General features: G+C 33.3%; 1 non-coding gene across 1 annotated transcript; it reads left to right on the plus strand.

The window, feature by feature from the left end:
* Positions 1-18,647: 18,647 nt before the first annotated feature.
* LOC141572036 (U6 spliceosomal RNA) lies at positions 18,648-18,754 on the plus strand. The gene has a single exon (XR_012497047.1). It is a non-coding gene; the product is annotated as a U6 spliceosomal RNA (small nuclear RNA).
* The last annotated feature ends 269,604 nt before the right edge of the window (positions 18,755-288,358 follow it).

Raw genomic sequence — 288,358 nt, forward strand, 5'->3', positions numbered from 1 at the left:
ATTATATATACGTATGTAGTATACATACGTATATATAGATATAGATACAGATATAGATATATAGATATACTAAAGAGGAAATTATCTTTACACAAGTTTATTTACACTGAGGAGAGACTAAATCCCCATATCTGTGCTGTCCAGTACGGCACCTCCTAGCCACTTGTGTTCCTGAGCTCTTGAACTGAATTAAGATATATTTTACCAGGTTGCAGAGACTTAGTACAACAGTATGTAAAATACATCATTAAAAATTTAAAATATTGATAACATGTAGAAATTATAATATTTTGATTCGATAAAATATTAGTAAAATTCACTTTACCTGCATTTTCAAAATTTTTTTGTGAAAGTGCTGTTTTACAAAGTTTTCCAGATTTCATTTTTTTCTCCCATACATAGATTCATTGATATTTCTGTCGTGTTACTATAATGCTTCTTATAATTTGTGGCAATAGATAAAATACTTCTAAGCACAAGCAAATCCCTTTGTATTTAGCAGTTTGAAAATTATCAGAATAATAATTTTCTCTACTCCAAAACAGCTGTATTAGTTCTAAAAGATTTGCATTCATTATAACCTCTTGAGCATTATTTGCATTGCTTATCCATATTCAGAGAGATTGCTAGACAGAGGGTTCATAAGATAAGTGCCTCTCCCAGATCACGTTACAGAGGGACATATGTTAGTTTCACTGACTTTTACTACTGGAGTTTGGAAGAAGACTTTCACAATGGTCTCCAGCAGTCTTAAGTATTTGTGAAATTCCACCTGACATACAGGAGCTTGAAATTTAATTATCTGAATTAGTTTGCTACCTAGCTAATAATGAATTCATTTCAATAGCCTGAATTTAGTATCTGATTATAAATGTGCTTCTAAGAAACGTACCAAGCAAAAATAAGCCTCACAATTTGCAACTAAATGTATTTTAATGCAGCATTTCATTTTATAAATAGCTTAGTTAATGATTTTAACACTTTAAAATTTAAAACAATATTTTACCAGGTATTGTTGCTTCAAAAATAGTAAGACCAAATAAATATTAGCAAAATGTTCATAATAACAGAAAATAAGCTTTTTTCCCCCTTCAAAACTGAGGTTATAAAACCACGATACTGCCATCACAGAAGATCAAGTTAGTTAAATGCCCCAAATCCTGAATTCATGAAAGTATTTCTCAAATAAATCATTCAAACTCTCTAGAGAGAAAATGTATTTATATTAAATGTAGTAGAAATGAAAGATAAGAACATGATTATTCTCTGAAACAGTAAAAATAAAAGAGTAATGGCTTGGAAGAAAACCCCAAGGAGAAGGGTAATCTTTTAATCCCCAGGAGCTAAATTGTGTGGGAGATGGGTGGGAAGCAATCAGATGTGTTCTGTAATATTTTCCAAGCAGATATCAAAGTAGGCAAACTAGATCTATATAGTTTCAGGCTGGCCTTTAATTATTTTAGAGATTCTTTAAGAAATATTTTAGTACAACACTTTTGATGAAACCAAGGACTATATTTTGAAGAAAACATAAATATCAACTACTCTAAGCCAAAAATAGAATCAGGAATTAAACTCTGAAGGTAAAGAAGTTTGAAGAATTTTTTAACCAAATTATTTTATATTTTCCTTATGTTTATTCATAAACTGTGTCTCTTCTTTCCTATATGTTTTTTAGAAATAAATAACAGATATGATAATGATGATAAAGACCAGCCAATAAGTATCAAATAAAACATTGTATTAGTAGAAAACATGTCAAAAGTTTATGTTTATTAAAAAATTATAAACTAGGGACATATTACAATCAATAAAAACTTCAATTTACTTAAATGCAGTGTAATAAAATGAGTTTTATTTTCTGTGAAAAACATGTTCTGTGTTACAAATTGTTTCCTATTAAATAAGTAAAAGGGAATGTGAGGTTGTTACTTTGGTGTGTAAACCACTTTTTCCAGATAATATTTGTGGCTACGATGAAACAATAGTTGAAAGCAAAGAACACCAAAACACTGACATAGAAAACAATGACCTTTATCCCATATTCTTTTCTTTGGGCAGTTAGACCTTAGGCTCTAGCTTTGATTGGTTATTCTTTAGTTTTCCCATATATTTCTTACAACATTTTTTGATTATCACTTCACTTTAAAATATTGTATAAAATATAATAGCTTTATAAGGATTGCCAGTTTTATTCATTTGAGCTCTGGTTAAAGTTTCACAAATGTTGGGTGGTCTTCCTAAGATGTTCTTTTCCTCATTATTTGATAAAACAGAAGCGTTACAAGACCCCTATGTACTGTATATACAATGTGGAACTATAACAATGACTATGCATGATGAAATTTTGCAGAACAATCCTAATAATCAATCGGAAAAGTTATAACTGTTCTATGGCCTTTAAAATGTTTTGTCAAAATATTTAAAATTTTACTGTCAATTAAAAATGTATGAGAAAGTGAAAAAAATAGTAAACTTGATATTTACTTGGTACACTGTAATTGAATACAAGTGAATGAATGCCTTTGTATACTTGCTAATTGAGAATTAAAATGTTTTATTTATTTGTAAAAAAGAAAAGAGTTTACCTACTTTTTTAAACATACTTTTTTTTGAACAGTGCTTACCTTCCTCTTATAATGTAACTTATATGGAGCAATCATTATTTGTATTGCCTGGAAGTGTCATATTCCTTCTCATGTTTGGATTAGCTTCCAACATTTTACCTTTTTATGTTTTCAGTGCCATGAAATAATTCCAAGTGTTACTTTAATGTTGTGTTTTCACCAACACCACTTCCTATGGCTCATTTTCATCCATTTTTCCACAATCGCTTTTTACACTTATGTAAGTTCACCTTCACTAGTTCCTCCAGTTACATATCTAGAGTTTCTCCAAATGGAGAAAATGTCCAGAAAAAAATATGAAATGCCTTTTTGTGTGGGTTTTTTTGTTCAATGTATATATTACTTATTTCATTATTTCTATTTTAAATCAGTCATTTGGAAATTATTTTTCAATAAATTATAAAAAAAAAATTGTAAATGACCCAAATCTATCTATCTATCTATCTATCTATCTATCTATCTATCTATCTATCTATCTATCTTTATACCTATTATTATTAAGAGTAGATATGTATAATATCTTTAGAGTATATATTATGGCTAGGTCTGTGATTATAGTAGTTGAATTATAAAATTAATTTACTATTTGCCAGTTTTGTCTCTATGGAAAATGTAGCTTAAAATACCAAATAAGTAATAATATTAATAACAATAATATAACAACTAATACATATATAATGCTTACCATGTGCCCTGAACCATTACAAGTACTTTATATACATTAAGTCACTGCTCTTCACAAAAACTCTAGAAGACTAGAAGACTGTGTTGAATGGAGTGCTAGACAGAGAAAGACACGTGAAATGTGATTTTGCTTGTATATGGAATCTAAATACAAAACAAATAAACAAACAAACAAAAAAACAGAAACAAACTCATAGATACAGAAAACATTTTGATGGTTGACTGAGGAAAGTGGGGTGTTTGTGAAAAAAGGGGAAGGAATTAGGAAGTACAAATCGGTTGTGAAAAAGTAATTATGGGGATTATGGTATAGCATAAGGAATATAGTCAATAACAATGTTTTAACTAGATCTGTTGGAGTGATAGATGGGGGGGAGTTGGGAGCAAGGTGAAGCGATTAAGAAGTACAAATTGGTAGTTAAAAAATAGTCATGGGATGTAAAGTATAACACAAGGAATATAATCAATGATATAGTAATAACGATGTATAGTGCCAGGTGGTCACTAGACTAGTCAGGAGGATCACTCCTTAAATTATATTAATATAAATGCATAACCACTATACTGTACACCTGAAATTAATACAAAATAATAATGAATGTCAACTGTCATTGAAAAATTTTAAAGAGGGGGGAAAGATGAAGGGGAATTAGAAGTTCAAATTTACAGATATAAAACAAATAAGTAATAGGAATATAATATACAGCATAAGGAATATAGTCAATAATATTGTAATAGCATGGTACAGTGTCAGGTGGTTGCTGGACTTATCATGGTGATCACTTCTTTAGGTACATAATGTTGAATGACTCTGGTGTTCCCCTGAAACTAATATAATATTGTATGTTAGCTACATTTTTAAATAAAAATCATATATATGTATGTATATATGTATAATGTACATGTATATATATATGCATATAGATATACATATATATTATATATCTATGCATATATATACATACACATATCCACATAATTATTGGAAAAATTCTACACCAGCTAAAGATATACTAATTGTCAAATTACTGAAAGTTACAGTATGTTCTATAAAGGATGATTTTCTGACTATGAAACACATTTTTTGACATTAAAATGATTTCTGACTTTTACCCTGTTATTATCAATTCATGAAAATTACTTGTTCTGCCAGACATCCACCAAGTGGCAAATGAGAATCCCACAGGAAGCAATCTTTAAATTAAGACACTGTCAGTCTGTTCCAAGTTTCATCTAAAGGTCTGGAAATTTCTTTTTAAACTGTGATAAAGGGCATTACAAATCTCTTAGAACATTTGGCTTTATTAAAAACTATCAATAAGTGTGTAAGTAAATTTATCCTATCATGTTGAACTATAGTCATCATAGTTTTACTCATTCTTTCACCAATCATCTTTTGAGACATTCTTTGCTCAAAGTTATCCAACTTTGACAAAAAAAGTGATCTTACATTTCCCTTCACTTTTATTAATTACTACGAGACCAAAGGAAACACTTTCCTTTTAAAAAAAGTTGAAATTTAGCATATTTCTCCAAAAATACCTGCAAAGCTTAGAACTATACCTGTCTTCCGTGTAAACTTACTGGTTGGGATATGCTAAACAATTTCCAATGCAGTGAATCCAAATAATTAACTGAGAAATGTCTGCAATATTGCTGCACTATGTATACATTAGGTTAGCCTGCCTGCTCAGCTTTTGATTAGTCATAAATGTAGTTATGGATGGTTCAATTTGACCGCATCTTGTTGTGATGGTCCTAGCCTTGGAAATAAAAATTATAAGATATACACATGTACAAACACAAGCATCATCATCTGTGATGTCTAGGATAGAAGAACTCAGTAAAGAGCATCTATGTTTTAAGAACCAAGTATATAGATAAGTATATAAAACACATCCCATTAAAAAGACACTGTATGGCTATGTATATAAAACATATCCCGTTAAAAAAGCAGTGGATGAAAATCTTCTGTATATCTCTTCCTTAATAGTATGCACACTTTTATTTATTCTTAAATTGTTACTAATTACTGTTGAAGAGAGAAAAAGGAAAATTGCCCTTCTGACCACATGATGAGATGAGAGAACCACAAGGTAGAAACAACATGGGTCACTGAATAATAGCATGAAGGACAAGCAGCCCTAAAGAGCCACCCAATTCTCATCTGACAACAAGAATCCCGTGTGTTACAAAGTCACTAAGTTGTAAGGGTTTTTCAATTCTTTCTGTAGAGTCCATTATTACAGAGGCACCTTTTTTCTACAAATTAAGTATCTTGCAAATGTTGTACAAAGCAACTATGCATATAATTAGTTTATTTTGAAATTATATTTTAAAATTCTTCCATTCATACATTTGTGATATTGTTGTCATACATTTTATTTTTACATATGTTATAAACGCCACATGATATAGTTACTTTTTTTTTTTTTCTTTCGATAGCCAATTAAAATTGAGTAAAAATAAGGAAACACCATCTCTATTTTTTTTCATTTCCAGAGCTTTCCATTTCTTTGTATAGATTCAAATTTGTGTCTGGCATTATTGTCCTTTTCGCTGAAAAAATTTAGTAGTTTATATGGTATAAGAATGCTGACAATGAATTTTTTCAGATTTTTTGTCTGAAAATATCTGTTTTTTTGTGTTTGTTTGTTTTCTTTCATTTTGTTTTAATCTAGATTTGTGGAATATAGACAGCTGACAGTTTTGCCATGCTTTCAGTACTTTAAGGATGCCATACCATTATCTTAAGGCCTGCATAGTTTCTGACAGGAAATCTGTATAATTCTCATGTTTGTACTTTCGTATGTAAATTTTTTTCTCTTCATCTTTCTCTTGCTTTTAAAGTTGTGTGTGTTTATCTCAGATTTTCCGAAATTTGACTGTGATATGTCTATTTATAGTTTTCTTTTCTTTTCTTTTTTTTTTTTTTTTTTTGGTGTTCATTCTGCTTTTGTTATTCTATTTTCTTGAATTTGTGCTTTGATGTCTTTCATTTCATTACTTTTTGAAGAATTCTCACCATTTTTTGTTCCAATATTATTTCTACTTGTTTGCCTGTTTTGCCTGCTTCTATCTTTTTTTGTTTGTTTGTTTGTTGTTGTTTTTTTATTCCAATAACACATTCAGTAGACTGTTTGTAATTTTGGCCATTTTGGATACTCTATTCTGTTTTGTTTTTTTGTTTTTTTTTGTAACTTTTTTTTGTTGTATGTTTCAGTTTTCAACAATATCTGTTAACCTACCTATGTATCTACAAATACTTTCCTGAGCTGTGTTAAATCTACTGGAGAATCCACTGAAAGGATTTTTCTTTACTTATATTTCTTATTTCAGAATTGTCATTGGCTCTTTTTATAGTTTTATTCTTTCTAATGAAATCTCCCATTTGATGATGCACATTGTGTGCCTTTCCTATTAAATTTCTAAACTCGTATCATGCTTATTTAAAATTTCCTATTCAATAGTTCCAAAATCTATCTGGATATCTCTAAGTCTGGTTCAGTTGACTGCTCATCTCTTCTTGCTTTTTGTATGATGTGTTGTTTTCTTTCTTTGTTTGCTTTTTTAAGTCACATTGTTGGACGAATACTAGACACTGAAATCAAGATTATGTATGGAAGTAAGCAGGTTCCTTTTGTTATTCAGTATTGTATCAATTTAATAATAAGTCGAGTTGGGTTTGAGTTTTCTTGCTGATATTTTTACTTTCAGGGCATCACAATCTTCAAGACCTTCCATCAGTGGGATGCTGTTGCCTTGTGTTGCAAAATGGTATTTGAGATGTCAAAGGACTTTTCTTAGTCTTGGCACTTCATCTCTCAGTCGTCCCTGCTTGGTCACATCATGGAAAGGGCTTTTCTCCACAATCATCTCCCTTCCTCAGAAGTAGAATTCTGTTCCTTCTAGGCCTGTGGTGGGAGAAGGGAATTTTTCTCCTGTCCTTATCTAGCATCTGCTGAGGCTTTTCCTGACAACCCTATTTAAAATGTCATCCCTCCTCTAATTTAATCCCTTCCAATGACACTTTAAGCTTAATTTTTCTTCCTTGCATTTATTGCCATGAAATATGATATAGCTTGTTGTTTGAATTTTAGACTCTCTTCCTCACAATTTCATCTCTTTTTTTGTTGTCGTTGCCAGATATGCAGGGCTTGAAATAATACCTGGCACATACTATGTACTCTAAAACCCTTGCTGATGATTTAATGGAGGATGCAGTCATTTGAAGACACTATGGGTTTCTCTCTGCAAAAACTGTTTTTTTTCATTCATATAGACTGAGACTATATAGGCATTTAAAAGTCAGCTTTTACATCTTCCCCCTAATTTTAAGGAGTCCTTGATATTCTGTGAGTACCGAGTACTTACTTACTCTAATAGGAAAAAACCTAGTATTGGTGGTTTAACTCACAAACAGCTACAAGAAAATGTAGTCAACTTAATAGCTAGCATAAGTATTCCTCAGAAAGAATTATGTTTCGTGAAAAATGTTTTGTAAAGTAGTTGTTTCAGAAGGTAAAATTGACCATCTTCTCCTTCCTTTTAAGATGTGGTATTATAATGTGCCAAGCTACAGAGAATCTTGAAGGGTAGCAGCTCTAATAGAGAAAAGACAAAGGAAGCAAACAAAAGGTGGAAGTTAAAGTGCACCGAATGTGAACAATTCCCAGAATTCTCATCCCTCTCAGCACATGGCGCTGAATTCATATATGCTGTCTGTGAGCAACATGCTTGATGGTGGTAGCAGTGTGAGTGGTCAAGGTGGTGGAGTGATGTGGAAGTTGAGGAAGAGTTGATATGCTAAGGAGATAGGGACAACCCTGGAGCAACACTAAACTAGGGTAATGAAAGGCTCAGAGACTATAAGACCCCTGAAAACTGGTAAACATCTTTGAAGGCTGTCAAAAATGTAGGTTTATATGCAGCTTCACCAAGATCTCAGGTGGCCGAGAGCACCTCAGCTGACATTTGGCTTGTAATTATGCTGGGGATAGAGGTCAGAGGTGCTGAGTAGTTACAATTAAACCTCAAATAAAAGAATCAGCAGCAATTATAGTAAAACAGAATGTAGATTTGTGAAGAGCAATCTAATCTTCATAGTTTAATAGTGCTTTTAAAAATAGAAATTCCAAGGGACCCACCTTCTGATTCCCTAATATAATATGTCTGAAGTGGAGTGTAGAGATGTTGGCTTTTGTTGAAAAAAATCATTACATAATCTGTGCTGTAGAAATTATCTATAACCCTTCATGAAATATACTATGTTCCCCGAAAATAAGACTTAGTTGGATAATCAGCTCTAATGCATCTTTTGGAACAAAAATTAATATAAGACTGTGTATAATAATTAATATAATATAATATAATATAATATAATATAATATTAGTATAATATAAAAAACAGGTCTTATATTAATTTTTGCTCCAAAAGATGCAATAGAGCTGATTGTCTGGCTAGGTCTTATTTTGGGGGAAACACGGTAGCAGTGTGCCATTTAATTCATTTTGGGGAAAAAATCAGTAATAGTCTACATTTTGAATTTCCTTCCCAACATATGACGGTTTTGATGATGATGATCCTCTGACAGAATACTCACAACTGAAGTCAAGTCAATTTTGAAAGTGCTGATATAGAGCCAATTCCCTTAGTGATAATCGTGTTGAGGCAATTAATATTGAAAAAGTGTACTTTGTGTTTCTATTTAATTGTCAAACCCAAGGTTTACATACCATAAATATGAATAGTCAATCACCTGAAAGTAGAGCAGAAACTACTCTTAAATGTATGTGCCTCTTTTTCTCTATTTGCATTATGCTGCACATATATACGTATATACTCATATACACACACACACTCACATATATCTCTACGCATATACACACACACATATATATCTTCATAACCGGAGACTCATTTCTTTTCTACTTATAGAAATCATTTATTTTCTATTTATACTGATTTTGTAGGTATAATTTCCCATTACTATGTATTGCAGAAGAGCATTAACTTCTTGCTGGCTGTTATTCAGTAATATGAGGGAGCCAACTCATTCTCAGTTAAATTTCCAGTAGAGGTAATCCTCCTTCATTCATCTGACTAGTAAATTGGAAAGGAAAAAATCCTATAACCTAACAGCATGAAGATTAAGTATAATGAAAATTTGCCAGACATTTGTATAAAATGACAAATGTTGGTTTTCAGATGCTTAGTTCCCATTCACTTTAATATAAATTACTTAGGACAAATTGCAACATTTGGCATGTTTATCACTGCAAATCGAGGAGTTTGGTGTGTCTTTACTCTGGAATATTTCATATACTTAGGGTAGGATAAAAAAGAGGTTCTGTTTTTCCGTTTACTCAATAAATTTTCCATTTCTAAAAGCTGGATGTCAGTTTTCTTTTTAATACTGGACTATACAGGCTATTTATAAAACATTTTATTCTCAAGTCTGAGTTTTGGGAGTTAAAACCTTTTTATTATTTTATGTCCAGTTGAATTTTCATTTAGCAAAAAGAGTAAGTAAATCTTAAAAATAAGTTAATAAAAATTATATTCAATCATTCTGTCAAATAAAATTTGAAATCCATTATACTGTTACATGTACTATAGCAATTACTCTCTCATCTGCTGCAAAGTATCCTTCTGTTCATATATCAATTATCAGGACATGTAAGTAGAAATGGACAGATATTAACTAAAATATCAACTAAGGCATACATTTGAAACAAAACCTAGTATTTATATTAGGAATCAAGCAGATAGCTCTTTTAAGTAAATTTCTTAAGTTATTTATTAAATTATAATAACTGATACTTTTATAATATAAAATACAAAACAAAGTCTTATTTAAAATTAAACCAGTTATAAAATAATTTTGTAGTATTTTTATCTGCTGAGGTCTGGACAATTCCATTTTACTTCTCATGAAAAAAAAAATTAATTAGGGACTTTTTAATGATCACAGAATCCAAGGAATGTATCATATATTGATACATTCAAATATATAATGGAATATAAATATATGTAAATATCCAAATTGATGCAGTTCTTATATTAAATACAATCACTCTTCATTAGTAAACCCAATGATTCAAAGTACTTTTTGAACTAGACTTTTCTAGAATATCTGATTTTGTCATCCTGGTTGTTTACTACTCTTCTTGTTTTCATGCCTCTATGCCTTATGTCCCCAAATTGTCTACGGTGGAGTTATCTTGTTTTTCAGTTAGAATTATTGTTGTTCTCAGAGAAACTTTGATTTCCTAATACACACGTTTCTTAATCTATTTGTTATTTACTTCAGAGATATCCCACTTTAATTCTAACATTCTAAATCTCCACTATCTGAAAATTCTGCACAAATCTATATATATTTAGTCAATTACTGAAAAACTCCTGCTACAAAGTCTTTCTGCCCAAATGGCTTCTTTTAGTGGTTGTATTGCAAGTGTGAAAAGAGATATGTATGCTTTGGAAATTAAGAAAATAAGGATGAGATGCTCACTAAGAAAGAGTGCCCTGTGCATTATTGGTTGTTAATGGTACAACTTTCTCAATTTATCAAGAATATTTTTAAAATGCCTTGAGTAGATTAAACTTGTTAGTTTAAGCCAATCAAGAATATGTGTAAAAAAAAAAAAAAAAGAATATGTGTATTTGGACTACATTTTCATATAGGCACATAAATTGTACATCTTCTCACACTTGATCCTCTTGAGAAATAGCTGATAACTGGAAGCAATGATGACTGACTATATCCCCAGCCATATCTTCAACATTTGTTTTATATATCCTGAAGCATGAAAAACAAAAAATCTTGAATTTAGTAAAGTATAGGTTTAACAAAAGATATAGTAACTCAAATTCAACAAAATTGTGCACTCCAAAGGAAAAAAAGTATGGGAAGCAAATTTAAGCTTTGTGTTTAAAATGAGCAGTGCTGAAGTTGAAAAATAAACAAACAAACAAAAACAAAAAACGAAACAACCCAAAAAAAACCTTAAACTTCACAGGCTATAGAAATTTCTTGAGGAGAGCCAGTTTCATAGTACAGATTTAGAGTTAAGAAAGTTCTAAAACAGAAAGAATACAATATTTAGAAAAAGACAGAATGTATATTTTATACTCCAATTCCCATCTGACATAACATTGCTGGCATGCCACAATGCCAAGAATGTCAGGAGGACAGGTATAGTCTTAACTCCTTTAGGAAAGATGTCATTTCTTTTTATTCTGTACCAATACTTTTCTAATTATGTAATAGAAACTAGTGTGAAAATAAGACGGCCCTTATAGCTAACTTTTCTGGAAAGCCTCTGTTCATTAAAGGAAGAGATTAAAAAGCCAAACTGAGTAAAAAGCATACAGGTGAGAATGCAGGTAGTAGCTGTAGCCCTTTAAAATGGCAGCATCTATAAGAAACCACAGTTTGAAAGGCAAAGCTGGTCACCTATCACACATTTACCTGCTACTTACTTTCATATGTGAAGTAAGTAACTCTATCAGCAGCACTGCCAACAGACCTTCAAACATGACGGATTCTCACTGCAATTGTGAGAACAGGGTCAGGCAGTTTGGTCCCTTTTCATGCTGGAAACCAACATATTTCATCTCTGCCGTGTTTGTTGGGTTTTGAGCATCTATCGGAATCCCTTTAAAGGCACTGAGTTCTCTTCATTTCTTCATCCATTATAGTTCTCTCATCAAACAAACCTACATAGCTCAAACCCAAAAGAATGTGAGGCCTTATAAGAAGATTAACATGTGCTCATCCAGAAAGTGGAACTTTGAGGCAGCTTTGAAACAGTCATACAGCAGTTATTACATGCTGACACTGTGCCCTGGAGGGATGAAATGAAGCTGGTGTTGATTGTTTTACAAGTGACCCTGAGCTCTGATTTGAATGAGGCAGAGGTCATGTATCAACCTGATCCAGGCATGTCAGACTTGGCAGCCATGAACCCTCAGCAATGACCTTCGGCGAAACGGTGAAGTTGGCTTTTTGAGCAGTGCTTTGCTAGCATGCATTGCATTACAGGAGAAGATCATCCAAATGTTGGTAGGAATGATGGCTCACTAGGGAACTCCTAACCCCCACTTTCATTTAACAGGCATTGCAGAACCATTTTACAGTGTGTTCCACAACAAAGGCCCCCCGACTGGTAAAGATGTATTCCAGGGCAGATAGCTCAGACAGATGGGAGATTGACACCATTAAAGTATACTGAAAACATTTTATTTTATTTTATTTTTGTAGTCTACAAGGTTGTCAGATCAAAGAATTTGAGTTAAAGCTCCATTAAGGCAGAGTTTGGGAACAACATTAGCTGAGAGAACCATTTAGATGCTGTGATCTGCAATAGTACAGCCGCGTTCAATTTGGGCAGAAGAAATGGGCTCTCTGCAGGGTGAGCCAGCCACAAGCTGGGCTGAGTTGCAGCAAAGGCAACAGGCTTGGCTGAAGCAAAGGCTTAAAGTACAAAGTGGGTGTGCTAATCAGATGGAACTGTTCAGCCAGCTCATTCTTCAGCAGAATAATAGTCTTGGAAGAAGCATCACTTCAATTTGTAATGGAACTGAAAGGAATGGTGTTTCCTGTGCTCTCATGATAGTGAAGTCTAATTTCTCTTCTTTCCCCCTCAATCCTGATTCTTATGGTCCTCACTGGGAATAAGTGACATGTAACAAAAAGAATTCCATATGTAATTTATTATGATTATGGATTTTAGCACTTACGATATGGTCGGTGCTCTTCTGGAGGCTGTAAATAGCTAAATGAATGAATGCGTGAATGAAAGCCTCCCAAACGCTCTGATGTGGCTGTGCCCTAAATCTCAAAGACTGACCCAAACGATAAGAAGTGTAAAGCCTCCCAGAGCAACTAATGTTTGTTATTCCCCAATGGCATCTAGAGAAGGCTATTCTCACATAACAAGTGTTAAATCAATCAGCACTAACTCGTATGTACAGTTCTTATTGCTCCATTTTATGCATCCCCTCAGCACTTGTACCCTTAAATTAGACAACATTATAGCCCAATTTTCTTCTGCGCTCCCATGAGAGCACCCACCTACCTTCATCATCCCATTAACCCTTTCCTCTGCCTGCTATAACTATGTGTTTCTTTTTTCTTCTTTTCACTAGGATGAAAACATTCAGAGATAAGACATTATTTATCTTTGTATTCCTACCACTAACGTTTTGCTTCTGACATAGAAGGCACCCAATAAATGGTTGTTGAATGAAAGTTGAAAGACAAATCTAAGTACAAACGGATGTTAGTTTTCCTGTCTGGGAACTGTGAATTTCAGACTATTTATTTTGTGTTATTTATTTATTTTTGCTCATTGATGAGAAAAGCAATGGGCAGCACTGATTAATTAATCAGTATAGATTTATTACTGTGCCTACTCTACAGAGACTAGATACAGGCTGAGCCTCAGGTGCAGGGCAATGACTTGGCAGATTTCCTCCTGCTCCCATATTCACCCATCATCCTTCTTTTTCAAAAAAGGAGGTTAATACAATATAATAGCAGTGACAGGTACTTCTGCTCACTGCTGACCATATCATAAGTTGTTACATCTTAGGCACATTGAAAAAGAACTCCATAGTTTTAAAAAATTATAAAATATGAATCAACATACTATCTTTTCTTTCATGTGTTATTTTCTACATTCACAAATGTTTTTACTGTGGAAGGGAAGATGATTTGAATGACTTCAAAACAAAATCTAGTATCAAAATAGCTCCCTCATTAACCCTGTCTAAAACTGCCAGCTGAATATTCAACTTGGATTAGGTAAATGAAGTTTAAGTGCCGGTGACATAGGAAAAAGCTAATTATTTGAGACACTCAGTCCTTGGTATCTAAGCTTGAATTAGAAACAACAACGTGGGGTTGAAAGCAATGTTAGAGATGACAAAACTGCATTATAGAAAAGTTCCACCTTTTTTTTTTTTTTATTCTTACAATATTGAGAGAGAGACAAAACTAAAACCAAAGTACACTAGTACCTAATACATAGTTTTCTCATTGGTATCATGAAGATATAATTGATCACAATATTTGAAATTATTAAATGAGATAATTTATATGAAGGCAGTTTTTAAATAGCAAATCACTACAAAATACATAGGTTATCATCATTTCTAAAGAAAGATCATATAAAACTCAATTGTTCCCTTCTCCAGTGAATGTTTTCAATTTTGTCTTCTTTTTACCAATCTTTACCAATAGAACATTATACTTATTTATTTTAGAAATCTCTTCATAAATATGAATAGTTCTGACTTGGTAAAATTATTTAATATTACTGAACTCCATATACTTTTTCTGTCAAAATTTAATCATAATATTTTCCATCTTTCAGGTTTTTATAAAATTTAATAACGTGCAAAAAAAAACCTACCATGCCACATAGGAAGTGCAAAACCCTTTTTTCTCTTCCTATTCCCTTCCTCTTATTTTTATGTTTATGCTTGTTTATTTTGGTATAGTGATGGCCTCAGGTTCTTTCTGACTTCCCAGAGTGATTACGTGCATCTCAGAGCAGAAAACATTTTTCCCATCTCACAGGTACTTATGGTCTAGGGTGAGCCTCCACACACAATAAGTATATATCAATCAGAAGTGCCTTAGAAGGTAAAGAAATGTCAATAGGACTGGGGGGGGGGGGTTACTGTGGAAAGATAATAGCCCAGGTACCATCTGAACTCTCTAAATGATTAAAGAGGGACATCAAATTGAAGGATATTTAAAAAAACAATAGACTAGGGAACTGATAAAGGTAAATCTCAGACCTTATCTAATTTACAATTTGACCTAAGGAGTGCCCTGCCTATAAATGTGACTTTAGGAACTAGATTGAAATCAACATCCTACAAACTGTTCTAATTGGGTGCCCATAGGGATGTAAAATGGGGACTTACGTCAGTCAGGTAAATTGCACAAGCTCAAGGATGTAAAATTGAAACCATGAAATCTCAGTAATTTCACAAAATATGTTTGTATCTTTCTTATATATAGTCCAATGTTGATATTCTTGGATGAGCAGCTTTACAAAAAGTTTTGACTCAGAGACCTGGGCCCTTGCCATTGTGTGTGACTGCTCTCTCTGCAAGGAGAGAGTACAAAGAGAGTACGAGGATAGGAGTACAATGAATGGAAACTTTAAGTTCAGACGTGGAGGCACTGGACATTATGTAGGTGTTGCTAAGTCACATGACCCACCCAGAGCAAAGGAGTTGGGAAGTGTCTTCCTGTGAGTCACTGGGACATGAAATTGTGTAGGGAATATGTATATTGTGTTTGCCAGAACCTGCCCTTCCTGTAACCAAATATTATTTTATGGTAACTAGGTGAGATACCTAATGTCACCTAAGGGCACAAAAGTTCAGAGACCTGTGATTTTTCCAATGTAGTCAAGAAGAAATAGAAACTATTTAATGAACATACAGCATACTGTATCTAACAGAGTAGTAGAGCTAGGAAGGACTCCCCTTTCTGAGAAAATAGCTACTTATAAAGAGAATTCCAGAAATAAAGCATAAGTAAATACACCTCTGCCAGCTATGAAGGAGGAATTGCATTGGAATAGGCAAGCAGCAGTCTGATAATAAAAAGCAATGCTCAATTACTTGCTGGTATTTGTGCACAAACTGTGTTATTTTAGTCCTGCGACCTTTGATATGCAATGTTATTTGTTTGGAATGCCCTTCCCTACTTGGCTGACAGTCAAATTCCTAGTCATCCTTCAAAATATAGTTTAGCCATCAAAACAAGCTCCCTTGATATTCTTTGTCCCCAAAATACACAGAGAATCAACCAATTTACCACCACTTCACATCATACCACTCTTAGCATCTTTGTTTGATTGTCTGTTTCTTATAATAAGCTCTGAGCAAACAAATTAAATAAAGGTTTTTTCTTCTTTGAAACTTCAGAAGTAGCACCCAGCCTGGCATGTAATAGATATATAATAAATAGCTATGTCTCTTTTGAATTTTAAGTTTAGTAGCCAGATTATTGACCAAATTTCCATTCTAATCCACTGGTTCAAACAAACTTACAAGAACGTTTTTATGAAAACATTCTAAATAACATATTTTCTAAAAAGAAATCTCTACACAGGAAATGATTAGATGATATGTGATTCTTGTGTTTAAACTGAGAAGAAAGTAGTGTTGTAGCAGAAAATAAGTGGTTGAAAGATTAGCACGTGACTGAGCTAAGGTGAATTTAGAAAATGTCATTTTTCAGCTGAATTGTAAATGTATCCATCACATCTACAAAAGCCGAAAGGACAGAAAGATTCATTGTGAAACATTCCATAAGCCCAGTTAATATAACACATTATAACCTGTGACAAATTAAATACAAACTACTAGTCCTCAGATCATTAGTTGTTCAGATTTATTTTTATCGTAAACTCTTTTGATAATACCTAAAAGTCTCAACATCTTCAAATTGTGTTTGTAACTTCCTAAGAAATGATAACCCAATGGAAAACTGGTAGTGGATTAGAAATACAATGTATTTCTAATGATCTAATAGAAATACGATGTATTTCTAATGATCTATCCACAGTTTGATACTGTGAAGTTTATGAGAAATTGGTCTTTTAAAATAATTATGGTTATTTGGCCTGCTTTAGTTGAAAATAATGATATTTTCTGAGAAAAGCAGTATTGTTCATATTTTATTGTACTAAAGTGTCACCCACATAGTACAAATTAATTCTGAATAATGACTTAGGCATTTTGGTATACTTCGAGATTAAGGAAGAAAGACTTTATGACTTTTGGCTGGATATATAAAACAGTAACAAGATGAAATTTGCTAGCTATAGGTAGTTTCTTTCACTTGCTTCCAAAAGCCAACTGCAAAACAACTAAGTCATTTCCCGTTGCTCTATCTTCCCTCAGATACTTATAATGGGTTCACAGAGTCCCCCAAATGCAGAATTGTTGGCATAGTTCCCTGAATAAAATCCTACTGAAAGGAAGTGTACAAACAAGAACACTAAACTAAGAACAGACCTTGATCTGATCATTTAGAGAATTCTGGTTATTTTAACAGAACATGCGGTCATTTATTCTTAGGCTATGATGCTAAATACAAACAATTGCATAGTAGTTTTCTATAAGAAACAAATAATATCAACATATGTCCCTGACACTCACCCATCCTTGAACTTTTACCACAAACCCAAATCTGTTTCAGCCTCTCTTGTACTCCCCTTGGCTTCCTCACTCACTAAAATCAGTCTTCTATAGACTCACTTTCACACTGCTTCCAGAACAAAAGAACCCATTTAACATCTTTCCAGAACAAAAATCAGTTTCCTTACACATGGCTCCTGGTTCTCATATTCTTCCCGAGTCAGTTATTCATATCTATGCCTTGCCTTCTGGGCCCTGTGGCTTCTGACGTGTAAGCTCTTTGCCTGATTATTGTCAGTGTGTTCTTGAACTTGAGTTTCATGACAGTGCTCATCCTCTTCAATCATAGACATTTGCAATGACTAAGAGGCTCACTGACTTTTTCATCTTTCTTAAAATTTACAATTTTTAGGCTAATGCACCTGCTGAGAAGTGTAGTATCTGTTATTTTATTCATGTTCATTATTTTCTTAGTATAAAATTGTAGAAATGAATCGTACGATCAAGTGTACAAAATTTTAGAACTATACATGCATATTGGGCAGTTGCCATCTAGAAAAGTTCTATGCACCTGTCCATCTATATTTTCATCCTACTTTTCTTTTTACGAGTTTATCATTTAAACATATCTCTACAATACTGGATATTACATTTCTAAGGATATAGATATACCACCAAGTATTACACTGAGCACAGTAAGTGCACAATGAAGTTCTGCTGAGTGGACAGTGAATGTATCACTTTCACTATTTTAATTTTGTAATTAAGATCAACTTATTTCATAATTAACTAAGCAAAGTGTAGGCTGGTATCGACTAAGGTTACAACTGGTCCCATCCACCTTTGGATCCTAGGCTTGTTGTTTTTCTGTGCTGACAATTATAGGCTAGTCAGTCATTGAATTAGATTCCCTCTCCATATTACTAACCCAAATCCACCAATATTTTGTATCAATTATAAAAATGTGCTTTTCCGTCATTGCAGTACCTGTTTACTAGTTCATCATACATATTGTTTATATTTCTTTGTAAATCTGAAGATGTTTCTGGTAGAGCTGATATTAAATACCATTTAAAAATATTTCTTAAGCAGATATAATTCCTTGCTTCTTCAATTATTTTTTATTGATAAATCCAAAGTGGAATCATTGAAATTGGAAACTTGTGCGCGTTTCGACAGCACATATACTAAAATTGGAACGATACAAAGAAGGTTAGCATGGCCCCTGTGCAAGGATGACCTGCAAATTCATGAAGCATTCCATATTTTTGGGAATGGAGAAAGTAAGTGTGCTGAAGAAAATGGAATATTCTAAATATCAAATTTTCTTTTACATACACTTAAGGGTAACCACTCAAAAAAAATCCTGAACTGAAATATATACTGTAATAAAAGAAGAAACAGAGGGAAACATCATAGAATACCACCAAACAGAAATAATAGACAAGAACAAAAAGTCAAAGAAACAATGGAGACACAGCCATACCAGAAAGCTAAAGATAGAATGACAGGAAATCGTCATATATCAATAATCACCCTAAATGTAAATGGACTGAATTCACCAATAAAAAGGCACAGAGTAGCAGATTGGATAAAAAAACTAAACCCAACCATATGCTGTCTCCAAGAGACACATCTCAGCTATAAGGACGAGCATAGACTCAAAGTGATAGGGTGGAAATTGACACTCCAAGCAAATGGTATCCAGAGAAAATCAGGTGTACCCATACTGATATCAGATGAAACAGACTTCAGCGTGAAAAAGGTAACAAGAGACAAAGATGGACATTTCAAAATGGTAAAGGGGACTATACAATAAGAAGACATAAGTCATCAACATTTACGCCCCCAATCAGGGAGCACGGAAATATACCAAGCAATTACTAACAGAACCAAAGGGAGAAATTGACTAAAACACAATTATGCTAGGGGACTTAAATACATCATTGACAGCTATGGATAGATCATCCAAACAGAAAATAAATAACGAAATAGCAGCCCTAAATGACACAAAAGATGAAATTGACATATATAAAGCACTTCATCCTAAAAAATCAGACTACACATTTTTTTGTAGTGTACAAGGAACATTCTCAAGGATAGACCATATATTGGGACATAAAATCAGCCTCAGCAAATTTAAGAAGATTGAAACCATACCAAGCATATTCTCTGATCATAAGGCTTTGAAATTGGATATCAACTGAAAAAAGAAAGCAGGAAAAAACACAAATACATGGAGATTAAACAACATACTTTTAAAGAACGACTGGGTCAAAGAAGAAATTAGAGGAGAAATCAAAAGATACATAGAAACAAATGACAATGAAAATACATCCTACCAAAATTTTTGGGATGCAGCGAAAGCAGTTTTAAGAGGGAAATTTATATCATTACAGGCCTATCTCAAGAAACAAGAAAAATCCCAAATAAATAACCTCATGTTACACCTTAAAGAACTAGGAAAAGAAGAACAAATGAAACCCAAGGTCAGCAGAAGAAAGGAAATAACAAAAATCAGAGCAGAACTAAATGAAATAGAGAACAAAAAGACAATAGAAAAAATTAATGTGACAAAGAGCTGGTTCTTTGAAAAGATTAACAAAATTGACAAACCCTTGGCTAGACTCACTAAGATAAAAAGAGAGAAGACACTAATTAACAAAATCAGAAACGAAAAAAGGGAAGTTATCACGGACACCACAGAAATACAAAGGATCATCCAAGAATACTATGAAGGACTATATGCCACCAAATTCAATAACCTAGAAGAAATGGACAAGTTCTTAGAAACATATAGCCTTCCAAGGCTGAACCATGAAGAACTGGAAAATCTAAACAGACCGATCACCAGTAACGAAATTGAATCAGTCATCCAAAACCTTCCCAAAAGCAAAAGTCCGGGACCAGATGGCTTCACTAGTGAATTCTACCAAACCTTCAAAGAGGATCTAATACCAATCCTGCTCAAACTCTTCCAAAAAATTGAAGAAGAGACAGTACTCCCTAACTCATTTTATGAGGCCAACATTACCCTGATGCCAAAACCTGGTAAGGACAACACAAAAAAAGAAAACTACAGACAAATATCTCTGATGAATACAGATGCAAAAATACTAAACAAAATTCTAGCAAATCGAATACAACAATGCATTAAAAAGATTATTCTTCATGACCAAGTGGGGTTCATCCCAGGGGCACAAGGATGGTTCAATATCTGCAAATCCATCAATGTGATACATCACATAAACAAAAGAAAGGACAAAAATCATATGATTATATCAATTGATTCAGAAAAAGGATTTGACAAGATACAACATACATTTATGATTAAAATACTTAATAAAATAGAAGGAAAATAGCTTAACATAATAAGAGCCATATATAACAAACCCTCAGCTAATATCATAATTAATGGTGAAAAACTGAAGCCCTTTGCTCTATGTTCAGGAACACGACAGGGCTGTCCCCATCACCTCTGCTTTTCCACATAGTGTTGGAAGTCCTTGCCAGAGCAATTAGGCAAGGGAAAGAAATAAAAGGCATCCAAATTGGGAATGAAGAAGCTAAATTGTCACTCTTTGCAGATGACATGATGCTATATATAGAAAACCCTAAAGACTCCACCAAAAAGCTATTAGAAACAATCAATGAATACAGTAAAGTTGCTGGCTACAAAATCAACGTGCAAAAGTCCATTGCATTCTTATATACTAACAATGAAATCTCAGAAAAAGAAGTGTAAAACAATTCCTTTTGCAATTGCAGCAAAAAGCATAAAATACCTAGGAATAAACTTAACCAAGGATGTGAAAGACCTATATGCTGAAAATTATAAGACATTTTTAAAAGAAATTGAAGAAGACACAAAGAAATGGAAAGACATTCCGTGTTCATGGATTGGAAGAATCAACATAGTAAAATGGCCATATGACCCAAAGCAATCTACAGACTTAACGCAATCCCCATCAAAATCCCTATAGCATTTTTTTAAAGATATAGATCAAAAAGCATCAGATTTGTATAGAACCACAGAAGATCCAGAATAGCCAAAACAATCCTATGAAAAAAGAAAAATGCTGGAATTATCACACTCCCTGAATTTAGCTTGTACTACATGGCTACAATAATCAAAACAGCATGGTATTGGCAGAAAAACAGACACATAGACCAATGGAATAGAATTGAGAACCCAGAAATAAAACCACATAAATATGGACAGATAACTTTTGACAAAGAAGCAAAAAACATACAATAGAGAAAAGACAGCCTCTTCAATAAATGGTGCTGGGATAATTGGATAGCCACATGCAAAAGAATGAAACTAGACTGCTATCTGTCACTATGTACCAAAATTAATTCAAAATGGATCAAACACTTAAGCATAAGACCTGACACAATAAACTGCATAGAAGAAAACATAAGTACTAAACTTATGGATCTTGGGTTCAAAGAGCATTTTATGAATTTGACTCCAAAGGCAATGGAAGTAAAAGCTAAAATAAACGAATGGGACTATATGAAACTTAAAAGCTTCTGCACAGCAAAAGAAACCACCGACAAAATAAAGAGGCAACCAAGTGAATGGGAGAAGATTTTTGCAAACAGCGCCTCCGATAAGGAGTTAATATACAAAATATACAAGGAACTCATGCAACTCAACAACAGAAAAACAAACAGCCCAATTGAAAAATGGTCAGACGACCTGAAGAGACAGTTCTCCAAAGAGGACATACAAATGGCAAATAGACATATGAAAAAATGCTCTACATCACTAATCAGCAGAGAAATACAAATAAAAACCACAATGAAATATCACCTCACCCCAGTCAGAATAGCTATCATCAACAAGACAAATAGTAACAAGTGTTGGAGAGGCTGTGGAGAAAAAGGAACGCTCATACACTGTTGGTGGGAATGCAGACTGGTGCAGCCGTTATGGAAGGCAGTGTGGAGGTTCCTCAAAAAAATTACGAATAGAATTGCCATATGACCCAGCAATCCCTCTCCTGGGTATCTACCCAAACATCTGAAAACATTTATACATAAAGACACGTGTGCTCCCATGTTCATTGCAGCTTTGTTTATGGTGGTCAAGACATGGAAACAACCAAAATGTCCTTCGATAGATGAATGGATAAAGAAGTTGTGGTATATATACACAATGGAATACTATTCGGCGGTAAGAAAAGATGATATAGGAACATTTGTGACAACATAGACGGATCTTGAGAGTATAAAGCTAAGCGAAATAAGTCAGACAGAAAAAGCAGAGAGCAATATGATTTCACTGATATGTGGTATATAAACCAAAAACAACAAAAGAACAAGACAAACAAATAAGAAACAAAAACTCATAGACACAGACAGTAGTTTAGTGCTTACCAGAGGGTAAGGTGGGGGGATGGGAGGTGAGGGTAAGGGGTATCAAATATATGGTGATGGAAGGAGAACTTACTCTGGGTGGTGAACACACAATGGGATTTATAGATGATATAACACAGAATTGTACACCTGAAATCTATGTCATTTTACTTAACAATTTTCACCCCAATAAATTAAAAAAAAAAAAAGAAACTGTATGCTATATGCCATTATGTCAATTTAAAGTAAGTTCATTTCTAATCAATTATAAAATATATACTAACTATTTAATATAAAATATATATTAGAAATTATCTTAAAATCAGAAAAATCTGTTTTAAAATCTTGACTTAATACAAATGGGTTCAAATGTTTTTTATTGTGAATGGACATTTGAGTTGGACACAGTACTTTGTGATATAGGAAAATCACAAAAGTCAACCAATATATACGTCTCTAATAATGAAGTTCAAAAATGAGGTAGCTGTTTTTTTTTTTTTTTTTAATCTATGGCTTCAAGACTATTTATTTTACTTTATTGTAAAGCATTTGAACTTTCCTCTTTTGATTCTATTTTGTTTGAATCAGCATTAAAAGTTAAACCTAAGTTCTTTTATAGAAAACTGCACTGACAGTCCAACTATATTAACTACAAATGTCAGCAACGTCAAAAATAAATATAATTTGACTTCTATGTCTTCTTTACTTTGCTGGCATTCTTCTTGAAGTTCAATTACTCTACATCCATTTTTTATTAACAGAACATTCTACTATCTTAAATAAACCAGTGATTTATTCCCAAAGGACCTTTATTTTATGCTTTCAATGCCTGGTGAATTCTACGTATCAAAATCAATCTATTTCCATCCTATATAGTAATAGCGTAAGTATCCCTTCTTCCTACCTGTAAGAAGACACTGTGACTACAACTGCCATTGCCTCTCATTATGTTCCACATATACCACAAACACATCAAGTTTTACCTCATTGTGTTAGACACAACCTCAGTGTAAAGACAATCATGCAATACAGGGTAAAAAGAACATATTATATTGTTCTTGCTTTGAGCTTTTTGATCTCCAAAAATAATTTCTCCCAAACAGAAGAAAAGAAGTTTGGACTGAGGATTGATTGTAGACAAGGAGTATGGCTGTAGAGTAACAGTTCTCAAAATGTGGTTCTTGTACCAGGAGCATGAGCATCACTTGGAAACTTGTTAGTGATGCAAATTTTGGTCCTCACCCTAGGCTTACTGTCAGAACCTCTGGATGTTGTGTCCAGCTTTCTCTGCTTTAACAGGTCTTCCACGTTTTGATGTGTACATACTTTGGAGAACCACTGATATATAGAAAGACAGACCTAAGTTAGAATCATATATTTTTTTTTGCTTTTACCTATGAGACTGCTGTGGTCTGAATGTTTATGTTTCCTTCAAATTAATACATTGAAAAGGTAACCTCCAAGATGATGGTGTTAGGAGGTGGAGCCTCTGGGATGTGCTTAGGTCATCAAGGTGGCTCTATCATGAATGGGATTAGTCCATTTTAAAGGACGCCTGAGAATTTCCCTTGCACCTTCTGCCATGTAAGGTTACAGTGAGAAGACAGTTATGTATACGAGGAGGTAATTCTCACCAAATATCAAATCTGCTTTACCTGATCTTGGATTTCCCAGCCTCTAGAACTGTGAGAAATGAATTTCTGTTGTTTATAAGTCACCCAGTCTGTGGTATTTTGTTACAGCAGCTAAAAAAGGACTAAGGCGACTAAATTCTCAGGCTGTGCAGTTATGTGACTTCTATAAACCTAGAGGATCCTTGGCTGTATAATGAAGGTAATTATGTGTAAGACAGATGTGTGTGTGTGTGTGTGTGTGTGTGTGTGTGTGTGTGTGTGAGAGAGAGAGAGAGAGAGAGAGAGAGAGAGAGAGAGAATGAATTGGAAAATTAACTGGAAAACATATTTACCATAGTATCTGTCACATAATAACTTCTTAACAAACACCAGATTTTCCTATGCCATTCACTATGCATCTTTTTCAATGAGATCTGTTATAGTTCACATATATTACAATCTGAAAAGAAACTATCTTGATCAAAAACAGTGATATAAGAAAACTTCCTAAATTATCAGCTAGCTTTCATAGTTCTCTTATTCTATGAGCTATCAAGTGTGTACAAAATGGCAAAGCCATATCAAAACATAGTATGTATCATAAACCCATTTGTACGTGCTGGAAGTATCACCCTTAAACCTGGGCAAGCAAGGCCCTGGTCAGGGCTCCCCGTGGCAGTTCTTCCAGGGCTTTATAGTGTCTTGTTCAATGTTTTCTCAGTCTTCTCTTGTGTCTTGGACCAACTGGAGCTGGTGGTACCAGGAGATATGGGTGTCCTGGGTCCATATCTTAACTCATTTTGGTCCCAGGTGCTGCACTACCTTCCGCAAAATTTCCCAAATCTCTTGTGGGGAAACCAACTGGATTCCCCCAGGCCCTAGAAGTTGTCCTTTGCATCAGAGTGACCTTGTCACTAAAGCACCAAAGATTGAATTGACCTTCATTCTGAATACTATTAGAATACAAGGGCAGGATACTACAACAATGATGAACAGCTTACATGATGCGTTAGCGTTGCTTTTCAATTGTGTTATTGTAAATATGATTATATTTTTCTTTTTTACTTTTATGGCTTTACTAAATCATATATGGGCATGTTGGAAAAAAATCAGTGAACAGATTAGTAATATGTCGCTTTTAAATACAATTACCCCAAAAATAAATAAATAAATAAATAAATAAATAAATAAATACAGTTACCCATAATCTCACCACTTGCTACTTATAATTAGCCTATTTGTGTTGTTAAAACTGGGCCTTCATATATAATATGAAGTTTTATACTATATATATATATATATATATATATATATATATATATATATATATATGTGTGTGTGTGTGTGTGTGTGTGTGTGTACCTATATATATCTGGGCCTTCATATATAAATGAGAAAAAATATATATAATTTACACGGAAAAAGTGAAATCATAGACATATTTATTGAAACTTTATATAAGTCAGTATTTTTTAAACATCTTGACAAATCAGTAAATGGAAACCTGTATAATTTATTTGTATGATTTATTGTATTCCGTTCCAAAATTTATTTAGTTACTTCCTTAAGTGTTTTCACTGCTTCCAAAGTAAGTAATATGGTGATAGCCATAAAGTGCTTTTGCATTTGTTTGGTTCATATTTGCAATGATGTTGTGAATCAGAAGACACTATCATATATATGCTGATGAAAGTGTAAACTGGCATAAATATTCTGAAAGACAATTTAGAAATATGTATCGAAAGCCATGAAAAATAAACCTCTCACCTTGAATTCATCAATTATTTTTCACCAAATTTATTATGCATAAAAAGGGAGAAAGAGTAAACAAGATATTTAAACATATATTTCAAGTGATTATTTACATCACTAAACTATAAGCTAAAGTGCATTTGATTAAGATTAAAAAATATACATAATATAAATAAAATTGCTGAATGAATACTTAATATTTTGTTCCAGTACTTCAGATAGTTTACATAGCAATACTTTGATAGTTATTTTTCATATATGTTTATTTTAAAAATCTTTATTTTACATATGAGCATAAACAAAATAATGAGAGAAGAAAAGTGATACGTGTCCAAATATATCATGTATCCCCAAATAAAATAGAAAACATTAAAATATTATCAAATTTTTGCAATAGTGCTGACTTGCTCCTTATTCTAGGACCCTGAAGCAGACTTTTAAATCTGTAAGTGAAAACAAAACAGACAAAAATAGCTGTATTCCTTAATCTAAGAAAAACCATATATTATATGGCAGAACATAAAGATAAGAACGTCTGCATTCATATAGCATAATATACAAAACAAGTTCCCTTAGAAAACTTCTAGCTAAAGTTTTATCATATCAAAAATAATTCCAATGTAAGAATTTTGTATTTAATTATTAAAGCGTGACTCATTTATTAATATCTGAAAATTTCCACCAAATTTTAAAATATTTATGAATAATTGTTTTTAGTTAGACTGATACTCAGTTCACAAAATCATGGAATAGTAACTGACATAACATAAAATTTTAAATGAGATATTCAGGATTTTACATATGTAGCACTTTCAATTGTTTCTTATGAGGGCTGAGTATTGGTACTTATAAAAAATGTATAAGTGTGTGTAAATTGAGTGTGATAGTATGCAGTAAGAAAAATATTAGTTGGCCTAAATGTATGAATTTAATATTGACATAGTTTTCCTGATTAAATTATACATTGCTACTGTGGTTTTCCAATACAGTTTTAAAGGAACATATGCACAGGGTGATTAATCATAGTTCTTAAAAATATCTAGGAAATGAATTACTATTACCAAAGTTCAAAGTACATTTACAGAAAAGGGGTTTTCAGGGAAAGTTCTTCTGAACTTTCTGTTAATTAACCTGTAGGAATTTCCTGCCAATGGCTCAATACACCTTCAATCAATATGGCAAAACATTGTTATACATCCAAAAATTTAAAATTTGAATCACAGAATTTTGGAACATAGAAATTATCTAATTTAAACATCAAATCTAATAAACAAGACAAAAATAAGGAAAAAGACAGTTTTTCAAAAGAGCACTATGTAGGTCAAATAGATGTGAATATTCCTAATAAACATGATACATAACTTATTAATAAAGACAGACATAAATTTAATATTAAAAAATAGGCCAATCATGAGAAAGGAAATGTGTATGTCTCTAACATATGAAGAGGTATTCAATTTGGGCAGTTTTCAGATAACTGTAAGCTAAAGCAAAAATGACGGGATCGTTTTCATCCATGTAATTGGCAATAGTTAAGCACCATCCCAACTTTACCAAAGTCAGGAAAATAGAAACTCTCTCACACATTACTAGTGGGAATGTCAGATGTTTCATGAAACATTCTTGAAAGTAATCTGACATTATTTTATCATAGAATTAAACATTACCTTTAACACATACTCCATTGGCTATTCACCTTATATTTACATAAAAGCACAATTATAAAATAATGGATTCACAAGAGATTCATTCTCATGTATCTGTAATGGCAAAAATCAGAAATAATCTATATGTTCAGGAATGGGGGAATAGCTAAATCATTTTGGCATATGTATGCTATTTGATATTTTGCAGGTATGAAAAATACTGAGTTTAATATGCTTCTATAGAGCTGAATAGTTGTCTAAGACATATTTGTAGGAAAGAAAAGCAAAGTAGACAATAAGCATTGTTGTATGATCCCACATTTTAAAAAAAATGAACAAGTAAAAAGGACTATAAAGCCTAAATAATTTTATGTATATTTGAATTACAATGGAATATATGGGATGGGTGTGCTTGGATGAGAATTATCACTTTTTCTTTTGAAAAATATAAATAAATAAATAAATAAATAAATAAATAAATAAATAAATACTGTATACAGGAAAATATATCAAAGAACAAAGAATGATTCAAAGACAGTAGAGATTCCATATTAATTATGACATACCGTGTTTCCCCGAAAATAAGACCTAACCGGAAAATAAGCCCTAGCATGATTTTTCAGGATGACATCCCCTGAACATAAGCCCTAATGCGTCTTTTGGAGCAAACCTTAATATAAGATCCAGTCTTATTTTCAGGGAAACACAGTAATTATAATGTGGGCCAAATTATTTTATATGTTATTTATACAAAATCGCTGAACTTTCTAGACTATAGGTAGTTAGCATAGGGCAAAGGTGAGCACCAAGAAAATAAAAGAATGCCAACAATAAAGAGAGAAAAGTAAAGTGGACATGTGACTGTAAGCTGACACTGGCACTCACTGACCCTAGTAGAAGTATTGCATTTTAATTGCCACATGAGACCAGAGGAATAATATTGGAATTTAAACTGTTACATAAAACTACAACCATGAAAAGTACACATCGAGTGAAAAGTAGGAGTAGAAAACAAAATCTGCTCACAAATAGGTATAAGGCTATATCAGAAACTATGTTTGTCTCTGCCAGGTTCTTCTGAGTATTCATATCAATGCACTGTCCTAATGCAGGTTTGAAATTAGAATTTATATGACTTGTATAATCACAAAATCTCCAAGCCAAAAATTAATGCAAAAAGAGGTTCCCTAATAACATCTCTTATCAACTCAGTTGAAGCAAATGTAAATTTGAATTTTCATATCTAACAGTGAAGATCCCATTCTTCTTTTTCTTGTGATGATAATAGCAGAGATTAATTTATCAAAAACTGGGAAATTTTTCAGAAGTATTTGGAGAATGAGCAAATTCCTGTTTGAGTAGTAAGAAATATAAAAATAAAAGGAAATGATTATGAAGCAGAAAATCTATTTCTCATTCAAAATCCCAGGAAATGGACAAATTACATAAAGGGATTCAAGAAGAAAACTTTCAATGGATTAGTTGGTTTTAAAGAAATCAATTTATGTTTAAAATATATACTGATCTATATGAGATATTCATAAAGAACTTCAATTTAAAAAACTATAAGTACATTGGAGCAAAAATAAATTATTTTAAATGAGAAAATGGGACTAAGATTAAGAACAAATCAAACTATACTACCCCCAGCCCCACTTATCCTCAGGGGATATGTTTTAAGATCCTCAGTGGACAACTAAAACCTCGGGTAGTACCAATCCTATATATACTGTGTTTTTTTTTTTCTCCCATGCATACTTACCTATAATAATGTTTAATTTATAAATTAGGCAAAATAAAAAAAGTTAACAATAACTAATAATAAAATAGAACAACTATAACAATATACTGTGTTAAAAGTTATTCGACTGATTTCTCTCCCCCTCTCTCTGTCTGACAACCGGTCTGATGACAGAGATGGCTACTAAGTTGCTAACAGGTGGGAAGCATATACAGCATTGATACACTAGGCAGTGGGATGATTTACATCCCAGATAGAGGAGGGGGTGATGAGGATCGGGTTGTGGATGGGGGAAGACGGAGCAGGACAGTGCTATATTTCAGCATGCTACTCAGAACAGCATGCAATTTAAGACCTATGAATTGTTTATTTCTGTAATTTCCCATTTAATATTTCTGGACTGCAGTTGACTACAGGTAACTGAACCCATAGAAGGTGAAACCTCAGATAAAGGTGGGGTGACTGTATAACATTTTCACTCCAATCAAATTTCCTGCAAAATGCCTACCCTTACATTCTTGGCATCTGATGTTTTCATGAGTTGATGGAAAAGGAGTGAACATTAGGTATGAATTCTCTCTATGTTGTGTCCGCACTTCCTATTATACGTCTTTATCTCTGATTTCAGAGAAAGAGCTATCTATCCTTTATGTTGAAAAAAAGTCTAATCACCTGCAACATTGGCACTTTCCTCTTGATATTTCTCCATAATTATTTCCTTTATTACATTTGTGCCCACAAGTGTTAGCAACATGCGCAAGTCCAGGTAGCTCTCAGTGAGTTGCTATTGAACTGACCTTATTTGGTTTTCAAAAATAGATATACCAGCAAAAATGATGGCAGATTTGAAGCTATAGTTTGAAAATTTAAAAAGCTAAATCAGCAAAATATTAGCTGTGTGTGTGTGTGTGGGGGGGGGAGATTATAGGAATGCTCCCCTAGAAACTGATTAAACTTAGCAGGAAAGAGTCATTTAAAACATCTTTAAGTTGCATGAAATACAACTGCATGAACTATAAATGATATAATTATGTATCACTTATAATTCAACATAGATTCATGTAATATAATGTAAATTCATAGAGGAGAATAAATCAGAAATAAAACTTACAAATATATTGGTATAACATTTATATACAATGTCAAAAAACACATTTTTTTTGGTTTCATGATGGAAATTAAACAATAGCTGTCAACATATGGCGACATTTTCTGATTTAAAATCATGTGCAATGTGCCTGTATTGCAGAGAAAAGATCACATAGGTAATAGGGACCTCAACACTTTCATCATTAACCTTCTCTGCCAGTCGGTTTATAAACGCATCCTTGGATTTAGGCACATGATCCATGGGACTCACTAAAGGTAATAAACTCCGAGTCTTAGCCCTACTGGCTAGCCAGTATTTGGGGAGATAGGTGGGTAGAGGAGCTTCTGTGACAAATGAACAACACACAGAAATAGGGAGTGCAGGCTCCATCCACAATAGGAATGAACCTCAGTGCCCAAGTCCTCGCTTTCTCTGAAATGCTGTTTTTCTATAGCATTGTCCTGAGCATAACATGCATCATTTATTTTCTCAGGTGTGCAATGCCTGTTATGTTATTGAATATAATTTATTTTTGAAGACTAGGGATGGTGCAGTTTCTAATACACTAAATGCAGTTATTGAGAAGCAAATAATAGTGAGGACAGGTTTCATACGAGTTTCATCAGTGACGTTTTGCAGGCTTTGGTGATGACTGTCCCCATGTGACCTCTTTTTTAGGTTTGAAGACAAAAATAATTTATAATTCTTTTAAATTGTCTTACTGCCAGTTAGGTGGCTATGAGAATTCCTAAAATAGCAGTTTTAAATAAACTTTCTTTACTTCTTATTCTATACGTTCAATGAAACATGTTTTTGCTGAATGCAGAAGCAAGGCTTTGGAATACTTGCAAATGTAAAATTTTGCATCAATTTTGGTGAAATATTTACCTGGATCCACACTATCTACCTGTATAAAAATTATGTTAAGTTTATTTTGGTGTACTGCTTGCAGCCTATGTAGGATGCCTATAGTGTAATAGAATTGTTTAGAGTGTAATTCAATTTATTCAAATTTATCTTATAATTTAATAAATTCTAAAGCACTTGTCAAGATATGAATATTTACTTGTATTTTTATAAAAATATTGTTTTGTGTTCTTTCCTCCATATGAGTATTCATTAAAATATAGAGTTTATTTCTGGCTATGTGATATTTCTTTTAGCTTTAGTAGATAATTGCTGCACATGTAGAATTATGTGTTACTGTATTCTAGAAATATGCACAAGTACAAATTCCTCCAAAAGCTTTAAAACACTTTAAAAATATTTTGGCAAGTCATTATTATTTTTCATGAGTCTTTCTTAAAATGTAAAATGTATCTTAAGTGTCTATTACATGTGGTATGCTGACAAATCTTTCATTACGTGAATATTTTCTATACTAACCTTTTTGAATTTCTTTCGTAATACTGTGAAGATCAAATTAGATAACATATATAAAATGTGATTGGAAAAATGTGTATTGCTTATAAGTAAAATATTTTGTTCAAAAAGGAAGAAAAAATATCACAGCGTCTTTCTGAAACTAAGCTCTTTTATCCAGATAGAAATATTATAATTTTTCCCTATGTATGTTCTATAGCCTCCTTTTATAGATTTGAAATATCCACAGAGGAATGCTATGGACATTTTTTTAATATAAGAATTTTTGCATTTTTTCGTATAAAATGTTACTCAAAATTTTGGAAAACATTTTCAAAGTATTGTTATATAAGGAAATAGTCTGTAAACCATTAAGCACTTGTGTATAGCAAATTTTCAGAATATAATATTCAGAATCAGAAAGAGATTCAAATTCTGTTTCCATCAATAACTGACCTGGATAAATATGTTTAATTTCTATATTCATAAAATGGTGTTAGTAAGTCTTACTAATAGAAACATTCAAAAGATACAATGAAAATGTGTTTAAGACCCTTACCACAATACTTTACATTATAGTGAATATTTAATACATGTTAACTTTTGTGGATTTATTTCTCTTCCAATTTTAAAGCAGTAGTTTTCTTTTCTAGAATTATCTCTAATGTCTTAATGATAAAAATTGCCTGTAACAACACAAAAGCCTAGTATTAAAGACAGAAATGACATGCGAAGCAATCTGGCTGTCAAGAGGTTTCAAGGATATTATTATCCATCAGGAATTTGTCACCAAGCATTAAAGATTTGATGGGACTATATACTATATTATATACTATGTTATATACTATACCATAAACTATATATAAGAACATATTTTTCTACCAAGGCAGTGTATGTTGTCCAAACTCATGAGACTGGTGAATAAAACCCCAAACTCAAGTCCAGTCTATTAACAAAAATAAGCATAACTACAGTGAAATTGGAACCCTCATATTGGAATATATACTTTACATTCTCCTTTAGATAAATATAATGGTAAACCAATGTATAAGGGTATGTTCACCAAATGAACATAGAAAAGAAAATTCATTGAATTTGTTTAATTAATTATATGCCAGGAACTGTTCTAGGTGTTAGTTACGTGATTCAAAATATAGTCACTTTAGTTTGGAGTTAACTTCTGTAACCATTTCTAACAATGGAAATTATCTTGCCAATGATTCCAAAATACTTTTAGCCCATTGAACATGATTGTCTCTCTAATGTACATAATTTACGTGGACTCTCAATCATCTCTTTTTTTAAATATCTTCCTATAACTGCCTAACCCCTCTTATGACTGGCACATCCCATGTTTTTCTTTAGGTGTACAATGCATTCAATCTAGTCCTGTTCTGCCATCATATCTCTGTAAAGTTGATATTATAATTTTGTTTTGACCTCTCAAATATTAAGTCCATGAGCCCAACTTTATATGGAAGGTCAGATTTCCCTTTTTGAAGGTGAGATATCACACTGTAAACTCATTGCCAACATTGTAATTTCTGTTGAAATGTAAAACAATATTTTGGGCTTTCAAAAAAAAATGAAACACTATTTTTCCTTAAAGAAGCTTATATTTTAAGATGATAGATGATAGGTACAAGAGCGGGAGGGAGGAAGGGAGGGGAGAAGAGAAAGAAAGACTGGAAGGAAGGAAGGAAGGAAGGAAGGAAGGAAGGAAGGAAGGAAGGAAGGAAGGAAGGAAGGAAGGAAGGAAGGAAGGAAGGAAGGAAGGAAAGAAAGGAGGGAGGAAGGGAGGAAGGTAAAAAAGAAAATTACTTTGGCTAAACTAGGGAGATGCATGCCTAGGTGATTATTTAAGAATGCATACAATTTATGGAAACTTAAGTTTTACATACCCATTGCAAATGTATTTGGGATAGAGTAAATTAAAATATGTGTAGTGTGTGTTTACCTATGTGGAATATTGGAATTTTTCAATTTTGTTTCTACTTACTATGGAAAAACTTCATGTGAAATATGGGATTCCAAAATCCTACTATGTTTGTTACTCCAACATTCTTAGTGTTTTTTTTTGAAATACAAAATTATATAATTCCTGTTTTTATAGTAACAGAATATCTTTTAAAGAACAATTTCATTCCAATATCCCCATGTAAAATATACTTGCCTCAGCAAGAGTTTTATATAAAAGTTGTTGCACAGCTGATCACCCATCTCCCTTGGAGTCAATTATTTTTAAATTTTCGATCTGGGCTTAGGCCTAGTCATTGCGCCAAAGGGATTTTCAATAGGGTTTGTAATGACTTGTTACTTGTGCTGAGATTTCTCAGGCAACTTTGATTCTGCTTGATCTATTGTTGCATTTGGTTTTATAGAACACTGAGGACTGCACAACCACTTCTATCACCATGTGTAACTTTTGAATTATGCTCTAACTAGCCTTTTCCCAACAACTGTGTTGGACATAAGCATTAGCAGAGGATTTGTTCCTTTTAGCGCCTCAAATGCTAGTCATCTCTAACATGCAGAATGAAAGTTAGTTTGTCTAAATAAATATATATTTAGAATGCACTGGGTTTGTATTGTTTAGAGGGTAGAATTGCTAGCAGCTCCTTGCCTCTAATCTCCGTTCCAGGTGTTGGACTGCTGCCTACACTGTGATTGGTTGGTAAATAAATTGCTGTTGTTTTCATACTAAAATCCTAGAGGTTATGTAAGATCACGCTTTTATGATACATCTTAATGCAAAACATCTGTTTCATAATCTACTCTAAATCACCAAAGGTATCAAGTATATTGTTAAGATTCTGTTTCTTTATAACTCATTAGCTTATTGATGAGAGTGGTTATGTATAGCTATAAAGAATATCTTACAAGTGAGAAATCAGTCAAGGGAAAAAAGAGAACTAGCAAACAGGAAACCCTGGTTCCGTAATAACCCTCATGTGTTTTGTTCAGCTTTTTTTCTTGCTCACTATTAAATACATACAGCTCTGGAGTGGCTGTCTTCCATTTCTCCATCTACTAACCTGTGTATCTCCTGGAATAACAGAGCCATTGATCATTTTTTGAAAGATGATGCCTTTGGTAGTGTAGACAATGCGTGATTGACTTATTCATGCATCCATTAATCTATTGATTAATTTAAATGGCATTTTAGTCATGGATGAAAAAAATTACAGGATATTTTGGCCCTTGAAATAATACTCAGAATCACATTGTTCACCTCCACAAAACCCTGACTTTTATTTGAAATTTCAACACTTCTACTTTTATTTTGCATTCCATTGTATTTTACCTTATCAAGGACATGGCTTCTGAAATAATTCTTTCTCAAGAAATGCTAATTTCTTCTTCTCGACTGGATTATTCTCAGAAATAAATATGCTGTAGTAATTGACATTAAAATTTTAAAATCCCTAATTTCCTATATCATTTCATTTACTGATTCATTTCTCTTTTCCTCTAAAAAAAACTTATGCACATTTTTTTTTCCATTTCCACCAATATCAACTAATTCAAGCCACCACTACCACTTGTCAAGAATCCAACCATTACTTCATAATATATATCTATTACTTCATAATATATATGTATTCACTCTTACCAATCTCATTTTACACTCACCATTGATTATGAAATTTAAAAATGTAAACCAGATTATGTCATTCCCGTGTTTAATACCCTCCAAGGTTTTTACTGCTCTTAGAATAAGACCTAAATTAATTACCCTGAATTAAAGCTTTACATGGTTTGATCTCTCTCATTTTCTCCTGAACTCCTTCCACCATGACCAAAGCTGTGATGTTCCACCCAGATCCCTTTTTCCAAAGCTGATGCTCTTATCCCGAGCTCACATAAGTGTTGAATGCTACAGATTTATAGATCTACCCTCCTCCATAAAGTTGCTCTCAAGTGACAGGTGCCATCTTGGTAGGAAAGTAAAGCTCTCCAGATGGATGGTTCCCCCAAACAATGACTACCTGAAACTGAACATAATTTACCAATCCCATTACTTCAAGTGGATATAAAATTGCACCATGCAGTTTACACTTCAGAGCCAACATCACTGCTCAGCTTTCCCCGTTCCCTATTCTACTTTACTCTCTCCCTCACAGGTTACTTTTTCCTCTTAAGGTGCTTCCTCAAAAATCCATGCAAAACCTGCATCCAGGAAGACAACCTAAAGCACTCACCCTCACTCTGCTTAATCTGGCCTCTTTGTCCTTGGTACATGTCAATCTTCATCCTGTCCAATGACATTTGTACTGGCTGTTCTTTCAGCAAGATATGCTCTTCAGTCACCACTCCCCACTCACGATGTCACATTTAAGTCAGAGTTTAGGTTGTCACCTTTTATTTTGGAGTGTTTTTGTTGTTGATGTTGTTGTTGTTGTTAAATTTATTTATTGACAGTCTTCCTTCATGAAACATAAGCTGCATAAGAGCACGGCTTTTTGTCTCTTTGTTTTTTCCTTGCCAGTTTATCCATAATACTTAGAAGAGTGCCATGCACACAACGAATATTTGATTAATATATATATGGTGTATGAATGGATGCCTATTAAACAGAGGCAGTGTATCCATAGCCTCATTAGACACACTTGGCTGCCTTAATGTTTATCACCTTCCCTACTGGCTTGGTGATATCACACGGTTTCCCCCTAACCCTTTGGCTACTATTTTCAAATTAATTTAGGCAGTCAAATGAACCAAGGGCCATGGTGAAGAATTTGTATACCCATTCCTCAGACTGCCCTTACTATTTTACTTATAAGTTACTTCACTGTTTTTCTATCTCTTTTCAGATTGAAAAGCTTTTGGGTTTTTGTTTCTCATTTGTTTGTCTTGTTCTTTTGTTGTTTTTGGTTTATATACCACATATCCGTGAAATCATATGGTCCTCTGCTACTAAAAAACTCATAGACACAGACAATATTTTAGTGGTTACCAGAGGGTAAGGAGGGTGGGGGGTGGGAGATGAGGGTAAAGGGGATCAAATATATGGTGATGGAAGGAGAACTGACTCTGGGTGGTGAACACACAATGGGATTTATAGGTGATATAACACAGAATTGTACACTTGAAATCTATGTAATTTTACTAACAATTGTCACCCCAATAAATAAATAAATAAATAAATTTTGGGGAAAAAAAGCTTTTGGAAGAGAGGTAGCATGGATCATATATAATGTATATAATGAATGAGATCTGTATACCGCTTTTTAACCTTGAAAGCATTTAAGAGAGTTGAGCATTCTGCAACACTTCATCATTTTTGAATTTGTATCCTATCTGTTGGTTACTTCTGCAGCACTCTAAAATGTAAGCAATAGGAGTGTTTCATTCTAAGTAGCAAAATGGTAGCCAAAACATAATGAGAATTTGAATATCAAATATCATGTTGACATGTTCATTTTAAAATTAAATGAATCGTTCTTTTAATTTTCTTAGGACTTATATGTCTTCTTCAGAGATATAAGGCAAACTATTTATAGCACATTATAATTTTTTATGCATTTAATATATTTTTCTGATAATTTTATATTTTCTGTCAAGAATCCAACTATTACTGCATAATATATATCTATTACCTCACAATATATATCTATGTATTCACTCTTACCAATTTCATTTTCATTCACCATTGATTATGAACTTTAAAAATGTAAACCAAATGTACGTTTTCCCATAGAAAAGGCATTCATACTACAACTTATTTCATACTGGAAGAAAGATGTTTTGATTTCTGTGTAATGCTATACATTCTATCAACACAAACTTCAATATACAAAACTTGTTTACATACTATGTTCAAACATAACTTCACACAGCAAAGTTGCAGTGCTCTTCTGCCTACACTTTACAAACATTATAAAACAACACACTATTTTTATACATCTAAAATTAGTCTGTTATGAGGAATGTACATGAAAATGTAAAGAACAAAATTATGCCTATAGAAAATATTTTTTTTATTATCACCTAACAATTATACTACATTTCCTTCCTTGATAATCTGGGAAACTTAAGTGACATTCTGTTAAGCAGCTTTAATTTTGTGTCAAACACTTACATAAGCTAATATACTCTCTCCCATTTTCTGTGGAAATATTAACACTTTTACCTAATCATCACTGAAACCATAAATCTGCCAAAGTTACAGAGCTAAGAACAGGATGGAAATAGGCTTGCTGAAATAATGCCACATACCAATATGACAAATTCTACTTTATATGAGTTACAGCATTTTTTTTCCTCAAAAGCAGACATATTTTACATTACAACTACCTATATTGATGAATATTTATTGAGGTTTTAGGTGATTATATCAATTTAATGTCTCATGTATTAATGAATTAATACCAATATATTAAATGGCACTGATTGAGATAATTTGAATCTTAAGTATTACTACTCATATAGCATTTTCTTGATAAGATATCATCAGTTTTATCCCAATTGTCTGACAAGTATGAATGATTTCCAGTCCAGAATGACTAAACTGACTTTAATCTATTTTAAAATTAATGAATTGTATTCTATTATATTGGTACAAGAGCTTTACACTCAGTGCATAATTAACATAAGATGAAAAGATTTTATTAACATAAATCTGAGTAGTGGGAAAACCAAAAGAAAGACAAAGTCTACTGTTAGAAGATGACACTTAAGGTAGGGCTCAAAAAGAACTCTAATGGCAGAATTAATTGTTTGGAAATAGCTAAAAGTATATTCTTATTAGCCTAGATAAGCCAGGTGTTGGCTTACATTTATCACTGTGTCCTTATTAAGCTTTGACCCCTGAGATACAGTGAAAATTTAGAAGTCCTATCTTTCAATAAATCCATGAAGAGAATTACTCCATATGTAGTGATACAATATATTCTAGTGATAGAATATAGATAGATCTATATTCTATCACTAACTATTTTTGGGACCCTGTGCCAGTTATGTAACCTTCTCTGGCCCACAGTAGCTCCCATTAATCTATATTTTTTAATTGGGCCAAAGAAATGAACTAACAAATTATGGCTACAGTTTGGAGAAAATTCTAAGAAATGCTGATAAAAATGCAATACATTCTCATGATCCTTACATTTTGGGAATGGCTGGTCACTTTTTTTTTCTCTTCTTTTAGTAGGGCTCTGCTAGTGTTTACTAATCCTTCAAGTTGGTAAATTCTTATAACTACCCCTTATGGTGCCCAAGATAGAAGATGGATAAAGCAACAATGCAAAAAAGGAGCAGTTTGATTATGCCAATAGTCAGAATCACAAAACTTACTTATATCACTTTAAGCCAGCATTAGTTTATCACACAGAGAACTATGCCATAAAATTTCTGCAAAAAGATTCAGCTGTACATTCCAAAATATTAATACTGACTCTAAATACTACCTTAATCATCCCACAAAAAAGAAAATGGTGAAAGGATGCTTATGCTTAAGCATTTTATAAGTAATCAATAATATTTTTAATATAAAATACAAAAGCCCTTTGAATTATCTTAAGAAATACAGGATTGTTAGTGAACTAATAAAAGGGTTTTCTTCAGTAACCATGGACACACTCTACAGCACTGTTGCTAAGACACTGAAAAACAAGATCGTAAATCCAAGACCAGGGAACAAAAAAATGTTATAGCCACTTTGGAAGAAAGTCTGGTGATTTCTTACAAAACTAAACTCTTACAAAATTAAAAACTCTTACTATATAACCCAGAAGTTGTGCGCCTTATACTTTCCTACAGGAGTTCAAAACATGCTCACACAAAAAATCTTCATAGAAATGTTTATAACAGCTTTATTCATAACTGCCAAAATTTGGAAACAACCAACATGCCCTTCAGTAGATGAATGGATAAACTATGGTACACCCAACAGTGGAATATTATTCAGCTTTAAAAAGAAACGTGCTATCATGCCATGAAAAGACATGGAGGGAATTTAAATATATATTACTAAGTGAAAGAGGTCAATCTGAAAAATTATATACTGTATAATTTCACATATATTACATTCTGGTAAAGCAAAACTATGGAGACCATAAAAATGTCAGTGGTTGGTAATGGTTTGGGGGTAGGGATAAATAAGCAGAATATATACTGAATATTTTCAGGACAGTGGAAATATCGTTTACTTACTTACTACAATGATGATGTAGACCTTGTAAGGTTTAGGTTTTTCTAAGTTTTAAGTACATTTGCAATTTGTTTTGTTTGAAGTGAAGTGAAGAAAAATTCTACTTTTTTTTTTCCAAGTTAGCTTCAATATCCCAGTAATATTCATTGAATAATATTTCCTTTCACTAATTTCTGACCCATAATTACCTAAGGATTTAACAATTATCTTTAATGATTTGCCAAAGGAAGTTTTGTTTTGCTTCCACATAATTTATTTGTGATCATTTTTTATTATTTGTAGTGATATATATATATATATATATATATATATATATATATATATGTACATATATATGTATATATATGTATATATATACATATATATATATGTTATGTTGCATATGTATATACAATTGCGATGTTTCTGTGTGTGTGTATCTTTGTTTGACCTTAAATTTCACCTAATATTCCCCTATGTTATTTTCTTTCAAATAAAATCACATTTTTGATTGGTACTCTCTTTCCAGATGGTCTTATGCTTGGCAGATTTGATGTGCCATGTCACATAAAAAGCCCATGGAACTGAAATGGCATTGGCCTCATGTAATGCCTTTATTACCAGCATACACAGAGCACATGGCGCAGATCCCCTCTGCCAACAAATTAGCGCCTAATGTTTCTATCACCCAAGTTCAGTTCAACAATTTAACTCTGCAGTCCTCCAGAATTTGTTACTGCTTGACTCTGTGTAGTTTATGTTAATGTATTTTCCAAAGAAACAAAACAAGGCAAATGAAAAAAAAACACACACACAAAAAACAGAAACCCAAAAGGAAAAAAAAAATCCACACAATTGATGTTAAAATAAGCATCCAATAGGCACACACGTGAAGTAGCATCTTAAAATTAATGTACTTCTTTTTAAAATTGGGTTATTTGTTGTTCATTAAAGTGTTATACATGTTTCAGAAAAGCAAGTCTCTTGTCAATTGTTTCTTTTGCAAATATTTTCTCTCATTCTGTGTGTTTGTTTCCTTTTTAAAAGACTACTTTTTTGGGTCTTTTAAGAAGATTTTTTAAATTTTGATAAAGTTCAGATTATCATTTTCTTTTCTTTTGTCATTACTGATTTTCATTTGACCTAGGGAATCTTTTCCCAGCTAAATATTACAAAGATATTTTCTTACGCTTATTGTAGGAGCTTCGTAGTTTCAAGTTTTTACATTTAGATCTGTAATCAATCTCAAGTTGGTATCTTTACATGGTTGGATCTGTCGAGGTTCCCTACTTTTTAAATAGTTATCCAATTTCCAGTACCATTTGTTGAAAACACATTACTTTCCCCTTTGGTTGAGTTGGCACATTTTACGTAAAATTTGTTTGGAAATGAGAGGATCTATTTCTGAATACTATTTTGTTCCACTGAATTATCTATTTTTAAAACAGCAATATCATATCTTAATTAGTAGAGGCTTGTAGTAATTCTTAAAATCATATAATGAAAGACCTGCCAGCTTGATCTTCATACAAATTTTAACATTTACAACTCTTTGCTAAATTTCTGAATACATTTGTGTTTGTAATTTTAAGTTCCTCTCTGCTCAAGTTCTTTGTTTAAGTTCCTTTCAACATATCAGTTAGTATGTTGGTTTCTGCAGATTTGATTGTTTTCCTTTCATGTAGGTTTTATTTGCTTTCTAAAAAAACTTTTTTCCTGCTTTATTTCTAAACTTCTTGCTACTTTAAATACCTAAAATATTTTATACCTGCCATTATGTACATGTGTGTACGTGTATGTGTATAAATTGAGATATACTACTGTGTTCTTTTGTTTGATTCTATTCCTTCTTCCAGGTCCCTAAGAATGTAAGCTCTTTTCTATTTCTGATAATTAAATTGAGGAGGTAATCATTAATATGTCACTATTGAGATTTGGGACTGAGAAGTTGTTATAAATAAATTGTGATATATTCCAACTCCAGATCTTCCAAAACAATGATCCTGCCAAAGGACTCCTCTGAGCGATATCATTTGTGTTTGAGCTTAGAATTTAAAGGAGGTGTGACCACAAATATTTCTTGGCATTCAGTGGTTCCAGGCACCACAGAAGGAAAGAATAAACATTTTCTTTCTGCTTCTCACTTATCTCCTCCATGATCCTCTTGTTAAAATGTAGGAAGACATGTTAGGCCAGTAAATTTATTATTGCAATTTGTGGCTTTTCCAGACTCCAATACAACCTTTCTTTCCTTAATAGCAGTAATAGCTTATTTGACCTATTCTTAACCTAGGAAAGTATTTGCATTTTGGCTAGTCATTTGCCTTAATCTGTCCATCTCCAGATCCATCATTTTCCTATAGAAGTTGCCACATTTTTGAAGGAATTTTCTGTCATAAATAAGTTTATAAAACTTTTGTGCATTTACTCCCTTGGCTAGTCCCATACAATGTATAATTTCAAAGTAGAAAGATATCTGTGTTCATTAACTTCTTTCAAGTTTTAAGAGAGAAATGATTCTAGGTGATCTAAGTAAAAGTTGGTATACTATAAAGATGAAGTAATAGTCACTACGATATGTGAGAAAGCAGCAGATCCACTGCCACTGCTCTAATTTCCATCCTTTCTGTACTTTTTGCTTTTTACTGTGACTTGATAATCCTAATTACCTAAGAATAGAAAGTTTGAATTATATATATATATATATATATATATATACACACACACATATATATGAAGATATTTGAAAACACCATTTTTGCTTATTTAATTAACCAAATATAAATAAAAGTGATATTTAAATGATAATATTCAATGCTTGCTAGTATCCAGTAAGCGGTCATTATTGTTAGCATCTATTTGTCTCATTTAAAAATTAAATAGCATAGTTACAGTATTTATAGTTGAACTGGAAAAACTAAAAAGTTCTGAATGATGATATATCATAATGCTTTTTACAGTAATATAGGGAGGCTGATATAGCTAAACCAAACTCTGCCAACTCTGTCATGAAAGATGTGAGATACAGGTTTTAGGGAAGATTTATTTCATAAAGTGGCTTTAACAGACATGTTCCCCTCTGTTTAAGCATATAATAAATTGAAAATATAAATATATTTGGATTAATAGTTTATCTGAAGAATGGATGAAAACACTTAAAGTAAGAGACTATATCCATATTTTGAGAATATATAAAAATGATAACAGTAGATATTTTGTGTTAAATACCATATTTATACAGATATGTATTCCTATTTTATCCCCAAACAACTGATAAGTATTTTCATTTCATCTTTACCAATGTGGAAACTAAGATTCAAGTAGATACATTTAACTACTCTAGTTCTTTTGTCTGTTACCTGGTGTAATGAAAGAGATTGGAACATGCAAATAAAGTTTTCAGATTCATTTCACAGTGCTCGTAATTTTTAAAATACCATTAATAAGATTTCCCTCAAAGCAAACTATTAATTTGGAAATTTTACCAGAATAATTTTCATAAATGTTGTCAATCAATATTCTTTCTGTCAAGTTTGCCCCATTCTTTAATTCCAATCTGTAAATTGAATTATAAACATGACTCTTTTAACATTTATTTAATATTCAAATTATATAAAACTTCGTATATAATTTCTAAATTTTTTGTTACTCTGAAATTCAATGGGCTATGCACGTGTAAGATTATAGAATCTTGAATTGTAATGAAACTTAAAAATGATATAGTTTAACACCTGCATTTCAGTAATGAAGAAAATAACTATTAAAAAGATTATTTGCCCTAGATCAAAGATCCAGGTGCATATTTGAGTACATACATAGACACACACACACACACACACACACTCACACACACACCAATATTTTTCCTAATCTCACAAGATGTGGTGATCATCCTCATTGTCTCAAGAGAAAATGAAAATACATACCACAGTTGAAGTTATTGCTTAGGGAATGCCAGGATAATGAGGCACAGTCTCTCCAAGTAGAGAAGACTGCTGATATTATATGGGGATTTTGAGTAGTATATGGTTGGCAGGCTATCAGAGATGTAAATGGCTTGACATCATCTATAAATGTGTGGTTATTTGTGTAAGACTGTAGATGATTGATTAACACTCAGAAGTATGAGTACTGGAATGTATACATTTCTTACTGGCTAAGGTTCAGAAATGAGCTGATATTGATTGTTTGGCTTACAAAGTATTTTTACTGAGACAAGTTTTTCTTGATTAATTCTGTGAATTTAAAAGCAATCTGGTGATACTTGTTACCATGGCTAAAAAGCAATCCATTTTTTCTTTAAAAGTGTGAGAAAATATTATTTTTATTATTTTATTATTGTTAGTTCAGTTTTTGTTGTTCACTCAACAAATGCTACAAAACATATCAATAGAGATTGTCTAGATCTTCACCACTGCTATTGATTCTCCTTTAATATAATTTATTTGCAAGGATTCAAGTTTTATTTTTGTATCCCCAGAATTATCCCATTCTTTTTTGCCTTTTAATAGTCTTTTTTACTGTCTATGCAGTAGCCATTAAAATTCTGAATCACGGACATTGAATAACTGTGAAACCAATGAGTATTTCTAGAAGTAAAATAAGGGACTAGGCAATACTCTGGAACCATGATCAAGATTTCCCAGTTTTGGATAAGAGATCCCAAAGGCTCTCTGAGTCTAATAGAATAGATAGGTTGCTTATTCATTGAGCTTGGATATAGATTGTTACTAGAGTATCAATATAAATATAACATGAAGTTTTAACAACGAGGCAAAGCCCCACCTTCCGGATTTGCCAAAAGATGACATAAGGCATTTTTTGTGTGTGTGTCCCAGCGATCAGGCTGTATCATGTAAGCCAAAGTAAGAGATAGATTTTTCACATCTATCAAATTTTTCCAACTCTTATTGATGGTATCAGTATCCTTAGAAGCCATCTCCATCAGTTCTTAATAGTATGTTTACCGCAGGAAAGAGTGTTATTTTCATATAGTTTGTTAGGAGAAATTATCTACCGTGAATATTATATATGTTTGGAATGGTCTAATATCCCCACAGAACAATTAGTTGTGGGTGGACATAGAATATGATTGTTTTCATAGGAAAATAAAATGAAACCATAGGATATGTGATCAAGCTAATGTATTAATGGAGCTGTATTTTATCTATGGGAGATGTAATAATAAATGGACACTAATACATCCAAAATATATATTTTTCATTTGTAGAAATAATTCATTTAAGTTTTTAGCATTTTAAAATTTTTAGAATCATTTGAATTACTAAAAAGAAAATGCCTGTACCAATATTTACACATTAATGACAAATGGTCACTAATTGTTACATGAGTATGTTTTATCAACTTTGTCCTTTACCATTTCGATATCACAGAAAGTTATATATTAATTGGAATATCACAAGCAAAATTCACTTCAATATTAATTTCAGGTATGACTATAACATGAATTTGCCCAGCATTTGGCAAGGTATGACATATTCAACAGACTACAAACTGATTGCACTATTAATGACTAAGTGAACTCAATTAAAGAGGTCGAGAAATTATTGCCTCTAGAAAGTCTTAAAATAATATATTGTTATGGGTAAATGAATACGATAGACTAAGTCAAATGTATGTAAACTGAACACAGTAGATGTAAAAAGTCCAACCAAAAGTATAACACACATGAGTTATGTAAAGGAGTTAGCAACATATAAAATAATCATATTCCAGGTTTCTTAAGCGAAAGCTGTTTTACATCATATGATTGTCCACCTATTGTAAAGATCCAGGTAAGCAGAGAAGCTTCATGGACCATCTCGAGGATGTCTGTGGAACGTAAGTTAAAGATCTTTAGGCTTCCAATTCTTATTGGATAGGTGATGTCAATTTAATTGTGCAACATGGGCCCAAGAATAATGTCTAATTTAAGTGTTATAGTGGTTAAGAATACTTGACAAGATACCTTCTATCAAGGTTCAAGCAGTCTTTTTCTGATTTGTTTTCCAGTATACTGGGGGTCACTAAATCATCCATTTTTAGGTCATGGTATGAGCCAATTCCTTACAATCTCTCTCTCTCTCTCTCTCTCTCTCTCACACACACACACACACACACACACACACACACACACTCTTGGTTCAGAAGATTTTGGTACCAAGAGTGGTTCTAGAAGAAAACATCTTAAGGATAAGTTTTCTGAATTGGCCCGTGGTTTCTGAAATGAGTTCTCTAATCTGATAAGATTTAAAGGCACTAATGATTCTATTTCTGGTATTACAGAGATCACTGATAGTTTATGGCATTATGTGGCAATAAAGATACATAAAAATATCGCCACTGGATACTCCTAATCAAATACATTTGAGTCAGGATCTCCAGGAGGCTATATATTGTGACGGGCCAGCCGCCACGAGTCGATCAGTACCTGAATGGGGGAGTGGGAATGAAATAAAAGACACACACAAATGCTAATGCGGCCGGTCTTCAGTCATGCTGAAGCCCTGAGTTTATTATCTCTAACCAATATATACAGTTTGAGTACGTGCAGTTAAACGAAGAAGATATGCATTATCTCAGTGAAAGTAAATCTTTCCAGCTTCAACCTTACTTTGACATAGAAGATACAAGGTCACTGAAACTCACAAAAGTAAATATTTCAAGGAGACAGAATCTACTAATTGTCTAGAAAGCCCTTAGTTTTCTGTGTCTGGGAACTGGCCGTTTTCACCACATTCCTCAGCAGCCGTTAGGCGCTTTTCAGATAAGGCAGAGACAATGTTATGGGGGCAGAAACCGAGCCAGTCTGCAAGGTTCAGGGTTGCAAGAAACCATGGCTCCCCACAATATATGGTAAGAGGCACCATCCAATATGTGGTGTCGTTTCTACTATTGAAATGATTCAAAGGCCCAGGAATCAAGAAATGGAGGTGGGAGCGGTCTCATTAGCTATTAACCCTGGCATTCCACTAGTAGTTTTCTTTTCCTGCCTGTCTCCAAGACTCTGTGTTTTGTTTGTCTAGAAATCTTAATTCCAAAGTGAGGAAGATTTCCACCAGGAGACACAATGATTCCACTGAATTAGAAGTTAAGATAGCCATGAGCCACATTGGGCCCCTTTTCTTCTGAATCAATGGGCAAGGAATGGAATTACTGAGTTGGTTGGGGTGTTTGATCCTGACTACCAAGGGGAACTTGCACCAATTAATGCACAATAGAGGTAAGGAAGAGTATGTTTTGAATACAGGAGATCACTTAAGGCATCTCTTACTATTCCCATGTCCTGTGAGGAAAACCAATGACACACCACAATAATCCAATGCAGGCAGGAATACTAATGGCCCATATCTTTCAGGAACAAAGGCTTGGGTCAACACAAAGTGTAAAGAGTTATGGTCAGCTAAGCTGCTTGTTGAGAGAGAAGGAAATATGGAATGGATACTGAAAGAGGTAGTTAAAATACCAGCTATGACCCTGCTGTAAAATACAGAAAGGAGTATTGTTATTACAAGTATTTATTTTTTATTTTGTTATAAATGTGTCTGTGTATCAAAAATCTGTTTTAGTCTCTCTTTTCCCATTAACATAAAACATAAAATTAATTGACTTTCCATCATATTTAAGTATGGTTAACGTTATAGTATTTAAATCATAAGCTAGCAAAGATAAGAACTTTGTACACTTTTCTAGGAAAAGGGTTAATTTGTTTTCAGTTGAATGCAGGATAGTTTTACCATGTTAGGCCAAATAATAACCTTGTTATTGTCTCTATTAAGTATGGTTTAAACATATGTATGTGGGTGCCAAAATGACAAGTAGTGGGTTTGCAGTAGCTAATTTTATGCATAAAATTGACTAGGCTATGGTACCTAGATGTTTAATTAAACACTGGTAAAGATATTGCTGTGAAAGTATCTTGTTAGATGTAAATAGCATTTAAACCAGAAGATTTTAACTAATGCAGATTACCCTTCATGAGGTAGCTGGGCTTCATCCAATCAATTGAATGCCTTATGAGAAAAAAGTCTAAAATTCCTCTAGGAAAAAGAAATTGTGCCTCCAGATAAACTTTAGACTAAACAACTCTTCCTTGGGAATCCAGTTTACCTGTCTGCTCTGTAAATTTCAAACTTGCCAGCCCCTATAATCGCATATGGAATGAAATAGTTAGCTTTTTTTTTTTTTTTTTTTTCACAAATAGATCAGATCTGGGTGACATTGCTATTATTTATTTAATATTTATTTTTAGAAATCTAATATGGCAACTGATTTGTGGGATCTAAACAATTATATTAATTTTTATTTAAGCACATATGTAATTTATTGTTAATTAAATAGAGCTATTTTGCACAATGTACAAATAAATAAAAGGTTGAAACTAAACTAAAATAAATCACGAAGGTTCTCTGCCTATAAATGTACTTTCACTTTATACAATTTACTTGATTTTCCTCAAAAATTTCAATTGTAGATCAGAAATAACAATGAATTATGTAGAAGAAAAAAGAAAAGTGAATACTGCAGAGATAAAAGCTAGAAAAGAAAAGAAGATAATGAGAAACAAAAGAGAAGATAAAGAAACAAGAAAAATGAAATAGTTAAAAGAGTAAAGTAGTAAAGGAATATGAAATGAAGAAGAAAATCTACTCCACAACATTTGTACCTGTTCTCACGTTCTAAGTTTCCTTACCCCTTACCTTTGGATTTGTCCTACCCTGATTTAATGGTTCAGAATTCTTTCCAAACTCTTTGTTATCAGAGTTCACTCTCACAATATCTGACTTTGAGATAGATTAGCAGCGAACACCAAACAAACTACACAATTTTGTCCAATGGCAAAGAAGTCACAGTTACAGAAATCTGCAATATTTAAAATAGAGCTGGCTGGATTACTTTCCCATTCCAATACATCCGCATACACACGGAACCCCCACCTTTCACACACAGGAGCACACACATCACTTATTTTACGTAAATCCTAGACCTCTTGAATTCAGTAGCTCAGAATAGCCAATACCTTTTAAGACCAGAGTGTTACGATCAAGTAAGCTGGTCCTCTGCCAGGTGCATCACTGCTCCTAAAAATGTTTTCTATTGTGTTGTGAAGAATGAGAGACATCAGCCCCACACCTCCCTTCTTTCTTTCTTATAATCCCATATGCATTCTTTCCAAACTGAAAGTGTCAAGGGTGTCATAGAAAATGTAGTGCTGAAAAGGTGAAAAAGGACAATGATGCTTGATAAAATGCAGGCCACAGATGTTTTTAAATGCTTTCTGTAGTGCTTTTCAATATAACATTTTTGCTAACATAATGGTGATGATATAGAAAAGGAAGGAGGGGGACTAGGGGATTATCAAATGTAACATTTATTGAGTGCTTCCTATAGCTTAGGCAGGATGCTAAATGCTTTACATATAGCATCTCGTTTAATACCTGCATAAGGGAAAAACTATTATTATCTATAATTTATAAGGAAGAAGCCAAAAATTAGAGTAATAATTTATTTAGAACTACACAAAGGCTGTGATCTAAAGCAACTTCTGTTTATTAGTTCAAATAGTAAAGTTTCATATATCTCTGTGAATCCGGGAGCTAAATTGTCAGAAAGGTACCATTGTAATTTACTTGTATTCCATGTTTCTATATCTTTGAAGAGACGGACTGAAGTCCTTCTTAATGTGATATGAGAGGAAAACTTTGCTCAAATAATGTTTAAGGCTGAAATAAATATGAAACAAACTGAGCTGAGATAATATAATTTTACACTAGTCAAATAATCAATGATATTTAGCATACTTCACAAAAAGAGCCATGCAAAAATAATTGACAAAGTAAAGGTTCTTTAGTAAAAGACACTAAAATGTTAGGAATTCCAATGACATTTACAATACTAGGTCTTGGTAGATACCAGATAGGCTTGCTCTCCCTAACACTGGCAGAATGGTCATGACCAAACTCCGATTCACATTCTATCTGTTTCACAACCTCAGTATAAAGAGACCATATTTCTGGCAAGTCCAACAGTAGAGTTACACGGAAGACAATAATGGCTTGTCTTGTGTCATTTGTCCATCTCTGGGTCAATTATTTTAGCCAGGAAGATAAACAGATTGGCCTGTCTTGGCTTGTTTAATTCACTACTCTGATAAGGTACTAGGTTTATAATGACATAATTTCAAGCCTCGCTTATTGAGAACATTAATTCTCAATTACAAAAAGCAGTTCTATTATGAGAAGGAAGAAGGACAGCAGTGGATAGACAAAAATCAGATTTGTATAACACTAGATTTGTAAAGTCTGGTTCTCCTCTAGCTTGTACATAAAGCAGTATATTCACCAGCATAGGCTTTTGTATCTTTCTTTTTTTTTAATTTATGGGGGTGAAAATTGTTAGTGAAATTGCATAGATTTCAGGTGTACAATTCTGTATTACATCATCTGTAAATCCCATTGTGTGTTCACCACCCAGAGTCAGTTCTTCCATCACCTTATATTTGATCCCCCTTACCCTCATCTCCCACCCCCCACCCCCCTTACCCTCTGGTAACCACTAAACTATTGTCTGTTGTATCTTAGAATTCATTTTATCTTGAGTTTAGTTGTCTACTCCACTGTCTTTTTTCTCATCTGATTGAGTGTCCTCTGGACATGTCTGTGGTGCATAGAGCCAGAAGTTGATGAAGTAACTCATTAGCATAGAAATAGAGTTTGGCATGTGAGTGGTGGGCAAAGTGTGAGGATGGTGATGGAAAAATACCTGTGAGCTTAATTTACTATGTGTATGGTGTGTTACAACTTCTGAAGTGAGACTAGTCACCAAATCTTTATTAATTCAAATAGTAAACTTTCAAATATCTATGTGAATGTGGGAGCTAAATTGTCAGAAAAGTACCATTGTAATTTACTTGTTAGACACACAGTGTTCATATTTATCTGGAACAAGATATATCATAGTGAGTTATTTTGTTTTTAATTAAAATCAATTTTATTATAGTTCTTCACTTAGACACTAAATGTCATAATGTGCAGTTCCCATTACCTTTTCAAAATTTTCTCCCCCTTCCTCTAAGCAGGGTATGTAAAAAGGTCAAAGATACCAGATGATCAGCGTTACTCAGGGCCAACTTAATTCCCCTCTCGCTCAAATGAAGTTAGAAGAAGATGATATTTAAATATTACCTCCATTTATAATTCTTCAAATATCTAAGAGGCATCTAAGATGTATATCTAGTAAAACATAGGTTTAGCTATAGCTTTTAAAAAATATTGTTTGCCAAGATGATATTTGCATTGACAAAAAATTAAAGATCTCTCTCTCTCTCTCTCTCTCTCTCTCTCTCTCTCTCTATATATATATATATATATATATATATATATATATATATATATATATATAAACATATATACATGTAGGTATATATATAGAGAGAGATAGACAGATATAGATATATAGATATAGATATAGATAGATAGATAAAACACTTCTTTCTGAAGACATTAGAAAAATAAATAGTGTTTTTTAATAATTTAAAATTAGCATTCTGTGATTCATTAAATAAATACATCTTCTTTATTTTCAGTAGATATCTATCTATCTATCTATCTATCTATCTATCTATCTCTATATATATATAGCAAAACTCATAGTTTAGTGCATACTGAAAATAAAGAAGATGTATTTACTTAATGAATCACAGAATGCTAATTTTAAATTATTAAAAAATACTATTTATTTTTCTAATGTCTTCAGAAAGAAGTCTTTTACAACTAAATCATTTCAACTTGAAAGTCTTTATTGTATAAGGCAAACAGTTTTATAATATCTGAAAATAACATTTTCTTTTCCAACTAGTACACCAACTGTTTCAAATTTAAACATTAGAGAAATACTGTATTATTTTAAGCATATGTTGTGTTAGCATATATATTTCACAAAAGAATAGCAGTGGAGTTGTTGTGGATGCGGGACTGACCAGATCAGATTACTATACAAACTCACTTGGCAAAGGACAGAGGTCCCCAGGACAACAGTAATCCCCACTGCTGTCACTCATGGGCCTTTTTTCTAGTTCCAGAAGCAAGAAAATAATGACCTCTGGTTGTTATCCCAGCATATAGTTTTACAAACTGTTCCATCCAGGGTAGCTCAGGATTTTTCTCCAACCAGGGTATTAGGACATGACAGAAAGCTCCAATTAACCTAAGACCCAAAGGCTACTAGTTCAAGAAAGACAATTTGTTTCCCAACTAGGGCATAAATCTAGCTCAAGAATAAGACATCAAGAATAGGACATTCTAAGGCATTTGCATGCATTCATTGTAGTTGTGCTTTCCCTAAGAGATAACAGAAAGAAAAAAAAAATTTTGAAAAAAAATTTTAAAGAATGCCATATTCTAATGAAAATTCAGTAAAAGTAAGAAAAGAATTCTGATAATAAGAAAAAAAAAAAAAAAAATATATATATATATATATATATATATATATATATATATATATATATATATATATATCTCCTGCTACAGGATCCTTTAATTTAAATTTTAATCCCTGAATAATATGGTATGGTATTGATGATAACTTTAAATTATTTGGATTGATTAATCAATAAGTATTTTATACTTTTAGGTAATCACCAGCTTTTCTGGAATAATATCATGTGAATACACATCAGTAACTTGTTGCATGAAAATATGTCACCAAAGTTCTGCCTCTATGAGGAATATGTTTAAAAATAAATGTCACTTCAGGCACATGTGTATATTATATTAAAATTGTAGAACTCTATCTTATAGAAGTGAGATACGTCACTTATTTATTGCCACATTACCTCTCTCTACCCAGAGAGCCTCTTCTTGACTTTAGCGGATTACATAGCACACAAGGGAACTCTTGCTTGAGAGGTCCACTTTCCATGCTCTAAAAATGTCTATTAAATTCATCTGATCTAGTGTGTCATTTAAGGCCTCTACTTCCTTGTTGATTTTCTGTCTGGAAGATCTGTCCATTGCAGCGGGCCTGCCGCCACGAGTCGAACGGTTCCTGACAAGGGGAGTGGGAATGAAAAAAGGCACTCACACTTTGATGATGGCGATCGCGGACCCCAGTGTTCCTGGAGACGCTGAGTTTATTCTGTCCCCAGAATTTATACCTTCTGTGGACGTGCAGTTTAACAAGTACAAAAATGCATTACCTAGTTAACAGTGAATCTTTAACTTTAACACAGGAGACACAAAATTTACTGAAACTCCCAAATGTAATTATCTTATCAATAGCCCTGATAGGCATCAGCCTTCTGTTCTGGGAACTGGCCACTCCCACCACATTCCTGAGCAGCATGCAAGCTCTCTCCAGATGCAGGCAGAGACAATTGCTTCAGTGGGAGGAAATAGGTTAAGTATAAACTGAGCCATTCTGTTAAGGCTTTAAAGTTAACTGCAACCATGGCTTGTCTTGTGTCATTTGTCCATCTCTGGGTCAATTATTTTAGCCAGGAAGATAAACAGATTGGCCTGTCTTGGCTTGTTTAATTCACTACTCTGATAAGGTACTAGGTTTATAATGACATAATTTCAAGCCTCGCTTATTGAGAACATTAATTCTCAATTACAAAAAGCAGTTCTATTATGAGAAGGAAGAAGGACAGCAGTGGATAGACAAAAATCAGATTTGTATAACACTAGATTTGTAAAGTCTGGTTCTCCTCTAGCTTGTACATAAAGCAGTATATTCACCAGCATAGGCTTTTGTATCTTTTTTTTTTTTTAATTTATGGGGGTGAAAATTGTTAGTGAAATTGCATAGATTTCAGGTGTACAATTCTGTATTACATCATCTGTAAATCCCATTGTGTGTTTACCACTCAGAGTCAGTTCTTCCATCACCTTATATTTGATCCCCCTTACCCTCATCTCCCACCCCCCACCCCCCTTACCCTCTGGTAACCACTAAACTATTGTCTGTTGTATCTTAGAATTCATTTTATCTTGAGTTTAGTTGTCTACTCCACTGTCTTTTTTCTCATCTGATTGAGTGTCCTCTGGACATGTCTGTGGTGCATAGAGCCAGAAGTTGATGAAGTAACTCATTAGCATAGAAATAGAGTTTGGCATGTGAGTGGTGGGCAAAGTGTGAGGATGGTGATGGAAAAATACCTGTGAGCTTAATTTACTATGTGTATGGTGTGTTACAACTTCTGAAGTGAGACTAGTCACCAAATCTTTATTAATTCAAATAGTAAACTTTCAAATATCTATGTGAATGTGGGAGCTAAATTGTCAGAAAAGTACCATTGTAATTTACTTGTTAGACACACAGTGTTCATATTTATCTGGAACAAGATATATCATAGTGAGTTATTTTGTTTTTAATTAAAATCAATTTTTATTATAGTTCTTCACTTAGACACTAAATGTCATAATGTGCAGTTCCCATTACCTTTTCAAAATTTTCTCCCCCTTCCTCTAAGCAGGGTATGTAAAAAGGTCAAAGATACCAGATGATCAGCGTTACTCAGGGCCAACTTAATTCCCCTCTCGCTCAAATGAAGTTAGAAGAAGATGATATTTAAATATTACCTCCATTTATAATTCTTCAAATATCTAAGAGGCATCTAAGATGTATATCTAGTAAAACATAGGTTTAGCTATAGCTTTTAAAAAATATTGTTTGCCAAGATGATATTTGCATTGACAAAAAATTAAAGATCTCTCTCTCTCTCTCTCTCTCTCTCTCTCTCTCTCTATATATATATATATATATATATATATATATATATATATAAACATATATACATGTAGGTATATATATAGAGAGAGATAGACAGATATAGATATATAGATATAGATATAGATAGATAGATAAAACACTTCTTTCTGAAGACATTAGAAAAATAAATAGTGTTTTTTAATAATTTAAAATTAGCATTCTGTGATTCATTAAATAAATACATCTTCTTTATTTTCAGTAGATATCTATCTATCTATCTATCTATCTATCTATCTATCTATCTATATCTATATATATATAGCAAAACTCATAGTTTAGTGCATACTGAAAATAAAGAAGATGTATTTACTTAATGAATCACAGAATGCTAATTTTAAATTATTAAAAAATACTATTTATTTTTCTAATGTCTTCAGAAAGAAGTCTTTTACAACTAAATCATTTCAACTTGAAAGTCTTTATTGTATAAGGCAAACAGTTTTATAATATCTGAAAATAACATTTTCTTTTCCAACTAGTACACCAACTGTTTCAAATTTAAACATTAGAGAAATACTGTATTATTTTAAGCATATGTTGTGTTAGCATATATATTTCACAAAAGAATAGCAGTGGAGTTGTTGTGGATGCGGGACTGACCAGATCAGATTACTATACAAACTCACTTGGCAAAGGACAGAGGTCCCCAGGACAACAGTAATCCCCACTGCTGTCACTCATGGGCCTTTTTTCTAGTTCCAGAAGCAAGAAAATAATGACCTCTGGTTGTTATCCCAGCATATAGTTTTACAAACTGTTCCATCCAGGGTAGCTCAGGATTTTTCTCCAACCAGGGTATTAGGACATGACAGAAAGCTCCAATTAACCTAAGACCCAAAGGCTACTAGTTCAAGAAAGACAATTTGTTTCCCAACTAGGGCATAAATCTAGCTCAAGAATAAGACATCAAGAATAGGACATTCTAAGGCATTTGCATGCATTCATTGTAGTTGTGCTTTCCCTAAGAGATAACAGAAAGAAAAAAAAAATTTTGAAAAAAAATTTTAAAGAATGCCATATTCTAATGAAAATTCAGTAAAAGTAAGAAAAGAATTCTGATAATAAGAAAAAAAAAAAAATATATATATATATATATATATATATATATATATATATATATATATATATATATCTCCTGCTACAGGATCCTTTAATTTAAATTTTAATCCCTGAATAATATGGTATGGTATTGAAGATAACTTTAAATTATTTGGATTGATTAATCAATAAGTATTTTATACTTCTAGGTAATCACCAGCTTTTCTGGAATAATATCATGTGAATACACATCAGTAACTTGTTGCATGAAAATATGTCACCAAAGTTCTGCCTCTATGAGGAATATGTTTAAAAATAAATGTCACTTCAGGCACATGTGTATATTATATTAAAATTGTAGAACTCTATCTTATAGAAGTGAGATACGTCACTTATTTATTGCCACATTACCTCTCTCTACCCAGAGAGCCTCTTCTTGACTTTAGCGGATTACATAGCACACAAGGGAACTCTTGCTTGAGAAGTCCACTTTCCATGCTCTAAAAATGTCTATTAAATTCATCTGATCTAGTGTGTCATTTAAGGCCTCTACTTCCTTGTTGATTTTCTGTCTGGAAGATCTGTCCATTCATGTCAATGTGGTGTTAAAATCCCCTACAATGGCTATATTACTGTTGTCTCTCCTTTCATGTTGGTCAATATTTGATTTATATATTTACATGCTCCTTTCATTTTTTTTCTTAAAGACCCCAAATTCAATAGCTCTGTCAATCTGCAATATCCCCATCAAGCTCCCTGAACTCCTCCATAATGATCTTAAAGTTTTCAGATCATAGAACAAGAGGGCCAGGAGTGGAAAGTTCCTCCAAAGAATGGGATTGAGACCTTGCTTGGCACAATCATAAAGACTTAAAAATTAAAACAGAATATTTGTAGTTTGAGCTCCAGTTATTTGGAATATATTTAATTGGGGCTATAAAACTGCATATCTTATATTACTTCTATACCCCAGTGTTGGTAAATAGGTATAAGAGTTAGGATGGTATTTATTCAGGCGACCCAGAAATACTACAAATCGAGGATGGCACAGCAAACTCTTACTCAATCCCAGTTATGTCTCCAAGCAATGGGTGGAGAGATTTGATACATAGATGGATGGATAGATAGATACATACATACATACATACATACATACATACATACATACATAGACACATAGATACATAGATTTAAAGAAACAATGTTCAAGTTAACCAAGCTGTTCTGATAACTCAAATTTCAGAACTTCAATGCAGAACTGTACTTATCTTGGCTACATGGACTACATATGTATGTCTTTTACCAGATAAGGGACAGTCTCACTCCCAGAGCTGAATCAAGCAAGCATCAGCTATTTTTCCTAAACATACTCCCAAATTTGAAAACTCATTGCCTCAATTATCTGAAAAGCCAAGCCCACTAGCCACAAGGAAATGGAGACAATAGGGCAGTGCTCCCTGTGATTTTTGTTATTAAACTGACTGGCCTCTCTTAGAGCCTGTTTCAGTTAGCATGCATTCTTCTCGATGTACCTTATAAACAGTGTCAGAATCTAGACTGTCATATTATTTCTTACATTACAAGAAGTCTTGAAAAATTCAATTCCAGAATTTGGTTAGTGTTTTATTATATTATCAAAGATCTAAGTTTTTCTCTTTGTCTGTAATGTTTTGGTCAAATCTGCTCTAATGGTAGCTGCGGTGTGAAGAATCATGTCATCACAGAATAGCTTCCTAAGCAGCAACAAAGATGATACATGCAAGAAAAACATACAAACAAACAAGAAATAAAAACCTTCTCTTTCTATGCTTCTCTTTTTAGAGAGAAAACAATTACCCATAACAATGTCCCCAGTGAATTTTCTTTTATATTTCATTGGTTGGATGTGGGCCATATGCCTATCATAGACTGGCATAAAAGAAAAGGATTTTACCAATTGGGTTAGCCCAATTATAATTAATTTTTGGGGGATGGGCATCTTTATTTATGTCCTATGCTTGCCCTTTTAACCTCCAATAATTAATTTTATTAAAAACAAACAAACAAAAAGGAAAATGAAATAACAAAACAAAACAAAAAGTCTTAGGCAGGAAATCCATCAAAGGGTTTTTGTCATAAAGCAGCAGGTGGAAAGGAAGATCTGAGGAGCTAGAGACTTATGGAGCTTATGGTTTCTGACTCTCCCAACTGGTTAGAAGGAAGGAAAGCACAAAAATTAAATGTATAAGAACCAGTGTAATTAAACTTTATGATGGATAGATGTGGAAAGAATGGTCCATACAATATATCTATATCTATATCATCTATATTTCTATCTCTATCTATCTATCTATCTATCTATCTATCTATCTATCTATCTATCTATCTATATTGATTTTTTATAATATTCTTAGGGAATGATTTTAATTCATGCTTAGTCCTACTCCAGGAAGAAAGAAAAAAAATATTGGAATTCTTTTAGAATTTGACAAATGGCACAATACAAAGGTACAGCAAAAATGCGTTTTAAACCATCTGTGTTTTTAGTTATTAATGGTACACAGGAAGAAACTATGGAGTAAGAGACTTTTAGGAAACAATAAATAATATGCCCTCTAAAAGTCAACATCTTTCTCAATGCTTCAGTGTAGAAAAATAGATAGACTCACAGGCATTAATAAACAGCTGTAGCACAGGTATCTATAGAATCAGGAAATGATTTAGCTTCATTAAACAAGTGGTCACAAAAAAGATTTAAAAATTGAGCTAAAACAATATTCTCTCAAAATATACTATTTTCTCCCAAATAATAGGAGTCACATAAACCCCAGCTTCAATTATTCTGTGGGATAATAAATAGAGATAAAGTTGCATGGAGAAAGTAAAATGGTCAAGCAGACTCAGAGGATATTGGAATAGAAGACACACACACACACACACACACACACACACACACACACACACACACACACACACACACATATATGAAACACCATCCTGGTCCTTTCCTCATTTTTATCCCTTACCTGTCACATCATTTACATTAGGAGGTCTGGAATGTATAGTTCTCTCAACTTTATGATAACATTTTATTCTTTATCAGCCAAAATAATTGATGCACTGACTCTGAACTACAAACTCAGGAGATCTGACCTATTTGTTTGATTCCTAATTTTCAGCTGCCAAATGTCAAGGAAGCTAGAGAAATGTCTTCTGTTTCCTGAGTTAAGAGTGTAGCAGATGAATGCCAATGAAGGACAGTCTATTCCTGACTTATATAAACAATATTGTAAACTTTCACGATATATAAACAATATTGTAGATATCTAATGCTACTATAGATGCATATCATTTTGGGAGCATTGTGTAATTCAAGTATTAGAGAAAGTGTAATAACAGTGGTCATGAGTTAGGCTTTATATCAATTGATTTGGGAAAAGAACCGTCAGATTGTATTATATGAGCTTGATGGGAAGAGACACCCTTGCCCATCAAAGAGGGAGGTTGGTTTTTTTGTTATATAAATGGTCGTTCTCCTATTTTCATTATTTTTGGTCATGAAATGATATCGCCCTTGAATTAGGATAGGGATCAAACCTTGGTCTTCATTCTCTGTGGAACAGGGAATCACCAGGTCAAGAGAACTAAGTTATGAGAAAACCAGGAATAATTTCAGTGATCCTGACCCACTAATCACCTTTGAGAGAGGCATGACTATTAGGAAATAAAGATATAATCCATTTTGGAGTCTTGGCAGATTTTTGTTGGAAGCTCTGATCAATACAGTAGTTTTTCGAGAGTGTTAGCTGCATTAGCTATGGCAGCAGAAAAATAAGAGAGCAAGAAGATTGAGGGACCCCAGCACATGTACACCTGGGGCACTGCACTGAAGAATGTATGAAATACTTGGTGAGCAATGTGAGGAGGTAATAATTCCTGATGATGATTATTCTGAGAAGTTGCATAGTGGGTGCTCAGCAAGTTGTATTGGCCAAAGGCATATGAACTAAATTGTAATATCTTTAATTGGTATCAAACATGATATGAAATTCAATAATTTATCTTATTGCTTGTCTGGCTCCACTGTTAGCATACAAACTGTTTGAGGTACAATTTTCTTCTTTATTTACTGTGTTAGTGCTAGAATCTATAACAGAGCTTGGAGAAGACTAAGTATTAAAATATTTACTGTAAATGAATAACAAAGATTTAAGAGGCTAGATATTTCTTTAGGAATCTGCATTAAAGTCAGAATATATCCTTTTTTTTCCCATTACATCCATAGAAGGGAAATGATTTAAAGCAAAAATATAAGGAGTGCTACTAAATAGTTATTTATTAAAGGAAAGGAAAGTTTATTCGTATTTTCATATCCTCTTAAAATCACAGTGCTTTCTCAAGGAATTAAAAAATAGGTCCTGAATTTAAGTGGAGAATGAGAGTGTAAAAGATGATTCTGGTTCTGGTTGCAGAGTGGAGTATCTCGTATTTGACAAACCGATCTTCAGATAGCAATTATAAAATTTGGATATAATTAAGATATATTCATGCAGTTATATGTACATATGTATACACACAACTGTTTTTAGACACTGAAAATGAAAGAAAGTAGAAAAAGTGCAAGGAATTATATCCTCAAAATAAGCTTGATATCTAGCTTTTCCCAGAGGGTACTCCTTGGCCCACTTAGCATAAAATGGCTGGGACTTACTGAATTGGTGTCATATTGCCTGAGAAGTAGAGGACTGAGTTTGGAATTCCCAGATTGATCACAAATTTTATGGGAGATGGAATCCTGGAAAGAAGACAATCATAGAAGATTAAGACCAAAAATATAATTATAAACTTCCCTCATAGTTTTGGGTTACTCCTAAACTGAACATACATGGGTGAAATTCCAAATTGTTCAGGTGGAAATCTATAGGTAGCAGAAATTTTAGTACGTATCCTACAGTTAACACAGAGGTTGGAGCTTGATGCCTGCCAAGTTTGAGAGGCTTGAAATACAACATGATGTTTACACAGAACCCCCAAAAGGGACATGCTTAGGAATAAAGCAAATATCCCTTGTCTAAAGATTCTCCCTAGGACTGCAGGGAAACCAAAAAAGATCCAATTAATTAAGTTTTTTTTTTTTTTTTTTTAAGTCTCAAGATTCCAGGTGATCTATTATCAATTTAACTACTTGTATAAAGCACAGAACTCTTCAGAGGATGATACAGAATAAAAATAAACAGTAAAATCTAATCCATAATCAAGAGAAAAGTAAGTCAGTAGGTAAATGTACTTAAATGAGAGGTTAAAATTAGCACAATAGTAATTAGTAATTTTAAAACAGTAATTTTTATGATAAATGTCAAAGATGGTTGATATCATATAATAAATAAGAGAAGAAATTGAAAAATTTAAAGGGAACTTTAAAACTATGTAAAAGAGCCGATTCAATATATGGAATATATATATATGATGGTCTCAATGGCAAATTATACCCAAAAGAATAAAGGGTTTGTGAAATTACAGAGAAGTACAAAAAACAAGACAAAACAAAACAAACAAATAAAACACCTAAAGTGAGTCTCAGAGAAAAAAAGAAAAATAACCTGTGGAATAGTGTCAAGAAGTCTAACATATATTAATTAGAATTTCCAAAAGACAAGAGAGAGAAAATGAGACAGGAAAATATTTAAAAAACATTTGTATGCTAAGCTAGATAAGTCAGACGGAGAAAGACAAATGTATGAGATTACTATGCCCAGAATCTTAAAGAGTTGAACGGAGTAGAATGGTGGCTACCGGAGGTTCAGTGATGGGGGAATCAGGGAGTTGTTAGTCAAAGGGTGCAAACTTATAGTTAGAAGATAAATAAGCTCTGGGGATTTACTGCATTGGCGATGTATAGCATTGTGATTACAGTCAACAATACTGAATTATATATTTCAAAGTTGCTAAGAGACTAGATGTTAAATGTTGTCACCACAAAAAAGAAATGATAAATATGTGACATATGGAGGTGTCAGCTAACACTTTGGTAGTAATTATACTATAATATATAAATGTATAAAATGAACACATTGCACACCCTAAACTTATACAATATTGTATGTCAATTACATCTCAATTTTTAAAATGCAGTAAGAAACTGTAAAAAAACCAAGAACATTTGTATCAATATTTTCAAATTTGAACAAAAACAATAAACCAAATAGGGAATTCAGTGACCACCAAAAAATAAATACAGAGGCATATCCTAGTCAATTGCTGAGTAACAAAGACCAAATTTTAAAATATTTAAGAGTAAAGATAACATTAAGAATGGTGGTTGACCTTTCATCAGAAAAATGGGGAATGAAAACAATGAATAACATCTCTCAAATGTGACAGAAAACAAGTCAAGCTGGAATTTTATATCTTGCAAAAATATATTTCAATAATAAAAGATAAAGACATTTTTAAATAAATGAAAGCTGAGAGAATGTGGTGCCGACAAAATCTCAGAAAAAAGAAGCTAAAGGGAAGTTTTTCAAGCTAAAGGGAAATGAGACAAGCTGGCATTACAGATTGACAGGAAAAAAAAAGAAAACTAGAAATGGTACATATATAAACTGTCATACTCTTTCTTTTCTTAAAACCATTAAAAGTCAATTGCTGGTTCAATGCAAAAGTAACAAACATACATTTAAAGTTTATAACATATGTAGAAGCAAAACAAATTACAATAGCATAACAGATGGGTAAGTATAAGTGGTATACTGTTCTAAAATGCTTACATTTATATGAAATAGTATAAATTAATTCAAGGTAAGATATGGCTATAACAACTAATCAAATAAATAAAATGATATAACTAAAAATCAATAGAAAACAAAAGTAGAATATAAAAAAAACTTAATCAACTTGTACAACTTAAAATGAGACAGGAAATGAAGAAACATAGAAACAACAATCACAGGGGGCAAATGGAAAACAAACAGCCTATCAATCCTTATGCTAAATTAAAATGAATAAATACTTCCGTTAAAAGGCAAAGATTATCAGGTGAATACAATAATAATATCCAATTTGATGTGTTTTATAATAGATAGATTTTAAATAGAAAGACAGACAAGTCGTAAGTAAAAAGATGGAATAAACAATATACCAGGCAAAACCTAAACATTAGAAAGCTGGTACGGCCATGTTAATGTCATAGTAGACTTTTACAAAAACGTATTACCAGGATAAACAGGATCATCTCTTAATGACAAAAGTGTTGATTCTACATGAATCCCATGGGTGTGCACTTCAAAACAGTGATTCAAAATACAGGAAGTAAATATTGACATAGCCAACAGGAGAAATAGGCAAATTCACAATCATAATTGGACATTTTAGCATCCCTGTCTTAGCGATTGAAATGTTGGTCAAGTATTAGGAAGGCTATAATATAACTGAACAATAATATCAACCAACTTGACCTCATTTTTTATATGAAACACTACAGCCAGTGACGAGCTGTAAAATGCACATTTCAAGGACACGTGAAGATTCAGGAAGACAGACTGGGTAATAAATAAGTCTCAATAAATTACAAAAGATTAAAATCATCAAGCATTTTATCCAACCCCAACAGTATTAATCTGGAAATCGATTTTAAAAATAGCTAGGAAATTCCCAAACATTTGAAAATTAAGCAACACACTTTGAAATAACCCATGAACAAAGAGGAAATCACAAGGGAAATTAGAAAATATTTCAAACTGAATGATAATGAACACACAGCTTATTAAAATTTGTGGAATGCTGCCAAAGTAGTTTTAGAGGGAAATTTATTACGTGAAATAGTTATATCAGAAAAAAAGAAAATGGTAAAATAAATGACTCACACTTACATCTCAGGAAACTTGTATCATAGTAAATTCAGCTGACAGAGACACTTTCACAACCAAATTTTAGTCAGTCTTCTCTGAAGCCTCTTCGCAACTAGGCTTTACACTTAGGCTGTAGTCCCCATTCTTGTTGGCTCTGCATTGCCCAGTTTTAGCAAGAATATTCCTAAGTCATCTTAGAGAGAATCCCCACACACACACTCAATATCTGATCAAAGTTTCCTTCTCCCAACATCTTGTAGATAATATTTGTTCACCCTGGCCTGCCTTTAGCAAGAATCCCCCCTTTCCCCTATGTTACCTCTTAGTTAGTTTCCATCCACTGACTGTCTCCCTACTCCTTGACTATAAATCCCTTTTTATCCATGCTGCGTTGGAATTGAATCTCGTTCAATATTGAGGTTTCTTTTCCTCTATCATAATAGTTTCTGAATAAAATCCATTTTTACCACTTTAATTACTATACAGCTCTGGTTTTCTTCAGCACAATATACAATAAATAGAAGGAAGGAAATAATAAAGATAAAAGAGGAAATCAATACAATAGAATATGGACAAACAATAGAAAAAAAAATAAAGCCAATAGTTCAAAATTTTTTTGATAAAATCGTAGACTAATCAAGAGAGAAAGAATAATAGAAAGAAATGCACTACTGACACACTGAACAACATGAATAAATCTTAAAAGCATATTGAGTAAACGAAGCCAGATACAAAAGTATGCACAGCGTGTGATTCTATTTGTATGAAAATCTAGAATAAGCAAACTCTTCCTCTCATGGGAGTTTACACGGAAGAGGCAAGAAGGAAGTTATTGGAGTGCTGGTAATGTTCAATACATTAATTCATGTGTAGGTTTACACAGTTGATATTTTTTTTTAAAAGCTCATCCAATGCTACCCTTAAAATGCATGCATTTTATATTATTAAAGTACATCTCATTGAACATAAAATAAATGTGATCAGTGATATCACTGAACTGATTCATAATTCACTTCTAGTCACTTATGGTTATTGCTCCTAGAGTGTGCGATCCATGTCACCAGATGTAAGTGGTACTCAGCTCTAAGTGACCCATTCCATGGAACTGTTTCTTCCTGAGGCTAAGACACAAAATTTTATAGAACTGCTAGACCCTGCTTGTGAAAGTTTACCCCTCTGATATTGGCAACTGTCCATACCAAGCCAAATTTTACTACATCTCTTTGGACACATTGGATTTCATCCCACTCTGCATAGGCTCGTATTTAAATTGTCCAAACATCTCTCATTTCTAAGTCGATTCACTTATTGTCACAGCACTCTTATGTGATTAAGATATTTTCTAAAAATCCAGTTGAGTTATAAGTAATAAGGAAGAGGACGAGTAAGGTATTAGTCATAGCAAAATTGCCCTCAATTTCAGGTTATCCAGCAGCCCTTCCAAGTTCTAGAATCTAAATAACACTTGTTAAATGAACACATTAACCTACTTTCCTATTCAGCCTGGCCAAGTGATAAATTGTGCTTTCCCAGTGATATTTGACGCGCTTCAAGTGATAACAGCTTCTTATGAAAACAATAAAACAAACAATTCTTCAGGTTTAAAACAGAACTGACAACACAGGGACAATATATTATTTGTTGATCAGTAGTAGATCTTTGTCAAGATCCATAAATCATTCCCATAAATAATTAAAGTATTTCTCAACAGCATTTTGAACCTTTCAGATCTCATTCGACATTGTCTCATTTGGCCCTTATAACAACTCTAAGATATCAGATGTCAGATACCACTGCTATTGTTCTGTTTAATAAGTGAAAGCAAAGAGCCTTGAAGTTATTGTACGGACATTACAAGGCAGGCCAGAGGCACCTAGGCGACAGTCCTAAACCTTCAAATTCATAATCCAGTAAATGCTCTTATCTTAAGACCACAGAGCACAAACCAGCCACCTGTAGGCTGTATCTGGACTGTAGGCATATTTCTGGTTCACGCAGATTAAGGACACACTTTTAAATTATGTGAGAAAATTATCAAATCAGATATTTTTTTACCTGAAAATATTAATTTCATTTAATTTCATTTAATTTCACCTCTTTGTTGGTTCGCAAATTCGGAGTTCCCCAGGCAATATCTGAAATTGGCCTCTGGACACAGAGGGCAAGGAGAAATTACTGAAAGACACAGATTGGTAGGTGGCAGGTTTAAGAAGCAAGGGAACCTACAGATGAGGCTTGTTTTCAGTGATCACAAGACAAATAGATCTGCTCATCTGCTGGCCAGAATCTTAAAGTTTACATAGAGTCCTTGACAGGGTTCAGTCACTGTGGAGACAGAGTCCAAGAGAGGAGTTTCCAGGCTCTCGGCCTTACGTGGAAAGGTGCTGGCTCAGTTATTAGATGGCCATGAGCTGTAATCAGATGACCATCTGCTGTGGCTGGTTGGCCATCAGCTGTTATGGGTTAACCATTAGCCGCTAATATAACTGCTGTGGCTACGCTAAGGGGTTAGTTGGTTGGCAGAGAAGCGGATGGTGGATTGCAGCTAGCAAGTGGGGTTAGTTGGTTGGCAGAGAAGTGGACAACTGATTGCGGATCGTGTGGCTCCTGCTTCCTGTGTCTCCAACCCAGCCGCCAGCGAGAACATAGTGGTATAACTCCCCTATGTATGGCTCATTGGTGTTCCTTTTTGGCCTCACCATATCCTGCATTCTTGTGTGGGGAGTGGGAGCTGAGACCCCACATTATAGTCACGTATCCTATCCAGATAGTCTCAACAACAGCTCTCTCAAAGCATGCGTCCTCGGAAATGGCTCCTGCTGTGGAAACGGTGGGTGGAGTGTAGATTCAAGGGTTAGCGGAGGGCAGAAGGGGCCTCCAAAAACTTGAGTCTGGTTCAAAGGTCAACCATCAGTGGTCACAGCCTCTCAATGACTTGATCCTGTTGCTCCTCTCTTTAATAATAATAATAATAATAAAAATCAGAGACTACTCATCTCTTTATATAGCAAGGATTAGTTAGTTGAGCTGAGTAGTGATTGTTCCTTTAGGTAGCTTAAGTGCTTTCCAAATCGCCATGGGCCCCATTAACTAGTTCATCACTCTTCCCTTAGATATATTTGGATGTGCCTGGATGTTATAGGCATGTACATTTGGGGATCTTGCAATAATAGACCGTATTACTTTTCTGAGTCCTAACTTCATGCCTTAGCTTTGTCTCTTTCCTTTAAAGTTCTGCTGACTTTTAGGATATAGCCAGGAAGAATTGCCCTCAAAAACTACAGGAGGCTTGGCTCTGCCTCTTCTATTCATTATGATTTTCCCTCGGGATAACATTTTTTCCATTCCAGACTAAAATGATCACACCCCTTCTGAAGTTCAAAACATTTACTTCACAATTTGCTCACATTTACATCTTTTCTAATTGCCCCTTAAAATGTATTTATATAACTCAGGCAGCTTTTATATATATATAAAGATCATGGCAATGAAAGCTTTATGGCAGCAAAAGCTGTGTCTCATTTACCATTGGGACCCCAGTTTCTCAAGTGGCCTCTGCACACCACAGACACTCAATAGAACAATTCTGAAAGAACAGAATCTTTCTTCATAAATCTTCTTGTCATTCTCTATAACTTAACTCTCATCAACTTGGGTTCACAAATTTTTCATGAAGATGGCATGTTTTAGTGGAAAATGCAGAGGGTTTGAAGCCAGCAATCCAGTTTCCACAATTGAGCACCTTTGTGACTGTTGACATGTTATATAATATAAACTTAATTTCCCTATTGTAAAACGATACTACTTACCTCATAAGATTTAGTTAGGATCAGCTGACATCTTAGAAAGCACTTCTTGAGTGAAGTACTGTGGGAATATGTGTATGATGTTTTGTATATCATATATCCGTCTACTGAACTCTCCCAATATTTTAAGCATAGTTTGACATTTATCAAAACGCACTATACAGTTTTAGTGTACTTCATTAATGATTTATTTTTTAAATAGCTCAAATAAAAATTCTTGGAGTTAGATATTTACATTGATAATACCGTAGCATTTTATTTTGAGATTGTAATTTTTATAACACAAAAGTAAAGTACCTGAGCCCCAGGAAACCAGCTGTGAAGAAGTGCTTCTACCCCATTTTCTTACTATTACCTGTGGCCACTGCTGGTGTTTATGAGAGAAACCTCACCAGAGTGGGCCAGTACTAAAGATGAGCATATTCTCCTCAGTTACTGAAAATCACAAACTAGAGGGAAATCTGCTAGGAGATTTTACTATGGAAACAAAATCTATATCACTAATAGAATATGGCTTTGGGCATGAAATTTAACTTGTTTTTAGTCAGTGAATTAATCAGCCATTTGAGAACAGGCCCCTTTATCTGGAACTGTAAGATACATAGATAGATAGATAGATAGATAGATAGATAGATAGATAGATAGATAGATAGATAGATAGATACAGGTGGTTAGAATTTTGAATAGACATGGCAAAGAGAATATAAATTAGATGCCCCAGAAAACAAAACACAATGATTTATTTTATTAACTCTGGACTCACTCTCCCTTGCTCTCCCTACCTCTTCTATCACTTCTGTTCTATTTTTGGTTAACCTTGATAAAGCAAATTTTCTAGGTAAGTAATTTTTTTTTGTTTTCCTATCAAGTTCCATATCGCTGTCTGGTGAGTTAGTAAGTAGGTCACTTCCACGGATTCCATTCCTGATTCAATTGAAAGCCCTAAGGCTCACTTTCAACCTCAGAAGATGATAAAGCTGAGCTCTCTAAGATAGTGCAGTGCTCTACCTTTAAAACTTTAAAGACCAAATATACCACTCTTTGCCTGAGGCATTCTCTCTCTCCAGAGCTCTTACATGCCCTCTTCTTTAACTTCTTAGGGCGCTTGTACCTTGACCCATCTCTTATTCTGCAGTTTATCAACCCCCTCCTTCTGGGTACAATTTTTTTTCCGAATCAGTATGGATCCCAAGGTCAGTACAGTAGCCTTGATGTCATTTCCTCAGCAGGGTTAGCTTCTCATCCTTTTAAAACACTGTTCTTAAAACTCCCACTTCTGTCTCAATCCAGCTTTAGATTTTCTTACCTCTCGGGGTCTTGAGACAATCAAAAGAAAACTTTTAGAATTGATGATAAGACAAATCTATGGTTTCCAGCATAAAATTGATTGTCTTTGCCACTATACAGACCTTTGCTTTTGTTTCTTTTTTTGTTTGTTTGTTTGTTTGTTTGTTTCTATCATCCCCTTCCAATTCTCCTAACCACCTGCTGGAAACCTGTATTAGTCTCCTCAGGCTCATCCCCTATACTCTGCACTGTTGCTTCCCTGAAAAATACAGGCAACCATCACTTAGTTTCCAGAACAAAAAGGAGGATCTGGCTAATCCCCACCCAACTCCAGCTTTTTTTTTTTTTTAATTTTATTAAATTTATTGGGGTGTCATTGGTTAACAAAATTACATAGGTTTCAAGCGTACAATTCTATAATACATCATCTGTGTATTTACAATGGAAAGTCAAATTTCTTTCCATCACCATATCTTTGACCCCTTTTACCCTTTTCTATCTCCCCCAAACTTACCCAACAGTAGCCACCATACTGTTATCTGTGTCCATGAGTTTTTGTTTATTTCTTGTTTGTTTCTTGTTGGTTTCAGTTTTATATCCTTCATCTCAGTGAAGTGATATAGTTCTTGATTTTTTCCAATCTGACTTATTTCACTTAGCAGGATAATCTCAACATCCATCCATGTTGTTGCAAATGGTAGCGTTTCATCTTTTCTATGGCTGAGTAATATTACACTGTATATATGTACCATATCTTCTTTATCCAATCATCTTTCAAAGGATAGCATTTCTTAAGAACACATCTGAATCAATTATTTGTTCCATGCTTGTATTTATTTAAATGTGTTTGTATTTCTGTGTGTGATACCTATTTTTTTAAGGATTTTTCAGAATATTAGAGAATATATGCAGAGGATCTGTTGCTCATTATAAGTTATGCTCATAATGCTTAAAACAAACTCCAGAATCATCTCTTTTTGGACACAAGTCTATACAAGTAATGGACACAAAAATTCTGTGTACATTTTGCTTCTATGTAAAGTATTTATGCCCGCTTACTCTTTATTAGAGCAAATATAAACTTACTGTTGCCCTTCAAAATCTAGCTCGATGTTTTCTACTGTACTTTCCACTTTTTTTATTTATTATCCAGACTAGGAATCAAATATATTTAGGAGACATGTTGAAAGAATTCATGGGGTCTGTAAAGCCCTGGAATCTTGAATGTACCACTTTGAGGTATATGATTAAAAAAAAATGTGTGTATACACACACACACACAAACACACACACACACACACACACACATATATATATATATACACACACACACATACATATATATGTGTGTGTGTGTATATATATATATATACATATATATATGTATATATATGTCTTCTGCTCCAAAAGACACATTAGAGCTGATGGTCCGGCTAGGTCTTATTTTCAGGGAAACACGGTTTCAATGTTTACCTAGTCTGCTATACTTCTCACAGTAAGCCATCAATTTTGATGCACAATTTGACAATTTTTTGTAATGTTTTCATCAGTTCTGCTCATTACTGGCTGCGTTTACCTCTCTTTATCAGCAAGACGTCTCTCCCCCAGAAAAATGTTTAATCCATTTGTACACTGCTGTTTTCTTCATGGCATACCCGCATAAACTTGGACTAACATGTTCCTGATTTCACTTCTACTCTTGCCAAGTTTAACAAGAAATTTAATGTTTGTTCATTCCTCCAATTCAGCTCAGACAATCTCGGGAGAACACACAAAAACACGCAATAACAATAATGAACACCACTCAGCAAGACACCGCACACATCAGGAACATAGCTATGAGACACTGTTATACCAAGGTTATAAAATCTCACCGATCTGTTTGTAAAGTGCTGCCAGTGTAAGCCCATGCTGGCAAGTTCACGAACTAAATTTTCAGACCTTGTAAGCCTTTCTTTATTGAGCTCTTGGGATAAATGTTGACAATCATTGCTGGAAATGCATGTTTTCCAACTTAGCACATTAGCAAAGGATACATGAAAGAAATTTAAGATTCAGAGCTTAATTTTCAATTAAGAATATGTCAGAGTTGAGTATTTCCTGCAATAGGCATATTCCTTAAAGAGTTAAAGGGATGAGGCTACTGCTTCCTATCAAATGTCAGATAATTGACAATTTAAGAGCATTTAGTGATCATGAATAACACCAGATACTGATACAACCAACAATACAAAAACTGGAAATATACTGAGGTCATCAAGTCAAATCTCTGCCTCCCGATCCATAACAGCCAGCATAGTCTAATGGACACAAAGTGTATCTAAAAAAAGAAATGATCAGTTGGGAAGCTACACATTGACACCAGTGCCTAGTCCACGCTTCAAAGCAGTTTTCAGAGATTTCCTAGTCACTGAAAAATAGATCAGTTGGGAAAAGACATGATCAGTTGGGAAGCTGCGCACTGACACCAGTGCCTCGTCCACCCTTCAAAGCAGTTTCCAGAGATTTCCAAGTCACTGAAAAATATTTTAAACATTTTTCCTATTTCTCGTCTCCCTAAAATGGAAATTAAGCATAAAGGAACTTGCCTGGTACTTCAGAAGGTAGCCTAGGAACTTTTAATTTATACTTTGTAAATAATGAATGGTTCCATTAAAATTTTCTAAGCTCTCCTGTATATGTAAAAAATAAAATGAAAACTAGCCAGGAACTATTTCAGCCTATTATTCTTAATATTGAGAATGTTTCTCTTTGGAAATACTTATATTTCTGATGATATATTTCCAAATAACTTTATTTTCTCTTTCATCTTATATGTGATAAAGTTTTAAGGAACACACATGTAAAAAATTTTAAGGAGAGAATTTAAATAGGGTTCTGGATTTTCTCTAAGGTTATATTTGTCTTTTCTTCAAAGTCTGGTATATTATTTTTAGACTGCACTTGGTTTGCATTAGTTCAGTTATCCCCATATTTCCTCTTAATTCACTTCTGAAATTAATATATCTGTAGATTGAAGTTTCTATTTTCTACTCTAAATTAGGTAATCTAAATTTGAAGGTGAAATGGAGTTCTCATTACCCACTGCCTGTAGATATGTTTGTACAAAACATAAAATATAAAGTGCTTAGATCTTTCCTGAATAGTTTTTGCAGGATGATTAACTGATGTTGTGCAACTTCTAAAATATCAAGCTGTGAATGTTATTAGATATCAGAAATATAGTATCTTATACAGTTTTCCTGGTTGTTAAATGCCAATATTCTTTGTCTTTGAAAGATCACATTACTTTCCAGCATACGAAGGATATTCTAATTGCAATTATCATTTCACAGACTTTTAAGTATATTATGTTTCTTAAACACCACTAAGAAGGGTAATGGTATTAATTTCAAATTTTGAATGTGTATAGCCACTTTTAATAACACTATTTAGTAAGGAACTACATTCGTATTAAGCACAAACATTGAATATGAAGTATTTGTTGAAATTTAGAAATCCCTTTCCTGTTTTTTTTTGTTTGTGTCTGAATTTTAATTCATAAACCTTTTTTCTTCAGACAAATTAAAATTAAATATGCCCCTGAACATTCATGGGATCTGTCAAAATTAAATCAGTTACTTTTATCTTCAAACAATCATCTTTTCATCTGATTCATCTTTATGATACTCTTTTTTAAAATCACAAGTAGCTTTATATTGTGTTTTTTAAATAATACGTACTTTTTCTGATTTAAATGGTTAGGAAATGATCCTTAGGTATACAATGAAATGTCAAATTTTTCTTACTGTGTCAGTTTGAATGAGAATCCAAGCTTGAGAGTGACAGGTAAAAAATTTCCCCCAAAAGTTCTTGCTAAGGGAATGTACATTTAGCTCATTCCCACCTTCAGTGGTATATAGAGGAAAACAAGAGACCAATTTCAGGAGAGGATCCTTAGAAAATTATTTGAAGGGAGCAGTCTGTGTGCTGTGTGTCCTTCACCCATCTTGCCCATTTCAAATCAACTTACTTCAACCATCATTTCAAGTCAACTGATTTCAACAGATCAACTAATTCTTTACATGTGTCTTTTGGTCTTTCAACAACAGAGGGACTGACTGGTTGGTGTCTGACAATCTGATGAAAATCTGAAGGTGAAAAGATAAGTGCATTTGTCTCTGATGTTGACCTATGATCAACTTTCACCTTTAGACTTTGGCTATGTTATGTGTGTACATGATAAGGAGCTTGGTAGGAGAGTCATCTTGAAGGGAATCTACCCCAGAGCTCTGCAATTCTGAGTGAAGTGATTCCAGCACCAAGAGTCATTGCAGGATGTCCCATTAATTGTAGGATTTTAAAAGGGAATCCTAAACCATGAGCCATCACCCATTTGGGAAATACTGCAATGTTGAAAGTCACTCTTCTACAAAGTACCAACCAAAATACCTTGTGTGTTTTGAGGCAGTACATAAAACTTTGCCAGAGTTTCCAGAAGCTAGCATAACAGATCACCAGATATAAAAAAAAACTTTGCCATTTTTCTTTAATTCTCATCCCACTCCCCACAATCTCATCTGCCAAGTGTGAGTCAGGCCTGAGATTGCGTGGGGAGGAAAAAGTATAAAATTGAATGAGAGGTATAATAGTTGAAATCATATAAAATAAAATATTTCTAAATCACTAAAAGTGAACAAAAAGGCTCTGAGGTTTGTATGGAATGATGCCCAAGTATAGAGCAGAGAGATCTGATTGAGCACCTTTGAAAGTCACTGATAAAATGAAATAAAACCATTTTCTGCATTACAGCCTATTGAGTCCAATCCTTTGAATAATAAGTAGAAAAGTTCTGATGAAGCTATTTTAAATAATTAGCAGTCCAAACCCAGCGGTGCCCCACCCATTATAACACATGCTATACTTCAAATTACTGTAGCTATATGACTTAAGAAGAATTTTAAACAAAGCAGCTTAAAAGTGTACATATCCAGAGGTAGGCTGAAGCATAAATTATACAGCTAATGGGATTTGTGGAGGGAAGTTATAAGAATACAAGTACGTTAATATTGTGGAGTTGATTTTTCAAATGGGCTGGGAGGGCATCTGAAGTACGAGTGTAGGAGTAGGAATATTTGCTCATCCTCACTGCCTTTCACTCCTCCATCTATGCAGACAATGCCCTGAGCAGAACAGTATTAAGAGACATTACTTTAAGGGTGAGACTAGAGAGCCACATAAAAATGAGAGAGTGCAAAACCCCATTCCCTTATCATCACATAGGGTTTATCCTAGTCTTAGTTCTAAAACCTAAAGCCAGGACTGTAGTAGTTGGGAGTTGTACAAATGATGTTCAAAGAAATGATTCTAACTCTGATTCATAAGTTTTGTGTTTTTTTTTAGATTTAGAATCATCTTCCACTGTACTTTTCATTATTTCTACTCTCCAAAAGGTACAGTAATGCTACTTTTTAAATTATTTTTCCCCATTTATTGCCTCTCTCTATATGTTCTTTTTTTAAGAGAAAGTAAAAAGGTTCACAGTGTACCCTCCTCACTTCACTCCACTCTTCCCTCATCTCATCATTTAATCATAGCTGCTGTCTTCTCAGTACCGGATGCCGTTTCCTCAGTAGTGGCTTCTGGCTTCTCAGCAGCATTACATGGCATAGAATCATTGCACAAAATTCTGAGTAGTCAGTGATGGCTTCTCTGTGTTCTTTCCAAATTCCATGTATCATTGTCAACCAAGGTATAGATGTCATTTTTCTTTGGCATATCTGTTGGAATTTTTGTGGGTCTATAATCCCTTGTAGAAGTCTCCCTCTGCCTTTTTTCAAGGGCCTGTAGTTAGCTCATTTACTTAGTTATCTCTACTACCTTGCACATGAGTCATTTATTTGTTATCTTCAGAGGAGAGATGAAAAGAAAAAGAAATTCACAATAACATGCCCATGAATCATGTATAAAAGCACATGTATATACACACATGAGGAATAAACATGTATATTTAAAATCCTAAATATATCAATAGAGATATATTTTATGAACATGTTAATAGATGTGGTACTGTTCCGTGCATTTTAAATTTGCTGTGATTTATTATAAGTATACATGAAGCTGTATAAGAAAGGAAGATAATAATAAAGTGAGAATATTTGAATTGTGGGTTTACTGCTTCCCTCGGCTGTTATAATTCATTTTCTTGCTTTCCCTAGACATTTTGGCCACTCACTTTCTATTTTGTTTTTAAGATCTTGGTTATAAAAAGATGGAGTTCTTCCAGCTCAGTCCTAGCCCCTGTCTTTTTACTTAATATTCTCTTTATATGTAATCTCGTTCACAAGCAGGCCTTCAATAACCAACCGTGCTCAGATAATTAGCATTTATATCTTTAGCACAGATGTCTCCTCTGAACTCCAGACCCATATGTCTAACCACTTGTCTCAAAGAAATTTCAAACTCAATTAAATATATTCTGCCACAACATGTGGTTCTTTAGTGAGAACTGACTCATACAAAATTGTCACATTGGGGGAATGATGTAAATTTAATATGAAAGTCACATTGGTTCATATGTGATATTTCCCAGCACGATATGTATTAAATTAATCAGTACCAAGCTACTTCACAATTAAAGGAGAATGTTTAGTATCATATGAAGATCTTATGGAAAAGCAGAAATTTCTGCAAAAGTGCAATTAATGCCTGGCTTGATGATTTTAAGAATCAGTAAACTTTCCACAGCATTAAGCTGGCAGAGCTGTGAGTTCAGATTAAGATTCAAAGGCACTTTCCCTCTATTACAAAACATGTGGAAGTCTGTTACCTGGATTGGATTTTCAATTTAAAAAATCTTCAATAACCTCTTGAAGAAACACATGTCCCCATTTTTAAGACTACAAGGGATCTATTAACTGAGCTTAGTTACAAATATCAGTGGAAAGTTAACACTATCAGGAATTGCATCAGAACTGTTACAGGGGTTTTGTTTTTGTTTTTGTGTTTTGTGCTTGGCTTATATAATTCATAGATGGTGAGTGGTCTCCCTTCACTTTATTTTCTATATAAGCACTATTATTCCTACTGCAAGATTTTGCAGAATGCAAGATATTTCTTTAATGTTTTTGTGACATAGTAACAGAAACATCCCTATGAAAAAATTATGACATATAATAATAAAATTATAATATATAATAATAAAATTGTGTATATATATATATATATATATATATATATATATATATATACATATATTTGATCTGGTTCACCCTTTCCTAATCTAGTTCTCTTTCAAAGTTTTCTATTTCAGTAACTAGAATCTAAATAACTTCTATGTAATCTTTATAAATGACAACTAACATCTATTAACACTTTCCCCTATAGTCCAGTGATATATCCATGCTGCTGATTGTGACGTTCAACTTTACCCCATGAGCTCCAAATATAAAAAAATACTGATCAGTGAACTAATCTTTCTCTGTCTTCCTCAATCTGTCAATTCCTAAATGTGTGCATTCCTAGTATATTCAGTTTATGTATCTTCTTCTCAACACTTGATCTAGTTAAATATTTTCTGTGCTCCTTCGTGTGTGCGTGCGTGTGTGTGTGTGTGTGTGTGTGTGTGTGTGTGTGTTTATGTGAAGGAGGGGTTTGAGTGTGTTTATAGACTGACTAAAACTGTTCTAATTTGAAAGATTGTAAATTCTATTAGGGTAAGAGCAGTGCTTTTTGTGGTTTGTTTTATTTTTTATTTTATTTAATTGTTTTATTATTTGTCTCCAGAGTGCCTTATGTAGTGTAGGTTCTCAATCAGTGTTTATTGAAAATATGTTGCATGAGGAGTAGATACAATGGGGAAGAGGCATTGGGGGGAGAAGACTGCATGATTTCATCACTTTGGCTTACTGAATTCTCGATAAAAAATAATAAGACCACATAAATGAAATTATAATTTTAAAAGGCAAAATATTTCAAGGTCATTTAATTTATGAATCCTAATAGATTAATTTTCTCAACAGTATTTGCTCTGCAGTTTTCTAGTCACTGGAAATCAGATAGGAAATTACATAATTACAAAATATTCAGATATTGAAGATAACACTAAAACATATATAATAAAAATTATTACATTTTAGAGGTTGAAAGAACTTTTAAAAAATCTACATTGTGATATAATGAAGACACATTGTCAGAATTAACAGATCTAGATTACAATCACAATCAAACTAGTAACTAATCACTCTCAAGTTTAGTTTCATCTACTCTAAAGTGTGTAGCTAAAATCCATGACTGTTTGTCTTTATAAAAATCATCCAAGGTCAAACAGCTCCTGTATAATGGCAAAGAAAGTAGATCATATTTTGCCAGACTCCTTTCCTAAGTATTTTAAAACAAACCAGGAAACAACAGTGAAAGAAATAAGACAGTAAAAATTTTATTAAATCTGAGTACAAAATTAATTGTAGATATAATTAAAGCAGAACAACACCAACATGTCATGGTCTATAATTAAGAGTGAGCTGTGGTATCAAAGAGAGAAAGGAGTAGGCCCATAGGAAAAAGCAAACCTAAGATGTGGTGGAAATCACTATGTGGTAGTTCATAAAAAACTAAAATTATATAGATAACAATATAAGCTGTTTTTGAAAGTGGCTATAGAGAGTCATAAACATTTGTACTTGGTATTAGAAGAAATATAAAGAAACATAAATATGGAAATTGATTGAAATGGTAGCATTTATCATTTAATGCTCTTATTTCATTGGCTTTCTTTGGGTTTGTGACAGATCAAAACTTACTTTGTTTTGTCCAGTTTTCCTTAAGCTTCAGATCACCAATTTCAACTTTGAGTTAACAATTTTAGCTAAAAATATGTGCATTACTAAGGAGTACTTACTAATGTGCTAGGTGCTTTATCAAATACACTAATGAATCTTTACTCTCTAGTGTCCTTCAGTCTGTCACACAAGTGAATTTATCAGGGTGATTGGCATTTGGGAGATATACAGAAAATGTATGTTTCAATGAATGAATGCTTTAGAAAACCACAGACATGAAGAGTAAATGACTCATAACCCCAACACAGGAGTGTTTCTTTGTTTACAGTAAAAAACAGTCTACGTTGGATTTGCATGTTTTATAACCCTGCGAACCACAGACATCATCATGCTAGCAAGAACTCTAGTTTTTTTTTTCTTTCTTTTTTTTCCCTACAAAACTATTTTAGGAATAATACATATTCACTGACATAGGTGGGTTTATAGCATGGTGGAATGATTCATAAATAGAAAAATGGAGATTGTAATTCTTATTACTCTTAAATGTGTTTTGCTTCCCCCACACTGTGACTATGTTATTTATTTTCCTTCTCCTTCCCACAACAACCAGGATAGGATCTGTTAGGATAATCTATTCCCTTTGGTCATTACACTCCATTTTATACCAACATTCCTTATTATCATGTCAAGATGTAATTGTGTCATGTTGGTGGAATAATTCTATAGTAGAATAAAACAGACATCCACTCCAGATTTAAGAGCAATGGAATAAAGACAATCTGTTCTGGCTGGAAAGATACCACAAGCACTCAAAATCTCTTAAGTTTATCAGTCAGAGAGTAAAAGCTTAGGAAAAAGGAGTGTATGGCAGCATGGAAGGAATCAGGCAACACAATTAAATTGTTTCTTCTTATGTTAATAATCTAATTACCTTAATATATTTATGAAACTTGTCCATTTTCACCAGACTAAAACATATGTAAAAGAGTTAAATGTTTTTATCTGAAGCAGGCAGTAAAGTTGACACTTTATATATTTAAGTTTCATATCTAAAAGTACATTGTTTATCTCTTTAAAAAGAGTACAACAAAAGTTACAGATAAGTTTCAAGAGAAATTTAGATGAACTATATTTAGAAAACTTTGAAACATTACTCAGAGTTCTAAAAGGAAAAGTCAAAACACATACAAATAATTACATAATACAGCAAAAATGAATACTGAATCAAAAAAAAAAAAGAATACTGAATCCATCTTGAATATTATAGTAATATGACCTAAGCTAATATAATACTATTCCCTAACAGGCGTCTAATTGATGCTCAAGTATATCAGGGAAATCAATGGGCAGGGTATGAACATTTTTTTGGAAAAAATAATGACAAAGAATTTGGATAACTTATGAATTTTCATCAATAAAGTATGTGATTAAGAATGAATAGATGAATGAATGAATTAATAAGTAAATAAATGAATTAATGAATGGATGAATGAATGAATGAATCCTTGACTGACTCTAGAATGCTTTTCTGAAAGCAAGGTAAGCTTATAACCTGCATCAGGATCCCCTGGGATTCTGCCAATAGTGTAGAATTCAGGGCTCCACTTCTGCATAACTAACTAAAGAATCCTTAAAGAGCAAATAGACCCAATAATTGTGCTCCTGAAGTTTGAGTTTCTTGGCTCATTCCAGAGATTAACACCTGCAAGAAGTACAGATCAGTAACAAAGTCTGAAGAGATCTGGAGTCCCCAAAATTGAGGTTTCAATATTAGTTACTCTTGTGATAAGAAATAGTATAAGAATAGCATAAAATATAAGGGTGATTATGATATTACTCTTGCTGATAATCATAGACAATATTTAAAGTACTACCAAGTCAATATTCTAAGAATTTTAGTTGTATTAACTCATTTAAGGCTGACAATAACTTTATAAAGTTGACAGTATTGTTAACCTCTTTTTAAGATGGTTCTATTTTTGTTTGTGTTATATATATATATATATATATATATATATATATATATATATATATATAATGTTACATACATATATATATATATATATATATATATATATATATATATACACCACATATCAGTGAAATCATATGGTTCTCTACTTTTTCTGTCTGACTTATTTTGTTTAGCATTGTAATCTCCAGATCCATCCATGTTGTCTCAAATGGTGCCATTTCATCTTTTCTTATGGCCCAATAGTATTCCACTGTGTATATATACCACAACTTCTTTATCCATTCATCTATCAAAGGACATTTTGGTTGTTTCCATGTCTTGGCCACCGTACACAAAGCTGCAATGAACATTGGAGCACACGTGTCTTTATCTATAAATGTTTTCAGATTTTTTGGGTAGATACCCAGGAGAAGGATTGCTGGGTCATATGGTAATTCTATTCTTAATTTTTTGAGGAACCTCCACACTGCCTTCCATAGCAGCTGCACCAGTCTGCATTCCCACCAACAGTGTATGAGGGTTCCTTTTTCTCCACAGCCTCTCCAACACTTGTTACTATTTGTCTTGTTGATGATAGCCATTCTAACGGGTGAGGTGATATTTCATTGTGGTTTTTATTTGCATTTCTCTGATGATTAGTGATGTTGAGCATTTTTTCATGTCTATTGGCTATTTGTATGTCCTCTTGGACAAATGTCTCTTCATGTCCTCTGCTCATTTTTTAATTGGATTGTTATGTGGTATATCAAACTGAAAACAACAAAAGAACAAGACAAATAAATGAAGAAACAAAAACTCATAGACATAGACAATAGTTTAGTGGTTACCAGAGGGTCAGGGGGAGGGGCTCGAGAAGAGGGTAAATGGGGTCTAATATATGGTGATAGAAAGAACTGACTCTGGGTTTGAACATATAATGTGAGATATAGATGATATATTGCAGAATTGTACACCTGAAATCTTTGTATTTTACTAACAATTGTCATCCCAATAAACTTTAATTTAAAAAAAAAAAATGAAGAAAGTAAAGCCAAGAGTTGTGAAGCTATTTCTCCAAATTTGATTATGAGGAGATAAGAAAATAAAGGAATAATCTTTCACTGGATATCCCTAAGCTAATTGCAGAATTGGTTTAATTCTTAGATAAAAAACAAATGGCCTGGTACACTATAGTAATTGAGCCAATAATTATCTGGCCTCCAAATTTATGAGCAAGTTATATGAATAAGTAATCCAATGAAATCACCATGCTGACTTACCACCCTGGGAGAGATTAACCACATTGGATGACTAAGCGCCTCCTGTTGTTGAGAAAATGGTGATCTGAGGGCCAGAAATCACAAGACTATTGATCCCTAGATATGAAAGAAAGGCATGGCTCATCTAATTTACCTTCTCTTATGGGTGAGCCACTGAAGATGAGTATATAATATAATAAATGATAACATCATCCCAGGGGAGTTGCTAGTATGGTATCTATTGACAACCTGTCCCAGGCTAAGGGAGATCATGTGGTCCTTGAGAAAGTCCTGCCCTTGAGAAAGAGTTAAGCGTTATGTAGCGCAAAGCTTTGCCACTGTGTAATTCTCTACTCTTTGAATCAAAATGAATAAGTCTCTTCTTTGTTCCTCTTCTTTCCCTTTCTGTTTCCCTACCTTCCTCTCTTTTATTTGTAAATATACTTAGATAAACCAATTTACATGTGTGTTTTAATGAAGATTGGCATAAGCTATTTAGCTAACCCATGAACATTTGGCTAAATTATCTAGATATAAAATGCATACATGTAATATATTTTAATTAAATACAGTTTTAGCTAATTTCCAGGCCTCACATTGGGAGACCCAGCATATTTATCACTGGGTTATTGAGGCTTGAAAATAGAGAAGAATGCTAAGGTACTCGCTTTCTTTTTTTCTAAATAACTGTTTGCTACATTCCTTTCTCTATTACTCAACATAAGGCCATTTTATGGGAAAATGTTAATATCTTTGCAGTCCTAGGTTTTTAGATAAAATTGTCACTTAGAGATCTCTCTTACTAAATGCTTGAACATTTCCATTGATTTATTCCAGGGAGCCCTAGGCATGTGCTTCTTTTTTATGCACTTTGCTAAGCCTTTTATTAAGGCCTACAAGTAATTTTCCATATTGGATCACCCACAGAATCCCTGCAAACCACACAGGCAGATGCATGAATTTTAAAATTCCAATTACCCTTTTTATTTTATTTTCTTTTTTTTTTCAATTTTGCCTATACCACATTCCTATCTAATGGCCAAATAAATGTAGCTTTATTCCTTTTATATTTACATATATATATATATATATATATATATATATATATATATATATATATATATATAATTTCTAGACCATCAAATGTACCTCCAACCATATTATTTTATCCCATATTATTTTCAACTTTATATTTATTTCCTTGAAATCCATGAATAAAAATAAAATAAATCTTCCTTTTTTGGTGCTTTAGCTAATAAAATGTTGGTCGGAGATATAAAGTAAGTGAACAACATATAAGACGTAGCATGACAGTTTCAGGCTTACCAAATCTGGCTAAATTTTTCTCAAGAATAGGAACTGGACTGGTACCCCTTTGTAGTGACCAGTATATTTATTGACATAGAGTAGAAGCTTAGTAGATCTGATTGTTGTAACTAACTTTCCTTCTTTAACTTTCATTTGATTAATTTTATGTTGTTTTTGGTCTATTAAGTTATTTAAAAAAATAATAAAAGAACAAAACAATATGTTGAAGGGTTAAAAACAGGAAACTATAAAAGAATTTAAAAAAGGAAAAAATGGGAAGAGGAAACTGTTTAACCAAAATTGTTTAGAACAAGACAGATGACAAAACTGCCATTGACCTAGTTTTCTCACTTCTGTATTTTTCTCAGTTGAATCTGTCATCGTACTTCCCACCTCCCCTTCAATAATATCTTAGTGCATAATGACCTTGTTCTTGGTTATCATCTTTAAAATCTCAACATATTTTATCATGTTCTTCTAGTCACATTTTTATTCATCATTGTTGTTTAAGTCATTTTTATATATTGAATAGACAAATATGGTAGCCTAAATTTAATTGTAAATTTTGAATAAAGTTTAAGGATCTCATAAGCAAAATGCTAAACGGATACTAAACAAACGTAGTTCAGATTTTTGCCTCCCAGGGACATATATTTTCCTGGTCCAAACAAATACACCCAGACAAATTCTATATTAAGTTATATCCTCCATAAACTTCATGTCAGAGTACCGGATTGTTTCCAATTCATATGAATAATTTATTCACAGGAATCCTGTAATAAACACACAAAGCTTAATTCAGTGAAAATGGTACATCTGCATCCTTCTTCCTATCTTAAGATCACGTAACTTTAGCAAATTTCCAGTATACAATAGTATATTATTATCTATAGTCATTATGCTGAGTAGATTCTGGGAGTTCTCACCACATATGTATACAAAAGGTAATTATGTGAAGAAATGAATATGTTACTTAGTTTGACTCTACTAATCATTTCACTATATATATATATAGTAGTAGCTGTTTATATTTAAGAAGTTATTAACCTGGAGGCCACAGGGTCAATGCAGTTTTGAACAACATGGAGTCAGAGAGGCCAAGAATTTCACTATGTTACATAACTAACCTCTAAAATTCTTGTCTGCATCAGATATTTAAATCTTCATAATAAACCACCCCAAAACTTAAAACAATAACAGTATTTAGCTCATGATTCTGACGTTTGGCAGTTTGACCATGACTTTACTGGCTAATTCTAGTCTCAGCTAAGCTCACTCATGGATCTGCAGTTACCAGGTTGTCTAAGGGATGCTTTTTTTTTTTTTTTTTTTGGCAACTAAAGATTTGCATTTGGACCACAGAATACAGAAAATTATTTGTTTGATTATTTTAAAATTATCCCAAAGATGGCATGCAACTAATACCATGCTAGATACACATGAAAAAATGTAACTCATTACATACACTGAATGCCTTAGAGCGTTAGTGTATTGCTGTATGACACTTCACTCAGCACAATACACTTCAGGTCCACTCATGCTGCCACAGATGGTGAAAACCCATTCCCTTCCCTGGCTGGGCAATATTCCATTGTATATATGTACAACTTCCTCTTTATCCATTCATCCATCAAAAAACACCAGGTTGCCTCCACATCTTGGCCATTTGTAAACAACGCTGTAAGGATCACATTGCACACATCCCTTAAAATAGCATTTTGTGTTTCTGCAGATAATTACCCAGAAGTGGAAGAACTGGGTCCTTCTTTGTCACTTGTTATAGCCTTTGTTTTAAAGTCTATATTGTCTACTATAAGTATTGCCACCACAACTTTTTGTTTGTTTTCATTTCCATGAAACATATTTTCCATCCCTTTACTTTCAGTCTGTGTGTGTCCTCCGATCTGAAGTGAGTCTCTGGTAGGCAGCATATGTAAGGGTCTTGTTTTCTCATCCATCTTTTGATTGGAGCATTTCATCCATTTAGATTGAACGTAATTGTTGATAGGTATATAGTTATTGCCATTTTATTATTCATAGTTTTAATTTTTTTTCTTTGTAATACTGGTTTAGTGGTGAGGAACTCCTTTAGCTTTTTCTTGTCTGGGAGGCTCTTTATCTGCCCTTCAATTCTAAATGATAACTCTGCTGGGTAGAGTAATCTTGGTTGTAGGTCCTTGCTTTTCATCACTTTGAATATTTTTTGCCACCCCCTTTGGGCCTACAAAGTTTCTGTTGAGAAATCAGCTGAAGGTCTTGTGGGAGCTCACTTGAAGTTAACTAAATTATTTTCTCTTGCTGCTGTTAAGATTCTCTCTTTATTTTTAACCTTTGGCATTTTAATTATGATGTGGGTTTTTTTGGGTTCATCTTATTTGTGAGCTGCTCTTTTCTGGGCTTGTATATCTGTTTCTTTTGCAAGGTTAGGGAAGTATTCAGTTATTATTTCTTCAAATAGGTTTCCAACTTTTGGCTCTTTCTCTTCTCCTTCTGTATGATGTGAATGTTGGTTCACTTGAGGTTGATCCAGAGGCCCCTTAAACTGCCCTCGTTTTTCTTTTTTTTCATTATTGATTTTTTTTTTCCTGTTCTGATTGGGTGTTTTCTGCTACTTTATCTTCTAAATTGTTGATTCAATACTTCATTTCATTTAATTTACTGTTGATTCCCTCTAATGTATTCTTAATTTCACTTATTGTATTCTTTATGTCTGACTTGTTCTTTTTTATGTTTTCTATCTCCATTTTTATGTTTTCTATCTCCTTGTTGAAGTTATCCCTAAGATCACCAAGCATCTTTATAACCAGTGTTTGGAACTCTGCATCTGGTATATTGCTTGACTCGATTTTGTTTAGTTCTTTTTCTGAAGCTTTGTTCTGTTCTTTTATTTGGGACATGTTTCTTTGTCTCCCGATTTTGGATGCCTCCCCATGTTTGTTTCTATGTAGAGTGTTCCCAGTCGTAGTAGAGTGACCTTATATAATAGGTATCCTATGCGACCCAGGGATTCAGTCTCCCTGGTCACCTGAGCTGGGTGGCCTAGGTGTGTCCCTTGTTTGCCCTCTTGTTGCAGTTGAGCCTTGGTTGCTGTTGTACCTTAATGGGAGGAATTGGCCTGTAGGCTGATTGGTTGTGAGGATGAACTATGACTTCAATGGAGGATGTGCAGGGTTCACATTAGTGGGGCTCCAGTGCCTGCCCAGTCTGTCCTGTATGTGTGTCATCCTTAGAGCTGTATGGGTGATGCTCCAGCTCAGTCTGAACCTGGCCACTGGACTGCCAGCTTGGGATCTCCTGATAGGGAACACATTACAGGCCAAGTTCAAATGCAGTCTGTTCTCTGTCCAGGGCCACTTGGCATGTGCTACAAAGCAATCCAGAGATGGTTGTCACATGCACTGTGCTTGGAGGTACCTCAGGATCCCCAGCACTAACCCAGGCCAACTGTCACTAGTGCTGGGCTTAGGCCTGCTCAGCCAGAGGTACAGGGCATGCTGAAGACAGATGCTGCTTGTTTTGGTTTTGTGAACCTTTGAGATATTTTATCTGCCTTAAATACTCTTCCTTCTAAAAACTGAAAACATCTGCATCCAATAACATATATTTGTACCTTGAGCTCTTAGGCTCTCTATGTACCGTGTTTCCCGAAAATAAGATCTAGCCGGACAATCAGCTCTAAAACGTCTTTTAGAACAAAAATTAATATAAGACCTGATCTTATTTTACTATAATATAAGACCAGGTCTTATATAATATAATATAATAAAATAAATAAAATAAAATAAAATTAAAATAAAATAAAATAAAATAAAATGTACTATAATATAATATAATATAATAATACCAAGTCTTATATTATGTTTTGTTCCAAAAGAGGCATTAGAGCAGGTTGTCCGGCTAGATCTTATTTTCAGGGAAACAGGGTAATAGAAATTGACAAGAGACGAAACCAAAATCTCAGACAAGGTTTATTGGGACTTATGCTCAAGCATAAAGGAGGCAGCATTGGAGGAGGAATTCTCCAGCAGGCTCCCTGTTAGGATCCCTGACAGTAGCCGCTCTAAGCATTACATAGGGCAGAGTGAGGGAGGGCTTAACATCAGGTAGCATGACCCTCTACTTTCTTCCTGGTTATGGTACTTGTTCAGGCTCAGTCCATGATGAGGTCCTGGCGCATGATCTATAGGCTCAAGATGGTGGGGTTTCTCACTACAGCCACTTCAAGAAGGTCAGATAGCGGTCAACTCAGGGTTGTGTGTGCATGCAGGTGTTGGGGGGCACTACCTTGGGGGAGTTTGCAGTCGGAAACTTGCTTATCTCCCCTTTGGAAAGTAGCTGAACTGGGTGATACCAGATCTGGTGAGTGGAGTCAAGTCCCGTCCTTATTCTCTCACAACTTCTATAACTGACCACTGGATGTCGACATCATAATTATTCATTCTAGGAAAAAAAAAAAAATCCAGAAAGATAAGACTATGCTTAACTCTTCACAGTTTGATTCAGGACATTCCTGAAACCCAATTTATTTGTACAGTATATTAATCACCTGAGCAAACTTCTTAAGACAATAAGTTGTCCACTGGGGAAAAAGCTCAGTCATCAAACAACTATTCACTTATCAATTTGCTTCAAATTCTCATCTTGCTGTGTCCATCAATCTTAAATTATTAGATTACAAACTTTGCATAGTAAATAATTATCCCTTAAATTTTAATTTATGCCTTAAACTAGTTAAGCCTATACCTAAGCCTACATATATATAATATAACATATATATGCTATATATAACACTTATATATGTATAATATATATATAATACATATATATTATATATGTATAATATATGTATATACTATATATATGTGTGTATATATATACACACACACACATATATATGTATATATATATATATATATATATATATATATATATATATATATATATATAATGAGTATATGTAATTCCCATCCTTATCCTGCCCTTCTATACATTTCCCATTCTGAATCTCTCCTTTACTGCAGTGTTCTTAAACCTGACTTTGATCAAATTATTCTGTTGGGGTATTTTTAGTGATTCAGCATTCAACAACTCACATATTGCTATAGTGTTTTTTTCTTCATTTCAATCAGGTCTATGCCAAATAACAAGCCTTCTAAAACTGTCCTCTTCATTCACTATTATAGTGTTCTATATTTTTCATAAGGCACCTATTACCAGTCAAAGTGTATATAACAACTGTAGACATCTAATTGTTGTTGTTGTTTGTTTTTATTATCTAAAATAATGTGTTCCAGTAGATCAGGGAATTTTACTTTTGGTCATTGCTGTATGTCCATCAGCTAAATTAGTAACTGATGTATAATTGATGTCTAATATATATTTGTTAAATAACGTTGAGCTATTTAATAAATTTTCATGTTTACTAGTCCAACTGCCATTTTTGTTTTCTACTGGATTACCTCTCTACTTGGCAATATTTATAATAGCTTACAAATTTTATTTTGAAAAATTCAAATACCTGTATCCATTGTGCTTCAAATCATTACTTTGTAAAAATCATAATTCCAGAAAGTACCTAGTTTCCATATGCTATAAATTGTACCATAAGTTGTATTTGTTACTCAGTTGGCCTCTATAGTAAAATACTCAGTTATTCTTCAAATTATTTAGCTACCAGAATGTGTAAAATATGATGCTAGACACTGTGGTTAATACTAAGTATAAGGAAAAGATGACCTTACCTTTAAAATGTACCATAAAAATGCTGGAGGAGCACTATGAAACTTGTTCTTATTCAGAGAACAATAGATAGGTTTTTCTGAAAATTAAAATCAATCAAAATAATTGTTTACAGTAGCAAAATATTTGACCTAAATTATCAATATTATTGACTTTATTCAGAGCTTTGTTTTTCTTTTTTAGATAGTTTGAAAATACAATGTAAAGTATTTGATCTCATCTCATATATAAAGGGGTTTTACATTAAATCTATTTATTGACGACATTAGTGGACACTGCACTGCAGAATACATAAACACAAAACACATAGATATTTGTTCTGTAATATATATATATATATATTATATATATTAAATATTTATTTAGTATATAATAAATAAATATATATACATATATATATAGAGAGAGAGAGAGTTTAGTCTATGACTGTTAGTATATACATATAAATTTACCTGAGCAACAGAGCAAAACTAAATGTACATTTTGTTTTTTTATGAACTCTATCTACGTTCATAAAAAATACCTAATAATCATGCTCAAATTAAAAATGTTTATAGCTGTGTATGCCTAAAAATGTAAATATAAAGACAAACTGATGTAGGAGTGTGTATACATTATAAACACAAACATAGTATAGGTATAATTCAATAGATTATTTTTTCCCTACCCACATATCTTTTAAACCACAGTTTTAAAGGTTTAAAAAATAGGCTACGAATTCCATTAGATAAAAAAAAAATGTGTCTAGATTTTTTTTAACCTTTAAACAAGTAGGAAGATACAATTCAAAACTTACTTAAGAACAGAAGTACCAAGTGTATTCATGACAAGATGGTAAAAGTCCAGTAATGAAGAATCCAAACCTAATCAAATTCCTAATGTTTTTAAATAAAAAATATGGAGAATGTGGGATTTTGATAAAGAAAGCTGAGCTGAAAATTTAGAGTTATGACTGTGCATACACTATTAATTATCGATAGAGTCAAGTCTGTAGAGAGAAGGTGGAACACAGTTAATAAGTTATTTGACTAAATAAGAGGTATAAGGATAAAGAAAGAAGAAAATATTCCCTGCCAAATTCTCGTATCCAACCTCGATATTCCCAAGGAACCCAGATAATCTTGATGCCAGCGAGTCTGCAGCATCTCTAATGGAACTCAGTCCATTAAGGTAGCTTAAATAGATTTTGTTCTTTGAAATTGGAAGAGCTATGAAAATAAGATGCTTATTGAAGGTCTCCTGAACTAATTCTTGTCACCTACTTTGGGATCCTAGAAACTATTTTTGTAGCAATTACTGTGAAATAATTGAGTGTTTGTTAAGAAAATATCAAGTCATTAGTGGATAAACATAGTTTATGAAAACTGATGGAAAAAAATAAATATGCCAAATCTTGCTATTACTGACTTCCTATTTTTATTGTATTTTGACTTTATTCCTCAGTTTGTGCTATATGAATTCTACTTCAGACATTAATGTGAACTAGGAACCATGATTTTTAATGTTTTAAAGAGTGTCAGCTGGGTTTTAACATTGCAAATTGTAATCCAGTATCTATTCTTACCTCCCTTCTTGGAGCTGGCTCATAAACATTTAGTTAGGAAGCACATTTTTCGTTTGTTTGTTTGTTTGTTTGTTTGTTTGTTTGTTTTGGCAGCTATGGATGGACCTCAGTCTAAGTACCAACCAGGAGGATGTAATCTGAAGGAATAAGTGCAAATTCTGGACCATACACTTCAACAGGAAAATTACTTGTTTTTTCCTCAGAATGTGAATGTGTTACCAGTGAGCCAGCTTCAAGCATATTGATGAGGATAATAAGTAGAGGACCATGGTTGTGATGTTGCACAAGGTACGAGAGGGCCTGGATGACCTACACTGAACCTCTCACCTCCGAGCCACTAGATGAAAGATAAATAATAGCTTCATCTTCCTTGTGCCATGATATTTTGAGCTATGTCTGTTAAAAATCAGGCAACTCAGTTATTTTCTCCTTTGCTTCAATTATTTCTCACTAAGTAGTTTTTATATCACCAAATATTTTCTGCTTTTGGACAAAGCTAATCTCCTTCCTAGAAATGTGGTATGGAATCTACATGCCATCCAGAGTTTAAGGACACATTTACGTTCATAATTCAGTTGAATTAGATAAGTATACAGGAGGTAAATAAGAGTTCATAGCATGATATAAAAGAAAACATAAATGAGCAAAAATATAATCTAATCAAGATTTACAATAACAGCAATAATTTCAAATACTGATACAGCATTTATGTAATCCTCATAACAAACCTGTGGGACTTTGCTAATATTAATCATGTTTACAGATGAAAGAACTTTGAAAAAAAGAGGTAAGTGGTAGAGCTAGGATAAAACTCAGCTGTCTAAGTTCAGAGGCCATGTTCTTCAACAAAACCCTCTCCTCCCTCTCTCTTGGCCAGGCTGTTTCTTACCAAGCTAGTTTCACTACCCCTATCAATACCCAGTGAACTAGGTTCAAGAAATCTAGTAACATGGTCAAGGTCACACAATATATCAATCACATTTCAGGATTCCCAAATTGTTGTGCTTTTCCTACATTGCAATCTTCCGTGGGATCTGAGTTGCTAAATGAAAGGTACAGTCAGTGTAATTAGATTCCTAGAAGACAAACAAATATAAGTGGTCATACAGGGTTTGAGGACAAAGAAAATGTTTATACAAATGCCTAGAGCAATGATCTAAGACTTGCACATTGTTCTTTCTTCTTCAAATAGGAAATCTCTATGTACGATTGATTTTACTGCTGAAATGTATGAAGTTAATATCTGGACAGGTTAAGTTAGACTTTGTCCTGAATTTGTCAGTCTCTTATTCCTTCCACTTCATACTTCCATACTTTCATCTTCAAAGTGGGGATAATATCACCTTGACATTGATGCTCATTTCAGATTACGAAATATTCTGAATATAGAATATGATATAAATATCAATGCATACAAAAGAAGAATCTCTCTCTCTCTCTCACATATATATGTATATATAGGATTATTTTATATTGTGTATTAATATATACAAATCTTGTCCATCCATTTCTGCATTTAACATAAGAATTTTATATTTTATTTGTAAAGACTATCCTTTCCTCTCAAATACATGGATAAATTATATGTGTATCTATAAATACAAACATATTCTGGCTCTGAATGAAGGAGGATAAGCATAGTGTTATTATGGAGGTTCAGGGTTTTCACAGAATTAAAATAACAAAATTAAAATTTATGAAACTGAAACTAATAGGAAATTATGTTCACCAGTATATCATAATATTTCATGGACACAAAGATATTGAGAAGTCCTGTTTCATTCTGAGTTATCATCTTACTATTTCACATTAATTATAAACATAGGAGCTTAAATTAGGGAAAGATCTTTTTCTTATTATTTGAATAAAATAGCAACTTAATTTTTTCAAACATGTTCATATTAAATCATAATGAAATTTCAGTAAGATTTTATTTGATCTTTATAAGCTTAACTTATACTGTCTTAGAAACTTATATGACAATACAATATTGTACAAAAGAGGAATACTAATAATCTTACTTGAAAGGGCATCTACATCGTTTGTGTTTTTAATCGATTGTACAAATGCTATTTTTTCCAAAAAAATAGAGTATTAAATGAATGAACTAAGATATACAATGTTGTCTCCAGAGTATAGAAAATCCAAATACTATATCTTAACTTTATTTAAAACGTTTGATTAATGATGTAATACATGATAGCATAGCAAAATAAAAATCCCATAATTAAAATATGGTCTTATGATATGTGTCTGCTGAGTCTTATCTTTCAGGAGAGGTAATACAGCCAGTATAGCCATTGTCACACAATTGAATTATCAATTTTACATTTGATTGAGCTGCACTCTGGTGGGTTGCTTTAAATACTTAATATAAATTTAACTCATATAATGCCACGGTAAAATTTGGATAGTAAAGTTTTTGCCTCATATAAACTATAAACTTTAAACATTAAATTAAGTCAACTGCTCTAAATTTAGCAATAGTCAAACATCTGCTGAAAAAGAAAAGTGGAATGGATGAAAACTAGCACACTGTACATAAATAATCAGGCCAGGAGAGTTCATACACTCACAACTGATAAGACCATCCATTAAATATATGTATTTCATCCACTAAATAGACATGCATTATATTTCTGAATAAACCTATGCACTATTGTCACAAATTCATGTTAAGGGATGCTTAAAACAATGTATGGACTACACCAAGATATGAATAGGTAAATACATAACACATTTATTTACTCAGATGTTTGGTTTGTATTTTATTCAAAACTCAAAATAAGAAATTGTGTTATACTATTCAAACGTGTTATTTAAAATTCAAGTGGGAGAAGCATAAAGCACAAGATTACATGAGGAAAAGAAAATGATAGAATGTAGTTAGAAAAGAAAAAATATTATGTGTAAAGTATGATTTTCCTAAAGACTTGGAAATAATAATCATTTAACAAAACATAATCAACTAGAATATTGAACTACAGTCATTACAACAGTTAAAAGGAAAAAAAAAGTCTATTAGATTCCTTGCAAAGTAATCTTTCTAGAATTTTGTATCCCAATTTAAAAACAAAAACTCCTTTATGAAGTGGACATGTCTGTAGTTCACTATATGATGCCTCTAAAATAGGCGTAAAATAGAAACATCCTATATAGACAAATCCATAATGTTGCAATTTTAGGAAAGCTAAATTTAAGGAAGACAACAATGAAATGAAAAATATATAGACTATCTGAGAACATGAGTGTCTTCCTTACAGATTTTATTTGAGATCCCAACTTACTTTGCAATTTGCAGAAATAATAACTTTAAAAAAATACATGTGAATTCTTATTGGAATCAACTTAAAAAGTGCTTCTCGCTAATAGCAAGTGAGGTTGAACATTTTTTCACATATACTAATAGCTGGCCATATGTATGTCTTCTTGGGAGAAGTGTTTGTTTAGGTCCTCTGACCATTTTTTAATTGGATTGTTTGTTTTTGGTTGTTGATGAGTTGTATGAGTTCTTTATATATTTTGGATATTAGCTCCTTATCAGAGGTGTTGTTTGAAAATATATTCCCCCTGCAGTTGGTTGCCTCTTTGTTTGGTTGATGGTTTATTTTGCTATGCAGAAGCTGTTTAGTTTGATATAGTCCCATTCACTTATGTTTGCTTTTATTTCCCTTGCCTTTGAGGTCAAATTCATACAAACCTCCCTAAACCCAAGGTCCATAAGTATAGTACCTATGTTTCTTCTATGCAATTTATTGTTTCAGGTCTTATGTTTAAGTCTTTGATCCATTTTGAGCTAATTTTGATGTGTGGTGACAGAAGTCCAGTTTCATTCTTTGGCATGTGGCTTTCCACTTTACTCAGCACTATTTATTGAAAAGGCTTTCTTTTCTCCATTGTATGTTTTTGATTCCTTTGTCAAAAATTGTCTGTCCATACACATGTGGGTTTACTTCTGTGTTCTCAATTCTATTCCATTGGTTTGTGTGACTGTTTTTCTGCCAATACTATGATGTTTTGATTATATATATATATATATATATATATATATATATATATATATATATATATATATGAATCATTCTTACAGGTATGAGGTGATGTATATATCACCTCATACCTGTAAGAATGATTGTTATCAACAAGACAAACAACAATAAGTGTTTTGGAGAAAAGGTTATCCTCATACACTGCTGGTGGGAATGTAAATTGGTACAGCCACTATGGAAAACAGCATGGAGTTTCCTCAAGAAATTAAGAGTAGAATTACTATATAACCCAGCAATCCCTCCTCTGGGTATCGACCCAAAAAAATCTGAAAACACTTATCCATGAAAACATATGTGCCCCTATATTCTTTGCAGCATTATTCACAGTGGCCAAGACATGAAAATAGCAAAAGTGTCTTCGATAAATGATTGGATATAGAAGATGTAGTATATATATACACAATGGAATATTACTCAGCCATAAGAAAAGATGAATGCTGCTATTTGAGATCACATGGATGGATCTTGAGATTATAATGCTAAGCAAAATAAGTCAGACAGAAAAAGTCAAGAAGCATATGATTTCACTGATACGTGGAATATAAAACTGAAAGCAACAAATGAACAAGACAAACAAATAAACGAAGCTCATAGACATGGACAACAGTTTAATGGTTACAGAGGGTAAGGGGGAGGGAGGGTGGCAGAAGACGGTAAAGGGGGTCAAATATATGGAAATGGAAGGAGAACTGATGCTGGGTTGTAAACACACAATGCAATATATTATTATATAATTGTATATTTGAAACCTACATAATTTTCTAATCAATGTCACCCTAATCAAATTAATAATAATTGAAACAAATGCTTCTCTCTTTCAATCTCCTTTAGTCTCCCTCTCTGTGATATATACCTGTACTAACACACATATATAAGTAAATACGTATATCTACCTATCTATGTATATAGATAGATAGATAGATATAGATATAGATATATAGATATAGATGTAGATATATTATATATAATATATATATGTATATATATATATATAGAAAGAGATTATGTTGTGATGAAAAATACATACACATACAGAGCATACAGAGAGAGGCATACATATTCCTCCTTTCTGCATAATATCTGTATTCCCTAATATGCACTAGAAATTATTTTACCTCATTTAATCTTTAAACAACAATTTAATCTAAATACAATTGTTATTCATTTATAAAATCAGAATACAGGATCTCAAATAAGACATATAACTTACCTAAAGTCACACAACTTGTAAATGTCAAAGTCAGAATTTGAACCCCAGTTTATGTTCTCCAAAGTTCTGTTTTGAAAATATTTCACAATAAACCCCTCACTACAACTAACAAAGTATAATGAAAAATTCATGAGTTTTGGAAGTAGAGTAGCCCTTGTTTTAGTTCTTGGCTACAATTTTTCACATCTGTGTCCTCTGGGGTTAGTGAGTTAATATCTTTGGGGTACATTTTGTTTTTAAACTGGTAAAAACACCTAACTTGTATGATTATTATGAGGATTAGGATAAGTGTATACCAATTGCTTATCATTTCATATTATGCCAATAAACAGCTGATGTTCTTATCATTGGTATTATTATTTAATTATTATCCATGACCAGTATGTGTATACTACTGGTAATATAAAAATTAACACACTCTCTAATATACACATGTCTTTTCTTCAGAAAATAAAAGTAGTCACTTTAAATTACGTACTAATCTGATATAACTATTTGAATATTAATTTTTGCACAGTCTACTAATTTATTTCCAATAAATCTGTTGGATATACCTCTTTATAGAAGTGTCTTATCAAGTGTCTTATCATTAATGATTTGTATAATTAGTTTAACTTTGGCCTTAATAATATAACTATAATAAAATAATCACTTGAAAAAGCAATTGACACAAGTAACTTGATTTTAAAATAACCCCTTCTTTCTGTACAGTTGAACTCATCTTCCACAGTATTTTGCAATAAGGAATAGGATTGTGCAGAGATAAAAGAAACATTTCAGGGTAGGTCATTTATTTAATATTGACGGCAATGTCAAGATTTCCAACAATATCAGACTAAATTCTATCTAATAAAATAAAAATGAACAGAACATTCATTATAAATACCTACATAAATATATGTATACTCTCCATAGCTGCAACATTTATTTTGATATGCATTTGTGATATATCCCTTAAGGTGTTCATTTCTAATGTCAAAGAGACATGGAATTTCTGATCAAAGTAATTCTTCCGTATTATCTGATACAATTTTAAAGATATAGATGGCAATGCTTTATTCAGAAAACTTGTTATAAGAACAGTTACTACTGTGTTATGTCTAGTTATCTCTGCAGATTGTAGTTAGAAAGAAGTACAATTTTGTAAATTGAATGCAAATGAGAAAATTGAAAACTGATATTTTTTTCCATTTAAAACAGACTTATGGGGCCTAAATTCTGTTACCAATCTTCATGTTTTCATGGAACTTCAGAACATCTAATTCATTGAATTTCCCATATTAATAAAAGTGGTCTCTATTCAGATAGGAGTCTTATGTGTACTTTCTAAAATCTGACACAATATTCCTATGTTTACCTTCAAAGAAAACATTGTAGCAATTATAGAAATGGTGTATGTATGAACCAAATATCTTGGCTAACTATGGCCATTGTAAAGAGATTTAGAAGAATAGTGCATGGAACAATTAGTGTTATGGTTGCATTCTACTTAGACTTTATGTTTTCAAATTCCTGGTCTGCACACCCAATGGGTATGTCAATTTTGCACTTAATTAGTATATATCACGTAATAATTAGATGTAAATATTTAGTCTAAAAAGCAAACAAAAATGATTTCTATCAGCTTCCTTTTATAAAAGTCACTTTTTATTCTGTCACAGAAGAGTAGATAAAAACAATGACTCTCCTATGGACACTTTCTAGACTCTCCTTTGAGACATGGAATCTAATTACGTTGTGGTTTGCCTACTGACAGAGCTGCTCTGTGTGTCATCATCATGAATCTGTGTCTGCAAACCACCACTTCGATAACATGATTTGCCTCACTAATGTTTGTATATTTCTGTTAATTTGTGATAAACGTGAACGCAATGGTGTGTTTCAGGGTGAATTCATTATGACAATGTCTGGTAGTAACCTATAAAAATTTAAAACATGAGTTTAAATGGATCTTCATTTAATAAACTTACGACATTTTTAACATGTGTTGTGGCTATTTTATTTTGGACACACGAAATTGTCAAATCCTGATTACTAGGGAATTCATTCTTTTTTTGTTTTTTTATTTTAATTTTTTCATTGCTATATTTCTCTTTATACTAAATATTGCTTAATGTTGTCTGGTTATATATTCTTTAGCTTTACAAGAATGGAGTAAAATGGAAAGAAAAAGTCATGGAAAAACAAGCGTTTCATTTTTTTATTTACCAACAACCCTACTTAAACGATCTGCAGTAAAACAAGATGTAAAAGATAGCTGATGGAAAAAAAAAGACATGGATTTATTTTTTTCAATAATAATTAACACTTTTCTTCACTGTTCTCATAACTATGTGTACTTTAAGCTGATATTTTTAAAGGGTTGAATCTCATTCTTTCTGAAAGAGAAATGAATGGGAGTGATTTTCAAAATACAGAATATTTTGTTTGATAGCATTCCATGTATCAAATCACTTGAGATCTTACACTAAGCCCTCATCAGAAGAAATTTTTGTCTGCTCTTCTCACTGCTAAGTCCTCCCTGCCATTAGGACTGCCTGAACGGTGCTATGGTAAATAATTGAGAAACTTACCTGTGGCACATCGTGAAGGGGATCCATAAAGTGACCATCATGTAAACGGCAGTTTGAGTCAGACTCTGTGATGCAGTATTTCCACTACACCGCCCATAGTCAGACTGTCTCTTTCACATTGGATGGCATGCTAAAAGGCACTATTCAAATGAAGAATATATACCCTTGAGAATACTTGGGAGAAGCTGAGAATTTAAATTAAAGTTGTGATTTTAAAAAAGTAAACTGACTCTATGAAGTTGTATTGTAAGAGTTGGATAAACATGTGAAAAATCCAGAAGAGATTACATTTTATGAAAGAACATTCTAGGCTCTAAAGATGTAAGAATACCTGCCATATTTCACGAGCTCCTCTTAGTCAGGACAGCAATGTTCCTTATTGTGCAACAACATCTTGTTTATGTAGGTGAACCAGTTTTGTAACACAGGACTCTTTGTAAAGTGGAACATGCCTGTGGGCTTATAATTTGCTATTCATGGAAAGTTTTCATTCTTGAAGAAGACTTTTAAAATGTAGAATGATGCCCCAAACACCACCCTTAAATTACACGAAAATGAATATTTTAATCAATTATAGTAAATACCAAGGTGCTAATTTCTCAACTAACAGAATGCCCTTTAGGCTTGCTTCAGAGGATGGCATATGAATGATGAATCATCCATTTTGAAAGGCCAACAGTGAAATAAAGATTAACTTGCTTAAAAAATATGTTTCTAGGGTATACTTAAAATGGTATGGATTATCCCTCAAGCTTTTACTTTTCTCAGTAAAAATGAAATCTCCATGGATTTCAAAAAGAGAATAGCATTCTAGTGGCAAGAGTGCTAGAGTAGATATGACAGCTTGCATTTTATGTGCAACTTTGTCAACTGTTCATTACATCACTTAGAAAGTCTTTGAAATATCTGTCATATTTAATGCTACACTTGTACATTTGAATAATTTCCCATGTAAAAAAATACCTTTTAATGTAAAAACAAGCATATTTGTTTAATAGATTTATAATAATTTTATTTTATTTTTTGTTTGATATTCCCCTATTGAATGAATTAGAATGTTTTCATTTAAAATGTTCTTGAAATATTGCATACAAATTAAAATAGATATACGTCCTTTTCTTCAAAATTATGCTTTATACACTGGGGTTGCTAAACACTTCTCGGATAGGAACAGTATTTACCCTTCTTTCTTGTTGATTCACTAGTTTTATTTTTTTCTTGCTTTTATACAGCTCTCCTTAAGAGGCAGCATAGCATAGGGTACAAACTTTGAAATTAGGCTGTTGTGTGAAGTCTGATGACTTCACAGATGTTGAGTAATGTGAGCTTGGGCAAGTTACCTTCTATCTGTATCTTTTATATCTGTATCTACTCTGATTTTTGTACCTTAATTTCCCCGTTAGTAAAATAGGAATAATACTGAAATAAAATAATAATAATGGTGATAATGATAATAATAATATCTCACATGGTTATCTTAAGAATAAAATGCTCAATATTTGGGAATCGCTTTGAAAAATTCCTGGTATACAGAGGACACTCATTTAGTGCTAGCTAAGATAATTTTTTAAAAAGCTCATTATTCCATTGTTTTCAGCTTTTACCAAAGTGTGCGTACAATTCCATATATTATCACATCAGACCTATCTCTAAATCACAGTGCTGCTACAAAGTATGCAATTCTTTTTTTGTTTTTTTTGTTTTGTTTTGTTTTTTCTCTTTTGACCTTTAGCTCAGTCTCCAAATAGTGCAGTTCATGACCATCCCTCTTACTGTCTTCATTTGAGTGGCAACTTTGAGCGAGGAAAAAAAATCAAAATCCTAGTCATTGTCTAAAGTAACTAGGATTCAGAGTATATCAAATATAGAACTCACAAGAAATTCGTCTGTGGATGCAATGACAAACAGACAATAGAGACAATAACACGCCTCAGAAGTATTGTCTATAACAGCTTTAAATGCTTCAATTTTATAGGACGTGTCATTATTTATCTTTTATCACAGGCAGCTTGAGAGTTGAATTTAAATTACTTAAATGCTTTTAGATAAATATAGATATCTTCCCTTTGTTTGAGGCCTACTCTGATCTGTCTATCAAAATGTTCTATTACACTAAAAGTGATTGCCTTGTACAGATAAATACTATAATAAATGGGGAGCTTGCTAAGACTCCTCAGGCTTCATTCACAAAACAGTTGTAAATATAGTTTTCCTTTGGAAATTTTTTGTTATAAAAGTTTAGATTTTTTTAAGGTGGATATATTTTACATGTAGAATGTTAAGTCCTTGTAGAAACGTTTTCTAAGTGTCAAATTTTTCAAAGTTTAAAGCTTCTATATTTACAATTCTTAGCCTTTGTCATATGGTTATTAGATGTTCAAATATTGTTCTTCTTTATAAAGGGAAATTATTAATTTATTTACTGAAGAATCACAGGAGGTATTGGCTACCAAGACTCAGGTCTCTGTTGCTAGACAGAAAGATGGAGGTAACCAGCCTCAAGGAATTCAATTCATTCTCCATCTATTTCTAACCCATGGTGTTTTGTTGTTTTTCTTTTTTCTGGTTATTTTTTGTGTTTTTTTTTTCTCTGATCTCCCAGGATCAATATTTTGCTGTCTGTAAATAATTTTGGAATGTTCTCAGCCATTATTACTTCAAATATTTCTTCTACTCTTTTCTCTCTTTCTCCTCCTTATGATGTTCTAAATACATGTGTGTTACACATTTTCTGATTTCCACACAGTACTTGATATTTCTGGTATTTTATTCCCCTTTCTTTTGCCTCTTTGCGTTTCAGTTTGGAAAGTTTCTGTTGACCTGTATTCATGCTCACTCATGCTTTATTCATCTGTGTCTAGTCTTCTGATGAATCCATTATAGGGATTCTTTACTTCTGTTATAGTGTGGTTTTCTTTGTTGTTGTTGTTTTTCAATTTCTTTTAATTCTTTCTTAGAATTTCTGTCTCTCTTTTTATTGCTATCCATCTGCTCTTACCTATTGTGTACTTTTTCCATTAGAACCATAGTTTTTTATGTATGAATCATAGTTTTTTAAATTTCTTATTTTATATTTCCGATGTTTATTATATGAGTTATATGAGTCTGGGTGTTCATTTTTCTTATGAAAACGCCTATGTACACATAAAAGTGTTAAATACATTTGTATAATTAACTTCTGTTAATTTGTTTTACATCAGTTTAATTCTTCAGTCAGCCACACAACCTACAGAGTAAAAGAAAGGTTTTCTCCCTTACATAGGTTTCAGGAATTCAAATACCTTTTATGCCCTTATTTTGCCTTCCTTCTTGACTTTGGGGTTCTTTATGTACTCCTCCTCAGAGAATCTGCATCTTTTACCTTTTTCAGCTGAAATCCACTGTTATTATAGTGGTGCCCAGTTTATTTGGTTGTAAAGTGGGAGGAAGAAACATGTTCTATAATTTTATTAAATATTAACGTTTAGTGGATCCATGTCTGAGGACTTTCAAATGTGTTTCTCTGATGTTATAGATGGTTTTCCCCTCTTTGGTGAAGATAGAAGGCTAGGGGAAGCTGCAGATGAAATAAGGCTCCAATAAGGTCTTTTCTCATGGACAATAGGCCTTTCTTATGGAATATGTTCCAAATGTGTTTCATGGTGATTATTCTTTTCTTCTCCCTGCCAGAGATAGGAGCTGTCTTTTTTTAATCTTCAACATGAGAACCTGGAGGAGATTTTGGACATTAAACCTACAAAATTTTGAGCTCTTCCAAGATTGTATCCCCCTGTAGTTTTTCAAATTAACCCCCCCCCAGAAATTTCTCAAAATGACCAGTTTAGTGTTCCTACCAGTTTATGCATCTAGCAGTTTTTTTTTTTTTTTTTTTTTTTTTTTTTTTATTAATTAGTTTCAGGTGCACAAGACAAAGCAAAACTTAGACATTTATCATTTATATCCCTCACACTGTGTGAACCCCCCTCCCCCCATCCACTATCCCTCTAGCAGTTTTGTTCCAAGTAAGCTCTCCACTGAGTTTCTGAATTATCTTATCTTTAGAGGTAGCAGTTTGCCCTGTAATCTCAATTCTCTGAAAGTCATTGATTTTTAGTGTGTTCCATTTTTGTTTGTTTCTTTGTTTATTTCAACCTCAGTAATCATGACTTCCAAGCTTCTGATATGCCAGAGCTTTAACTGGAAGTTAACTTTTTGTTATATGTTTGATAGAAACAGAAGTAATCACTGTGCTCAAATCTACTGAGAAACATTGTATGCAGTTAAAAATGCTAAAAAAATTAACTCTTATTCATTAATTTATAAATATTATTTAGTACATAGTATGTTCAAAATGTCATGCTACACATTATAGAGTTAAAAACTGCAAAATTTTCACCCTGTATTTTATAGAATTTAATCATATATTTTGTGAAATAAGATTTATTGACAAATAACTAAATAAAATAAGTTATATTTTGTGATATATATTTTCCACAGTCTCCTCAGATTTTATAATAAATAAAATATCACAGATGTATTCTGAAATGGTGATTTTTTACTGTAGTGATACAATCTAACCTTAACAGGAAAACAAATTAGTAGCACTAAAGAAATATGAAATTATCTTCATTCATGCTATTGAAACTTGAATAGTTTAAGTTATAATTAAACTAATTGAAAAAATAACTAAAAATAAGCAAAGTGGTCAAATAAGCAGTATAAATATTAAGTGGAACTGATTGTCTTTATGTTAATTTGAAAATAACCTACCTTATTGAATTATGCATTCATTCATACCCTGATTCTGTGTTATATTTTGCAAAATGCCATAAATTATATACTTTGTCCTTTTTTTACACATTTTCAGATACAACTTTGGTAAAATTTTTCACTCAATATTTTTAAAGTTTTAACTTTTACCTTGTATCAACATGACTGTCCTCCTATTGCTTCATATGATAATTCTAGGCCTTATAAATGAAAGTCCTTTCAAGATTTATAAGGTCGGGGTCTGCTATTGTTCTTTTCAAGCAAGTGTGACCTTCTTGGCTCATCATTCATTTAATAAAATGAATTCACTTTTATGGTGCTGTTAAGTCTATGTGTTTAGAAAACCAGTGACCTTTCTCTCATAATAACAGGGTTTTTACAAGTCTAGCCCTCTTAAAACTAAAATTGGTTGAGAGTTTTTGCATCTTTTTCTAAATGTGGAAAATGAACAATAATTATTGCCATTCCCAGCTTGATATTTTGCCAACTTATATAAAAGCTCAAGATGTACTCGTATGTAGTTTTGTGAGTTACTTTAAATAAAATGTCATTCACAGTCTGTTAAAGGGCACTGTCAATAAATACATACTTCACATCCTAGGAGTGTTTATAGTGATTCTCTCAAAGCCTAATGATACTCTCCTGGTATGTTGTGCAGTCGTGATATGGATATTTGTTCTGTAGCATTGTTTCTGAATGTGTATGTTTGTTTATCTTGTTCTTCCTACATGATAACAATGCCCCTAGTGTTTTTCTTTATAATATTTTTATCTTCCAAAATGTCCCTAGTGTTTTTAAAATGTTTTATCTTCTGAGCCAGAATTTTTATCAGCACTGTGTGTGCTTTAGATAGCAAAAGTTATGGTAGACTACAGTGTTCTTTGCATCCACCTTCTAGGTCCTACTTGCATAAAAATAAAGCTATCTTGACTAATGTACTTGTCAATTATAGACATGGTTTACAAATCCCTTTCCCATTTTGATTGATGTGTATGATACGGCTGCCCTGATAATTGCACATAGAACTGGTAGTAGGCTTGCAAAATGTTTATGAATATAAAGAAATAAAACAAATTTAGTATTATGTTTTCACATAATATATTAGGGTTTGCTTAATTATAATTATTAGTAATTTTAGTCAAATTTAATAGGAGAAGCAATGTCAGGAACATTTTAAGAGGCGTTAAAATTAACCTCATTTTGAATGGAATGCATTACATCATTTTGTTCTTAGTAAAATTAATTTCCTAACCTTTTTATTTTCCAAATTCCCTAAGTCAACACACACTTGGGGGAAGATGAATATGTCTAAGCTATAATTATTTCTTAGTGGGGACTAAATAGGGATTAAAACTTTACTTAGGCAACATAAGCAGAAAATACGCATGTGGAAAAATGAGCAGTATTCATAAATTTGCCTTCTCAAAAAATAGACTGTGCTTTGACAATAACAATAACATTAAAACAGTAACAATAGCAACATACATTGAGATCCTACACTGGATCAGGCACCGTTCCATGTAGAAACTTCTCAAAATCCACTCTATTAAATTGATACTATCATTAGTTTCTTTTTGTAGATGAAGAAAATGAGATTCAAAGCTGTCAGTAACCTTCCCAAAGTCTTAGATGTGGTAAGTACAGTACAAGGTTTTTAACTTAGTTATTAACTTTGAGAATCTGGTAATTATATTCTCTGCTTAATTGGTCATGCATGCTGCCTGTGAAATATTGTCCTAAATAATTCATTTGCATTACTTCACATGACTTTTTGTAATAAAGTCAATGGACAGCAATATTTTTCAAGTTTTAGAGACAAAAAGAAACAAAGTTCAAAAGGTTAAATAAATTGTGCCAGGTACACCACACTAGTGAAAGACATACTGAGGATTTGAATCTGGTTGTCTCTAATTCATTGTTCTGTGTTCTTAACTCCTTTAGAGACAGTCTTTATAAAAATTATCTCCTATTCCTCAAAGACAGTTCTGTGCATGAGTGTCCATTTAGCCTTTCAAATAGAATAGTACTTACTTTCTGGTACTATTGTGGCCCAACTGAATCTTATTTTCATTTCTCAGCTATCTGCTGAAACTGAGTATTTAAAAATTTATTTCTACTTCAATATTTATTTTATGAATCATGGTGCACTATTTCCATTTAATTCTTCTCAATAACATAACTGATGGTTGTGGTAAGACATGCATTAATAATACTGATGTTACTTGAATTATTATTATTTAAGTAGTAGTTTTATAATTGTCAAATTATATAAGGTAAACAAAATCATATGAATAAGTTTAAACAAGTTCAGATGTTGAAAAAGTTGTTTTAAACATTAATATACTTTTGAAAGCTAAACTGTCCTTTTTTGGTTCTCTATTACAGTTTCTGGAATGTGTTAGTGATTAAAATAATGATTGAGTTCATAGATTTAACCATGATAGAGTGGCACAAGCTAAGAATAGGCTTGTCATCTGAGAATTTAATATTTGGAATAGTATTGATTATAGTTTCCAGAGCAAGAACACTTTATACATCATTTATTATTGCAAGCAACAATTTTTATTACCTATGTGTCAAATAAATGGAAAGTTCAATCTGAGAAGTTGTTGACATAAGTGTACACTCCAATTGCACTATATCCTATCACAATTTACAGTAAGGATAGCCAGCCTATGGATGTGAGAATTAGGGTAAGTCTTAAAGCAAAAGAATGTGCTGACAGCAGTACTACACGATAGAATTTATTTTCCATATCTACTTCATGTAGTTATTGATTATTTGAAAGATACTCTTTCTAACACAGTCCTGGAATCCAGCTTATCTTCTTTGCATTGCTTTTAAACTAGCTCTATCTCAGGAGGAAAAACATCTAGGAAAATCAAAGACAGTAACCTGAATACGAAAAGTTTTACCACCATACTGGCTTCCCAGATGCCTCAGCAATGATATCCTTCAGCACATTAGAATATTAGTATTACAGGATGAAGTAGTTTCTTGTAATATCCCAACAAGGTAGAAAGTAGGGAGCTTTCCAGGTCAAAGTTGGAGTGGTACAAAAATGTATGATTGCAGCCATTTACCTCACACACTCACATGCAAAGACACCTGTTAGAGTTGTGTCAGTCTTTGTGAAAGTGTGGCCCTAATTCGATTCCTTTTGGTATGGATATTGAAAATTCATACCAAACCAACCGAGCTCCATTCATGCTAATAGAAGGTGAGTCTGAGCTTGTTTCCGGATTCAATGTAGAATATGCCGGAGGCCTGTTCGCCCTCTTTTTCTTAGCAGAATATGCCAACATTATCATAATAAACATTTTTACAACCAATGTCTTCCCAGGAGCATTCCATAGCCCACTCATACCAGAACTATACACCACCAACTTTGTACTTAAATCCCTCCTCCTTACCATCTCCTTTTTATGAGTTCGAGCATCATACCCACGCTTCCGATATGATCAACTAATACATCTTCTATGAAAAAACTTCCTACCCCTGACCATAGACCTATGTATATGACATGTAGCAATGCCCGTAATCACAGCTGGTATTCCCCCACAAACATAAGAAATATGTCTGACAAAAGAGTTACTTTGATAGAGTAAACTATAGGGGCTCAAGCCCCCTTATTTCTAGAACTACAGGAATTGGACCTGCTCCTAAGACTTCAAAAATCTCCGTGCTATCATATTACACCACATTCTACAGTAAGGTCAGCTAAGTAAGCTATCGGGCCCATACCCCGAAAATGTTGGTTCACATCCTTCCCGTACTAATAAACCCACTCATCTTCGCTACAATCTTATTTACCATTATCCTAGGAACCCTTATCCCAGGGCCACTCTCACATCCACAGAATCGAAAAACTGGGTTTGATATCTCAGAATGTATTTTAACTGGTACTGTAGATGAAACCTATGTTGACTTTGATTTAACAGCTAGGTCCATAGTGTCTTTTGAATCAGACACATATGAATTAGAGTGGAGATTCTGCCACTTATTAGCTGGGAGTCCATGAGCAAGATAAATGACTTTTCTAAGCCCTGTTCTACATTATAACATTATTTTGAAGATCAAATGAGATACTGGGTAAGAAGCATATATAATCCAGAGTATAGCAGGTAAAAATAGTTATATTATCATTATTATTATTATTTAGATTTTTATGAAAACTGCAAGAATGTTGATTCTTGGTTCAAATTAAAAGCTTGGATTGTGTTTATGGAGTGAGGTTGGTCTCATAGACACCACAAAACCCTATACTATATATATATTTATCAGTAAATATATATTTTTAATTTTTTATTAAATTTATCAGGGTGACATCAGTTAGTATTATCATATAAATTTCATATATACAATCCTATAATATCTATATATTGCATTGTCTGTTTACTACCCAGAGTCAGTTCTCCTTCCATCATGATATATTTGACCCCCTTTAACCTCTTCCACCACTCTCCATCCCCCTTACCCTCTGAGAACCATTAAACTGTTGTCTGTATGAGTTTTTGTTTGTTTGTTTCTTTGTTGCTTTCAGTTTTATATCCCACCTCTGAATGAAATCATATGGTTCTTGACTTTTTCTTCCTGACTTATTTCACTTAGCATAATAATCTCAAGCTTCACCCATGTTGTTGCAAATGGCAGCATTTCATATTTTCTAATGGCCAAGTAATATTCCATTGTACACATGTACCACCTCTTCTTTATCCAATCATTTATGGAAGGACATTTTAGTTGTTTCCATGTCTTGGCCACCATGAATAATGCTGCAATGCACATAAGGGTACATATACTTAGTAAATAATTTTAAATGATTCTTGATTTATTTTTCCTCTCCCCTCACATTCTGTCAATTCAACCTCTAAAATAAATCTCCAGTTTTTTTCTCGTATCCATTCATGCTATTCTTGCACCTCAGTCCCAACGAACTCACCTCTTACTGGGAAAGAAACAATAGACTTCTAAAGAAAAACACCAATAAAATACAATACTGATTGGTACAGTTTCTTAAATAAGTCTATTAAAAACAATAACAGCTCTATAATTGATTTTTTAAAAAGAATTTAATAATGTATTAAAAATATAGAAAAGTCTTGCAAGTTCTGGTCCTTGCCTATTCCTCTAGATCCATTAGAAAATGTGTCTACTTCAGATCTGTTTCCCAGTCATGCTACATTTCTTGCTTCAGATAAGCTCAATTAGCTCTTCCCTCAGGAATGTGTGCATGCTGGTTGTGAGTTCAAACTCATAATTCCCTTATGTTTCCTGACTACCTCCAAATAAATGTGTAGGCCTTTACCCAAATTTTACTCCCTTGAAGAAATATGCCCTTATTATAATTTAAATTAAAATTTTAGCAGTACTTCTGTCTTCCTCTCCTTGGAATCTAGATGTAGTCCTTGTTTCTGTCTAACATATAACGCTTTTAAATATACAGTTGATCCTTGAACAATGCAGGGGTTAGGGGTCCCTACTCCGTGTGCAGCCAAAAATCCATATATATCTTTTGAATCCCCAAAAACTTAATTACTAAAAGCCTACTCTTGACTGGAAGCCTTACTGATAACATAAACAGTTAACACTTATTTTGTATGTTATATGTGTTATACACTGTATTCTTACAATATAGTAAACTAGAGAAAACTTACTAAAAATCATTAGGAAATGAAAATACATTTATCCTATTTATTTAAAAAACAAAAAACAAAAACAAAAAAAACATATAAGTGGACCCATTCAGTTCAAACCCATGTTGTTCAAGGGCCCACAGTATATTCATTTTTAAAATATTTTATCGTTAGTTTAATGCCAACATCCCCTATAACACTGTAATATCCATGAATACATAATATGTGTCTATTTTGTTCTTCCATATAGTCCTCAGAGTAAGCATAGACATAAAAACATTAGGCACCCGTTACAAGAGTCTCACTTGAATTAATGATTGCACAGTTCAAACACCCCTTTGAAGCACATGTTCCCATATTTGCCCATTTGGTCATATTTTATTCAGAATTGAGAATTTTTTTTGAGGTTCATGGGAAGAAAATGTAGCACAGAACCTTGTTATTATTTTAATAAAGCAAGAAAGATATAGAATTTTTAGACTCTCAACTTTTATGCTCTCCTTTGGGCAACACTCTTTTAGATGCTGACAGCATAAAATTGGTTCAGCACTCAAGTCTTCTTTCTGCAGATTATTTCTATGGATAAATCAGTGGGTCTGAATAATAATTTTCTTTAGTAAGTGCTATGGGATAGATAATCCAATTACTCCTGGGACTTTTGTGATATTAAGTGAGGCAATTCCAGAAATCACTAACATTATACACCTTTATGATCTGAAAGTATATTATATTTAAACATTGAATGCTTTGCCTCTTTCTCTCTCCTTTCTTTTATTTATTTCATTTCTCACAATTTGTGTATAGATATTTTCAAGATAAGGCAAATTATACATGTTTTTATGTGGTCATGTCCATGATGGTGTGACAAAATTCAAAACCCCTAAAATTTCTACAGAGAAAAAGTTGGCTTTGAAACCTGATCTATTAGGTTAGTTAAGTGAAGTATATGGAAGGTATTCTACACACATTATTTAATTCAACCATAAAATATCTTCGAACATGCAATACTATTATTGACATTTTACAGATGAGAAAACGAAGATTTAAGGTTTAATTATCATGCCTAGTATACTCAGCATATTCAATTTATTCATCCATTTTTCCATTTATTAACTCATTCAAAAATGCCAGGGCCATATAAGTAAATACAACAGAAGTTTTGTGTCATTCTTGAGGGAAAGACAGGAAACATAAATAATAAGAAATATTTATATATAAACTATTTAGAAGTACTGAAGGTTATAAAAGTAAGGATGTATAAATAATATAGGTAAACATGGGTAAGGGAGGTGGAGAAATTGGGGTGTTTTAGATATTGTGTTCATAAAATCTGCTTCCCAGTTTTGCTCATTCAAAGAGATTTCAATTGAAAAAAAAAGAGAATGTGTTGTGAAATTATCCAGGGTAATTGCTCTCCAAGAAGAGGAACAGAAAGGGTGAAGTCACTGAAGTAAAAAAAAGTTTACCAATTGAAGAACAGAAAGATGGTTTGCAAATGAGATGAGTAAAGTGAGGCATAGAATGGTAGCAAATAGGGTCAAAGAGATAGTTCTTTAATTCTGCATCCTCAAAAGCCATAGAAGTTATGAAATATCTTTCTAAGTTTGACAAATGTCATGGGAGGGTGGGTTTTGAGCCAGAAATAGTCATGATCTTTATTTATTTTTTTCCTAATAAGAGATTTTATTGAGATATATTGACATCAATTTTACCCTTTTAAAGTGTGCAATTCAGTGTTTTTTGTACTTTCACAGAGTTGTGCAATTATAGCCACTATGTAATTGTATAGTATTCTCATCAGCCTCCAAAAGAAACCCAGGATCCAGTGACAATTATTCCACACCCTCCTCTTCCCCACAAACCTTGGGAACCACTAATCTTTCAGTGAAATTTATACATCTCTGTTATTAATTGTTTAATGTCTATCCTTTCCATTAGACTGTAAGATTCGTAAAAATGAAGAAAAATTCTTGGCATATATTAATAATAATCACCAATAAATATTTGTGGTATAAGTAAATGGATTATGCAAAGCAAATACTTCTTAAAATTTTCCAATTAAATTTTACTTGAAATAACACCCTACTAGTCACATTTACCTCCCAGTAATTTTTAGAGTATTTGTGCAGTCTATTGGAGTTTTCCAAAACCTCCTTGCTAGAAAAAGTTGTATATGTCTCATGCATTATACTCATATACTAAGTAAAGCACCATTTCAATTTCTCTTTAAGTTTTTTCTTGCATTCAGTGAACAATTTTGCCATAGCTGTAACATTTATCAGAAGTGTTATAAAAATTAGCATTTTCAGTTTTTCAGTAAAATGACCATTGTGGTTTAATCACGGCAAGGGTCTAGCCCACTAATGAATAATAACATCCTACTATTAAACACATAATTTTCTAGATATAGTCATTATATATTGTGTTCTATGAGGATAATTTTTGGATTTTTCCTTAGAGTCATTTTTTTTCAAAGTATAAATGTATTGTTTTAATTATTTTTCTGTATTTTTGTTTTACAAACTTATTGAACATGCAATGATGAGTTGAGAAAAACAAATTTAGGATGTGATGAAGAAAATGGAAATGGGATATGCCTACTCTAATGCCAGTGACAAGCTACTGCACACTCTCATACTGTAGACATATAGTTAATTTGGTTGGCAGTAAAGTGAAATATTAGTTTATATTCTGAACCTTGAGTTTTGCTTGCAGATAGTAAAAGCTATGAATATTACATGCACAAATGCTAAAGTTTACTGAAGACGTAGAAAGATCAAAAGCCTACTGAACCAGTGGAAGATATTTGGATTAATACATCTGAGATTATACGGTGAACTGGAGACATTACAGGCTACCCAGATTTAGGAGTTACTGTGTTTATGCAGAAATACAGACCCAACATTAGCATATCTTTTGATTTTTTTTTTAAGGACAAACTGGAAATTTAGAATATTCAAATGTGGTACCCTTCATCTTAAATGTTACCAATCAATTAAAAAAACAGTAACACCATGTTTCCTAACACTCCATGATACACACATAACTCTCATCCAATTTTGTACTATGAGCGAAGTCCAGCCTACCGTATTGTCTATTGAAATGCTTCATTTTTACTTATTATTTTTTATTCACTGGTATGGCAAACAAATCTCAGTAGTTGAGAATGGAAAAGGTTTTCTAAGGTAAAATAGTACCACTTTGGAAGAAGGCTTAAAGACCTTTGAAAAATAAGCAAGGGAATAATTAAAAGAAGAAAGCACTTTATATTGCATATATAATGCCTCCTCATATAATAGAGGCAATTCTATCTTTATATATAGCATTGCTTCTTAAAGCCCCAAAGAAGACATATCAGAGCTCCTGTGGGTATTGAACTTTATCATTGGCATGCAAAAGTATTAGCTTTTGGCAAAAAGGGAGGAGTGAGAACTAAACCTTCAATTATAGAAGTAGGATTAATATGTAGTATTTCTCTCTGAGTTCTCACATGGATTTAAGATCTATTGCTTTTTTTTTCCCCATAAAATTTTAAAGTATGTCTCTCTCTTTCATGAAGAAAACAGCATTATCCTTAATTAAAACTCCGGAGAGAGCTTTAGAAGTCTGTAGTTCGGATCGCAGTATTTGAGCCTTTTCATTTAAGAATTTAAGCTCATCCTGCCAAGTTTCTGATTTTCTTTCAAGATTGGTGATTTGAGGGACAGAGGAATCAATTTAACTCCAAGTGCTTGGATAGCTTTCAATATGGCTTATAATGATACCTATGTCCTTAACCAGCTACATGAAGATTAAGATTTTGCTATGTCAGTAACAATAGCAAGACAAGCTCACTTAAAATTTATGGAAACTATTAAAAATAATGTCATTAAATAAATACCTCATAAAACTCCATTACGTTTTTAGTAATGGAGTTTTATGATGTATTTATTTATTGACATCTGAGTATCCTGAAACTTACCCGAATAACAATATTTATATTCAATGGGTGGAAGAAATATTTTGTTATGAAAGCAAATATAAGTAGCCTCTACAGTCAAATGGGCATACAGGATTCAGGAGACTTAAGGTCTAGTTTTTCATCACCATTGACCTTGAACAAGTCACTTTATATTTCAACAAACTCAAATTTCTCATTTCAAAAACAGTAACTTTGAATTTGACCTCTCCAAAGTCCTCTTTATTCCTATAATTCTATTTCCTGGGTCCCAGTTTCTTCAGTAAAATGCTTTGATTGTGAAAATTTGATCAAAGGGAAGAAAGAGATGTGCATCAAAATTTCCTACAAAACCATCCTTACCACTGCGATCTTCGAAAAATGATCTGCTGTCTCCAAACCTCATTTTCTTATCTGTAAAATTTAGAATTAGTGTATTTCCTATCTCAGAGACTATTACGAGGATTAAATGGAAAAGAAAAAAAGTATGTGAAGAATTTAAACCAAGCCTGATACAACTTGTATGCAATAAATAAATAAAGTAAGTAAGTAAATATAACCCTTATGATTTCCAGAGTCTCGTTGACATTGAGGTGTCAAATCCAAGGAGTGCAGCTTGGTAATCTTACCGGACTTTGAGTTAAGTTTTGCTCATCTTAAACTCAGAAAGTAACTAGAGTTTCGTGTGTGTGTGTGTGTGTGTGTGTGTTTCAATCTTACCTACTGGAGTGCAAGTCAAAGTAGGAAGTCAGCAGCATCTTTGTGTTACTGACATATGGTGATGAGTCTCAGTACCTTCGTTAAGGCAAGCAAAACCATTCCACATTGAATCACTACTCTATGTAACTTTAAATCCATGAACAGTCCTAGTGTAGGGCTTCCTAAACTTCAATTATGCCTTGCTTAGACAAGTCTCTACTTCTCAGCTATTTTTTATCATCTTAATGGTATATACTTATGGCTCAAGATCCTTTTCTCACATCCATGGCATGATAGGTGCATGGTTCACCAGATTATTTCTCAGGCCCCGATTGATAGGAAAGTGCTGGATCCTTCAACAAGTCCCTAACACTGACCATATTTCCCTTCCCAGAATTGCCTCCAATTTCTTTCAAAACCAGGTGTCTTTAAGGACATATTAACGAAAAGAAAAAGGTCAACCAGTAATTTCACCAGGCTGTCTTTCCCAATTTTATTTAGTTAACTCACATTTGCCATATACTTCTGTTTTTCCCCCTGGAGCATGCAGTCTCAGGCTGGATATTCTCTGGAAGGGAAAAAAAGTAATTTCAAATTCAGTATGATCCTTATAATATCCCTCTATCTTTCTGGTGGTATTTCAAGAAACATATCAGCCTGTACAACATCCTGTTCTAGTCCATCACAGCATAAGTGCAAGATTTAGGAAGCTATGGTGAAAATGCTTCCACAGGCATCGAAGTACCAGATCCAAATTCCACCACCACAACCTCAGTTTTTATGCTGATAAAAACCATAATTTTCTGGCTTCTGTTACTTGTTCTATTCCAAGCTCAATCCTTTACTTGTATTTTTAGAGAACGGTAAACAAAACCTTGTCCAAACACTGTTCCTCTCTTCATCTCGTCCATCACATGCATTGCTGATGTTCTAAATCCTTCATTTGCAACATTTTAGGGGAAAAATAATAATACTTTCTTCTCATGCTATCCATTAGAGGGATGGAAATGACCTAAACAATACACCCAAACCCCTAGATCAGTGACTGGCTGGAAGTAACATGCCCTGCAGTGCACAGAACCTAGGAAAGGTATTTTTCTTCACATCTCACCAATCAATTCTAGAGAATCAACATGGGTATTCACTTAATCTCCTTATCTGCCTTTAACTTGAGAGTGGAAGGAAACACAAGAGAAGTCTTTGGAATAATACATTAATATTTTTCTCCTCTTTTATGTACTTTTAAATTACATTGGTAACATAGTTATTATCACAATTCAGGAAATAAATATTGGAAGATAGCAAAGTATGATAAGCAACTTGCTTTGGGAAAAAAAAAAAAGTTAAACACGTGACCAGAAAATGAAGTGTAGTAATATAAATTAATATCAATGTAAATTTTCCATTTTATTCATCATTTACTTAGCTAAAACATAGTCTCCTTCACTCCTTTTTTTCTGGTTCTAGCTTCTCTGTACTTCATACTTTATTTGCTCATATAGTAAATTAAGCATTTTATACAAAAATCAGTCTTTTCTAGTTAATTGGAATCATTCCAAGTACATCTGTTTTCAAGGGCACTTTACCAAACAGGCCCCTCACCACACAGGAACACTGGAGCAAAAAAAAAAAGACTGTTGGCTCTGAAGAAGTGAGGAAGTTGCAAGTTTGGCTAAAACAATGAAGAGAGATAAATAGTTGAGAATAATTCATACATGTACATTAAAGGTCAGAAATCTGATAGATATTTTTGAATAAACATTTTGAAATATAGAGTTTTACATTTCATCACTCTAATCTTAAATGTAAAATACTTAAGTCAATAATATTTCTATTTTGTAATATTATGTATCATAGGAAAATTAATGCTACTTCCAAAGAGGAATATTTTTCCTGATATTACAACTATTTCTGGGAAGAAAATATTAATGTGGCTAGATTTATGAATATAAAGATTCAATCTTTTTAATGTCATGATTAGGATAAATAATAACCTACTATTAAGAAAATCATATGAGTAAATAAAATTTTCAAAGTGACTAGCAAAATGAGACGATATCAACCTAGCTAATCACTTAGCATGTTTTGTTTATTAAATAGAAGGCCACTTTCATATAAAGGAATATGTTTCTCTATATACAGTTGTACCTCGGTTTTCAAACGTAATCCATGAGTTCTGAAACGTTCAAAAACAGCCGACAGCTAGGCCTCAGGATCTTGCAATCAGCAGAAACCGTGTGATATGTTCGACTTCTGAGTCGTTTTTGAAAACCTGAAGCATTTACTTCCAGGTTTACGGTGTTCATAAACCAAAATGTTCATCAATGGAGACATTTGAAAACCGAGGTACTACTGTATCTATAAATGTATGAATATGTATGTACGTTAAGCAGAGAAAATACGTGTGAAAGAATTTCTTTTACTTTTCAGTTACCTTTATTCTGCATGATGTATTTGTATTAGATAAAGAGAATTTTGTATTATGCAAGAAAATTTTGCTTTGAATTTTTTAACAAACTATTTTTTTAAGAAGTTTTAGGTTCACAGCAATATTGAGCAGGAGGTACAGAGATTTCCCATCTACCCCCTGCCCCCACACATGTATAGCTGCACCCATTATCAACATCCCCAACAAGACTGGTACATTTGTTACAACTGACAAACATACACTGAACATCATCCAAAGTCCATGGTTTACAGGAGGCTTCACCCTTGATGTTTGAAATTCTACAGATTTGGACAAATTTATAGTATGCATCCACTATTATAATGTAATAAAGAGTAATTTCACTGCCCTAAAATCCTCTGTGTTCCAACTTTTCATCTCTTCCTCCCCACTAACTTTTGGTAATCATTGATCTTGTTTATCTTCTCTATAGCTTTGTCTTTTCCAGAAAGTCATGCAATTGTAATCATACCATATGCAGTCCACCTTTGAGTTATATAATTTCAAAATCCAAGCCACAAAGTTCTAAGTATCTAGCAAATTATTTTTTGCCCTTTGAAATGTAATCTTCAAGCTTTCTGATCCAGATAAACCTGGGACTCTTGTGAAAATGTATGCCATTCCAAAGATATAAATTTGATTGGTTAAAGAAAAAGACCTAAAATTTGCATTCTAGACAAATATCCTAGATGATTCATATAGATATCAAATTTTGAGAACCATGGCTCCAATCCCTATTGCCTACTGCCTCCTACTCTCCTTCTTGTCTAGTGCCTTGTATTAGTTATTGTTGACTATAAATTCTAACAGAGTGGGAAGACATTACTTCCAGTTTCACTGATCTGTCTCTTTAACCATTATTTTTAGGCTTTGCCTCAAATTATAGGAATATATGGAGCTTTGAAAAAACTTGTACCTGGGCCAGAACTCAAAATTGGAATCAGAATCTCAGTCTGGTAGGGCTAAGACCTATCTGTATTTTTAAAGCTACCAGAAAATTGTAATTTTCAGCCAGTTAAGAACTTTAGACTTAAGCCATTTTAACAATTGCAAGCAACGTTACCTTTTTAAACCGTAAATCTTTTAAAGCACAGTCAATGGCTCAATATCAACTTAATTATAAAATCTGAATTATATCACAGAATCACTGCCTTCCATTCAGGGATGACCTACTCGTTGAGCACCTTCATGTTAATTATGACACCTTGTGATTTTTAGAGCAAACTAAGTTATTTCACTAAGTTGTCCATTATCTTCTCTCTGCCTATGATGTCTCACCCTAAATTATCTAGCTGGAATATTTCCAGGGTCCATTCAAACCTCCCCAAATATTATCTCTTCAGTGAAACTTTCTCAAATTCTCCAATGTACACCTTCTATTACACAGTTCTTCTAGCTTTTATTTGTAATTGCTGCTTTGTAATTACTTTCATATTTGTGTCTCTATGTTATGATATACCCACTCCCCAGAATACAGATCTGTGTGATCTTTGCTTCCGCCCAGAAGCCTCATCTGGATGTATGTTTTGAGTGGAGCCTAGATCTCATAATAAAGCACTTTCTCCAAGAGAAGCAAAATAAAAGTAAGTTTCCGATGCCTACCATATTAAAGTAGGAAACTCCCTGAATATAGGAACGGTTTCCCAAAGGCATTGGATAGCAAAATATAAACAATAGATGAAAGTTGTCAGAAGGCTTACCATTCAACACAATTTTAATGGTGAAGATGATTATAATCACAATTATTAGCATTTATTTAAAGCTTGTAATAGCATGCCCGTTACTTTTCTAAACATTGTATGTTTTAGCTCATTTAATAGTCATAACATAAATTCTACAAGGTACTTTCTTATTATCTCTATGTTTCACATAAGAAGAATGAGCAAAAAGTAACTGAAGTGAGTTTTCCATGCTCACACAGCTAATAAATAGTAAAGCTTAAACTTGAACCTAGAGAGTCAGAGAGCTTTGGAGACTTTGGAAAAAACTATTGAGGAAGTATTAGAGCAAGAAAAAATAAACAAGCAAATAAATGTAGAGTGATGCTCCGTGGAAAGGAATGTAAGACTAACTTTAGTAGCATTTTGTTTGCTTAAAAAGTTGTAAAATTTCAAAGGAAAAGTGGCAATAAAAGGAAAGAAAACAGGAATGGTATTTTTATAGTAATTAAATATAAACTTTTTTTTAGTGGTTCTCAAATTTTACTTCATATTATGTCACCCGGGGACCTTTGAAAAATCCCCAGTTGCAGGACAGACCACATGTTAATTAAATTACACATGCTGGGGGTAAACCCAGGTGTCCATATTTAAGACAAATCAAATGATTCCAATGTGTCCCTCAGTTTTGCAAGTGCTGCTCTATGTACTTAGTACTCAAAGGATGTTTTCCAGGGATCAGGATCATTGCTATCACATGGGTGGTTTTTAGTAAGTCTATTCTCAAGCTTTAATTTACTTATAAATCACTAGGGAATCTTGGTAAATGCTCTTCTGTTTCAGTTTGTGTAAGGTGGGCCTGAGAGTCCACATTTCTAAAAACATCCCAACTGATTTTGATGCTGCTGATTTGAGGACAATTTTTAGATTGGCAAGTGGAACTTGGTAGAAATGTAAAATTTCAGGGCTCATATCAGACCTGTTGAATCATAACGTGCATTTTGGACAATATCCCAAATTAAGACATAAGCACATTATACTAAATATATATATTAGCTGAAACTAACAAACTTGGCAGTGAAAGGAGGTGATAAATGACAGAGAGGGAAAAACAAAGCTTAAGTTTTGGTTTCGTTTGGAGCAGGTGTAGATATTGATACATTTTAAGAAATGGTTGGGGCAGCGTCCCAGCTGAGTCAGCAGGGCAGAGCAGCAGAGCTCACCAGGCCAATGAAATTCAGATGTGGTTGGAGGGTGTGGGCTCAACATAGGAAAGATGGCGCCCGCCTGCTGGCTGTATGGGAAGAGGACCCACCTCTCACAGGGAAAATGCCAACTATCCTCCAGTCCTCCCCTTGAAACCACACTCCTCAGTCTGCCTCCGGTAAGTTTCTGACACCGCCTAAGTCAGCGTCCCTCCGCTGGAGCCCAAGGTAAGTGCCTGCCAGCGAGTGAATGTGTCTGCGGGTTAAGAGGATGTCTGGATTTCGCAAAGCCTTCCATCTCACCTAATAAGACAGAATCCCCACTGTTTTTCAAAGCTGGATATTGCAGGCTCCTCTTCTCAGCACCACTATTCTGGGATAGGGAACTTGGTGTGGGGGGCTCGGTTTCTTCACTCCTTGGGGGAAACTCCATGGCTGAGATATTCCTCCTGATTCTCAACCACCACAGGGAGGTTCGGGGCGTGTTCTGCAATTCCGACTCTCCTAACGGTCTCGTCGTGGTATCTTCTTTACATTTTTAGTTATAGGTCTTCTGTTTGGCTAGACTTCAGATGGTTCTCCAGGTTGATTATTCTGTAATTTAGTTGTGATTTTAATGCATTCATGGAAGGATGCAGTCACAGTGTTTACGCATATCCGCTCCACCATCTTGGATCTCTAATTATTGCTTATTTGTTCAGCTTTTCTTTTCTTTCTTTCAGCATAAGGACAAGTCAAGTAACCTCATCAAGACCTGAATTAGAAAAAAAAAATAAATAAAAAAAAATATATATATATGTATATATGTATGTGTGTATATATATATATATATATATATATATATATATATATATATAATGTTATAGTAGAAAGGAGAAAAACATGGTGATACCTGGGGGATGTGATAAGGATATTTCAGTTGTTTTGTGGTTTTTAGGTTTCTTTGTTTAATTCTCAGCATGTTTGCATAATTCTGGATTGAATTCAAAGTAGAGGAAAGGATATAGAAGAAAGAAATAATAGTAGGAATAAAGAGGGGTCTATGCAATTAATTAAACAGAAAGATTAGTCTAAATAGAAGGAGAGAGTTTATCATCATCATTAATAGAAAGGGAGATTGAGCATATGGCAAGAACTGTATTAAATTAAGTAGAGTAGAGAAATATTGAGGATTTTCTGGCCTGAGTTTCTATTCTCTCAGTTAAATAAGATGCAAATTTTCAATTTATCAATTATGCATGTTGGACTTGGTTATATGTACTTCACATAATCACTATTTTTGTACAGCTAAGATCTGATAGAATTTTAGATATAATACCTATAATTTTTTCTAATGCATAAAACTTTTTCTTGGGCAAAAATTGAAATACTGCAAAAGCAGAGAGAACAGTTTTATGAACCTTCGAGTACCCAGCACTTAACTTCAAAATTTATAAACTCATTACCCATCATGATTCATCTATGCTCTTTATAATATTCTCCTCTCCAGGATAATTTTAAGGCATGCTCTATACTTTCTTTTATTTTATTCTTACATAATTGGCATTTACCTTTAAGGCCTTGATTTAGTCCACCTAAAAAAATAATAACACTAGTTCATTACTAGCATAAAAGTCTCTAAGAGGAGAATATGGAAGGAAGAAAGGTAGTCCCCATATGTACATATATAATAAATTTAGTCATTATCTCTTGTTAATCTTTCTCATGTTAGCTTGATTATTAGACCAGCCAGAAGAACTTACAAGGATTTAAGTAAAATTATTTTTCTTCCCCCACAGTTTTAAGTGTGTTTTAATATTTGGAAAATATAGCCCCCTTTTATTGTTGTGTTTTGTTTTGTTTTGTTTTCAAGATTTTTCTGGCTACTCTTGCTTGCTTATTCTTTAAACTGATTGTTATAGTGAGTTTGTCTGATTCAAGCAAAACAAGCAGACAAATAAAAACTGAAAATTTATGGTATTCTTATTGGTTTTGCATTAAGTTAACTTCAGAAGGATTAACATTTTTATGGTGTTGGATTTTCTCTAAAAGATCATGATATTCCTTTCCACTTTCTTAAGCTACTTTTGTCTTTCAGAAGTGTTTTACAATATTCCTCATGATGTTTTGGACATTTTTCTTAAGGTCATGAGTAGGCCATCAGATAGCCTTTTAGAACACTTTCTTAAGATTGATACTATCAGTGATTTGGACTCCTCTGTATGTTTTTTGGGGATCATGTAGTTACTGTGTCAGTTTTATTGCATAAGTTGGCTGTAATAATTTTTGTTATTTTATTTATGTTTATAGTTATATTTTGTGGGATGATTTAGGGATATCCATAAACTACATTGCTGCTACTGTCATTTTGCCTGGCATACTCAAAATTTTTTTATATCTACATATTTTCTAAAATAAAATTCCTTTTAGCAAATATGCAGAACAATTTTAAAAATTACGAATTAATTTTCCCAAGGACACATGTAATCATAGAAGTAGTAACATGTGTATAATCCTTCCTTAAGGGGTTACAAATTAAGAAAGATAATATACACAAATCTGCAAGAAACAAAATAATTGAGTTGGAACCAAAGGTTGCAATTTGTTTTGTCCACCTGTCCCTCCTGACAAGTGATCTTTGGCCCAGTTACTATTCCTTACTTCAAAAACAGCTGATATTGTGTTTCTCAGCCAAAATTTCCATTTATTCCATAATTTTCATTTGTAGAAGACAGATTGTGAATTATCTTCCAACATTGGTCTTAGTGAAATTCAATCACAATATATAAATTCAACCACAGCTGAAGAATCACTGAACAAACATAGATTGTTAATATATAGATTGTAAATATATCCATAGGAAGAAGCTAGTAAGTGATTGCTACCTGGAGCAGAGCATGTGGAGGCTACTCTTCTGCCTAACAACATGGTCTCTCTAGTCACTAAGTCTGGACAATTCTCTGAGAAAATCTAATGCCAACAGGGAAATCCCATAATATACGAGAAAAACTTTCCCATTCAGAGAATCTAGTTATGTCATATAGGAATGGAATTCTGCTAGTAGGATGATCATAATTAACAGTGGTTTACAAAGATAATACTATTTCTATCATAATAAAATCAGGAGGAAGTCGGTCTTTGGCAGTTTCTCTGTCTTTCAGCCAAGCCACCATTAGTATATGACTTTCTTACTTGGGGGCACATCACTGTCACAAGATGCTTACTGAAAACCTAAAAATTATTTCTGGCATCAAGGAAGCAGAAGTGAGGTGGAAGATAAGGGAAAAAGAAAAAAAGGGACTTGCTAGCTAAATCAGGGCTTGCTAAGCCTCTTTCACTTCTTTCAGAAGTGGTCTCATAAACTTTAATTAATGTCTTCCATTTACATTTTATTCACTCTTAATGGCAAGAAAAGCTGTAAAATATAGTTGTTGTATTGTTGTTTTTTTTGTTTTGTTTTTTAGCTAACACGTTACATGAAGTAAAATTGGTGCTGAGTTACAAACGAAAAGGAAGAGAATGGGTATTGACGAGGTAGTTGTCTCTGCCACAGGATTAGATTGCATTTTCCATCTGTCTTGTTGCCTCCTTTTTAGTGTGTATAGGAGGAACCAATTATAATACTTATATGTTCAATTTTGAAGAAAGCAATTGAGCAGCTTTTATGATACTGTGTTTTCCCCTAACTACAGGTATCATTAATATTTAACTGTCTTTAAAAAACAGTAAACAAAACATAATAATAACATTTGTTGTTTGGCTGGATACTCATCTGAAAAATTTTAAAAACAGCTATGACATTCAGTTCTTACATAAGTAGAAATGTTTTGTTTGTTTGTCTTCCAATATATTTTAGTGTTCTGCTTTTTGTTTAGGAAATCAGTTCAGCAACCATGTAAAGTTTAACACCCCGGGCAGATCAAGATAAATGTGGCCATTCTCGTTAAATAGGGCACTGTTTGCTCTATGCAAAGAAGATATATTACCAGGGTGGAATGATATATATATTTCTGCAATGTCTTGTAAACACACTCCATTAGAAATGATTACCACCACAATGCTGCATGGTCCAAATTAGGTTCATATTTCTTTAGAGCACAGGGGCAAGAAAAAGGCGGGCTGCCAGGACAGCATGATCCAGTCTACTGCTCTGCCGACCGATGTCAGGAGTAATCTCAATCAAAGTTGTTGTCGGCCACCATGTTAGCCAGAGCATTTCTAACATTGGTTTCTTGTTGTTACAGAACTGGGTCTAAAAATAACAACTGTCCATCAGTACCAGTGCATGGAAAAATAAATTTCATTGAAAATTAAAATAATTGTGGACAAGATTAATGCCATGGAGTAAAATCTTGTGACTATAATTTGTCTTCTCTATTACAGCCAGTTGGCAACCTTCTGACTAACATTTTACCAATTTTTCAAATCAGACAGGGGAGGGCAGAAGTATAGTTTTCAAAAATATTTACCAACTTTCATCACCAACACCTAAATATGCATACAAAAGTGACATAAGAGTATATTGGTTTGAAATAATTTATCAACTGGCAATTTCTCTCTTGTCCTTTTACAAGTAGATTCAACTAACAATGAGTGTATTCTTAAATATATTTCTCTTTCGTGAAAGAGAGGTTTAATAAATACTTAAATCTAAAATCTAGCCTACATCATATTGGAGTCATTGATTTATTTACGGATGAATACTCTTTACTAATGAATGCCAGTTTTAATCGTAGGATAGCATAGAAGATTTCACAAATGAGTCCTCAGCATGATCCAACTTGTTTCACAGCAGTGATGAGGGTAAACATGGAAGTTCAAAGGTCTATGCAGAAATTGCTTTGGAATAAATTTCGCGATTCACTAAGCTAAGATGTTATTACCTAGCTATTTGGAGTAAATATGTATTAACAATTAAAAAACAATTAACACCAATAATAGAGATAAGTAATGAAAATTATCAAGCCAAAAATATTAAAGAAGGAAATAGTTTAAAAATATTTAAGTGGAATTTTCTTCTCATAGGAGTTAAGCACAAATTCTTATTTAAAACCATTAATATAGGATAACAGTTGATTCTTGGAACAAAAGAGGCCTTGAAAGAAAGCAATCTCTTTTTACTCCTGGGAACATCTTTCTAAAAATACTTTATTTGGAAGGGGAGAGAGAGAGAGAGAGAGAGAGAGAGAATCATGAGTAGAGGCAATTAGTTTTTCATGAAAGATTGTTTCAGTTATATGTATCAGTTATGCTAATTTGTGCATGCATAAAGAGATATAATGTAAAATAAAATTTCATGTGATGACTGTATTAAAAACAATGTTTGGAAACCCTTGCCTTAGAGAACTGGTACCTACATTTTAACTGTGTCTGTAGGATAAAACAATGAAAGGGGGAATGATGTCTTGAGAAAGACATACAAATAACAAAATAAAAACTAAATATAAACTAGCTTGCCACAAAAGGCAGTGAGAACGCCACAGCCAGCCACTGCTCGCCCAGGCCCACATATCCCTGACAGCCACTCAAGAGAGGTTGCAGCTCAAGTTGTGGCTGTCCACCACCAAAATTTCTCCGAGCAGCCATGGGATAGCCACTGCTATAAAAGGCTTCCACAGTTTGTAGGTCAGGGCCATCCACCCAGGATCCAAGACTGCTCTCAACAATTCAGCACTAGGTAGGTGGGGCAGCATTCCAGGGAGTCATGGGTATGGGCAGTGGTTTTTACAAAGTTATTGCAGGTTTGATTCTTGTACTGGTGCCAGGCCCATGACTGTTTCCCCCAAATTCCCTGACACTGCAGTCAGTCACTGCTTGCCTCAGACCCACAGGTATCCAAGTGCAGATGCGGTGTAGGTGTAGATCACTGCCCACCCCCTAAAGTTCACCTGGCCAGCACAGGCTGTCTACTGCTATCAAAAGCCTCTGCAGTTTATGGGGAAGGGCTGGTGACTAGAAGCTGGGAGTGCCCCCAGCAGTGTAGTACTAGCAGTACAGAGCGGGAACCCAGGGCATCACCACTGTGGTGCACACATGTGGTTTTTACCAGACCAATGTGGTTTCATATTTGGCCCTTTGGGGGAGGACTCAATATAGAAATGATGGTGCCCTCATGTAGACTATAGATGAAACAGGCTCCACACAGGGACAATGGCTGCTGTTCCTCCAGCCCTCTCTCTAAAGCCACACAACTCAGTCTTCTATGATAAGTCTCTGGTGCCTCTCGAGTTACCACCCTTCCAACAGAGACCAGGAGAGTGTTTGCAAGTGAGTGAGTCTGTGTGTGGGACCTTTAAGAGGGTGACGGGTTTCCAGCTACCTTCCTTCTCACTGGAACTGACAGAGTCCTTGCTGAGTTTCACTGCCAGATGTTATGGTAACGTCTCTTCCCAGCACAGACCCCCTAGGCTAGGGAACCCGGTGTGGGACTGAGACCCTTCCCTCTTCTGGGGGGAACTCTGCCACCAAGATGTCCCTTCTAGTGTTTAACCATATCTGTGGGTTTGGGGTCAGCTTTTTTTGAGTCTCTTTCCCTCCTACAAGTCTCAATGTGGCTTCTTCTTTATATTCTTAGTTATAGGGGTTCTGTTCAGCTAGTCTTCAGATGATTCTTGAGTTTGATTTTTCTATAATTTAGTTGTAATTTTGGTGTGATCCTGGGAGGCAATAGGCATAGTGTTTACCTAGTCCACCATCTTGGACTTTCCTTCAAATGTCTCAGAAAGGATTTCTTATTCTTGATAGAAGCCATCAATGAGAACATTTTAAAGTGAAGAAATAGTCTGCTTAGACTAAAAATAGTCTATTTGAAGTCTCTGTAGACAAGACTGTCCATCAAAACTATATACATGATTTTATGTGAACATATAAATTTACCATTATAACAAGATGATGACTTATTTTAAAATATGAGAAAAATAAGTAAAAGTAATGGGTTTACAGATGCAATTTTCACTCATACAGAAGGGGTCAATCATTGTTCTAATGTCTTTTTTCAGTTAAAATTTTATTTACCCATTTGAAAACCTGCTACTGAGATATATATTTTACACTTAATCTTATTAAATACTGTTTACAAAAACGGAATTGGTTTTCATCAACAACTGGAAAATAACAGGTCAGTAGGATCACTTATATTTAGTTTGAATAAAAAGTGACTCATAATTATAAAATAGCATTTTGTGCTTGAAAAGCACCTTTCATCTTTAAAATTTCAAAAGCTACAAAGTGTAATATAGTAATATAACACATCCACTAGAGCTGAATCTTCAAAGAAATCAATGTTCTTGTAATTAAATACTTTTACAAGAACTCCAAAAGAAACATATTTTCTTTCTGGGTTCAAAAATCTCAAAATTCCATACTTTTAATATGGAATTATAGCTTATCCACAGGAGGCTAATAAATCATTTTTTTTTTTCCTTACAAATATTACTCAAACTGAAGTTCTTATTCCTCTTCAAACTAGATGTGATAAAAATAAATAAAGAAATAAGACAGATCTTAGATTACTACTACAGGATAAAGTAATCTTAAATTAAGGATTTAGCGATACATTATAATTTATTGGTAACCTGAAAGATAAGTTTCTGTCTCTGCTACTACAACACTTTGAAACTCAGATTTCTGAGAGCCTACAATGGCAAATAGAACAGAGGAAATTCTAATAGAAAAATTTAAATATATTGATAAAGCCGGTAAGATTATCTCACCACATTTATCATGTTTTACAGATTAATGAAAAAATATATATTCTTCTCCTTTCTAAGTATTCATTTTAGACTGATATAATATTTAAAATAATAACAGTATTTAATAAATATTATGGTAGTAACCAGTTAAATCTGTAAATAACTTCCATTGTCTCATGAAGTCTTCCTTGGAGACTCCAATTAGCAGAGTAGGCACTTTCAGAATCTAGAAAGTAAAGATATAAAATTTTACATCCTGACCTGTTAAAGCAACTATGGGATTTAACCTCGACCAATTTTAGTCTGATGATGTTTAGAGATTTTAGACCAGGAATGTCTAACCTGGATTTCATGACTAGAATTTAGGTGATCTGTGAACTCAAGTGAGAAATATTAAAAAAATAAATAAATATTTTTTTCTTATTTTAACTGACCTCTAATTAATATCATGCATTACATTCAATGTTGATTATAGGTAACAAACCAGAATAGTGTTGACTGTACATGAGATGTGAGGTTTGGTCACCTCCATTAAACTTGTTATAGGCATCTCAAAATATATTTTATATTCATTGCTACTTTAAAATTGTTTGATTCATTACTAGATATCATTTAATGTTTTAGTAAAGAAACACTTATATTGCCATATATCAAATATGTTTTAATACTTTTCCAACTACATTTCAATGTAATTGTTATTCATTATATTTTTACATAGTTCTTGTAAGCATTTAAAAAGTGTATTCTATATAAATATCCATAGATAGCACCAGACTTACATAGTGGTTCGTGGCAAAAACTTAAGAAATTCTGTAATAGTCAGGTCAAGATGATTAAGAATGCTGTTTAAATCATCTTGATATTTCCTGTTTGTATGATATGTCAATTCATGAGCAAGGGGTCTTGAAGTATTCAATGATAATTATGACTGTGTCTACCTCTGCTTTCAGTTCTAAAAGTTTGTGCATCACTTATTTTGTCATTATGTTGTTACATCCATACACATTTAGGATTCTTATGTCTTCTCAAAAACTTATCCCCTTTATCATGATATAATGTTTCCCTTTATCCCTCATTATCTTTCTTGTTTTGAAGTCAGTTTCATCTAAAGTTAGTGTTACCTCTACTTTATTTGATTATAATAGTTTTAGCATGGCATGTCTTTCTCCATCTCTTTATATATTTATATTTATCCTATATCTTTATATTTAAAGTGAGTCTTTATATATAAAGTGGTTTTTTTGTAGACAGCACATAGTTGGATTTTGTTTTCATTATTTTAGTTCAATCTCGGGCATTTAACTGGTTTGTTTATGTCACTTACACTTAAAGTGAGTAGTGATATAGTTAGATTAGAATTTTCTGTCTTGCTATTCTTTTGTTGCTGTTGCTCACTGCTTTTGGCTTTTCGTTTAATTTATTTTCCTGTCTTTACAAAAGTTTCTAACTTGCATGAACTTTTTTCTAGTTCAGGAAATCCCTTCAACATAATTTGGGGGCTGTTCTACTGGCAATGAAATTCTTCAGTTTTTATTGCCTGAGAAGTTTTTATCTCTGCTTCACATTTTAAAAATAGACAAATTAGTTTATTATTATTTTTAGATTTATAGAAAAAATTACAAAGAATTTCCGTATGTCCTACATCAATTTCCTCCTATTATTAACATCTTACAATAGTATGTACATTTTGTAGAATTAATGTAACAATGTTGATATATTATCATTAACTGAAATACACAGTTTATTCAGTTTTTCTTATTTTTTAACTAAAGTATTTTTTTTCTGTTTTGGGATCCCATCTAGAATACCACATTATACTTAGTTGTTATATCTTCTTAGGCTTCTCTCATCTATGACAATTTCTTAGCTGTTCCTTGGTTTTGATGACTTTGACAGTTTTAAAGAGTATTAATGAAGTGTAATATAGGATGTCTCTTTGTTCAAATTTGTTTGAAATTTTTCTCATGACTAGACTGAAATTACAGGTATTGGACAGGAGGGACATTGAGATAATGCCATTTTTATCACATTATATCGTGGGCACATACTAAAAACCATGATTTATGACTACTGATGTTCACCTTAATTACCTGACGAAATAGTGATTCTGAGGTTTCTCTACTGTGCATCTTCTCTTTTTCCCCCCTTTCTTATGGTGGTCTTTGGAAGGATTTAACTATCAGCATTTAGAGTGGGTTGATTTATGCTACCTATCTTTATGAGGGCAGATTAAATAAATTATTTAGCATTCTTCTGCATGGGAGATTTGTCTCCCGCACCCCATCCCCATTTTTAATGTATTTAATCATTGATTCTCATCAGTTAGGACTCATGAATATTTAATTTATACTTTGAATTACATTCCAATACTATTTTATTTTTTTGCTGAATAGTTCCACCTTTGGCCAGTAGGACCTCTTTTAGTTGCCTCCTGTATCCCTTTCACATATCTGCATCAATGACTTTATTTTTTTTTTAAGTGCTGACTCACTTTCTGGCATTATAAGATATTGTAACCTTGTCTAGTATACTTCCATCTCCAATTCCAAAATCTACATTTCTCCAAGAAGCCTCAGTTCCTTAAAAAAAAAAAAAAAAAAAAAGTATTAGAAACCAAGATGTAGGCACTAGGTATGCTCATTGTTACTGGAGAGTCAGTGATTTTAAGCCCTCTCAGCTCACAGAAAAAGAAAATGTATGTGTGTATACTAATCCATCTACATACAAATATCTAAGTATTTCTATATATTAGTAAGTAAACATCTTCATTTATATTACTTTAAACATGAGTGTATGCTGAGTAACCAACTCTAATCCATTACCATAAGGATCATTCTAGCCTCACCTTCTAATCTACAAATACTGACTGTAAAAGTGACAAACCTAGCTCTCACCATCTGCTATCCATGTATGTGATTGCTCAAATGCACTATATATGTATAATAGTATCAGACTTGTTCATCCTTACCACCATAGGAAACAACTTGATCAACTTCACATACTATTGAGGTTACATACTATTTATTATCAGTGCTTATATTTATGTAATGGTTATCTTACTTGTGTGCAGTTAGTTTTTCCTTAATTGTTATGGACTCTACTCATTTCCAAAGTTAGTTAAGTCAGCACTTTTTATCCTTGCCCCTACACTGTTTCATACATTAATAATACCATCAATTTGTTTGTGTCGATGAGTTTTTGTTTCTTCATTTGTTTGTCTTGTTCTTTTGTTTTATTTCAGTTTTATATATTGCATATCCATGAAATCATATGGTTTGTGACTTTTTCTGTCTGACTTATTTCGTTTAGCATAATAATCTCAAGATCCACCCATGTTGTCACAAATGGCACCATTTCATCTTTTCTTATGACAGAGTAGTATTCCTTCCTGCATATGTACTATATCTTCTTAATCCAATCATCCATTAGAGGACACTTTGGCTGTTTCCATATCTTGGCCACCATAAATAAAGCTGTAATGAACATTGGGGCACATTTATCTTTACGGATACATGTTTTCAGATTTTTTGGGGGTAGATACTCAGGAGAGGGATTGCAGACAATAGTTTAGTGGTTACCTGAGGTTAAGGGGGAGGGGTGGTAGATGAGGGTAAAAGGGATAAAATATATGGTAATGGAAAGAGAACTGAGTCTGGGTGGTGAACACACAATGTGATATATAGTGAGTATATTACGGAATTGTACACCTGAAACCTATGTAACTTTTGTCACCCCAATAAGCTTTAATTAAAAAAAAAATAATTCCATCAATTTGTCTTGTCATAGTCTATAATTCCTTCATGGGAATCCTTCAATATCCCAAATAGATTTATTTTTACAATTTGCATACATTGGTTCAATTATTGCGCTGTAAAGTTCTTTGGGTTTTGATTATCCATTGATAGAATGACCATTTTGAATATTTTTCAATCTGCAATTGGTTGAATATGCAGATGCAGAACCTGCAGATAAGGAGGGCCGTCAGTATATAATAATTTTTCTTTAGACTGTTGATTTTGTGAATTACATTAAATGATTTCTTAATGTTGTACCAGCCTTGCACATCTGGAACACATCATATTTGGTCATGAAATATAATTCTATTGATACATTGTTGAATTCAATTTATTAATATTTTTCTGCATCTATGTTCACGAGAAATACTGTTTTGTACTTTTCCTTTCTTGTAATGTCTCTGACTAATGTTGCTAATAGAGTTAATTTTGGTTTCATAGAATGAGTGAGAGTGTTCCTTCTCCTTATATTTCCTGGATGAGATTGTGGAAAATTGGTATCATTTATTCTTTAAATGTTTGGTAAAATTTGCCAGTGAAATCATCTGTACTTGGTACTTTCTTTTTTGAAAGGTTATTAATTATTGGCTCAATTACTTTAATAGAGATAGGCCTGGTCAGATTATGTATTTCTCCTGCATGAGCTTTGTAGTTTGCTTATTGAAGGAATTGGTCCATAACAGCAGTTACCAATTTTGTGAGCAATGAGTTATTCATTTTTTATCATTATTTTTATGTCCATGTAATCCTTATTTTTTATGTTCCTTCTTTAATCTCTGATAATGATGAGCTGTTTCATTTCTCGTTATTTTGTTCCCTGCTTAATTTGACCAGAAGTTATAAATTAAAACAATTTATCAATTTTACTGATGTTTTCTAAGACCCAGGTTTTGATCTCTGTATTCACCTATATCCCCAGATATCTAGATAGAGTTTTGTCTCATGACCTTAGTTTACAGATAGTCTAATAAAAGTTGTAGATTTTCAGTTCATTCAGCTTTTTCTTTGCTGTTATGTTTGAACAATTTCCAAGGTTTTTACATACTAAACTGGAAGAACTTTACCCCTTAATTTATATATACAATAGAATTAGATTAGATTAATATGCATAATATGTAATTCATGTGTAATACATTATATATAATTTATACATATTTATAATTTATATATGTATAATCATATATATTTAAATTAAGGGCTGAACTTACAGTTTATACACACATAATTAGTTTTAAATTTTTTTTTTATGTCTTCAGTATTACTTTTTATAGCACCCTTTTATTATCTGTGATTTTATATCTCCTTGTGGACTCTAAGTAGCAGTATATCTAAAAATTCTATTCTGATCCTGGAATTATTTCTATTTCTTTCAGTTACAGATTTTATTTTTTAAATAATTTATTCTTGTTGTTGTTGTTCATTTTCTTTAATTTCTATTCACCCACAACAGTCCATTCATACTTCAGAATGATACCTAGAATATGGGGGAGGAACTCTATACATGTGGACAAGATCTGTCCAATGTCATTCTTTATTTTTTGTGACTGGTCTCAGAGCTGGTTGCTTTGCTGGGCAGAACATAAAAGTACTCGCCCTCGGTGCTTTCAATTTCTGTAAGAAAAAGGATTGATTCATAGCTCTTAGGCATTCTCATTATGATGTGAGTGAGGGAAATTGGTAGTTTAAGTGCTTTGTATAACTTCAATTAATGTTCCTGGCTTTCAACCTCATGACTTACTTGTGACATTCCTGGCGTTTGCAAACCCAAAGACTTTCCAAGATTACTTTGGGCAGGATCAGTGACTTACCCTCTGAAGAAAACTGTGTAAATATTCTAAGCTGCTGTGCTGCCAACTTATTTGATCAGTTACCACTCTTCTATATTCATTTGATGTTCCAGCAGTCTATTGGAATCTCTTCTGATTTTTTTTTTCCTTTCTAATTATTTCACTATTATAAACCTGTATACTTTCTATATCTATAAACTCAATGACACCTTAGGGGAAAGGCAAATAGATAAATGTGTACACAGGAGGACTTGAGTAGAATTCCTACCTGAAATGTTTAAATTGAAAAATCAAATCATATAAACACGTTATTTTGAAGTATACTAAATATTTTATTTATTTACAATATTTTCATATTAGACTATTCAATAAATAGTTCAGAGAAAGCTACAGCAGTCCAGATTATTTTTCTGTAACTGTATTAACTTCTAAAAAGAAGGAATGCATTGATTATCCCTTATTTGTTACATTTTTTGGATTTAGTGATTTTTTAAGTGGCAATCTTTATATTTTTCCAAGTAAGAATATTAAGAAAAAAAAAAAATTTTTATTAAAGCTATCACTTCTGAAATAAGGAAATATTTTATTATAAAGGTAGAAGAAAGCTTTAAACTCCTAATAATGAACAAGAAAATGTGACACTCTACACATAATCTTTATCCTGGGCTTATATAGTTTATACTCTGGAACTGGGAACCAATTGCTTAGCAAAATTATTGAAAATGATCACACATCTACAGTAGCAGCCTTTCTAACTAACTGACTGAACAAGTAAGATACTGAAGTAATTCTTAACTAGGACAGAAACGTTTCTTTTCAATGTATATGTTTTTCTTTTTTACAACTGAATACGTGGCAGAGAAGATTACTGTGCAGAGCCTTTTTTTTTTTTTTTAATTCTTTTCACCAGTTTCGGAAACTACTGTTAGAAAGGCATATTTTGTGTATGATAGAGCCCCACAGCCATATAAGCAGCTTCTCTGCCTTGAGATGTTTTATTGTATAGAACAGCTGTTGTGACTTCTAGCTATTCAATCACCAGTGTATTTACAACAAACAGCTCTTTCTAAGTATGCAAGCCCTTCAGCATTTAGGTATAAAATGTATATAAATACTGGGTAAGTAAAAGATTTATTTAAATAAGATAGTACAAGCCCCAGTATGGATATCCATTTTAAATGAATTAGCTCCACTGCATCTGTGAAGTATGTATTCTTTTGCCGTGATAACTCTGATGAAAGAAACACCTCAATAAAAATTTTCATAAGAAAATAAATGATAAAATTTCAATTCATCAGAAGATATGTCATAAAAGAGACTGTTCTATAATTCTTTGTCCAAAACAAATTCTGGTCCTTAAGTAATAGGTATAAGCAAAATCAAGCCTGTAGCACAGAAATCAGAACTCAGGTTCCTTGAAATGTTCTAATTAAATTATTTCAAATTATTAGTTATTTGATTGATTTTTCTCAATAAAGTGAACATAAACTATTTATTATATAAATGTAAATTGAGCAACGTATCATGATATTAATTCTCTAAGTCATAATTTCCATTTTTATTAAAATTGATGTTTTGTTACCCTGCAGGCAACTAGTTCTTTTTTTTCTCTTTTTTACTTCTTCTTTATTACTAAGGATTTTTTGCCTGTTTTTGTATGGCTAGAAATCTATATTATACTGAGGTTTTAAAACATTTATTCATTGAGTATTTCAAGCACTAAAACATAATCTAGCTTAGTATTTTCTCTTTTTCTCATATCTATATATTATATAGATATAAAACATCTCTCTTTACATCATCTTTCCCTCTCTCTCCCTTTATCTCTCGCTAATATATATATATATATATATATATATATATATATATATCTTCATATACATAATATATACATATAAATATTTATAAATACAGTTCCTTCTCATCATTCAAAATGTAGTAAAAAATCATGAAAAAGAAAAATAGCAAATGAACCCATTTTCCTTAATAATTTACTATATTTTCACTCCTGAAAAATTGCCAATTTAAATTCTATTTTTATCTTACCTACTTAGTAGATGATGATAAAGTCTAAAATGGGTTAGCACAACAGTTTTGTTCTTTCTAAAGTGACTATGATATTGATGGATACATTGAGACATACATTCATGCAGTTTAGTTAAGCATATTAAAACATAAAATTTGAAAAACCTAAGCACTGCTTTAATAGCGGCACTCTAATTTATTAAATATTATGAACCTTTGATGAGAAAATAAATATTAAATGATAAAAGTTTGTTTCTTCTCTCTTTGCTAATTTATATTTCTCTTTTTAGATACGAATATCTCCATATATATACTGTCAAAGAGAAGTTTAGTAAAGGCATATGATTCTTTCATTATTTAAGTGTAAATCTTACATGACCCTCTGTCGTAGTTTCAAACACATTTGAAGAACTAGTGCAAAGGTATTTGAGGAACTAGTTTAAATAGAAGTTGCATTAAGTTTCAAACTGAATTGATTTTCTTAATCATTTTATTATATACCAGTTAGTAATCCTACAAAATTCAAATATTGAAATGAAAAAAATCACTCCATCCTCACAACTATCTTGTCATTGTGACTTTCTGAGGATGATTAAATAACCAAACAAAATGTACAGAAGGGAGTCCAGTCAACAAACTTGGCTTAGGCTCTAGGTCTGGATTTCTAAAAGGTTAATTTCATTAATTCCAAATATTAATCAACCGCATAAAACACAATAGCTGTAATATATTTTTATTTTACTGTGTTTTAAGGTCAATTTTTGATTTTTAATTTTGTTTATTTTCCCTACATCTACCAAGCTTGAGGATACTAGTTTTAGACACTTGCCTGTTGCTCAATTAGCTCTTGTGCAGAATATCAGAGGTATTAATTCTGAATAAACACTTCAAAAGCACACACACATAGGTCAGATGTTCCCTGGTTTATTTGTATTGTCATTTCTTTGTTTTTACTATGACATGAACATTTTTAAATAACTTTGGTTATCATTAATAAACTAGTATATACACAGTGCAAAAAGATGTATAGCAAATTACTTAAAGAATCTTGAAGACTGATTATGATTTCACATTGTGGACCTCCAGAGTATAAACAGTGGTGCTATGGGGTATTTATATGTCCAAGTTTTAATAGGTGAAAAAAAAGTAGATAGTACGATAGAATTGTTTTAAGTTAAAAAAAAAAAAAAAGAGAGAGAGAGAGAGAGAGAGAAATTATAAAATGTTTTAGAGTAAGGACTGATGAAAATTGAGTTCTGGCTAAACATTGCTTATTGATAGTAATAGACAGGTTTTTATTGAGATTTATTGAAATCCTGTTCTAGGCATTAAAGAATGATTAAATTAGACTAATGACAAAGTGGATAGGATGGAAGGGTATGCTATAAACATTAAACAGGGGAACCAGATAACTTACAATAGTGAAAAAATGCTATAGATAAAATATCTCTATGTAATATAAATTAAGCTAAAATCAATGTTATTCATGTGGATGGCCAAGGAGTTGGAAAAAAACACACGTGTCATAACAACAATGTATTAATATTGATAATTTGTGATAATAATTTTTAAAACAATATTTGACAAGTATTAAATGCTTCTAAGAACTTTTCTTAGGAATTTACATATTCTATCCAATTATTCTTAATGAAAGGTCAATGAGGTAGTCCGTCATTATTCATCTTTTATTGAAATATTGAGTAATTTGCTTGCAATCACAAAATTGTTAAATGTCAGGTATGGATATTTGAACATAGACTTGATATTGAAAAGGATATAAAAATGATAAATTATAACAAATTGAAAATAGCTTTGAAAAAAACACCGCAATGTTAGACTTATAAGAAATTAAAAAGTTCCAAGAATTCCACAAAAACTGAACATAAACCAAAGATCTAACCCAGTTCTAGATGTTTAGACTTAATATGGATGTATTCTATGATACATTTCTATCCATACTCTACTTACCTGTAGTGATTTACATTTATTCGCTCTGTCTTCTAAATTTTCTCTACCATCTTCATAATCCTCTTTACATTTATTCACCACACAGAAGTTAAAAACATTTTTAGGATTATATATTTTTTCTTCTACTGAAAATTTGATATTATCAAGTCAGTATGCATATTAAAATCAAAGGCAGGTAGAAATATCTGTGTGTTCTGCAAAAGACTTGAAAAAGTTGTTATGAATGCCACTCTTAAGGAAAGGAAAGCTAGGAGATAAGTGTGGAGAAAGACTACTCAATTATCTATGGCATCATCTGGAGATTAAAGCAACAGAGATAATTTGACTTAATTGGCAGCCAACATCATGCATTAAATCCACAATGGGATAAGAAAATGAGTACAAGGTCAGTGTCTAACAGAGCATGAGAGGTAACATTAAAGGATTGTAGATTTTTGTACTGGAAGGAGAAAATATTGCTATGAAATCTCTTTTACATAGTGCCTGGTGTCTGAAAGGAGGTGAATGCTATTTGTCAAAGCCACACTAGTCTGAAAAACAATATATCCATGCACCATGAATTGTGATTTTTGTGTAAACTAAATGTATTCAGTAAGTTGCAATAGAAGAACTTAAGATTTTCTTAAAGAAACCCCTTTTCCTATCTTCAATGTTATTAATTTTCAAAACCATTCTGGTATTGAAAGCCTTTGGTTTTTCACACTGGTATTTACTATCTTTAGGCTTTTCGATATTTTTTGTTTTCTTAATATTTGATTGGCAGACAGATTTTTCTGTTAGCTTTCTGTCTTTATCTGTTGACTAGAAAGACAAACATTATTGCCATCTTGGAGACATGTTTGAAATTTGTGTTACCTAGCACAGCAACAACTAGCATGAGGACATACACCAGGTACACAAGTGTAACTCTGATATAAGATTCAGAGCTACATTCGGTACTCACTAATTACATACTTGTAATAGCAGAGACAGTGCTTTCTAATTTACATTAAAAGCTTTTAAACTGTTTTCATTATCCTTGTCCCTATCATCATGTGGAATATTTTCATCCAAATTATTTGTAGTTGTATCTCTTCCGTTAATACCAGTAGTCATTTTGGAAACTCCTACAATTACCCAGCTCTAATTTGCTTTTAACCCCATCCCAGTTAACTCAGGAAAAGCAGAGTTATAGAATATAGCATATTCTAAACTCTTATTGAAATAAACCAGATAATTGATGTTATTTTTTCCTCTCCCACATACTGCATTACACTTGAAATGACTGCTGTTAACTGTAATTTTCAAATGCTAACACTACACATCTGATGAATCTAGGGATTTAAACAATTACTATAGCAAACTGACATGTTCTTATAAAAAATAGAATTCACAATCTCTTACCCTCCTATTTACTCAAAGGATAAGTTTTACTATGTTATTGCCACCAAAGTGAGGTTGATTTAAGAGACATGATTTTTTTTTTTTTTTAAGGTATGACTTCCATAATAATTGATGCAAGAGAGACCCCTAGCAGCATCTACACATACTGAATGCTTAAATCAGTGATACTGGCTTAATTCCCAAATAACAGGTGAATGTGCATTGATTAATCTTTTTTTGTTAACAAGTAAGGGAATTATTACACAAGGGACACTCACCTGACTTCTCCAAATATTCGTGAAATGATGTAATGTTTGCAAAAATATAGGACTAGAGCTTCACTTATTCACCCTGTCCTCTCCAGCCAACCCAAATGGATGGAGTCATAGGTGGCAATAAAACACAATGGATGTTAGTTATGATAAAATCATACTTGGCTAGGGATCCATAATCCTGAAAACCAAATTGCTGACCACTTGCCTATTCCTGCCATAGATTTGCAAAAGAGATATGCACAAAAAGTATATAAGAGAAAAATCGTTCAATTTTTTGAAGTAAGACATGATACTCCAATCTAGTCAGTAAATCCTGAGTACCCACTGAGTGCTGTTGGCAGAAATGGGTTGAGTTGTCTCTGGGTGCCCGGAACCTGGACTCTCTAGATTGATGCTTGAAAGGTAAGTAATCCCAAGGTAAAACATATCAAGGAGAATGAAAGCAGTTAAGATTCACAGCAGAATCAGTCACATCTATATCCCAAACCTTCCTCAGGATGAGGTTTCTTCCTAAACAGTAAAGGGCAGCCTAGAATCTTCTTATACTCTCCGAGTGGGTGATACAGAGATAGTATTACAAAGAGAGATGAGGAGATGACAGGTTTCCACAGAATCAGGGACCCAATATTTACTATTCACTTGAGGTGACCTATATTTCCAACGAAGGATGGAAAGGAGAAGAAACCTTATGCTCTCCCTAGAAGCCAAACTTTCCCCACTTTTTGTTCTTTACTTATAACCCACTGGACTTAAAATTCAGACTATATTCAACCAGGAATATAGCTATATCTATGAAGGAAGGAGTCCACACAGTCGACTATCAGAAAGGTCTCACCTAAACAGTCTCAAATTGTCTTTATTCTCATTAATCTAAATGCATCTCACCTAGAACAATGGCATACACTTTTCCGCTAGAAACTTCAAAAGTGGAACATGTGGGGACAATAATTAAGTTACTTAAAGAACACAAGTTATAGAATGAAATTTTAAACTTCTTGTTCCCATCTTGATTAATGCCAATCTATCTGTCTATCAAAGCTCACTATGTAAGTGTTACGTGGATACCAGGTAAGAACATGATGCCAGCAACATGAAGTGCTTCAGATTTGTTCCTGCCCATCTATGTTGACAGTGGAACTTCTCACATTTTCAAGTGAAACTGTTAATTCTACAGTAAAAATAGCGTATCTATGTTTATATCTGTATCTATATCTGCATTATCTATATCTAATCTCCCTCAAGCAATTTTCTTTTTATCCTTGCTCAGTGCAAACCAGGGAGGTTTCACTTAGGTGCCTATTTGGAGTCAGCTTCTTTTAATTAGCAGCTTTCATCTTCTTCTCTAGAGCTTATCCCCTTTCCCTCCTCCACCACTGAGTTACTCTAACTCCAATTTTCTCCTGTGATACTCTTAGGAACAAGAAGAGACATAAGAATATAACAAAACCAGCTATCCATTTAAAAAAAGAAAAGAAAACAACAAATAACACATTTCACAATTGTGTGCAATAAAGTTGCTTCTATTTAAAATGCCAATTTCTTCTTAAAACAGAATTGTTCAGCAAATCAATGTTTCTAAAACCCAAAATAATCCAATCTTGAACCATACAAGAGAACTTACCCACTACCCAGCTTTCTTAGTAATTTTAGGGTCAAGTACTCAGGAGACCACACAAAGCAGATCTCTTTGTGACTCTTGTTTTTCACATCAGACACACGTTTTGTGCTTCAAAATGATAGAAGAGGTCTGTATGAGAGATGCACAGTATACCACATACAGGAAGGAGAGTTTAAGTTATGAAACATCTATGTCCTATACCCCAGAGGGTTGTATAGCTTTTATGACATTCTCCATTATGTTTGTTTACCTAAACAATTCTAATTCAGGGGCATGAAGATTATTGCATAGGTAATGACTGGTATCATTAATCTATTTACCCAGACATGTAATTATCATGTTTACAAAGAGATTAAATCAAGCTGACTGCCTTTTTTCTTTCCTCCAAAGTGTCCAATCATCCACCAATCATGGTAAAAATTAATTACTGGCCAGCTGTTATAATTTTTCCCTGCCTACTCTACCATCTGATCATGATCAGTATTTCCTTAGTAAAGTTTGAAAATATATTCTATAAAATTTTTGAGAACAACTTACCCTAAAGAATGTGTCTACTGACTGCCAGATAATCAAAAGGATTTGAACCATTCAATCAGAGTAGGAATTCTTTTTATTAAGCATGTCTCTTATGACCATATTCCTCCATAGATCTTTTGATATTCTTCTTCCAGGTCATTTACTCTTTTTCCTCCATCATTCAGAGTTATTTTTAATCTATTACATGTGTTGATAGAGACATTTGCTTTCATCAATAACTTTCTATGGCTAAGCTCACAATTCCCAGGTGACCCACTTCCATAGGTATTTCATAAAATGGGATTAGCTAATAAAATGCTAATAAGTTTCCAAAAACATTTTCTTATCACATTGATCATCATTGACATAATCAGATTTTTATTTAATTATGTCTGTGTATTTCTAAATCCTTTGATACACCATGTATCTGAGGCAGAGAAATTAATATTTGACATACCATGTTTCAGTTAGAATTGCAGTGCTATTCCTGCCCAATAGTCATGACATTTTCCCATGCACTATATATTCCAAGTGCCCATGAAGATAAATAGAAGTCACTCTTCAGTAAATTGGTGATTTCAACTGTTTTGTGGACATAACCATATATCATATTGTAGTGCAGATTTTTATAGACTGTGGCTTTCCAAGCACAAAGTTATACACAGTGCATAAGACTAGGGGACTCTATTCTCTCTCCTATAGTTTTATCTATGAGGGGTGATAAAAAATATGGTGAATGTTAAAATAACATTAAAAAAATATTAGAGTAAAAGACACATTGCGATTAATCCACCTCAAAATACTGCCCCTCTCTTCAATCACATTTATCCCATCATTCTTGTCAATTTCTGAAAGACTTCTGGAAGTCCTCTTTTTTGAGTGTCCTCTTTGTGAGTTGCACTGTGATGGCTGCCTCAATGCCCTGAATAAATTCAAAACATTTACCTTTCATGGTCATTTTGACTGTGGGAAAGAGCCAGAAGTCACAAGTTGCCAGATCCAGTGGAAAGGTGGATGAGGAAAAACCCCAATTTTTATTTGACAGAAATTGTCTTACCAGAAGCGATATGTGACAGGGAGCATTGTCATGATGGAGCATGAAGCCATTTGCCCATTTTTCAGGCTGTTTTCTGTGCACATCATTTCTTAAATGCAAGGAAAGACACTCACAAAAGAGGACTTCCAGAACCGCTTCAGAAATTACAGGAATATGTAATCTAAAGACCATTTCCCATTTCCTGCCAGTTGAGAACACATTACATATAATTGGATTTACGTTGACATATTTACCAAGCATATTTTTTTTTTAGTTTAGTGTTAATTAATCCACTTCAAAGAAGGAAAAATTGAGACATAATGTGAGTGAGCTGTTTAATCTATAATACTTCAAGAATAATAGGCATAAACTCAAGAAAACCAAAATTTAAGCAATAATCCTAATGAGTAGATAAAGATGTATCAGCATGATCCAGAACCTCTGGGCATCCAGCAAATTGGCCATATGCTAATTTCTCTGTCAAAGCCATTTCCAGAAGCTAAAATGTAGCTCGACTGGGAAATACTTGTGCCGTGCTCCCAGAAGCTTGGCATATTTGTGCTTTCTAGACATCTGGAGAAAGAATAAATCAGACCCAGCAGGAATTTCTGCAACTCCCAGGAAATAGTAAGTCCCATTTGATAAATTACAGATTATCAAACAGGTAGATAATCTCTAGGGCCCCTTTTCTACCTTCATGTTATTTATTGTACAAAAACCCACAGAAAGGGATGGCCAGTTGGCTCAGTTGGTTATAGTGGGTGCTGGTTGCACCAAGGTTGCTGGTTTCCTTCCCGCATGGCAAAAGGTGAGTTGTGCCCTCTCAAAGAAAGAAAAAAAAAACAAAAAACAAAAAAAAAAAAGAGAAAAAAACAAAAACAAAAACAAAAACCCACAGAAGTGTTGAGAATACATAATAGTAAGTGTTAAGAATATGTAGTAATGTGTAAACCTGAAACACATTTTTTATCACCAATTGAGATTTATATAGAACCCCAAACTATGTGCTTTCTAAAACATATCTGTGCTTGATTGTCCCCAGAACAATTTTCCCTCAGGTATAATTGATTGTTCCCATTTTGTATAGAAGAAAGTAGATGTAGAGGGGTTTTTGACTTGGGCCAAGATACTTTAATTCCTATAACACTACTGCACAATCCTTAAATAATAATAATAATAATAATAATAATAATAACAATAATGATAATAATAATAATAACAGGAGATAAAAATAAAATTTAAGAAAGGCTTTCCTTGTTAAGTAGCCAAACACTTACTATAAAAGACTAATATCAGTGCCAACAGGAGAGCCCAACAAAACAGTGTGAAACTCAGAGTATGATATGGGAGCCTAGGGAAGGCTTTTAGGCAAGATTTTTAGAGTTACACTAAAAAAGAACACAGACTTTTTCAGACAAACAGAGAATGAGGAAAAGACACTCCCGGCAATGGGAATAGCACTATCCACTGTCAAAAACATGAAGCTCATCTTGTGAACCTAGAAGGACAGATATGCTGAAGAAGTCGCGCCTTGATCTCCTGGCTTGGCTCCTGTTCCTTTTCTCTACAACTTCAAGCTGTTTCTGGCCCTAAGGAGGTTTCTCTAGGCTGAGAGCTATCCAGAGTTGAAAAATAAGTTAAACTCAGTCCCCCGGAGTTCAATTATGGTCCCCCAGGGTGTCTTTGGAAGAGTCTTGGAAGTCTCAACATTGAGATTCAATTTGGACAGCTCCACTTGGCCTGGAAGATTGCACCCTGGAGTCATCTGTCAATCACTTAGCATCCCCCAGTAGCTGACTGCAGAGGAAGAAAGTAATTAGATGCTCACAGAGGGCCACCTTCTGAAATTTCATTGTTGATAAGCATCTAATTCTTTGCTGGTAATAAGGAGAAAAGACAATCAGACCACAGGGAAAACCACAACTGAGAGTTCTTGAGTATGATAAACTCTTGTATACATATGCGTACTGTATGAGACTAGTTAATGTTGACATCTCTATTTTCCATTTTTTATATTCTTCTCTCGCTCCATATCTTCTTAGCCTCACAATACATATGTCTTATAGAATCATCACTGCATTTATTTATTTTCTTTTATAAAAATATAGGTATAGAAATTTTACTCTCTAGAATACACATATATATGTCTAAATTGGCATCTTTTTCCTACTTCTGAACATCATTTCCTACTGTTGTTAAAGTTTTGACTTTTTTATGATTTTCATGAAAATCATGAAAAAAAAGAATAAATGTAAAACTGCATGTCTCCTTTTCAGAATTAATTTCAATCTTCAAAAGCTCATTGCCTCCATTTTGTAAAAGAAATATAATATTTTTAGCAAAATAGTAAGAGTTGAAATAGGTCAGTCTCATTTTATTTCTGCAATTATCACAAAATACACCAATAGAACTAAAATTGAATATTTTGTGGTGCTGGTTTTATCTTTACCATTGAAAAAAGAAAATGCTATTTTTTATAGAGTGAACTGATGTATTATTTTTTTAGTCCTTCACTTTCTCCCTGCAGCATTTTCATAAATAATATTAATTTTCACCATGTTTTTCATTTTACCACTTGCATGTGATTTGGGGGTTGCTTAAGATTTTATCTGAAAAATGTATTCTTTATCTTAGAAGTCTGGAATGTAAAATTAAAAATAGAATTATATTACAAATCAGTTCTAATGACTATAATTTAAATTCAGATGAGATTGGAACAGTTCAATTTTGAATATACTTTTGAAGACAATTTTTTTATTATTTTAATTGTGAAATCAAATGAGTCTTTAGCCATGGGAAAAACGTTTTCCTTCAACAATGTAAGTATTTTTGCCACACACTATTTTTTTCTAAGTGTCTACGAATTAAAATAAATAAGGTGAATTAAATTTACCTAAGGCACAACAATTTTCTTTGGGGCTAATTTTATATATTACATCAAGTAAGAATTTCATTCATTTGCTATTAAGAGATATCCTAAAACAGTGGTTTCAACTGCATTATAATAGGAGTTGATTATTTCTCATAAACAAAGAAACCTGAAAGTGCATATGCTTTTTAAGCTCTGCCATGTTTGCAGTCTTACCTTCATTCCCATTATTTCAAAAAGGCTGCCAGATATTGGACACTATATCTTTGTTTCATGCTTGATGAAGGAGAAGAGTCAAGGTTTCAAAAAGCATAGATAAGATGAAACATTTACCTTTAAAAAGCCACGCCACCCATGAAACTACTTCTGCTTACATCTCATGATTTAGAATTGTTTCATTTAACCGTAGGTAATCAAAAGAAAGACTAAGAAATGTATGCATTTTAGTTAGGCACACTGCCATCCTTAATGAAAGTGTTATATTAGTAAGCAGTACCAGGTGAATATGTATTAGATAATTAATCAATGTATTCTCCCCCCCACATATTCTATATATAACCCTAAATTAATCATTCAGAGTTGAGTTATACAATGTGGGAAGAATGTTGGCTTGAATTGCCACTCCAAAAGGATAGTCAATAAGAATACATTTAAGTAGTCATATAACGTCTTATGAGTAGCATTGTATGAGCAAAATGATTAACAACTTGGAATTGGGGTCAGAACTTTGGTTTCATTCCTTACATTATCACTTATAAACTGTAACCTTACAGGCAGGCTATTTACTTTGTCATTCAGTTTCTTCATCTGCAATATGTGATAATAGTGTGGTTACTATATAAGGTTTTATAAACTTTATATAAGTTAAACTATGGAAAATGCCAGCACAGGTTTTATAAGCTTTATATAAGTTAAACTATGGAAAAGGCTGGCTTATATAACAATCTGATTAATAAATTTGCAAATTATAACTGAGCTATGTAAAACTATAGAGATGGTATCTTCCTTGAAAATATAAATGCCTGCTTCAGGAAGATTACAGGAATCTCATATTATTATTATTTGTTTTTCTATAATGCCGCAAGTCTTTTGGATTTGCCAAAGAAATTCTATTAAAATGGCAGTCAAAGAACACTTAATGATTGAAAATGGCACTTGTATGTGTTTTTTTTTATTTGTTTGTTTGTTTTTAGCTTGACATTTTACCTACCTTGAATATTAGTGATGGTGTTTGAAAATGAAGTGAAGGCTTGAGTGCTGGATTACCTTCTAATCTATTTTAAATTGGGGCAAAATAAAAATCTGTTTTACAATTTCCCTCTCCGTGCAATGAAAGTATGTTGGAACGTGTGGCTATAATACAACCACTTTGTGTTTAACACTTGGATGGAGGATAATCACTCAGTAATGCATGCACATGCCTTATGACGTATGTAAGGTATACAGAATGTGTCCAGAATATGGAAGTGACGGGGATCCTGCAGTCTATTCTAACCAAATACCTCCTTGATCGTGGAACACCGTTCTGTTATCACTTTTGAAAGGCCACAAAAATGTGCCTTTTTCAATATTCATAGATTCACGTATCTAGGGAGATTCCATTCACCAAGGGTAAAATATAAACTGTAGATATAAAGATATTTTTCCTTGTTTTGTTTTCACACATTGAACTATGTATTACTGAAAATGAGATACTCAGGAGTGAAAATTAAAGATATGCATCTTTCATTGATTTTGGACAAATAACTAAAAATTACCTATATCCCAAGTCTTTATGTCTGGGAATAATAAGTATGTGAGCTTCCTAACTCAAAGTTGCTATGACTAGAAACACAGAAGGCAATATACAGATGGTATAAAGTTGTACGCTTGAAACCCATAAAATTGTATTAACTAATGTAACCCCGATAGATTTAGTTTAAAAGAAGGAAAAGGAAAAAAAAAAAAAAAAGGAAGTTAAGGTATTTGTCATTTGGACATTCCATAGCATTCAGTGTCATTTAGAGCGTTCTTAACCTTTGAAAGTCATTGGCAAGACCCAAAATATAACTATAAATACCAATTGATTATATCAACAAAACAAATAGGGATGGTATGGTATGAAATGGGGACAGGAAGTGTGACAATTCTTTTTCATAGAAAACTACACCATCACTCCATGTGACTTATAAAAATATCAGAAAATGAGAAGCTTATACTCCTGTGATAGGTATAAGTTCTAATTGTCATATCATATTAATACATGTTTTTTATTTGTTTTATTTAAGCAATTTTCTTGGTGAAGAAAACTCATTCCAGAAGTTAAGAACTTGAGCTTTTCTTTTTATAAATCAAAGTTGCATATAGTTATGCTGTCATAAGAAAGGTATTAAACTGGTAAAGAGGTTTTATTGGAGTTTATATACATCACTGGAGAATAACAAGACCAATATTTCAGGGCATTATTTGACAAACTACACTTGCAGAGACTTTCTGTTCAATGTGATAAATTTCAAATGCACAAACTTTACAATGGAAACTCTGATACTTCTGCTTATTCGTGATATAAGCATTTTTATAAATGTCACAGTTACTTATATTATAAACACCCTTTTTTATTCCTTTACTGGCAAAATAATTCCTATGACAAAGCAGATAGATTCCTAAAGTTATTTTAGTGTCTGCCATGTCTTGGTTCCTTATACACAACAGTTGGATATACTGTGTTTGGTATTCTTTGTTAATTTGTTGGCATTTCATTAAGGAGGTCATTTATTTCCTCTGTTTTAAAAAATGTCAGTGCTTTCTCTTTTCAGCCTATAGTCTTTTTGCTCTTCTGTCTCTCCTAAATTCCATCAACTCTCACCTCAAAATTACCACCTACTTTTGTTTTACATTCTACTTTCAATTTAAAAATCCTAATTTATTTTTCACAACCCTAAATGTTCACGTTTCCTCACTGGAGAGATATGACCTCTCTCTCTCGGTCAGGCTGTTTGTTTCTAACTTACCCCTCTACCCAGCCGTCTCTGCTATGGAGCTCCACTTTTGTGAATCTTGGATTCAGTTACTGCCTCAACAGGAATTCACTGTCTTTTCCCAAGAAAGCTCAGCTCCAGATGCTTCTATGCTAAGAGATTTCTAACCCTCTAATTTAACATAACTAACTGCTCTTTAGGATAGAAGTTGCTTATGTACTTAGACTTGAGTATTATTTTGGATCTTTTTATATTTTCCTTTAATAATTTTCAAAAAGGACAGTGTCCTCTGATTGAGGTTAATTAATCCGTTTTGAATGATTTGTATAATTAATTTACAATAATTTCAGTTCAGTTGAAAGAAAAGCTTTAATTGATAATGTATACCCTGACATTAAAAGAATTCATGAGTTATAGGTACGTCTTCTAGTATGGACAACAGATCCTTGAGGAAATGGACTGTTTCTTGCCATGCAAGAAATAAATATAGATGAGCCATGACATACTTATGAATACTTGATTAATCTTAAGTTGTTCGATATTGATCATAATAAGAAAATACTCATTATAAAACATGATGACTATATTTGATAGTTGATAACACTATATTGTACAATTTAAATTTGTGAAGAAGGTAAAACTTAATTGTTAAGGAAGGAAGGAAGGAAAGAAGGAAGAAGAGATAAATATGTGAGGTGAGGGATATGTTAATTAACTAGATGAGGGAATCCTTTCACAATGTGTACATGTCAAATTGTCATGTTATACTTTAAGTATCTTACAATATTATTAGTCTTATATGATTAATAAAGCTAAAAATCATAATTCAACATTTAAAATCTCAATTAATTTGCATTTTCAAATTAGACTACCTGTACTTGCTTCAAACAACTTATTGCTTTTTCCAGAGACTTTAGATACAGGTATTTTCTCTGTTGCTTAGAAGTCAAAACAGGCTGGGGACATGGTTATGAATATGCCTTCTTGAAAACAACACAAAAATATAAAAAATATTAATGTTTCAGGGAGAAAAACACATGTCAGAGCTAACTAATCAAATGTAAAAATACAATCAATTTAAGAATTGTTTATCACCTGTCCAAATAGTAAATCTCTATAAGAAATGCTTCAGTGGAGTTGTGAAGAATGTTGAGATATCAGGGAATCAGTAAAAAGATTGTCAGAGAGCCCAAGTCTAGCGCAGGACAAGGCTAAAATTTGAAGCAGTATTTAAAAAAGGGATGTAAATATTACAACCAAATATTTTTCTTATGGTTCTGTGCCTGTTAAAGGGCATTGAGTAAGAGTCTGGTTCAATCATTTACATGTATCCCAGATACTATCGATGAAAGAGATTTCTACTGCTCTAAGATGACCTTAATATTGTAAAATCTCATATTTATAGGATAAGTAGAAAATTCATTTTAGAGAAAATCTTGAATTATTTAAAACAGGGCCTTGAAAACACAAGACACAGGATATCTTGTATAATCTCACATCTGGGTTTAGATTGTCTTGATATTAACATCAACTGCTCCTTCCAAAGTTTAAGTCTTACAGTAAATTTGTATGAACATGGATCATGCTCTTATTTCCCATTGCAAGAACTCTTTGACATCAAACACTATTATGATCTACTTATGGGACAAGGGTCTGACACAACAGGTGCAGTGAGGACAGAATACCTCCACTAAAGCTTAGAGGGTCCAGATACCTCAGCTCTCCTGCTCAATTTAAATGAGGAAAGCTTGGGGGCATAGAAAACTTGCATGACAAAAGGGGTCCTTTTGAGCATATGTTTGTTATATTTGCCTAACATACAAAAGGCAGCACAGTGTAATGCTTTGCTGCTCAACATCTGGTCTGCAGAGCAGCAGCAGCATTATCTGGGAACTCATTAAAAATGCTCAGTCTCTAGCCTTCAGCCCTGACCTATTTCAGTTGTTATCAACATTTCAACAAGATCCAGGGTGAGGTATGTGTTGAGCACCAGGATAGTTATTAAGAGCATGCACTGTGGAGCCAGACTAGCTGGGTTCAAATGGCCTTTCCAGCTACTATATTGGTGACTTAGTCAAGTTACTTAACATTATTGTGCTTTGTTTTCCTCATCTGAAAAATGGACAAAATAATAGTACCAGCCTTTTATGTTTGTGTGAAGACTAAAGGAGTTCGTTCATGTAATACTCTTAGAGTGGACCTGAAATGTAATAAATGTATGGCTGTGTTTGCTATTGCTATGATTGATCCTGTTTAAATTGTGAGCGCATGTTCTTTTCTTTTAGGAAGAATAAAAGAGAACATCGAATAGCTAGGCTTTGGAATTTGCAGTGAGGTAGAAATTAATTTGAAGGTGTCTGTGCTCACTTCCTGCTTTGTGGCTGGAGTTGATCTGATTTGGAATAGTGTTATGCAATTTTTTTTATATAAATGAATAAGTAATTGTACGTCAACATCCTTTGCCCATTACCAAACATCTCAATCATGTTTCATTATTAGCAATTAAGATGATGAAAGCATATAAGATAAAAATTTGAAGGAAAAAAGAAACATCCACAATTGAACTATGGTAACAATTATTTTATTTTTATTGTTGGATTTACAGATAGAAACAAGTTTTAAAGTAATGTAATTGATGAAGTGAATAAGTATTGAGACGAGAAGTAATGAGTGAGAAGTATTCATTTACTAATTGACATCCATGCTCATCCATATCAGAATATGTAAGTTCCAACATTATGGGTGTTCATTATGAATGATCCCATAGTCTTTAGATGCAGTGGTATATTTTTACAAATTTGTGTTCAAAGTATATTTTCTTACGAATAAGATAGCAACAGATGCTAATGAAAAGTTTTAATCTCATGTTAGGATATTTGAATTCTCATAGCTCTGCTTGTAAGGTTTGGTTATTTGGACATTATTCTCTGAAACCTAAAATATCTAGGGATCTAGTCATTTGACTGATAGACAGATTGAAAAACAACCTCAACATTTTCAGAGGTACAATATATGATTTCAGTCCTGAGTATTTGAAGTTAATTTTACACAGAGAGTACTAAAGATATAGACATTTTTGACATGTCTACTTAACTTCTACATTTATTGATTTAAGTGTTTTAGGGACATATTAATGATCTTTAACAAATCAGAATAGTACAATAACATGTTCAAATATAAGTTTAGTGTTGTATACTTTCTCTTTTTATTTTTGCTTTCATTTTGTTTTGTTTTGGCATTTTTGATATCAACAAAAAAATCCTTAACTTCAAATGTTTTTCACTGTACATTCAATTACATTTACAAACATTTACATCTTATTTCACTATGACTCATTTACAATTGTACCCTGAATTTTGTGGATCACTATAATGAAGAAAATACTTACATTTTTATTAATATTGAATAAAGAATAGGAAAATCATTCCCATGTGAATTTTATTAAGTACAACTTGTTCAGGATAAAAAGTAAATGTGATTATAGTGAACCCAAACTTTCTTTAGAATAGCACAAGTCATTTGACAAATGAAAAAGATGGCTGGGTTCACCTATCCTTATAAAAACATTAAATTGTGTTGAAATCTGTAATAAAATAAATTCAACTATTATTTGCACACATGAATACAAAAATGCTAAAAAATAAAAAAAAATGTAATAAAAGTATGCTTGAACAATTTGATCTATTCAGTTTTAATAGGCTATTTAGAATAAATGAGCACTAAAACAATAAAACAGTAAATGCAAGAAGAGTGAATATTAAAATTCAAAATATAAAAAAATGGTTGAAATATGAATGCATCTTTTCTCTGGAATAAACAGAAGAAACATTTACTCTAAATACTGAATGTGTCAAGAAATACATTTAGAAATATGAATGCCCTTGCATATCATGTGATGTGAATCCAGCCTTCAGAGAAAATCACCAAGGGGTTTGACTTTTCAGAGAATAGTGAAGGGTTTTCTTTGTACATTTACATAGACAACATTTTTTTTATTCCTTTCATTGAATAACGATATAAATTGAAATCTGAGGACTGCTCAGAAATATATAGTAAACACTATAATTCTGAAGATCCTTTATTGATGGCAGCTTATTGTAAGATGATTATGTCTTCATGTTAGTAGGACCATTTTTAGAGAGAGCCATTGACTATAATATTTAAAACATGCTTTCCATGTTGCTTATAGATATACTATATAACAAAAAAACATCTTTAGTATAAAAAATGAACTGAATAGGCAAAGAATTTGTGAAGATTGAACATGAGTATTTGGGGGTGTTAATGACTCTACATTGTTTTATATAACATACTATCTTCTTTCCTCAAATGAAGGGAATTATAGATGTAATTAAGTTACCTAAAAATTCACAATAAAAATGTTTAAGGTAAAATAGTTTGAATTAAAGTGAATTGCCTGAAGTTCTCTTTGATAGCTGTATCAAACCTTAAAGTCTAATTTTTAAATCTATTTTCTATCAGCTTAAAGCCTTGGGAAATTTGATATATTCATAAATAAATTTATTGAAAGATAAAAATGTGTTAAATAACAAATTTCTACACATGCAATCGTTTTGTACTGTTTTTAAAATATATGTAATTATATATTTAAAATAATACCTCATTCATTTTTTTTAATTTGTCTAAATTTATTTTAATTTAACCTTTTTTTAAATTTATTGGGGTGACAATTGTTAGTGAAATTACACAGATTTCAGGTGTACAATTCTGTATTACATCATCTATAAATCCCATTGTGTGTTCACCACCCAGAGTCAGTTCTCCTTCCATCACCATATATTTGATCCCCCTTACACTCATCTCCCACCCTCCACCCCCCTTACCCTCTGGTAACTACTAAACTATTATATAATTATCATGAATTAATAGAATGCTTTTATAATACAAGATTTTAAAAACCTTTTTTTTTTGGTATATTTGTTTGACTACATCCTGAATTTCACTTGTTTGTAGAGTCTGTATGTAGGAACTCAGGAATTCATTGACAATGGATTAGACATAGAGTAGGTGTTGAAGCTTACTAATAAATACTTTTATTATTTTAGTCATTTTTAAACCTGAATTAAACTTATTATAAGAAGATCTGGTTAGATTCGTTAACATGGGCTGTTACAGCCATTTAACAAAAAATACAATTATTAAACATTGAATAAATATATTAAACTGGAGTAATAACCAGTAGTGAAAATTTTAGTAAAGTCACAAAGGAGGTAAAGAAAGATTCAAACAAATGTCTGGGAACGGAGCATCTCAGGTAAAGGAAACAGCGTGTTTCAAAGATCCTGAGAAAGCTGGCCTTACCCATTGCAGTAGGTTATGGTTGGAGTGGAGGCAGCAAAAACAGTACGTGGGAAGGGATGAGGCCAGAATGTGACCAGGCAGTAGTAAGGCACTCTGAGGACTTTGGCTTCTACCCTGTGGGATATGGGAAGCAGCATGTTACATTTGGACTTGCATTTTCAAGACCACTTTGTCCCTGAGGGGAAAATAGTCTATAGGGCATAAGAGTGGAGGGAAAATGACCAGTACAGAAGAGATTGCAATAATCTAAGATATGGTTACAGCTGGTCCTGAGTGGCAGTGGTGGAAGTAATAAAACATGGTCAGATCCTAGATCTAGTTTAAAAGTAGGGCCAAGAAACCATACGGGAGGATTGGGAGTGTTAAGTTTGGTTTGTTTATAAAACAATGCTTTTAATACTGCAAGTCTACTGAATTTAGGTCCATCTTCCTTGACAGGAATTTTCATACAAACTATCCTTCACAACTCTTCTAAAATGAATTGTTATGATTCAATAACTGAGTAAAACAGCTACAGTTCCATACGACAGCTGCCTTCCAAATAAGAAATGTGAAAATTACCCACAGCAGGGTTATAACCATAAGCACAAGAAAATTAGACAAAATAAATTGAAAACTGGTACATAAGGAGTATAACTTTAAAACTAATTATTGTTATTAAGGTACCTAATTTTCTATACTTTCTCTTTCTCTAGCCATTCTAGTTAATTTTACTGTGCATTCTACTTTAGCCTTCCACTAGGGTCTCTCTGTATTCCTTCTGGGAAATATGTAAAGATACTTATTTCTTGAATTTACTTAATTAGTTTTCTCTTTTTTATGGGTTATACCTGTTTTACCTATCGGACAAATCTATTTTAAAATCTTTCTCCCATAATTTTCTCTCATAAAATGGTTCATAAAGCAGCATTTATTTATTCAACTAATTGAAAATATCATTTTATTATTGAGTTTGTTATTTGATATTTAAGAAATGTTATACAATGTACTGTTAAACTTTACATAATATTTCCTAATAATTCTAATTGGACTAAATATCTCTTAAGGTCCTTTTCACATTAATTTAATGATTTCCTGAGTTTAGGTGCATACATTTTAATTTTCCATCAGATCAAGATCAAAGACTGGGCAAAAATGAACAGATAATGATACTGTGGAAGAAACACATCTGGCCAGGGTACTGAACACCATGCATTGTTGATGTCAAGCTATTCTGCCACAGAGAGCATTTCTCAGGCTTCTAAAGTTAAATGTGGATCCAAATGTGTCTTTGTGTTGATGGCCTCAGTAGAGACCCATAAGCTCTTCATTGTCCCCATAGTACTTGCACGCATCAAATATCTTAGCTGTGTACTTATTTGTCTGATTTGTACATTCCTCACATAGAGTTTCGAAATTCCCTTTGTCTTGAAGCAGTTGGTTTATAGCAATTGGTCAATGAATGTTTGTTAAGTGGTCAGAGAGACATTAGTGAAGGAGGGACACAGCAAGGCACCCTGTGTTGAACACAGGAAGGATCCAATCACTTAGTGATAATTTTCCCGTCTTACCTCTGTTCAGCTTTGGGCATTCCTGCTTTTCAGCTGCCTCCTATAATTTTCCTCCTATTAATGGTTAATTCTAAACAATTGGGAGTACTTTGGGGGTGTCACAATCTGTGGCATAGCCTCCTGGAGAATCCAGGAAAGAAAGCAATTAGAATCCCCCTTGTGTATACAATACATATTTAATAATTTAAAACATATATACAGAGGATGCCAAAAAATATATACACATTTTAGAAAGGAAAAAAAAAACTGTATTAAAATTGTACTACACAATATATACCAATAACAAAAGATGAATACAAGTCACATGCATACATTTTTCGGCACCTCTGGTATATATGAGGAAGGAATTTATTATTTATCAACAAAAACGTATTATAACAAATAAATAGTCTGAACCCCTAAAGAGAACTGTTGACACTTTGAAAGGCATAATTAACCATGTAAATCCTAAAAATTATAAAACAATTTTATACTGAAAAAGAAATGAGAGAGGCAGACTATCTCTTTTGGTCCCAGAACGTCTCTTGAAACCCAGCATTTGGTCAGTGTCTACAGGTGGATTTATTTTTGCAATATGATTTTAAATAATGAAAATTACCCCAGACAATATATTCATAATCAAAAACCCATTCTTATATTCACTAGTGTCACAATAACCAGGGTAGCACTTTGAGTGTGTGTGTCTGTGTGTGTGTCTGTGTGTGTATGTCTGTGTGTATGATCACTGAAGACCTTGTCAAAAATATTTTAACAACCTCATTTCAAATTATACTCTCTATTTTTATTAAAGTTGATGGGGTAAAAAGTGACAGGATTTATTTGTCTTTTACTGCTCACATTTGTTTGTGTCTCTTTAATTGCAAATGCTCTCTCTTGCAATTTTTAGTCAATGCCGCATCAGTAGGAATCAAATAACTGAATTATGTGTTTGGATGTCTCTATTCATGCAAGAACCACAACCTGCTCATGGTAATGTGGTTCATTAAAATTTCTCCATAATCAATACGTGTGGGCAAGGGGAGCAAGACAATTGACAAATAAAATGAGAAAATATGTGGAAAACTGAGGATAAAGGGAAGAAAATAAAATGTTGAAGACAGGGAGAAAAACAAAACAACTGATTTAAAGCTAAAAGAAATGGAAATGTGTATGTCTGATACTCAGTTTCTGAGTTATTTTTCAATAATCTATATGGATTGTACAGAGTAAGTACATCATCAAGGAGAAATTTAGAGAGGTATCAAAGAAAAACAACAAAAACAGTTACAGTAGTTCTGAATCTGGGATTGGAATTCCAGGCTAGTAGTCAACATTATGCCTAGATTGGCATTGCTAATCTTGAAAACTGTGTGGTTCTAATTTGTGGTTTTGGAATCCAAAAGAACCACTCCTATTAGAGGGGTGCTACAGTTTTGAACCACCCAGATCAATAAAGATATGTTAAGAATTATGAAATTCCTTGATTTTTATTCTACTTGTCTTTCACAGGTTCTGGAAGAGCATTCTGTTAATGACCAGAAATCTTCCTTTTAAAAATTAGGAACTATCTAATATAATTTTCTATAAATCTACTCACTCTACCCTTATTATATCTATATTACTAGCTAAGACAAAACATGCATTTACCATATTTCTAGCACTTTAATTTTACCAAACTTATTTTAGGGAAACATACCCTAACAGCAGATGGAATGCTGTGCAGAATTACTGTGGGGAAAAAAAAAAAAAGTAGTTGTCTGTCTTTTCTAGACTGTACCAAAGCAATTAAAAATATGTGGGGCTTCAATATTATTATAGAAAGCTCAAATTGCTTTGATTTAAAATGCCATCATCAAGGAAAAAAATCATATTCCATGGGGTGAATGCATATACAGACTAATCACATTCAGTATTTTTGAGGTCAGGATTCATATCAGAGCCTGAATCAATATTAATATTCCTTCTCGGCACTTGGTAGATGAAAAATGTTTTCTGCAAAGGAAGAGCTTCTATTACTTTTATTAAATAGTAGTTAGTTGGCTGCACTTTCCTTGGATTTAAAAAAAGATACTGTAGAAATGGCTGTGCTTATAGTTTCATAGTTTGCAAGAAGTGCTTTTGAGAAATGATATTTTAACTTTATAGGATTCTATGACTTCACAATAATAGTATTCTCACTCAGTTCAATATGCTTCTTCCTTAAAAATCTGAAAGTGTTAAAGTATACTATCTCACCGGTCTTCATAACAATCCCATTAGGTCTGAATAGATTCCTATTTGATCAATCTTTGAAAAACCTGCTTCAGATGAAGCATTCTTATTGTTCTCCAAAGCATAGATTAATTCAATCCTCGACCAATCTCTTTTATGAGAATGGGAGCCCATGAATCACTTTTTCTAAGTCTAAGTTCAGAGATAGAGCTTCTTTCTTAACTTACATGAACTTTCCCTCTTAAGGAATAATCATCATATGGTCTGGAGGCAGCCAGGGTAAATTGCGTAGGGAAAAGTCCTGCAGGCTTCACCATACTCTTCCCCAATTTACCCATCACATTTCTTAACCTCGTTAGAGAGTGCACTGTTTTCCCAATAAAAGGAGAGAAAGGAAGAAATGTAAGAGACTTTTTTTCCCCCCACCTTCTGGAGCTAAAGATCATTTTTAGGTTAAGATAATTTTAGAAACATTAAACATTGCAATGTATGAAAAACAAAATTCAAGAAGCGTATTAGAGCCATCACATACTGTTATTGTGTGCCAGGCAATATGATATATTAATTTTATTGTTTATGAAAATTCTCTCCAGTTGTGTCTCATTGAAGAACATACAGTTATTTACAAATTATATAGGTGGCCTGAATGGCCACATCTGTCACCCCAGTCAGCCCAGACGTGTAAAATAGCTGGTCCTTTTAAGATACGCTTCTTAGCTACTGCTTTCTCTGAGAGAATGTAAAGATAAGACTAGTTCACAAATGAGGAAAACTAGGGAAACTCAGCAGTTGAGTGACAGGCCTGTATTTCATGAACTAGCACAGGTCAAATGTCACATATAAAAGTCTTCTGCAAAACATGAAGCCAAATTTTACTTTTTGCTCTCTAAAAAATAGAAACCAGTAAAACAATATAATAGTAGATTGTATAATTATTGGGAACTTGCAGCTCCAAATGTTGGCTGCTTCGTTTGAACTTTTTAAAGCTATGTTTTAAATACCAGTGAGAACAAAAGCAAAACAAAAATGTTGTTTTGGGTCTCTTGGTAAAAATTTGATTATTCATCAGTCAAATGACCTTACCTGACAAAGCATCTTGTGTCCTCATTTGTTTTGCCTCCTACTTTACCCCTCAGGAAAGGTTTAAAGCAGGAAGAAAAAAGTCAGGAGACCTTTGAGAGTTATTCTATCCTATCGCTTGTGACTGAATTTTAGCCATATTCAGTTTTTTGTTTCCATGGCTTAAAGTTCTACCTGCTGCCCCAGTTTTCCAATTTTCATCCAGACCCATAATAACAGATCTTTATGGCTCAAAGTAAGACATTGCCTTTTTGATTGATTCATTAAAGCAACCCTTTTATTTTTCACATCAGCCATCTGTCTTTGCACCTCAGGATATGTCCCTTACCCCATAGAAAGTATACTCACAACCCTAAAGTAAATCATTTGGAACAACATACCTGGGAATTATACCAGATATACTTTTCAGTGCATGTATTTTCTTTGGGGTTTATTTATGTAATGCAAGAGCAAAAACAAATTGAGAAAGTGTATTTAATAGAGACTCTGAAAGCTCTGTCTTGCTAACATTGAAGACGAGCTGTCAAGAAGCAAACACTGAAAAGATGCATGCTGCTCTGTTCAGTGACTAAGTAGAACACTCTCAGACAGAGGGGCCAATATAAGACAATAGAACAGCTAACATAGAGTGCTGAAACAATTAATTCCTCAGATGCTAATTCAGTGTCCCAAAGCAGAAAGAAAGAAAAACAACAGAGCTACAACAATCCTGTAAACATTATGTGGATAATGGATTAATAAAAAGTAAGAAAAATGAAAAGGAGAAATATATTCTCAATTGAGCTCATGCTAAGTTTGATTGGCAATAGCATAGTGTTGCAAAATTGCTTTTATTTTTTAAAAAGTTTTTGTAATAGAAAGAAAAGTTGGTATTTCTACACTGCCACCCCAAGTCAATCATTCACTTTCTTTCCCAGCCAACATGCTGAGATAAAGGGTGTATTGCAAGAATAGAGAAGGTTTGAGATTTACATTTTCTTACAAAATAAATCAGGAGCTATTTAAATGCTTCTAATTCAAGAACATAAGAAAGTAAATTAAATAACAAGGTAAGTCCCTGTAATGTTCCTCTTAGGGCAGTGACTTGGGAAAGGAGATTCATTTTTCAAGGTAGACAACTTTCTCTGTACAGACCAGCACCACGTGGCTGTTCGAAATTAGCCATGTATTTCTGTTGAGGTCCTTTTACCATCCACGTTTTGAGGGGCTTATCCAGGTAATTTCACCAATTTGGTTTCATTTGAAAGCCAGAAGCAACCTAAATGCTCCATTTTCATATTCCAAAGTAGATGTTCAAATTGTCTTAAGAACAGAGCTGTTAAGTCTGAAAAGAAGAGGCAATCATGGCTTTTGGAATCAAATCACCTACTCGTCCTGAGTGTTATCGTCTTTAAATTCAGCCGCTGTGTTATCTTTCGTTGTCACTACTAAGAGAGAAGTTAAAGTTAAGCTTGGGAGGATAATTAGAATTATTACCTCCAGAATTAATGAACTAACCCTTGCTGTCTCTCTTGTCAGTGAAACAAAAGGCTGAAGACAGATAAAGGACCACTTGAAAAGTGGCAAAATACAGACGGTCAAACACATGTATACACATTTTAAGAAAGGAAAAAACTATTAAAATTGTAATACTACATATATATATATATATATATATATATATATATATATATATATACTGATAACAAAAGATGAATACAAGTCACATTTGACTTCTGCAATTACAAGAGGTACTCAAAGTGGTTACCATCAGTGTCCAGGCACTTCTGATTATGGCGAACTACTGCTTGAGCAACGTTGACCAAAGTGTCCACTTGTATTACTGCGCATGCCATTTCAATTTCTTCACGCAGTACCATGAGTCACAAACTTATCATGAATGTGTGTAATTGTTAGGCGTGTTGAATGTTCTGTGGCATACTCATACCTCCATTGTCATTGCACTCCCACAATGTTCTCGAATTTCAAATACCACTTCAAAATGGTCTTTCACCCCTCGAATGACACCATGCTTCCACCATTTTCTTTGACTGTCCTGCCTGTTGCATGGTGATGACAGCATTCATTTGATTAATGCCATCTTTTGAATCAACATCATACTACACATTGCTACCGTAATTCAATTCAACTTTGAAAAGTAACGCATAGATAAAATCGCTTAAAATGTGCATACATTTTTTTGGCACCCCTTGTATGTAGTCCAAGCAAATATAGTAACTGGAAGCAAGGAGAGGCTCCTTGGATGACACAAATTGAATCTACATCCCCATATTGATCAAAATCCTTTCTTCTGTCTTCCTCAAATTCTTACAAATGTTCCCTATAAAAACAGGTTGTGGAATCTGAGATCCAAACTGAGATCCATATGAATCTCATAAACATAATAACAAATAAGGGAAGGGCAAGGGCAGAAATTCACATTCATTCTCCATGGCCGTTGTCAGCTTACCTGTTATTGTTGTATTAGTTTTTCTGAAACCTATATGCATTGATAACAATAATGTCAAAACTAATTAAATTAAACTAAAAATCGATCAGTTCATGCTGAGAGCTGCAAAATATCCTGAGATTTTGAATTTAACTTACCAAACTATTTTTGTAGTTATTTTGTAGTAGATATTGTTAGCATCACATTGGAATGTGGGAGGTGACTAATAAGTTCTATACGGCTACCATTATCAATGCCTCTCTATCTAATAAAGTCAAAATGCTTCATGTTTTTTTTTTCACTTTAGGCTCTAAGTGTGAGGAGATAATACACTATTGAATAATTCATTTTAAATCTGAAAAAATTATTTCCTGTTCAATGTTACTTAAATGCATGTAGTCTGTTAATGTTTAGAATGTCTTGAGGGCAAGCTCTTCAACTATAGAACTGCATTGTCAAGTTGAGATTGGTTTCAAAGTTCTAAGTGTTTTTTTTTGTTTGTTTGTTTGTTTTTAATGCAGGCAAATAAACAATTATCAAGGATCTCTAACTGAAGTGAAACTCTTGATAAGAGCTAACATTCATTGTCACGTGGAAGGAAAGTTCAATATGATGAAACAGAATTATTTTTATATCCTTTCATATCCTTCTTAACTATATGTCATAAAGTGGAAGAAAATACAGAATATACAATAATATAAATGTGTAATGTTTAATTGTTTCAATTGTGTAAGAGAACAGATTACATAGTGCTGATAGTTCTTTTTAACAATATCCAGACAAACGTAACATTATTACTTGATTTTATTTTAGTGGCTTTTAATATCTACCTCAGGCAACTAAAATACATCAGCCCTAGCTTCATGCATCATAACACAGCAAAGGTATTTACTAATAGGCCATGTAAATATATATGTCATGTTTATCGTAAGAATCTATTTGCAATACATATGTGATTATCTCTGGCAAGTATTCACTTTGGGAATAGTCATTAATTAATAATTGGTGATAAATGATTCAAATGCTGCTAGAATAAATATATAGGTGAAAGCATATTTCTTCAAATGCTATATCTTCTCTTGATCTGTTTATTCCTTCTAGTACTTCTTGGCTCATTATGTTGACATTATGTCTCCATAATCAACTAGAACTTAATGGACATCCTAGACACTCATTCCTACCATTAGTCAACATTTAATTAATTTATTTTGAGTAACCTATAGTTATGTTAATATTTTTTCTTTTTGTCGTAACTTTATAATATAAAACAATCTCATTTTAATACAAATTACTATTATGTGAATTAAAATGACATCATGAAATAAGTATTTTCTAATACTGTTAAAATATACTTAAAGTTTAAATCAATATAATTAGCTCTTGCCTGTTGATAAACATATTGACACAATACCATTTATATGCATAAAATGATTAATTTTCTTTCATCTATCAGCATGTTTTTCTTTTTTCTCTGTATTTTCAAATGACTGCATTTGTATAAAGTAGTAATTTTTATGTCACAATCCAAAAAAATGATTCTTATTGTACCAATGGAGAATAGTTATTTGTTGTACTGATTTTAGCATATACAAAATGTCAACTAAATAGCAGTTATTTTGGTAAGATGATATATAATGTAATATGTCCTCCCTAAGACTTAATTATTTTTAAAAGGAAGAAAGCTAATATCATTTCACTCTTTAATTATCTAAATATCTCTGTTTTCCAGACTATGTATTTATTTCCCATTTGCTGCTGTGTCAAAACTGTTAAAAAATAGATCCATGTAAATCAATTACTTTAAAAAACTCACCACTAGACAGAAGATATGAAGCCAAGAAAGTAGATTGACACTATAGTTAATTTTTTAATTAAGTTTAATTTATAACACTTATGTATAATTTGATCATTTGTTTACTGTTTTTGTTAAATAAACATATATTGAGAATATTCTGGGAAGAATGCTAGGGCACTGAAGAAAAAACAAAGCTTTCTTTCTTTTTTTTTTCCTGATTAGTTTGTTCATTTATTTTATTCGTTAGATTCCACAAATAAGTGAGATCATATGGTATTTGTCTTTCTCTGTCTGACTTATTTCACTTAGTAGAATGTTCTCAAGATCCATCCATATTGTTGCAAATGGTAAGATTTCATTCTTCTTTATGGCTGTGTAATACTCTGTTGTATAAATGTACCAGTTTCTTAATCCAGTCATCTACCAATGGGCATTTTGGTTGTTTCCATGTCTTGGCTATTTTGAATAGCGCTTCAATAAACTTAGGGGTACATAATTTTTTTTCTAATTAGCATTTTGCAATTCTCTGGATAAACACCCAAGAGTGGAATTGCTGGGTCATAAGGTAGTTCCATTTACAATTTTTTGAGATACTTCCATAGTGGCTGCACCAATTTGCAATCCCACTAACAGTGCATGAGGTTTCCGTTTTATCCACATTCACACCAGCACTTGTTGTTTGATGATTTATTGATGATAGCCATTATGACTGGAGTGAGGTGTTATCTCATTGTGGGTTTTATTTGCATTTCTCTAATGATTAGTGGGGTTGAGCACTTTTTTCATGTCTGTTTGCCATCTGTATGTCCTCTTTAGAAAAATGTCTCTTCATGTCCTCTGCCCATGTTTTAAGTGGATTGTTTGTTTTTTTGGGGTTGAGTTGACTGAGATTTTTATAAATTTTGGATGTTAACACCTCATCAGATATATCATTGACAGATGTCTTCTCCCATTCAGTAGTCTCCCTTTTTGTTTTATATATGGTTTCCTTAGCTGTGAAAAAACTTTTTAGTTTGACGTAATCGTATATGTTTATTTTTTCTCTTACTTCTCTTGTCTGAGGGTATATATCAGTAAAAATATTTCTCTGAGTAATGTTCTGCCTATATTTTCTTCTAGGAGTTTTATGGTTTCAGATCTTACATTTAAGTCATTAATCCATTTTGAACTTATTCTTGTGTATAGTATAAGGAAGATTGTTTTGCATGTTTCTGTCCAGGTTTCCCAGCACCATTTATTGAATAGACTATCTTTACCCCAATGTAAATTCTTGCTTCCATTGTCGTAGATTAAATTACCATATAGGCATGAATTTATTTCTCGGCTCTCTACTCTGTTCCATTGATCTATGAGTCTGTTTTTATGCCAGTACCAAAAACATTATTTGTTAATGTGATTAGTTTAAATGATTTGAGGGGACTATAGACGCAGGAATAAATCATTAAAATATGGTAAAAATAAGTAAAGTTTAAAGATACATAAAAAAATATAAAATAAGTATGAAAATGCTAACTAGAAACTACTTAATTCTCCACCATATGTTAGTCTGGATCCTCTGAGAAGCAAACACTGTGACAGTATTAGCTGTGCAAGAGATTTATTGAGGGAAATGCTAGGGAAGGAAAATAATGAGGAACCCAGAAAGGGCTAAGACATCTTCAAAGTGTCATGCTTCTCACTGGAGGAGATCTGAATGGTGTATTTCCACTGCTGCCACATACACCACTTCTCTCACACAAGTTCAGGAACACCTACCCCAGGATCCTCAAAGGTCTCTTCCTGAGTGGAAACAGTAAGAGAGATGTTGGATGGAATGAATCACCATCCCATGGCTGTATTTGATCTCAAGTCAGCAACTCATCCTCTCTTTCTCCCACAGTCCTTTCGGAATGCCCCTCACCCTCAAGTATCAAGAGAAATAAATTGTTGATTTTTAATCTTAATAACTTTCATTTTTAAGAGTTCTAAACCCTTAGTTATGATAGCCTTCTCAGGCCAGGATTACCATATGTATCCTCTCCACTACAACGGAGAGAATGAGTAGCAAAAGATACCCAAGTGGGTCACCTAGGTTCCAGATACATTTGTCCTCATCCGGTTGAGAAATTCAGCCCTGTCTTTCTTTAGACCAAGATCAGTTACACCTACCAGAGGACAACTTTTCTTGTTTCTTGATGCCTAGGAACAAAGTGTCCAAAGTGTCCTGGCAGCATGGTAATGTATAGTTCAACTTGGATCTTTACACTGTCCCCTGGCAAGAGAATATCAATAGGGATCAGGACTTCAGCGACAGGAAGCACAAAATTCCCCAGTGAGTCATTGGAAGTGATGATACTTTTATCATTCCTGCTTACCCTTGATTACCAGTTCATATATTCTTCCTACTGGGGACATAGCACCATGCAGAGGTATCTCATGTCATGCATATACTGTAGTCTGAAGGATGGCACCCATTTTTTCAGAGAATTGCCTCTCAACTGTCACTTCAGCTATGCTTGTAAAAGTTTTTTCCACAATTATTTGAGATTGGCTGCTTCAGCATGGTAAGATACATAATCAACCAGCGGATCCCATGATTGTTGTGTCTTTCCCTTCAAAGTTAGTCTCACAGTCAAATGCTATGATGCACAGGATCTATGTCTATGGATCATGCCCTCAGGATAGTAACGATGGCTGAAGCTCAGTAGGAAAGTCAATGCTATACCTAGAATAAGTATCTGCCCTTAGGAGGACAAGCTGCTTGTCTTTCCTTGATGGAAGGGCAATAACATAGTTAAAGTGTTACTAAATGACTTGTTAGTCTTCTTTAGCAGATCTTAATATTGGTCTCTGTTGCTGTAAAGTTGTATCAACCTTAATAAGTAGGAGTTCATACTATGATAAGGGCATAGAGAGTTTACTTAAACCTGCAGTAAAACTATAAGTGGATATTCTGTGTGTCCCACTTGAATATAAGTTGGTTCTGATCCTTTATTTCTGCTTGGAAAGAAAAAAGCATAATTACAAAATCAATGGCCATATACCTATACTATGTATCTGAGACCTTATTAATTTACTCTAAATTGATAATATGTTCAGCACAACAACTAGGACCAGTAATACTATCTAATTAACTATGCTTAGTGTATAGTCATTCTCCAAGCTTCTACAGGGCAAGACCAGCATATTAAATAAACATGTGATATGATAAGAACAAAAATCTTGCATCCTTTAGGAATTTCATAGTGTTATTCACATCTGTCTTCCTCACTTCCAGGATTCAATATTGTTTTTGATTTACTATCTTGGTCACAGAGGAAGTTTCAGAGGTTTCCATTTAGTCTTTTTTCTACAATCAGTCCTAACCCACAGGTCAGGAACCTAATGTGGGGCTAGTCCAAATGCCAATTATAGCAATTCTAATTATAATTACAGGGAAGGAAATAATTAGCACTATATACCCGATGCCTATTCAGAACATATATAGCCTTCTGGAGAACCTTACCCTAGCATTGTAATGTATTGTCACCTACCCAGAACTGGAGTCTTCAAAAGGTCATTGCAGCATTCTGTCAAGTCAGCTGTTTCAGAATGGTGGTAACATGGTAAGCCCTGTGAATTCTATGAACATAGGCTCATTGCTGCACTTGTTTTGTTCTGAATTTAATTCCCAGATCAGAACAAACGGTATATGGAATACATGATGGTAGATAAGGCATTCTATAAGACCATGGGTGGTAGTTTTGGCACAAGCACTGTGTATACAGAAGGAAAATCTGTATCCAGAGTGTATATTCCAGTAAGAACAAAATGTTGCTCTTTCCCTGATGGAAGTGGTCCAACAAAATCAGCTGCCACCAAGTAGCTGGCTGATGACCTTTTGAAATGATAGCATGTTTGGGACTCAGTATTGTACTCAGTGCTAGCAGATTGGGCACTCAGTGCTGGCAATAGCCAGGTTGGCCTTTGCTACTGGAAGTCCATGTTCCTGAGTCCATTCATAACTTTCATCTCTGTCATCATGGACATTTTGTTCATCAATCCGTGGGGCTATGACAGGGATGCAAAGGACAGCACGATATCATTCTGTGACTGATATCCACAGAATGAGTAATCATATCCACTTGGCTTAAATCCTTCTCTATTGAAGTCACCCTTTAGTGAGCATTCACATGAGACACCAAATGTCTTCATATTTTTGCCCATTCAGAGAGTTTTATCCGCATACGTCACAGCCCCATGAGTGGCACATCTATGTATTTCTGTTTCCAAGAAAAATGAACAGATATACTACCCTAAGTTCTCACTGGGAGGATTTCTCTTCACCACTGTTCTTCAAGGATGTCCCAGAAGGAGGCTGCAAAGCTGCACCTATCCACTTTCAGGTAGTGCTTATATATCATGCAGGTAGTGCTTGTATATCTATAAATCAGGCCTGAGTTTTATCTTTTGTTAACTAATCATAAGGTATTCTCCCATAAAGCCATGTGTGCGGACTGGCAAAGAGAAAGCTGTAGAGCAAGAGTAGGCACCAAATGTCTTTGGGCCACTTCTTCATGTAATATACTTGTGCTTTCAGGATGCGCATGGGCCCAATCACATATATACCACTTCCATTGGATTATGGAGTGCTGCTGTGCACACTCAACTTTATGGCTTAGTAGCTTAGATTATATGCAGTTCATGACGGGCTGCTCAGGTCATGTGGTAACTTGGGGACCTATGGTTCTGAGACCCAGAACTAACCTAAGTGCCATTTCACGAAAGTTAAGTAGTTTTATACAGATTGACAGGACTTTGCTCCAAAATCTTAAAGGTCTGCATTGTAGTTCACTTATGGGGGCCTCCCTAAGGCTCCAAACAGCACCCCTACCTGCTCCTGACACTTCAAACACCATTGGATCTGCTGGGTCTCATGGATCAAGTGACAGAGCAGATGGCACAGCAGCCTGGACATTTTTCAGAGCCTTCTCCTGTTGTGGTCCCCAATCTAAACAGTCATTTATTTATTTGTTTGTTTATTTGTTTGTTCGTTCATTCGTTCATTCATTAATTCATTAATTCATTCATTCATTCATTCATTCATTTTTAGGATTACTCAGTAAATGGACCAGAGTAACATACCTAAATGAGGATTTGTTGCACCCAGAATCCAAAGAGGCCCACTTGGCATTGTGCTTCTATTTTGGTTGTAGGAGGTTCCAGATGCAACAACTTATCCTTCACCTGAGAAGGGATAGCTCAACAAGTTTCACATCCCTGGACCCCTAAAAATTTCACTGAAGTAACAGGTTCCTGAATTTTTCCTGGACTTATTTCTCACCCTCAAGCATAAAAATACCTTAGCAGTAAGTCTAGAGTAGTGGCTACTTCTCACTCACTAGATGCAATCAGCATAACATCATCAATATAATGGACCAGTGGGATGTCTTGTGGAAGAGAGAGGTGACCAAGATTCCTAAGAAATAAATTATGACATGGGGCTGGAGACTCGAAATCATGAAGTAGAACAGTGAAGTTGTATTGCTAGCTTTGCCAACTGCTTCTGGTGGACATTATTGACAGGGATGGAGAAAAAGGCATTTGCCAAATCAATAGCTATATACCTGGTAACAGGGGATGTGTTAGCTTGATTGAGCAATGAAACCACACCTGGTACATTAGCTGCAATTGGAGACACCACCTGGTTAAGCCTACTAAAATCCATGGTCTTTCTCTAAGATACAGCTGTTTTCTTCTTAAGCCAAGTAGACAAGTTGAATGGGCATGCTGTTTATCACCACCCCCACATCCTTAAGTCCTTTATAGGGCCCTAATCTCTACGATAGTTTTAGGAATGCAATATTGCTTTCAGTTTTACTAGATAGAAGCATTTTTAATGGCTTCCAATTACCCTTTCCCACAATAATAGCCACAAATTCCACAAACATTCCACAAACCAGGGAACCACTGTCAAGAATCTGTCAGCTACTGAGTACATATATTTCAATCACGCATTCTGGAACCAGAGGTATAACCACAGGATAGGTTCGGGGACCCACAGGGCCCAGAGTGATATAGACATAAGTTAAAACTCCATAGATCACCTCACTTCTATAAAGCCTCTACTCTCACTGGTGAGTCACAGTGATGTTTTTGGATCTCCTGAAATTGGTGTCAGTTCAGAGCCAATGTCCAGTAGTTCCTGGGATCCGATTATTTCCTTTTCCCCAATGCAGTTACTGTGATAAAAGGTCACAGGTCCCTTTGGGGGAGGCTAGAAGATAAATCAGCATTATAAATTTTGGGTAGTATACTGAGATTCTCAAGGGTATGAATATTCAATCTCCCCTCCATTCTAAAAGTTCTGGGTCTGTAAACTGGCTCAAGTCTGGGAATTGATTGAGGGCCTGTGACTCAGTTTTTATAATTTAGGTACTCCTAATACCAAAATCAGTATTATTAAGGGATTTTTAGAGAAACAGAACCAGTAAAATATAAGATTTATTATAAGGAATTGGCTCTCATGTTTATGAGGTCTGCCATCTGCAAGCTGGAGATACAAGAAAGCTGGTGGTGAAGTTTGAAAGCCTGAAATTCAGAGAGCTAGTCGTGTTAGTTTCAGTCAAAATTGGAAGCCCTGAGAACTAGGACCTCCAAGGGCAAGAGATTTATGCCACAGCTCAAGCAGTCAGATAGGGAGCTAGTTCAACATTCTTCTGCCTTTTTATTCTATTCGGGCCTTCAATAGATTATATGATGCCTACCCACACCGGAAAAGGCCATCTACCTTACTCAGTTCACCAATTCAAATGCTAATATCTTCCCAAAACACCCTTATAACTATACTGAGAAATAGTGTTTAAACAGATATCTGGACATCCCTTGACCTGGTCAAGTTGCCACATAAAATTGACCCTTAGAGTCAACCTCCTCCAGATTTTAAAGCATTGCCTATTATGGCAGCAAGTTTGCCCCATCTTCTGGAAACTTTTTCAGAATGTAAAATCACATGTTCTGAGAAAGTGCCCCCAGTCAATTAATTCTGACATCCATTTTTATATTCAGGCACCCTGATCAAACAATCTCAAAATCCAATCCCAGTAACACTCTCCTGTCTCATGTTTGTAAATGCTAACAAATTCTTGAAATCTTTTTTAGTGTATAATTTATTTCAGGCCATAATAATCCCAAATCCTATTTTTCTGACAGCCAAGAGAGCTGGTTAGAGCAGTGCTTGAGGTGATAGGGGAAGAAACCTGTTTCTTGCTGGTCCTCTGTAGTGTCCCTCAACACAATGGACATACCAACATTTATTAGGGAAAGATGGGTTCATCTCGGCAAGCCCAGAAAGTTGATGGGGGTCTGCAGATCAATGTGATCAGAGGTAATTATTTAGATGATCCATTCCAAGCTTTAGGGCCCCAGGTTTTCCATACTAGGTCACTGACATTAGTATTGGCTGGGCATTCAAATGTCTCTTCAGCTTTGCAAATTTATTATTTTTAATTAAATTTTATTGGGGTTACAATTGTTAGTAAAGTTACATAGATTTCAGGTGTACAATTCTGTACATCATCTATATATATCACATTGTGTGTTCACCACCCAGAGTCAATTCTCCTTCCATCACCATTTATTTGATCCCCTTTACCCTCATCAACCAACCCCCTCCCACCTTGCCCTCTGGTAACCACTAAATTATTGTCTGTGTCAGAGTTTTTTTTTGTGTGTGTTTTTTTCTTCATGTGTTTGTCTTGCTCTTTTGTTATTTTCAGTTTAGTATACCACATATCAGTGAAATCATATGGGTCTCTACTTTTTCTGCCGGCCTTGTTTCACTTAGCATTATAATCTCAAGATTCATCCATGTTGTTGCAAGTGGTACTATTTCTTCTTTTCTTATGGCCCAATAGTATTCCATTGTGTATGTATACCACAACTTCTTTATACATTCATCTATCGAAGGACATTTTGATTGTTTCCATGTCTTGGCCGCCATAAATAAAGCTTCAATGAACACTGGAGTACGTATGTCTTTATAGATAAATGTTTTCAGATTTGTGGGGTAGATACCCAGGAGAGGGATTGCTGGGTCATATGGTAATTCTGTTTGTAATTTTTTGAGGAACCGCCATACTGCCTCCTATAGTGGCTATACCAATGTGCCTTCCCATCAACAGTGTGTGAGGGTTCCTTTTTCTCCACAGCCTCACCAGACTTGTTACTATTTGTCTTATTGATGATAGCCATTCTAACTGGAGTGAGGTGATATCTCATTGTGGTGTTTAATTGCATTCCTCGGATGATTACTGATGTTGAGCATTTTTTCATATGTCTATTGACCATTTGTACGTCCTCTTTGGAGAAATGTCTCTTCAGTTCCTCTGCCCAATTTTAATTCGATTGTTTTTGTTGTTTTTGTTGTTGTTGTTGTTGTTAAGTTGTATTAGTTCTTTATATATTTTGAATGTTAGCCCCTTATTGGAGGTATTGTTTGCAAAAATCTTCTCCCATTCAGTTGGTCCCCTCTTTATATTTTTACCCTGCTGCTCAATTCTGTCAACTTTTCTAATGCAAGAGATAAGGTCTTCTCTGTATGCTACCAAATACTTTGACATTAACTGCCTGTTAATGACCTTCAGTTGTCATTATCCCTCATGTGGGGGGTTAATGCAAGCAATTGGCTAACTCCCTTATCTTTGTAAGCATTTTTTACACCATTATCTTTCAGCTGCTCAAATAATCATACCTGCAAAAGTATTTTTCCATGTGAACATTTTCCAAGGCACCACTATTAAATTTTTAGCAATCTTAGGTAAGTCATTCTCCCACCCCACCTGCTTACCAGGATGTGATCTCTTTGCCTATTGACTGATTAGTGAGCCAGTCTCAAATTCCCATCTTAATATCTGTTTGCTCAGTTCCACATGTGTTAGTTAAGGCCCTCCACAAAGCATATGCCAAGACAGGATTAGACAAACAAGGTCTGTACTGAGCAGTGAGGGAGAAGGAAGAAAGATGTAGAGGAGTCTGTGAGAGCCACTGAACTCTAATACAGTCCTGATTACTGTCAAGGGAAGAGGTACAGAAGAAAGATTGGTTGGAAGACTTTCGACTGCAGTGCAGTTCTAAGAAAGTTTCAACAAAGCTGTCTTCAATCCAAAGTCATCCATCAGAAGAGTCCCAAGCCTCACAGAAATTGGCTTGCCTTAGTATGCCTTCTGCACTCATTCATTAGCTGGGAGCAATCCTTGAGTAGCATGGCCTCAACATGAATGTGGTTTGGTGATGGATGTCAAAGTGAAGCAGATGGGGCCTTCATTTATTTATACAATCAATCCTGCTAGGAGATCTGAGAGGTGTATTTTCATGGCCACCACATATTTATGGCACTTAATCTGAGACATTGTTTTACAACATAGAAATGTATGTAACAGAGGAAAGTTTTCTGAAACTATATTAGTCTATTGACACAGCCATGGTTAACCCTGTCAGTTTAGTAAAGATAAATAAAGTGAATAGCATCTATAGTGGCCAGCAATGATGAAGAATAATATGGGATACATAATGACAGGAGGAAAATTCAATGATAAAAAATAGATTCCTGAGCTGAAAGAGACAGAAATGGAAGATCTATATGTAAATGCATCACTGAATAATGTGAATGAAAAGTTATTTTTGCTGATAAGTTCACTGACATTTCAAAGTATATTTTTTCTCCTTTACCCATCAAGTCATGATAGCCAAAATAGAAGATTAAAAGGACTCAAAACCGTATGAATACTATACTCACAGTTTAGGTAATGTCTAATTTGAGTTATCTCTAGCCATCTAAATAACCAAAGTAAGTCACAAGTCACTAGAAAGTTCTTATTTTCCAAAATTAGCCACATGTAATCTGAGAAAAGTCTTATCATTTCAATGCTGTAATCAAATATTTTTGTGTTAACTCATGTTTCATTAAATGCGTTTTGCATTAAAATTATTTCATTTGCAAACAGAAACAGAGATTCTCCTGCTTAAAATCCATTTTCAACTATATGTCCTATTTGTCTCTGCTAAGACACTGACATCATACCTAAAATTTTTCTTGTAATGAATGCTTAAGAGCCAATGAGCCCATCTGGTATGTAGGGAACAAAAATAAAAATAAATAGATGCCCCATTAGTAGATATAGAATGAAGAAGCACATATTTCATTAAGAATGCAGGTATTTTTGAAAATATGTCAGTATTGACTCACAAATTAATACCAAAGTGATTTCAATGAGCTGACATTCAATGGAAATTGCTATTTATATGGAAATACTATATTCTAATGGAGGTGTAAAGAGGATGTGGTTTTGTTCTACATCTGGGCGCAATATACTCACAATTGAATAAAGAAAATAACTTTGTTTCCTCATAAGGCATTGAAACAATGAATGAAGTATATATTATTCATGTGATTTGCTTGATTTCAACAGTATTCCACAGAAGGCTCATGACCACAAATAACCTAGGAATTGATATAAATACAGGTCGTTAAGTGTCAGAGGGCAAATAAGATCTGGATCCTATATATTAAATGTCTGTATGATGCTTTGATACCATGCATATAAACACTCAATGGTCATTTGAGCTCCCTATCTCATTTTTTAGGGTCACCACACAGAAGGTTACTTTTCTATATCGCAATTGATATTTGTGATTGTAGAATAAATTGTATTATAGTATTATTATACAGAAGGGCTATATTACAGTAATGTGAAGAATCTGGAAGTATAAAATTTAAAGCAAGTATTCCATTTTTTTACTCTTCATAAATACTGCTATGCTAATAGCAAGATTGATTGTGGTTCCTTAGCAAGAAGTTAATTGTTTCTGTGCCTTAGATTATTCTATAGCTATAACATGGAAAATATGCAAAGGTGAAGTGAAAGTGCACTTATAGGATGAAAAAATATCATTGTAAGATTTTTGTGGCTTTAATTAGGACTGTAGGTATATCAATCAATACATGCACAAACATAAATATGAATACAGATAAACATCCATGAATTTTTTTTGTTTCAGAAATTACATTTTTTTAGTATAGCTACCCCTGGGCTGAAACTTGGCTGTTAGGCATTCTGTCTAGATGGGAAACACATTTTTGAATTATATATATAAAAATACAGCATTCATTAGAGAAGAGTTGAAAATGAAAGATGTTTGTAATTTTTGGCTGCTTCTTTTAATTCCTTTTGAGGGTAATTCAACATCTTAACATCTCGGTTCTTAATTCAGAAAGTGGTTTCTCTGTAGGCAAATTTGAGTGGAGTGAGGGACAATTATTCATGTAATGAAGATAAATAAACTTGTTGTAAACGAAAGTGGTTTTATTGGTTCAAATTATCCAAAGTGGATACATAAATTAATTGAATTAGTTAGAAAATTGCTCAGCACTTCACTTTGCATGTGTGGCTACAACCTGAATAATATTATAATACAAATATTTAAAATGGTATTCCACACAAATATGTGTGCCTTCCTACAAAGAAACTTTTTTGAGGAGCGAAACTACACAATATTGTTTTAATAAATTAGTAAGTAAAGGAAAAATAAAATAGTATATACATATATATATATATATATATATATATATATATATATATATATATGTGATTTTAACAAACCTTATTAATTACAAATAAATTTTACCAAAGGTTTCACTTTTCATTAACCCAAAGTATAGCAAAATGAATACACCCAAGTAATAATCAAATAAATATCCTTTCCACATCACAAAGAATTGAAAAAATAATAGATTCCATCTAGGTGATAGAGTTTTGTTCTAAATATAAATTTAGAACTTACATATTTTTCTCACTTTCAAAGCATTTTCTCATACCAACATTTTAAAAGAAACACTCAGACATTTTTCCTGGTCAATTCTATTTCCCATCAGGCTGCAAACCCACCCTGTCTACTCTTTTAAAATCATTGAAGTGTGCAAGGAGGAAAAGACCAAAATGCTGAGTTTGAATCCCTACTCTGTTACTTACTGATATATAACATTAAGCAATGGTTCATTTACTTTATTTGTGAATATTGAATGAGATTATGTATAGACCAGTCATTTTAAATTATATTGTTTTTGTTAAAAATATCATTATAACAGTAGTAACCATTTTAAAGAAAACACAATGAATCTCAGTTGGAAACAGTAACTTTAAGAAATTTAAAAATGTAAAATGTATTCAATTACCTATTTTTTATATTCAACAATATCCTTGTTGAAGACTGTAGGAATTAAATACATACAAACAAAATTCTGAAAACATACAACTATTGATAAAATATATAGCTATATAAGATTAAAGAAGAAAAATTACTAGTTGTTTTTCAGCTACCTGTAAATAAATAAGGACCCCTGCCATGGAAGAAAAACAATCTAAAAAGGAGAAGAAAGAAGAAATCAGAAACATAATTCCATGATAACGAGCAACAAGAATTTGATACAATTAATTTTTATTGAGCATATACTATACTTAGAATGTCAACAGTATTCTATATAGTTATAAAGAAACCCTGAGGAAAATCATGTACTTGAACAAAAGTAAGATTTGCTTTCAGCCAAATGTTGTCAAATCCATTGCATTATAATGCTTAAATCTTTCTTATAATTATCAATAGGTATCTTCAGTCAGTATAGGATCAGTTTATACATATGGCTCTGGCATTTTTAGGTATGAATAAAGTACATAGTTCTGAGACTTCTAAGTAAAGTGTCATAGTGGGAATTGCATTGAGACAACATATATAATCTTGAGGATATAAATAAGAAAAAGGAAAAGTAAAGGAGTGGTTCAGCAGTCATAAGTTTTTGCCTGGTGACAAAGAGGGCCTTAATATTGCCCTCAGTTTTATTAAACTTTAGACAGTTTTCTTCCTGACTCTTAGCCCCTGACCTCATTTTCCTAGAACACTTGCTTTAGAAAACTTGTAAATTTTCTTTCTGTGCCTTTTTGATATGTATATCTTCCACAACTCTTTTTTTTTTTTTTTTTTTAATGTATTGGGGTGACAATTGTTAGTAAAGTTACATAGATTTCAGGTGTACATAGATACAATTCTGTATTACATAATCGATAAATCCCATTGTGTGTTCACCACCCAGAGTCAGTTCTCCTTCCATCACCGTATATTTGATCCCCCTTACCCTCATCTCCCACCCCCCACCCCCCTTACTCTCTGGTAACCACTAAACTATTACAACTCTTGATAAGTATATCTTTCTTAGGGATCTGGTAGCCAACCCTTTGGTGTGCAATCCTCCATAAAATGGTGCTCCTGTCTTTAGTCTCTGTGGGAGGATAGGGGCCTAATTTAGATAAGCACCAATGAACAGATGACCTGACTAAATTGACCAATTTTCTTCCTGTCATTCTCTAATACTTTTCTACTAATTCACAAAGCACTTCAAAACTGGCCTGCCTTTTGTTTCAGAAGAGTTGAGTTCAACACTTCTCTCAATTGCCATAGTCTTGAATAAAGACTTCCTTGACTGTTTAACTGGTCTGGTGATTTTTTTTTTCTTTAAAAAAAAAAAAATTGAATAAAAATTGCCATAAAAACAACCACCCTCTCTTCCTACTGTCTTTCAGTCAGTAAAAAAAAAAAAAAAAAGTTTAAATAATTTAAAGAAAACTGAGGATATGTAAAATTTTGGATTTAGAGAAAAACACAGGCAACATTTCTGTATCTCACCAAATGATTTTTATTTGCTTTGTAATTCATTGTTATTCAGCAGTCTCTTGTAGGTAGAGGATTGTTGAGAAACTAAGTATTGAATCTAATGCTTTTTTAAAATATATACATATATATTTAAATAACCTACACAAACAACACCTATGGGGAAAGTGGGAAGAGTAAAAGTGTGAAGTGGTTCACTAAAGGTTTAAGAGATAGCATTCAGTGCTTGATGATTGACTTTTAAGTAGTCTTTAAATACTCACTTGAAGCGACTCATACAGATGTGCCCTGCATCTAATTATTTGGTACATAGACTACCACTGAGAGAAAATTTTAAATGTTAATAACTTCAATTCAAAACTCTGTAAAAAAAGAAAAATCCTGTTGTTTTTCCTGGAAATGTTACAAGCTAAGAGGAACATTAGCTTTTAAGGAGATAAGAAAAGATAAAATGAGATGTTCAATAAGAAACTTTTTAAAAGCAGGGACTGCATGAGAGGAAATAGCAAATAAGAATGAATACATTTCCAAGAAGTTCTAATCACATTATATTATATATATTTTTTATCATAAAAAAGATTTTTCCTATGTTGTTTGCAGATTTGAAATATACAGAAAATTCTAAAGAAAAAAAAAAAAAAATCTTGTCCTTGGCACATTAATTCAACACACAGATATTAAAACCAGGTTTAATTTGAAAATCCCCATGTAAGTTTTTTTTTTTCTTTCCCCATCTTTCTTTATTCATTTCTATCTTTCTTGTCCTTTCCTCCTGTCCTCCCTCCTTTCTTTCAATCTTATTTTCTAAAGTACCCACATGACTGTAGGCTATTCCCAGAAGAGAATAGGGCTTTATAAGTTTAACTATAATTCCATAGCAGGTATAATCTGCATTTCTCTAGTGACTGGATATGCTTGGGCATGGGGAGAAAGGTCAAATTTAAAAGCTGCTTAATTTGTGTGTGTAAGTTCCAACATGAAAGTCTATAAGAACTTATTTATGAAAATGCACTTATTTATGAAAACCCTTCCTATTAAAGCCATTTCTCTCTCCGGCTCATATGTACGAGGTCTAATAATTAAGTTTGCAAACTTGCCACTGTGCGCTTACGTTGGCAGCACTGTACAAACAGCTCGGTAAGGTTTCATGACTTTGGTGTGTTAGAGTCTCATAGCTGTGTTCGTGTTGATGTGTGGCGGTGTCTTGCTGAGTGGCGTTCATTATTGTTGCCTGTTTTTGTGTGCTGTCATGAGAATATCTGAGCTTGAATTAGAGAAATGAATAAACATTAAATTTCTTGTTAAACTTGCCAAGAATGGAAGTGAAATCAGGGACATGTTAGTCCAAGTTTATGGGGATAATGCTATGAAGAAAATGGCAGTGTACAAATGGATTAAACATTTTTCTGAGGGAAGAGAATGCATCACTGATGAAGAGCGTTCAGGGAGGCCAGTAACAAACAGAACTAAAGAAAACATTGTAAAAATTAATTGACTTGTCCATCAAAATTGTCGGCTGACTGTGAAAAGCATACCAGACCAATTAAAAATAGATAGAGAAACAGTTAGGAAAGTCTTAACTGAAAATCTTGGTATGAGAAAGGGGTGTGCAAAAAATGGTCCTGAAGGAGCTCACAGATGAACAAAAGCAAAGGAGCGTCGAAGTGTGCCAAGATCTGTTGGAGAGGCAAGACGATGCTTTGGGCCATGTTATCACTAGTGATGACACATGGGTATACCAATACGACCCTGAAACAAAGTGTCAAAAAGTACACAATGGAAGCCAGCCAATTCTCCGCGACCAAAAATTTCCATCAGTGCAAATCAAGAGGCAAAATGATGTTGGTAACCTTTTCTGATATCAGAGGAATTATTCATTATGAATCTGTACCAACTGGACAAGCAGTGAAACAAGTTTACTATTTGGAAGTGCTGAAAAAGATGCATGAAAAAGTTAGATGAAAATGACCTGAATTTTTCTCCAAGAATTCATGGCTCTCCAATCACGACGCTGCACCAGCTAACACTGCATTGACTGTGAGGGAGTTTTTAGCCAGTAAACAAAACTGTATTGGAACACCCTCTCTACTCACCTGATCTGGCTCCAATGACTTCTTTCTTTACCTGAAGATAAAAGAAATGTTGAGAGGAAAACATTCTGATGACATTCAGGACATCAAGGGTAATACTATGACAGCTCTGATGTCCATTCCAGAAAAAGAGTTCCAAAATTGCTTTGAAGGGTAGACTAGGCACTGGCATCAATGCATAGCTTCCCAAAGGGAGTACTTCAAAGGTGACCATAGTGATATTCAGCAATGAGGTATGTAGCACTTTTTCTAGGATAAGTTTGCAAACATAATATTCCAACCTCATTATATATATATATTAAATTATAGTTGACATTCATTGTTATTCAGCTGTAGGTGTACAGTGTAGTGGTCTACACTGCCCATGAATTGGTCTCCCTAATAAGACAAGTGTCCATCTGACACCTTACAAAATCTTTATACCATTATTGATTATATTCCCCAAGCTATCTTTCATATCCCCATGGCAATATTGTGGCTACCAATTTGTGCTTTCTAATCCCCTCACCTTCTCCCTCATTCTCACACCCTCCTATCTAGCAACCATCAATTTTTTCTCTATGTCTCTGACGCTATTTCTGTTTAGTTTGCTCATTTATTTTGCTTTTTAGATTCCACATATAAGTGAGATCATATGGTATTTCTCTTTCTCTGTCTGACTTATTCCACTTAGCATAATGTTCTCTAGGTCCATCCATATCATTGTAAATGGTAAGATTTCATTCTTCTTTATGGCCGAGTATTACTCCATTGTATAAATGTACCACAGTTTCCTAATCCAGTTGTCTACCGATGGGCATTTCAGTTTCTTGACCTAGTTTTTTATATAATTCTTGTATCTCATTCTTCCACGTTCCATGCAGACAACACACATATTAGCTAAAGCAGAATAATTACATGCAATTAAATTAACATAGTTTCCCCAAGGTGAAACTAGTTAGATAAAGATTAATTTTCTGGACTGAATAATTAACAAAATGCTGTATTCTCTTTGAACTAAGATACCTTAAATATATGGTCATGGTTTGGGAAGATTTCTGGCTAGACTTCTCATCATTTATCTAGAATCATTTATTCAAACTCATACAGCACAGCATCACAGCCTATCCAATTCCTATTTTCACCTCAAAAAATTCTGCCTACACCCCACAATAGGTGTTTATTTCATTGTATTTGTATGCTAAAATAATGTAATGCATTCAAACAGTCTCCATTAATTTTCTGTCTATTTGGACCTATGTCTTTCTATGCATGCAACTATGTAAACATTCATAAAAATGTATATTTGTAATGTAGATTTAAGTTAAAATTTCCAGAAATATCTATTTCAACATCAACTTATACAAATTATCTTTAAAATGTTGGGGTTAATGATTTCTTTTCCAAACAGTTTGGATATTTTACCCCACTATTGACAAGTTGATGATTATTTATTTTTGTTGTTGCTAATTTTGTTAAACTGATGTCTCAAATTTTTATTTTTCTTCAGAGATTGAACATTAGGAAGACCTTTTTGGAAAATGCTGGATTTATAAGTTGGTGAGAGAGAAGGCAAAGTAGAAGGATATATTCAGTTAACATATTCCTATAACTTGGTTTGGTACTTTTTTTCAGTGACTTGGTAAAATAAACTGGCATTTTATCATCAAACTAGAGTCCATTAAATGAACAAACAATCTTATTACTATAATATATAGAAAATATTGGATAGTGTCTTATCCATCAATAAATCAAAATAATTTCATACTACTAAGATTTAATACAAAGTATTTTGGATTGAATCCTTTATGACTTTCTGAATATTAGAAACATTTTTTTAGATAGACAATTTTTCTGTACTGTGGAGTTTTGGTAATCAGATTTTTAAAAGATTGGACTCTGAGATTTAGTATGATGCTATTATTATTTTCACTTTTAGTGAAAAAAAGTATCTATGATTATATTTCAGGTAGAAATGCCCTTGATTAGATTGTAGATACAAATAGGAGATGAGTTCTAGTGAGAATACAATCTCTGAGCCTTGATAATCAACCAAAAAAAGTGAAAACAATTCAATTATGGAGCCTAAAAATAGATCTGTCCATGAAAAGCAATGCAGTCTAGGCTCCAGAATTCTTAACTTGAAATCTGTAACCATTATTTGACTTTTCTCCTGCTTAATAATTAGTGATACATATACGTACAAAGTTAGAGAAGCTGAGGTTTGGTTTGGTTAATCATGTGAAAAAAAATGAATAGTCTCTGGTTGCCACTCTGAATTTTGAAGTGTTTATTCTAATCAAAATTCTTTTTAAGCAGGTGTAGTTATCTTTATTTACAAGATAGATAAGATCTCCGTTTTCCCTTGTTTTCTATTATCTTTTAGCATATATCTTTTATGGTTTTTAATTTTTTTTTTCAGTTACAGTTGACATTCAGTATTATTTTATATTAGTTTCAGGTATACAGCATAGTGTTTAGACATTTATATAATTTATAAAGTAATCCCCCTGATTAGTCTAGTACCCACCTGGCACTATACATAGTTATTAAAGTATTATTGATTATATTCCCTATGCTGTACGTTACATCCCCGTGACTATGTTGTAACTACCTATCTGTACTTCTTAATCTCTTCACCTTTCTCACTTATCCTCTCAACCCCCCTCCCATCTGGTAACCATCAGTTTATTCTCTGTATCTATAAGTCTGTTTCTGTTTTGGTTATTTTTCGTTTGTTTTATGCTTTAGATTCCACATATAAGTGAGAAAATATAGTATTGGTCTTTCTCTGTCTAGCTTATTTAACTTAAGATAATACCCTCTAGGTCCATATGTATTGTCAAAAAAGATGAAATTTCATTATTTTTATGGCCAAGTAATATTCCATTATATATATGTATCACATCTTCTTTATCCATTCATTTATTGATGGGCACTTAGGTTGATTCCATATCTTGGCTATTGTAAATAGCGTTGCAGTGAATATAAGGATGCATATTACTTTTCAAATTAGCATCTTGGATTTCCTCAGATAAATACCCAGAAATGGATTTGCTGTGTCATGAGGTAATTCTGTTTTTAATATTTTGAGGAACCTCCCAACTGTTTTCCATAGTGGCTATACCAATTTTCAATCTTACGAGGTTAATTTTTAAGGTAGAGTTAGAGAAGTAAAGTTATGACTAACTCTGCATATTGAACTGCATGCCATGTAAGAAATCCTATCACCTAATATTCTTTGGTAAATTTTAGATTTCAAATTATGACTTTGCCATTGCCTAAAGATTTAAATGAGACCCTATAGAGTCTGACTGGCTCAAATATAATAACTTTATATCAATGTCCCAGCTACCTACCCTTCCAGACAAAATAAAATAAATATCATGAGTATTTCCAACTAGAGTAGGGCCTCAGCTAGGCTGCATTGTGGTTACTTGGCTGGAATGGAATATCTAGAAGGTAGAAGAATGTCACAACATTCAGAGAATAAATCAGACACAGATTCTTGATTGACATATTAATATTGGAGGCAAATTAAGGAATTCAGTAATAAAAATTATGAGGTACCACCACTTTTCTAGGCTCTCTACTTCTACTGTGCTCATTCAGAACATGATGTAGAATTTTGCCATAAATGCCTCTATATCCAGATCTGTGTCTACTTTAAGAAAATTACAAATAGTATGTGTATATACCTCTAGTGATTGGCTGACAAACACCTCATTGATTTTATAGTTTGATTTATCCGCAGGGAGAAGAACCCCTATATGTTGCAGTAGAGCTGGACAGTCCCATTTTAAAACTGTGTCCTGCTGTCAGAGCAAGTTTTGAAATAGTTGCAGAGTATTCACATGCTTTTATTTAATAGTAATCATTGAATTTTGCAAACTTCCAATTTCTTCTTCCAGCTGCTGCCACGGTCTTTCTAGTAATTTGAGACACTTGTACACTGAGCAAATTTCTCAATTTTACAACTGGTCAAAACTGAAAGATAAACAGATTATCTGCTCTCTTTTTTTCTAAACTTTTCTAAACACAGCATAACAGCTCTTTCAAAAATGGCATGAAAAAATTGTTATTCACAAACTGGTTTGTGCTAGGATGTGAGTAACTCAGTAGAACTAAGTGCTTCTATTCTCAGGGCTGGTGGGAGAAAGATTTTATGCTGTGGCTACTCCAGGAAGGCCAGGGGGAAGGTTCAGGGGAAACATGAGAAATTATAGGTGAGGTGCATGTGAAATATATTATATTTGGGAAATGGGGCTTCAGTGGTGTTGTTTTATAAGCTATAAGGATCTGAATGGCGTTGCCTCATGGGTTTTGTCCTTTACTGAACGGTATAAAGCTGTTTATTTAGCTTTACTGATTTGTAATACCCTTTAAAAATGTTATAATAAATATTGTAGGTCTTAGTCTGCTGAAAATCTGATCATGAAAGTTTAATGAAAAGTAACACTTTGAATTTGTTTCTTAAAAATGCTGAAGATAAATGAGTCACTTTCTCCAAACGGATGTTGACATTTATCATCTACCGTGGGCGTCAAAGTGGTATCACTAATCACATGAAGACCACAAGAAACAAAAATGCTAAAGTAAAAATATTAGCATCTAATTCATGTTAAACATTATTTTAAGATGATTGAACTCAATGACAGGATTAAACACATGCAGTTACAGAAGTTACATATAGGGAACGAATGACTTTTCATAGAGATCAAATCACTATTCTTCTAATACTTATTTTGATTAAAGGTTTCTTCATGACTTTACAAAATGAGAAAATATGCTTTTAAGGTTTTAGCTTCATGAGCAGAATAATACTTTTGAAAATAGGTAAACTCATAGACACAGACAATAGTTTAATGGTTACCAGAGGGTAAGGGGGGAGGGGGGTGGGAGATGAGGGTAAAGGGGATCAAATATATGGTGATGGAAGGAGAACTGACTCTGGGTGGTGAACACACAATGGGATTTATAGATGATGTAATACAGAATTGTACACCTGAAATCTATGTAATTTTACTAACATTTGTCACCCCAATAAATTAAAAAAAAAAAAAAAAGAAAAAGAAAATAGGTAAACAATGCCAGGCATATCCATATTATCATATAGTTAAATAAAAAATCAGTTATTTGTAATATTGGCTCGAGTTTCCATTTTGAAAGTTAATGCAGTTAGCATAATCTCTGTGTATTATTGTGATAATAATAGTGCAAAATATTTAAATTAAACATTAAAGATAAAATTATCTCTAGAATGATTACATGAATTACATTTTAGTAAAGCATATTGTAATGGTAAAAGCAATGATCACACTAAAAAACCTCCAAAGTGAAAATGTACTTGAAATTGATTGTGGAGAATATATAATACATAATTGTGTCCAAACAAATTTTAGTATTCTGCCAAGTGAAATTTAAGTTTACAGCTGTCAAAAGTTATAAAAGTTGATATTTACCACAGAAACTGAACTACAATATTTTATGACAAGTATGATACAGAATTAAAAAATATATAAAAATAAATAATCAGAAAGATAGTATATCATTTGTTACTTCAAAGCTCTCTCTCTGATTATAGGAAAGTATGAACATTTGAAAAACTGCTTTGTAAATTCACTGAATATACAGTGGTACTGATCCTCTTTGGACCTATCTAGATTCCCTTTGGAACTTTGTCATTTTATCTATTGGGTGTGTGATATTCAAATATTGGATTTTACCATTGATGTTATTAGTCCTGAATTCCTTTACTTTTGAATATTGAGATGTTGAAGCAGTTGATTACAGGGACGCTAATATTGTTCTCATCTAATTGTAGTCCCATCAACTTCCAGCCAAGTCTTTTGGGTCCCTGTAGGCTCCTAGCCTATCATTAATGGCAAGAATTTAAGATTTTGGTATAAAACCACGTAAATAATTTATTTCTCCTTTTCTCAGAGGCTTCCATATATTTATATTTTAATTATTCTCCTTTTCTCTCAGTAGAATAATTTTTAAGCATAGATTAATTATTTTTATATACTCCAATCCTCTCATACAAAGGAAGCTTTATGCGTAATCATATGAGCAAATTTCCTTGTCTTGGTTGGTAAACTATATTTCCTCAACTGATACCTCAATGACTGAGTGCTTTTCTAATATGCCCCCCTCCATGACCAGAACACTCCAGCATATGCGTAATGCCCTAAAGAACCTCAAAGATCAGGACCAGCAATGACATAGATTTGAGGGTGATTCAACTAAAGTATCTGGCAACCACTTATCCATAATATTCCTGTGTATTCATGTAGAACAACTCTGCTCAGTCAGTGAAGGCTGGATTATAATTAATAATACATGAATTACAGTGTTTTTCTTCTGGAAACCCTAACTAAGATGGAAAATGCACCCTGACTCAGCGAAAGCCCCAGTCATGCACATTTGGTAGAATGTTCATGATAAACTGCATAAGAGGCCTGAAAATCCCCCTTATGGTGCATGTTTCTTCACTGTCTCTAAGACAGCAAATGATGAACATCAAACAATAAACACAACAGCGGCTTTCTCTTTCATTTATTCACTTAGTCATCCAGCCATCAAGTTTTTTATAAAGTGCCTGAAAATGTCTTCCACTGTGCTAGCGCTAAGAATATTATATTGAATAAGACAGATTTGGTTCCTACCCTCCCAGTGTAGTGACTAGAGTAAATGAACTCATAAATTCCTATAACAGAAAAGCTCAAAGACTTATAAGAGAGAACACAAATATCTAGGCGCACATTTGTGTGTGAGCCAGAGACCTACCTAACACTGACTGATGAGGGAAATATTCTCTACCAGGGAGATACTCAAACTGAGAACCTGGTGGAGCAAGGCATGCTGTAGCAGAGTGTTCTAGTAAATAAATTAATTTGTGCAAAGGTCCTGAGGCTGAAAAGAGTTGGAATTTTCAAAGAACTAAAAAATCTCTGTTAGACTGACACATGATGAACAAGGTGAGCTTATAATATAAGGACAGAGTTAGGCAAGGACCATATGACATAGGACCCTGTAAGCAAAAGGTAAAGGTAATATGATGTGTAAGCAGGGAAGTATATGAAATTGTTTATATTTTTAAAACATTCCTTATTGCTGTGTGGAGAATTAATTGGGGAGAGCACAAAGAGGGGAGCAAGATAGATACTTATAGCATGAGCCCATATGCTGTCATATTCCATCTATCTAATAATATAAAAGTTTTCTAATTTCTGTATTTAAAACAAAACCGAGAATCTTCTTTAGTATATGTATTTACATTCTTATTCTGTTTGGAGATGGAAGTGATCAGTTATACATTTATATATCAGATAATATGTTAACATTGAAAATAAGTCACCTTTCACAGTTTTGCTTATTTATATAAAGAAATATTTGTCAAAATATAAACATTGGAAATATACAAGCTGTGTTTTTTTCTCTCTGTTACAATAGCTTTGTAATTCAAACACATCTGATTTATATTGATTTTGAATTTAGTACTGAAAGAAAACACTTACATGTTCTATAATATGGTTAAGCATCACAAATAAAATTATAAGATGAATTGTCATTGTTTCTTTATTTGTAAATTAGATGACTTACCATGTGGAAAAATGACTTCATGATGATTGGGTAGTTTATAATTTGGACTGTAAGTTAGGCATTATGATTAGTTTCCTGTCTTAAATTTGTGGCCTAACATTAAATTATGCATTCTTATCTTGAGCTCAGTTAAACAACAAAGTGCTGAGTTCACTTAGTGAATAAAATTCAAGAAACAGCAGCTGGCTTTTTCCCAAATTATGGTGTTTTGTGCTGTGCTGTGTCTCCAGCATCTACAAAACCTTCTGTTTTGTAACCTGCTTATTACAAACCATATAGCTCCAAAGTTCTCCCATTTTTACATTTATATACTCATTTGAATTGTATTTTGCAAGTTTTATCTCATTCTAAATTGAAGGTTCATAATAGACATTGGTAGTTATGAAAACTTGTTTTCCTGAAATAAATAAGGTCCAGAAAAAAACAGATATTTTAAATCAAAAACAGTTATATGTATTGAGTGCTAAATCTCTGAGTCAGGTTGACATGAAAATGTCTAGCCTTTATATACTGTTGATTTTTAAAGAAGGTATTGTTTTCTCAGAAAATTGTATATATACCTGCCCAGTGGTTTTATAGGTAAATGTTTTCTATCATGGACAGTCATCAATATTTATCTCACTTTCTCTGTATCTACGGGCATTAGATATGGTGCTGTTTGGAAATCTCTGAAACAATTCATCTAGCACATGACCTCAAACATTTTTAATTTTGGAAGAAATGGTAACTTTACAGACATACAATATTGATGTATGTGATTATTTGTTTACTGCTTTCTTCCCCATTAGTTTACAAGCTCCATGAAAGCAGTGGCTATGAATTTATACAGACCACTGAAACCCCAGATCCAAGTATTATGCTCAACACAAAATGAACATCCCAAAATTGGTCTGGATGCTTGAGGAAAGGAAGATGGAGAACCTAAAGTGAAATAATACATTTAAAGAATACATTTTAGAAAACATATTGTAGAAACCCATAGGCTACTAAGAAATCAGTTAATGAAGTTCTTATTTAAAATCTAAAATTAGAATAAAAGCATATGAAAGTTCTCTGCTGCAGACACAAAGGCTGTTACATATGAGGTCAACAATTAAGTTTGCGAACTCATCCTAGAAAAATTGCTACATACCTCATTGCTGAATATCACTATAGTCACCTTCGAAGTACTCTGCTTGGGAAACTATGCACTGCCACCAGGGCCTACTCCACCCTTTAAAGCAATTTTGGAACTCTTTTTCTGGAATGGCCATTAGAGCTGTGGTCATATTACCCTTGATGTACTGAATGCCATCAAAATATCTTCCCTTCAATATTTCCTTTAACTTTGGGTAGAGAAAGAAGTCATTGGGGGCCAGATCAGGTGAATAGGGAGGGTGTTCCAATACAGTTATTTGTTTACTGGCTAAAAACTCCTTCACAGTCAGTGCAGTGTGAGCTGGTTGATTGCCATGATGTGAGAGCCATGAATTGTTTGTGAAAACCTCAGGTCTTCTAACATTTTTATGCAGCCTTTCATCACTTGCAAATAGTAAACTTGGTTAACTGTTTGTCCAGTTGGTACAAATTCATAATGAATTAAAAAAAAAAAAAAAAAAAAAAAAAAAAATATATATATATATATATATATATATATATATATATATAAAGATATATTAAAAAAAAGAAAAAAGATTAGCAACATCGTTGCACCAAGTTCACGAACTTAATTGTGAGAACTTAGAACCAATATTTAACTTAAAACTATTGTGGGACAAAACAGTATGACACACACAAAGAGGAGAAACTTTAAAACTAAAATTAATACATTAACAGAACATTAAATAGTCTCAATCATACTGGGATAAGCTTTTATAGAGATTTTCAGAAGAAAAAGGGAAAATTACTAATACTATCCCATTGTAAGTCATATGTGATTAGGTCAGTAATGTATGCAGTATATATTCTAGCACTGAATTAAGACATTTATTTGTTTTGTTTTGTTTTGTTTTTATATGTCTCTAGTTAAGGAATCTGTCCAATTATTGTTCAGATAGATGTTTTGAACAAATGGAAGTTTACCACTAATACTCTTGGACCTGCAGTAGGTATAGTAGGTACATCTAATCAGCAATATTAGCAACATTCCAGACTTCAATGAATAATGACCTTCAAACACAGAGGCTCTTGATAGTGCTGGTGGTGGTGTGGCTGTTGGGCAACTGGACTACGAGACACCCAGGAGTGCACTATGTGTACATTGAGTCCTGTGTGCCTTACAGGGAGCAGTGAGATGATGAGAGAAGCAACTTGGCTGAGTGTATCAACAAGAGAGGAAGTAATGATGCTGCTGGGTTAGATTAGCCTTGAGTGCTACTATATGGTCAGGTGCATCCCTCATCATTTTGGTTATTTGGTGGTGTGTGTGGGGGAATTGGAATGTTGCAGGCTGGCATACGGTTTCCCATGTCCTAATGTCTCCTAATCCTTTGTATCTGTGAATATATTACTTTACATGGCAAAAGGGACTCTGCATATGTGATTACATAAAGGATTTCGCAATTGGGAGATTTTTCAGGATTATCTGGTTCGCCCAATGTAATCATTAAGGTCCTTATAAGAGGAGGTTAGAAGGATAATTAGAATCAAAAGGGGATATGTGATGATAAAGGCAGAGGGAATTGAGAGAGAGTGAGAGAGAGACAGAGACAGAGACAGAGACAGAGAGACAGAGACGGAGAGAGAGAGACAGAGACAGAGACAGAGACAGAGACAGAGAGAGAGAGAGAGAGAGAGAGAGAGAGAGAGAGAGAGAGAGAGAGAGAGTTGAAGTTGTTATTCTGTAGGGTTTGAAGATAGAAGAAGAGGCCAAAAGGTGAGGATTGTGGGTGGCTACTATAAACTCGAAAAGGCAAGAAAACAGATTCTCCTTCAGATCCTCCAGAAGAAGCTATGCTAACACATTTTGGACTTCAGACTTCCAGATGTATGAGTATATGAGAGAAAAATATTGTGTGTTTGTGTGTGTGTGTGTGTGTGTGTGTGTGTGTGTGTTTAAGCCACTGGGTTTCTCATAATTTGTAACAGCAACAGTAGGAAATGAATATGGGAGAAATAATTTCTGTGAAATTGCTGTTGAAGATACAACACGAAAAATGACCCTAAAATCATTGTCTTCAGGGCTTAACTACCATGCTGTGAGTATTTCCAGCTAATGGACAGCAGGGCAGCAGAAATTAGGAGAACCTTTTCTCAGCTCAGAGTAGATCAAAGAGACAATGAAGGCACATAGCCAAGTTTTAGGACATTAAATAATAGTAAGTACAACAAAAATTGAATGCAAGGTTAAAGTTAATTTGATACTGATGGAGTTTTGAAAGTTGATCTTTGACATTTGCTATATTTATTTAAAACTTCAGTTTTGTCATGGTAGATAGCACAGATATCTGTGAGTAAGCATACAGTTTTATAAGTGGACAAACTGAAGCTCAGACAGGGTAAGTCATTTGTTCAAAGTGGCATTCTCCTGATTCAAAATAGAAGAATATTTCTAATATACTATAAGTCTCTAAAACTATTTTAACTTATTGTATTTTTACAATAAAATTTATATTTTGCCAAAATGTAAGCCACAAAGAGATATTAAACAAATGAATTATCTTAATGAGCATTAGCTGGAAAGAATATTTGGTGGGGCATGAGTTTTGAATTGCTAGCAAGTATAATACAAAGAGAATGGCAGTAGGTTCTGCTTTGAGTAATACCATTAAGTTTACATGGAAGTATTCAGAGTAACATTTTTTTTTTCTGTTTAAGTTTTCTAAGATTTAGCTGTGAAAATTGTCTCAATCCACAAATGTTCTCTATACTGTAGTTCCTCCATCCCCCAGCCCATTTCTGGCTGTCCCTTGGAACTCCACTGAAGGTCTGAATCAGTTTGGATGCCACACAACCCATCTTTTCAGAGTCTGACATGTCAAAGAACACAAGACCCCATGCTCTTCAATGACTTTGGTCTCAGTATCTGATAAAGAGTAAAACCAGGGCCCTCTGAATTGGTACCACGACCTGAGGGTCTGTGTGGCTTGTCAACTCATGAGCAGAAGACAGGGACCAATGCATTTTCTTTGCACAGTTGGAATCATCTTTATTTCAGGAATGCAAGAAGAACAAATAAGTATTAAGTTTGCTTCAGTGCCTGGAACTGCAAACCTATATTTATTCATTTAATCAATAAATATGTATTGACCAGGCCCAATATGAAATTCCTGGACCATATGATAAACAGAACAGACATAGTCCTTGATCCCCTGTAGTTTGTCATCAAAGCTGGGAGACAGTTAATAAACAGATGAGTGGACACATTAAATACATAGAGACAACTTAGGAAAACAACTGAGAAGAATGTCAGGAGGGAATGGATGGGAGTTGGAGGCCTACCTTAGCTCTCTGAGAGAAAGACATTGAAGGTGACACCTAAGATGAGAAGAAGAAACAAGTAGTCAGAATATCAAGGAAGATGTTTCATACAAAGGGACAAGCATCTGCAAAGGCCTGGAAAGGAAGGAGATTGGCCTAAGTACAGAATCTGTGTCACTGGAGTACCATGAGGAAGAGTTGAATTCATATGTCTAGAGCTCAGGAGGAAGTCTAAGTGGCAAATATAATATAATGACGTAACTGAGTAAGATCTCAACAGAGACAAGGAAACAAAAAAGGAGGGTGAATGCAGTTTGGGTTAGATCTGCCACAAATGGAATATCAAATTAAATAAAATCAGGGTTTAGATCCAGGCCCTGGGACTCATAAGTCTTTCATATTTTCAAAGATGAAGTATTAGATTAGGTGAAACCTAATGACAAAAGGACACTCAAAAGAGCTTCTCTTGGAGTATGAGAAATTGACAGAGAGTGTAAATTCTTGGAAATCCAAATTTAAAAAAAAATTGTAAGCAGAGATTTGTGGACAACAGAGTTAATAGTTGTTGAGAAAAAAGGTAAAGCTGTTAATTGAATGAACAAAGTTAGAGGAAATGAGGGAAAGAAGTATTGAAATTTCAGATGGATAAAATACCATGTACACAAGCATAAAGATGTTTAATGACGGCATTCTTCTGTATTGTTATAGCATATGGGTGATAAAATAGGACTAGAGGAAAGAAAAACTAGAAAATAAGTGGGCAATGTAACTAGGAGCCCGTGTTTTTTCACAGTGGCTTTTCTAAATTTCAAATATGATATAACTGTTAAAGCTTGAATGTGTCACAATTATATTTATATTTTACAAAGTGGACTTTGATTATTCTGATACAATTTTGGAAATTGGTCTGCAGTGAGAAAGGGGAATTCTAAAACAGTTTCAGTAAGTCAGGTTAGTAGTTTAAAGAGCACTTAAACTACTGAGTTTAAAGTAAGTCAAACATGCAAGAAAGGGAAAGGAGGATTCAGATCAGAGAGTTAACACTTCTGGCCATGGTGAAGGACTGGATGAGAAGAATAAGGCATAAGTCAGCATTTGTGAATAGAGTTAATAAAGCATTTATAAAAATGCCCAAAAAACAAACAAACATCAAAAAATAAGCAAAAAAAAAAAAATAAAAAATCCCTGCATAACTATCAGTGCTGTCAAGGATGAGCCTTCCATTTTTAACTTGATACCGATGGGGGTAGAGCATCACCATTCCCCAAGATAGAAAAGCAGAGGAGAATACTGTTCACTCATTTATTGATCTACCACAATGTTTAAAGCACTGGACATACAGCAGTCAATGAAACAGACAAAATACTTACCTTATATTTACATATGACAGGCAAGAAGAGAAGTACCATTTCACTTTTCTCAAATTGTTAAAATAGCATCTCTACTTGGGTAAAATCTCAAAATGAATAGCTCTTTGGAGGAGATTTTGGTGATGGAGGATTTCCCTTACACAGTTCAAAATTTTAGCATGCAGTTTTATGTGGAATAATTGCAAGGAAATCAACTTTAAGTAAGTTGTTAACAAATGAAAAAAATGACAGTTATTATATGGAATAATCCAAATATTCTAAAGCTGTAACTGAAATAAATCTGCCATAAATACACAGTGGATTCAGTCTGCCTTGCCCCTACACAAACAGGCAACTGACCAATCATGATGAAGCAGAAATAGTTCAGCTTCGTTCAAGGCCTTCATGGAGGAACTCTTAGATTCATCTTCAACCTCTCACATTGTGTTCCACTATCTTCCTGGTTCTTGATATTTAACATAGTCACTCATTTTACTTCTGATTCTATCCATAGGGCATTGTGTTGGTATTTGTTTTATCTGACTATTATTCTAATTGTTTTACCTCCTACAGAGTTTGAAGTAGTTTCACCATTCCAGCTCTTACTCTAGTTACAATACACTATTTCTTTTTTTAAATATTAAGGCCAAACCTCAAGAATTCCAGGTGCCACTATCCTTAATCCTTAGCTAAGGAGACTTCAGGCAAGTAGTGTCTGTATAAATCACTAAAGGCATTTTCTTCTTGACTTCAACACTGGTCAAATATTTATTAGTGTAGTAGGTTTCATTTGACATCTCTAACTGAACCATGATAAACATAATTTGGAAAGCAACCAAAGAGGAGTGATAAAGATGATTAAAACATGGAGAAATGAGACCTAGGAGAAAAGGCTAAAGAAGCTAAGTAAGTGACACCTAGAGACAGGAGTGTTAGAGTTAAGAAAAAGAGACCTAAGCACTATAAATAGTGCAGAGGCCCTTCATACTGATGGAAAGCAAATGTGCTTTCCAGGAATTAACAGTGGGGGTAGAGTTTATAGAAAGGTGTTTAGCCTGAGAAAGGACGTCTTGTTTTAATGGATTGCAAGGGTTGGGTCTCTTTGTAGTTTCTTAGTGAGGCTCTGATCTTCTTTGCATCATCAAAAGCATACATCTTTACTAACAATTCTCCTTATCTTTACTCCAATGTAAAAGTAAAGATATCTAGACTATTGGAATCTCTGAAAACACATTATAAAAGACATTCACTGCCAATGTATATATAACATTTATCTGAATAGATGTGGTTTGACAACTGGTATGGGGAGGAAAATATTATCTCAATAAAAAAATAATGTTTGACCATTTTTATTTAAATATCTTGGACTTCAAATCATCTTGAAGGTATTACTATTCTGCAAAGACCATGAACTTTGTGACTTTTACAATGTCTGTCGTGTATTCTTAAACTTAGGGAAAAATTCAGTTCGTATCAAATTGCAGAATGTTTAAAAGGAGGCAACAAAAGATACCATAAACCTGAAAAGTGCCTTTTCCCCTCTAACATTATGAAACAATATTCGACACCTTTTTTTTGTCTTGTCCCTTGGTTTAAAATGTGGAAGTTGTATTGTATTCAGTGTCTATTTTGAAGAAAATGTTTCAATATGTTTGCAATCTCAGGGACAATCATAGTACTAAACATTAAAATATCTAATAGAAGCACAGGATAATATATTAAACATTTTATTTATTGATTTTGGAACTTTTTATTCCGTATTCATCATTCATGGTGTATTGATGCAATTTCTAAATACAATATTACAGTTATTTTCAAGTTTTTGTGACCTACCAATTAATATCTTTATTTTCTTTACGAAGTATTCCTATGGGGTATTATATTAATTTTGTGATACTATAGAATCAGGTATTACATGAATATTGAGTTCTCATTCATGCTCAAATTCACTTTTACTATGTTCAAGGTAACAGACCAATACTGAAGGGAACACTACACAAAATTAGTCACAGAAATTCTATATGATGATATTGTCAGTATCTTTTTATAGTAATAACTGCCCATATTATTACCATGTAGCAAAACTGACATTAATTCCTTAAGAATGTTAAGTCTAGTTACACAAGCCTTCTACCATTAGAGTTAGAAACAAGTAAGAATCCGTTTCCTTTTAAGAATTTAAAAAGAATGCTCATACAATGTAATTTCATAAATGCTTCCAATGCTTCACAATATTATATTCAAAAAATTCACCCCGATATCTCATAGTCCATTTTCTCTTGGATCAACCAAGATGGAAAATGACAAGACCTACTGACTGTTTCAAATAAGAGACTTTCAAATTCTTGACAAATATCGGTAAATGAATCATTGGTATTCACATACATTTTATCCAGGTGTAAAATCCCTGTTTTTTTAGTTATCTTTTTTGGTATGAGTATTCAGCTGGTAAGTGCAGCTCTCTTAGAAGTTCTCAGATTCTTTGTCCTTTGTGAACAGACTTTGAATAAGAGATAACGAAGAAAAATAAAGGGAAAGTTTATTTCATTGAAAAATATGAATAAGTGTTTAATATGTAATTATTAGGTTAGTTGATGAGAGTAAAACAATGAAAAAAATAAAAATATTACTCCCCACTTAGAAGTAAACAAGTTGAGGAAATAAAACATGCACAAATTAAGCAATCAGTTACATAAAATTTGCTGAACACCTACTGTGTAAAAGGCAGTATGATAAACAAGTCAATTCATTTTCTTTTTGAATCTTAACAGTGCCATTTTGTGGATTATTTATTAATGTTGATATTTTAAAGATAAATAAGGCTAAGACTAACTTTTGTAAGATCATGAAACCAATAACTAGCAAATTTGGTTTTCAAACCCAGATGTGTGTGTAGTGCCTGGGCTCTCGTTAGAAGACTGTGCAGTGTCCCTTACTAATTAAGTACATAATAAAAATCATCAAAAATTATAGAAGAGGATGGAAAGGACAATCTTCCACTAACAACATGAGTTCAACTTATGCTTAGGTTTTATTCCCATGTCTGACTAATGACAGGATTGTTGTCTGGTGGTCGTGCAGCGTCCTTCCATTTCTGGAATTTAGATATTCTATACCTGTATCCATATGGACTGGATTGATTGATGTGATATTTCTTAAGGAAGCAAAGTCAAACTGATTCTTGAAGAGTGGGGAGTAGTGGGACGGGATGAGGAAAAGCTATGTCATCCCTGTGTGGGGTTTGTGTGCGGTGGGGGAAGGATTCAACTTCAGCAGCAAGAAGGGGCAGGGAAGAGACACATGTAACTTGATCAGTATGCATTCATTAGAGCAGAGCTGATATGCTTAGCTAGTGATGTGCAGTCACAGCTAGGAAATGTCACAGTTAAGAAATCTTTGAAAGCAAGGATGAGGAGTCCTGAGATCAAACAAAAAGTATGAATAAGGTGTTTGGCATTCATATAGTGCCCAATAGATATCATAGGCTTCAGAAGCAGCCTAGAGTAAAATTGATACTTTTGGGGATAATTATTCCTGGTGAGGGCATGCTAAATCAAGTAGAAGGAAGAAGAGGAATGACTATAGGCCCTTAGATTTCATGTGCAGAAGTCAGTAGAATCTCAAAATTATTCCTTGGAACTCCAATCTCTGCATTCTAATATAGTTGCATGTTTATGTCTTGCTCAATTTACATAACCATACACATAGTATAAAATATAACTGACCTTCCTCCTACCTTCTATTTCTGATATATATATATATATATATATATATATATATATATATATATATATATATATATATAACTCAGGTGTAACATCTAACCTGTGTTTATTGTTCATGCGTCCACAACCTCCCAATTACTTCAGATAACTAAGTTTTCAATGGCCCCTTTCACTGCAATGGTCTTTTCTTCAGTCTACTTCACACATCTCTGGGTGATTTGTAAACTTAAATCATGCATCCTAGTCACTAATGAGAATTCTAATCTCTGGTGTATTAACAGTTGGTTTCTATTAATCATACTTTGATCTATATTCCCATTAACAGAGATCCTTGAATAAGGAGTTGTGATTGTAACTCTGCCTAATCGTGTACCATCCTAATAGTTGTGTCATTTCAAACTGATGAAAGCTGATAACATCATATGAGACAATTGAACATTTTCCAACCCCAAGATCAATGGATAGCATGACTTAACCATAACGTACATTCATACAATTACCTCACATCTAAATATGATTATTTGACAAGGTCTTCTTATTTTAAACTTGATAATTTGCAAGTTATATATCACATGTATTTAAGAAAAATAGTTGCTGAATGCAATTTTGTATTATATATGCATTTCAAAAAAATGTTTTATTAGCTACTAATATTTAACATGGTATCTTGCTTTGCACAGATGAATTTCGTTGCGACTATTTTTTTTATTATTATTCCCCTAGATTTTTTAAGTAAGCTTTTAGGATTCTCAGACAATGACAATAGCATGTCATTCTCAATAAACTGCTCTTAAAGGCGATGAGCTCTCTCTTCTCTCTTGAGATACTCATTGCATAATGCAGAAGGTCACAAATAGTTAAGATGAATGATTTTCAATCAAACCAAATTAAATTTATATTTTGGAATTTTGACATTTTTCCTATGCTGTGCATGATTCTAATAAGAACAAATCAAGTGTGCATCTGCTCAACAGGAGTGGAAAGAATCTTATATATGGTGGCTTAGAGTAATTAGTTGGTAGAATAAAGTAGGTTTCAAATCATTAACAGCTTCTGTGTTCCAACTGTTACACAAACAAGGTTAGAGCTTATGGTCCTAGATATTGGAAATTTGATAATCTTACTAAATGGAAATAATTTCTGTCACTTGCATAAGCACAAATCTAAATTCCTCTGCAAAACAATGTTGTTGAGTGACAAGAGAAAGTTTTGTAATTTAAATTAAGTACTCCAACTGCCTACTTGCTAAAACTCATACATACCCCAACCGCTTCAGTAAAAATGACCTAGATACTATCAGAGAATAAGTTCTTCCATTGACTGGGATTAGTTCTATTATCAATATTTTATTTATTGATTCGTTTCTAAAAATGATTTGCTGTAAAAACTTAGAATTTCCTAAGATTTGGATTTAGCCATATTATTTACTCATTCATTCACATGTCCAAAAAGTAGCAGTTGATATACATAGCAATATTTCTTCAAAATGTATGTACTGGTTTGTGTTTCATATAGGATAACCATCTTGAAGATTACTAAATTGGTGATTTTTTTTTTACCCATTTTCGAGATGCATCATTAATGCCCCCATGTACTGAAAAGTTGATAATAAAATCAGAAAAGCTTGCAAGTTCTTGAAAGTATTCTAAACCTATGGTATCACTCCAGTGTGATGTTATCCAGCCTTCTCCAAGGCCTAACAATATATCCCCAAGAAAAAATCCTGAATCCTGAGAAGGCAGTGCTTTCCAGACAAGAAGTTAACGCAGCTAAGTTGTTCTCTGATTTTCTGAATTTCACTTCTTCAAATGATCTCAGATTCCATGTATAGAAATTACCTTTTCAATTTGAAGGACAAGATGTTAAGTGTGTATCAGCATGGAAAACTGCACCCTGAGTGTCCATTAAATATCGCAAATATTTGACATAGAGCCCCTGATTTGTTTTCGCCCAATTAGTGACACTACTCTAATTAGACACGTGCACACATCCAACACCATCAGCCTATATAATATATGAGTAGAGCATAGGCAGAGGAGACATCTAGCCAAGGACCTGACAGGATGAAAATACATTGTTCTAGCTGCTTTCTGGGATCATACCAAATCCTTTTTTAGAAATGCTACAATAGTGTGGGTTTGAGCCACACTATTACTACACAGATAATTTAAATGATGTCAGCAGCATGACTGATAGTGATGAGTAATTGAAATCCATCTTCTGATTTCATTGTGAAATTATATATATATATAGAGAGAGAAAGTTTTGTCATTTAAATTAAGTACTCCAACTGCCTACTTGCTAAAACTCATACATACCCATATATATATAAACTCATCTAGATATGTGGTTCTTCATCATAATGAGTATTTTAACAGTTAGCAATAGGCGTACTGCAGAGTTTGGTGTCAGACTCGAGTTCCATGCCAGTTACTAACTAGCTATGTGACCTTGGGAAATGTATTATTCTCTTTTCTCATTGCCCTGATTTAAATAGCAATGAAGGCAGAGTGATGTAAGGATGGCATGGCCTAATGTTTGTAAAGTGCTCTAGTACAATCCCTGGCGCTTCTGAAGTACTCAGCTAATCTTAGCTAGTATCTTCATTATGTATATTATGTCTTCCTCAAAATAGGCCTTCAAAGCCTCCTATCTTCTGGCGTATAGGTCTCTATTCCTGATATATACTATTTAAAATTTCTGTGACGTTCAGGTCAGAAAAACGTTGTGACTATTAAATTCACCGCACGTATTACAGTAAAGATAATCAAACTCATCTCTTACACTATACAGGAATGTACAATATATTAACAAAAATTGATCGGTCTAGAGCAGTGGTCAACCTACTTTTTCTGTAATAGTCCTGATAGTAAATTTCAGTTTGGGGTTCCATACAGTCTGTGTATCAACTAAGAACCGTGATATTGCAATTCAAGAGTAACCATAGACAATTCACATATGGATGACTGTGGCTATATTGGACCTACAGGCCATAGTTTGCAGACCCCTGGGTGAGAAAATAACATGAGGAATGGAAGAAAAATTATTATAGTGCATTAATGATCCAAATATGTTATAAATAAGATGATTACAACAACAGTCACAATAACAAAGCAAGATAAAATAGCCCAAATCTTCATTTTTTGAAAAAAGGCTTTACTACCAATCAGATTTTTCAGAAAAATAAAATACATTCTACGTATTTCAAACAGGAAGGGATTTAATACAGGAAATTAGACAACTTTAAAGGGCTTAGAAAGTGAAAGTCAGGGTAAAAGACCACTGATTTTCTAACAAACTGGGAGCAAGAGAATCACAGACGATAACTGTCATTGATCTCAGCTGCCTAAGGCATCTAAGCAGCTTGACAGAAGGATATCTGGGAACCAAGACAAGACAAGCCTCTCTTGTCCACCTTCTGCCAAAATGAACATAGTTGGCAGCACTACAGCAGTTGTTTCTTTTCTTCTGCCACCTCCCGCCATTTTAAGAAAGGACTTTTCATTATTAGAAACTAAACCAGATATCTGGCATTAAAATTGAGTCTGGGAAATGTAGTTTCTATGATTCTTATTCCTGAGATACAGAGATCTTAGAAAAATAAAAATGTTGGGGAGTAGAAAGAGGTAATAGCTAGCTCAATATTACCCATCGGTAAAATGAAGAGAATGGATTTTAAAGGAAATATTTCCTTTGGAGCTGATAACATAATGGCCTGAGAATTTAAAACCAGAATGTGTCAATGTTAAAAGTTATGACAAGTGAAATAGTAGCAACATGAAATTTTAGCTGATAAAAATACACACATTTTTACTGAAAGCAAGGAGTGTATTTGTCAATATCAAGTGGAACCATATATATATATATATATATATATATATATATATATATATATATATATATATAAATGTTCATTGTTTTGAGGAAGATGAACAAAAATATTTAAAGGAATTATTTCATGTTATAGCAAATAAGAGATATTTAAAAAAAGCACACAAAAAACTAAAATGTAGATTAAGAGATCAATATATTCAACAGTGATTTGGGGGAAGAAAGGTATAGGATTAGCAGTTTGTTTGGAGTTGATCCCAGGATGCAAAAGTGAAAAAAACTGGAAAAGTGAGTCAGAGGAAGATTAATATGCCATACAAGAGTACATTTTCAGTTTCTCTGCTGTGGACAACAGGGCAGGACTCTGCCAGAAGAGTCTGTCATGTACAGTGTGCTTTTCAGAATTGTCCACTTGAAAAAATAATTAATCCATCAGCTCCCATCTTCCACTGGTTGAGGACCCTTCCGACAGCATTAAATCCAGAATCCCCAGGCAAAGTGCATTTGTGTCAAGCAGGCTCCCATAGCATTGGGAAGGGCCAGAGACAGAAAGATACTGTGTCTCAGGTGTCATGTTATAAACTCCAGATGAGCCTGAATTGCACAGGACTGTTCACCATTGCTACTGCAGAAATCAGAGGTGAACCAAGGAGACTTGGCTCATAAATAGAGGCACTTGCACCATCTACTCCTTACACTGCTCAAAATCACTCATGGGGGAATACTTCTTACACATTCTGCAGGTAGCATTGTAGAGTCCTTTTTTAAGAGTCTCCCCTTCAGTCATTAATTTCTGTATCTGAAATTGGCTCAGACCTGAAAATGGCTGAGTAAACACAATTTTACACTGGAGTATCTGATAGTTAATTTTTGTCATTACAATAGATGAGAAATACTATCTCTGTGTAGTTTAAATTTTATTTTTCTTACTATGTATAGAATCCAGAATATTTTCTTATGTTTAAAAGGTAATTTTTGTATTTGTTTCTGTGAATAGTTTGTTCATGATATTTTGCCCATATTTTCAATCTGGCTATTGCATTATTGTTGTCATCAAATTATTAAAATTCTTTTTTAAATTGGAGGCAATACCACTTTGTAATCTATACATCAAATATATTCTCTTAGTTTGTCATCTTTCTTTTGGCATTGTTTATTATTTTTCATCATAATATAAACACTTAAAAAAGATAATTAAATTTATCAGCCACTTTCTTCATTGCATTTGAATTTTGATACATAGCTTTAAAAGATTTCCCAATATATTTAATAGTATTTGTGCACTTGATCTCTCTTGAACTAAGGGTAGTAAAATTGATTTTTAATATATTGTCAATTTCTTACTGTGTATTCCGTTATGTCTGTTTATAGGGAAAAATTGTTGTTATTTGGCCCATAAATCTTTAAAATCGTTTCATATTCATATAAGGTGAAAGTGTGGCCTTTGACCTTATAAAGTGACTTTCTCTTCTTTCATTTATTTTGGCCTCAATTCTATCTTGTTTGATAATCAAGTCACAATCTACACTTTCTTATTGTCTCCATGTGTCTGGATACCTCTGCCTACAGACCAACATCTTTGGCCTGGTTTCTTGTAACTGCATTCTAACTGATCTTTTGTGGACCACCCTTTGCCCCTGCAGTTAGTTCTCAACGCAGTAGCTGGAGCAATCCTTGTAAAAGTCAAGCCGTAGTGTGCCATTCCTCTGTTTAAAGGTGTGCAATGGCTCCCCACTTCACTTAGAGTAAAACTCATATTCCTAAAAATGGCCTGCAATGCCTTAAGTGTTTGACCCCATCCTCTGGCATCCTTTTTAACCCTTTACTTTCCTTACTCCATCCACACCAGCCAAATACTCTTCTTTGGAATTCCTAGCAATGCTCTCACCTCAAGGTCTTTACATAGCTATTCCGTATAGCTGGGACATCTCTCAAACATCTAAATGGACTACTTGCTTGATAGCTTCAGGTCTTTTCTCAAATGTGATATGGAAATCTTCCCTGGTCACTTTATTTAAAATTGAAACACAACCTCAGTCCTTCTTACACTGTTCTTCATTTATTCTGTGTGTTGTTAATTGTGACTTCCCCCATGAGAATGACAGCCCCATGAGGACAGGGATCTTATATAATTTATTCACCGATGTATGCTAAGAATTTAAAATGATTCCAGCAGACAGTAGGTCCCTAATAAATATGTGTTGAATACAGGTTTTTGTCTCCCTTTCTAATCTTGCAACATAACATAAGGATACATTTTCTTCAATGTATGAATTGAACCCCAGAGTGACCTTTCAAAGAAAAGCTGAACAACACTATATCCTTTGATTAAAATCTTTCAGTGACTTCCCATCACATTCAAAATGAAACTTAAACTCCCCTCACCTAAGGAGCAAGGCCCTCATGCTGTTTTCCAAGGCTCTCTAATCTTTCAAAATTCCCATCTCACATCCTGAATTCTAGCCAGGATAAATTGCTTGTATTTCCCCAGATATGCTATGTTTGCTCACAGCTCTGTGTGCCTGTCCTTAGGTAAAGTGGGCATATAATTCAGTGTCCAAACCAGGACACTGCTGAGAGTAAAAGTGGTTTTTATTAATAATTGTAAAATGGTACTGTCTCAGACTAACAAGAATGGTCAGTCACTTTATCCGTAGGCTTTTGCCTGAAATGTCCATTCTTTGCTTAATTCTGTCAGAATGTCGCTCATGTTTTAGTCCTTATATCACATCCTCAAATAGACCTTTTCTTATCCTTGGTTTAGACCTGGCATCCTGCCTCCATACCTGGTAATACCAACCATGCCCTTATCCTGATCACCATACTTCTCTGGGTGCCCATAGACTGATAGGGTGGGTGCTAATTGAAGGCAAGAGCCACACTACTTATGCCTCTATCCCTGGCACTGGGTACAGTATATGCCAAATAATAAATAACAATGACAGAATATAATGAGATGGTGAAATGAGGAGTTGAACTTTTGGGCTGTGGAGACACACTAGTGGGTTTAAATCATGGCTTTATTAAATACTAGTTATGTGATCTTTGGCAATTAAATACTAGTTATGCGATCTTTGGCTCATAGAGTGCTTGTGGAAATCAAATGAGTTCATACTGAAATGAGTAACCAGAATAAAATAAGAGCTCTGCAACCCTGAAATATTTTAGCAGTGATTCAATGAATCAATTCACTGACTGAATAATTAGTTTAGCAAAATAAACACTGATCATACTAATATTATACCTGATATTCTCACTGGGCTCTAAGGTGTAAAAACACTCTTACACATATTGTTTCACTTGATCCCTCTCTCCAAGAAACTTATCAGGGAGAAATAACTTATATGGTTTAGTATTCTCAATTTATTCCAAGGAAACTCATTCAAAGGGTTGAATGGCTTGCACAGAAATTGGGAGACACTACGTGAATTAGTTGGAACGAATCCATGTATCTTCATACATGACACATGTGTTGTCTTTCTGCTGAAAATATTTCTCCCCTGTACTTCTACAGATCTCCACAATGCTTCCAAATGAGATTACAACTCATCCATGTACTCTTTCCTAGGCTGCTCCTGTCTCCATTCCAGCCATTCTAGCTCCCAAGGGCAACATGGTGTCCGGCTTGTCAGCCTTGCTCTTTGTCACACTCTACTGGTCTACTTGTATACCTATTGTCTACTGTCAAGGTGGTGATTCTCTCCAGGCCAGGAATTGTGTTGGAACAGAATGTGCCTCTAGGAACTAAAGCAGGAGTTAACTTCTATGCTTGATATAAAGCAGGTGCTCAAAAATATTTGTCAATACTAAACACAACTCTAAGTCTAGTGACCTTTCCAATATTCTACGTGGTTGTTGAAAATCATCTCTAGAAATTTTTGCCAACAAATAGAAACAAACAAACAAACAAACAAACACAACTGCATGTTGAAACAAACGGAGAAACTAGATTTTAGTAAAGAAGCATTAATCTGAAATATAATACTGGCATTAATTAAATGTTTGTTGTGCATCAATTATTGTGCTAAGTACACCACATATATATTTTTTGTTGTTTTTAACTTACAGTTACCCTATGATCTAAGTACTGTTAAAATTCCCATTTTATATAGAAAGAAAATATATTTACACCATTCTTCATATGTTGTGTATTGTTTACCTATAAAACTGCAGATCTCAGTAGTAGAAAATGTAAAAAACAAAACAAAAATGCAACCTGTATGTAAAATAATTTATCTCAGTAAGATCACCAGATAATACATGCAGAAGAGTATTAGAATGAAATACATAATTATTTTATTTTATTTTATTTTTTTTACCTAAGGAGTGGGTTTATTTTCTACATAGCACATTACAAAATAAATCCCTTCTCAAATTATAGTTTATAGATGGTTCATTCACATAGTAGTGCTTTCCAAAATTATCTTTTTTTGTTTACTCCCCTAATAGCTAGTATTGAATACACTTGATATTTCTTTTCAAAGGTATTGCTTTGATTCTTACATGATACTTAGTACACACTTAAAATTAGTTCCTATTGCACTAAAACTTTTATATGCCAAATTAAATTTTATTCTACTTTTACAATATAAAACACCTGAGTTACTAAAAATAGAGGCATTATTTATTGTATATTTATTGAATATTTATTTTCACAAACATTTCAGAGTGGTCCAACGAATACTCTTACTATAAACAATTCTACATCTATTTGTAAGATTCTATGACATGCCTTAAAATGCCACTAAAATTTTTGCACTCAGTTCACTTGGCATACTTGAATCTGCTTAGACAATCACATACATATACACTATTGCAAGCAGATACAGAAGACTGTGGTAGTAACCTTTGCTGAGTGTTGTAACTATTATTATTAGAGAGAATTGGGTTTTCTTGCATTGCAGTGAGTTAAAAATACTTCTAAATTTTAGTTTGGACTTGACATCTGATTGTCCTTTCTTATATGCACTCAAATTACTTAGAGAGTCTTCTTATGGCAGCAAATCAACCCCATAAATTCCTCCAGTGGTTTTCTGGGGTTCTCTCTAGCCATCCCCCCCCCCCCCCTTTCATCAGTATTGTGAATAAGTGTGAGGCTTCCAGGAAAGGAGAAAATTAAACTCTAGCATCACTATGACCTCTATTCCTGTAGCTTTGGTCTTGTAGTTCTTTTATACCAACAGTTTGATCTTTCAATATTTAGGAAACATGATTTAATTTGCAAACTCCAAAACATTGTCATGATTTTATAAATCCTTTAGTTCAGGACTAATGCTGTTGCTGCTGCTGGAATTGCTGACAATTAGAAAATGAGAAAAACAAAGAGGAAACAAACTGCTTTTTCCAAAACATGAGAGGTGTGAAAATAGGAAACCCTTTGTCAGATGATTTTTGCTTCTTATGTACTATGGTTTAGTTATACATTTATTAGGAAATTATTTGTAAATGACATATGTTAAAACCTCTGGGTGTCAGTTAACTAGCATTTCTAAATAAATTTTACAAAAGTATAAGTATAAATCATGTTAAAATTAATTAACAGATAAAACCGTGTTGTTTTTATCCTCCAAGGACATATGTGTGCCCTTACTTTAGGAAACACTTAAACCTGTGAAGGTGCGAGCGCACGTGCGTGTGTGCTTGCGTGCGTGTGTGTATGATTATTTTGATTTGTTTTTCTAAAAGTCCATCTCTGGTCATATCATAGTAACTGGGTAGTTATGTTGATTATTATTTCTTACTTGGGAAAGGATTTATTTAAAGGTTGTATCTTTCTACATTTCAGGGAAGAATGCTTATACAAATATATTTAAATGTATAAAAATGCCAAATCCCTATAAAATTCGAGCTACTGTATTTTTATTTTATAGTAAAAATGTTTAAGTAATACTGAAACTGACTTTCTAACCATCTGCACATACTACCAGTTTAACTGCTTTATTTTCACTCATCTATCAAAGCAAACGATCGTTCAGTTCTATTAACTGGCTTTTAAAGTGTCTATAAAAATTGACCAGTGGCATTATTGAAATGTACAGTTGTTGAGAAAACTTAGTAAAACAATTTCTGTGGTATTTTATGCAGTATGATATCAAAATGCATAATAAATTTAGCAGATTAAACTGAGTTTAATGAACAATTCTATAATAATATAGTATAATTATAATATAATATAATATAAAAAAATGAAAGATAGATTTATCTAGCCAAAAAATGGAAAATATAAGGAAAAAATAATGAGTTTTTCCTTATGTGATGTAGCCTGCACTAAAGTGGAGCCTTCAAATATTTCATTTACTCCTCAAATGTCCATTAATAATTAATTTATATTATTGTCATAATAAAATATTTATTAATAAACTATAGAAGAGTTTATTTAATAATAGCAGTCTTACGTAAGTGATCAATCTATAATGCAGACAAAGGCTAGGATGCTATAGCTAAAAGAGAGACTGTCAGGGAAACTAAATTAAAGGGTTTTTCCTAATTCCAGACAAAACTGCATAAAACTTTAAAAATTCAGAAATTTAAAATCACCACATGTCAATGTTATTGGCCGTTGATGTGATCACTGATATTTTAAAATTTAAACATTAAATTTTTAAAGTCCAAATATAATACAATGTAGACTCTCTTAGACTAGTCATGATATTTTGTGTACCCTCCTTTCTGTCCAGTAAACTATGTTTAAATGGTGGATAATTTAAAAATATTTTACAAACATCATGAACTTATACATCCACCAGGGACAACTTATCTGTTTAATTAAAGACAAACATTTTAAGTACCAACCTGACTAGATTCAGATCATTAGTCACACTCAAACTATACACAAACTTTTATAGAAACAGATAAAGGGACACTGACAACTGAAAGTTAAATTCCTAATTTTCTTTGAATGAAAATATTTAATTACAGGTTTTGATGGATTATTATTTAAGTATTAATTCAATTATTTGTTTTAATCTTAACAAAATCTTGCTTTAGGCCACTAAGGTTGGCATCAATTATTTTGTCAACTAATATTAGCATTGGTGACAAATGCAATAATGAGAAATCTCATGTATTACTGGAGGGAGACTAAATTGATGCAACTACTTTGGACAACAATTTTGTAATATTACTCAAGATATAACACTTCCACCAATAGGTATGTATTCAAAAGACACAATTGCACTTGTGTATCTACCAGGAGCCCATATACACAGTATTGGTATATATATACATACCGGGCTAGGGGTGCCAAAAACATGTACACATGACTTGCATTCATCTTTTGTTATTGGTATATACTGAGTATTACAATTTTAATACAGTTTTTTTCCTTTCTTGAAATGTGTACACAGTTTTTGGTATATATATATATATATATATATATATATATACACACACACATACACACACACATGTATATAATATGTATGGTTTAAAAAGAATTTTGTTTACAGTGAATCCAAAAATAAACGAGAGATAATTAAACAAACTATAAACAGAAAAATGGGGAAAAATCATTGTCATATATTCACACAAGGAAATTTTATGATAGTGAATATGAACAATAGCTTTGTGTCTCATCATACAAGAAGCTAAAAGTACACTACAAAGTAGAAAATCAAATTGACAGCATGTATACAGAGCTCAAAAATAGAAAAAGAAACACCTAGTTATAAAGTGTTTATTGATACACTTATGCATACTAAAAAGTAAAAACAATAAACAAAATGGAATTTTATTTATACTTATTAGAGAAGGGAAAGGATTATATTGAAGAAGAGCCCCCAGGCTTTGTTAATCCTCTGCATCTGAGGCTAGACGTTAAGGACATAGATGTTTACTGTATATTTTTATCAGAATACATTTTATATATTCTTTGAGTTTCTACAATATTTCACAATAAAAACAAATGCTTTTGCAAAGTGCAGTCATTCAGGAAGCCCCAGCCAATATTTTGCAATATTTGTGTAGTTTGAGGATGGAAGGATGTGGGGAGGATCAGGCTGAGGTAGCAATTAGCCACTATGGTGACTGTGTTTGAAAATTCCCCATCCTGATGATCGTCAGTATGGACCAAAGAGATTTATAGAATGCTGATCATAGGCTTTATACAGACGACTACACTCAGCTATAAACCTCACAGCCTGTATTTCTCAAAAGCTCCCCAAATAATGCATGCGATTAGTCAGATTTGTAAATCACTTCTTTTTGATACCAAGGTATTGCCTTTACATCTTTCAGGTTTGTTTGTTTGTTTGTTTGTTTGTTTGTTTTATGCATTTAAAATATAGTACAACATTTTACTCTAGTTGCTGCTGTATGAAATACTACAGAGGCTAATAGGGTTGACTTTACTGTAGCAACTTACAGAAACAAAGAACCAAAAGATAAGTTTGAATATCTCCAGGAGTGTTATGGTAAACGAGTGAGGAGAGGATTTTTCTTTAATTGAAAAAAATAACAAGTTGATTATTCAACTAAATAGTGACACTAGCTGAGACTGTGGAAGTCACTTAACCTCCCTGAAACTAACTTTTCTCTTATTTAAATGAAGATGTTTATTCTGTTATTTTTCTTATTCTAAGAAAAAACCATGTGGTGAAGCAACAGAAAGCACATCTAAAGTTCATAGGTTTCTGTTCATTTAAATGTTTTCTCTTTGTGGGATTTATGTACCTAATTATGACTTTCAGAATGTGTAGTTTGGTTTTTGAAACCAAGTATGCTTTTTCTTTTCTTTTTTTCTTTAAAAAGTGCAAATTTTGACTGCGGTTATATACAATTCTAAATAACCATACTAGACTAAGCAACATCATATCACAATTCAACCAAACACAATATAATTTTTACTGCTGTGACTTTTTCCAAAAGTTTTAAGATATTTAACTCATTTCCATGACGTATATTCAGATAAAGCAAAACACAGTCCAAGGATTAAATTCAGCCTGCCAATAATTTTTGCAAATCAAGTTTTATTGGAACATACCCATGCCCGTTCATTTGCACAATGCCTATGGCTGCTCTGCAATGACAGAATTCAGTACTTAAGAGAGAATTTATCTGTCATGCATACCCTAAAATATTTACTCAGGGGCTTTTTACAGAAAAACATTTGCAGAGTCTGGAATTATTATTCTCATTAACTGATTGGTCGAAAGTTAGTCAGGATCGTCAATTGAATCAACTTAACCTTGCGCATAGCTTCAGATATCATAGTAGTAGAATCTAAATTCCCCTGTGGCAAAGATACAACACTGCATATTGACCTCAAGGAAAACACTCAATAAATTTCTAATAATTCTAAATTCACCTAGTCCTATAAATCTCATTCAGAGAAATAAGTCCCCTGGTGTTAGGAAAGGTATCATTATTCCAGGTTGCAATCTGTATAATTGAAAGTAAAGAAACATTATTTATACAATAGGCAAAATAAACTTCCACAAAATTGTCTTCTCTGATTCAAATAATATAATATAGTAGATAAGATATCAAGACAAATGGGAAGAATTTTAAAGGGGAATATTTGAGCATTTCTGGATTGAGTGTTGGAAAGTGAATTAGATTTTTACACCTATTAAAATAAACTATAAATTTTAAAATGTTGAGAAGTACTGAAAATCCCTTACCGTGTTATTTCTGGATAATTTGTAAATATATCAATGTAATTAATCAATAGCCTTCCAACTATTCACAAGTTAGACATTTTAAAAGTCAATGTCCTATGTTATGATTTCTCAGTGACCATAAATAATTATGTACAAGATGATGATAAGAGATTAGAACAAAAAATAGATGTAACAATAGGCTTTTTTATGGAATATATAATTTAAAGTAGGGGTGTCCAAACTACAGCCCGCAGGCCAACTGCGGCCTACGATCCATTTTTAATTGGCCTGCAGCAAATTCAAAAAATATACCAGAATATGGCCTGCACATGAAACGGGGCGGTATTGCATTTCTTGGTTTTAGCTCTAGGTGGAGCTACTGAGTTGATCATGGCAGTTGGTCTGCAAAACAAAGTTAAGGAAAGAAAAGTTTTGCCACAGCGCACTGAAAATGACAACACCAAAGAAACACAAGATAGCAAGTAAGTGTAGAAAATTTCAGACATGGTGGGAAAATGAATACTTCTTTATGGAAGTCAAGGGGAAGTGTGTATGTTTGATTTGTAATGAGAGTGTCGCAGTGATGAAGGAGTACAATGTAAGTTGACACTACGAAACCAAACATCAGACATACGTGTCCTACACTGGTGTGGAATGAGAACAGTAGGTTAAGCAGATGACAACTACCTTGCTAGCTCAACAACAGTATTTTTCCTGTGCCAAAAAACTCAAGAAAATGCAACAATAGCCAGCTATGAGGTGGCTCAACTCATAGCCCAGCACGGGAAGGCTTTTTCATATGGTGAATTTATAAAACGGTGCCTCACTAAAGTCGCGGGAATAATGTGCCCAGAAAAAAGTCAACAATTCGACAGCGTTAGCCTATCAAAAAACACAGTTGTGCAGCGAATCGAAGACTTGTCAGCCAACATAAAGCATCAACTGTCAGACAAAACGTGTGCTTTTGATTTCTACTCTATTGCGTGTGATGAGAGCACAGACACCACAGATACCGCACAGTTATTAATTTTTTTGCGGGGAGTTGACAGTAACTTTTGCGTTACGGAGGAGCTGCTTGATCTCAGCAGTCTAAATACCACAACGGGTAAAGACATTTTTAAAGCTGTGTCAAATGCAATTGACAAGATAGGACTTAAAAGGGACAAGTTGTGTGGAGTTACAACGGATGGAGCTCCAGCTATGACAGGTGAGGGCAAAGGAATGGCATCTATGGTGTGCGCCAAGGTACAGGAGAACGGAGGTGAGGCAGTTAAAATGCACTGTATCATCCACCAAGAAGCACTCTGTGCCAAGACAGTACAGCTCAGCGATGTGATGAACACTGTTGTGAAAACGGTAAACATAATTCGAGTACAAGCACTCTACCACAGAGAATTTCAAATTTTCTTAACTGACATTGATGCTGAATATGGGGACCTACACTACCATTCAGAATTGCGGGGCCTAAGTCGCGGCTCCGTGCTTCAGCGGTTTTGTTCTCTGAGATAAGAGATGGACCAGTTTTGAAAGAAAAGGACTGACCTCTTCAGGAGCTGAGTGACCCTCTATGGTTGGCAGACCTGGCGTTTTTAGTTGATCTCACTGAACACCTCAACACACTCAACAAAAACCTACAAGGCAAAGAACAACTCGTACCGCAGCTTCACACACACATGAAAGCATTCTGTGTGAAGCTCCAACTGTTTGAGGCACAGTTGCACACCTTCAATGACGCACACTTCCCCACACTGTCCAAAATCAGATCTGCGTTTCCAAAGTCCGATCTCTCTGATAAAAAGGGGAAATATGTGTCTGGGATCACATCTCTCATGACAGAATTTTCTCAGCGCTTCCAAGATTTTTCTACCATTGAGAACAGTATCAAACTGTTCGCGACTCCCTTCATGATAAATACAAAAGAAATGGAAGAGAGTCTGCAATTAGAACTTATAGAAATGCAGTGTGATGATTCTCTGAAGAATCAACATCAGCTTCTCTCCTTACCTGACTTCTACTGGAGCTTGGAAGAAGCCAAGTTTCCTCTGATGAGACGCCACGCAAAAGGAATGATGAGTCTGTTCGGCTCAACACACATATGTGAACAAACATGTTCTCTGATGAGGCTGAACAAAAGCAGATTGAGAACCAAAATGATCAACGACCATCTCTGTGACGTCCTTCGCATCTCAACCACAAAACTGACTCTGGACCTGCCAGCAATCCTGCAGGCCAAAGCGCAACTTCATTTTTCCCACTGAGCGCAACCATGTTCCCCTGAGTTCAAAATATATTACACGTCCCATGTGTTATTAAGCCCTATTACTTAATAAATGTAATCATTTTATGTTGATAGCATTTTTAAAACAAATATTAGGTGATCTGTTTACAATCCAAACTTATTTGCATAACAAGCTTGAAATATGGTATATAATTTATTTTATATCCCCACCCCCTCCAGGTCTGTCAAGAAGGACCACCATCCAGAAGCAATCAGAGGCAGCTGTTTTGAGAATGAACTGCCAACCTTTTTTGTTCTAAAAAAAAAAAAAAAAATCCCATTCTTGAAAAGCAGTGTTGTAGGCTGATTGATTTATTTTACTTAAATAAACCAGGTGAGGCAATAAGTACTTCACCTCGAGTGAGTGGCCCAGCTGTTTGTTTATTTTACCGCATGTGGCCCTTGGTGAAAAAAGTTTGGACACCCCTGATTTAAAGCACATTTACTATATTTTTGGTTTAGATTATTTATTTATTTATTTATGAAACATCTCTTAATGTACTAGCATTTTCTTTTTCCAGTTTTTTTTTTTTTTTTTTTAATTAAAGTTTATTGGGGTGACAATTGTTAGTAAAGTTACATAGATTTCAGGTGTACAATTCTGTATTACATCATCTATAAATCCCATTGTGTGTTCACCACCCAGAGTCAGTTCTCCTTCCATCACCAAGTATTTGCTCCTACTTACCCTCGTCTCCCACCCCCTCCCCTTTTACCCTCTGGTAACCACTAAACTATTGTCTGTGTCTATGAGTTTTTGTTTCTCATTTGTTTTTCTTGTTCTTTTGTTGTTTTTGGTATTATATACCACATATCACTGAAATCATATGGTTCTCTGCTTTTTCAGTCTGGCTTAGTTTGCTTAGTATTATAATCTCAAGATCCATTCATGTTGTCACAAATAGTCCTATTTCATCTTTTCTTACTGCCAAATAGTATTTCATTGAGTACATATACCACAACTTCTTTATCCATTCATCTATAAAAGGACATTTTGGTTGTTTCCATGTTTCGGCTACCATAAATAAAGCTACAATCAACATTGGAGCACACTTGTCTTTATGTATTAATGTTTTCAGATTTTTTTTGGATAGATACCCAGGAGAGGGATTGCTGGGTCATATGGCAATTCTATGCATAATTTTTTTAAACTTAAATATTTAATGTAATAACATGTTCGTTTTCCCAAATTTCAGTCACATTGATCCCCTAATATCAGGGAAACACAAAAATGGGGTTTAATGAGACAGAGGAACAAACTATTCTGGAGGCAACAATTTACAGCACCAGTTGAGTTTTTGTCCTGAATTGATACCACTCTTTCTACCTTCCATTCTACTCAGAGTCCCATGAATTTTTGCTCATAGTAAGCCCTACAACGGCCCAGGGTCACTTGGGACAAAAAAATAAAATCAGACCCAGTGGGAATTTCCAACCTATGTAACAAGCTGATGTTATTACTGGTGAGGATATGTTGAAACAATCTAAATCATGTTTATTTGTAAGCTTAAATATTAATTACCATGGGTATCTTTAGGTGTGGGCATTGAAAATATCAAAGCTGTCCAAATTGAGAGGTTCATGACCAAGAAAAAATATCTAGAATTGGTTTAACAAGGTAACACTTGAAATAAGTAGTAGATATTACAGTTATTTTTATGAACCCCAATTCTTCAAAAATTGAACTATAAAAGTACAGAGTTAGAAAGTGGAAAAGGACCACAATAAAGGTGTTATCTTATAAGAACTAAGGAGAAACAAGGAAGCTGGCTGTTCACTACTCATTCAAATTCTCAAAGGATATTACTGTAATTAGAGACAAAAGAAATATTCACATCATTAATACTTTTTTGAGAATGTTCAGCAAAACTCTGCATTGGAGGTTATTATCTAAGTTGTAGAGACAAGAAATAAATCGAAAGTTCAGAATATTAAGCTGACTGGTATAAAGAGGTTATCATAAATACAGGCTGAAAAGCAGTGATGTCTCAACCTGGCCATTTTATTCAAACAAACAAAAAAAAAAAAAAAGAAAGAAACTGCAGAAAATGTCCTCAGGTAACTGTTAGTTTGGATCTTTGTGATGTTACCTATGCACAAATGCTAATGACATCATGATGTTAATGCAATTTCATATTATAGAAAACATTATAAACCTAAGCAAGATCTTTCTCACATTTCACCTTTCATTTATTATTCTGATTTTTTTCTTTAACATCTGACCATTTCCAACCCTCCATGTGCTGAGTCCTGTACATTTTTCAATAGAGCTGTTTTTCTGCTGCTGACACCTAGTAAAATATCTGATAGTGGCTATTAGGACACTAAACTCACCCATGAAATGGGAATCTTTGATAGATTTAGCTCAAATTAACTGGCTTTTGAAATGTACCTTGATAGGTACATGTCTGTTTTTGAGTCTCATCTACAGCCAGCTGCCTAAGTATGTGGCTTCACTTGATGCCAGCACGCAGGGAGAGAAATTACGGATCTATTGGGCCAATCTAATAAGTGCATAGTATAATTTCCAGTGACATTTCCCTGAATTATCAAAATTCTGCTAGCCAGCAGCTCTCTCTTTTACCCCTCAATTTGCTACAAGTCATATGTAACAATAAACCGATCTATGAAATAATCAGCAGTTAAAAACATCTGAAGTTGCATCAAGCTCTTAGGATATTAAACTAATATAAATCACCAAATGGATTTGTTTGGGGGAAGAAAGAGTTTAATCTGCTAATGTGTGGATCTCATTGGCTAGATGCAAATAATAATCTCAATTTGTGGCTTTATGTATTGTTGCCTACACACTACCAATTTTAACGTAATTTTTTTCTATACATGAAAGTGCTTGGAAATATGTAAAAAAAACAAAAACTAATTTTGAAGATAGGAAAAATGATAAACATTATGTTAATTTATTTAAAGTTATTTTTCTAGTTTAGAAATAATTTCTCATATTGGAGTATCTAGTGTTTGAGGCAATTATAAAATTTGACACTGCTCCGTATTTTAACTTTTTAATTAATAAAACTTATTTTTTAGAGCAGTTTTGGTTTACAGAAAAATTGAACACTGCTTACAGAAAGTTCTCATGTAACCCCTGAACTTCTCACACACTTAGAGTCTCTTGTTGTTAACGTTCTCTATGGGTGGTATATTTTTTTCAATTGGTCAGCCAATATTGATGCAGTATTTATTCATTAAAGTTTATTGTTTACACTATCATTTATTCTTTGTTTTTGCATTCTATTGATTATTATAACAAAAGTATAACGAAATGTATTCATTATTAGAATATTATATAGAACAGTTTCACTATTTTAAAAATACCCTATGCTTAGTCTATTTATTCTCCTTCTTTTCCCCAAACTCTTGGAAATCATTGTTCTTTTTACTCCTAGTGGTTTTGCTTTGTCCAGCTGCCTTATAGTTGGAATCATACAATATGTAGCCTTCTAAGGTTGGCTTCTTTCATGCAGCACTATGCATTTAAGTTTTCTTCATGACTTTTGGGGGATTGATACCTCATTTATTTTTACTGTTGAATAATATTTCATTGTATGGATGTTCCACTGTTTGTCCGTTAACCAACGAACGGCATCTCGGTTGCTTCCAAGATTTGGCAATTGTGAATAAAGTTGCTGTAAACCTTTGCATGCAAGTGTTTGGGTGGGCATACATTTTCAATTCTAGGGTAAATACCAGAAGCCAATTGCTGGATCATACAGTAAAACTATGCTTAGTTTTTTAAGAAGTTGTCAAAGTGCTTTCCAAAGTGATCCTCCCACTTTGCATTCCCACCAGCAATGAATGGGAGTTTCTATTGCTCCATATCCTTGACATCATTTGGGGCTGTCTCTGTTGTGGATTTTAGCCATTCTAATAGGTGTGGAATAGTATCTTCTTCTTGTTTTAATTTGCAATTCCCTAATGACATATGGTGTTGAGCATTTTTTCAAATGTTTATTGACCATCTATATATGTTCTTTACTGAGATGTCTGTTGAGATCTTTAGCCCACTTTTTAATTTGGCTATTTGCTGGATTTTAGGAGTTCTTTGTATACTTTGGATACAGTCCTTTATCAGGTATGTATTTTCCAAATATTTTCTCCCAGTCTGTGGCTTGTCTTTACATTTTTTTAACGGTTTCTTTTTTCAGAGCAGAAGCTTTTGTGTGTGTTTTTTAATAAACATATATGATTTTTCTCCCTTTCATGGATTGTATTTCTGATATTGTATCTAAAAAGTCATTGCCAAACAAATGGTCACCTAGAGTTTCTCCTATTTTACGTTCTAGAAGTTTTATAGTTTCGTTTTGCACTTAATTAAGTCTAGGATCTATTTTTTGAGTTAATCATTGTGAAAGATGTAAAGAGTGTATCTGGATTCACTTTTTACATGTGCATGTCCAATTGTTCCAGCACTATTTGTGAAAGTTGACTATACTGTGTTCCCCAAAATAAGACCTAGCTGGACAATCAGCTCTAATGTGTCTTTAGGAGCAAAAATTAATATAAGATCCAGTCTTATTCTAATATAAGACCCGGTCTTATATAATATAATATAAGGGGTGTTAAATTATAATATAGTATAATATAAGACCAGGTCTTATATTAATTTTTGCTCCAAAAGATGCATTAGAGCGGATTGTCTGGCTAGGCCTTATTTTCAGGGAAACACAGTATTTGTGTAGGTCTATTTCTGGATTTTCTATTATGTTCCATTGACTGGTAGCATATGTTGATTGTCAGTATTATTTTACTTTCTGTTTCATTGTGTAACATTGTACAATGATAAGCAAAGGTATTTTTTTCTTTTAAAATTATTTTATAAGGGTATGTGTATTTTTAAGTAAATAGTCAGAAATGACTGTAGTTTGTTCTTCTTTATATAATAAACATTATGATTTCCTTGCAAAATAGTATTTGCTAAACACAAATTGACTTTATGGAAAATCTTGGAACATATCTACTCCAAAAAGAGATGTGTGTGGAGTAAGATATTTATTTGAAAATACATAACTGTGTTATAAAATAATTCAGAATAATGAGATAAATTTTTGCTTAATAATATTAATAATAATAATTAAATGTTATTAAACTATCATTAGATATGTGGAACTTGTCTAAGATATTTTCTTTTGTGCTGTTGTTCCTTAAGAATCTTTTTTCTAGTCAATGGATTTTCAACATTTAGTCATAGCCATTTGATGATGAATAAAATCTCTCTCTTTATGAATATATTTAAATACATCCAGACTTCTGCATACAATTTGCAGAGTTGATAGCTCCTTTGAAATACATTCCTACATAGATTTTAGGAAATCTATGAAGAAAGAATAAGGCCAAGCTCTCACAAAGTGTTTTCTCAAAATTCAACAAAATTTCAGTAAACATTAAGATTTTCTGATGTCAAATTATTTTTTAAATGTCTAGCTCAGCCAAGTTAAGGCTTTTCTGAGGTAACGCCCCTCAGATCCTTAAATATATCAATGCATATTGTAGCTATTCAAAAAGAGCTTAAAGTACATAGCACTTAAGTCTAATTTGAAAATGGAATTATTTTTCCCCTTCATTTCCCTGCTCAGATCATCTTGTAGGAATAGGGTTGCCAGGATACACCTTGAAAAGCAATGAGCTATTCTAATGTGCAATAATGTCTCTGATAAAAAGATTGTATAAAATTAGCAATCACTCTCTTAATCTTTCTACTTCTTATAGTCCTATATTATTTCTAGGACTACTTTAAGTTTCAATGTATCTTAGGGCAACAATGGCATTTGAATTGATATCCAGGCTGTCATGTGGCATCTTGGAGCAAGCAATCCTAGAGAATGACTAGAAAAGATTTAGGTCTCTACATAGTACCATTGAGGTGGCCTAGAGGTTGTCCAATGCCTCAAAAAATTGTCTTAGTATAATTTCATTACATCCTAATATGTTGTCTTATTTTGTATGTTTTATATCCTGATCCCCTAAATGGCATATATTCCAACATTCCTACACTGTTAGTACATGCAGACCCAGAGAAAAGCCACAAAACTGGGATAAACTGAAGAAAGAATATGGCCACTTCACACTGGCTACTAATAGAGTTTATTAAGGAAAACTTATATAAGATATATGTCTTGGGCAGCCTCAAAACCAGATGAATATTCTCTGCACTGCTTGGCAGGTACCAAATAATTGTATAGGGTAAAGGGGAGGGCTATTCACGGGTATTAGTGCATGAATGCTACCAGATATGAGAAATTACTTTATGTGCTTGATCAGGTCAGGGCAATGTTTGGCTCTAGGAACCAGCACCTAACAGGAGGCAGGCGAGGGGTGCTAAATTATTTCAAATGAACATCAATCATGATCAGTCTCTAAGGGGGTCTGAGGTAAGCAATCTCTGTTCTGCCCTGAGTCCAGCTCATAGGACAGGCATCAGTCACATCAGGAACAGCCTCTCCTCCACATATTCCAATCCCCAAATTGTATCTCTTCTAACAATCCTTGACTAATTGAAAGAGCGTTTATTACTATCCCATCTTCTGTGGACTTTGGCCACATTGCTCAAATTGTCCCTTATAGCATATTAGCATATGTATGTATATATATTATATGTATATACATATATACATATATACACATATATACATATATACATATACATATACATATATATATGTATATATATATATATATATATATATATATATATATATATTTATACACACATACATACATACATATATACAAACACACACACACACATCCCGGCCCTTTGGGCACAATATCAATTTAGAAACAAAAGTAAGTTTTCATTTATTTAGTTGTACCTTTGACCTTATGTCATTTGACGTCAGTGTTTCCTTTCTGAGATTTTGACCTCCTACATAGAAAGTGCCATATCAACTTATCTTGACTTCTAGAGCAGTGAACATTTTAACATACATATTTAAATAATTTATTATAAAAATATCATTTTAAATAAGGGTTGTTTGCCATGCCCTCCCAATATTTATAAGGTATTAAATTTACATAGATATCTTCCAATCTTAGTGGCTGAACATTATGCTAATATAATTTTTAAGTACACAGGCAGGTAATGAGGAGTTGCTTATTTTGAGACACTTTTTATGTTTGTTTAATTTTAATCAGAAAGCTATTTGGAAAGCTAAGAGTTGGGTCCAGCATTTACCTAGGGAAAAAAATTTTGTAGAAATAGTTTAAGAATATTTAGAGAAATAAAGAACCATTTCCCCTTCCTGCCCTGTGTTACATCATCAGGAATCCATCAATTTAGCTTAACATGTTGCCTCTTTAAAATACATATAATGTCTGATAGTGAATTTGGTTTCTTATGTATTTAATATCTGTGTCTGCTGGTTTACCTGATTATCTTATGCAAGTGTGCATCCCTTGATGTTTATTTTGACTCTTTGAATATGAGTAAAGCAGAGCATGCACTGAGTAAATGTCTGAATGAATGAATGAATCCTTTTGAAGTAAAAGGAAGGTTACTTGAGAATATAATTATTGAGATGTAAGGAGCAGAAGGATAATTTGGACTTGGGTGACATATAACAATGTGTAACATGAGGGCATTGAAACCTGCCTAAAAAGCAAGTTCTTGCTTTGTGGTTTGGACTATTAGCTGCTTAATAAATGTGTTTTAGAATATTTTGTGTCAAAATGGAAATCTCAAGTAGCTCATAATATGCTAATTGAAATAATTGTGTACAGAATCAAGTGTAATTGAAACTACAGTCCATATGAAACAACAGAAAATGGGGAGATAATTTCAAATGTGAATTTATTTTGTTCTAAGAGCTTTTAGAGATTTTAGAAGACAGCTTGTCACTGTATGAGGGGAGCAAGTGTTTTTATTGGTTCTCTGTGTCTTGACTTTAGTCATCTGTCAAAATTTAAAAGCAAAATGCATCACTTTAAGATGTATAATAATAACTCTCATTTGATTATGATTAAGTAATTAGAAAGAAATATATAAGTGGGAAGATCTTGAAAGATATATTTTGAAATAGCTGTTGAAGTTGCTTAGGTTATACAAAAGAAGGACTCTAAATGATAAATGCTTTCAACAGTGCCTTCAGTATATAACTAAGGTTCTGGTGATTCCATTAAAGCATCTTGTCAGTTCTCTCAAATTGAACATGTTTGAAAAAACATTTGGAAAGTTAAATCCAGTAGGTGCAAAATCAATATATGAACACAGCTGTAAAGGACTAAAGCACTGCCCTATCCATAAAGTTCATCACTCTGAAATTATTCCTTTGTTGAAATTATTCACAGCACTAAACCACGGGTTATTAAGTATATTCTGTAGAGTACTATGTAAAAGGCATTCTTATGGTAGGAATAATGCTCCCCACAACATACCAGTCTATAAATTCCAACCAAGTCAGCAAACTATTACCTGACATGGGAAACATGAATTCATGCTGCAGTAAATGACTTATCTCCTTTTTCACACTCTCTTCAGAAGAAGCAGGCAAAATACTTAACCATAAGTAAACACGTTCAGGATGACTTAACTGCATGAGATGTACCAGATTTTATGAGGAACAGAAATAGGGGGGAAAAAAAAAAAAATAATATATATATATATATATATATATATATATATATATATATATATATATATATATATATATATGGTGATATAACCAGAAAATTAATTCTCTGTAGAGCTTTGTTAGGTTTTATAATTTACGGAAAGTTGTTACAATATATTAGATGTTTGTTGAACCTAGAGCTTTCATTCTGGTAATGATATTTAAATCATACAAACTAAGTTTATTTCTCCTAAGTTAAAGTGTACCTCCGTATTTCATGTAAGCTCCTTTCTCCTTATAACATGAATTACATTTTTTTCCAGTTTGACCACTGGTGCTAAGCTTAGTTAGATTATGATGATAAATAAAATGAACTCCAGAATCAGCTGAGAGAACATAAAAAATAAATATTTGTCCCAGCATGTAATTATTTCACAAATAGTGACTACAGTTCAGCATGTATTTTTATTTGCACCATTTGAATAAATAGTTTGTAAAGTTTTTTTTTTGTTGTTGTTGTTTTTCAACTGAGCTACATATTTGTTTTATTTCCTGATTTGGCAATAATTCTATTTACTATGAACATACATAGAAAATTATGCTATGTATTTTGCATAGCATAATGTAAAGGTAAAAGTGTTCTTACAAAACCTAAGACATGAGTTTCCAAAAATAATATCAATCAAAATCATTGACTATAAAAATCATTAGTAAAAAGGATATAATTTTACATTTAAGCCCTTTATTATCTATTTTAAGCTACAGAAAGTAATAAGAAAGCAATCGAAATATGTTTTTATCTTCTTGTTTGTAGCTTCTGGCACACCATCTGCTCTTTGGAATGTCCTAACTTACCAAAAATGGACTCAGCTTGTTTATGTCCAATATTCTGCATATATAATATCAGGAATATAGAATAAATGAAACACATGTGGATGAAGGCGAAGAGAAGATTCATGTGCAGTGCACTTATAATATGGTATCATTGGACATATAACTGATGGTATCCAAAAGACAAAGCATGTTCTTCTCAGTATCATAACCTGGGACAATATCTACAATGTGAAGGATGCTATGATATCTCAAAACATCTAGAGAACTTCACCCTTGAAATGCCTTCTAGATCACATAAAAAACACAAGAAACAGAATATAGTCTGTCCATAATAATTATGTATTGTGACATCACCTCAGCAAGAATTACTTTTGAAAAATATTTACTTCTTTGCAAAAATCAAAGTCAGTACCAAAGAATGAAGACTTCTGTCTGATAGCAATTCAGACAAACCTTAAACAAAAGCAATGTCAGTGGTTTAAGTGGCTACTTGGGTGGCCTTACACCTTTTCAGATACATCAATTCTTATTTGTTTAAATCAGCCACTTTAAAGGACAATCTTAGAGATTATAGTTTGAAATGTGACAGAAAATCAAAGGGAAATAAGACATATCTTTGGAAAATAAAAACAGAAGTCTAATAAACATATGGCCAAATAACTTACACCACTCTTTTGGAAAGGACCCAAAGATCTGGGCGACAGCTGAGTCCGGTGTCTGGGAGAGCAGAGTGTAAGGCCAGGCTATCTGTGTTCACATGCTGGCTCTGTGACCTTGAGTAAATTACCCAACCTTTAAGCGCCTCAATTTCCTTATCTGTACAATGGATATAATGATGGCATCTAGTTGATAGAAAAGCTGGATAAGTTAATAAAGCATTTCTGTGTACATATATAACAGCAAGTCCTAGCATCAGAGCCATTCTGAGCACATAGCTAAGTCCTTAACAAATATACAAAATAAAGCGACTTGAACTCATGCCCAGGATCTGCTGCTGCTCAGAATAAGATATATAATTTCTGCAGCAATTTGCATGCCTATTAAATGAGGGGATTGGATTTGTTGAGTCTTATCCCTATTAACCATCTGAAGATTCTTAAAATGTACATTCAAATAAGATTAGAAAGCAAGAAATCAGGACACAGAAAATTAGGAGTGATTTTTATATGCCAGTACTTCAGAAAGAGAATAAGCCTGTTATTCAAGAAGAATACACCTCTTAACACTCCTGAATAAATACAAGTGAGTAGCCCCTAAAAAAGAGGAAATAAATTAGGAATTTATTATGAAAACTAGAACTAGCTCATAAGAAGGAAGCTATATGAATTAGTGCGAGCAAATGTACACTATACTGACACTGCCAAACTATAGATGTTGAATTTCTAGGCATAAATATATTCAGAAAAATGATCCCTTCATATAAATACCTTAGTTATAACACTTTGTGTTTTAACTCTTTTTCCTATTAACTGTAACATTATAGTAAATGTTATGACCATTAGGAATTGAAGAAACATTGTCAATATTTATTATACCTCCTTTATCTATTATTGTTACTAACCACTAGAAATCTGATTTATTATCTCTTATTAATCCAGGTTCATGGTTGCAAAATACAGAGATTAACTCTAGTTAACATAAGCAGAACAGGAATTCAAAGGGTATTTTTTTGAGCAGCCCACAAAATTAATGAGAATATGAGTAGAGAAGCAGCTTAAAGAACTGGACGCTGAAAATAGAAGTGAAGGGAGGTGGAGCAGCCAGAAGCCTAGATACTAACTGCCCCTGCTACTCTGGTGACCACCATAGACCTTTGGACACTGGATGGCAGTGTTGCCACCACAAAAGTAAATTCTGAACTCCCCTGGCTTTTTTGTGACACTCACTGAAGATTCAAATCTTCAGGCTGGTATATCTGATGGGCCAAATCTAGGTCACAGACACTCATCCAGCTGTCAAGAGTTATAGAGAACAAGTATCTGAACCTTCCAACATCCACTGTGGAAGGCAGAGCTCAATGTTGTAAAACAGAAGCATAAGTTTAAACGAGGGTGATCAAAATCAGTGAATACCCACTACACTTATCACAATGACATAGATGAAAGAGCATGTGTTCTGAAAATTGACACACTGGGTCTGCATTCCAAATCTGAAATTACTACCTGTCTGGTAGTTTATAATGTACTAACATCTAATGACTATTATATTTTGCACACCATGTGACAGTTTGTTGTGAGAAGTAAATAAGATAATTTATCTAAAAGCGTGAAACTTATAGAAGTCACCTAATGCATACTATTTAACATACCCAATATATTTTAGTTTAGTTTTACAAAAAAAAAAAAAAAAAAGACAGAAAAAGAGAGAATAAAACAGTGTTTGATATTGAGATTTCTACTTTCTGTTTTACATCTTTAGTTGACATTAATATAGCACTTCAAGCTGCTGTGGGTGGATATTCCTTCCTGTTGAAAAGAGAACAAAACCTTCAACAGGGAGCAGCTGGAGACAAACATTGGAGAGAAGAAAAGCAAAAACCATTGCATGGCTTAATCATTTAAATCACAGATTAAGTCAACATAATAGCAGAGAAAATGCAGAGAACTTAAAGCGTGTGACTACAGTAGCAAGCTCAAAGGGTCTTTTCATTGGGACCAACAGAGGAAATGAACTAAATGAACACCATTTCATATATCCTAAGAAAGAAACAAAGAAAAGACTATATAAGCAAATGTTTTGTTTCACATTATACATTTATTAAAATTATGTTTATGTGCATAGCCGTTATGCAACAGAATACATGCATTAACTACATGAAAAAGAGTAATAGGGAATAAAAGCTATTAGCTATTAAACTTTCTTGAGAATTCACCATATACATATCCAAATTAATCCATTAAAAAACTTTCCCTGCCTACTATCATTAGAAAACTGAAATGGAAAACAAAAGCTAAAAGCTTCAGGTAAGGCTATATTTTCACTACGTAAAATGATATCTTGCTGATAACATATGAAAGTTTCATCTGAGATTTTCTCTCCCTAGTTAATTAATGCAGTAGTGAACTGGAGAGGGCTCTGGAGAGAAACCATTGACGAGGAGAGGGTTATCTCTACTTCAAAATGAATCAGCCCCTTGGTGTTTTTAAAATTTTATTTATGAATGTGTGAATTTATATTTAGTAATTATGTATCCCCTCCTTATTCTAAGAATGATATTGGAGCTCTATGTCTTGCAAGGCAACATTTTCAAGGAATTTATGGAAGACATCCCATTCCACCATTGTTGGAAATATTTTTAAGAGAAAATGGTGGTCAGTTTCATACCTTTTATTAGCTAGCAGTCATGGACATTCCAAGTGACTGATAATTTCACTTTTTTACTTGACAAGGACGGAGGTTGTTACATTTTTCCTTTTCCACAGCTTTAATTGAGGCAAAATCTCAAAATGCCCAGTCCATGGAAGATCTGAATTTCTAACATATTTATATTATCAGGAATCAAGTCCTGGAATGCAATATCAACCCCACTATTTGATTTAAGTGAAAGCTCATACAGTATATCTTAAAGAGAAAGTGAGGTACAGGATTGTGTATGTGATTCTTGGACTCTAAGCTTCTGAGATGAATGCCTTCTATTATAGTGGTCTTGACAGAACAGTACATAGTACCTAGGACCGGCTTGTAGATTGGCTAAAACCTCAAAACCAGAGATGCAGTGGCTCAATCCACATTCCAGACTTTATTTTGTTGGATCTTAAAATCAGTAAACATGGTGCTCTTTACTTTCTACCTTCATTTCTCCACTGTATCTGGAGGTTGACAAAATGGAATACAAAATGGCATAAACCCATGTTTCTGAGACGTGCTGCTGTATTTATTTATCACTTCCAAATAACTTGTAATCTCGAGTGGGTATTAATTGAAATGGTATCATCTACAATCTTATATATCTGGAGTAGATAATGAAGTACTTTAACAGTTAATATTTAATGACAATATTTTCTATTAAATTTCTGTGAAGTTTGTTATAAGACATAAGTGTCATTATTGAAGTTGAACTTCACTGGAAACAAAACTTTCAAGTTTATTTTATAAAAATATTTAACATTGATATCAAAACATTGTAAGAGTTGCACACCAAAAATAATCTCACTAATGAAAACTGATGAAAATAATGTATCATGAAGATTTATTCCATGAAGTCAAATGCTGTTAAATATTAAAAGTGAATTATTATAACATACCATATTAATAGACCTAAGGAAAATATCACATAATCATCTCCATAGATACCCAAATATTTTTGAGAAAATTTGATAAAATCCTGATTAAAAAAATAACAAAATACATATTGATAGATATTAAAGGAACATGCAAAATATGTATATGTGCTTGTATGCAGATCAGCCCCTATTTCAGCATATTAATAAAAGAGATATTCTAAGGTCACGTCTACTAATGCTAAGAACAAAGATTGACCACAATAACTAGCAATATATTAGACATATCTACAAATGTAATCACACAAAGCAAGGGAAGCATAAAAATAAGAAAAGAAGTAAACTTATCTCTAAGAAAAATTTAAGATATAGTTTTAAAATAACAAGATTATTCAATAGAATAGGATTTAAAATTGTAAATATTAATAATGTTCATATGAACAAATAATAACCACCTAGACAATATGATGAATGAAATGACACCATTTTAAAAAGCAACAAAATATAAAATAAAATACCTACACATAAATCTAAAAAAATGTAAAGTTACTCCTGAAAAACAAAAGTTGATTGAGCAAATAGAAAGCAATAATATATTATGGATAAAAAATAATTTACCATGCAAAATCTGCCAATGCTTTCTAAGTTAATTAGAAATATAATACCATTGCACTGGAAACAAAATGTCAAAATTTATTTTTTATTCTGTGGGTAGAAAATAGTTTGTTTAAAACTTCCCACAGAAAAAGAAAAACAAAAGCAAAAATATCTAAATAAATACTAATATAAAGAAAAGCAAAATGTGTGCAGTGTGTGTGTGAATTTGTGAAACTAGTCTTTCAGATATTGAAGCATCTTTTAAATGCTTCACAGTAAATGAGTGTGGTATTGATGCATGAATACAGATACAGACCATTAAACTGAGTAGAAATTACAGAAATGGATCAAGTGTATAATGAAATTCAGTATATGATAAAAAATGACATCTCAAATCTGTAGAGAAAAGAGACTTGCTGATAAATAATCTAGGAACAAGATATTTGTAGAAAAAAGATAAAATCACATTTGTACATATGTATTAAGTTCCAGTACAAAAAATATCAGTAATCTAAATATAAATACATATTAATAAATCAATATAAAAAAAGAAAGAAAAGTATTACAAATTGGGTGCTTAAAAAATGAAATTTATTATCTTACATTAATGGAGGCAAGAAGTCCAAAATCAAGGTGGTGGCAATACTGGTTTCTTCTGAGGGAGAGAGAGAAATATCTGCTTCAGACACTCTCCTTTGCTTGTACATAGTTGTCTTCCCCTTCTGTCTCTTCACATCTTCCCTCTAAATGTGTCAATCTCTGTGTCCACATTTCCCTATTTTTTAAGGACACAGGTCATATTGGATTAGGGCCCACACTAATGATCTCATTTTAACTTGATTACTCCTGTTAAGACCCTATCTCTAATAAGGTCACGTTCTGAGGTGCTTGGGGTTAGGACTACACCATGTCTGTTATGTGGAGGTGGGGGACACAACTTTACCCTATTATATTTAGGATAATAATTCTAAAAATATCTGGGAAATACAAATGAAAGAAATACACAATAAATTAGAATTATATAAAATTATGTTATTACCATGTTTAAGCTTTTGTAAAGCATAAAAATACCATGGAATGACAAATGATAATCAATAGGAAAAATAAAACAAAATACTAAAACATGGTTATTGAAAAATGAAAAAAAAAAAATAGACATAACTCAATGGAAAAAAATAGCCAAGAATATGAAGAGACTAAGCAGGAAGAAATGGCTTTTAAAAATATGCAAAGCTAATAATTTTATAAATGCCATATCATGTCTCGCTTATTACATCGGTGAAAAGTTTGGAAATGTTCTCTGATGGTAAAATTGTAGGGAAAAGGTCCCTCTTTGTTGTGAATATGCAAAATGAAAAATGCAAAAGAAGGTAGAACAAGAAGCCCAATTGTTGTTGGATCAGTGAGATGATCCAGCAATTGTACTTCTCAACATCTACCCCAAAATCACATGGCAAAACTAACAAAATCTCTACGCACAAGATATTAATTGTAGCATTGTTTGTCTACAAAGAATGGGAACAACCCTAGTATCCATCTAAGAAAAATAAGAACTAATTTAATTAGAAATCCTGAACTCTATTGATTCGTTTCACTGTTGATAATATTGACAAGAAGACTCATTACAGTTGCCAGCATCCCATCTTAGGTATAACTCCACACACATCTTAAGGAGAAAGATTGCACAAACAGCACATAGACCCTATCTGGAAGTAATTGTGTGAATGAGTGAGAAGTAGGAATGGAGGAGGGAGGGTTGCAGAGAGAGTTAAAATCACCAGAAGCGATTCTCAACCCGAAGTATCAGGAACCAATGAATAAATCCCTCAGTGACCCCATATTTCAACAGATCATTCTGAGTACATTTTGTACTTCTCAGAGGTCCTGCCATATCCAGCTCCTTGCCCACAGCATAAGCAGTGATAACGCCCTTAATTTTGGCTTTTCTTCCTTGTCTAACTCACTTACCTTTTTCCCTAACTCCAATTTCCTTAGATTACATCCCAGATAAACTATCTGAACTCAAGATAATGTTTGAGGTTCTGAGTTAGGGCTAACTCAAAGTAAGGTAATAGGAAACTTTACAATGGAGTGATCAGGCTATAACCACCTGAATATACTTAACATATATATATATATATATGTATATATTTTTTTTTAATTTTGAAAAACACGTTTTTAATTGTAAAAGATAACACTATATATTTTCATTATAGAACATTTGGAAAATATACAAATGCAGAAAGAAGAGTCTCCTGAAGATGCACAACAAATACAATTGTGTTTTTGTCTGTGCAATCTTTATTTTACATTAGAAGCATTACATATCTGTGTATACAAGCACACATCATTTTATTTCTTACGATTTTGTTTAGCATTATAACAAACATTTCCTCATTCACTTTAGGTGAATAACACTTTAAGGACCCTATTTCCCTGTGTTAGAACATTTAACTATTTTTCAAAGTATTTCATTATTGTAAATAATGCTGTGATGAACATATTGAGCAAAACCCTTGTTTTGGTATATCAGAATATGTTCTTAGAGTACGTCTCCCACAGTCTTGTTGCTGGATCAAATAATATTTGCTTCACATTATCGAATTGGTTACTTTTCAAAAGGGTTGTAACAATTTATCCAGTTCAGTGCTTCAGAATGCCTGTTCAATGACCAGCTCTTTGTATTCACACTTTCAATCTTCTGTAATTTTAAGGCAAATATAGAATGTTGTTTCAACTTACTTTTTTTTTTTATTTCTTAAAGATTTTCAATTAAAATGTAGCTAACGTACACTCTGATATTAGTTTCAGGAGTAGGCCATAGTTATTCAACATTTATGTACCTAAAGAAGTGGTCACCCTTAGCCCAATAACCATCTGACACTGTACCAGGCTATCACAGTAATGTTTACTATATTCCCTATGCTGTACATTACATCCCCATGACTTTGTTTTATACCTAGAAATTTTGACCTTCTTTACCTTTCACTTTCTCCTCCCTTTTTAAATTTTTCAATTACAGTTGACCTTCAACTGTATTATTTTATATTAATTGCAGGTGTAGAGGATAGTGGTTAGACCTTTATATAATTTAAGAAGTGATCCCCCTGACTAGTCTAGTACCCACCTGGCTGTATACATACCGTGTTTCCCTGAAAATAACACCTAGCTGGACAATCAGCTCTAATGTATCTTTTGGAGCAAAAATTAATATGAGACCTGGTTTTATTTTACTACAATATAAGACCAGGTCTCATATAATATAATATAATATAATATAATATAATATAATATAATATAATATAATATAATACAATACAATACCAGGTCTTATATTAAATTTTGCTCGAAAAGACACCTTAGAGCTTATTGTCCGGCTAGCCTTATTTTCTGGGAAACACGGTAGTTATCACTATATTATTGAATTATTGTGCTATATAGTTATAGAGACTCTGCACTTTCTGGACTTGTACGTCTATTTCCTTCACCATGTTAGGGAAGTTTTCAGTCATTATTTGTTCAAATAGGTTCTAAATCCTTTGCTTTCTCTCTTTTCCTTCTGGTACCTCTATCACACAAATGTTTTTATACTTCATGTTATCCAGAAGGTCTCTTAAACTATCCTCATTTTTTTGGATTGTTGTTTTTCTTTTTACAGTTGTGATGGGTGTTTTCTGCTACCTTGTTTTCCAAATTCCTGGTTTGATACTCTGCTTCATTTAATCTGCTGGTGATTCCTTCTAGTGCATTCTTCATTTCAGTTATTGCATTCTTTATTTCAGACTCATTTTTTTAATGGTCTCTATGTCCTTTTTTAATGCTTGCTATCTCTTTGTTGAAGTTCTCAAAAAGTTCCTTGAGTAACCTTATAACCATTGTTTTAAACTCTGTCTCTGATAGGTTGCTTGCCTCCATTTTATTAAGTTATTTTTCTGGAGTTTTCTCCTGTTCTTTCATTTGGGATGTATTTTTTTGCTTCCTCATTTTGGCTGCCTCTGTGTGTTTGTTTCTATATATTAGGTAGATCTGCTATGTCTCCCAGTCTTGGCCAGGTGGTCTTATGTACTTAAGTGTCTTGTGGGGCCCTGGCACAATCTCCCTAGTCACCTGAGCTTAGTGCTCTAAGAGTGCCCCTTGTGTGGGTTGTGTGTGCTGTCCTATTATAGTTAAGCCTTGATTGCTATTGGCACATCAGTAGGTGGGATTGGCCCTCAGGCTGATTGGCTGTGGGATTCGACAATGTCCACAACTTACAGACTGCTGAGAGGAGGGCTTTCCCTACTCGTTGGGATTCACCACAGTGTGCTCTGGTACCTGTTAAGACTAAACTTTGTATTTGTTGCTTGTGGTGATAATTGGGTGGTGGTCTGCTGTAGTCTGAAGCCAATCTCCAAGTATGTTGGTTCTGGGACCTGTTGGAAGGGGTCCAGTGAAGGCCTAGGTCACCCTCTGCCTGTGATGGGCCAGCGAGTACAAAGCAATCTGTGGTTGGTCACTGCCTGTGCTAAAGTTGAAGGTGCATAGGAAACGACATGCTGTGAAATGAGCACAGCTGCCACTAGTACTGGGCCTGGAGTAATTCCAAAACAGACAGTACACCAGAGGCCTGCTGCTGCCTCTCAGCGTCCTTAAAGTTTAGCTGCTGATAAAGCCTTATTCGGTATGCAAATTGAGTGAGGCAGGGTCTCAGGGAGTTGCTAGTGTAGGAAGAGTTGTGGTCACCAGGATAATGTGACCAAAATGTTTGTTGCTGAGACTGAGGCTAGTCAGTAAAAAGTCTCAGAGCATTTTGAGGCAAGTTGCCACCTGCCTGGGGCCTATGGATCGGAATAGTTTTCCAAGAAAGTATGCAATGCAGATGAGGCTGACTGCTCACTAAGTAAGTGCCTCTAGCATTGGGGCAGTTGTATAGGGTGAGTCACAGTGAGTCAGCAAGATGGAACAGCAGAGCTCAACAGACGAATCAGATTCAGATGTGTCCTTGAGGAAGAGGGCTCAACACAGGAAAGATGGCACCAATCTGCCAGCTGCATAGGAAAGGGACCCCACACAGAGAAAATGGCAATTGTCCTCCAGCCCTTGTCTCAAAGCCACACACTTCAGTCTGCCACCTGCATGCTTCTGATGCTGCCTGAGTCAGCATCCCTCTGCAGGAAGCCAGTGTGAGTACCTGCAAGTGAGTGGGTCTGTGTGCGGGCCCTTTAAGAGGATATCTGAGTTTCCTGCAGCCTTCCATCCCACCTGAATGGTTTTTCACAGCTAGATGTTGTAGGGTATCCTATTCTGGGCACCAGTACTCAGCCTTGGTATCCTGGAGTGGGGTTGGGTTTCTTTGTTTTCCAGGTGGAACCTCCATTGCTAAGGTATCCCTCCCTAATTTCAACCACCACACATATATCTATATTGCTCTAGTGTGGATATTAGCTTTCAATGTATGGTTACAATTTGTTTGGGAGGGGTGGATTAGGCAGGAACCCTTCATTGATATTGTTATAAAATTAATATTGCACAGCACATGCAATTAATATTTGACTATTTCAGATTTAGGAATGATAAAAATTGTACGTACAGGAAGTGATACAAGATGGTGGAGTAGATAAACACTGTACCTGCTTCCTCTCACGAACACATTAAAAATACAACTAAATTATAGAACAATCAACCTGGAGACCCACCTAAATTCTGGCTGAACAGAAATGATATAACTAAGAATCTAGAGAAGAAGCCATGTCAAGACTGGTAAGAGGGGTGGAGACATGAACTGGGCTGTCAAACACAGTATTTATCTACTCCACCATCTTGTATCTCTTCCTGTACTTATAATTTTTATCATTCCTAAATCTGAAATAATCAAATATTAGTTGCATGTGCTGTGCAATATTAATTTTATAACAATATCAATGAAGGGCTTCTGCCTAATCCACCCCTCCCAAACAAATTGTAATCACACATTCAAAGCTAATATCCACACTAGAGCAATATAAATAAGACCATAATTTAGAAAGCCAACAATTTAATAAGGTGGGTCATTCTATAAGACAACCAATCTTTTTTTAAGGTCAAAAATAAAAGGGAGGATAGAATGCCCTAAATTGGGGGGAAAATAGAAACATGATAAGCAAATTCTATGGGGAAACTTTATTAGAATTCTGATTCAAACAACCTCCAATAAAGATATATACTTTTTTTTCATAAGAGGGAATCTTAGTCCGTTAAGGCTGCTATAACAAAATACCACAGACTGGGTAGCTTATAAACAATAAAATTATATTTTTGGAAGTCCAAGATTATGGACCAGCATGGTTAGGTGAGGGATCTATTCCAGTCTTTTGATTGTATCCTCACATAGCAGAAGATGATGGAGAGCTCTATGGTATCTCTTTTATATAAGAGCACAAATCTCATTCATGAGGATTTCACACTTATGACCTAACCACCTTGCAAAGGCCCACCTACTAACACCATCACCTTTGGGGGTTAGAATTTTAACATATGAATTTGAGGGGACACACACATTCAAACCATCACCTTGGATACATTTGAATAAGATCTAAATACTGCTGAATAGGTTAATAGCGTTGTGGTTATGTAAGTGAATATCCATATTCTTTAAGATATTGAAATTTCCATGTCTCACAAATATATACTGAAAAGCATAGGGTATAGTGGAATGTCTTAGATTTATTTCAGAATATTTCTTAAGCGTAAAAAACAAACAAACCAATAATCAAAGGGTAAAATAGATGTATCAAGTATGGCAAAATATTGATCTATCTTGAGACATGGGTGATGAGGATGAAGGGTTTTGTTATACTGCTCTTTTTAGTTCTATACACATTTGAATTTTTTCATGTAAAAGTAGATAAATGATGTGCTTGCTTCTGAGAAAGAGTAATCAAGAGCAGAGACAGACAGATCATGTGAATGGGAAGAAGTTTAGGAGGAGGTGCTAACAAGAGAAAAGATGTGAGTTTCCACATGCAGAAAAGAGGTCAAGGAGGAGGAATAGCAAGAAGCCAATAGGACTGGTTCAGCAGGAGGGCACTGATGCCCTGTGAGTCATTTTAATGGCGTGTCAGAGGTGAAAGCTATACTGCAGTGAATTGAAGCTGACAATTTAGAGGAAACACAAGTTTGCATTAGAATGAGAATGCAACAGGGTTGTTGGCAGCCAGAGTTGAAGGAAGGGATGAAAAAAGTGGTATTAAAAAAAAATGATAATAAGACCCATTTCAGAGTATTTAAAATATTTAGGACATATTTACCTTTTTAAGAGGTATCTTATGCTGAGATGGACTTATATAACCTACACCCTCAGTCATGATTTCCATAAAACTGAGATACATAAATGCCTTAAAGAAAAGCACCAAGCTGTGAACTGCAAAAATCAGGGCTTTAAATCAACTAAAGAACTTAGGCAAATTAATCTCTCTAAGCAGTAATGTTTGTTTGTTTGTTGTTGTTTTTTTGTTTTTTTAATCTATAAAATGTGAAGATGTTTTGTCAATGGCACAGAACTTTCCCGGAAATACAGAAAGTACGAAAACTAAACATAAAAGTTAAATTTCATTACAACATTATGCAGCAGGTAATAATAATTTTAATAATAATAGAACTAGTGGTAACATGTACAATATTTTGAGACATTATACAGTTATTTTATATATGTTATCTAATATAATATCTTGTAAGCTCGCTAAGATAGTAATAAACTATACAAACACATTAGTACACTACCATGCTTATAGCATAGCTATTAATGAAAAAACTTACTAAATCTCCATGAAACAGCATTTCATGCAGAAAACATTTTACCACCATCCTATCAGTGATTGTAGAGAAAATAAGCTGTATTTACTGAAACCTGTGTTAAAGATGGTCAGAGTTTTCTTAAGGAAAGTATAGGTAGGACCATGTATCTTCAAAGAAACTAGTTCAAACTAACGAGTAATACTTGTTTTTGTATCTACTATCACCTACTGAGTTTGAGTGAGGTAGAATTCAGATAAGCACTTTAGGAGATGTTGTTTTCACTTGTTTATTTTACAAAAACACAGAATTAAACGTTAATTTCAAAAAGGTTAATTGTCACATGGAAGAAGTTTACTTAGAAATTCTACTTCTAGGAACTTATTATAGGAAAATAGTCATTGATACATAAATATTTAGGTACAGAATTTAGAATGTCTCTATTCTTTATATTGGAGGAATTTTCAAACATATAAATAGCTATTACTAGTAAGTGATAAGGAACACAGGTTTGAAGATTAAAGCATTTGAATTCAAATATTGGCACTGATAAGTGTTGGCTATATGACTTTTGGCAATATAGGTGATCTTTCTGTACCTCAGAATCCTCAATTATAAAATGGAAAATAAGTGTTTTTATATGATAGAATTAGTGTCTTTGAAGTTTGGATCATAAAAAGTGTTCAATAAAGGCAATCTCTCATTATTATTCCTTACCATATAGTGCCAGGTGAAATGGCAAACAATGAAGACATAAAAATAATCCAGCACATGACAACTAAATGAAAGATGGAGTCCAAGATTGAACTTTGTAACAGAAAAAGATTAGTGAGAAAAACTGGTGCAATGTAAATAAAGCCTGTGGTTTAGTTAATGGCATTGGTCAATATTAATTCTTTAGTATTAAAAACTTACTGTGGCTATGCACATAAGGTGTTAACATCAGGGCAATCTGATTAAAATGTATATACTGTTTTTGCATCTTTTCAGTAAGTTTAAATCAGATATTATTTAAAAATAAAAATATTTTTAAAATATTATAGAGAAAATATATAATGATGTGGAAATATACTCATCATATGGATTGTTAAGTGAATTGTGCTGCTCATAGAATATGTATAGGATGATGCTATATTTGTGTAAAAAATAAACCTATGCATCACAAGCCAGAAATAAGTAGAGCAATAGGTTCACCATGTTTTTCTTGATAGTATGGGAATGAGAATAACTTTTTATAAATACCTTTATTTGTTGGTATTTTTGTTTTCTACAATATTTTTATATGAAAAGAATTGAGACTAAGAAGTAATTGTTTTAACTTATGAGATGTCCCTTTCATGAATTTGGAACAATTGTCTGATTTCAATTCTGTTCCACCCATATTAAATTAGTTTATGTGCGTAATATATTAAACTAAAACTAAAAATTGCTAAACACACTTTTTTCATTTTATTTCAACTCATGTATTTCTATTTGAAGAAACTGAGTCCTTACTTTGATTGTTAAACATTAAAAACTTATGGATATCTAAAACATGTATAAGATACACTGTTCATTAAGATCTAAGAAATAGCAACAGATCAAGATTCAAGTAATCATTGTTGCAAACTATTGAACATAAGCTTATTTGCTTAGCTGATTTTGCCGTAAAATTAGAAGTCTAAATAAGTCCTTTACTAATTACAATAAAACACTGATAAGCAATAACATTTTTCTACTACATATTCTCCTAGAAGAGATAATTCATAAATGAATAAATTTGATCCCTACTTACAAAGAACTCTTAGGATAGATATGCATGTAAAGAAAGAACTACAAAAAAGAGGCATGATGTGGAGGAAATTATTCATTTTTTCAGTGTTGTGGGGAATCAAAATTTCATGAAGGATACGACAACTGACTTGAATTTTGAAGTATATATGAAATAGAATCACATTCTAAACAGAAATCATAACACCCAGAAATTTACAAAGAAAATGGTACATGAATCATTTAGGAGTTCTTTCAGCTATAAGTAACAGAAAGCCTGACTAACAGGAGTTTAAATTGTGTGTTCATTTTTGTTTGCATAAAGAAATATAAGCAGTTGAACAGTTGGTTCAGTAAGTCCACAAATTTAGGGTGTTTTATTAGTGTATGTACTATTGTTTTATTATGTATTTCATGATTGTAAGATGGCTACCAGAGCTCCAGACATCGTATCCAGTTCTTCCTGTAAGCCTTACATCTTTTATTGGGAAATAAACATCTTTCACAGAAATCTCAGTAAAGTTCCAATTAAGTGTATAAGACATATTTGATGATATTGTTATTTTTAAGTTCAAATGAATCTAGGAATGAAAATGATTTTTAAGTCTCTTTAACAAGTTATATTAAAAAATAAAGAGGGATAAAATTCTTCAGACTACTTCAGATGGTCCCCCAACAGTGCATTGATGAAACTGAACATATCTGTACCACTGGGCAGTAAACTATGAAGAAGATAGGATCAGAGGAAGATTCTGGAGATGTCAACAAGTTTCATGGTTAGAGAGAAGACTGGGTTTTGCTGAAGTGACCAGGGATGGCCAAGAAGGAACTTAAAATAGTATCATCATATATAAATTTTCAGAGGCTCACTGAGGTGTTCCTGTGAAGAATGAAAAATAAGTCAGAGAAATCAAAAATATTCTAAATAAATGAAGAGATGTTCCATTTTTATAAATAGGAAAACTTAACAATATTGCTAAAATGTCAGTTCTCCTTGGCTTGATCTGTAGATTCAAAGCAATCCCAATCAAAATCCCAGCAAGTTGCTTTGTGGAGATCAAGAAATTCACTATAAAGTCCAAACAAAGGCAAAAGATCCAAAATAGCCATCAACACATTAAAGAAGAACAAAGTCAGAGGACTAATGCTAACTGGCTCAAAGCTTACTATAAAGCTACAGTAATCTAATCAGTGTGGTACTGATGAAAGAACAGGCAAGCAGATTGATGGGCCAGGAAATAGACCCACACAAATACTATCAACTGACTTTTGATAAGCAAAGGCAATCAAATAGAAAACATTTTCAATAAATGTTAGAACAATTAGGCATCCACATGGAAACACAAAACAAAACAAAAAAACATGAATCTGACCCTGACTTTACACCTTTTATGATAATTAACTCTAAATAGATCATAAACTTAGCTGTAAAATGCAAAACTATAAAACTTCTAGAACATAGCATAGGTTTGTCAATGTTGAGCTTGGCTATTTGCTTTTAAAGACAATACCAGTAGCAAGATCGAGAAAAGTAACAATTGGTAAATGGAACTTCACTAAAATTAAAAAGTTCTGTTCTATAAGAGATGCTGTTGAGAGAATAAAAACACCAATCATAAACTGTGAATAAATATTTATAAAACATGTATCTCATAAAGGGCTTATATCCAAGATACACAAAGAACTCTTAAAACTCAATAATAAGAAAACAAACAAAAAAATGGGTAAGAAGGTACAGTATCAGATTGTTGTTGGACTTATCATGCTGGTCACTTCTTTAAGTACACAAATGTTGAATAACTGTAAATCTAAACAAAAAAAAATGGGTAAGGAGTCTTGACAAACACCTTAGCAAAGAAGATTTACAGATAATTAAGAAACTTATGAAGTCAGCCTTAACATCATATCTCATTAGGGAATTATAAATTAAAACAAGAAGATACTACCGTGTTTCCCTGAAAATAAGACCTACTACATACCTATTACATGGCTAATATCCAAAACACTGGCAATACGAAGTGATGATAAGGATGTGGAATAACAGGAACTCTCATATATTGTGGTGAGAATGCAAAATGGGGCAGCTACTTTGGAAGACAGCTTTGAAGTTTCGTTAGAAACTAAACACACTATTACCACAGGATCTAACAATCACATATAGTGGCTTTATTTATAATTTCCAAAACTTGAAAGCAACCAAGATATCCTTAATTGGTGGATGGACAAACAATCTGTGGTACATCCATACAATGAAAAGGTATTCAGTGGTAAAAAGAAATGAGCTATCAAGCCACAAAAACACATGGAGGAAACTTAAAGTGCATATTGGGAAGGGAAAGAAATCAATCCAAAAGGCTACGTACTATCTGATTTTAACTTTTTATAGGAAAGTCAAAACTATAGAGATAGTAAAAAATATTAGTGGCTGCCAGGGCCTGGGAGGTGAGGAAAAGAGGGATGAATAGATAGAACATCGGGGATTTGAAAGGGCAGTCAAACTCCTCATTATGATACCATATTGGTAGATACATGACATTATGCATTTGTCAAACTCCCCCCGAAAAACTAACACGAAAAGTGAGCACTAACATAAATTAGAGTTTAATTAATAAAAATGAATCAATATTGTTACTTCAATTGTATCAAATGAGTCACCGTTGGAAGATGTCACTAAAAAGAGAAATTGTGGGGGGAGGGAATGTACAAAATGCTTCATACATTTGACTCATTTTTTCTGTAAATCTAAAACGCAAAACACAAAGTTTATTAATAGACAAAAAGAAAGTTTGCAAGATTGAAGGCCAGCAGTTAGGAGGACTAATGTTAATAACAATAAAATAAATTCAAATTAAAACAAAATTAATGGAAATGGAGAAAAGGAAATGACTTGGATACTATTTAAATGTGTTATCATCAATGTTACTTAGGGTTAGATTGGATCAGGGGAGCAGGGAGCAATGTGAGAAAAAAAGAATCTAGACTAACTTCGGCAATTTTGACTTGGGTGCCTGGGTGATATCAGTCATGGTAGGGAAGAACAGATTACGGGGGAGAAGAAATAATGATTTTATATTTGTACTTTGTGAGTTTTACTTAATAGTGGCAAACAGTGAAAAAAATGTCCAATAAAAAAATAATATGGCTAAAAATTTAAAAATTAAAGATGCTCTTTTGTCAAAGATTTTGGGGTGCTGATTTTTATAGTTCCACTCTTTACTAATCTTCCATGCTTGGTAAACCAGTTTGGAGTGAGAAAAGGAGATTTTAAAATATGCTTATACTGTGCTAATGAGAGCAAAATTAAAGTGGACTGAATAAAAGAGTCAGGCATTATGAAAGAGCAAGTACTAAGCATTATTTCTAAATTATTAGGCAATCAGATTTTGCATAATACCTACAATGGAGGGAAACTGACTTAGATATGAAAGCACTACAAAACCCTTAGCATAAGACACTTCAATTGTGTTTCTGAAAATATTTTGATTTCTTTGTATAAGTGCTACTGCATATCATTGCCGCTAACTACACACTTACAACACTCTTTGAAAATTGGACTGGTAATTTAGATAGCATATCACAACAAGTGTAGAAAAGCAGGAGAATATTAAACGATATGCAAATTGACTTATGAATATGAATAGTATCTGAAGTTAGAGATACTGTAATAGCATCATAAAATTAAAAATAGGATTGTATTATATAGACTCAAGTTCTCTAGAATAAATTGAAAGTGGCTAACTAGCCATAGTATTCTGATTTCATGAAAGACAGATAGCATTCTGTTATGGAATGTTTTTTTAAATTAGAAAATAAAGAGTATGCCAAATACTGATAGATCTGTAAAGCTGGATATAAAACATTTATTTGTTAAATAGTAATTATTCCTAATAGATACATAATGATCTGTGTTTTCCCATCAAGTACTTTTTTCTATATATTTTATTTTTAATTGAAGTATAATTGGCACACAATATCCTATTAGTTTCAGGTGTATACCATATAGATTCAATATTTATATACATTGTAAAATGATCACCACTATTGGCCTAGTTATCATTTGTTACCAGGCAAAATTACTAAAATATTAACTATATTCCATATGTTGTATATTACATCTTATGATTTAAAAATAGACGTTTGTACCTCTTAATCTCCTTCACTTCTGTCATCCAACCTTCAACACTTCCTTCCTCAGGTAATTAGCAGTTTGTTTCCTGTAACTATGAGTTTGTTTTCTGTTTTGTTTGTTCATTTGTGTGTTTTTTTTCGATTCTACATATAAGTGTAGTTACATGGTACATGTCTTTCTCTCTCTGACTTATTTTATTGAGCATAATACCCTCTAGGTCCATTCATGTTGTCACAGAAAGCAAGATTTCATTCTGTATTATGGCTGAGGGATAATCCATTATATACATATATCACATCTTCTTTATCCATTCATCCATTAATGACACTTAGGTTGCATCCATGTCTTGGCTATTGTAAACAGTGCTGCAATGAACATAGGGGTGCATATATCTTTTCAAATCAATGACTTTGTTTTCTTTAGACAAATACCCAAAAGTGCAATTGCTACATCATATGGTAGTTCGTATGATCAATTTTTTGAGGAACCTCCATAAGGTTTTCCTTAGTGGTTGCATCAATATATTCCCATCAACAGTGTGCAAGGGTGTCCTTCCTCCAATCCTCAGCAACACTTCCTTCAAATAGATTTCTTATCTATTTGATAATAGCCATTTTGACAGGTGTGAGGTGATATCTCATTATGGTTTTGATTTGCATTTTCCAAATTATTAGTGATATTGAACATGTTTTCATGTGCCTGTTGTCCATCTGTATGTCTTTTTTGAAAAAATGTCAATTCAAGACTTCTGCTCATTTTTAATAGGGTTGTTTGCTTTTTTAATATGAAGTTGTAGTCGTTTTTTAAATAAATTTTAGATATTAACCCTATATCAGATTATGATTTGTAAATATATTTTCCCATTCATTTTTTTTAATGTGTTCCTATGTTGTGCAAAAGCTTTATAATTTGATGTAGTCCCATTTGTTTATTTTTGCTTTGTTGCCCTTACCTCAGGTGAGTGGACCAAGGAAATATTGCTAAGTACTTTACAGAAATGTGTTATGGGTTACTTGAATAATGCAAGGTAAATCGGGCAGCTAGTGACATATTTATTTATAAATGAGTACACTGTGGCTCAGAAACTTAAGGAAGTTTTTCCAATCAAAAAGCACATTGAATTCCAAGTCTGGTGACTAAAACATAGGACATTTTATATCAGATGAGTTTCTTAGAGTCTGATAAATATTAAATGAGTAGTTGTCACTTTTTTACACTCTATTTAATGGAATCTTTAATCATCAGGAAGAAGGAAAACTGCTTTTGAGCCCCTGAAGTAGCTTCTTTTTGAAGAGGGAGTGTAGACATCTTTGAGGCACCAAGGAGAGCTGCCCTAAAGAGAAACAAGTAAATACTCCATGATCTGAAAAATGAGTTGCAACAACTTTCATGTGAAGAACATGTAAAAGAAAAAGCAGGTATAGTTTCCAGTACACACTGTTTGCAAACTCAGTGCCAGTCCTATCTGAGCACTCTAGACCTGGTTTACATAAAGCAAGATTACACACATAAGTAAAACGTTTTGTTATTATGAAAATGGTTTAGAAGATCAACCTAGGATGTCTCTATACACTTACAAAACAGAATTTAACAACCAGTAAGGAAGCAGTTGATCAAACCATTGTCTAACTCATTTGATTTATTTAAAATGATTTGTAATTATGTTGTCAATTCATTTTATTTCATCATTATAAAAAAAACAATCCATCTCTAATCACTGATAATTCTAATTAAAATGCATGTGACTAGTTATGCAAAATTAATCCTAACTTAGCATTACCTCCATGTGCTTTAATTAGATAACCCCTCTATGGTTTTGTCATTTTGCTTCTTCTCATCTCAGTTTGAAATGTAATAAAAAGAACCACATTCCAACTCTGTCCCCAGTAGCTGCTCTTTATCCATTCCTCCTATTGAAATTACTACTCATTGGCTGAGAATCATAAATCTTTTTTCATAAAATTGAAACTCAAATACTACTGTCCACTGGGCATATCCACCACGTCACACTAGTCACAAAACTGGGATTATTCAGCTTTTTTTAATTTTTTTTCCATCTTTCTTCCCCCACTTCCAATTGGTCATGATTTTCAATGAATTCCTCACAGCACTACCAGGGTAGTATGTTTCTTAAAGAAAAAGTTTTGAGGACCATTCCCTACTAAAAATTATAGGTTTTTCCACGGCTTACAGAAAACAATAAGTAAAAGAATTAAACTCATACAGAACAGTCAAGGCTTTTACAAGGCAAGGCTTGATAGTCATGTGGCTTTTTCCACCTTCTCGGTTCTCAGCTACTATACCAGACCTTAAGTCTCTGCTTTCACCATTCTGACCTCCTTATAGTTCCAAGAGTAAATTAGCTTTTTGTTTTTTTTGTTTCCTGAAGGGCTTTTGAGGGTGTGGGGGGATGGGAAGGTTGTGTGTGTGTGTGTGTGTGTGTGTGTGTGTGTGTATTTCCCTCCATAATTTTTGCTTCTGATAGGCTATTATATTTACCTTCCTTTCCACAGTTCAAATGTCTTGTATCCTTTGTTTATGAAGAAATTTTCTTTATGAGGGGAGAAGGAGGGTAATTGAGCAGAGCTTAATAAAGAAGCTCTTTACAAAGTTAAAGACATGGTTTAGGAAAAGCGACAATTAATTGTGCTGTAGTATATCAGGGCTGGTAATAGTTTCCATACCTCCACCTGAAAGGACAAAAAGCAGAAAGCAGTTCCTGGAGCCCAAGAGTGGGCCATCTAATAGGCCTAGTGGTGGCCACAGTCAAATCACAGTTACCTGGACAGGAGGCACGTAAAGAAATGAACACCCTGGCCCTACTTTTCCTCCTGCTTCATATTGGCTGAAGTCAGAGGGAAAGTAAAGGGCATGTGGGTCAGCCTCCTGGGAAAAACAGCAGCTACTGGGGACAGAGTTGGAATGTGGTTCCTTTTATTACATTTCAAACACACACACACACACACACACACACACACGTTTAGTTAAAAGAAAACAAAAAGTTCATACATTTCTCCCACTCTTCTACTCTTCTACCACCAACCACTGGTAACCCAATTTGTTTTCTGTATCTATGAGCTTGTTTTTTGTTTTGCTTTGTTTTGTTTTTTTGTTTGTTTATTTGTTTGTTTTTTATTCCACTTATAAGAGAGATCATATATCTGTCTTTCTCTGATTTATTTCACTTAATGCCCTCAAAGTCCATCCATATTTTTGCAAATGACAAGATTTGATTATTTTATATGGTTGATTATTTTATGTATTCAATGATCAATAGATACTTAAGTTGTTTCTGCGTCTTGGCTATATTAAATAATGCTGCCATGAGCATATATTCTTTTTGAGTGAGTGTCTTTGTTTTCTTTGGATAAATACCCAGAAATATAATTGATACATCATATGGTAGTTCTTTTTTACTTTTTTGAGGAACCTCCATAGTGTTTTCCATAGTAGCTGCACCAATTTACATTTTCACCTAGTGTACACAAGGGTTCTCTTTTCTCCACATCCTCACCAGCACGTTATTTTCTTTCTTTTTTTGAAAATAAACAGTCTGAGAGGTGTGAAGAGATACCACACTGTTGTTTTGATTTGCATTTCTCCAATGATTAGTGATGTTGAGCATCTTTACATGTACCTGTTGGCCATCTGTATGTCTTCTTTGGAAAAGATGTCTATTCAGATTTTCTGATCATTTTTTAATTGGATTCACTAGTTTAGTTAAAAAATAAATAAATAAGACATTTTCTACTCAATTTTTCAGATTCAGTATGTCACCTTCTGTTGAAAGCCTTTTATTTATCTCTTCTTTGTGCTGTTGCTGTTTCTTTTCTTTTCTTTCTTTTATATATAACTCTATTATAGCACCTACTAAATGGTATTGTCTTTATTTGTTTACAAGCCTAAACCTAATTTCATCTAGCTGGTCTCATTGAAAACTGTAACAAAAATGGAGCTGCATTCTTGAGTTCGTAGGATTGTGATGCAGCTTTAAAAAACAATTTAAATCAGTATGAATAACAAATTATTTAATATTCACCTTTTTATATTCACGAGATATATACAAAATGGCAGTTTAATGTCACTCCTATATATCATCCCATCTTGGTATCTATATGAGGATTGTCAGATGCATGAAAATGACTAAGTTAAACAGATCACACCAAAATGTCTTACATGAAAAATCAAAACTGCATGTCAAAGAGATAGATAATATTTTTAGATTATCTTCATCTATACCTAAATAACTATAAAGACAAGCAGGATATGCCAAATAGCATACATAAGTATATATAGTAGATATAGATACAGAGAGATGACATAGATAGAGATAGAGAGGCAAAGACAGAGATTTTTTTTTTTTCTAGGATATACCTGATATACCTTCTGATGTGCTTAAATATTTTCTACATAAACAGAGGCAAAGTATAACTGCAGAATTTACCACAATGAAATAAAAGAAACCAAAACATCTAGGATTGTCAACTAAAACCAGAATTCTATAGACCAGTGTTTCTCAGATTTCTTTTTTTCATTTTTACTCTTCTAAGGAAGCTTGTTAGACATTTGATTTTAATCCCTCCCATGAAATTTTAATGTCACAGATATACTGTATATCTGTTGATGTGTTTGCGTGTGCTGTATATGTAAAAAGGATAAGATATTTTCACCTTCTGCAAGGGAGTGGTATTGCCTCCATTGAGAATGCATACTTCTTTTTAAAATAGAAAAAATTCAGACAGAATATTCATTTTACAGTTTTGTCCTAACCATAGACACATGTAAACTTCCCCCCCCCCCTTATTTTCTTTAGCATAACGGAAATTTTGTGAATTGTGACTAAAATTGGTGTACTACAGGGTACCTATCAGTCTCCAAGGACATTTCATATCCCCTCTAGCAAGTTTTTCTTGAATAATTTTTCTGTACTGCTCCTCTGTGCAAATTGAAACTTCTCTGGAGGATATGGAAGAGGTTTATAATAAGACTTTCTGATAAACTTGAAAAAAAGGCCACCTTAACTATCTGCTTTCGCAATATGTGTATTCTTGGTTCCTTCCAGAATATCTAGACACATATCTGTCTTCAAGTAAGAAGGTGGGGAAAATACAGAATGAAGACCCATACTAAGGAGAGATATAGGAAAGACATTCATGCCAAAGTTACAGATTGTTTATATAGACACAGGAGTACTGGTCTTCTCTTAAAAAAAGCCTCTTGAAGTTTTTCTCATAGCTATAGGAGTCTGAATTCATTCTCTTACTGACAGACAAATAAAATAAAATAAAATCTACATTTGCTATATAACGCAAAGAAACTGTAACTAACTTAATAACAATTGCTTATTGAGTAATGCTTTAGAGATTGAAAGACTACTATAATGCTGGAGAAATTATCTTGTAAATGTTTAAAATAATGAGACGAATAATTTCAAAGTTCAGGGCATGTCCAAAGGTTGTTTACCTATCTATGTGATGCCATTTCAATCACAAGCAGAATCTTTTTTTGTTGTTGTTTTTAATTCAAGTTTATTGGAGTGGCAATGGTTAATACAGTTACATAGGTTTCAGGTATACAATTCTGTAATACATCATCTATAAATCACATTGTATGTTCACCACCCAGAGTCAATTATCCTTCCATCACCATATATTTGATCCCCTTTTACCCTCATCTACCATCCCCCTCCCCCTGACCCTCTGGTAACCACTAAACTATTGTCTGCGTCTATGAGTTTTTGTTTCTTTATTTGTCTTATTTCTTTGTTATATCCAGTTTTATATCCCACATATCAGTGAAATCATATGGTTCCCACTTTTTTTGTCTGACTTGTTTCACTTAGCATAATATTAATCTCAAGTTACATCCATGTTGTTGCAAATGGCACTACATCTTTTCTTATGGCACAGTAGTATTCCATTCTGTATACATACCATATCTTCTTTATCCAATTATCTATCTAAGGGCACTTTGGTTGTTTACATGTCTTGGCCACAATAATTAAAGTTGCAGTGAACATTGGAGCACATATATCTTTACTGATAAATGTTTTCAGTTTTTTTGGGTAGGTACCCAAGAGAGGGATTGCTGAGTCTTATGATAATTCCATTCTTAATTTTTTGAGGAACCTCCACACTGCCTTCCACAGTGGCTGCACCAACCTGCATTCCCACCAACAGTGTATGAGGGTTTCTTTTTCTCCACAGCCTCTCCAACACTTGTTATTATTTGTCCTGTTGATGATAGCCATTCTAACTGGTATGAGGTGATATCTCATTGTGATTTTGATTTGCATTCCTCTGATGATTAAGGATGTTAAGCATCTTTCCATATGTCTATTCACCATCTGTATGTCCTATTTGGAGAAACATCTATTCAGGTCCTCTGCCCGTTTTTCAAATGGATTGTTCGCTTTTTGTTGTTGAGTTATATGGGTTCTTTATGTATTTTTTATATTAGCCCCTATCAGAGGTTTTGCTTGCAAATATCTCCTCCCATTTGGTCAGTTGCCTCTTTATTTTGTGGATGGTTTCTTTGGCTGTGCAGAAGCTTTTTAGTTTGATATAGTCTCATTCATTCATTTTAGCTTTTATTTCCCTGGTCTTTGAGGTTAAATTCATAAAATCCTCTTTGAATCCAACGTCTATAAGTTTAGTACCTATGTTTTCTTCTATGCAGTTTATGACAAACCCTCAGCTAATATCATAATTAACCGTGCAAACCTGAAGACCTCCACTCTACGTACAGTAACAAGACAGGGCTGTCCCTTATCATCACTGCTTTTCAACATAGTATTGGAGGTCCCTGCTAGAACAATCAGGCAAGACAAAGAAATGAGGTATCTGGATTGGGAATGAAGAAGTTAAATTTTCACTTTTTGCAGATGACATGATGCTGCATACAGAGAACCAAAAAGCTCCACCAAAAAGCTATTAGAAACCATAAACAAGTACAGTAAGGTTGGCGGCTACAAAATCAATGTGCAAAAATCCATTGAATTCCTGTATACTAACAATGAAATCTCGGTAAAAGAAATAAAAAACAAAACAAAACAAAAAAACAAAAAAATTTTGCAATTGGTACAGAATTAATAAAATACCTAGGAATAAACTTAACCAAGAATGTGAAAGACCTATACACTGAAAACTATAAGACATTTTTAAAAGAAATTGAAGAAGACACAAAGAAATGGAAAGACATTCTGTGTTCATGGATTGGAAGAATCAATATAGTTAAAATGGCCATATTACCCAAAACAATATACAGATTTAATGCAATCCCCATCAAAATCCCAATGGCATTTTTTAAAGAAATAGAACCAAAAATCATCAGATTTGTAAAGGACCACAAAAGACCCTGAATACCCAAAGCAATCCTAAGAAACAAGAACAATGCTAGAGGTATCATACTCCCTGACTTCAGCTTGTATTACAGGGCAACAATAATCAAAATAGCATGGTATTGGCAGAAAAATGGACACAAAGACCAATGGAATAGAATTGAGAACCCAGAAATAAACCCACAGAAACATGGAGAGATAATTTTCAACAAAGGAGCCAAAAACATACACTGGAGAAAAGAAAGTCTCTTCAGTAAGTGGTACTTGGAGAATTGGAAAGCCACATGAAAAAGAATGAAACTAGATTGCTATCTGTCACTGTGTATCAAAATTAAGTCAAAATGGATCAAAAACCTAAACATAAGACCTGAAACACAAGAAGAATCTTAATATCTCATTGCTAGGCTCCTAAAAGTCACTTTTAGACTATAGTGAAATTATCATAGGTATATTTGACTGTTAATGAAGGTCATTTGATAGAATCACACAAACATCACAGAACTCTCAAAGGCAGTTTTGACTCCAGATCATGCTGAACGTATATGACTGTAAGCAAGTTATAAAAGTTGAAAAACTTTTTCTCATAAATGAATTGGAGATCATATATCCTGTTGCATAACTGTTTAGCACCGTATACTTCAAACAACTATTCAAATATTTTCTATCTGTGTGGGTCACTTTGGCAAACGTAGCGATTTTGTACCTATTGTAATGGGACATAAGAATAAAAATGACCATTCCCTTAAAATGTGAATCTTACTGAAACCAGCTCACTATGAGAAGGACTGGAAGGGCAAAAACTATAATAGAATACCTAAAGCATCTGCAGTTCAGATCTGAGACAACCCAAAAAAGATTTGATTGAATGTATCTTTATGTGAAAAATTATAATTTCTTAACCAAGATTATTTTTTAAAATCTATATTGAGAAAAGTGGTATTTAAAACTGATTTTAAAACATTTTAAAGAGGATAACTTTATTACTTGAGGGAGAAGAGATGTCACGGTTGGCCTGGCAAATATGGTGGGAAAACCCTGTTCATAATCAGGAGCCCTACCCAGTCCACTTAATGAGTTCACTTCATCACAAGGATGGGTGTTTGAAGAACATTTTTTTTTTTTTTCAGATGGACCCAGTAGTCAACATTGAGGTTATTTTTGGGGTGCAATTTAGTGTTGGGTGGAAACTGAGATGCGGCTGAGAAGTTGCTAAAGTAGCAATTATTGGAATAATCTTGAGCAAAGAGTCTGAAAACTACTCTATATATTGTTAATAACTTACTAAAACCTGGAGGGAAGAATATGCTTACGCATTGAAGTAAGAGACTTCGCCAGGGCAAGCATTGACAGTAAGTCATTAGATCCTGAAAAAGTCTGCTCAAAGACATGTTGAATTGACTCAGGCTGGGGCTAGGTAGAACACCCCATTCAAAATTTAACCCAGGGATGGCCAGATAGCTCAGTTGGTTAGAGCACAATGCTTGTAATACCAGGGTTGCCAATTTGATCCCTGCATATGCCAGTGTGAGCTGTGCCCTCCACAATTACATTGAAACAGCTACTTGACTTGGAGTTGATGGGTCCTGGACAAACACACTTAAAAATAGTTAAAAAAAATTAATCAAGAGTATCTTTTCCCCTGACTTTATCATGTTATTAAGATTTTCAAGGGCATTTTGTAGGAAGACAAGAAAATTTTAAGAGGCAGGAATCATAACCTGGATGGAGGAGATCCTGCCATAGTTCTAGCAGCAAATATAGATGAATATAAATCAAAATTAATGAAAGCATGAGCAACCGTGAAGGACTTTGGAAAACACAGGAATAGTTCTCATCTGAAAAGATTTAAGAACCTACTAATAATAGCATAAGGAATATTATAATAACTATGTATTGTATCAGATGGGTACTAGATTTATCAGGGTGATCACTTTGTAAGTTATATAAATGTCTAATCATTATGTTGTACACCTGAAACTAATACCATGTTTTCCTCAAATTAAGACCTAACCGGGAAATAAACCTTAGCGTGATTTTTCAGGATGACATCCCCTGAACATAAGCCCTAATGTGTCTTTTGGGGCAAAAACTAATATAAGAGTGGGTCTTATTTTTAGGGAAACACGGTATAAATTGTATGTCAAGTGTAATTGAAAAATAAAAAACATATATATTAAAACTTCAAAAAATACTACTAAGGAGATGGTATCTAGATACAACATAAAATGGGGCTCTAATTATGCTGTGATTTTTGAGCATCTAGGCTACATGCAGATGGATTGTAATAGGAAGGATTCCTTCAATTCTAAGTCTTAGTGAGCTGGGGAACAAGAAAAAACTATAGAAAAGAGCAAAGGGGCAATGTGTTAAGCTTTCCTCATGATACCTCAGGCAAGACTGTCCAATCCACATTCATCCCCCAAATGAAGGTGGATACAAAGTTAAATGTTCAGCCCTTTGATGTGGGGCTCTCTGATCTCCTGCTTATGGGAAGAGCCCATAAAGAAAATACCAGGCTAGGAGTAGGAAAAGCATCCAGGCCCCTGGATTGCTTCTTAGCGTTTTTTTGGTCTTCGGTCTTTGTGTTTGTTTGTTTTGTCTCCTTCTACTCTTTAATTAATAATTCTTAGCCTTGAAAATTTATATTTGTATAATTAGGGAGCATATCAGAAACACCAAGTAAGACCTTTTCTCTCTGTTTAACACACCATTGTCCTCCCCCATAGAGGTACCCCCTACCCTTACACACACATGCACAAGTTCGCACAGCTTGGAAAACCACTGTCCTGGTAAACTCTTGTAATATATTGAAGTATGTAATTTTAATTTTCAGTTTTATTGGGGTAGAGGAAACGGTTGAAGGTATTCTTAAATAAAGCCACATAAAGGTCATTATGTTTGGTCTTATTTGTACTAAACAGACCTGACCTGATGAGATTATTGAATCCTGAGGCCACAGCTACTCTCTGTATGCAAACCCCGGTAAATTGTTCTCTCAATCCTTTGCATAGATATTGAAATCCAGTCATGTTTCCAACCACCTCACATACTCACATGTATACATATTTTCACTTGTATCTACCAAAGATCCTAAAAACCTGTCCTATTTTGTTTCTTCAATTTAGAAACAAAATGACTGTCCGATAGTTGATACTAATCAATATTTGTTGAACTCCACTGAACTGAAGCTGTTGAAATATACCTTGCTAAACCTATCTTGCTGTTAAAGTAGTATCAGTTCTTAATTGAAGTTTAGTTAATATAGCTTAATTTATCCATGATTCCACAGTGTGTGTATTTGTTGACAATGATATTACTCAAAATTTATATTCTAAAAGTCCTGTCTGCTCTAATCTCTCAGCATCCTTCTGTTGTCTTTCCTTGGAATATTCCTCCCTGATGGACCTTGGAACTCTCCATTGTAAATGCCTCTCTCCTCTGGCTTTATTGACTACCTAAATTACATTATCAAGCTTTTTTGACTAAAGCTTCAGTAGGGGGATATATTTGAAAAGACATGTGAGTGTCCTAGAAAAGCAACCTAGGTGAGTGTTTACCCTCTCAGGCAGTTGTATTATTAGTCTCAGAAATAGGGCAGGATTGTCAACTTACTGTGCATGCTGCCCATGAGCACAATGAGCCTCCAGAAAAATAAACTTACTAGTAAATAAGTCACTTATAAATTCTGATAATACTAAATATGCACATGAATGGCATCTTCCCCATGTATTAGAGAAAGGCATACATCTTTACTAGCTATGATAACATTTTAAGGCTAGATATTTAATTCGTTATTTACAGGAAAAACTTGTTTTCGGGGAGGCTGGGATCCATAAATTAAAATACAAAGAGTAAACATTTATTTTAGTTGAAAAAAAGTCTCCTCATAATATGTTTGTTTTTTCTAATTACACTGAAGAAATCCCCATATTATTAAGATATAAAAACAGCTTTTATGTTTATGAGCAATTAAAGACACTAATCAGATCATAACAGCATTTATTTATTTATGTATTTTTTTATTTGCTGACATTGTGGAGCAAAATGAGGAAGGAATACATCAATTTCTAAAGGAAAGGAGGCATTAGAACAAGACATTAAAATCGTAAATTTTGGAGTTGACAATAGTTTAGTATATTAGAAGTTTCAGATTCTGGGTTGCATGTCTTTGGGTGGATAGTCAATTGTTCAAAAATTGTTAAAATCATGCTCAAGAGCTTCTTCTGTGCAAATACAGGGAGTTCAGTGAAATTCAAAGCCGCTTTTAAAAGGGTCTTTCCTTCTTTGTACCTCCATGGAATATGTTATTCTACAGTAAATAGCAAAAAAGAAGGGAAAGAAGGAAAATGAAGCATTATATAGTGTTAAGTGGTATACAGCAAGAATATCAAGCAAGAATTGTATAAATTAACCATTTTTCACTTGGTTTGGGGGAAATAATGTCAATTGATGGAAAAAGTAATTCAAATAGGCAGTTAGTAGTCACTATTGTATTCTCTTGTTAGAAACACAGTGAAAAACGAATTGCTACATTCCCATATTCTACTTGTTTCTTTCATGCCACATGTTACTTAGATTTCTTCTTCAATTTTCAGACACTAAAGTGGGTACGATTTACTTCAAGTAGTTTTTGAAATTGTTTTCAATTATTTCAATATGCTTGTTTCTTCAGGCAGCTGAGAATTTGACTTTCTGGAGGCTTCTATTTGAGATAAATTGTCTTACCAATGCCTAAGATTGAAAGATAATACATCAAACCAGACATTTTTTCAAGTTAATGGGGGGAAAAAACCAACAGCTTCAGCAATGATACACAATCAACTTGACAACAGACAAACAATTTTATCCAATTATATTAATTCAATAAACATTTACTGAGTAAAAAAGGGCCAAGCCCAATGTTGGATAGATAACACCAATACAAGGATTTATGACACAGTATCTGAACTCAAATGAAAATATTGACATTCTCTTTACCAAGTACAGCATTCTTTATTCCAAGTTTCATAGAGAAGATCCATTGATTTATATAGTTGAATTGTGAGACAATGTGAATAGGATTAGATCATTCCCTGTGGCTAAGATATACTGTAATTATAACAAAAGCAATAAAATCTATTACAATTTTCCGTAATTATGTCACCAAAATGAGTTTTTCATATTATGTTATTAAAGGCAATGCATAGTCTTTTTATTTTGTCAGATCTACTTGCAGAATTTAATGTGTTTACCACTTTATCTACCTCAAAACACCCTTTAGCATTTATACGCCAGTGCCTCCATTTGCATTTCTCATTGTTTCCTCACAGCCTTAGAGGCTGCTCTTCTTCCACCAATACCACCCTTTCACTGCAGCAAGTGGCTGTTTATTAGGGTCCAGAATTTGACAGCCTAGTGTTTGCCCTTATTAGCTGCATCCCTTACCACAAGGCAAGGACTGACAGGGGTAAGTGGGGTGAGAGTGGGGATGAAATGATGAGCATGACCACCTGAAGCTCGTGGTCCTCTTGTAAAACAAATCTCAGTTATCCAAGATCCCAGAAATCATAACCCATAAAGTCTCCAGGCTATATCAAAGGACTTCATAGGCCTCTTATTAGTATTTGCTCTCTCATGTATGTAATGTGCTGCCGAATGCATATGTGTAGGTCTGAGCGGTGGCCAAAGAACAGCTGTTTGGGGAAAAAGAAGTGAACAGACCACACCTTTTCAGGCAAAGATGAGCATCAGCACCTGTATGTGTGTGAGCATCCTATGGTATGGGAAGAAGGCCGGAGTATAAATCAAGGAAGGGTGAGCCATGGGCTTCGTTCTCTATTTGTACATTTACCTCTGGAATGCATAAGTAACTGGTAAAAGTGGATGCTTCTGAGGAGGTAAATCTATTAAAAAAACAAACAAACAAAAACAACAGACAAAGATTGAGATGGTTTCAATGACAAGTTGTATTAAATGTCAAGAAAAACATAATTACTGTCATATGACTTTTCCAGAATATAACAAAGAGTACGTCATTCATTATTTATTGATTGACTTATTAAAACAACTAATTTATGAGGGCTATCATACCTTGATACTAAAAGAAGTCATTCAAAATAGAGAAAAATATTACAGGACATTTTCCCTTTTGAGAAACAGAAGTAAACTAAATTGGCCATATATCTGTATATATATACTTTTTTTTTTAATTACCACAGCCTGATAGAGGGATTCCAAAATTGTAATAATTGTCAACATTCGAAAATCTAGTAAAACATAGAAAAAAGATTGAAGATCCATAAATACTAAGAAGATGAGAGATTTTTATTAATTTTTTTTAGAAGAGTCAATCCAGGGAGGTGGAATTCAATGAAGAATCATATAATATTTAATTTTAAGTCTTATACTGTTTTGTACTAAAATTTAACTTACATATTCTTTAGGACGGTTATTACTAATACTATATCTAGTCTTACTATTACTACTCTTACTACTATTACTCTTTCTGCTACTCCTTTTTTTCTTTATCCTCCTCCTCCTCCTCTTCCTCCTCCTCCATCTCCTATTACTACTACTCTTACTGCTACTACCATTACAAACACAAAAAATCAACTTACATAACTTTTATATTAAAGAATGAACAAGATAAAAACTAGTGAAGAACCAGAAGGCAGGAAGGCAGGAAGGCAGGAAGGAAGGAAGGAAGGGAAAAGTGTGAAGATTGGAAAGGAAAACAAAGTAAAACTGAAAAAGAATCAATGGAAAACTATTAGAATTAATTAATGAAAGAGTTTAGCAAGATTATTGATATAATTAAGATTCAACAGTCAATAGAATCCCTATACAACAGGAACAATTAATTAAAAAATGAAATTTAAAAACATTATTTGATTCACATTCTATCACAGAGATGAAAATTAAATCTAATGTAAGAAAGACAAGAAGGTTATAAAAGCTTTTTTTACATTGTAAACAAAATTCATGAAACACCAATACAGAGTAAATATTATAATTTCTAGGAAAATGTTCCATGATTCAAAGAAAAAGTCAATAAAATTACAACCAAAATCTCAGTATTCAAGTAATTTGATGAGGTAATCCTCCATTCATAAGAAAGTGTAAGAGTGAGGAGCAGTTAAGATAATTCTGAAGAAATATAAGGGGGGGACTTAGCCTACAAGATACTAAACCCTATAGTTAGACTACAATAAATTAAACATTATTAAATTTAAAAAAAATAGACTTAAGGAAACAAAAAGAGAAACATAAATTCAAATCATGAGTATTTAGGGATCTTGGTGTGTAACATTTTTTGATTGCATACTCAGGCAGCAGTTACTTATGTTTCTCTGCTCTAGGTATTTGGCTTCTGATACAGAGGCTTGAAGGGACTCAGGTCCAACCTCTTTTGCAAGACTGAGTGGTTTTATGTTCATTTATCAAAAGACACTTAAAGTGTCTGGTTTTGCTATTTTTGGAGAACAGGAAGTGATGCTCAATGTCTATTAATTGTAGAGAGTGGATACAAAATAGTAATGTTCTCACTGTATCTTTTCTTTTAATTTATTGATTGGAATAATTGTGTGCCATGCTTGTCCATGTCTATTATTTCTATAAGTTTTAGTTCATACAGAAAATGTAGGACAAATGACTAAATTTATCTTTTGATTTTCTTAATTTTCAATATAACATATTAATTCCCTCTCATCTCTGAAAGTGAACAATTAATGATTATGAAGTCATAGGTTTAAATATATTCATTGGATTTAATCTATAATATTGCAACTTTATCCATTTTGAAACTTAAAACACCACAACATTGGCAAATGAAAACCCCTTCAAGTTGACTCCTGTGTCCTTTTCTCATAATGCTAGTTGAATTTAATATCTTGATACTTCTGTCTATTATGTCAAGATGTTTTAGGCTTATCTTGATCATTTCTGTCCAAGACTGGAATCAACAATTTCTCCAAAAACATCATATATTTTGTTAGGAAATTATATTGCATGACCAAAATTTTAGCTTTATGAATGTTCATTGATACTGTTAGTGATTGGTTCTAGAATTTTACAGTGAACAAATTTGGAAAGATTATATAGTTTGGGGGATATTATATATTTTATTTCCATTAGGAAGATTAGTATACATAAAATTAATTTTATATATAATAAATATAAAATTATAGATTATATAATTATATATGTATGATTAACATAATATATACATATATCATGTATACATATAAATATTGTATATATATATATATATATATATATATATATATATATATATATATGTGTTTTGTTCAGGCTGATGTTCAAATCTAGGACCATGTAGGTTTTGCTTAACCTCTTCTATAATATATCTCTATCTCCTTACTGCCACAAAGAATTCCAAAGAAATATCCTAGAATTTCCAATGATAGAATGGATAATGAAAAAAAATATTTCTAATGACTAATTTGCTTAATCACACTTTTTAATACAATACCTTGAAATAATATTACAACGTTAACATTATCACTACCAATTATTGAAATTAATTAAATTTTTGCATGTGCTATACCTATTTGTCTCCCTTAATTTTTATGTATGTATGTATATATCTATATATCTATATCTATATCTATATCTATCTATCTATCTATCTATCTATCTATCTATCTATATATATATATATATGACACTAAAGATAATTTCTATGTTTTCAAATTATATTCCTTTTGTAATTTTATATTACCTCCTGTTTTTTGTTTGTTTGTTTGTTTGTTTTTTACTGTTTATATTAGCTTTATTACAGTAACAATTGCCCAAAACTTGAAGCACCTAAGGTGTCCCTTAATAGGTGAATAGATAAATAAACTGGTACATCCACATAATAGAATATTATTCAATGATTAAAATAAATTAGTTATTAAGCCAGGAAACCTCCTGTTTTTAAAAACCCATTTTATTTATATATTTTATGATTCCTTGCCATATATTTAATGTTCAACACAAGTCCTTATGTTGATGTCTCTCTTCTCATTTTGGTTATCTGAAATTCTCTCTCGAGAAGATAGAATGATCTTACAGGAAAAATATTTCCTGATGATACTCAGGGAATATGTCTGATAACACTTTATACCATTAATAACTGAATGCTGATTTCAGTTCAATTGCTGCATAGATAATGGATACATAGATACATAAAACAACACAATTTTCATTAAACAATATTTATCTTTATATGTGGTGGGAATTCACACTATTCTATTTTGTATTTTTAAAATTTCTTTGGAATGGATTAGATTACTTTACTATCCTCAGCTGGGTTATATCAGAAAAATGTAACATTAAGAAATGACATAAAAAGGAGTTCTGGTCAAGATGGTTGAGTAGGTAAACACTGCACTTGTCTCCTCTTACAACCACATCAAAATTACAACTAAACTACAGAACAACCATCATCAAAAATTGGCTGAAATCTAGCAAGAAGCCAAGTCAAGACAGGTAAAAGGGGTGGACATACAGAATGGGCTGTCCCACACCCAAGTGTGGCAGTTAAAAATCTGGAGTGGCATCTTGCTAGGAGGTCCCCACAAGGACTGAGGGAGCATAGCCCTATACCAGGGTCCCCAGCCAAGTGTTCTAGGGACAAAGAGAGAAATCACCCTAACTTCTGGCTGTGAAAACCAGTGGAAATTGTGGCTGAGTGAGACAGAGAGCTGCTGGAGTCCCAGGTGTTCCTCTTAAAAAACCAGCACAGGGACTTTCTTGCTGACAGACTCCCAGACTCCAGTGCCGGGGCAGTTACTTGAAAGGTGCCAGGGATATATGGGGAGGAACTGAATTGTCTGGCTTGAGTGAGAGGCCTGGAGGGGCAGCACACTCCAAAACAGAAGTGCTGGCAGAAGCCATAGTTCCTTTGCTGAGCTCACCCCACACCCAGCATGCGGACACAGGTGAGCACCATATCAGAGTCTTTATTAACCTGACTAATGCTGTTTGCCGACACTTGTGATTGATTCCATGTTACCCTGCCCCACACAAATTGTGTCCCACCCAAACCACTTCCTGTGTCTGTTCCATCAAATGGTGTATCTTGGCTCATGCTGCAGACTTTCTAAAAATCTCTCAAAGGTTCACAAACCACAAAAAAGCAGTGTCTGGCCTTGGAATGCCCTGTATCTCTTGCTAAGCAGCCCGAAAGCTGGTACTAGGCAGTGAGCCTCAATTCTCAGGTTAGATTCCCCCAAGCATCTCCAAGGACAACACAAATGGTAACAGTATGCAGATGACTTTTTATCTCACACCAAGTGGCCCCAGTCAGGGCACAGCAAGTGGCTGACTTTGGCTTGCAACAGAGTCCCTAAGAGGCCCCAGAATGAATACATCCAGTTATCACCTTCAGACCACCACTAGAGCACTTCCAAAATAAGATATACCCAAAGAACAAACTGGGAAGACACCAGAGCCCTGTTAAATCAAATCCCATTCCATAGGGTCAGCCTTTGCAAAACAGCTCCTCCACTGTCATCATGGCCAGTCTTTACAACAAATCAGCCTAAGGGTCAATCCCTTCCATTGATGTGCAAATAGCAACCAAGGCTCAACTACAAAAGGAAGGCACACAGAATCTAAACAAGGGACACACCTGGGGCACTCAGCTCAGGTGATCAGGAAGACTGTACTACTGGGCCCCGTGGGACACCTACTACATAAGCTCACTTTACCAAGACTTGGAGATATAAATTATCTAAATAAAAACAAATACAGTGAGGCAGGCAAAATGGGGAGACAAAGAAACATGTCCCAAATGAAAGAATAGAACAAGTCTTCAAAAATGAACTAAACAAAATGGAGATAGGCAATCTACCAGATGAAGAGTTCAAAACACTTGTTATAAGGATGCTCAATGATCTCAATGAGAACTTCAACAAAGAGATAGGAAACATAAAAAATGGAGAGAGAAAACATAAAGAACCAGTCAGAAATGAAGACTACAATAAATGATATGAAGAATGCATTACAGGGAATCAACAGATTAGATGAAACACATGATGAAATCAGGAGTTTGGACGCTAAGGTAGCAGAAAAATATCCAATCAGAACAGGGAAAAAAAAGAAAAGAAAAAAAAGCCAAAAGAATGAGAGGCCTCTAGAAGGCGAAGAGAGAGAGCAAGGAATTGAAAATCTACTTGAAGAAATAATGATGGAAAACTTCACTAACCTGGTGAAGGAAATAGATATACAAGCTCAGGAAGGACAGAGTCCCAAACAAGATAAACCCAAACAGGCCCACACAAGACACATCATCATTAAAATGTCAAAACTTAAAGACAAAAAGATAACTTTAAAAGCAGCAAAAGAAAAGCAGTTAGATACCAAGAAGGGAGCACCCATAAGACTGTCAGCTGATTTCTCAACAGAAATTTTGCTATCTAAAAGGGATTGGCACAAAATACTCAAAGTGATGAAAAGCAAAATCCTACAACCAAGATCACACTACCCAGTAAGACTGTCATTTTGAATTGAAGGACAGATAAAGAGCTTCCCAGACAAGAAAAAGCTAAAGGAGTTTGTCACCACCAAACCAGTATTACAAAAAATGTTCAAAGGGCTTCCTTAAGAAAAAGAAGAAAAAAAGAAAGATCAAAAATATAAGTAATAAAATGGCAATAAATACATATCAACAATAACTTTAAATGTAAATTGATTAAGTGCTCCAATCAAAAGACATACGGTGACTGAATGGAGAAGAAAACAAAATCCTTACATACATTGCCTACAAGGGACTCACTTCAGATCAAAAGACGCAGACTAAAAATAAAGGGAGGGAAAGAGATATGTCATGACAACTGGTACAAAAATAAATAGCTGGGTTAGTAATACTTATACCAGACAAAATAAACTTTGAAACAAAGGCTACAACAAGAGACAAAGAAGGAGCTTGTAATCCCAATGCTGGATATTTATCTGAAGAAACACAAAACACTACTTTGAATGGACATGTACATCCCTATGTTTATTGAGCTACCACCTCACACATGTTAGAATGACTGTCATCAACAAAACAAGTGTTGGAGAGACTGTGGAGAAAAAGGCACCCTCATACACTGTTTGTAAATGTAAATTAGTGTTTCTACTACAGAAAACAGTATGGAGGTTCCTCAAAAATTAAGAATAGAATTATGATACGACCCAACAATCCCTCTCTTGGGTCTCTCTACCCAGAAAATCTTAACATTTATCCATAAAAATATATGTACTCATAGGCACAGACAACAGTTTACTGGTCACCAGAGGATAAGGGGGGGTGGGTGGTAGATGAGGGTAAACGGTATCAAGTATATGGTGATGGAAGGAGAACATATTCTGGGTGGTGAACATACCATGTGATATATAGATGACGTATTATAGAAATGCCCACTTGAAACCTATGTAATTTTCACCACAATAAATTTAATTTAAAAAATAGCTATGGTGTACACCTGAAACTAACGTAATATTGTTTGTTCTCTATATTTTTAATAAAAATCTTTAAAAAGAAAGAAAAATTTTAAAAATATTTTTAAAATGCCGTAAAATAGTATAACTTTACTGGATTTGCAAAATCAAGCATACCATCACAACAAATACTGGTACATTAGCTTTCATATACTCAATTTACTACTTTCCATTGTTCTCCTCCATTTCCACTTCCTTATTCCCATTACCATTCCCATATTTCTGCTCCTACTTCCTCTAGTACACATACCACTACCTTGCATTCCCACATGAAGTTGCATAAAAGAGTGTGTTGGGAAACTTAAATCACAGTAAGGACATCCACATGTTCAATAGTTATTTTTCAGGTAGATACCAGAAGACAGCCAACGAAGGCACACAGCTTCAATTCCGCTGTTGCTAATGACCTAAAGCTTCTGTGACTCAGCCTCATAGCATATATTCAGGTTAAGAGAACATCATATAGCTATCCTTACTGGATTTCTAAGGTTAAGTTCATTACTTAAATAGTTACTTAACATAATAAAAACAATTAGAGTTTGCTTATATTCAAAAAGAGTTGCAAAATGTTTCCTTGGGACAGAATCAACTATGAGAAACTTATATTTGCATATCCTAATTTTAAGGTGCTTAAATTATCAAGATCACTATTTCACTAGAAAAGATTTGTATTTATATGTGATAGAATGCCAGAATATATTACCCATTAACATAGCAACGTGTGCATTCCTAAATGTGAACTCTAACTAGGTCACTAAAGTTATTAAAATTTGTAGACTAACTATTAAAGCTAAAGTCTCTCTTAGTCATTTTTATGATCTCACTGGATTTTTATATATAATTTGCTCAGTTTTTAGAAACATCCAATTAATCTAGCATATAGATAAAACTAATTGTAAACCTTTTATCCCAAAATCTTACTTATTCTCTTTAGGTTCTCATTACAAGTTAATACAAACTATTGTTTTCATAGCTTATTAGTATAACTTCTGCTAGTCAATAACTTTTATGCCCTACAACTGAAGACGTTCTGATAAAAGTTATCAGCATGTTAACACTATTCTAAACACACATCCCAGTTATGTTCCCTTTTACTCATAGAGTCAGGTAAATTTAAAGCTCATTTCTCTTCATGTAGAGGACAGAAGGGAAATAAGCTCAAATCCACTAATTGTCATGGGTTTCTCACTTGTAGTGACCTAGTCCAGCTCTCACTGCTTCTGTTGTTTCAATGGAAGATGAGATGAAAAAGGTTTGTCTTAGATATAGTGAGCTCAAATATAAGCTTTGTACTAGTACCTTCCTTAATTTTTGCATCATACCCATGTGAAGAGTTGAAGTTTCAACTTTCATTAATTTAAATAAAATAACCCTAAACTCTAGCTGATTTTCCAAATGTCCTATTCATTCTCTCATGGAAATATATTTACATATCCATTTTCTTGATATTTATTTCTTATATATGTGACTTTCAATATTAGCTATTCCATCTGGACACACTCATCCATATTTACCTTGCAATTCATTGATATTTGCATTCTAATTAAATTTATAGCATCTCTGTGATGGAGAATCCAAAAGAACTTATAGGTATAGCCACTAAACCCTAGTTAGAGATTGCAGAAGAGAAGCATCACCTATGTAAAGGACATCCTAGTCCTAAGTTTGCATATACTCATAAACACATATTTTATTATGCATATTTCTTATCTTTCTATGAAAACCCAAAATAAACTAAAGATATAAAAATCACTGATACAAGTCAGCTTGGTTCGTCAATCATGCTCCAGTTTCTTTTTCTGAGCTTAGAACCCAGTGGGTTCTCAGAAAGAAGTGTGGAGAATAAAACTTCATTTTCTCTAACATAAGGATACATTGCACATTTATTGCTAGAACAGACATTATCTTGTATTTCTCCAATATCATTTCACTAGGGCTTACAATTTCAACTATGCAAGTCTTTGAATGATATTCTCTATTCTTCTTCTCATGTTCAAAGACTTTGTTGTTGTTGTTGTTGTTTCTAGAAAAGAAACTTGTTTTTACTTGGCCCCATATCCTACTCCTAACCTCAATCTTCTTTTGGACTTTTATAATTCTTCCCAACAAGCACAAGAATGCTCAAGAGGTGCACTGTTTATAAATTAAGTAATATAAGAACTATTCTTGAAATAAAATGATTCCCTGCCTTACACTATTCTATATTCATAAAGGGTAACAATTTTAGTCATTTTGCCTTTTTCTTAACCTCTAAAACTTTAAATATTATGTGTTGTTTTCTAGATTAATAAACTGTGGACATTATAGACTGAGTTTCTACTATAAAATATGACAAATCTGTTTATTTATATAATACCCATCTCCCTCATACAGTACCTTGCTCACATTTTTATAGTTGATTTTTTTCTTAATTAGTTTGGAACTTTAAATATATATAAGTCCCTATCATTATTTATTCTATTACACAGTACTTTCTGGTTTTCCCTATTGTAAATGAGCTCTTATACCTTTACTCTTTCTTCTATGTCTTCAGAATCGACTCTTAAATTTTTTGACAGATGCAATGTCTATGTATAGATGTGCTAGACTTGCTAAAGCTCAGAGAAAAACAACAACAAAAAAGAAAACTGAAAGGAAACTCCCACAGGCATTTGGGCACACATAGAGTGTTTAGCTACCACCCTCCAAGGCTGAGGTTGGGAAAGGAAAGCAGAGAAAAGAGATATACATAGAGAAAGAGACAAAGAGAAAGAACAATGTCAGGATCAGGACAGGAGAACAAAGTGTCCAGAAAACCTGACAGCCATGTTCCAAAGCAGCATAATATCTCCACTGTTTAAAACATTAGTACTTGGACTTTCAAACATAAATAAATTTCTGGAATGTCTCTGATTATAAGATTTTAAACTCTGATGAAAGAAAGGTTCTGAACACACTCTCAATCTATTTGAAGAGAGTGGTGAACTAAATTTAACTAAAGCAACAAAAATGCCATATCCTGCTACAACAGATAAAACTAACTCAGCAACCCTTACCCAACATTAGAAGCCCTAAAAAAGAAATATATATATTTATAATATATATACACACATATGTGTATACATATATGCCCATGTACACACACACATGTATGTATGTGCATATGTATGCATGTACATATATACATATATACATATACATATACATGTTTGTGTATATATACATACACATATACATATATGTGTATATACATATGCATATATATATACACATATATAATTTAATACACTTTCTACTGTTCTTTTGTACATGATGTTTGGCATCCTTTTTTTTTTAATACAAGAAAGTTAAAGAAACCAAAACAATATATAACAATATGTAACATGTAGTCTAAAGAAGAAACATTTAATAGAAGCAGAGCTAAAATGTGGTGTTATCAAACTTATTTATGATAAAGTATCTGGAAAAATCCAAAGATACATGTGTATATTTGAGTATTTTCAAAAGAAAGATGGGAAAAAAAAAAGTTGAATAAAAATGTCATGTATGAAAAATATAATATCAGATCTAAAGTCTTATACTTGCCACAACAGAGAAAAGAACAAATAATTTGAAGAATGCACAAGATAAATTATCCCAACTCAATTAAAAACCATAAACACACAGTGATCTGTAAGACAATAACAAATGATCTTATAGATGTATAATTGAAATACCAGACAGAAAAATGTATAAAGAGATAATGGTCAAGAATTTTCCATAATGAAAGGATTCCTCAACCACTAGAAACAAGTAACCTAGTGAAACCCTGAAAAGGTAAATAAAAAACAAAAAACAAAATTGCACTCAGACACACAATCAACAGATTGCTTAGAACCACGGATGAACAGCAAATCTTTAAAAAAGTCAAAACTGGAGAAAGGAATTGTCATCAGAATCAGTGCAAGTCAGAGGACATTGGAAAGACATATTTAAGGAATACAGGAAGATCAGCAATGTGGAAGTATTCTATATTGAACAAAAAATTCACCCCACTGAAAATGAGGGCACATTAAAGCCTGTTCAGACGGACACAAGATGTGAGAATTTTCATCTAGCAGACTTGAACATCAAGAGATGTTTTAAAGAGATCAAGATAATGTTTTCCAGCTGAAAAATAAACAAACAAAAAAGGTGAGCATAAAAAAAAAAAATCAAATGTTTATGAAAGAATGAAGAAACCAAACAAGGCAAACCTAAAATAACTTTTAAATTCGACCTACTGAAACCTTCATAACAAATCAGTGACTGTTTAAAGTAAAAATACATACTGTGGAACTTATAACAAATGTGGATGTGAATTATGTTATATTAGAGCAAAAAGAGAAGGTGAAGAGTAAAAAAAAAAATGCATATTGCTGTAGGGTTCTTCCACCACTTACGAAGCAGTTGAATATGATTTTTAACATAGACAGTAGTAAGATAAAGATGAATATTGTAATTTCTAAAATAACTCATGAAAATAAATAATGTTAAAGAGGCATAATAAAATATCTAAAAGGGTACTAGTACCTTCAAATTTTATAACACAATTATAAAAGCATTTGTATGGTCCACTAAAAAGTAGGCGTATAGGAAAGAACAAATGAAAAATAAAACAAACATCAATATGTTAATTGTCACTTTAAACATATCAATAATTGCATTACAAATTAAATACAGAGATTTTCAGACTGGATAAAAGATCAAGACAACTGTAAATGGATTACAAAAAACATTTTAAATAAAAACACACATTCATTTTTTTTTTAAAGTAGAAATAGCTATACCACTTTTAAGACATATAAGAAAATATGCTTATATTTATATCAGACACATTGTACATCAAGAAAACAGTAATATCAAATGTAAAAGGGACATTTCATAATTAAGAAATAGTTTATCAAGAAGCTGCAGCTAAAGAAGTTGTAAAATGGAAATTTATTTTGTAGGTTATATTAGGGAAAAAAATGTGGCAAATCAGTGACATTTTTCTACATGTAAAGTTTAGAGAACAAAGAAAATTAATACTAACACAAGAAGACAGATAATAAAACACAAAATATCTGAAATAGTAAATAAACAATAGAAAATACCAATAAAATAAAATATTAGCTTTTGAAAATATTGATGTAATTGATAAACATATAAGAAAACTAATCAAGAAAAAACAGGGAGAATCACAAAATACCAATATCCTGAACAGCTAAGGCAACCACTACATAGTCTATAGATATTAAATTAATAATAGCTGTATATGATTAATAACTATGCTAGAAAATTTGGTAACTTAGATGAAATAGAATAATTTATGACACAATATTTAAAAAATGTCAACAAGGGGAATTAAAAACATGCAAATTCTTTATCTGCTAAACATAATAAAAATAATTTAAAATCTTTAACCCTCTCTCCCCCCTTATATACACACACTTCCACTCACTCCAGACCCTGATATCTTCACTGGTAACTTCTTTCAGTCATATCTTGAAACGTCTATATTACAATAAAGTCAAAATCACATAACCCCTTTCAAAAAAAAAGAAAAAAAGCAGTAAACAACTCCAAATCTTTTGATGAGGCTTGCGTAAAAAGGTTTTGGGTTTGATACCAAACCGAAAAAAATACATCACACTCCCTCCAAAAAAAAAGAAAACAGTTAACATACTTATAAACATAAGTGCAAAAATATTTAAGAAATATTAGCAAATTGAATCCAGCAATATATTAAAGGGATAATGTCCCATGACGAAGTACATTAAACTTCATCAAAATTAAAATTATGCTAAAAAAAGTCATTAAAAATAATGTATAGAGAAGCCACAGTCTAGGACAATATATCTGCAATAACAGAGATGACAAAGGTACTTTATCCCCCAAAGTCTAGACATTTAAATTTATCTATCTATCATCTATCTAGCTATCCTCTTCTGCAATTCAATAATAAAAAACAAGCAACTGTACACAAATATGGACACAAGGCTTGTACAGACATTTCACAAGGAAAGACTTTCAAATAATCAAAAAGCACATGAAAAGAAGAAACCAAAATCTGTTATTTTGTGTTATCTAATGGAATAAGAAAAATAAGTGTGTTTTCTTTTTAATAGGCTCATTCTTCTAGTGAGGTCGTAAGATCTGTAATAGACTATAATGTAATGTGACGTAATGTAATATGAATAATTAATGTAATGTAATGTAATATAACATGACTAACTCATTTTAGCTATTGGGAAAATTAAAACATACAAAACATCATTACTTCTCTTATAAGCCAGAATTGGTTGGAAAAAAAAAAAAGTTTGGCAACACCAAATATTGCTAACGATATGAAGCAACCAAAATTATCATATATAGCAGGTAGAAGAATAAAATGGTGTAAAGACTTGGGAAACATATTTGGTGATTTCTTTTAAATTGAGCACATATATGCTATTAAGACAGAAACATTTAATACTACTTATTTAACCAGAGAAATAAAAATGAAAACCTATCATTGATAAAGAAGAAGAAGAAACAAGAACAAAAAAACCATACCGTGAATGATCACAGAAGCTTTATGCATTGTTGCTCAAAATTGCAGACTACCTAAATGTCCATCAACAAGTGAATGGACAGATTGTGGTAAATATATTCAGTCATTGGAATACTATTTAGCAATAAAAAGGAACCAACTAATACTACTACGCATGGAAGAATCTCAAAAACACTTTTTGAGTGAAAGTCACAAAATAGTATACACGTTGTGTGATATTTTTGTGTCAAGTTCTACATCAAACAATGATAGAATTGATCATATATATGAAAACAGCAAGCGATTGACAAAGGATAAGATGCAGCTCAAGAATTGACCGGGATGGGGCACCAGAGAAGTATCTAGGGCAAAGAGAACATTCTACATGTCAAGGATATTGATTTTTAAAAAAATTACGTAATTTACACTTAAACTCTGTACACACATTCTACATAAATTATGTCTCAAAAACAGAAATATATAAACATTATTATTTTATGGTTTACTGCATAACTATTTGCATACTTCATCTACTGCATTGGAATGACCTCTATGATGATTTTGGTCTCCTCAATTATCCCTGCCTGGGACTACTATAGTCAGATGTCACTTCTATATCAATTCCATCTCTCATATTTTTTTCATACTGTCCAGCTTTTGCTCTACAAAATGTATTTTACTTTATTTTATCATGAGTTTTAAATTATTTTGACAATTATAGTTTCAATTTATGGCATCTTTTATATTATTTTCATTTTATAGTATCTTATTCTTGCTTCATGGTTGAAATATCTTCTTGAATTTTTGTGTGAATACTCACTAAATCTTTTGGCTTCCTACCAGTCAATTGTTTTTTGTTTGTGTTTTTTTAATTCGTTGTTCTCTTTCATGGTGTTTTTTCTTATATATCTTTTGATCTTGAGGTTCTTTTCATACTTGAGAGAGGACGGCGTTGCCTTTTCTCATTTCTTAGGCTAACAGTTCTCTGTTATTGCTGTGTTTTACTAATGCCTTTCTACCTGAAGAGAAATAGTGACTGGAATTCTGAATAGACTTGGTATGTTCATTGGGCTTGCTGCATTATAAGCTACCTTATCATCACTGTGCAGATAATTGCCTATCTGCGTAGAGGTCCCTGAAATATCAAAATAAGAGGAGCCACGCTCTTATTAACTTTAGGTTTTTAGAGCTGGAGACAACAAGTTATTTTGATTTTGTTTTATTCTTGGATATAAATATCAGACTGCTTAGCTCTTTCGGTGGAGGGTTAAAAAACAATGGAGAAATGTTTCTGGAGATAAACTTTCAATTACTTAATTCCTTTTCTCATGGGTCTTACTCAGCTCTAAAACTGTCATTAGAAAGACCAGCTTCAAAATAAACTGCAGCCCCCTCTTGTTTACAATATAAGCTGCAATTTTTACATATGTTTTATATATCTATAATTTGTTTACTGGTACTTTTCCACTTCTAAAAAACTGTCAACATGTATTCATCTCGTGTGATTCACCACCACTACTATCCCAATGAAGGACATCAAGAGAAATATGTGTTCTGTCTACAGTTTTCAAGAAAAAGTAAAATCGTAGCTTACAGGATTTAACAAACTGTGTACTCTTACTTATTATCATCCGAGTTCGTGTCACGGCAATAGTCTCACAATGATAAACAGAAAACAATTTTTCCATCTAATAAAATTGCATTAAAATTTATTGAAATTATAATTTTAGAAGAATTATTTCATATCTCTAAGTCAATTTTCATATATTCTAAAGTAGAAATCATAGTACCACATAAGATGTTGATAGGATTAGGTTAAATGAAGCATGTAAAGGGATTTAACATTTTGCTTGGCACTTAATAAGCTTTCAACAAATTTTACGCATAAATGTTACTATCTATTACCTCTCTCATCCCTTTGCAAAATTCTATGAGATACATTACAACACACTTTGAAATGAACACTTTTCCTATTCCTTGATGTCTTCCTATCCCAATTTATGTATGTGGGCAATAGTTCATCAATAATTGTATTGTTAATTATTGACCATTCATATGTTCTAAACTTGAAATCAATCATTACTTTAAGGACAATCTCAATTTAGTAGGAATTCACTGTTTTGTACTACTCAGCTAGTTTGTAATGATTTACCTAATGTGTTATTTCTTACTTCTTACTAAATTTCATAAAATGAAGTTCAACATATTAGTGTATAATATTGAATTCTCCAAATACATCCCATTTTTTCTATTATAAATGTACCCAAAATACTTGCTATATTATAAGAATACCTTTCTATGTCATATAACACATAAGAAGAAACATTTTGGCGATGGTGATTTGTCCTACTCAATGCCACAGGATATTCAGTGTCTCTTCGGGGAGGAGTACCCACTGTCCCATTAATGATACTAATGGATTTGTGATAAATTTGGTCAGTGGTATCTGAAAAAACATTGTGTATGATTCACATGAGCAAAAGCTTTCAGAAGCCTAACAAATTTCCACCAGTTCTTTTTTTCTTTTTCTTTTTTTTCCTGTGCCAAGAAAATGGCATATCCCCAAATAGGGCTGCTTCTCCAGCCTGGCCTCTGGAAAAAAGAGACCCTAGGAGCAGTTCTGAGCTATCTGGGGTTGATGCCATAAAACATGGACAGGATATAGATATTTATTGTTATAAGAGCCTAAGATTTTGCAGTGGTTACTCATCACAGCAATTTAGTCTTCAATTTTATTGTAAGCCTCTTACCATCAGTGAAGATGAGCATAAATTTGTATCTCATCAGAACAATGAAAAGCATATCACATTTCCTAAATTAAACCATATGCACATTCTAAATTTAAATGATAATTTGGCATGAAAAGATGTAAGTCAATGTTGGTGACTATAATTTGCTAGTGTCATGTTTTATTTAGACTCTCTCTAGAAATATTAAGTCTATTACTTCTTTTTGTTTGTCACTATCAATGTTTAAAATTGATTTCCAGATTTTCCATTTTTTTCTATTCCAAAGGAGTGTATACATCCTGTTATGCATTAATTAAAATTGGAAAGTAGTCCCTTTGAAAATTTTTCTTTGCCCTCATTAAATTTCTTATTGTTTCTTCAACTTTTGGCAATTCAAACATGTAAATGTTAAGTAGCTTTCAAAAATCTTTATAGAAATATGCTTTCTAATTTTTAGTGTAGTAGAAGCCTCAAAATTGTAAACATTTACTCATGTCATGGTGAAAAATTGTAGTTCTCATTGACCCTTCCTCTGGAGGTCCTTAGCAATTACCTTTCTCTGTTTACCATTTCCTTCAGTTGCTTCTCATGATACAAAAATATGTTGACATCTTCTAAATTCAGTTGTCCCTTCTTGAATTCTTTTTATTGGGACGGGGGAGTGTTGGAGTGATGCTAGAGGTATGTATTTATTTTATTCATATATATATATATATATATATATATATATATATATATATATATATATAATTTTACAATGCATTTTAGTGGAATTAAAATAAACACATGTATTCAATTTGCCACATTTATTAGAATTTATCTTACAAGTTTTTGCTCTTACCTTTCAAGGTCCAGCTTATATGGCACATTTTCTGTGCTAGAGCCCTTGAAATTCCCAAGCAGAACAATTAGTCTGTGTTGTTCCAGCACTTTGCTCATCCTGCTAATATAGCAACTGTTATATTATATTTTAGCTACATTTGGACATACTTATTCTTTTCCTAATTGTGTTTCACTTTGTAGCATCTTATTCATTATAGAACACCATCTGGTGTACAGTAGGTGCTCAGTTTTTTCTAAATTTAATTGGAATTCAAGAAATTGGCATCCATCACACTCAGCCTCCCTGAATTATTAAGTAAGAGTCAGCTGCAACTGAAACTCAGATGAGTAATGGGGGTAGAAGAAATTTTGTCAAATTTCTAGATTTTTTTCCTTTTATTAAAGTGAACATTTGAATTAATATTCAAGGGCAAAGTTTCCCTCTGCTTGGATTTCTGGTTACGTAAATATAAAAGAGATATCCTATACCAAAGTACAAGGTATAAAAAGAAGATGTAACTAGCTCAGCCAATGATCTTAAGAGTGTTTATATTGTGAACTACTTACATTTCTGAGAACATGATTCAAATATGGAGTTGGAGGAAGAATGAAAGAATCCCAGTCAGAGCTGCAGACATTATCAGGGCACTTCTACTGGGATGAGGGTGAGAGTGAAATGGGTAAGTTGTCTTTGGGAACAAGTCTCCCAGCTTAAAAAGAGAAGGTTACTGTAAAGGAACTTATGCTATGCACCTTTGAAGTAATTATATATATATATATATGTGATTCATATATGTCATATCAAGTAATCATATATATATATATATATATATATATATATATATATATATACACACACACACACGTATCCCATTTCATGTTATTCTATTTTCACTTTCTACATTGTTATTACTTACTATTAATTTTATACCTTATTTAAAGCTTGTTTAAATATAACTCTGCTTTGAGAAATGAAAGATCCCAAGTATAGAAAAGATCCCAAGGGAATAGGGACAGTGGTAGCAACCTGGAGAAAACGATTGTAAGATATTAATCAGTCAGTCCATTGAAAAATATTTATTAAGCACCTAATATGAGCCAGACATTGTGCTAGAGTAATGGAGATAGTGCAGGGAACAAGACAGACATGACTATTATTTATAATCTTCTGTGAGACACCTATATTAAACACATAGGCTTAATATCTATTTTTTTTCCAATTTTGAAGGTTTTATTTTACCAGTTGAACTCATGAGCCAGTATACTGTTGCTATGGGGATTTCTATGACTTTAGCAATGAAAGAAAAGGCAACAGAAATTGTGCCATACAAGTCATAAAGTATAGAATTGAATTTCAAAATAAGGAACCTTGCCAAACACCTATAACCACAGAGTTATGTGACACTTAAAATAAATACCTACCAATGAAACTCATCATTTTACTTCCTTTTGAGACTAGCATTTATATTGGAGTTGTCCTCATGATGGTTGTGGCAAACATCTGATGACTTTATACCCTGAGCTACCATCACTTAGTCAACACTGAAGCTGCCTCAGTGCCAGCCCTTCAGAGATTAGGGAGCTAGCCATTTACCAACCCTCAGTACTGAGGCACAGCAAATGCTAAGTCTAGCATTTGAAATGATGAGAGAATATAGTTGAAAAGATAAACTCCTGAAAGATAAGTAAGGGATTTTCCATGATGTTTATCAACAAAGAGGGAGAAAGAGGCAGAGATGGAAGGAGACGAAAGGAGAATGAGCAATATTAAGTAGCGCTACAAAAATATAACTACATAGGAATCTAAAGAAACCACTGAAAATCAAAATGAAGGGAAAATAAAGTTTGTTGTTTGTTTGTTTTGCATTTCTCATGTGTAAAACTCCAAATGTGAAAGTTAATATTATTAGTTTACCAAAAATGTGCTAAAATCATACTTATTGCTGTTACTCTATTCCGTGGACAAGTACCCATGTAGTTGAATTGAGTTACTCATTGTTATGTTTTTCATCTTAAGCTCTAAAAATATATGTCTCTCTTGAGCTTCATGTTTACCATTATTTGACTCATCACCATGGTCCAACTTCAAGTTCCTTTCAATTTAGTTCAAATGAAAACAGGAAGAAAATTTATGTAACTCCATGAAATTACTGACTCAATACCTGGTATTTTGTCCTAGGTAACCAAGACTAAAAATGTAAATAATCCAGAGGGACAGAATGACTCAAGAGAGTATTTTTCCCTTTTATGTCAGCAGTCAAAATCTAGTACAAGGCTATAGTACCTAAATCTGCTTCCATCTGAGTATTCCTGGAAGCATGTAAGAAAATGAAGAAAGGGGATTTCTCATGGGTTGATAATTCTTGTTGACTAGCAAATCCCCATGACGGTCACTGAAAGTTGGTAATGCTAAGGATATAAATGGATGACTGATGAGTCTCCAGAATGTCCTTCCCCAGGGTCTCTTCCTGCTGGATGCTGACGACTCTATTTCTACATTTTTAAAACACTTAACACGTGAGTTGTATCTAATATTGTTTGATATAATTGAAAATTATTTTGTACTTTTTAAAAAATAAAATATTTTAGAATCTCCTTCATATATAGTTCAAATGATGACATTCGAGAAAAAGTCCAAAGGATGATCATTGTTTTTACATTATCCATAGTCTATAAAACTTAATAATAAGGAAGTAAGGTGCTTAGCTTCTTTTATTTTGAAGTCAGTTCATGTGTGCATTCTGTACACCTGAGATACCTTTATAAATAAGACATCTCATATTGTATGAGATTGAATGTATGATTTAGAGCTGTTCTCTTTCATATTATATTAATAAGTAAAAGGTAAATTCACCAAACCAGTTTGTTTTTTGTTTTTTGGTTTTTTTAAGGGCATGAGAAAAGTGGAGGAAAAGGGTTTTCTTAGTCATACTTCACTTGAATACATCTGCTAAGTCTCCCAGTCATAGCTGGGTGGCCTTATGTAGTAGGTGTCCTGTGGGACGCAGTGGCACGGTCTCCCTGGTCCCCTGTGCCAGGTGCTCTAGGAGTGTTCCTTGTGTGGATTGTGTGTGCTGTCCTTTTATAATTGAGCCTTGATTGCTATTGGCATATCAGTGGGTAGGACTGACCTTCAGGCTGACTGTCTGTGGGGTTTGGCCATGTCCACAACTTATGGGCTGCTCTGCAGGGGGCTTACCACATGGAACAAGATTCACCCCAGTGGGCTCTGGTGCCTTTGATGACGACCCTTTGTGTGTGACTCTTGTGGGGCTAATTGGGTGATGCTCTGCTGTGGTCTGAATCCAACCTCGTATGTTGGTTCCAGGGCCTTTTGTGAGGGGCTTTAGTGTAGGCCCAGGTCATCCACCAACTGTGACTGGTTGGAGACTACCTAGTAGGAGCTATAAAGTAATCTGTGGTTATTTGCTAAACTTGGAGGTGTGTGGGAGAGGACTCACTGTGAATTGAGTTCAGCTGCTATCAGTACCAGGACTGAGGTAACTCCGCAAAAAGTCAGGACACATGGAGGGCTGCTGCTATGTGCCAGCTCCCTTAAGTTTCAGCCACAGATAAAACCTCGTGTGGTATGCAAGTTGGGTGAGGCAGGGTCTGAGGGAGTCACCAGAGTAGGAAGAATTGTGGTCACCAGTTTACTATAAATTCTGGTTTAGTTCCAGTGCTGGGCTTGAAGCAACTCAGCAAAAATCTCAGAGCATGCCAAGGCCAGTAGCTGCCCACATAGGGCCTGCCAGACTCTGATAGTTTTCCAGGAAAGACTATGGGAAGGGCTGGCTGTGCACGAGAAAGTGCCTGTTGTAGTGCATGAGTTGGGTGGGGTGGGTCCCAGCTAAGTCAGACAGGCAGAGAAGTGGAGCTCACCTGGCCAATCAGATTCGGCCTGTAAGGGGAGGGCTCAGCACAGGCCAGATGGCACTCACCTGCCAGCTGCACAGAAGGAGTACCCTCACCAGGAAAATGCTGACTGTCCTCCAGTTCTCTCCTAAAGCCACACATCTCAGTCAGTCCCCCTGTATGTCTCCAACACCCCTGAGTCAGCATCCCACTGGCAGAGCCCAAGGTGAGTGCCTGTGAGCAAGTGAGTCTATGTGCTGGTCGTTTAAGAAGACGTCTGGGTTTCCCGCAGCTCTCCGTCCCACCCAAACAGTTGGAATATCCTTGTTTTTCACAGCCAGATGTTGTGGGGGCTTCTCTTTCTGGCACCAATACTCCATGCTGGGAAGCCTGGTGTGGGGGTGTGGGATTCCTGGCTTCCCCAGGGGAACCTCTATGGCTGAGGTATCTTTCCTGATTCTCAACTGCCACAAAGAGGTTTGGGGCCTGTTCTATGCATGTCCACCTCTCCTACCAGGCTCAGCATGGCTTCTTTATATTTTCAGTCACAGGACTTCTGTTTGGCTAGATTTCAGATGGTTCTCCAGGTTGATTGTTCTCTGATTTAATTGTAATTTTAATGTGTTCATGGAAGGAAAAAGGCACTGTGTTTATCTACTCTGCCATCTTGCTAAGAAGTTTATTGTGGATTTCCCTAAGGATTTTTAACTGTCACATGTGCATGTGGGACGAGTCCGTTCTGCATCTTTAGCCTTCCTACCAGTCTCATCGTGGTTTCTTCTGTCTATCCTTAGTTATAAGACTTCTGTTGAACTAAACTTCAGGTGATTCTCAATGATGGTTGTTCTGCAGCGTAGTTGTTCTGTAGCTTAATTTGGAAGTGGTCATGAGAGGCAGCAAGCACAACATTTATCTATTCTGCCATTTTGATCAGAAATTTCCCCAAAACAAGATTTCTTAACTACTTGGATTATAAGGGTAAAAAAGTTATAAGTCCCAATGATGACTAGAATTTTGATCCCAGGTGATATGTGTGATACATATAAAAAAAAAAAAAAAAATCTCTCTTTCTTCCTGCTAAAGCTTCACACTTTTCATTTCCCTTAGCTATTTCATAACACTACTGATTCTATTAGACTAAAAAATAAAATATGTGGTGTGTGTGTGTGTGTGTGTGTTTCCAAAATTTACCCTCTTCTTCCTCATAGTCATAGTTCATAGTTCATTAACAGCATCACGTTGATGGGATCAGAAACACTTCTACAGTCAAGTTTATCTCCCTAGCATCCTATATAGATAATCTGGGGCTTTTCTTTCCACTTTATCATCACCATTTAGACAAGTAAAATCTAAATGCACATCCTTGCTCCTAGACTTTTATCTTGATTACTAATCCTTATAGAAATAGACAAAATCTCAACACACGTAATATTTTATCTGGTCTGTTGCCCAGCTCATTTCTCCTTTGACTGTTGTATGTAGCTTGCAGCTTTCATTTTATATGCTCCAATCCAAGGAGTCTCCATTATATGTTACTGCAAGATGACTCCAAGTGCTTTCTCTTTCTCTTTGATCATGCACAACTGTGTACTCTCAAAGTGCATTTGACAAATTAAACCTGCTTAAAAAAACATTTTGCCTCAGGATAGAAATCAATTCTTCCCAAAGATCCAAGTCCCATTAAATACAACTGTGGTGGGCAACAAGAATATTTTTTATCTTGTTTCTGGGTCTTTAAACAAAAACACCAAGAGACATAGAAGTATAAAGCAGGAATGCCTTTTATAGATTACTTACCATTCATTTTTGCAAATGAGAAAGCAAGCCCCAGAGCAGTCACTTGATTTTCTAAAAGACATAAAACTAGCTGATACAAGAAGTGGAATGTCTTTCCTCAGGAACCCAGTGTATAGTTGTTTTGTTGTTGTTGTTGTTGTTTGTTTGTTTTCTTTTTTCTGTTGTTTTTCAATATACTACAACTCACATCATCAGTCTGTGCCAACTTAGTAGGTGATTAATTTAATTATTAATTGTTGCTCATATTATCACATACAATTAATTAATGAGTTCTCAGAGCCACTGATCAATTTCTCTCCCAAATGAAAGTCGTTTGTGCAGAAGTCTCAGTCTAAAAATTATTTTCTTAGGTTATATTTTGAAACAAAGTTATAAAGTCCAAAAATAATAACATCTTAAGACTTTTAATATATGTTACCAATTTTCTTTCTAATATAGTATCAATGTCCTCTTGGATAATAATTTTATTAGAAAAACTTTCTTACCACACCCTGGTCAACATTGAGTACTATTTTCTTTTTTAATCTTTGATAATTTTATGAAGAAACAGTGAGCTATTACTTTAATAAACTAATATAATGTCCTAATAATGGCAATAAATCTTGTAAGACTATGCTGAGCAATATGGTAGTAATTAGTCACATATGATTACGTAAATTTAAATTAATCAAAGTTAAGAATTCAATTCTGTATAGTATCAGTGGCACCTAAAGTTCTCAATAACCACATTGCCTACAGACTTCTATATCAGACAGGGCTCATAGAGAACTTTTCCATCATTGTAGAACATTCCACATTACTACTGAACAATGGCAATCAGAGGTATTATTAACCCCAGTTTATAGAGGAAGAAACTAGAGCTGAGTTACATACCCATCTTCATACACAAAGTGGAGAAGTCAGATTTTAAATAGTAGCATTTGATTTCATATAGTGTTTTTTAAACATTATTTACCCTTGAATAATTGATTTTCTACTAGTACTGAGGATAAACATAGACCTTTTCTCAGCCATACATATTTTCTGTATTTTACATTGTTTATTCACATATAATAAATATCTACTGAGTAAATATACACCCTCTTATAATTTCTATCATTAATTCAATAATCTTTATATTTTGTTTTTAGGCTAATTTAATATTCTAAATCAAATATAGTGTCAGAATCAAATACAGTATAATATATAATTGAATAAAATTATGTTACCATTGTTCCCACTGATTCTCTTCCATTATCCATTAGGAAGGATTCTGTATTGATCTATTCATTTTTTTCTTTTCATTAAGGTTTGCCAAACCAGTTTTTTATTTTTCTAGGAAAAACAATAGAGAGATAATATGGGAGACAATAATGAAAGGAAGATATCAGATGTATTTGTTCAAAATTCACTATAAAATGTATACAGGAACAGCAGAAATGTGGCAGCATTTAAGATATTTAACTAGGGATAAAATTGGAAGGATTTAGAAGAATTGCTGTAGCTTATGTATATCTTCTCATTGTCCTTTAGAAAACATATGTGATAAATTTAGTTATTTTGAATGTAGTAGGTGTTGCGTGCTGAATGTTGCTTGACAACAATTTGAAGCTAATTCCTGTGCAAAACATGTATTTTTAATTGATAAATTTGGTGATATCTTTTGACAATGAATTTTTTTAACTGCTATACTGCCACATATATCACACACTTAACTGAAAGAATAAAGTACTATGTTAATTATTTATTTCTTTAGTTTTAGTACTTTTAGTAAAAAGTACATTTCTTTTTTATTCCCAAGAAATCCATATATCTTAGGGATTTAGGAGAGAGTCATTATTTTTTTTCTTTTAAGAAAACTCCAAATATTGTTGGTTATTAATAATTGTGGAATAAAAGTTAGAATATATATATACATATTCAAAATCTCTGGATGGGCACTCTATGACTAATTTACATACACACTACATGCATATACTGTACACATATATGCATATGTATTTTTGTGTGTATGTGTGTGTATGTAATAGATAGTGTATGTAATATAGTAACCATTAGTGTATATGTATAGTAACCATTAGGAGTTGGTCAAAAGAATGGCAGAATAGGACTCCAATTAAGAATTATTTGATTCTCTCTCTTTCTCTTCTCTTCTCTTCTCTCTCTCTCTCTCTCTCTCTCTCTCTCTCTCTCTCTCTCCATACACACATGCACACTGTGTATGCACATGTATGTAAAGGTACTGTCCTTCTAACTTAAATTGGACATTTCACATGATAAGAGTGATAGCAAACACCAATGTGTTTCTTAATGAAGACTCGATTTTAATAATAAAAAAGTCCTGCTTTTAAAATACAAATCCCCAGTGAGTACTTTCACAAGATAGGTTATATCCTTTTGGTTCCTTTCCCACATTTTAATTGATTGTGCTTGGAGCTATACAATACCCTTGGCCAGAAAAATATCTAGGGAATAACTTCCAAATACCATCATCTGTATTAAAATGACACTTACCACCTTGTTTTTAAACATCAAAAGGTTCTTGGGGTCTTGCTTCTTTTAATTACTACTCACTTCTTCACAAATGGAAATGGAGTTTGTCTTCTTTATTATCCTGTAAAATTCCATTCTCTTCCTGACATGCCTGCTTTCCAGCACAGATTTTGTACTTAAATGCATTAGAACAGAATTTATAGGAATTTGAAAAGTTAGAAGAAACTCAGGGCAAATTTGCAGTAAATGTTGATAATTTAGTTATCAAGCAAAGCCATGTTGCATATTTGTGTTCTCCTACTAGTAAAAACCTATAGTTTTGTTGGAACAGAAGAGTAGACACACAAAATGTTTATTATCCTACTTTTTAGGCGATATATTAAACATCTCTTTTTAACTTGCACGGTTGATGCATAGTTAGGGCAGGTATGCTTCCACACTGAAATCCTCCAGAGATTAACAATAACAACTGCCTCGAGGTGATCTCGGTTCCATTTCACCACTTCACCATCTGTGTAGACATATGAGGATCAGTTCAGCAGATTTTGGAAGTGATTATTATGGAGGTTATTCTTTTTAGCAGATGATTTTTTGTTTCGCTTCTCCCACATAAATGTAAAACAGAAAATATGTTCTAAATGGAGACAAATATGGAACGTGCTTATTTCAACTTTCCTCTCAAGCAGATAAAACTACTGCAAACTGAGCATGACAATGTCCAGTCATAGCATGAAGGGCAAATTGTACAAGAATCCAATAGGTTTTCAAAATTAGACTAGCATTTGTTTTAAAACATTTTTAAGTTATGTTGTTTTATTAACATTTTCTTTGTGTATAGAAGTCATTTTACATAAGGTGCAGATGTCTCTAACATTTAAAATTTCAATACAGAATATGGAATTTATTGTTACACAGTTTATATACTTCTTTGCAGACAACTAATAACTGTACAATCATTACAGACTTCCAATGAATATAAATAGAATGTTCAAAGTAGAAGAATATAGTAATAGCCTTGACCTTATTCTTTTATATGGGATTTTATCAAATAAATCATAATATTTCTCAAGTTTGACTGGCAGTAGAAGAAATAAAATGATATTTAAAAAATATAGCAACCTATAAAGTTAAAATTATATTACATATTTACAAAAGTTTCTTTTATTTGATCATTTCCTCTAAGCAGTGGTTCTTAAATGTGGGCATTTTGCCCTCCATGGAACATTTGGCAATGTATGGAGAAATATTTAGTTGTCACAACTAGGAAGTTGGCTACTACTGGTATCTGTGTGTAATGGCCAGGGACACATGTCACCAAACATCTTACATTGCACAGAAGAGCCTCATCCCCAAAACAAAGATTTATGTATTTTAAAATGTCAAAGTGCCAAGGTTGAGAACCCTGCTCCTATGTAAAGATCTACATAATACCAAAATTGAACAAATAAATGCAATCAATTAAACATAGAAATTTGAGAAACTCAAAATCTTAGGGTGAGCAATCTGCTATGACTCATTTACGCACACACATATACACACTTTATATGCGTACATTATACACATATATGCATACGTATTTGTGTGTGTATATATTTGTGTGTATGTATAACTATATGTATGTATGTGCATGTATATACATATATTTGTGTGTGTGTACACACACACACACACACACACAAACATACTCAAACACATATTTGCCAAATGGTGTTCAAATACCTTTAACTCTGAATAATGCTTTGGAATAATTGCTCTTTTCCTCAATTACAAAACTACTATCCAGCCCAGACTCTTTATGTATCAAGTGATCAAAGCCATAATTTGGAGTTGACATAGTTTTTCTCCACCTCATTATTATATCACTGTACAGAGACAGGGCTTTTCTAGTGTGAGGCTCATGTTTAGAAAACCATTTTTTGTATGCATATCAGATCTCTGGTTTGTTGTTCCTCAGCCTCTACAAAATATCCATCTTCTAAATTAGATGTTTTTCATTTTGAAGATGAAATGTTATCGTCAATCATTTCTAAAATATAATTGTTGCTCTTGATAACTCAATATATGTTCAACCTGATTATCTAAACTGTGACTAAGAGACTGAGCTGTTTCATTCTAAGGAGTGATGAGAATTATCCCTATCTTTCTCTGCACTACAACTCCCACCCCTACGTGGCAAAAAAGCAAAACTTCATAGCTCAACTCCTGCATCTATAAGGATGTAAATATTATATTCTGAACATTAGTCTGCGAGTCAGCCAAAATTTCTTAATTTATTTTCAGTTTCCATCTTGAAAACCCTTTCAAAATCATCACTGAGTTCCTGAACAAAAAGAGTTTCTGTCCTCTTGGAGCTTGGGGCCTGGCATTTTGGCATGTGGAAGCTTTCTGGTTTCCCAGAAGCTTTCTCAACCTCCTCCTTTGGGTGTGTATGGAGGCTTCATTACATAGGCAAGATTGATTAATTCAGTGGCCACTGGTAATTGACTCAACCTCAATCCCCTATCCCCTTCCAGGAAATCAAGGGGTGGGACTGAAAATTGCAACACCATTCATGGTTGGTTCCCCTGGCAACAAGCCCTCATTCTTAGGTGCTTCCAAAAGTCACCTTCATTAATAAGACCCAATTGTGGTGGAAGGGGCTAGTTATAATTAACAAGACACCTATTTTACCTTTATGGCTCTGAAGTATTTACAGGAACTGAGGACAAGAGACCAAATATTATTTAACAACAACAAAAAAAAATGTTCTCATTACCCTTATTGCTCAGAAAATTCCAAGGGTTTTAGGTGCTGTGAGCCTGAAACTATGGATGAAGAACAAATATATACGAAAAATGTATTTTGTTCATTCTTAATGACCCAATACATACATACATATATGTGTGAATAGACACGTACATGTATATCTTATAAATCGGAATATTGCAATAGTATAAAAAACATTTGAAGAGGATATATTGAATTCTAGAAGACAAATAAAGTAGCTATTGCCATTGTTAATAAGAGAGAGTACAAGAACTTGAATATAATGCTATTAGAAGATTTTAATACAACTCTGTTAAAAAAATAGAACATATGCAATAAATAATTTCAAACTAATATAATTATACAACCAAATAGATCAGATATTAAATCTAGGTTTGGTATCATGGGCTTTTAACACAAGTAATGCTATTTTGGGCCTGTGGTTTTTCTCTTTAATTCTAAAGAAAAATCAATGGGACACAGGTAAATATATTTTCAAATATCTTAATTGCCTTCAATACTGAAAAATTAAATATAGAAAGTAAAGGACATATGATTCATTAAAAGAAATTAAATAGTAAGCAGAAAAATCCATGAGAAGACATGAATAAAAAATTATAAGCTGGAAGTTTAGGCATTTTTTTTATTTTTTTTTTTTAAGATTTTATTGGGGAAGGGGAACAGGATTTTATTGGGGAACAGTGTGTACTTCCAGGACTTTTTCCAAGTCAAGTTGTTGTCCTTTCAATCTTAGTTGTGGAGGGCGCAGCTCAGCTCCAGGTCCAGTAGTTAGTTGCAGGGGGAGCCGCCCACCATCCCTTGTGGGAGCCCAGGAATCAAACTGGCAACCTTGTGGTTGAAAGCCCACTGGCCCATGTGGGAATCGAACCAGCAGCCTTTGGAGTTAGGAGCATGGAGCTCCAACCGCCTGAGCCACCGGCCGACCCTAGGCATTTTAAATGTAGAAACAATAAATTCAAAATCTTGTTTTTTAAAAAATATCAGTAGAATAGGTAAATTCCTTAGGATTAACATTGTTTTAAGTGGAAGAGACCAACTATATAATATTGGAATTAAAGAAGAAAACTCCCTAAGAGGTATAAAAATGTAAAATAATCATAAGAGTAAATTAAACACAAATCTTTGGCAACAAATCTTAAAATACTATTAAACATAAACCTATAGCTAAATGTAAATTACAAAAAAATTATACAATAAAAAGAAAATGGAATAGACAAGCTCTATAAAGATTGTAATGTGATAAACATTTAAACATACTTTTTGGCAAGATACTTTTCAATTCAATTTAAATTCATCTGAATGAAAGAACATGAATCCCTCCCAATTTCATTTACGAATTTAGCATAACTTGTTTCTAATGAAACTAATAAAGACTGGAAAGATATAGAAACATTTATTAATAAATATAAAAATAAGCATTTTTAAAGTTTAAGAATGCTAAATCCAGCTGAATATTAAAAATAATTAAATAAAGAGTATTCTAGAAATGTAATTATAGTCCTTATAATTCATTCCATCAGTAAATTAAAGAAGTGAGCTATATGATTATGTCAACATCAGCTTTAAAATAAATTATAAATGAAACAAAAATTAATAAATGGTAACTATTAATAAAGGACAAGAGCAAATATTATTTTAATTGCAAAATAATAAAGCCATTCCCACTAAAAATCAAGAGCAAGACTATATTGTCTTTATTACCATTTTTATAACAATTTTTTAAATTCCAGAAAGTGTGACACTGCAGCAACATCATTTTTTTTAAATGTCTTTTTCTCTATTCTTTCTCCTTAATTTGAACTTGCCTTGTTACTCACTAGCTCCTTTCCTTTCCTTATTGTTTCACCTTTGCACATACTACAGGACCACTCTCCTAATCATTAAGCCCTTAGGACATCACTCTTTGGTCAGCTTCAATCCTAATAAGAAAGCCTCGGGTCTGTTGACCACCAAAACAGAGTTTTGGTCAAACTAAAGATAAAATGTTGACCACAGTTGTGTCTCAGCTCCAGACTCTTGAAGGTAAAATCTCCCTACAGGCCACCCTGGAGACCAGAAAACATGACACCATGACGCAACCTTGATTCCTTAACGCAATGATCAACTGCCTCCTACCCTAGCCTCGATCAATCAGTAGCATCCGTGAACCCAACTCTCTTAGCAACCATGACTCATGAATGATCTTTTACCAAAATAACTTATCCTCTAGAGCAGGGGTGTCCAAACTGCGGCCCTTGGGCTAACTGCAGCCTACAATCCATTTTTTATTGGCCCGCAGCAAATTCCAAAAATATATTTAGTTTACTTAAATAAACCAGGTGAGGCAATAAGTACTTCACCTCAAGTGAGTGGCCCGGCTGTTTGTGTATTTTATCGCATATGGCCCTTGGTGAAAAACATTGAAAAAAATTTGGACACCCCTGCTCTGCCAAGGCAGCCAGGCTTTTGAACTCTAGCTCACCAGTGTCTCCTGGCTTGACACACCATTTTCTTAAATAAACCATTACTTTCTTTGTTGCAAAACTCTGCTCCTATCTCATTTGGCTTTGGTGTGCACAGGCAAAATGAACCCCTTTATGTTGGTGACAAAAGGAAAAAGAAAGATATATGTATACATATTGGAAAAATGAAACAAATATATTCTTATTGGTAGTAAGATTAATCCTGAAAAGAATCAAACCAAATTTATACTATTATTTAAAAGGAAAAATTGATTAGAAGTAAGAGAATTTGTTAAAATGGCTAAAGGTAAGACAAACATATTTTCAAAAATCCACTTGTTTTTTAAAAATAGTTAACAATAGAACTGCAAAAGATTATATCATATATAACGTGATAGTACCTAAGAAATAGTTAAGATGAATTTAATAAGAAAAGTAAAGAATTTGAATGATGGCCATAAAATATTATTGAATGATATAAAGTTAGGTCTGAACAAATTAAAAAACATGACATATTCTTGGATTGTAACACTCTCCAAATTAATATATAAATTTAATAAAATTTTAATGACTTTTTCAGAGTGAGTAAGATAAAATGATACTAAAGTTCATATGGACACATAAATGAATGACAATAGCCAATAAAATTTGGCATAATATAATTTGGCAAAATGTAGTTTTGGACTTCAAACTTCATTTATATATTTTCTCATTCTAAGACAGTGTTTCATTCATTTAATTAAAGAGACTTTATAATATGTTTATTATCTGGTTGGCAAATCCTTCTTCTACTTTGTATGTTTGCATGTGTGCATGTTATTGTTCCAACAAACTTATAGATACAGGCAACAGAATGATGTTTACATGAGGGGCAGGGGGTTTGGGGGCATGAATTGGTGAAAGGGAGTCAAATTTATAGTGAGAGAAGAAAACTAGGCAGTTGGTGGTGAGCACACCATAGAATATACAATACCAAATTATAATATTATAAACTAGTTATAATTTACACCTGAAAATTATATAATATTGTTAACCAATGTTACCTCAATAAATTTTTAAAATATAGTATTTAGCAACAAAGTTAGTTAATTCTAAAAAATGATATTGGTAGAATAACTAGTCATGTAGAAAGAAAATAAGCCCAGAACCCCACCTTCACTTAAAATTTATATATATATATACATATATATATATATATATATATATATATATATATATGTATATATATATATATATATGTATATATATATATAAATTTTAAGTAGATTAAAGGTTTAAATATAATTGTTGATGTTGATAACTCGTAGGTGTTCAATCTGATTGATATTCTGGTAAAAAGTAAATTTTTAAAAACTAGAATTTACTTTGAGACCACATGTATAATCATAAAGATCAGATGCATCAGTTTTAGTAAAGAGGAATCAAAGGCACTATTATAGAGAAGTAAGGAATAGCTGACTCTATAAAAATAAAACTGCTTGGCAAAATATATCAGAAAGGCAAAAAAATAAATTAAAATATGTTAGACAAAAATATGACAAAATTGTAAAGTCCGTAATAAATACAGAATTTCTAAAAAATTCCATAATTAAAATACATTTTTTTAAATGAGAAAAGAAAAGGAAAAGACAAGTTAAAGAAAGACTGTGCTAGCAATCAATGAAACTATGCTTGGTTACCTTCAAAGTTAGAAAAATACAATCAAATTAATCGTGAAATACCACTTCTCACCCATCACATAGTGAAAAATTAGATTGGTGATTCTTATTCTTATTAAGGATGTGGTAAAAGGAGTCACCCATATGTTGTTGTTCCTAACGTAAGCTTATTTATTTTTTCTTTTCACCTTTTTGGAAAGCCATCAGGTATTATCTTTTAAAATTAAAATATATAAATGTTTCATTTAACATTTCCATGTTTGAGAATATATACCGCAGAATAAGGCATTAATATGCAAGTATTATAGTAAAACTTTACTAATTTTGAAAGCATGTAAATAATTACTAAGTAGAGAAAATTAAGATATGTTTATGCCCAGGAGTAGATGTAGCAGCACTGAAAAAATGAGTTAAGTCTGTGCCATTTTATTTAAAAAGCCACCCCAATGCTTTTTTAAATGGTAAAACTAATCATTTTAGCAATATTTACATAATACTATTTATTTTTAAAAAAACACAATAAGTCTATGCATATGTTTTTCATGTATTTATTTGTATGCATAACAAACAAAGAAAATGTTATTTCATACTTGTATACCAGGCCAATAATGTCATTTACTTAAGGGAGTACAGATAAGCAAAAAGTAACAAATAAATAATAATAAAAAGAGCAAGACTCTAAAACCAATTGGAAAGTCTTTAAGATTGAAAACATTGAAGCATAGCACGGTACAATTTTTTTAACATACTAAATGTGGGAATTTCATTGATGTTAGATGTATGAAAGTGCTTGCCAGTACACTGACATTTCAGTAGGAGAGATATATATATAAAACGTTTTAACGTAGCCACTAATATAAATATGAAGAAAAACAAATAAAAAACAATAGACCCAATCAGAATTTCCAGAAATAAGTGGAGGTAGGTAGAATAGGTGATTAAGAAGATTTCCAGACATGTAGGAAACCAGTGTTTTCTCAAAATCAGGTGTAAATGTTGAAGAGAAAGTAAAAGCAAAAAACAAACAAACAATTAAAAAAAAAAAAAACAGCTGTTTTTAGATAAAAAGGAAAGTAGGAAAACAATGATTCTTAAGATTTAGTATGCATCAGAATCACTTGGAGAGCTCATGCGAAAAAGTACAGATCACTGGGCCTCATTCCCAGAGTTTCAGATTCAAGATGTCTGGAATGGGGGCCTAGGCACATCTCTAAAAATGACTTTCAATCCTGGCTGCACATTGCAGTTATCTGAGGAAATTTTTAAGAATACTAATGCCTGGCCACTATACCAACTATACTATCCATTGATAACCCAGATTTGGGATTATTATTTTTTTTTTTTTTTTCATTTTGCTCATGTTATTTTAATGAGTATCCATACTGAAGTGCTAGTATAGTGAAGAAAAACTCAGGTAGAATGGCACTGGTCATTCAATTAAGAAATGTATGAAGGTATTTGTGGGGGAAAAAGAGGAACTAATGTGACATTGAAAGTTTATTAATTTCAACATAACCTGAGACACCTACGATTTTAATCTTATGTATCTGATTTGTTCTTTAGCCCAACTAGATTCTAATAGAACTGTCTGCATGAGGGAAATAATCTGTATTTGTGTTGTCCAGTGCAATAGCCTTAGTCACAGGTGGTCTTGAACACTTGAAATGTCACTAGTGCAAGTGAGGAACTGAATTTATTTTTATTTTATCATATTTTAATTAATTTAAATAGCTACATATAATTAGTAAGTATATATTGGACACAGCAGCTCTAGAATTTCAGCAAATAATTTAGCCACAGTCTGTTTTCCAAGGGAAATAATTAAAAACAACACAGAAGCCGAGTTGTCCTAATGTACTGCTGTTTAGACAGACAAAATACAGATTGGTTTGACTGCAAACTAACATCCAGAACATAGGCCGAATATGTCTTTCTGACCAGAGTTGTTTGGTTATTTGACATGACCGCACAGTGCAATTGTTTCTCCTTTGTTTTTCCTAGATTGGCTTTTTTTTTTTTTTCTTAACTAATTCTGAAGGAGTACTCTTCCTACTCCAGCATGTTTCTTAAGACATTGAGATGAAGCTTTTCTAATTCAGTTCCTTTCTCTAACAAATTTGAAATTGTGTACCCTTCCTGCTTAACTGACTGAGATAATGTTCCCAAATCTTATTTTCTCACACTGAATTTGAAGTACACATTTCTTAACTCCATATTATTTTTATACTACTGAAGAAAACAAAAACAAATAAAACTCCTAGGGCCCCCCTCCCTAAATTTGAAGAAAGTATTTTTCATGACTTAGAACATTGCTTAAGTCTCTGTAAATTGGGTTTCTAGATCCAGTTTCTGTGTGTGTGTGTGTGTGTGTGTGTAGAGATTTGCCCACACAAACAAGCAATTAATTATTAGATACCAGCAGAGTGTCAGATAATTCAATTCAATTCTGACACTATCTTCCTCAAGATAAAATCAGATGCCACAGGGTAAAAGTTTAGTCCTACAAGATTGCTACCCCTTCCAGATGCCAGTCATAAAATAAGCACAGGTTGTTACCTCTTACTTCAGACCAAATAGCTATGAATCAGAGGTTCCCAAGACCCCCTCTTCCTTCGGTTTGATTCATTTTTTTGAGTTTCTCACAGAACTCAGAGAAACATTTTACTTAATAAGCCACCGGTTTATTATAAAAATAATTCAGGAACAGCCAAATGTAAGAGACATAGGTCAAGGTATGGCACAGATCATGCATGCCATCTCCACGTGCTCCAATCTCCAGGCTCTTCACGTGCTCACCAACTTGAAATCTCTTCAAACTCTGTCCTCTTGGATTTTTATGGAGGCTTCATTACAGTTATGATCGATTAAATCATTGGCTACTGGTGATTAATTCAACCTTTAGGCCCTTACCCTCACCCTGACATTGGGGGGTGTGGGAGGAAATGAAATCTTCAAACTTTTAATCACATGCTTGATTCCCCTGGCAACCAGTCCCCATCCTTTGGTGATTTTCAAAAGTCACTCACTAACATAACACAAGACAACTTTATCACTCTCAACACTTAAAAAATTCCAAGGGTTTGGGGACTGTGAGACAAGACCTATGGACAAAGACCAAAAATATATGAGAAACTTATTTTGGTCATGTGATTTTCTTATAAATCACAGTATCACATCCTGCAATAGTGATATATATATATATATATATATATATATATATATATATATATATATATATATATAAATGGTATCTCTAAAATTATAGAATGTAATTAGTATTATAATTTCTGAATAATATTCCAATGTCTCAAAACTTAAAAATTACAAAAAGAAATAATAGTACAATGTTCTATTCCCATTGCTGTATCCTACAAAACTACTTCTCACAGATATGAGGTTTATTTGTATCATTCCCGAGTTTTAAATATATGTTTAATATTTAAATACAAATACAATGGACCCTTGAACAACTTGGGTTGGAACTGCACAGGTCCACTTATACGTGGATTTTTTTTTTGTTCTTTTTTAATATATACCGTAAATGTATTTTTTCTTCTTAAAATTTTCTTAAATATATTTTATTTTCTCTAGCTTAGTTTATTGTAAGAATACAGTATATAATATATGTAACATAAACATTATGTGTTAATCAACTGTTTATGTTACTAGTGAGGCTTCTGGTCAACAGTAGGCTATTAGTAGTTGAGTTTGGAGGGAATCAAAAGTTATGTGTGGATTTTCGACTTGAGGGGGGTCAGCCCTCCTAACCCCTGAGTTGTTCAAGGGTCAACTTTGTATACTCACAAAAAATTTTATATGCACATTGCACTTTACACTTAGTATAAATTGAAAGTCTTTCAAATTAGCAATTGAATTTTAACTGTAATTGGGTTGTATATTTAGATAAATTTGGGGAAAAACTAATATCTTAACACTATTAAATCTTCTAACATTGAAATAGCATTCTCCTCCATTTCTTAAGGTCTATTTTAATTTCTCTTAGCTATCTTGTGTAGTTTTCAGTGTAGAGGTTTTCCACAGTTTTTGTTCAGTGTTTTCCCAAGTAATGTATTGTTTGAAATTATTATATGCTGACTTTATTTTTTATTATCGTAGTAAAAAACACACTATGAAATCTACCTGATGATTAAAATTTTAAATATTTAATACAGTATTATTAACTATACCGGGGATGACAAAAAAAATGTATACCAGTGGACACTTTGGTCAACGTTGCACAAGCAGTAGTTTGTCATAATCAGAAGTGTCTGGACGCTGATGGTAACCACTTTGAGCACCTTTTGCAATTGCAGAAGTCAAATGTGACTTGTATTCATCTTTCATTATTGGTGTATATTAAGTATTACAATTTTAATATTTTTTTCCTTTCTTAAAATGTATATACATTGTTTGCACCCTCTGCATATGCATTATTGTACAGCAGATCTTGAAATATAAACTCATGACTATTAGGTATGAGATGTTAATCCAGAATTTTCCAGCAATGATGAAAAATGTGTTAATGATTTGGACTGAAAAAAATATTGGTCGATCTTTCCATATACCAATTTTTGATTCACTGGCTCTCAAAATTCACCTTTGAGTATCTGGTATATGATAATGTACTGAACTCTTTAGCATTTCTCCTTTACAGTGAGCACAATGTTAGCTTTACCTGCATAGTGTACTGAAAGGATATATACCGTGTTTCCCCAAAAATAAGACCTAGCCGGACTATCAGCTCTCATGCATCTTTTGAAGCAAAAATTAATGCAAGACCCTGTCTTATACTATATATATTAACACGGGTTTTCAATATCTCATATCATATCATATCATATCATGCCGGGTCTTATATTAATTTTTGCTCCAAAAGATGCATTGAAGCTGATTGTCTGACTAGGTCTTATTTTTGGGGAAACAGGGTAGTAGAACAGAGGGTGTTTCTCCCTATGGTGTGTTGTGTGTTCTGTTTTGCTTTTCTTTTACTCCTGCTACGCATGTCAGAGGTGCAGGTATGTAGAGACATCTAGTGGTTACCTGCCCCCATTGCATTCCTAAAGTCAACAAACAACCATAGGCTACTCAAACTTGGATTCCATGACCACTTCCCAAAGCCCTCCTAAAGCCTACACTGACAACTCGTCTTTGCATGTACAACAAAGTCCTAGTTCATTCCCCTACAAACCCTGGCTTCTTGTACCCTAGAGGGTTATTTCCTACTTGACGGGCTATGCTAGACCAACTGTAGCTCATGCAGCCCTCAAATATCTCTGCTCTACAGCAGCTGCAGACACATCTTCTCCAGTAAGGTGCAAAGCCCAGCCTTGGTAAGAGAAAGTTTTCCTTTTTAAATTTGTTCTCACTCAGGTCTGCTCCCTCAGCTCTAGTGTGGCTTTTCAAGTTATTTTTATATAGTAATAGTTAATCTCCTCTCATAACTTAATTATTATTTACATCCCTTTTAAATTACTGTGTAGTCTGTCTCCTGATTTAGACATCATTTTTTTCTTTCTTAAAAGAATATGCTTACCAGTTTCAAAGAGGATAAAAACATATTTATTTTCACCCAATGGACTGAGTTTCTAAACCAGAATAGAATGAAAAATTAGACCACATCCCCCACCCTCCTGACACCATTTTTGATGAAGGAAAGTTTGTGTGATAATAAGAATATTGTTTCTTTACTCCACCACTAAATTTTATATTTTAATTTAAAGTTCCAAAAGAGTGGGGCAGGGGATGAGACTAGATAAGTGTTAAAATGTCACAGTACATTCTGTAAATTGTAATATATGCAAATAAACTACAGTAAAGTAAATAGAAAACAAAAACAACATATAGTACACAAAGACATATGTCCCAAGGATAGATAAGGCCAAACAAAGAACAAAGAAGGAAGGATTAGTTTGCTCAACCAGAGGTACAGAAACTTTGGATTACATGTATGAGTCTTTGGAAAGATATGCCATAGATGAGCTAAGATACATAGAATTCTGTGGTGTAAGAGGTCTTCAACTAATACATTTTATGTGGCTTGCTTCAGGTTTTCATCTACTCGTTTGGTTATAGCTTCGATCTCCAGAGATACAAAGAAGCATAGACCCTCTGCTCTGTCTATAGGACCCTGCTCTTCAGCTGTACATTCTACCCTCACCATCTTCCCACCTATCAATTTAGACTTCTGGACTGTCTACTTTGATAGATGATAGGTTAATTTTTTAGAATCACAGATTTCACCCTTTGTACATACTCTATCTGAGTCCCTAACTTACATTTACTGGTTTTAAATAAAATTACCTTCTCTGACATAATCTTAGGCTCTCTAGACTTGTGAATATATACTACTTATGTTTTCACCAACACTGTAAAAATTCATTCTCACGAATAGTATTTCATGTACACTGTAAAGTTGGAAGAGATATTAGAAGTTCTAAACAGAAAATACAAGAGTGGCAGATGAGTGTACAAGCCCTCCAAAACAGGATTTCACTTCATCTCATTTCTATTACATTGGTAAATTTAATTTTAGCATACCAAACCTCTTCTATCTATTAAACAGTGGGTGGGGAGGAAGTGCCATATATCCAACAGAGACTACTCTAGATCAAAAATCGACAAACTATGGCCATGAGCCAAATATGGCCTATTGCCTATTTTTGGAATCAGTTTTCTTGGACCACAGTCATTAATATTTATACACATTCTCATGTTGTCTATTTGGTTACGAATTGTCATCACCGAATTTTAGAGCTGAGGAGGACCATAAAGAAAATTCAGGTTTATGCCACCATTTTATAGATGAAAAAACTGAGATTTAGGGGATTTATATGACCTGTCTAGAATCATACATGTAGGTGATTAAAGAAAAAGAGTCAGAAACTATCTGTAGCTCTTTTCATTTTGTTATTATATCTGTTCCTTTTCTTTTCTAGCACACTTAGAAATAGCCAAGGGTATCATTAGCTTGGACCACTCATCTGGCTTTATAGTGACATGTGTCACTCCAACCAAAGTAGAGAAAATCTGCCTCTTTCCCTGTTATTGTGACCAGGGAAACTATACATTCTAGGTAGTACACTAGGAGCCTCCAATATCTTGGGCCCCTGAATATCTCCATATAATGGAACCCCACCTGGCTGGTTTGGGGGAAATGATATGAATTTGAAATAAATAATTTGTATTAAGCCACTAAGATTTGGGGAGATTTCTCACATCAAATCTTGTCTGTCAT

Source organism: Rhinolophus sinicus, linkage group LG05 (assembly GCF_036562045.2).
Source record: "Rhinolophus sinicus isolate RSC01 linkage group LG05, ASM3656204v1, whole genome shotgun sequence".
Taxonomy (NCBI): domain Eukaryota; kingdom Metazoa; phylum Chordata; class Mammalia; order Chiroptera; family Rhinolophidae; genus Rhinolophus; species Rhinolophus sinicus.